Source organism: Marmota monax, unplaced genomic scaffold, assembly GCF_021218885.2.
Source record: "Marmota monax isolate L192 unplaced genomic scaffold, Marmota_monax_Labrador192_F-V1.1 WCK01_AAM20220418_F8-fsc00051, whole genome shotgun sequence".
NCBI classification, from domain to species: domain Eukaryota; kingdom Metazoa; phylum Chordata; class Mammalia; order Rodentia; family Sciuridae; genus Marmota; species Marmota monax.
In genome coordinates, this window is record NW_026695202.1 from 3,263,769 (window position 1) to 3,548,186 (window position 284,418).

At 41.4% G+C, this 284,418-nt stretch overlaps 3 protein-coding genes and 1 long non-coding RNA gene across 14 annotated transcripts; 2 read left to right on the forward strand and 2 right to left on the reverse strand.

Annotated features, from left to right (window-relative positions):
* Positions 1-2,164: 2,164 nt before the first annotated feature.
* Positions 2,165-146,938, reverse strand: Slc41a2 (solute carrier family 41 member 2). Of its 8 annotated transcripts, none has more exons than XM_058574299.1 (13): positions 146,071-146,196; positions 122,576-123,298; positions 111,474-111,581; positions 99,713-99,784; positions 95,653-95,797; positions 92,777-92,923; positions 79,414-79,561; positions 74,082-74,161; positions 64,002-64,133; positions 63,048-63,196; positions 3,853-3,941; positions 3,616-3,775; positions 2,165-2,760 (listed from the first exon to the last, which is right to left on the reverse strand). In XM_058574299.1, exons 2-12 carry the CDS (start codon positions 123,128-123,130, stop codon positions 3,664-3,666), a joined length of 1,737 nt encoding a protein of 578 aa, XP_058430282.1. In that variant the 5' UTR covers positions 123,131-123,298; positions 146,071-146,196; the 3' UTR covers positions 2,165-2,760; positions 3,616-3,663. The 8 variants fall into 8 exon arrangements, 3 of the variants coding, with proteins under 3 accessions (XP_058430282.1, XP_058430281.1, XP_058430283.1); XM_058574298.1 differs by having other exon boundaries at positions 2,165-3,491; XR_006848514.2 differs by lacking the exon at positions 146,071-146,196 and adding an exon at positions 146,799-146,938 and having other exon boundaries at positions 2,165-3,491; positions 3,616-3,941.
* On the forward strand, positions 107,588-111,649 carry LOC124082852 (uncharacterized). 2 transcript variants are annotated; one of them, XR_006848516.2, is made up of 4 exons: positions 107,588-108,112; positions 108,803-108,866; positions 109,432-109,529; positions 110,036-111,649. It is a non-coding gene; the product is annotated as an uncharacterized LOC124082852 (long non-coding RNA). The 2 variants fall into 2 exon arrangements; XR_006848515.2 differs by lacking the exon at positions 108,803-108,866 and having other exon boundaries at positions 107,594-108,112.
* A 39,584-nt stretch (positions 146,939-186,522) lies between the features above and the next one.
* Nopchap1 (NOP protein chaperone 1) lies at positions 186,523-206,488 on the forward strand. 3 transcript variants are annotated; one of them, XM_046429360.2, is made up of 5 exons: positions 186,523-186,669; positions 188,376-188,462; positions 193,455-193,591; positions 195,214-195,459; positions 206,465-206,488. In XM_046429360.2, exons 1-4 carry the CDS (start codon positions 186,549-186,551, stop codon positions 195,433-195,435), a joined length of 567 nt encoding a protein of 188 aa, XP_046285316.1. In that variant the 5' UTR covers positions 186,523-186,548; the 3' UTR covers positions 195,436-195,459; positions 206,465-206,488. The 3 variants fall into 3 exon arrangements, with proteins under 3 accessions (XP_046285316.1, XP_046285315.1, XP_058430191.1); XM_046429359.1 differs by lacking the exon at positions 206,465-206,488 and adding an exon at positions 201,173-201,574; XM_058574208.1 differs by lacking the exon at positions 206,465-206,488 and having other exon boundaries at positions 195,214-201,574.
* Aldh1l2 (aldehyde dehydrogenase 1 family member L2) lies at positions 203,311-258,734 on the reverse strand. The gene is made up of 23 exons (XM_046429358.2): positions 258,563-258,734; positions 247,846-247,990; positions 244,155-244,389; positions 242,196-242,361; positions 239,797-239,898; positions 239,524-239,613; positions 238,136-238,270; positions 236,723-236,848; positions 236,113-236,204; positions 233,349-233,496; positions 230,783-230,902; positions 230,005-230,132; positions 227,861-228,011; positions 225,082-225,152; positions 224,896-225,001; positions 222,473-222,560; positions 221,665-221,758; positions 219,951-220,050; positions 217,629-217,727; positions 215,215-215,380; positions 212,812-212,917; positions 209,156-209,355; positions 203,311-207,096 (listed from the first exon to the last, which is right to left on the reverse strand). Exons 1-23 carry the CDS (start codon positions 258,608-258,610, stop codon positions 207,041-207,043), a joined length of 2,772 nt encoding a protein of 923 aa, XP_046285314.1. The 5' UTR covers positions 258,611-258,734; the 3' UTR covers positions 203,311-207,040.
* Positions 258,735-284,418: the final 25,684 nt, after the last annotated feature.

Genomic DNA, 284,418 nt, shown 5'->3' on the forward strand with positions numbered 1-284,418 from the left:
TCAGTCTTGCCTTGCTACCCACCTTGTGGTCCACAGACCAGCAGCACCAGCAGCACCTGAGAACCTTTGAGAAACACAGGCTCTCAGGCCTCACCCAGACCACGGGACCAGGAACTTTTAAGACATTTGATTGCCGGTGGCCGGGTCCCACCTGAAAGCCATGCAGTCAGAATCTCCAGGTGTGAGCCTGGGCAGTGGATCTGCTTAACTCGTCCTCGTGGGTGGGAAGCCAAAGGTGAAGACCATTGCTCAAGGGATAAGGTTGATTACATTTTAGGAGAACTTTCACCATGTGCTCTAGTTTGGATCTTAAATATTTCCCAGAGTTCTGTGTGCTAAAGGCTTGGTTCCCACCTGTGGTGTTTAGTGCTGGAACCTTTAAAAGGCCGGTGAGAAGTCTTGGGCTTGACTCTTTGCTAGGATAGTGGGACTTCGGTCTCTCTCTCTCTTTTGAATCACGGCCACAAGGTGACTGGTTTTGCTCTGCCACAAACTCCTGCATGACTTGGTACCTTGCAAGAGGATGGTGGACTGGACTGTTTGAAAACTGGACTCTTTATATGTTGCTTATCTCAGGCATTTGGTATAGTAATGGAGATGGTGACACCATGACTGCCCTCCTTACACATTCAAACAGTCTTCCCTTCTCCCCTCTCCTCTGGGCTTTACCCATTTCGGGATCTCTTCTTCCCTGTAAGTGACTCTTTGTCTAGTGATTGACCATGGAGGAACTGGGAGTTAAAAGTGGGTAATGAGGAGGCCAGCCCTAATGCCAGAAAAATCAAAGTGACATGAGTGATAGGAAGAACGAGGAAGGACCTTGTCAGTGGGACAGAGAGTCCATTTAATGGGGTGGAAGGGGGCACCTGAGAAGACGGGGAAGGACAGGATGAAAGTCGGATGTGTGAACTGATTCTGTATCTGAAAATACATATTTATCTGCTTAAAACCAAACATTGAAATGATGGGCTCTTCGGCAATCCCAGAAAACTCCCTACCAAGGTGTTTCCCATACAAATCTGCTCCGGAGCCAATAATGACATCCAATAGAGTCTTGCTAATTATGTTCTCTAATGAATTGTGAGGCTGCCTAATCCACAGACCAGAGGTTTGTATAGTCAATAACTATGTTAAATAGTCTCAATTACTTACATATGGTGTCTGACTCTGGTGTTAATTGTGCCCATTAACCCACACAGAATGGTTTTAAATTCCTGCGGGATGGTTGATGTGAGGATTCCTCCGAGGCCACTAACCACATTTTCTTTTGTCCAGATGTATAGTTGGGGCCTAATAAAGCTTCTTAATCTGAATTTAGCCTCTGGATAAATGACTAAGAAGTCTAAAATTCTTCCTCATGTGAAACACTTCGTAGTATCTTTGCATTCAAACTCAAAATCAATCTCATTGGTGTTTCTCTATCAAAAAAAATTAGCCCAAAGAGACATTTAGGTGAATAGACTTCTATCCTTCAAATGTCCTTGAAGACAGACATTTATCATTGGAGCTGGTAGTTTTAGGAGTCTAGATCCTTCCCAGCTAACCAACTTATTCCCAACCACAGGGTTAACTGGGCTCAAAGTACTCCTGCTTATTTTAACCCTTTACTTTCACAGGCACCTGTTGAGGACACTGCTTTACTTCTGATAGAACATTTCAATGGATGTTTATTTGTTGGGGTCCGAAGCCTAGTATAATCCAATAGCAGGACTTAACACAGCCATTGAAATTGTACTCAATGTATTTCATTGCACACAGGTTTGGGGCTGTACCCAGGTGGGTAACACTCTACATCTTTCCCAATATGTGTCTGGTAGAAGTTTTAGAAGCCTGGGAAATGCAATGAAGAATGCTTGTCCTGAGTGTGTCCCTTGTTCACCAAAACTGGCTTAAAAGGGTGCAGGAAATCCCTCATCATGATCCTACAATGATGCTGACCAACTTGGTGTTACCACCCAGGAGAGGGACAGACAGCATCCTGGTGAAGAGGGGGCCACAGCAGGCATGACACCCTCCATCGTAACATCACCCCCCCCCCAGCCAAGTGAATGGTCTGACAGCCAGTTTCATTTGAAAATTCAAATTAGAACATTCTTTGGGAAGGTGAGGATTTCTTAAATAGGACATACAACTTTTAAAAGAAAAATGAAAAAAATCCCAGAAGTGTTTCGGATTTCAGATCTTTTTTGATTTTGTAATACTGCATATGCATAAGATACTTGGGTTTGGAATGCAAGTATAAGCATGAAATCCACTCATGTTTCATGTATGCCTTATACACATAACCTGAAGGTAACTGTATACAGTATTTTGAATAATTTTGTGCATGAAAATAAAAAGTTTCGTGATGTAGGATTTTCCACTTATGGCAACAAGTCAGCACTCAGAAAGACTTGGATTTAGGAGTATTTTGGATTCTTGAATTGGGGATACTCAACTTGTGTGTGTTCGTTGCAGAAAGTTTGAGAACTGTAGGGAAGCATGGAGAGAAAAAAAATCATCTGAGATCTCACCAATTCTTTTTTTCTTTTGATTTTTTAAAAATGCATAAGTACTACCCATACATTTTGTTCTTTCGTGTAATGGTCAGTCAGATGTGGCCATAGGAGGACACAGGAGAAGAAAACAGAAGTTTGTTTTACTCACAGGCCCTGGAAACAGGAAGCGCCCGCCTGCCACATGTAGAGGCGCTTCAGGGAGGTCAAGGGTCAGAGAAGAACGAGGTGGGGGGACCCCAGCCAGGACCTTTAATGGGGCTTCCTGGGGACAGCAGGATAGGGTGAACGACTTAGGATGGGTTAATCTGGAAAACCAATCTTGATGGGTGCTAAACTGCAGAGGTGCCTCCTGGTTGCCTGGGCCCTGACTCTAAGATCATAAAGGACGAGGAATGCTGTCCCTTGGGGTACCCCAGGGGAGGTGTGGCTCTTATGAATCTAAGGCATGCTCCAGCTGAGCCCTTTGCCCTGGGAGGGACAGTCTCTCCCCAGCCAGAAAGGTTTTTAAGATGTCCAGACTTCCTAATATATAGAAAATAGAAACTGTGAAGAATGCATGTTACTTTACTTCTTCCATCCCCACCAGAGTCTCCCATGGCAAAGCCAATATGATCAACCCGTGTTAGCCTTTCTTATTTTTGTCCCCAGGGCTTATCTCCAGTGACTTTTACGGAGAGGAAGGCTGGGGCCTCCACTGGTCCTGGCCACCCCTTGATGTTCAGTGGCCTGCCATGGGGGAGGGCTGCTGGGGGACCCTCGGGGGCGGGCAGGAGGTGGGCCTCCCCAGCCCTTGAATACGTGCAAGCCAAGCATATGTCCCTGACTCCCCCAAAAGGTGAAAGTCCTTGGATGGATGCTTCAGTGGTTGGCACCAAGTCCTGCTGAGTTGGGAGGGGAGAAATTGAAGAGCCGCGTCCCTTCCTGATGGCACTTGTGCTGTACCTATTTCTGCACCAGGGTCTGGAGGTGGCCCAGCCCCAAGGCAGACTCGGTCTAAAGAGGGCAGGAGGCATCTGGTTCCTTTAGGTGTTCAGCTGGCTAGGCCTGTGGGGCTGAGCCAGGTGGGCCTCACCTACACCCTGTTTCCCCCCCACCCCCAGCCCCCTGGGCTCCCCACCTCTGGCTCCCCTGAGCCCACGGCCACTCAATCTGCAGAAACAGCTCACTAAGTCCTGCAGCCCAGTCTCAGCCGGAGATGCTCGGTGCTGTGGTCCTTCCGTCCTGTTTCTGTGGCCGCCCTTGGGGCAGCAGGGAGCTGCAGGCGCTGGCTTGGGGGACTGGGGAGAGAAGGATGGGGCGGTGTGAGATCTGGGGTGGTTTTCCACAAAATAAGGTCTGAAACGATATTCCTGACCTCCGTGAGGGTTCCATTCCTCCAGCGCTTCCTCCTCCTGCCCGAGTTCTATCATTCTCCCTGCCTTGAAGTGGCTTCTTTTCTTCTCCCTGATGGGTGGGTGGGGGACAGAGGAGGACAATCTATAGTAAGATCAAAGCACATATGCCCTGCTTTTTTTCACCTATGACATGAGCATTTTCCCATGCCTTATTTTTGGAAAATATGATTGTGCATGACCATAATATATTTTACAAATTATATACCTTCCTACTTTTAAGGATTTCCTCTATTTTTGGATGTTTCATTTGCTTATGGTTTTTACCTTTATTGATAACTGTTGTGAATTTTCTCATCTGTAAGTCTTTGACCCCCCCCAATGTTACTAACACTGGAAATCCCATGTTTTATTCTTTGGAACGCCTCTCAGTATCAAGAGCACAAATGGTTTCACAGATGGTATTTAATATGAACTTCACTCAAGGTCTAGATCAGCTTGCACTGGGGCCCTCAAAAATCTGTCTCTTTAATATTAAGCCATATGAAATTACAAGGGTGTGCCAAATCCAATTAGCATCTATCACGAGCTACTCTCTATAAAAAGGCATTTCACATTTTGTTATATTCCAGTTCTGAAATCCTATTAGCGGCAAACATTAAGGTCCTAGAGAAGCAAACACAAGCAATAATTTTTAAAAACACTTTGCAACGTATCATGCATACTTATTTATAGCTACAGCACCTGAGTCCCCTGCTCTGAGGATGTCCCTTCAAGGGGACTGTGTAACAGATCCAAGGCCACACTTTATGTCATGCTCACTCTTTGTGTGCAAAGCACAGTATCAGGTCCATGTGGATGGCCACATGTAATTACATGTGTGACAGCCATGTTCCAATGATGTCAGCATCAGGGCTGATTCGTGAAGAGAAATAGATCATCAAGACAGAGGCAGGGCCAGGGCTGGGGCTCAGGGGTGGAGTGCTTGCCCAGCATGTGTGAGGCCCTGGGTTCGTTCCCGGCACCACATAAAAATAAAAACAAGTAAAAAAAAAAAAAGGTTTTGTCCATCTACAAATAAAAAAATAAAAAGACAGAGGGGACCGGTACCCCAAAGCTGCCTGACTACTACCTGGACTTCACAATTGCCTTGATGCAGAGTGACCCTGGGTGGGACCCCGCTGTCTGCCCAGCCCAGGGCCAGAGTCCCTTGTGGGATACGAGTCACCTTCACCCCAGTTCCATCTACTTCTCATTCCCATGAGAGGACCTGGAGCTGGGCCCAGTCTCTGGGTGTAGCCTGCAGACAGTGTCACTTGGATCTGAGGGGCAAAGGGACTGGTGATATTCAATCTAAGAATATCCTGTTTCCCAAACAATCTAGAGGTGATTTACCATTTTTAAAATCATTGCTTGTTTGAGGAAATACTTTCCACATATTTGCTCTGCAGATCCCCCCCGCCCCCACTGTGTGTGTGTGGGGGGGGGTATGTGGGTGTGTGTAGGCTATTTTAAGGCTTTTATTATCTTTTATGTTAGATAATTTTATTTTGCAACTATTCCTTCTCCCGAACGTGCCTGGATACAGAGACATGTTAAACCGTTTCTGGTCTATTCTAAGGGGCTCAGAAATGGCCTCTCGGGGCACCTTTCTCTGCTGTGCAGGTTGGCCTGTGTGTGCTCCAGAGGTGCCCATCATCCCTCTCTGCTTCCTCCTCCCATGAGCAGACTCCGTGCTGGAGAAGACCATCTAATTCTCATGGGATCTCTGCCCTTAACTTGGCCGTGGCTATTTTAGCCAGATCCAGATGAGTCACTTAGACTTTCTGCCATGAGTAGTTGGAACTGGTGACTGGGCTGAGTCTGTTCGCTGTGGGGTTTTCTCCTTTCCCATGTTCCCTGAAGCCTCTAGCCTGTTGGTCTCCTGGGTCATGTTTTCCTTGAATAGCCAAGTAAATCATCTTAAGTCCACGTGGAGACTAATACTATGTGTTCAACTAAACTGTACTTCCTTTTCCTTTGGGGTAGACAGAGAAACCACATTCCCCAGCCTCCTTTGCAGCTAAGTTGGGTGGAGGGTGGAAGTGAGGCAAGTCCCTTCCAAGCCTGGTACCTAAAGACACAGAATTCCCCAGGCTGCTCTTTCTCCTCCTCATGTCAGAGAGGATGTGGCCATGAAGAGAGGCCACCCTCATCACCCACATTGGGTGGAGCACTGACTGCATGAAACCACTGAAATTCCAGGGTTTGCCCTATACAACCTTGAAAAATGGTTCGTATCCCGCCTCCTGGGATGATTCGCAAGCCTTTAGAAACATTTCTGGAAATTTCCAAAGAAGAGAAGGAGGACTCTGGTCTTCCTAGACCTCTTCCTGTTCCTGCTGAATTCTTAATGCCTTTTGTGATTGCTGTCCATACTTTACCTTCCCCTCTCTCCCCTGCCCCATAAGCACCTCTCTTCTCCCACTCTAAGACTATCACATGCCACAGTCTCTTCACTGAAAACAGAGACAACAGAGTAAGACGTCACAGCACGCAACAGGGGACAGTTTACAGTCACCCAGCAGACAAGTGCAACTGTGGCCCACACGGAGGCACGGGTGACAGTGCTGACGCTGCCATCCATGTTTACCAGACTTGAACCATTAAGTCAATAGATGGCTGCTGGTGGGAGCCAGGTGCCTCTCTGTCTGGAGTGGGAAATTACAGAAAAGCAAGAGAAAGAGTCTGGGGTGACCCATGTGGTGACGGGTTAGAGTTGGAGACATCATCATGAACCAGAGTTGATCTTGTTATGTAGATGGTTACCCGTAGAACTATTCATATATATGCATGAATATTTCTTTGCTCTCTCAGCTGAGAAGGTCTAAAAGTCATGATACCAACACAGCAGCAAACACATCTAATGCCCAGTTCTTTTTTTTTTCAAATTGGTGCATTATAATTATATGCAAAAATGGAATCGTGTCTCCTGTTTGCACATGCACATAACAAATTGATCCATTTCATTCCCCTTTACCATCCCCCACTCCAGTTTTTTTTAATATTTATTTTTTAGTTGTAGTTGGACACAACACCTTTTATTTTATTTATTTATTTTCATGTGGTGCTAAGGATAGAACCCAGGGCCTCGCACGTGCTAGGCAAGCGCTCTACCACTGAGCCCCAGCACCAGCACCCCCACCCCAGTTCTTGGTGTCTAATACTAAAATCTCCAATAAAAGAAACCAGGGCTGGTTCTAGGACTGGGGCTGGAAAGGTACAAGGTGAACCTGAAGTATTTTATAATCTAAGAAAGTCAAAGGTGCTAAAATAAAATAAAACCAAAACCTACACCGGTGGGGGTGTGTCAAAGGGGTACTGGAGTCAACTGAAAGGGTTCCCAATGGCCAAAGCTGGAACACTTTGAGTAATAAAACGAAGTAGAATAGAGTATCCATATTTATTTGTCCTCACTGATATAAATAAGTGGTCAAATAAATAAAGGGGAAAATAGATGCATCCTCAGTGCAGAATGGTTCTCCTTCCACCTCTGCCCGGGGAACCTTGCCTTGCCACTACCAGAAGTGACGATGAGGGAGCACCCCCAGCAGAAGACGAGCCCCACTTCCTCCACAGTCCCCCAGCCCTCCCCGAATGCATGGGGAGAATCTCTTTGACCAGTTGTATTTTTAAAGTGTATCCTGCCATTCTTATTTTGAATTCAGCTTCTGCACAAAGAATCTCCTAACAGGGCCCTGAGCTTCCTTGTCTCCCCTCTTCTCTGTTCCCACAAGCAGCATGTATGGGGTGGGGTTAGAGCTTGTGACGTGGTGAACTGAGGAAGCCGTGGGCCGGGGGGTTCGCAGCCTGGGGAGGGGTGGCTTTAGGAATGGTGGAGGGCTTTTAAACTATTTTTTTGCTATTTTGAACTATGATTTCTTTGAATTTGGTGAGAAGGGGAAGAGATTTCAGTGTTTGCCAATCTGCTACCTTGAAACTCGTCTGCTCTCCAAGCTATGAAAGCAGTAATTTCCTTTTTCTTGCCTCCTTAATAGCATTTCCCTCGTCCCATCACGAGCCAAATGCATCTTGCAAGAACTGTGTATATAGTTTGGTAATTTAGTTTCTCAGAGCAGAGTGGCATCTGTGCAAGTTTTCCCAATTTAAAAGTTATGTTTTTTCCTGCCTCTGGTTCTTGAAAAATTCTTTAATCTTCTGATTTATAAATAATCTATCAAACAAGTCCACCAAAGGCCATACTTCTTGGTTCAATTTTGCTATTTGTCCATGGGACCTCAAAGACACCTGTGAAGGGGCGTGGGCACTGTGTGCTTAGTGCTGGAGTTCAAGGCCACACCCTGGAGGAGGGGGCTCCTGCGCTCAAATGTGCCTTGGAGGTCACCCAACTTATTTTCTGAACCCTGCTGGGAAAGAAACTTCTGTTTTCCTCACAAGTGATTCAGATCCTGTAAGTCTTGGTTGTGTGCTTGCTATTTGGAATTTGTATAAATCGTTCAGGGGCAGGCAGAGGAAGTCACATTTATCAGCCACCTGCCACCTGCCTGCTACTTAGTTCCACACCCTTTATCTCATTTAATTTTTTGACCACCTTGAGAGGGAGGAATTGCTGGCCCCATCTCATAAATGAGAAGCCTGAGTCCAGGAGAGCACATTGCCTGCTCGTGTTTGGGTCGCTCCATATGAGACTGTCCTTCCAAGGGCGGAGGGCGAGGCTCAGGCCCAGGAAAGAGATTGGGGATTCCAGCAGGTGGAAGAAGATGCAGACGCAGTTGAGGTAGTAGACATGATTTATTCAGAGGTGGCAACAGCCTCCAGCCTCCACCCCTAGCCAGTTTCATTTTGCCCCAGTCAGTTCCATTCAGCCCTCCCAAGAATCTTTTCCACAGGTTCTTTTTATATGCAGGCCAAACAAGGCTCACTGCCAACAGGTTACATAAGTGGGCTCATGCTCAGCAGCAAATGTTTGTGACCTTGAGTGCATATCCTGAATCAGAGTGTTTCTGACCTTCAGTGCACACTGACTGTAATGTAACTGATTCACAGCCTTGGCTTCACCCTGAAAACAGAGCAGTCCACTGGAAGCCTTGGCGAGGGAGCCTAACTATACGCTATAAACTATAACATCTTGGGCCTGTGCCAACAGGCAGATGCAGGATTCAGACCCAAGGGCAATGTCCATCTCTTTAGAATATGCCAAGTTGAAAAGTGCAGGTAGTTAAACACTACGGAAATTATGCTGATTTGTCCCAAGTTAGTCCCACATTTGGACAAGCACAAAACAGGTTTGAATCCTGATGATTTCAGAGCTGTTCTGCTTTGGGTCCCTGGTGAACCTTGCTGATGTTGACTGCAGGTTGAGGTCCTGCCCTGTGCCAGGTACCAGACCTGAATCATCCATATGCCTATAATGAAGTTCTGGCTTTCTGGAAAACGGCTGGGAGTTTTTGCAAATGCGTAGGGTCTGTTTGGAATGCTCTGACTTCAAAGGTGGCATTCATAAAAGTCCTTTTGGAAAAGCCAGAAAACATACCTCAGAGAGATAGGATATCTTCGCCCAGAGCAGCTGGGACTAGAGATAAATGGAGACCGAGGCTGCTGCTGGGGAGGCCGTCCTGTTCAGGTCTGCAGGCAGGACATACCACGGCTCCAATACGCATCTCCAGGGGGTCATAAAGGTTTATGACCTCTGCCTCCTATACACATACACATTTAAGTAGAAAGCTCTACAGTCAGAAACAGGAGGGTTTTAGACACTTTTAAACGTGTATTGCTGGGGGATAATGGAAATGTTCCGTAGACAGATAGTGGTGATGGTGGTCCAGCCAAGTGACTGCACTCCATGTCACTGAACTGACACCCAAAATGGTTAAGACTGGAAATTTTATGTTACATATATTTTATCAAAAAAAAAAAAAGCATGCAATTTAAAAAAAAAAATCTAGTGATGGGTAATGATTCTCCCATGCACCAGCAGGGAGGCTCATGAGTCATGTGATGTAGATACAATTCCTCTGTTGCAAAACGTATTTTTGGCAAATGTATTTTGACTTTTAAAAGCCCACAGGAATGTGTGCCAGTTATGTTTAAATGCCACGCCCTTTTACAACAGGATTTTGGTATGAGGGTAGGAGTTCCCAGAACCAGTCCCGGGCAGATTCTCGGGGCCCACTGGGGTGCGTTGAAGAAAAAGAAGTATGGAGGACAGTGGGATCCATGGGATGGGCAGGGACAAGGAGCAGTGGCCCAGGAGCAGGGAGGATGGAGGGTGAAGGAAGCGGAGTTGTGCCGCTTGTTGGCCCGCTGTGCCGCTGGGCCACAGGACGAGCTATCAGCTGGGTGGGAGGGAAGGACTGGAAAGGTCACGTGGAAACCCCCACGGAAGCCTGTGGCAGGATGACAACATAATGAGCCTCAAGACAGATGGTGGGGGACATTCTCTCCTGGGCCCCCCGGCCGCTCCCCAATCCCTCCTTACACCAGGGTCAGCAGGTGCCAGCAGGCTCCGTCTCCACACAGGATTTTCTCTCATCTGCTGATGTTTTTTTAGGTGCTCACTGCTAAGCAGAACAAAACCTTTTCTTTTTCAATGATTGGATATAATGATTAAGTACTAATTTGAGATGGGGAGCTATTAGCTGGGAAAATAGCAATTATCATGCAATTTAAACACTGCTTTATATGTGACGCGTTCATTGTTGGAAATTTGGACAGTTCGGGAGTTTTTGAAATTTTTTTTATCAGTGTGTGATAAGCATATAATAGTGAGATTTGTTCTTTTATCTTCATACATGCACCCAATATAACAATATCCTTTGGCCAAAACCATTCTATGATATTTCCCCTTCCCCTCCCCCTTTTCCTCCCTTGGACCATCTCCTCTCCTCTACTGATTTCCCTGACATCCCCCCACACACCCTTTACACCCTTTACCTCTCTAGTTTCACATATGAGAGAAAACATACAAGTTCTGCTCATTTCTCTCAACATTCTCAAGTTCCATCCATTTTCCTGCAAGTGACATAATTTCATTCTTCTTTATGGCTGAATAAAACTCCGTTGTGTATCTGTACCACATTTTCTTTAATCACCCATTGACAGACACCTAGGCTGGTTCCACAGTACAGCTACTGTGAATTGTGCTCTATAGACATATGGGATGCATGGATCACTGCAGTGTGCTGACTTTAACTCTCAGGATAAATACCAGGAGGGGCATAGCTGGGTCATATGGGGGTTCCATTTCTAGTCTTTTAAGGAAATTCCATAATGATTTCCGTAGTGGTTGTGCTGATTTACAATTCCACCAACAGTGTGAAATTGTTTGCTTCCTCCCATATTTTCTCCAGCATTTGTTATTATTGTACTCTGGATCACTACCATTCTATCTAGAGGGAAATAAAATCTTAGGGTAGTTTTGATTCACATTTCCTTAATTATTAAAGATATTTCTGGGCAATTTACTATTTTTTTCAATAAATATCTATTTACTTCATTTGCCCATTTATTGATTGGACGATTTGGTTTATTTGTTGGTGAGTTTTTTTTTGTTGTTGTTTGTTTTGTTTTGTTTTAGGATATCCTGGCTACTAATCCCCTGTCAGTTAGCAGCTGGCAAGGATCTTCCGTTCTGTAGGCTCCCCCTTCTCACTCTTGTTTCCTTTGCTGTGTAGAAACTTTTTAAACTTGATGCCATCCCATTATTAACTCCTGGTATTGCTTCCTGAACTCCGGAGTCCTATTGTGGAAGTTCTTGCCTGTGCCCCAGTGTTAGAGTATTGAGCCTGTGTTTTCAAAAGTTTTAAAAAGAAAAAAAAATCCATAATCACATCAACCAGAAAAAGCATTAAAAAATATTTCTGTGGGTTTTGTTTGTTTTGTGGTGCTGGGGATTGAACTCAGGGCCTTGTGCAGGCTTGGCAAGCGCCCTACCTCTGAGCTATAGCCCGGTCCTTATTTTGGTATTCTTAAAAATTTGGTATCACTCCCATAGTAGTTTAATAAAAATTTTATTGGTTCTTTTTAGTTATACGATAGTAGACTATATTTTGACATATCATGCATCCATGGAGTATGACTTCCTATTTTTGTGGCTGTACATGATGTGGAGTTACACTGGTGTGTATTCATATATGAACATAAGAAAGTTGTCTGATTCATTCCACTGACTTTCCTGTTACTATCCCTTCTCCCTTCCCTCCATTCTTCTTTATCTAATCCACTGAACTTCTATTCTCCCCTCCCGCACCCCACGCCCCCACATTGTGTGTTAGCGTCTGCATTCAGAGAGAGCGTTTGGCCTTTGGTTTTGGGGACTGGCTTATCACTTAGCATGATAGTCTCCAGTTCCATCCATTTACTAGAAAATACCATAAATTCTTTATGGCTGAGCAGTATTCCATTGGGTATTATCCACAGTTTCTTTATCCATTCATCTGCTGAAGGGCTCCTAGGTTGGTTCCATAGCTTGGCTATCGTGAATTAAGCTGCTATAAACATTGATGTGGCTGTGTCACTGCAGTAAGCTGATTTTAAGTCCTTTGGGTATAAGCTGAGGAGTGGGATAACTGGGTCAAGTGGAGGTTCCATTCCAAGTTTTCTGAGGAATCTCCATACCACTTCCCAGTATGGAATTTCAGTTTTGATTTGTATTTCTCTAATTGCTGGAGATGAACGTTTTTTCATGTATTTTATTTATTTTATTTATTTTTTTTTACCATTTGTAGTTTTTCTGTGAAGTGCCTGTACAGTTCCTTTACCTATTTATTGATTGGGTTATTTATTTATATGTTTATTTCAGTGTTAAGTGTTTTGAGTTCTTTGTATATCCTGGGGATTAATCTGAGGTGCAGGTGGTAAAGATTTTCTCCCATCTGTAGGCAAACTGTTCATGTTCTTGTTTCTTTTGCTGTGAAGAATCTTTTTAGTTTGATATAATCCCATTTATTGACTTTTTCCATATTTTTTTAGTTGTAGGTGGACACAATACCTTTATTTTATTCATTCATATGTGGTGCTGAGGATCAAACCCAGCACCTCACACATGCTAGGTGGGCACTCTACCACTGAGCCACAACTCCAATCCCCCACTTATGGATTCTTGGTTTTACTTCTTGCGCTTTAGGAATCTTGTTGAGGAATTCGGTTCCTAAGCCAATGTGATAGAGAGTAGGGCCTCCATTTTCTTCTCAGGGTCTCTGGTCTAATGCCGAGGTCCTTGATCCACTTTGAGTTGAGTTTTGTGCAGGGTGAGATATAGGGGTTCCATTTCAATATACTACGTATGGCTTTGCAGTTTTTTTTTTTTTGTCAATTTTGCACTATTTGTTGAGGATATCTTTTTTTCCAAGTGTATGTTTATGTCTCTTCTGTCTAGTATAACTGTATTTGTGTGGGTTTGTCTCTTTCTTCTATTTTGTTCTACTGGTGTTCAATTCTGTTTTTGTGCCAATACCATGCTGTTTTTATCACTATAGCTCTGTAGTATAATTTAAGTTCTGGGATTGTGATGCCTCCTACATTACTTTTCTCACTAAGGATTGTTTTGACTATTCTGGGTCTCTTATTTTTCCAAATGAATTTCATAACTGCTTCTTCCACTTCTGTGAAGAATGCCATTGGAATTTTAATAGGAATTGCATCAAATCTGTATACTGCTTTTGCTAATAAGGCCATTTTGACAATATTAATTCTGCCTATCCAAGAACATGGGAGGTCTTTTCTACAGTTTTCTTCAATTTCTATCTTTAGTGTTGTGTAGTTTTCACTGTAGAGGACTTTTGCTTCTTTTGTTAGATTGATTCCCAAGTATTATTATTATTATTATTGTTATTGCAGTTGTTACAAATGGGGTAGTTTTGATTTTTCTTTTGGCTCACTCATCATTGGTGTATAGGTGTGCAATTGGTTTATGGGTGTTTTATATCTTGCTACTTTGATGAATTCGTTTATGAGTTCAAAATACTTTTTGGTGGAGTTTTTTGGGTCTTCTAAATATTGAATCATGTCATTGGCTAATGGGGATAGTTTGATCTCTTTCTATTCATATTCCTTAAATTTCTTTCTGTTTCATTGCTCTGGCTAGGGTTTCAAGGACTATGTGGAATAGAAGAGGTGAGAGAGGGCATCCCTGACTTGTTCCAGTTTTTAGAGGGAATGCTTTCAATTTTTTTTTTCCATTTAGAATGATGTTGGCCTTGGGCATAGATAGTTTTTTTTTTAAAGAGAGAGAGAGAGAATTTTAATATTTATTTTTTATTTCTCGGCGGACACAACATCTTTGTTTGTATGTGGTGCTGAGGTTTGAACCCGGGTTGCACGCATGCCAGGCAAGCGCGCTATCACTTGAGCCACATCCCCAGCCCGGGCATAGATAGTTTTTACAATGTTGAGGTATGTTCCTACTATCCCTAGTTTCTCTCATGTTTTAAACATGAATGGATGCTGAATTTTGTCAAATGCTTTTTCTGCATCTATTGGATTGATCATGTGGTTCTTGTCTTTAAGTCTATTAATGTGAAGGATTACATTTATTGATTTCTGTATGTTGAACCAATCTTGCATCCCTGGAATGAACCCCACTTAATCATGGTGCACTATATTTTTTATACATTTTTGTATTATATTTGTCAAAATTTTATTGAGAATTTTTGCATTCTTTCCTTGATGTGTCTTTGTCTGGTTTTGGTATCAGGGTCATACTAGATTCATAGGATGAGTTTGGAAGGGTTCCCTCCTTTTCTATTTCATGGGATAATTTGAGGAGTATTGGTGTAAGTTCCTCTTTGAAGTTGGGGTATAACTTGGCTGAGAATCTATCTGATCATCTATATTTCATTAGTGTCTGCAGTGATATTTCCCTTTTCATCACAAATTCTAGTGATTTGAGTTTTCTCTTTTTCTTTGTTAGCTTGGCTGAGGGTTTATTGATTTTATTTATTTTTGCAAAGAACCAATTTTTTGTTTTGTCTATTTTTTGAATTTTTTGTTTCAATATCATTGATTTTAGCTGGTTTTTAATTATTTCCTGTCTTTTACTGCTTTTAGTGTTGATTTGTTGTTCTTTTCCTAGGGCTTTGAGATGTACTGTTAGGTCATTTATTTGGTGGCTTCAGTCTGTGGATATGTTTGCCTAAGAGGTGAGTCTCCTGGAGACAGCATACGGTGGGGTCTTGTTTTAAATCAAATCTGCCAGGCTACATCTTTTGATTGGTGAGTTTGGAGGCCATTGACTTTCAATGCTATTATTGAGATATGATTCTTATTCCCTGTCATTTTTATTTATTTCTGGTGTTTAATTTGAATTAGTTTCACCTTTGACTGACTATTCTTCTAGTGTAGTTCCTCCCTTTGCTGGTTTTCACTTTTATTTTTCATCTCTTCTTCATGAAATATTTTATTATGTTTTCCACAGTAGACTTATATATAGTACTTTTCACACATGTGTCACAATTTTTTTTAACTCATCAAAGGATCTTTAAAATACAAAGTCACTGACTATATAGGAGCATACATAATACCAATCTTATCTTTGAGATTTTAATCCTATTTTCAAATGAAATATTTCAAACAGAAAATTACTACAATATATATTCTGATTATTAAATTTCTAAAGATGGGGCCAACAGGTCAAAGAATACATTTTTGGGGGGTACTAGGGATTGAACTCGGGCACTCAACCACTGAGCCACGTCCCCAGCCCTATTTTATATTGAACTTAGCAACTCAGCGAGACCCTGTCTCTTAGTGCCTCACTGTTGCTGAGGCTGGCTTTGAACTCCTCCTGCCTCAGCCTCCTGAGCCACTGGGATTACAAGTGTGCGCCACCATGCCCAGCTACATTTTTCTTTTAAAATAAAATTTCTTTGAAAATAAAAATTTTAAATTATTTTTGAATAATCATGGAAAGGGTTCAAAACCAAAGTGATCTAAAAAGTTGACACAGGCAAGACTTATCTCCATCCTTGTTCCCATAACCTTATTTCTCCTTGTTCTCTTTGGCTAACTATTGTTCTTAGTTTCTTATTTTCCCTTCCTGTGTTTCTTCTCATTCTTACAAAAAAGGGGAAAATATTTAATATTATGTTCCATGCATTGCATTTTTGCCTTATGATATTTATATCATGGCAATCTGAGTTTATAAAAATACTCTCCTTTTGGGGGCTGGGATTGTGGCTCAGTGGTAGAGCACTTGCCTAGCATGTGTGAGGCACTGGGTTCGATTCTCAGCACCATATATAAATAAATAAATAAAATAAGGGCCCATCAATGTCTAAAAAAATATTTTTAAAAAATTACTCTCCTTTTGTCTTCCTGGTTGCGTACTATTCTACTGTGTGGATGTACTACAGTTCATACCACTAGGATCCCTGAGATGTTTTCTTATCTTTGGCTATTACAAATAGGGCTGTGATAAATTGTTTTTTGTTTGTTTGCTTGTTTGTTTTGGGTACTAGAGATTAAACTCAGGGGCACTTAACCATTGAGTCACATCCCCAGCTCTTTTTTAAAGTTTTGTGACCGGGTCTCACTAAGCTGCTGAAACTGACCTCAAACTTGCAATCCTCCTGTCTCAGCCTCCCAAGTTGCCTGGATGACAGGTATGTGCCACCACGCCCACCCAAGCAGGAACCTTTTGCAGGATCCCTGTCCTCATCAACAGTTTAGCTTTAAACTGTTTTACAAAAATTTTGAGTCCATCGGAAGTGTAGTGACTCATTGATGAAGTTCTAATATAAAGGGCAGAAAAAAGGTACCTGAGGAATTATGCAGTAAATGCAAAGGAAGCTTCTTCCTAGTGTGCAGGTACCATCTTATTGTTTTCTCTTTATTGCCACATGTGTCATTCCTGGCTAATTTCATATCTTTCACTGCAACAAAAGGATGTGATCATTGTTACTGCTCACAGTGCCTTAGCACGTCAGTTTTTTGGTGTTGAAATGGTATTTTTCCTTGCTTCTGTACATTTCCCGAACACCATCATTTCATGCCGCTTCTGTCATCGCTCACGTGCCTACATCATCTTGCCCCCAGGGAATTCTGGCTTCCAGTAAGTCTCTCAAAGATGGTTACTGTGCTGGGTAAAGGCTGGTCGGATCCAGGGTATGCAGGAAAATACAGGCAGTAGTTTCTTCATCATATTACCTTTAACTTCTGGAATTGTCTAAATGCAGAACCACCTTCCAGCCCTGTCTTGACCTTGGGCTATGACGACTGCATTCCTGACTTGTGACCTCCCTCGACATGGGCCGCATCCCACCTTCCACATATGGTCACCAGTGGGGAGGATGGTGAGGGGCCACGGGTAGTGAGGGGATCACGGTCCATCAGTGAATGCCTGTTCCTGGTCTGGTGTGACTTCAGCATGTCACCTGTAGGCAAGGACACCATCTGGAAAGGTGGGCTGTGGAGCAGTGGTCTTAAGTGCCTTCTGCAGAGAGAGGGATGTCACCCCAAGGGCGGCTGGCACGGGGCACGGAACCCGCAGAAGGCGCGGGGAGCCTTCCTGAGTGTCAGTGTTGGGGTGCTGCCACCCCTCACCCTCAGGCGCTCAGAGGCAGAGCCAGCTGGAATGCTGGGGGAGAGCGGAGGTTCAGGTCCAAGGGCCCACAGCTCTGAACTTGTCCGACATCACAGTCACCCAAAACCAGCATGGTAGCTTCATTCTGGCCAGTAAAAGCTATGAGCTCTCAGAGTTGCCTTCTTGGAACGGGCTGGCCACAGAATCCCAGGGCAACCCCATAGCCGAGGGGGTGAAGTGAGCCAAGGCCCTGTCGGGGAGAACAGCCCCAGCCGGTGGCAGGGTTTAGACAGTGATGGTGCCGAGTCGAGAGCTTCTGGAACCAGGCGGGGGGTATCTGCCCAGACCACTCAGCAGCCCCACAGCCCAAGGACCAGGGGAGAGTTAGAAGTAAATGTGAAGAATTCACTCTGAAGAAGGGGTAGGAGACCCTGTGTGTGTGTATACATGCACGTGTGTGCACAAAGGGCCAGAGAGGGACTATTTCAGGTTCTGCAGGCTGCATTGTCCCTGGCAGACACTCCATTCTACCGTGGAGAGGGGAAGCAGCCCCAGGTCGTATGTAAACATGGGCATGGTCACGTGCTAAGAAAACTATTTACAGAAACAGGCAACAAACTGAATTTGGCTCCTGCTTGCAGTCTGTGAAACTCTGCTGTCAATCACGCAGCAGAGGGACTGGGACAGAGGTTTTCCTCGCATGGTCCGAAGGTGGTGACGCTGCGATTACAAGATTCAATGATCAGTGCTTTCGTTGTTTGTTGTCCATGGCCAGAGTCACTTCTCCAGAGCTTGTCATTCTGTCCTACCACTAGCCATTCTGTCCATCTCCCTTCGGCCTTGCCAAGCACACGTTTTATCCAGTTTTGGATTTCTGCCAATCTGATGGGCAAGTGGTAGCTCCGTATGACTTTACCCAGCATGCTTTAAGGGGACTGAACATCCATTTGTTTTCTTGTCTGTAAGTCCCCGGCCCCCAGCTGTTTCCCTGTTGGACTTTCCTTCCTGATTTACGAAGTCGTATTTGTTGGATACATTGACCTATAAAAGCCAGCCAGGTCAAGGTGTGGTGTGAAGGTCTGGGAGACTGAGTAGCCAGGCCAGTGGCGCTGTCCAGCAGGCAACTGGAAATACAGACATGGAACCCAACCGAGAATCTGGGACTGGAGAAATAAACTTGGAAATAATCCGTAGAGATACTTATAACAATGAGATGGAGAGATCGCCTAGGAAAAGAGTAATAGAGGAGAGGTGGTAAAAAGGGAGCCCGGGAGCTTCCCAGCATTTAGAAGTTGAGGGCAAGAAGACTACCAGACAGACGAACGGACAAGGAGCTTCAGGTAAAGCAGGGAAGAAAGCAAAGGGCACAGAGAAAATGCTTCAGGGAGAGAGGAGACTGTCCAATGCTTTTAGAGACCGAGGGAGAGGAGACATTTTGTTGGGGACTCGTCACTGGGCTTGACGACATGGAGACTGTTGGTGACCTTGTCAGGCATAGTTGCAGTGCAATGGCAGGAACACATGCCTCATCTCCCAGAAAGGACTCCCAGTGGCTTCTGGGCTGAGGGTGAGTCAACGTCTGAGGTCACAAATGGGAAGATCTTCCAGAGCAGCCGTGTGCTTTCCTTGCGCCATATATAGCTGGTCAGCCATGGGCAAAGCCAAGACAGAAAGACACTCAGCCAGAGCTGTTGTCCTGCCCCACAAGCACCAAGGGGTCAGTTGAGGACCCAGGGCTGACAGGCCAAGGAGGAGAGAGGACATGAGGAGAGTCCCTCCACAGCCCGTAAAGGCAAGGCCATGCCCCGGAGGTGGAGGTGTGGCCAAAGCTGCCTTTGTTAGCTGCATAGGAACTTGTGCAAGAAACCACCCAGCCTCTTCTGAAGGATTTCCACCCAAGCTTGGTGTTCTGTAGCTCATCAAAAGCAAGCACAAGGAGCCTGGGCAAACGTTTCGTAAATTTTATTCTTGGGTTTACAACAGTTCAAGATGACAGAAGCCCATTACCGACGGGTAGGCCACACCACAGAGAGCATAAGGCAAGAGAGCCCTGTGACCAGACCCACTGAACCACTCAGTTGGCGACCTCATGGAGAGTCTGTGCTGTGGGAGTTTTTTTTTTTTTTTTCAATGTCTCCCAGAAGATACATTACCACACGTTTTTATTTAACTAGGTTCTGAGAAACTTGACTTTTGAAAGAAATGGTTGGTGGGCAAGAATAGAAAAAATGACTTAAAAATGTTTAAATAAAGTGCCCAATAAATCAGTGAAAGAAGAATTTTGGAAAACAGGAGTTTTTATATGGTATAAAAATAAATACTGTTAATTTACATTACATAAGGCTGAAAATAAATTATTTTATGGATAAATTTTAAAAATCATCTTACTGGTTACATACTATATGAAGGCTTTTCAAAAGACTGGTAGTAATTTTTAAAGGAATTTGTATCCTTTTATAATCTGTTAATCTGTGACTGATCTTCCCATTTTCGTGCCCTCCCCATTACATGCCTTTTAGACATTTTGCTGGTCTAACCAAGGTTGCATTGCAAAAGCAAACGGACACAAGCTCAGTTCAGTCCTCCTAATTACCACCCCTGGCAAACAGCAAGCTCTGGGGAGGGTGGTGGCAATTTGATATTCTATGAAATAAGTCATTGCTCTTCATTCTGAAGCTCCTGTTATAAATGTTTTCGTGGTTTGAGTTCTTTGATCTTGGGAATATGGGGGATAAAGCTGGCCGTGCTCACCCTCAGACGCATCGCACCGCGGCCTCCGTCTGATGTGAACGATGTGCACTACTCCATTGGACTTTTGCAAACCTCGTTTCTCCAATTGGCTTCTTTGTAGTTAATCAGGTGGGTTCTCCTGGGGCGCACAGGGCTATGGATGTGTCCCAGAAAGGGCACTGACCTGGAATTCAGGGAGGTGACAGCTGGTCACTTAGCAGTGTCTGACCTAGGTCACAGGTCTGGTTGTGAGGACTGGGCGGCCCATCTTTAAAAGTGCTTTGGAATACAGAATGCACCAGATAAAGTTGTTAGCTCAACCTTAAAAACTGTGGCCTGCTCTCCAATTTTTTTCCCTAGGTTAAAAAAAAAATCAATAGAAATAATTGAGAAATGTAATTGTATATGAATCATAGAGCCCAAATGTAAATAATTTACAAATGCTTTACAATAAAATCAAAGATATTATCCATGGATTTAAAAAAATTAATCCATGGATTTTTTTAAAATAAAAATCTTTGCAGCTAAATATTCATCAACTTAAATTTAATCATTCTTTCTTTTATAAGAATGTTCTCTATATGATATCATAACTCTCCAAGGGAGAAATTCCATAATTAGTTCAGTTCTCTGCCTTAAAACCTTCATTATAAGACAGAAGAATGGAATAATTAAAGTTTAAAAATAAGCAAAAATATATACCTCTAAACCACAGCCCCCTTATTTTAAAGAGCTTAACAAGAATACTTCCCCAATATATTTTTAAACAACCTACTATTTATATAATAATGCTAACTCACAACTTAAGCCACGATGATCATCAAAGTTATGTGCCTTTTTATTCCCTCAACAGTTTAATAATTTAATTATTAAATAATGGTCTTGAGAGATTGCACTGCAGTTAAAGCCCAAACTGTATGTGAAATAAAAATGCTCATCTACTGAATAACTAAGGTGCTGGCTAAGTGGTTAGACCATAGCTGAGAGTTTTAGAAAAATACTGGAACAATACAGCAGTGTCCCTAAGGTCCCTGTGGAAATAAGCCTGTGCTGACAGGTGCATGGGGGCTCGAGTGCTTGGTGAGTAACCCAGCTTCCCCTTGAGCCTCTTGAAAAGGGCAAAGGAACCCCTTGCCAATCTTGAATCTATATCAGGATTATATTAAATAATATCTCGTTTTGAAATAAGAAGAAACCACTAATTACAATGTAGGTAACAAATACTGAATTCAGCAGCAAAGTGTTGGGATCAAATGGCAGGAGCCTCAATAAACTGTGCTGAAGGACACCTCTATACCCATGGCTCAAGAGCACGGGGATCTTGACGGTCGACTACTGGCACTGGAGTTCATCAAAAGCTTCTCTCATTTCTCTCTCTCTCACACAACTGCTCATGCCATCTTGTGTCTACAGATGCAGCTCAAGTTATCTTCCATTTTTCACTGTTTTCTGAGAAAGATCAACAAATCAGTGATCAAAAATGGCCAACTGCTCTCATGAAAGACCTCTCAAGAGCATTCCTTGTTTAAAGGGGAGCCTGCCAAGAGCTTGCAGAGTTGAAATTAAATTAGTGTTGGCCAGGGTCATTTCAGATGCAGGTAAAAGCAAATTTATCTTATGCTCAGCAGAACATATTTAGGTCAGTTTAGGAGCAGGTAATTGGTAAATTTATCCTCAGCTAGCACAGAGGCGGGCATAATTCAGATGATTAAAAGCCTGGTGGGTGCCCTTCGATTCACGGTATGCTTTGAAGTACAACACATCTGCCAGACAGAGGCAGAGCTAGGGCTATTTCCTCTGACTTTGCCTTAAAACTTAAACAGTAATAAAAGTACATTTCTGCTATGTCTGTGGTTTCAAAATTATTCATTGTAAACATTCTATAATATATATATATATACACACACATATATATTCTTTCCTATTTAATTAATTTCAGAGCTTGAGTTTGTATCTAGGTCTATGTCAAATTATTTATTCTACAAAAAGCAGCACAAATACTGTTCATTCTGGTTTCAGGAAAAATTCCTTAAAAAAAAGTTAAGGCCATTTAATTGAATCAGGGCCAACTGAAGATTACCCTGGCAGAAGTCAAACTAGTGACGTAAGAGTTTTGGAAAAGAGCCAGAAGTGGTCATCTTGGGTGCTCCTCCTGGGTGACTTGAGAGCAGCAGGTAGGATTTATTAGTCTCCGACATCGCCATCTCGGTCCCCAATGAGCCACAGGAAATGGAAACTCAGGGCTAACAGAGCTGTGCCCAGCAGGTCGCCCAGCGCCGTCAGGTAGGGGATGGAGAAGCTGTCCGGGTCCTTTCCCTTCCTCCAGAAGCGGTGCACCATCCAGTCGGCGATCCACAGCAAGGTGAAAACCTGGGGGAGACGCAGAGGTGACTCCCCCGCCCGGACACCCCACCCCAACAGGCTCGGAGCCCAGGCCGCTGGCCTTGAGAGGAACATTAGGTGTCCTGAAAGGAAGAGATAATTAACCAACAGGATATTTTTCTTTCAGAAGGAAGAACAGCATGTGTGTCTGCGGTTCTTCACATTTTCTTAAACTTTCACGTGTCCTCTCATTTCAGCCAACCTTCTGTCACCGCAATGGTCACGGTTTTAATAGCATCAGACAATCTCTAAACCACTCTTAGGTTTCAATTTTTTTCTCTAGAAGAAGGACTAAGACATGAAGAGAATAAAAGTTAAAATAAGAAATTATCCCAGGCATACCAAAGGAGATGAAGATGGAAAGCTGACCATTTATGAATGATCAGAGGTCACTTGTGGCTTGAGAAGGACAACTTCAGCGCCAGGGTAAGAACCGTGACCAGGAGGCGAGAGCTCGGAGTGACACACATGGCGATGAGTATCCTACAGGGCCATGCGGACACCAAGGTGATACGTGTGAGTATCTTCTAGAATATCAAACCTACGGAACGCTATGGGGGGCACTGAATTTGGGGACCACATCAGTGTTTTTTCTTTGATCCATTTAGAGAAGGAGGATTCTCTATCTTCAAAACCCTGAGGCAGTAAAAGGAACCCAGGATGGGGATGGTTGTGGACAAGCCGGCCAGGGCAGCCCGGGGCGCTTTCCCTGCTGCCCTCCTTCCTCCAGCACTTATTACCGGGCCACAGGCAAGCTTCTTCACCTTCCTGTTTCTCCAAATGCACATTAGGAATGACAATGGCACCAAAGTCATGAAAATGTTGTAAAGATTAAATAGCAGACTAAATAATTTGGTGCCTGAGACAATAAATTTTGAGTAAATTAACAGTATCCATATCATTACTACTTTTGTCCCTGCAGCCTTGAGAACACCTGGTGTGTCAGCAGGAAGGCCACCCTAGGTCATGCCAACAGCTGGTACCTTTCACTATTTTGGCAAATAGGTGGCCATGGAGTGAGGCATCTGCCTTAGGTCCCAAATGCCGAGTGCTGTAAGTTCAGCTCTGACACCTTTACCACAGAGTAGCCTACCCAGGGGAGACAGGTGCCAGCTCCAAATGAGTGGACTTCAGATGCCCTGCACATCTGTCAGAGGCTGTGCTTTAACCCCACTGTCTTTTGCATGAGGCTGAGCTTCACTAGTGTTTCCACGGCAAAGGCTGCTTTGAAGTCATGAAAAGTTTCATCAAGCCACTCTGGGAGTTAAAGGGCATGGCATATTAAAAAGAATCCTGAACTTGGACATTATCAGATTTGGATTTGATTCTCAGTTTTTTCTTTGGGTAATTTCTTACCACTCTCAAATTTCTCATTTGAAGAAAACAAACACAATAGGACCTAATATCTGTTCAATTGACTTTGGAACCATCAACAAGAGCCTTGGTTTCGGGGATGCAGGGTAAGGGGAAATGGCAGAGTAATGTCACATCCAAGAGTGCAAGAGAATACAGACAGACAATATAAAGAGAGGAGGAAAATTCACCATCAAATTAACACAAATCATAAAAAAAACCCAATCAGAAGTCTTGGACCTAACAACTTCAATGAAATGAAATATACATGAGAACTCCCCTAATGGATTAGAACAGGCAGAAGAAAGAATTTCTGAACTTGAGATGGGTCTTATGAATTAACCCAGTCACAACAAAAAGAAATGAAGAATGAAGAAAGCCTGCAAGACTTACAGAACACAATTAAGCAAACAAATATCCCATAAGGTAAAGAAAAGGGGAAAGCTATGGAAAAACTATTTCATGAAATAGCCAAAAATTTTCCAAATCTTCAAAGAGATACAGACATCTAGATTCAAGCAGCTCAAAGGACCCCATCTAGATTCAACTAAAATAGACCTTCACCAAAATGCACATTATAGTAAAAATGTCAGAGCACAAGAAAAGATCAAGAGAAAAACATCAAATTATGTGTATGGGAAGATCCAGTAGACTTAAAGCAGACTTCTCAGCAGAATCTTACAGGCCAGAATACAGTGGGATAAAACATTTAAAATACTGGGGGTGGGGGGTGGGTAGCTGCTAACCAAGAATACTATTCCCAGAAAAACTATTCTTCAAAACTGAAGAAGAAATAGAGCAGAAACTGAAGGATTTAATCACCACCAGACCCAACCTACAAGAAATACTTAAGGACGTCCTACATTAGAAAGGAAAGAATAACTGCCATCGTGAACACATGGATGCATAAAATTCTGTAGAAGACATAAGAGAACCAAACTTTTGCATTATAGAAAACTATCAGATCACATAAATAAAGATAGAAGAGGTAGAGAAGAACAAAAACTCTACAGAGCAAGCAGAATATAATTAACAAACTGACAGGAAGAAGTTTATACTTTCATTTGTATAAACTTTCAAGTTTATACAAATGAAAGTCTGAATGTAAATGAATTAAATTCACCAATCAAAAGACACAAACTGGCAAATGGAATTTAAAAAGGCGGGGGGCAAATGTATGCTTTCTACAAAAAAACTCACTTCACTGTTCAAGACAGAGACTACAAATGAAGGATTGTCAAAAGATGATATATGTAAACAGAAACCAAAAACAAGCAGGAGTAGCTATACTCAGACAAGGCAAACCTTAAATCAAAACCTGTAAAGCATTGGGTGTGGAGGCACATGCCTGTAATCCCAGTGGCTTAGAAGGCTAAGGCAGAAGGATCACAAGTTTGAGGCCAGCCTCAACAATTTAGGCCTTATGCAACTTACTGGGGATGTAGTTCAGGGGGCGAGCACCCCTAAGTTCAATCCCAGGTACCAAACAATCCTATAAAGACAGACAAATATATTGTTAAATAATCAATTCAGCAAGATTTAACAACTTTAAATATACATGCACCTAACACAGGATGACCCAACTACATAAAACAAATATTAGTAGATCTAAAGTAAGAGATAGATTCTAATACAAAAACAATGGGGGACTTTAACACAGTGGTTTCCTCAATGGACATATCATGCAGGTATAAAATCAACAAAGAAACATCAACTTGAACCTTACTACAGAGCAAATGGACCTAACAGATGTTCACAGAGCACTTTGTCTAACAGCAGCAGAATACCTGTTCTTCTCATCAGCACATAGAACATTCTCCAGGACAGGTCCTATGCTAGGCCTCAGTCAAGTCTCAAAAAATTCAAAAAGGACAAATCACATCATGTGTCTTCTCAGACTATACTTGAATAAAACTACAAATCAAGAAGAATGGAAAGTACACAAATACACAGAAATTGAATAACATGTTCTTAAATGACCAAGGGAAACTGAGGAAAAGGGGAATTTAAAAGTATCTAGAAACTAATGAAAATAACACAACATATTAAAAATCTGTGGGACAAGGAAAAGCAGTACTGACAGGGAAGTTTACAGCAATAAATTAAAAACAAAGAGCTCAAACAACCTAATAATGCACCTCAAAGAACAAATAAAACCCCCAATTAATAGAAGGAAAGAAATAATGAAAATCAGAGCATAAATAAGCCAAAATAAAAAAAAATACAAAAAAAAGATCAAAACAAAGAATTGGGTTTTTTTGAAATGATAAAAGCTAGATTAACTAAAAAAATTCCAGATAAACAAAATTAGAGATGAAAGAGGTGATATTGTAACTGATAACCACAGAAAAAGATCAAAAGAAACTATTATGAATATTATATGTTACAAATTGGAAAACCTAAAATGGAGAAATTTTTGAACAACATGCAACTTATCAAAACTGAGTCAAGAAGAAATTGAAAAATCTAAGCGGACCAATAAAGATTTAGAATGAAGCAGTAATTAAAAATCTCTCATCTAAAAAGTCTAGGACCTGCTGGCTTTACTACTGAATTCTATAAAATTTTTAAACAAGAACTAATTAAAATAGTCTTAAAACTATTCTAAAAATCTAAATTGAAGGGAATTCTGCCAAATTCTTTTTATAAGGACAGCATTATCATGATGCCAAAACTGAAAAAAAGATAAAGCAAAAAAAGAAAAATACAGACTTATATCCCTGATGAAAAAAATTCTCAAAATACGAGCAAACAGAATTCAACAGCACATCCAAAAGATCATGTGGTATGATCAGGTGGAATTCATCCCTAGAATGCAAGGATGGTTTTATATACACAAATCAATAAGTGTGATACAGCACAGCAACAGAATGAAGGACAAAACCACATGGTCTTTTTCAATACACAGAGAATACTTCATTTATACTTCATGATAAATATGCTCAACGAAACTGGGTATAGAAGGAAAATACCCCAAACACTATTTGAAAGACCTTTAGCCTGTATCATACACAATGAGGAAAAGTGTTTCCTCTAAGACTGGAAATGAGACAGATATCCATTTTTTCTATTCTTACAGTGTTGGAAGTCAGCAAGAGCAATGAGGCAAGAGAAAGAAAGAAAGGGCATCCAATTTGGAAAGGAGGAAGTTTAAGTATCCATGTTTGCAGATGACACGATTCAATACACAGGAAAACCCAAACATTCCATCAATAAAATTGTTAAAATTTATAAATGAATTCAGTAGTTGCTAGACACAAAATCAACATACAAAAAGCAATACCATTCTGCACATCAATAATGAACCTGATTGCCAGGTGCAGAGGCACACACCTGTAACCCCAGCAACTTGGGAGGCTGAGGCAGGAGGATCTTAACTTCAAGCCCATCACTGGCAATTAAGTGAGACCCTGTCTCAAAATATAAAAATAAAGGGCTGGCAATTTGTCACTCAGTGGTAGAGCACCCCTGGCTTTAATCCCCAGTACCATAAAAATAAGTAAATATATAAACATGGTGTTACAAAAACTGAACTTTCTGAAAAATAAATTAAGACAGCAATCCCATTCACAATAACTACAAAAATATTTAGCAATAAACTTAACCAAAGAAATAAAAGATCTCTAAAATGAAAATTATAAAACAATGAAGCAAATTATAGAGGATACAAAAAACAGAAATATATCCCATGCTCACAGATCCAAAGAATCAATACTGGTAAAAGGACCACACTATCCAAAGAAATAAATAGATCAAATGCAATTCCCATCAAAGAATCGATGACTCTCTTCACAGAAACAGAAAAAAAAAAAATTCTAAAATTCATATGGAACCACAAAAGATCCAGAATAGTCAAAGTTATCTTGAGCAAAACAAAAAGCAAAAAATACCAATGCTGGAGACGTCACAATAACTGACTTCAAAGTCACAGCAAAGCTACAGCAACTAAAACAACATGAGACTGACATAAAAACAGACACTCAGAGCAATGGAACAGAACAGAGGACAGATATTGATCCACATTCCCACAGCCAACTAGCTTTGGATGAAGCTGCCAAGAAGACACAGTGGAGCAAACCCAGTCTCTTCAATAAACGGTGCTGATGCAACTGGATATGTGTCTGCAGAAGCATGAAACCAGACCCCTGCTCACCACACACAAAAAATCAACTCAAAATGGGTCAAAGACCTAAGTGCTAAATATGAAACTATGAAATTAGCCCAAGAAAACATATGGGAAACACTTCAAGACATTAGGCAATAATTGCTTAGCTAGGACCCCAAAGGCACAGGCAACAAAAGTAAAAATAGAAAAATGGATATCTCAGCTAAGTTTCAGCACAGCAAAAGAAATAATCAATAAGATTAACAGGCAATCCACAGAATGAGAGAAAATATTTGCCAACTAATCATCTGGCAAGGGATTGATATCCAGAATGTATAAAGAATTCAAAAAGCCGAACACACACACACACACACACACACACACAAAAGTCCAGTTTTTTAAAAAAAATTTTTAAAAAGTCCAACTTTTAAAATGGGTTGAGAACAGACACTTCTCAAAAGAGGACATACAAATAGACAAAAGGCCAATATATTGTATGAAAAAAAAAACCGTTCAGTTTCACTAGTTACCAGAGAAATGCAAATCAAAACCACAATGAGAGATCATCTCATCCCAGTCTGAATGGCTCTCAAAAGAAAAACCCCAAATGCTGGCAGAGATGCAGGATAAAAGGGAACTCTTGCATACTGTGAGTGGGAGGGTCCATTAGTACAGCCATTATGGAAATCAGCATGGAGATTTCTCAAAAGACTAAAAATAAAACTACCAGATGATCCAGTTTTCCCACTACTGGGAATATATCCTAAGGAGAGGAAATCATTACACCAAAAAGACACTTTGTTAAGGTTGGATTTGAGGTTAGGATATGCGTTAATGCAGGTGAAATGATTATGAGAGCTGGGACCCAAACAGTGGGTCTCCATTTAATCTGTGGGCTAAATCCAATCTGCTGCTATTTCTGTAAATAATGTCTTATTGGAACACACCCCAGTGTTTACCTATTACCTACTTAGCCTACTTCTAAGTCTTTACATTTTGTGAAATAGGTATTTTCATTATTCCTAATGTTTACTGGATAAACTGAGCCAGAGAGGGGAAGAAGCTCTGGGTTGTCAGAGAACACACGACCCACAGAGCCTGAAACACTGACCATCTGCACTTTAAACAGAAAAGGTGTCACCTCTTTTCTTTTATCGTGTTTTAGACAGCTTTGTCACCACTATGACCAGAAGACCTAACAATTTTAGAGGAGGAAAAGCTTATTTAGAGCTCACGCACAGTTCCTGAGGTCTCAGTGCCTAGATGGCCAACGCCATTGCCAAAGTGAGGAAGAACAGGACACAGGGTGGAGGAGGAAAGCAGCTCACAACCTGGCACACATTAGCTTTGGGGGGGGACACCTCATACCTAACCAGAACATACAGAAAAAAAGAAAATGGCTTCCTTACCCCACATCTCAAAATCAATTCAGGTAAAAACCCAAGCTTAACCTTTATAAGAAAATATAAGATGACTTTGATTTAGGGAATAATTTTATAAAATACATAATATGTTAAAAGAATAGTTTATTTAATTAAAGATTTCTGTGGTTTAATAAATAAAAATCATGCCCCAGGCTTTAAAGAATGTTCTGTCTTACATTTAGCTGACAAAGAATTAGTGTTCAGAACACTTAGAGAAAATGCAGAGAACTCCTACAGTTCATTAGGAAAATAATCCAATAGGAGAGAGAAGAGAATTAAAGTGGCAATAAACACATGAATTGATGCTGAAGCTCACTGTTAATAAGGGGACACAAATTAAAGCCACATTAAGTTCCATTCCATGTCTATCTGATGAACAAAAATCAAATTTTAAAGCACATTAACAGCAAGCCTTGTTTTTTAAATGGCCAGTAATGGGACCACACGGTGTTCACAGAGGTTCTCGGGCATGAGCTGACCTAATTCCCAGAATGTCTGTGTAATACTCCACGGATTATTATCCTTCCTTGACATATGGCAGAGCTAGAGTTAAGAAAGCTGCCCAGGCTCACAGGAGCCAGGCTAGGCTAACACAGTCTGCAATGCTGAAGTCCAAGTTCTTGACCGCCAGTCCAGCACGCTGTTTGGTAAAAGGAGACTCTATGTTAATCACGGGGGTCTAAGCTGACACCTCTCTGGAGAGCAACTTGGCAATATCTAGTTAATTTGAGGATATGTGTCTCCTTAACTCAGTACTTCTACATACAACAACGATTTTCTGTTTCCTGCACCGCTGGCTGGGGTGAAAGGATATAACTCTCCATGGCTACAAGTCTACCCAGGTCCCTAGTGGCTCCCCCAAGGATGGAGAGGACCAGTGTCTTGGTGTACTTGTGGAAACTCTGTGGAGGATTCTTCTTTTTTAATATTTTACTTTTTAGTTGTAGATGGACACAGTATCTTTATTTTATTTTTATATGGTGCTAAGAATCAAACCCAGGGCTCGCACGTGCTAGGCGAGCGATCTACCACTGAGCCACAACCCCAGCCCATCTGTGGAGGATTCCTACAGAAGCAACTGCGAGATGTGCAAAAACTACCAGTGCACCCCCACTGTAAACAAGGAACTGGAAATAACCTAAGATGGCTATTGTCGGACAGTGGCCGGATGAACTCCGAGGTCATCTAACAGAACTCTACCTAGACACTGAAATGGAAAAAAGCATGAGGTTGAATGAAAAAGCAAAAGACTAGGGAGTCAAGTTTACGAAAATACAACACGTTATCTGTTGGTAAAGGTGGCGCCGGGAGCGCTTCTCTTCCCGGAGCTCAGGTCAGTGATGCACTGAATGGCGCGCGAACCCTCACCTCCAATCCCTGTGAATGGCGCGAACTTTGAATGGCTCACCACCAATCCCTGAAGTGGCGCGAACTCTCGGCCAATGAAGAAGTAACAGCCCACTCGCCCTGATCCTCCTCATTCTGCGTTAAGCCCATAAATAGCAACACCCTGTTCGTATTTGTTCTCTTACTCTTACTCTCTCTTACTCCCTCTCCTCCCCTCTCTCTCCCTCTCCCCCCCCTCCTCTCTCTACCCCCCTCCTCTCTCTCTGTCTTCCCCCTCTCCTCTCTCTCTCTTCCCCCTCTCCTCTCTCTACCCCCCTCCTCTCTCTCTTTCTCTTCCCCCTCTCCTCTCTCTCCCCCCCTCTCTCTTCTCTCTCTCTCTCCCTTCTCTTCTGCGACTGGCTGCTATGGTCCTGCTAATAATAATCTCTGACAGGTAAACGGTTGTTTTGCCTTGTTGAGTTTATGGAGCTTTTCCATCGTCCTTTACATTATCTATAGACACATACCTCTGTAGAACAGTGATAAAAATGTGTGTAGCATGACAGATGCCAATTTAGAGCCAGAGGGAATGAAATAGACCAGGAAGGGATACATGTGAAGCACCTGCCATATATCTGATGTATTTTATTTATCATTTTGAAATCTTTGCTCCAAATAATCTATTAAAGGTTGTGAAAGCTGAGTGGTATACGTGGCTCTCTTATTTCCTACGATTTCCTGCATGTGTGTATTTCATATCATTTGTAAGCAGCTGGGGCAGAGGTAAATCACTGATCAGGGCTTCAAGACTATAACACAGAACCTACTGGGTGGATGCCTGAGAAAGGATTGGCATGTCCTGCAGAGTCCAGGAAGGTCTGGATTTGGAAGTACCAGGTGGCGAGGCCAACACACAGAGATTATTTAGGTGTCTGGGTGTGGAGTGAGCAAATGCCCACATTCTCTTACTGTTTCTGCAATTCCCCTGCCCAGGTGGGAAGTTCACACCAATGTACTTTGGAGAAACTGAATGAGAAAGGCTAAGCACTCAAGGGTGCTGGGAACTCTGGGACAGTGGTTGAGAATGAGATTAACTGGAAGTCTGAATAGTTAACTGTGGGATTCCTCCAGATCCTTAACTGGTTCTGAGAACAGAGCAGACAGGTGTGTAGCCCCCCAGAGAGGAGATTACATGTTCACATTTGGAGGGCTGCAAATGGTCACTTCCCACATCCTCAGTGGTAAAGCTCCCAGGTACACCCCCACTTCAAGTTACTCTACTTCTACTTCCTATTTTCTCTATCTCATGGAGACGATGATGTGAACATTAAATAACAGAGCAGTTGGAACCCTGCTTGGCACAGAGGAAGAACTTCCTAAAGATTGGCTGTGACTTTTAAGAAACACGCCATACATGGAGAAATAAGAATCTGACATTTTCAACAGTAGTACTGGACACACAGGAGCAATGCCCTCAGCATCCTGAGAAAAGTCTTGCCAATTTACTGTTCTAGGCTGTCAACAGACCCATCATGTGTTGAGGGTGAGCTAAAGACATTTTAAAATGTGTGCATTCAGAAAAGGTCTCTCCTGTGTTCTCCTCCTTTGGAAATTTCTTGAAAATGTGTTGAAGCAAAAGGAGAGGGTGGACCAGGAAAGAGAAATGAGATCCAGGAGGCAGAAGAGCCAACACAGGTATGCAGGGAGAGGAGGGTCCAGGAGGAGAGCTGGGCAGGGCGGGTCTGCTCCAGGGGGAGCCCTCCAGGATAAAGGCCAAGACACATCATCCGATATAACAGAACGTGGGGAGCAAAACACAAACTACAGGTATGGAATAGCTATAAGGGAGCACTTGGAAAAAAATTAAGGATATAGAAAACTATGCAAGGGTAAAAATACGGCTGTTATCTCCAGAAAAATACTTTAAAAGAGATTAAAACAAAGGCAATGCATTACTTGACTATGATAAATAATGTCTGTAAGCCATGGTGATATAAACCTTATGCATTTTTTTTTTTTTTTAGAGTTTATATCTCTGGTCACTTTTTTTTTTTTTTTTTTTTTTTTAATTTTTTATTGTGGGTTGTTCAAAACATTACAAATTTCTTGACATATCATATTCCACACTTTGATTCTAGTGGGTTATGAACTCCCACCTTCACCCCATACACAGATTGCAGATTCACATCAGTTACACATCCATTGATTTACAAATTGCCATACTAGTGTCTGTTGTGCTCCGCTGCCTTTCCCATCATCCACCCTCCCCCCTCCCCACCTCTCCCCTCCCCTCCCCTCCTCTCTCTCTACCCCCTCCACTGTATAACCCTGAGGGTCTCCTTCCATTACCGTGCAATTTACCTTCTCTCTCCCTTTCCCTCCCACCTCTCATCCCTGTTAAATGTTAATCTTCTTCTCCTGTTCTTCGTCTCTACTCTGTTCTTAGTTACTTTCCTTATATCAAAGAAGACATTTGGCATTTGTTTTTTAGGGATTGGCTAGCTTCACTTAGCATAATCTGCTCTAATGCCATCCATTTCCCTGTAAATTCTATGATTTTGTCATTTTTTAATGCAGAGTAATACTCCATTGTGTATAAATGCCACATTTTTTTTATCCATTCGTCTATTGAAGGGCATCTAGGTTGGTTCCACAGTCTTGCTATTGTGAACTGTGCTGCTATGAACATCGATGTAGCAGTGTCCCTGTAGCATGCTCTTTTTAGGTCTTTAGGGAATAGACCAAGAAGGGGAATAGCTGGGTCAAATGGTGGCTCCATTCCCAGCTTTCCAAGAAATCTCCATACTGCTTTCCAAATTGGCTGCACCAATCTGCAGTCCCACCAGCAATGTACAAGTGTACCCTTTTCCCCACATCCTCGCCAGCACTTGTTGTTGTTTGACTTCCTAATGGCTGCCAATCTTACTGGAGTGAGATGGTATCTTAGGGTGGTTTTGATTTGCATTTCTCTGACAGCTAGAGATGTTGAGCATTTTTTCATGTACTTGTTGATTGACTGTATGTCCTCCTCTGTGAAGTGTCTGTTCAGGTCCTTGGCCCATTTGTTGATTGGGTTGTTTGTTCTCTTATTGTCTAATTTTTTGAGTTCTTTGTATACTCTGGATATTAGGGCTCTATCTGAGGTGTGAGGAGTAAAGATTTGTTCCCAGGATGTAGGCTCCCTATTTACCTCTCTTATTGTTTCTTTTGCTGAGAAAAAACTTCTTAGTTTGAGTAAGTCCCATTTGTTGATTCTAGTTATTAACTTTTGTGCTATGGGTGTCCTATTGAGGAATTTGGAGCCCGACCCCACAGTATGTAGATCGTAGCCAACTTTTTCTTCTATCAGACGGCGCGTCTCTGATTTGATATCAAGTTCCTTGATCCATTTTGAATTCACTTTTGTGCATGGCGAGAGAAAGGGATTCAGTTTCATTTTGTTGCATATGGATTTCCAGTTTTCCCAGCACCATTTGTTGAAGATGCTATCCTTCCTCCATTGCATGCTTTTAGCCCCTTTATCAAATATAAGATAGTTGTAGTTTTGTGGATTGGTTTCTGTGTCCTCTATTCTGTACCATTGGTCCACACGCCTGTTTTGGTACCAGTACCATGCTGTTTTTGTTACTATTGCTCTGTAGTATAGTTTGAAGTCTGGTATCGCTATACCGCCTGATTCACACTTCTTGCTTAGCATTGTTTTTGCTATTCTGGGTCTTTTATTTTTCCATATGAATTTCATGATTGCTTTCTCTATTTCTACAAGAAATGCCATTGGGATTTTGATTGGCATTGCATTAAACCTATAGAGAACTTTTGGTAATATCGCCATTTTGATGATGTTAGTTCTGCCTATCCATGAACAGGGTATATTTTTCCATCTTCTAAGATCTTCTTCTATTTCTCTCTTTAGGGTTCTGTAGTTTTCATTGTATAAGTCTTTCACCTCTTTTGTTAGGTTGATTCCCAAGTATTTTATTTTTTTTGAAGATATTTTGAATGGAGTGGTTGTCCTCATTTCCATTTCAGAGGATTTGTCGCTGATATACAGGAATGCCTTTGATTTATGCGTGTTGATTTTAAATCCTGCCACTTTGCTGAATTCATTTATTAGCTCTAATAGTTTCTTTGTAGAGCCTTTTGGGTCTGCTAGATATAGAATCATATCATCTGCAAATAGTGATAATTTAATTTCTTCTTTTCCTATTTTTATGCCTTTAATTTCTTTCGTCTGTCTAATTGCTCTGGCCAGTGTTTCGAGAACTATGTTGAAGAGAAGTGGAGAGAGAGGGCATCCCTGTCTTGTTCCAGATTTTAGAGGGAATGCCTTCAGTTTTTCTCCATTCAGAATAATGCTAGCCTGAGGCTTAGCATAGATTGCTTTTACAATATTGAGGTATGTTCCTGTTATCCCTAGTTTTTCTAGAGTTTTGAACATAAAGGGATGCTGTACTTTGTCAAATGCTTTTTCCGCATCTATCGAGATGATCATATGGTTCTTATTTTTAAGTCTATTGATGTGGTGAATAACATTTATTGATTTCCGTATATTGAACCAGCCTTGCATCCCAGGGATGAATCCTACTTGATCATGGTGTACAATTTTTTTTATATGTTTTTGTATCCGATTCGCCAGAATTTTATTGAGGATTTTTGCATCTAGGTTCATTAGAGATATTGGTCTGTAGTTTTCTTTCTTTGAAGTGTCTTTGTCTGGTTTAGGTATCAGGGTGATGTTGGCCTCATAGAATGAATTTGGAAGTTCTCCCTCCTTTTCTATTTCCTGAAGTAGCTTGAAAAGTATTGGTATTAGTTCTTCTTTAAAGGTTTTGTAAAATTCTGCTGTATACCCATCGGGACCTGGGCTTTTCTTAGTTGGTAGTCTTTTTATGGTTTCTTCTATCTCCTCAATTGATATTGGTCTGTTTAGGTTTTCTATATCCTCCTGACTCAATCTGGGCAGATCATATGACTTAAGAAATTTATCTATGCCTTCACTATCTTCTAATTTATTGGAGTATAAGGATTCAAAATAGTTTTTGATTATCTTCTGTATTTCTGAAGTGTCTGTTGTGATATTGCCTTTTTCATCCCGTATGCTAGTAATTTGAGTTCTCTCTCTTCTTCTCTTCACTAGCATCGCTAAGGGTCTGTCGATTTTGTTTATTTTTTCAAAGAACCAACTTTTAGTTTTGTCAATTTTTTCAATTGTTTCTTTTGTTTCGATTTCATTAATTTCAGCTCTGATTTTAATTATTTCTTGCCTTCTACTTCTTTTGCTGTTGTTTTGCTCTTCTTTTTCAAGGATTTTGAGATGAAGTATGAGATCATTTATTTGTTGGTTTTTTCTTTTTTTAAGGAATGAACTCCAAGCAATGAATTTTCCTCTTAGAACTGCTTTCAATGTGTCCCATAGATTCCGATATGTTGTGTCTGTGTTTTCATTTATCTCTAAGAATTTTTTAATTTCCTCCTTGATGTCTTCTATAACCCATTGATCATTCAGTAACCTATTGTTCATTCTCCAATTGATGTATGCTTTTTCCTTCCTTCTTTTATCGTTGATTTTCAGTTTCATTCCATTATGATCAGATAAGATGCATGGTAATATCTCTACTCCTTTATATTGTCTAAGAGTTGCCCTGTGACATAATATATGATCTATTTTTGAGAAGGATCCATGTGCTGCTGAGAAAAAAGTGTAACTGCTTGATGTTGGGTGGTATACTCTATATATGTCAATTAGGTCTAGGTTATTAATAGTGTTATTGAGTTCTATAGTTTCCTTATTCAACTTTTGTTTGGAAGATCTGTCCAGTGGCGAGAGAGGTGTGTTGAAGTCTCCCATGATTATTGTATGGTGGTCTATTAGACTCTTGAACTTGAGAAGAGTTTGTTTGACGAACATAGCTGCACCATTGTTTGGGGCATATATATTTATGATTGTTGTGTCTTGTTGGTGTATGGTTCCCTTAAGCAGTATGTAGTGTCCCTCTTTATCTCTTTTGATTAACTTTGGCTTGAAATCTATTTTATTTGATATGAGTATGGACACGCCTGCTTGTTTCCGAAGTCCATATGAGTGATATGATTTTTCCCAACCTTTCACCTTCAGCCTATGTATGTCTTTTCCTATCAAATGCGTCTCCTGTAGGCAGCATATTGTTGGGTCTTGTTTTGTGATCCATTCTACTAGCCTGTGTCTCTTAATTGGTGAGTTTAAGCCATTAACATTTAGGGTTATTATTGAGATATGGGTTGTTCTTGCAGCCATATTTGTTTATTTCTGTTACTAAACATTGTTTGTTTTCCTCTTTGATTGTTTCCCCCCCCCTTTACTGTCCTACCTCCCACTGTTGGTTTTCATTGTTATTTTCCATTTCCTCTTCCTGTAATACTTTGGCTAGGATGTTTTGAAGAGATGGTTTTCTAGCTGCGAATTCTTTTAACTTTTGTTTATCGTGGAAGGTTTTAATTTCATCTCCATCCTGAAGCTTAATTTCGCTGGATACACAATTCTTGGTTGGAACCCATTTTCTTTCAGTGTTTGAAATATGTTATTCCAGGATCTTCTAGCTTTCAGAGTCTGTGTTGAAAGATCAGCTGTTATCCTGATTGGCTTGCCCCTAAATGTAATCTGCTTCCTTTCTCTTGTAGCTTTTAAAATTCTCTCCCTATTCTGTATGTTGGGCATCTTCATTATAATGTGTCTAGGTGTGGATCTCTTATGATTTTGCACATTCGGCGTCCTGTAGGCTTCTAGGATTTGGGATTCTGTCTCATTCTTCAAGTCTGGGAAGTTTTCTTGTATTATTTCATTGAATAGACTGCTCATTCCTTTGGTTTGGAGCTCTGTACCTTCCTGTATCCCAATGACTCTTAAGTTTGGTCTCTTAATGTTATCCCATATTTCTTGGATGTTCTGCTCATGGTTTCTTAACAGTCTTGCTGAGCTGTCTATGTTCTTTTCCAGTTGAAATACTTTGTCTTCATTGTCTGATGTTCTATCTTCTAAGTGTTCTACTCTGTTGGTAGTATTCTCCATTGAGTTTTTAAGTTGGTTTATTGCTTCCTGCATTTCTAGGATTTCTGATTGCTTGTTTTTTATAACCTCTATCTCCCTGTATAGTTGATCCTTTGCTTCCTGGATTTGTTTGCGTAATTCGTTGTCGAAGTGATCTTTCATTGTCTGATTTTGCTGTTTAATGTCTTCCTTGATACTCCAGATCATCTGAAGCATGTATATCCTGAATTCTTTATCTGACATTCCATCTGCTGCAGCTGTTACCTCTTCTAAAGTTGCGTTGACCTGCATTGCTTGTGGTCCTTTCTTTCCTTGTCTTTTCATACTGCTTGCGTATCTTTCCTGCAGGTGCGGGCGGCGGCTCTGCTCTCTCCTTATTCCAATTGGGGTGTCGTGGCTACCACGCCGGCAGGTCACTGGGCCTGTTCTGGGAGCTGGTGGCGGCTCTGTTCTGCCCCTACTCCAATTGGGGTGACGTGTCTGTCGTACCAGCAGGCCACTGGGCCTGTCCCGCTGGTCTGTCGCAGATCTGCCCACCTTTCGGGCACGGGTGGAGGCTCTGCTTTGCCCCTACTCCAATTGGGGTGTCGTGACTACCCCGCCTGCAGGATGCTGGGTCTGTTCCTGGCAAGGGAGGCGACTCTGCTCTGTCACTACTCCAATTAGGGTGGTGTTTGTACCACGCCGGCAGGCTCCTGGGCCTGATCCGCCGGTCTGTTGTAGGTCTGCCTACCTTGAAGGCGCGGGCGGCGGATCTGCCCTGCACCTCCTACCACGCCTGCGGACCCCTGGGCCTGATCTGCAGGTTGATCACTGGTCTGCTCACCCTGGGGGCACGGGTGGCGGTTCCGCTCCACCCCCACTCCAATTGGGGTCACGTGACCACCACACCGGCAGGGCCTGATCCGGGCGTGGGATAAGGATCTGCTCTGCCCCTACTCGAGTTGGGGTGACGTGTGTACCACACTGGCAGGCCACTGGGCCTGACCCGCCAGGCTGTCACAGGTCTGTTTACCTTGCAAGCGCGAAGGGCGGCTCTGCCCTGCCCCTCCTACCACGCCCATGTACTACTGGGTCGTGGGTCTGCCCACCTGGCGGGTGTGGGTGGCGGCTCCGCTCCGCCCCCTCTCCAATTGGGGTCACGCGGTCACCACGCTGGCGAGCCGCTGGGCCTGCTCCGGGGGCTGGCGGCGGCCCGGCTCCTTCCCTCTGGCTCGAGGACAAATTGAGGAGACTCGGGTGACTGAGCCTCACCCCCCTTACCAGGAGACCAACTGCTTATGTCACCGCTGGTATTGATGAAGATCTCTCCTCCACCGCTTTCTGCTGACATCAGATCTCTGCCATGTTGGTATCCTATGCGAATGGCAGCATTTCGTTCCCCTTGCCTGGCAACCCAAGCAATGGGTGAGTCCTGACCTGCCCTCAGCAGGACCCGGACCGAGACACAGTTTCCGCGGGCTCCTAGCCCCGGTCCAGGGAAGTTCCGGGAGCCGGAACTCGGCCGCTCCGTGCTCGGTGTAAGCTCCTATAAGTGTAAGCTCCAAGAAGCAGCCCCCGCGGGCTCAGTTCCGGGAGCCGGAATTCGGCCGCTTAGTGCTTGGTGTATGCTCTGATAGTAGCAGGGTCCAAGAAGCAGCCTCCGCGGGCTCCGCAGCCCTGAGCCAGGGCGGTTCCGGGACGGTTCCGGGAGCCGGAACTCGGCCGCCCCGCGCTCCGTGTTCACTCCGATAAGATCAGCTTTTAAGAAGCCCCCAGGCGCTGAACCCTAGCAATCTGTCTGCAAGCCGCAGGCGAATTGCAGCCTGAAATTACCTGTTCTATGGCTGAATGAGCTGCGGTCAGTCAAAAACAGGTGTGGTGACGTCAGTTTACCAACATGGTGGCTGCTGGCCTCCTCTGTGGTCTGACCGGTGTGGAGAACCGAGATGGACCGCTTCCTTCCCCGTCTCGAACCCAGAATTCAGCCCTGAGTGCGGTGCTTGTGCGTCTGGCAGAAACTGCAGCGCTGTAACCCTGCGTCTCTATCCCAGCGCGCCTTGCAGACTCTAGCCGCGGGGCGATTTGCTGAATAAGCAGTGTTACCCTCCGTGCGACAAACCTCTCGCGTTTGAGTCCCCGTAGCCGATCCTCATGCGATGGAAATCCTTCCTCCAGGTTCCGGCGCACCCCACTATTGCTGGAAATTCCTAACAAGATATCCTTTAGCCGTCCTGACTTGTCATACTCCCACACAGTGAAGCAGCGCACGGGGGTAATGCACTCCCCTCGCCGCCATCTTCCCTCTCTCCAAACCTTATGCATTTATTAAATAAAATTTGAGCATTGCCCCATGAGGAGGACGGAAGTTGGGGTGATATGGACTGAGGTTAAGATGGCCAAGTTCTTATCTATCACAGCTAAAGTCAATAAGTAATGTCTCAAATTCATAAATAAAATTAGCAATCCAATAAAATACGTAGATAAATAACAGAAAAAAAACTCATCATTAATGTTTTACATATACATACACATTTATACGTATGAATACATATGTATTTATATAAATGGTCTTGAAAAAATGAAATAGAATAATTAAATATAATGGTCTACCAGAAAAAGTATCAGCATACATAGCACATATTATAGAGTATTTCATTAAACTTGTTTCAACTATGAATTGACATGTTTATAAATGTGTGTATATTTTCAGTATAAACTTATTTCTTATGTTGTGGTCAAAAACATTTTAAAATTAGCCAGGCGTGGCTGCTCACTCCTGCAATCCCAGGCACTCAGGAGGCTGAATCAAGAGGATCAAAAGTTGCAGCCTTGGCAACTTAGGGAAACCCTGTCTCCAAATTAAAAAAAAGAAAGAAAGAAAATGAAAAGGGTGTGGATGTAGCTCAGAGGCAGAGCACTTGCCAAGCTCGCACAAGTCCCTGGGTTTAATCCCCATCACTGCAAAAAAGACAAAGACAAAGAAAAGCCAAAAGCTTACACGCACCCTCAGACATCAGGTCCAGGATCTGACGTGAGACCCCGGCAGGGGAAAGCCAGGCCTTCTTTCTATCTGATCCTCCAGCTGTTAGTGAAGTATTAACACAATCAACCTGAAGCAAATATTTGTTGTTAAAGTCCCTCTAGCACTTGTGGACAGGTGACAAGAATCTCACAGCTTTAGTTTCCTAGTCTCTAAAAACTGGGGCTATCCTCGCCTGCCTCAGGGGCTGGCTGTGGCAGTAAGTGGGGGGCGCACAAGCCTGGCTGCAGCGAGTCCTCATAAACACCAGAGCCACCGCCCGCACACTGACTACCACCTGCTTGGAACTGATGGCCTTCACCGAAAAGGTCCCAGGAATGGAGGTGTGATGCTGGTTTCTAAAACCGGCCACTCCGCGACATTTCACGCCGCTGAGCCTTCCTTCTTTAAAAATGAATGAACTAATAATCTTCCTAGTTTGTTCTAGCTCACAAAGGTCCTAGGCTGCTGTCTCCATGGCCACAACCACTGCGCTCCTTACCTCTGTGTGCTCCCCTCCCACTCGGGTTCTCATTCTAGTCACTGCATATATTATACGACATCCTTTAGGTCAAGCTCCTTCCTACGCAATTTCTTTTTAAAGGTATCGTGTTGAGTTAAAGTCCTAGCAGGTGTATGCGTGTGTGTATATGTGTGTGTGTGGCTGTGTGTGTTTTGTTGTTGTTGTTTTGCAAAAAAAGGATGTTTGTGTTTCCTTGGAAGTCTATATCAAATAAATTATTAAAATCAGATATTTCTTATTGCAACGTTTTAAGATTAAATAACATTTAGGGGATGTGTGCTTACATATGGAATATCAAACCAAGGGTATGCTGTGTTTTTACATCGTCTGTTCTCTATGAAATATGCATAACTTCTCTAGGTAAATAAGCCTGCTGAAAAGGCAACTTTGTAGCCCCGGCTAATTATGCAGGTTCTAGAGGTATTGCTTGGAATTTAATATATAAAGTACAAGATTCTATATTTGCTTTGGACGCTATTGATTTCTAGGCTAGCTCCTTCTTTGAGCTTAGATCAACATTCTCCTGTGTTAGCATCCACCTAGTGCCACGGCTCCAACGATGGCCTGTGTGCAGTGTGAAGAAAGATGGTTTCTTTGGAGACATGCGCTTAGCCATAGATACAAAGGTGAATCACAGAAGCAGCAAATGAGCACAGCTCTTCCTAACCCCTAACTTCACAAAGGCTGAATTCACAGCCCTAAAATACAGGCTTCCAGAATCCTGTTTCCAGGATGAAAATGATCCTTGTTAAAAATCTAATATTTAAATGTCCGCTAAGAATAATTGAAGATTTTCAGCAAGAGTGCAGTCTTCTTCTGATGATCAGATAAAACCGTCTCTTCTCCGGCCTAGACTATTTCTGTGAGGTGGCAGTGGGGGAGGTGGGGACTGAATGGTGCTGCTGAGGACACAAAGAACATCTGGTTCCCTTTTTTTCCTGGGCACCATGGTGGGTATTATTATCTCTATTTTCAGAAGAGAAAGTGTGATGCAGAAAGGCTGGGTGACCTGCCACCTGCACAGTTCCTGAGGGTGGGGTCAACACAAGGTCTGTTTAACTGAAGCCCAGGCTGCTGCCTGCCTGTCACGTTACCCCCGCTGGGCAGCCTGAGGGCAGCAGAAAAAGACAAGACTGTGTTCCCACCTGTAGATGAACAAGACAAAACAAAACCAGCCTAAAACACAAAGACAACAGAACAACCCCCGCAACTTTCATCTTTAGCAGCATTGTAAACAACCCACCACTGAAAACTACTTAAAATGCTCAATATAATTAAAAAACAAAATCTTTTTAAAGGCCTCGATGAGCTGGCATGAAAATCAGGAACACAGGGGCCTCGGAGGGAGGCAGGTGTGAGGCCCGCAGAGTGCAAGGGCAGGCCTGGGGCCTGCAGGCATCCACAGGGCCCAGAAGACCACGAGCTGGCCGCTCACCAGCACAAACCACACTAGGCCATTTGTGCCCTCTACCTCTCCAGGGGCTCCAGGGATCTCCTGCTGGTCTTGGGAGCAGCAGAGGGCACAGTGGAGAGGAGACATGGGCAAGGCCTGGCCCAGGTGGGAGTCTATCAGATTTGCACATAAGCTGCAACCCCACACCTTCTGAATAAGGAACAAACCTGCCCCCAAGAAGAGACGAAAAGGAAATATGTCCAAGTGTGGGGCTCATGTTGAGGGAAATCTCCCTCAAGAAAGCGCCTAACCATGAGGTGGTGCTTACATGGATCTGAAGCCAGCATCAAACCATCTGTGTGGTTCAACCAACCTCAACCTGAGTATTTTAAGTAGTTCTCAGGCTGATAGTATTCTAAGGCCCTTGGAAAAAGCAAATAAAAATCCTTTCTGAAGCAATAGGACCTTCAACAGTTTAATACAGGAAATTAAACAAGACACTAATAGCAAGAATAACTGCAGAATCAGATCCAGAAAATATCACTGGAAATATAAACTTATTTCAGACAGAATATAACTGTATCATATTTTTTAAAAAAATAAAAAAGCGATCATGAATATTAGAATGCAGCAAAGTAATATAATGAAATGAAAAGTTAGAAAAAGAAGCAACTAGAATGTCTAAAAATAAAAATTTTAACCACTGAGATTAAAAACATAATAGATATGAGATTAATAGCATATTAGATACAGCTGAGGACAGAATTAATGAACTGAAAAGTCTAAAGGAATTAATAAAATTCCTTTATTTTCAGGATTAATTCCTTTACTTCTGAATTAATAAACTGAAAGGAATTAATAAAAATTCACACAAAGATACAGAGAGCTGGAAAATAGTTAAAAAAAATATGCCAGAGATGTGGAGGTTGGTACAAGTAATTCTCAACATGTCTACTTGGAGATCCAGGATGGAAAAAGAGGAGAGAGAATATGTACAGAGAAGTTGGCCATCTTAGTAGATGCTAACCCAGTTCTCTAAGGAATCAAGAGATCAACTAGATACAGTCTTACAAAAATAGATGCTCTCACACCAACAAGTAACAAACTTGATCTAATGGGGTGAGAGCATGAGAGAGAGAGAGAGAGAGAACCAACTGTAGTCAACATTTGGAAAACATGCCTTTCCCACAAATAAATAATATTTATTAAAGAAAAAAAACACTATCCACAGACTAGGCCATAAGAACATTCTCAATAAAATCTCAAAGGATTAATATTATAAAGGCCATATTCTATTATCGTGGTGCAGGTAGAAATCAATAACAGATACCAAAACAACAACAAAAATGTTTGGACATTTTAAAGTACACTTCTAAATAAATCATGAGTCAAACAGAAATCATAATACAAACTAGAAAATAATTATAACTAATACCTCAATAACCAAATTCCATATATTAAAATTATAGAATAATAGTGGTATAGCCCTTAAAGTCATATGTTAAAAGAGAATATTGAAAATAAATGTGCTAAGACTCTATATCTAGAAGTTAGAAAAATCAGAAACCCCAAGTAGAATGAAAAAAATAAGGAGAGTAAGTACAGAGATTAATAAAGCAGGACACAAATACGACAATGAAGGAAAAGTCAAAGCTGGTCCTCTGAAAAGGTAAATGAGACGGGCAGATGTTGGCATCCAGGATAAAAGCAAAGGTAAAAATAGAGTGTGGGAAATTAAGGGCTGGGATAGACAGAGGCTCCGGGCAGCCAGGCCCAGCCAGTCCACAGGGCCTCCTGTCTTGTGAGCAGAGAGCGTCTCAGGAACTCATCTCAGACTGCCTTCAGCAGGGCTGCAAGGAGAGCCCCGTTCCAGCATGCTGCACTCCAGCGAGACCTTGGAGGTGTGGTGGAGCGGATGCCTGGTTTGCCCCTGTAAGAGAGCAGTGCTCTGGAGACTGGCAGGTGCATGTGTTTGCAGGGCTGAGCAGACCCCATGTTCCTCAGCCAGTTACAAAGCTCGAGGTGTGGGGACAGCTGGGATGCTGTAGTAGAACTGTTAACGCTTCCTAACTTGCTAGTGTAAAAGGCCTCCCGACTCTCTGGGCCTCGTGGAGTGCAGGTGACCAAGAGCCTGTGGTAGCTGCCCCCTCTCCACAGGGCTCTCCCCTCCCACCCCAAGGCCTCCCATCAGCCACCTCTAGGAGATTGGTATGAGCAGCAGTAAAACAAACCTAGAAAACACGTTACATATACATTATCCTGTGAGTACTGCTAGAGCAGAGAAGATAAGTGAACAAGTAAGGAGCAAGGTCATTGTCACATTTTACTCTTTAAGCATTTATATACCTGGCATTTGTCCAAGGAATGCATACAGGCATTTAATGTAGGAAATTGCCGTTTCATTCTTAACTTTATTCAGTTCCAGTATGGAAGGACAAGGAGTCAGAATACTATAACAATCTTCTGCATTAACTAGCCATGCAAAACTTTCAATGAATAACATGTGTAGTTTTTCTAATTCTTTTCTTCCCCCCATGTTTGTTCTGAAACTTTTTATATCTGTTGGATAATTTTAAAAATCAAGGCTTCTAAATATATGAATATATTTTTGGAGGGGAGAGAATATGTGTTGGTTTCTTTTATAAAACTATAGGTCTTACTGATGCATTTAATAACCTTATTTTGAGGGGCTGGCATACAGCTCAGTGATAGAGCAGGTGCTTGGCATATGTGAGGCCCTGAGTTCAATCCCCAGCACCAAGCAGGGATTTTCCAAAGTTCGTGGCACACAGTGGCTAAGAGTTGCTGTCCAAAAGAAACTTATAATGTGTTCCAGGATACCTTTACAACAACAGTCATGATTTTTATCTGATAGCAAAAGGAAGTCAACTAAAAGACTATTAATACAATAGAATACTATATAATAGCAAAATTGATGAATAACAGTTACACATGTGAATAAACCTCAAGTACAATGCCAATCAAAAGAAAGTCACTAAAGCAAAAACTCAGGATGGCACCTTCATTTAGATATACAAATATCTGTAGACACAATGGCTACACAATCAGGACAGAGTTTCCTCTGGGAAAGAAAGGGGACACAGAGGGACTTAAAAAGCATAGGAACATCTTTGGCATAAGAAAGATTTTTTAAAGGAGACAAAAGGAAGGGAGAATACTCACCAGTAGCTTCAGAACCCTCCAGATCCAAAAAACAGACCTATGTGGATCTGGAGGGCTCTGAAGCCACTGGTTAGAGACACATGAAAAAAAGCAGAGAAGAGAGTCTGACGAACAAATGGAAGAAATGTGCTTAATTAAGCTAATTAACATCTAGGAAAAGGCAGCCACTAGAAGTGACGAGTGTGAAAACCCAGATGTAACCAACATGGACTTCCAGGACGCTAGGTCCCGTGTCACATTCAGATCTGGAGACCTCCAGACTACTGCTGTCGAAATGCCAGCTCACTCAGAGCTCTGCAGCAGCAGAGAATAAAGGGATGCTGACTCGTGAGAATCGCAGGGGCAAAGACATCTACATCCTACTTAGCACAGCTATGCCTGAGCACACAAGTGAACTGAGACCTCTATAGAGAAGGGCATTTGCAAAGAGAAAGAAGGTAAATGATTTCTTTTTGAAACTAAAATCCAGAACATGTTAAGGCTCAAAGGAAAATAATGGTTGCTTAAGATCTAGAAATCAGTAGAAAAGGAGTGCATCTAGAAACAGACCTACATACATAGTCAATTGATTTCTGATAAAGATGCCAAGATAATTCAAGGGGGGAAAGCACAGTCTTCCCGATGAATGGTACTGCAACTGGATATCCACACTGAAAAACAGGAACCTCAATTTCATCTCATGCCCTCCATAAAAATTAACTCGAAATGATCTGACCCAAATAAAAGCCAAAACTAGAAAATCTCTAAGAGAAAATCTTCATGCTCAGGAGCAGACAGATTTCTTATGATAACAAAGGCACTAATCATTAAAAAAAACTGATAAACTGAACTTGATTAACATTAAAACTTCTGTTCTTAAGATACACAGTTAATCTCAGTGGCTTGGGAGGCTGAGGCAGGAGTATCTCGAATTCAAAGCCAGCCTCAACAACATAGTGAAGCCCTAAGCAACTCAGTGAGAACCTGTCTAAATAAAATTTTAAAAAGGGCTGGAGATATTGATCAATGGTTAAGCACCTCTGGGTTCAATCCCAGGTACCTACCCGACCCCTGCAAAGAAACAAAAACAAACAAACAAACAAAAACCAAACATGGTTAAGAAAATAAAAAGGCAATCGACAGGAAGAAAATATTTCCAATACATATGTCTGACAAAGAACTTGCATCTAGGATATATAAACTCACTAATAGGTCAAGCCCATCTTTTTAAAAAATGAGCTAAAGAAAAATATATGAATGGCTAAAAAGATATTCAATACCACTAGACATCAGGTAAATGCAAATCATGATCACCACGATACCACTTTTACAACTACTAGATGGGCTAAAGGTAGAAAGACTGACAATACCAAGTGTTGGTGAGGACAAAGAACAACTTGAACTCTCATGTAGGGGTAATGAGGATGGCACAATCACTTGGAAAACAGATCAGCAGTTTCTTATAAAATTAAACATATATTTTCCTCGGGCTGGGGTTGTGGCTCAGTGGCAGAGCTCTTGCCTAGCATGTATGAGGCACTGGGTTCAATTCTCAGCACCACATATAAATGAATAAAATAAAGGTCCACCAACAACTTAAAAATATTAAGAAAAAATACTTTCCATAAAACTCAGAAATTCCACTCCTGGATATTTGCCCAAGAAAAATGAAAACATATATTTGAACAAAGACCTATACAAGAATGTTCATGGCAGTTTCATGCACAACAGCCCCAAACAAGAAACAAATGGATAAACCAACTGTGATATATTTGCACACTGGAATACCTTCAGCAATAAAAAGAAGCAAACTCCTAATAAGTGGAAGAGTAACAATAAGTTTCAAAAATATATTGCACAGGGCTAGAGACATAGCTCAGTGGTAGAGCACTTGCCTAGCATATGTAAGGCCCTGAGTTTAATTCCCAGCACCACACAAATAAGACAAAAATATGTTGAATAAAAGCATACAACAAAGACTATATATGCATTTGTATGAAATTCTAGAAAAGGGAAATATAATTTATAGTGACAGATCCCTGGTTGTGGGGAGCTGGGGACTGCAGGGAACTGACGGTAAAGGAGCACAAGGGGACCTGTCAGAGGGGAAGGTTATGTGCAGACGCCAAGACTTCCGAGGCTCCACACTGTGTGTATTTTCTGTACCTTGATGGACATTCACTACACACCTAATGTTGATTTTTAAGTTGTCTTTACAGGTTGCAGATTTCATCCTTATATATTGAGTAGTGTTGTGCAGCAAGAGCTCACAGCCAGGGGTCACCAAGTGACAGCCTACAGGTCAAATCCGGCCTTGTATGGCCCGCAGCTAACAGTTCTACTTTTCACATTAAAAAAAATCAAAGAAAAATTTTTGTGACACATGAACATTTTATGAAATTCATTTTTCAGCATTCGTAAAATCTGTCAGAACACAGCAATACTCATTTAGGTATTGTCTATGGCTAATCTGCACCATCGTGGCACGGTTGAGTCAGTAGAACATCTGACCTGCATGGCCTAAAATATTCTGGGTTTTTTTCTTTTGTTGTTGTTGTTGTTTTTATTTTTATTTTTTTTTTTTGTACTGGGAATTGAACTCCGGGGTGCTTTACCACTGAGCCACCTTCCCCAGCTCTTACTGATCGGAGAAAGGGTCTCCCTAAGTTGCTTAGGGCCTCGCGAAGTTGCTGAAGCTGGCCTGGTACTTGTGATCCTCCTGCCTCAGCTTCCCACATTGCTGGAGTTACAGGGGTGGATCACCACGCCTGGCCTAAAATGTTCACTATCTGGCCCTTTATAGAGAAAATTTGCTGGTCACTGCCATAGCATATAGGACCTCTTCCTGTCACCTTCCATCAACAAATAATGGAAATGACGAGGTTAAGTCCTCAATTCTTTAATTTATCCTCCGATAAGGAGACAGGCTTTGGAGTAGTTCAAATCTTATACCACTTAACTATTTAATATCACTTTGGGTAATTTGTTAAGCTCTCGATTTCTCACATTTATCACTTGGAAAGACGATGCACATCTCAGAGGACTGCTGACAGGCTTGAGATGATATAAACTAAATACATGCCACTTGGCAGCTGATTAGCACTTGACAAGCGGTAGTTCATGCCTCCTCCCAAGTGAGGTACTAAGGAAGAGTGACTGGTCAAACAGTGAGAAAGAACACCTGGTCAGCCACCAGCCAGTCTCCAGCTCCTCCTAGCCTGGTCCTCATCCTGGCTGAAGTGTGTCACCCACTTCCCTTCCTTGTGTTCAGCTTGACCCCTGTCTCAGCACTGAATGAGGCCATACTTCCCGGGTCGACTCTTTTGGGGTCTGGCTCCTTTCGCATGACATTATGGTCATGAGACTCCAGATGTTGTGAATAACTTATTATGTAGAGTTCTAAATCACTGATTACCCTGTGGGGTAATACTTTACTGTGAAATGTTATTTACTTTCAAAAATAACTTGAAGTGTTAGCATTATCTTCAAATGACTGTTAAGATAGCTACACTGTTACAATAGCTAAGTGATCCTTCCTAGAATATTTTATTAGTCCTGATTGAGCATGTAATTCTACATTTTAAAAACCTATCTTCAAATTCTTCACCTTATCCATCCATCTGTTTGCTCTTCTAGATAAAAATCCTTATCTAGTGCTTGCACTATTACTCAAAGTTCATGAACTATATCTTTAATCTAATTTAACAAATATTTACTTATGTCTAAATAGAAAAGGCTATCATTAAAATTTCTGGAACATTCAAATAAGAATAAGACACAGTTTTTGCTCCCAATGAGATTAGAGTCTAAATGATGGTATGCAACTGAAATGCCTAAAACAACCCAAGAGTAATTCAAACGAAATGTCCATGTTACACGTCTGTACTGTGCCAGGCAGAGGGCTGGGAGCTGATGCTACGGGGACCAACTGAACACAGTCCCGGGGAGCCTGAGCTGGCCACATCCTTTGCTATCTGTCCTCTAGAACAACGGAAGAGGCTTTGGCAGAGCTGGCAGGCAGCTCGTTAGAGAACCCAGAACGGGCTCCCTGAGAAGTGGGTGATCCCTGGCAAGGGACCATTAACCCAAGAGTCTCAGAACAAAGAGGTGGCTACATAAAACACACAGCTTCCACCCAAGACCAAGGACAAACCTCTTCTTGGGCGCATCACACTCCGCATTCTTGTCTTTATGGAGGACACCCCTTGGGCAACTCCAGGCTTCTTCTTCCTACTTTGGACTTTCTTTCGCCAACCAAAACCACGGCCGACACTTCCAGCTGTGTCTGAAATGAAGCAACCTAAAGCCAAACTACAAGATAAGTCTGCCTGGCTTCCTCGGGAACCACTAACACTCACTTTCTTGGTCAGGCCTGAAAAATCTTAGGTCTTGGTAGTGAAGTGCCCTCCTGCCCCTTCTTAACCATTTCTAATTATTCCTGGCTGGCCACAGTGGTGCATGCTTAGGAGGCTGAGGCAGGAGGATCACAAGTTCCAGACCAACCTGGGCAACTTAGTGAGTCTCTCAACAACTTAGCAAGATCCTGTCTCAAAATAAAAGCTAAAAAGGACTGAGGATGTAGCTCAGTGGAAAAGCACTCCTGGGTTCAATGCCCTACCTCCATTCCTGCCCCCCCAAAAAATAGTACCCCCCAATTTTATTTCTAAATATTCCTATTTTTCTCAGTCATTTAATGTTTATTGTCCAGAATCTCAAATGCTTTTGCACAGCTACTATTCTGGCCAATGTTTCAACAAACAATTCAAAGGAGGGAGGGAGTGAGGGAGGAAAAGAGAGAGAGAGAGAAGAAGGGAAGAAGAAAAATTGTGCTAATTTACACTTTTAACTGAAAATCAGATCTTCATAAATAAAACTGCATCCTCCAGGAGCATGCGCAGAGGGGCAGGCCTGGACAGGGCTTAATGACTTCTGCGGCTTTAGCTGGGTGAGCAGCAAAGGAAGGGATGAGAATAAAACGCCCCCACAAGCCTAGGAAAGGACCTGGTTAGCCAGGGAAACCAGGAGCCACCAGGGCTGGTTTTAAATTCAACCCATCAATAAACAACTCGCCTCAGTAAACACGCTTCAGCAGCTAGAATATCACGACGGCCCTGTGTCTGGAGCAGCTGATTAGGAACCAATCATTCCAATAAGCACCCAGTGAGTGCCAGCTAAGCAACAGTGACACCAGTGACCTCGCTTCCACAGAGGACATCCGTGCACTCGTGCTTTTTGGCATCTGCCAGTCCCTGAAGTTGCTTCCTGAGACTCGACACAAGATCTGTCATCTGCTCTGTGCATGCCCGAGCCCAGGGCAGCTCCCTGGCAAGAGTAAGTAAAAACTCCACGATGACAGTCTCATATCCTTTGATGCTCTTTAAGTTTCCCTTTTCATAAACACAAAAATCTTTTGCTCTAATATATATTTCCTTAGATGGTATAAAAATAAAAATTTAGGGCTGGATGTGGCTCTGTAGCGGAGCACTTGCCTGGCATGCAGGAGGCCCCAGCTCTGATAAAATAGATCACCTTTGTGATGCTGAATATGGAAATTTTAGCTTAAAATTTAAAAATGGTATGATACAAATGCTTATTCTTAAAAAAAAGATAACACTGCTAAATTACAGAATCATTTATTTATTTATTTAGGTAAACATTCTGAGCTCATAATCAACCAAGGTTTTCTTCTGGCAAATGTCCTGAATAATGGTTTCCATGCTTTTTAATTAAGTGCTTCCACATGGCTGTGTTGTAAGTGCTTCTGTAGAGCATGGGAAAATCCCTCTAAGCCGTGTCTGCGCTCCCAGCAGCTTTCGGGGAGCAGACAGCAGCATCCTAAGCAGAATAAGAGATGATGGCTCAGCTTCTCAGCGTCTCCGGCTCTGCCTCCAACTACCTGATGAGAAGGAAAAGGGCTATTCCCAAAGCCTGCTCCACAGGGATCCAGCATGCTGGGCCTCTAACCAGGCTGCCATCCACCTGATCTGTGCATTTGTGCCCTGGAGCCCAAACATACCTATCATGAATATGCATTTAGGAAAGTCTCGATTTCAAGGCCCCCAACCTACGCTCTGACAGGCTGGTTGTACTACTGTATCACAAAAGCAAAAAAAAAAAAAAAAAAAAAATGCAATCTCAAGATGTCTAACAGGAATCTCAAAATTTTACCTACTTTAAATTCTGGCTTTAAGATAACTGCACTACTTAACTCTCAAAGTTCAAGTAGATATTTTAACAATGAGGGGAATAAACTAAAATTCTGTGGGTCCCCCCTCAGGTCTCCTTTATCTTCTTGTTGCATACTCCTCAGCCCAACCTGACAGACAGAAGCCAACCCAGAGGCAAGAGGGTCACGTGGAGAGAATAAAGAGATCCTTGCTTTACAGCTGGAAATGTGGTAAGAAGTTACAGAGAATGTGAATCTGTAACCTGTTACAATGCCCCGGCTGCTCTTTCCCCTCAGATGCCATCTTGAAATAGGAGTCAAATTAGAACCATAATAAAAAGACCTCACTATTTGATTTAATGGGGGACTACTATGTGCCAGGTACTTGAATATTATAACTACTGCACAAAGAGGAAGCGTTATCCTCATTTTACCAGCAAGGACGATAAAACTCCAAGGAATTAAGTCATTTTCCAAGGGTCACTAGTTAGCTGACTCAGCTACTGGGTGGTGGCCTCAAGATTCCAGTCACGGTCCTGTGGCCACTACATAGCTCTGACTTCTTTATTTAGAGGAGTGACTCCAGGGGTGGAATGGGGAGGGGACACATGGATATGTGGCGGGGGCTTTTAACGCTGGCTCCATAGGTTCTGATCCTCCACTGCCACCCAAAGAGACTCACTGTCCCAGCAGTCCAGAACTATGGATGATCACAGTGCAGCTGGGGTGGTGACACTACAGTAACAAAATGACGACCGAGCCCACGCACGACCGAGTTTCGTCCTCACAGCCACCACACTCAAGCGAGGCTGCTCTCCGCCTCTTTGTCCAGATGGGAAAACGCAGTCTCCGGGAGGTGACTCTGCCTAGGGAGACACAGGTAGGGAGTGGTGGGAGCCAAAGCCACCGTGGCCTGGAAAAGCATCAGACCTCTGGAGTTTGCTGGGAGTGCAAACATCGCTGAAAGTCACCAACCATCCTACAGAATGATCCACGTTCCTTAGTCTGCTCGTCGAGATCCTTCCCGACCTTGCCACAACCTTAGTGTCTAACCTTCTTCCCATCACTCCTTCCACAACCCCAGGCCCCAGGCCATTTCTTGCTGATTTCCACAAATGCCCCGAGTTTTCCCACTTACCTAATAATACTCCTTTACGCTGACGGGGCCTTTTCTAGGGACTCCACAAAGCAAGACTTTAAGCATTAGAAACCCTCCCTCCCCACTGGAACGGACGCTCCCACTCCTGCGGCCCCACGGCGCTGTCCTGCTCTTTGACGCTCACATTTTCCCTCTCCGTGGCATTCTTACTGGAGGGCAGAGACCCCGTGTCAACTATTAACTGAAAGCCCTCCTGAGGCCAAGTGGCTGGCTGCAGGAAACAGGGAGACACAATGAGGCCAGAGAGGAGAGGCAGCCGAGAGACAGTTCAGCTGCCCACTCCCCCAAATTCACGCCCTTCACTACCAGCAAAACGGCGTCCAACTTATTTTTATTTATTTATTTTTTGGGTATCAGGGATTGAACTCAAGGGCACTGGACCACTGAGCCACATCCCCAGTCCTATTTTGTACTTTATTTAGAGACAGGGACTCACTGAGGTGCTTGGCTCCTGGCTTCTGCCTAAGGCTGACTTTCAACTTGCGATCCTCCTGCCTCAGCCTCCCGAGCTGCTGGGGCTACAGGCGTGCGCCACTGTGCTGTCCACAACTCATCCTTACAAGACACGGGCTCTGCAGGAGATGCCACATGGCTGTGTGACCTGTATGAATCTTGTCAACTGCCCCAGAACTTAACTTCCTGGGCTACTCTGATAACTGAGTTTATGCATGTTAAGTGCCCAGAACAGCGCGTGGCTCCTAACAAATATATTCTATTATTATTTTTCAAACTTACATAGATGAGAAAAGTAGCTCACATAATAAGCCACAAGAAGGGAACGGTCAAGATGGAAAAGTCTGGACTGGGGAGGTGGCTCAGTGGTAGAGTGCTCACCTAGCCTGTGTGAGACACTGGGTTTGATTCTCAGCACCACATATAAGTAGATAAATTAAACACAGTTCCATCAACAACTAAAAAAAATCTAAACAAACAAACAAAAAAGATGGAAAAGTCCCAGAAGGAACAACTGTTGTGATGAATGGAGGAGAGGCTTAGGTGTGAGCATCAGGGGTATTTTCCCCTAAGAAGTCTCAGGTCAAGAGGGGAAGTAAGGGTTGAGGATATAGCCCAGTGGGTAAAGTGCTTGCCTCACATGTACAAGGCCCTGGGTTCGATTCCCAGCACCACACACACACACACAAAAAAAAAGTGTGTGTGGGGGGAAGCAACTGAATACTATAAAATAACAAGTCAAATGGTGGCAGAAATAGGAAAATATACCCCCATCCAGGTAAAATGTAAAGAAAGAATAGGAGTCCACCTGGGACCCAAAGAAGATGGTCTTAGGTCAAAGAAATTTAAAAACTGATCTTTAAAAATTGATTATTTTTTTCTGACTTAAAAAGAGACCAACTCAAAATCAGCTATTTAGACTGATTTTGAGTTGGTCTCTTTTTAAGAGGGGCTTAAAGGGGCTGATCTGCCCTCTTTGCTTGGAATACATTGTTTTTGAGGAAAACATTTAATGTATCACCTGGATTCTCAGGATAATCCATAAAAGTCAATTTAATGTAATATTACTTCAGTAGTAATTATAGATTGCTTTACTATTAATAGACTATTTTGATTAGCAGGTTAATTTAATAGTAACATATACATTACTAATTATGGACAACAATGCCTTTGTAACAAACCATCTTTCCTTCAGGAATGGGACTCATAAAATCCTGCATCAAGAATGCAGGCTGAGGCCAGGCACACGCCTGTAATCCCAGTGGTTCAGGAGGTTGAGGCAGGAGGATCGCAAGTTCAAAGCCAGCCTCAGCAAAAGCCATGTACTAAGCAGCTCAGTGAGACCCTGTCTCTAAGTAAAATACAAAATAGGGCTGGGGATGTGGCTCCATGGTTGAGCGCCCCTGAGTTCAATCCCTGGGTACCCTCCCCCCCCCAAAAAAGAATGCAGGCTGAGGGGCTAGGATTGGCTCTGTGGCAGAGTACTTGTCCCCCACGTATGAGGCGCTGGGTTCGATCCTCAGCGCCACATTAAAAAAATAAACAAAATAAAGGTATTGTGTCCATCTACACCTAAAATAAATAAATAAATATATATATTTATATATATATTTAAATATATATATATATATATATATATATATATATTTTTTTTTTTTTTTTTTAATGCAGGCTGAGACTGAGTGCTGACAGCAAGGGGCGCTGTCCCTCTGGGACTGCCCAGGTTACAAAGGTTCGTACTGGCCACCCTAATTATCACCACCCCCTTCACTGTCAGAAGTACTGTGGTTCCCTTAGGGACAGTGTCTCCCCCTGCTGGACAGGTGAGAACACTTAACTGTGTGGCGTAGCTGAGCTGGGGAGTTGGGGATCTCCTGGTGCAGCAGTCCTACTGTCACGCTGCAGGGACCCGCCAACAGCAAGACGCTGGTGAGGCGCATGTCAGGATGTGGGGCACCAGACATACCCATGATGCACAAGTTCCCGGGAGTGAAGGCCCCCCACTCCAGAGGGACTTGGTGGGGCCAAAGGCTGGGGGCTGAGGGGCGTGGGGGTCCCTGCTCTGTCTCTGAAGCCTGTGTCCCTTTTCATGGCGCCTGCTCACGGCTGCCGCCCGCCCCTCCCCTGGTATGGAAAAGACACGCTGTGGAAGTGAAGGTGAGGTGTCTTTTCTACCTTTAGGTTTGGGAGAAGGCAAGGCCAGAGTGGTTCCTAAAGCCCAGGTCACCGAGAGAAGAGCAAGAAAGGAATGACTGTCAAGATGGCGAGAGGAGAGGGGAGGAGAGGGGCCTCGACACAACACGACACGGGGTGAGCAGCTCTGACAACAAGGGAACACAACTGTCCAGCCACAGCGATCGGGAGGCGAGCGGCCGCTGCCATCACTGGAACCCCGTGGGTTCCAGGAAGCCACCAAGCACGTGAGACGTCACCCCAGCCTTGTCACAATCCCCTGATGCACCCAAAGACTGCAGGAAGTCTGCCGAGATCACCACGGAGGTTCAGGCCAGGCCTGACTGCGAGGGCTCGAGATCTCCCTAGAGCTCTGCTGTGGGGCTGATCTGCCCTCTCTGCTCCGTCCTCTGCAGGTGACATGTGATTACAGATAGTTTGGTTCATAACTTTTTTTTTCTTCTGTGGAAAATATTTATTTTTATGTCTTTCTAGTTAATTGACACTGAACCATGTGGATGTGACCTCAGAACTACGGTGCTCCTTTTGGTAAGTCTGTAGAGGTCACTGTCCATGTTTGCACCCCAAACGTGTTCAACCAGCTGAGAAACGGAAGACATGGCTCTTAATTCGAACCATTAGTGTCACTGCATGTTCATGTTAGAAACATACTTCAATGCCATAAACTTTCATTATTTGTAACACAGAAACGCTCATTAGGAAATTATTAGCCAATATCCTGATTATAAATTTCATTATGAGGAGCACTCATTTCCTTGCTTAAGGTGGGCTTGGGCTTTGCTGAGAACAATTTTTTTCTTCAGAATATTAATCTGTTGGGATATATAGGAAAGTACAATTTATATGTAAGTATAAAACTTAAAAAAACAAATATTACCTTTTGAAAGGTAGCAAAAGAGACTTTTGTTTTTAAAATTATATTGAGCATTATTATTGTTAAGATCAGTTTTATACTCATTGATAATAAATCAGATTTCTCAGCAGCTGTAACATACACTCTGATCCCTCCTCTAAAAACTTGGTCTAGCACTCAAAAAGCTAAACACCTAAAAAACAAATAACCCAATTAATAAATGGGCCAAGGACCTGAACAGACACTTCTCAGAAGATGATGCACAATCAATCAACAAATATATGAAAAAATGTTCACCATCATTCGCAATTAGAGAAATGCAAACCAAAACCACTCTAAGATTTCACCTCACTCCAGTCAGAATGGCAGCTATTATGCATAGAAACAACAATAAGTGTTGGTGAGGATGTGGGGAAAAGGGCACACTCATGCATTGCTGATGGGGCTGCAAATTGGTGCAGCCAATCTGGAAAGCAGTATGGAGATTCCTTGGAAAATTGGGAATGGAACCACCATTTGACCCAGCTATCCCTCTCCTCGGTCTATACCTAAAGGACTTAAAAACAGCATACTACAGGGACACAGCCACATCAATGTTTATAGCAGCACAATTCACAATAGCTAAACTGTGGAGCAACCTAGATGCCCTTCAGTGGATGAATGGATAAAAAAATGTGGCATATATACACAATGGAATATTACTCAGCAATAAAAGAGAATAAAATCATGACATTTGCAGGTAAATGGTTGGAGTTAGAGAAGATAACGCTAAGTGAAGTTAGCCAATCCCAAAAAAAACAAATGCTGGGCTGGGGTTGTGGCTTAGCAGTAGATGGCTTGCCTAGTATGTGCTAGGCCCTAGGTTCCATCCTAAGCACCACATAAAAATAAAAATAAAGATATTGTGTCTATCTACAACTAAAATTATATATATATATATATATATATATAAATATATATAAACCTCCTCTGGTTTAAAAATATATATATATATATATTTTTAAACCAAATGCTGAATGTTTTCTCTGATATAAGGAGCTGATTCATGGTGGAGTAGGGAGGGGGAGCATGGGAGGAATAGACAACTCTAGATAGGGTGGGGTGGGAGGGAATGGGAGTGGGCATGGGGTTAGAAATGATGGTGGAATGTGATGGACATTATTATCCAAAGTACTTGTAAAGACATGAATTGGTGTGAAAATACTTTCTATACAACCAGAGATATGAAAAATTGTGCTCCATATGTGGAATAAGAATTATAATGCATTCCACTGAAATATATAAATAAAAAATTAATTTAAAAAATCAGTCTAGCATTTTGTTTCTTTTTTTTTTTTTTTTTTGTAACAGGGTTTGAACCCGGAGCACTTAACCACCAACCACATCCCCAGCCCCTTTTTCTAATATTTTATTAGAGACAGGGTCTTGCTGAGTGGCTCAGGGCCTCGCTAAATTGCTAAGGCTGGCTTAAGTTGCTGAGGCTGGCTTTGAATTCACAATCCTCCTGACTCAGCGTCCTGAGTCACAGTCTAACACTTTCTAAGGATGAAAGTCAGGAGTAGGCATAGGATTTATTTGACTATGATGTTCTGCAGGGCTCTCCTCTGTTGTTTCACGCATCTGGGTCTAACCCAAATCTAAGAGATCTTTTTTTGAGGGGGGTGGATTGAATGCAGGGGCACTCAATTACTGAGCCACATCCCAGCCCTGTTCTGTATTTCATTTAGAGACAGGGTCTCAACCGAGTTACTCAGCACCTTGCTGTTACTGAGGCTGGCATTGAACTCGAGATCCCCCTCTGCCTCAGCCTCACAAGCCAATGGGATTACAGGCGTGAGCCACTGCGCCTGGCCCCAAACAGAGATCTTTAAGAGATGCTTTCAATTTCTTTTATACAGTGACTAATAAATCCTGATATTTATAATTTTCAACTTGATATACTGAGAATTTGTTGTCATTTTACTTTGAATGAAATATTTTCTCTCTCCCATGTGAGAACACAGATATGGCCAGGGGCAAACATTTTCTTTCTTTCTTTTTGGTAGCAAGGATTGAACTCCGGGAGCTTAACCACTGAGACGCATCCCCAGCCCTTTGTATTTTTAGAAAGGATTTCGCTAAGTTGCTGCAGGCTTGGCTAAACTGCTGAAACTGGCTTTGAACTTGTCAGCCTCCTGCCTCAGTCTCCGGAGCCACTGGGATTATAGGTATGTACCATCACGCCCAGCCCAGGGCAAACATTTTCTATAACCAAACTTTCGCGTGGAATTTGGTATTGCAAGAGTATGAGTAGAGTTCTCTTTTTCCTCTTTAAAAATCACAATTATTAGCATATATGAGCTGTAAAAAAATGGATTTCTGTGTGACATTTTCATACATTTTCTCATGAAACAATCAGTGCCTAGAATAGACAATTAAAACTTTCATTTAAAAATTGTTTCAAATCATTGTTTACCAATTATAGGAATGAACATTTTGTAGGAATTCAATAGGCATCAAGGGTTAGCAAAGTCTCATTGTTATTTTCCTTTTGAGATATTTTATAGTAGCAAAAAATCAACATGTTCCACATATCTAATCATCATTATAAAAATACAAATTATGATAGTGAAACAAAAGTATTTTCGTTTTTAATTAAAGGAGTGAAATAAATAAACAGTGCATCACAGAAGTCATGGGGCAGGATGGTCACAGCCCCCTCAGGTTCAGATCACCCATCTCACTGCCGTCTGGCCGGGCTCTCCACCTACAGTTTGTCAAGGGAGATCTTTCTACTTCTTCTGGGAGATGTTACGCAAACCTCCAGTTTTGTCTTTTCACAAAGGATACACAGGTAAGATTTCTAAAACAGAGGAGGACTGAGAGAAGCTATATTAAATAGGGAAATGCACCAAGATGTGCTGCAGCTTCTTCTTAGCTCAAGAGACTGTCAGGACCCTTATTTGATTGATAGTCATCTCTGTATCTTGTGGGTTTATTATGCTATCAAGGTATTATGTCTTTGGAAAAGACTGTAGGGAGTAAGTCAAACAAAGAGACTGAAAACCCTCAAGATGGCAAAGTTCCCTTCTTCACATCTTAGGGGGAAGACCCACAAAGCCCATCACAGCTTGGGACCCCACATTACACTTTTGAATGGACAAATGAACAGCTCGGAGCAGTCAGAGAGCATGGCAGGAGGAATCTCCAACAGGGAAGGAACCCACCATCTCTAAGCTCATGGAAGGAAGTGCAGTTCTATGAAATCAGAACTGTGGGTTCCACAGACTAGTAAGAGGTAGATAAAAAAAAAAAATAGGTCCTGAAACCAACAATTGTGACCTTGACCACAGCTAGTCTTCTGGTAAATGCTGGCTGCTAGTACGAAAGTATAATGATGAACAGTTTAAAAACGCTCGCTCTCTCAATGTCCTGTGGGGAGGACCAAAGCAAGAAAGGCATGCTCTCCACCCTCGGGGAGGCAGGAATCCAAACAGGGAGAAGTTAAACATTAGAACGCCCCACCACAGAATCATCAGTCAAAACAGTTTTGGAATGAGAAGAGCAATACGGACTGAAACATGTGACTAAGAACTGGGATTTAAGCCAAGCTCCTGAATATTAATTTAACCCAGATCAAAAATGGAAGCCAATCAAGTAAAGAATATTAAAAGGTGAATCTGACTAAGTGGTCAATTCTCTGTGTTTAAAAAGTTATTTCTACTAGGCGTGGTGGTGCACGCCCCTGATTCCAGCAACTCAGGAGGCGGAGGCAGGAGGATTGCAAGTTCAAAGCCAGCCTCAGCAACTCAGCAAGGCCCTGTCTCAGGAAAAAGAAAAAAAAAGCAAGGCTGCGGATGTAGCTCAGTGGTAAAGCACCTCTGTGTTTAAAATCCAGAACCAAAAAATAAATAAATAAATAACTATTTCTTAGGTTGGGTGTGTAGCTCAGCAGTAGAGCACTTGTCTAGCAAGTGTGAGGCCCTCAGTTTCCTTTCCAGCACAGCAAAAAAAAAAAAAAAAAAGTTATTTCCTTATGCTATACATCTTTGAAATGATTGAAGCAGGCTGAGAAAGGTCAAGCTCTTTTATCTAAACCTCGAAGAGAGAGAGAGGGTGGGGAGAGAGAGAGAGAGAGAGGGGAGAGAGAGAGAGAGGGTGGGGAGAGAGAGAGAGAGAGGGGAGACACATGTGTGTTTGTGTATGTTAGTATCAAAGCAGAAAGATTTGATCTGAGAATTTTTAATCTCGTATTCTATGTTATTCCACTGGAATAACATATAATGTCAAGCTGCAAATGCAGATCTGTTCTGTCACATAGCTGATTCTTGAGAAGAAAACACTTAAAACTCAAATTGTAAAAGAAACATAAGAAAATCAACACCATAAAAGAATTAAAAACATGCTGCAATTGTCATTCAGAGATCAATTGCACACCACTTATAGTTCATATTTAACAACAACAATGCTATCAGCTGACAATTGTATAGCATCTACCATGCAGCAAACTTTAATCTTCAGAACCGGCTATGTAGTACACACTACTGTTCTTTCCATTTAATAGGAGAATTGAGACACGGACTGGCGATTACTCGTCCCCCCAACTCCAGTTTTACAACTTTCACTGGTGAGACTTTAGGTCAGAGGTTTAAAAAAGTGAGAGACATAAAGAGACTCTAATGCAGAATGAAATCTCATTTTTTTAAATAAACTCAGAAAAACGGCTTATATTCTTCATAGACTTCAGTGAAGTCGCATGTGATGGCACGCGGGCATGGAACAGTAAACATGAAGCCGCAAATCAATCTAGGGAGAGGCAGAGCTGTAAGCAGAGGCGAGCTCCAGAAACGGTACGTTGTCAGCAGACCAAACCAGCCTCTGCCATTTCCCTCAGGTCTGAGGGGACATCTTTTTTCATGACACACACACAGAAGAGTATCCCACGTAAATGATAATATGAGGCTGCATCATATACTGCAATAAAAGTAACCAGCAATAAAAAAGCATTTGAAAGAAATTTTGTCTCTGCTAAAAAATAAAAACTACTGCTCCCCAGGCAGAGTGAGCCACTTTTTTTCCCAAGCTCTGAAAGCTCTCTGCACACAGCTCTACCTGGGGGATCATCTGCTCGTATGGCTTCTTCCCACCAGATGAGTCCCTGATGGCAGGGTCTGGACTCATTGCTTCTAGGACTTCGGGACATCCTGCCTCTAACAGCACGGAGACTTAGGGAATGATACGGTGCTTTCTCACCACTGTTTCTACTCCACAATCTCTAAGAAATTTTAGATCATCCATCTCTCTCAGCAAAAAACATCTGAACACGCTTATTTAACCCTGTGATAATATAGTCTGTTAATTACTAATCACAAAAACAGAAGGAAATAGGTATTTTAAACACATGAGACGAAAAGATAAATAGAAGTGTTAATCTTTTCTTCCTACACAAAATGCATTGTTTTGCATGGACTTCGATTTGAGAATCACTATTTCCATCAAAAGAACAAATCTCCCGTGGGGTTTGGTGAGAAGTCAGTCTACACATGAAAAGTACTCAGAGTGGCGCCTGACAGACAGGAAACACCAAGAATCCTACTAATTTCATTCAGATCGTCATTTCCAATGCTGTTTCTTTTGATTGGAAAAATGTCCCTACCCTCCAGCTCCATCCCTAGACAACAAACCCCTTTAAGGCCAACTTCAAATGCTATCTCTTCAAGGCGTCATTTTAATCCACCTCTCATGGGGTTTGACTTTCTCACTGTAGGAGGCACCAGATCGATAAAGTGTAGTGAGAAGCCATGCCCAAGAAGCCAAAATAAAGATAAAGAAAAAAAGAATAAGACATTGAGTGCAATAGATACAAGGACCAAATAAGATTCCAGGAAGATAGAAGAAAGAAAATCAGCAAAGAATCTAAGAAATTTCCCCAGAACTGAAGAACATGAGTTTTTAGTTTGAAAGGTCAAATAGACAAAATTATGCCCATACCAGATATATCAGCATGAAATTTAAGAATAATAAATAAAAACAGAAGCTCTTCCAAGCTTCTAGGAGATAAAAAGTTATGTATGATGGGATCAAGAGCAAGAGAAAAAGGCGATGAAGCAAAGTCTTCAGGATCCTGAAGGAAACAGAAGTCCATATCCAGTCCACCTGCTCCTCGAGGGCAGTGGAGTCAAGCACCTGGAACACGCTAAAAAAAAACCGACTCCCGTGCGCACTTTGTCAAGAACCTATGGGAGGTGTTCATACACACCACAGACTCAAAAAGGGAAGACAGGGATCCACAGAAAGGAAACCCCGAGGTTCTACACACAGACGACATTAGAGAGCTTACTGTCCTCAGATCCCATCAACCCAAGCCTGCAGCTGCCGTTTGACATGGCGAGCCAGGACGTGCCTCTAACGTTACTGTCACTGTTCTAGGGCAGTCTGAGCCACAAGAGGCTTCCAGAGGCTTCAGCTCTTACCTGTAACACAGCAGCAAGCAGGTACACAACTACGAAGATCACGGTCAGCGAGGTGTGGCCGCTCTTCATCAGGTGGATGGTGTAGAGGAAGATCAGATGCCCGGGGATCACCAGAAGCAGGAGCACCTGGGCAGACTTGTTATTTACTCCTGCAACAGAAAATGTAAATGTCACTAAAACAGAAACAGATTCTGGTTAATCATAATTCAGAATTATTAAAATTTGAGGATTACTTTCTAGTTACTACATCTCATAACATCAAATAAAATTCAAGCATTAAAATAAGTTTCAATTATTTATAATTCACTTATTTCTCTGAAATTTTTACTATTTGTTATATGTCATTAAATGAAAGGTGGTTGCTAAAAACTTGCAACAAAGAACATTAGTCATACTTAAGTATCTACCATAAAAACAGGGAAGACAAAAGAGAAAGTTCTTGAATGCTTTAATTTTATATATTCCTCTAGAGTTCTATCACTGGTATTACAAAGGTGGGCATTTCTGATCTTTATTCAAAAGTCAAAAATCACACTTATATTCATTAGGAAAAGAAAGTGACAAGAATAGTGAGGTTCAAAAATATAGTCTCCCTTTTGTGACAGTCCCTTGACTGGTTGAAATAAATAATGCACCAATCCTTATCGCTGAGGCTCTCCCCTCATTTACAAAGACCAAAAAAAATGGACAAAGGAAGAGTCCACCCATCTCCCCAAAGCACCTAGCAATGCCTTGTTGTTGTTGTAAGGTTCCTTTTTCCTAATAAACAAGATATACCAGAAAGAGAGAAATAAAAGAGAAAACGCATAAGCAAAGATACAGATGTCTTCCTGTTCACCAAGGTCAGGTCCCAGTGACGGGACAGCTATGCAACAGTCACACAACATGGGTGTCTGTCATCTCAGAGAGTAGTAGTTCCTCATCTAAAATCTGTAAAAGGCCACAAGCACATACCTGGACCAAAAAAAGTCCTAAATGGGTAGTAGCAACCTTTGGGTTCATCTGGCAGTTCTCCTGGAATGCTGTGTAAGTGGAGGTAGGTGGAGATCCTGCTGGCCTGGATGGCCACCAAGTTGCCACCAATACCTGGAACACAGGAAACACATAAAGAAGTGAGCCTCTTGTTTTAAACGACTTGCACACATTCAGCCAAAAGCAAGCCTCTTTTTGTCACATTGTGGGCCAATTTTAAAAATTGCTTCAATTTATCCAAAAGTTCTCCTGCAATGTTGATTTAACATTGAGGTTGATATTCTAAAATCACAAAATCACTGAAAGAAAAATGTGTTCATTATTTTTTCATATCTGTCTGGTATAAAAGCAGAATAGAATGGGCAACTTTTAAAAATCATTATCACAATCAAGACGTAAAAGTAGGTAACAAGATGTTCGTGTTTATCTCCCCAGTGAGAAGGAAACTAAGCTCAATCTATTCAAATAGACAAAGCTTGGGACTTTTCTTGTAGCTTTCCAAGACAGTGGCAGCAGGCACCAAAAAGGGTGACTCGAGAAACTTGCCTTTTTAACCTAAAGGTCCTCTCACCAACTCTGAGGCGGAGGAAGTGACTGCAAGATGTGATATGAATTCCAAAGTGGCGGCAGAGTTGGCCTACCACATGGGACAGGAAACATTTGAAAGCCCTGCCTCCCAGGACCTGTGTGGCTTACAGTGGAGATACATTCTGAGAAATGCACTGGCAGGCGATTTCACTGCTGTGTGGACACCACAGAGGGTGCACACACAGAATGAGCCTGTGGAAGCATGACCAGGCGACTCGAACTTACCCCACCATTAGATGTGAGGCCCATCGCTGACCTCATCATGCAGTGCATGACTGCACTGGAGAGGAGGACTTCCATACAAGAAGAGTTAGAGAACAGTTCTAAGGGTGTCTGAATTAGGTGCCAAAAGCCAAAAGCTTTGATCACACCCGAGAGACTGAGGACAGCCAGATTCTGCCCAAGAGTGTCACCCACTGTGGATCCAAGTTACCTGCAAGCAAGGTAGTCTCTCCCCCAAACAACTGAGGTCAGACTGTCATGGGTTTGGTTTTCTAATTGGATTATCTGGCTATTGCTTGATGATGACTTCTTTCCTTGTCAATTTAGAAGGTGATTTTTAGGACCCAGCAATAGGTAACTTACTAAGGAGAAACCCAGCTCTAGCAACCTACAAATCTAACCAGGTGTCATGCTCAGGTGTCATGCTCAGAGACGTGGCTTGACTGATTTTGTTCAAAGCATATGACTTTGATGCTGCCTGTTACCGAGTGATGTTCTGCATTGTAACACGGCAGTCCAGTAACAGAAAAAAATATAAGTAGAGAAAGGGGAAAAGCAAGAGCTCTGATTGTCCTGTAGAGTGGATAGAGTGATCTCTTTCTGTGCCAATGCACCAAAAATAAGGCAATTTAAATGTTATATTTTTAAAACTGAAATTATAATGACTTATTTTAAACTAAATGTAGCTTCACAATTTCCTCAGCACATGTCATTTAGTAAATAAAAAACTCATTAAAATAAAATGCTTAAGATAATTTTAAAATGTGGTTCATCATGAAAATGTTGAAAAAGTGCATCCCACAGGGTTCTGAAAAATTTTCTAAAGGAAAATAAATGTGTTTTTAAAAAATCACACAGACTAGGTGGAACAAATAAGGCACATAAATGTGGAGCTGTTTCTGCAGATTTCTGACAGTGCTCACAGATTTGGGCTTACAAACTGCCCAAGACACTTACTAGGACCTCAGTGGTAGCTAACCTCTCTGGCGCCTCCATTTTCAAATCTGAAAATAAAGATAATTTATACCTACCTCATAAGGATGTTGAGAGAATTAAAATAATGCCACATCAAAGATGCTTGGCACATTTCTGGACCCAGCTAAGACTCCACAAATGTTGATAATAATAATAGCAAACAATTTATATAAATAGTATGTTTCTGACCTGCTGTTTTCCTAACTATAAGGACCTCACGCCTAACCTGAAGGAGTGCTCATTGGCCAGAGTATACCAAGGAAACGAGTTGCTTTTCAATTCACACATTATTTTGTTTAAAAAAGAGAGACAGAGAATAAATCACTTGGTGCCCATATTTTAAATAGCCATTTAAATTGCCTTCTGTTTACTCAGTGAATTTTCTACTAGAAGTCTGGGATGACTGTTGTTAAGTCTGGATTTCCTAAATCTGAGCTCACTTTCTAAAGTAAACAATTAGAACAGAACACTGAAAAACCGGCATGAATGGGTCCTCATCTGATGGAATACATAAACAAGGACCCTAACTCATTCCTCATTCACCAAGAGGGAACTCATAGGCCCTAGAAACTGAAGGAGGCAAAAGTATTTATACTACACAACACAAGCACTTTATCACAGAGTGTTGCTGGGGTAAATGAGGGAGAAACCAACTTAACAAAACAACCCAGTCTTGTCATCATCCCTGGGTTTCTGTTCACAGTCCCCGGAAGGAGGAGGAGTTAACGTTAAGAACCAGACTCATGTACAGCAAGTGACTGCCTTCAGAGACACTGTCCAACGCCAGAGAGTTTCCATAAAAACATATGAATCTCAGGTTCCTTTCATCTTGGCCTACTCTGGGGATTCTCCCAGGGGTGACGAGTCATTTGGTGACTTATCAGCTGTGGAATGCCGGGATGCCAATGCAGAAGCAGATGCTACAGGCCAGACTTCCCTTGGATTGAGTTGGAGACAAAGAGCTACTAATGATTACCTGGAACTCTCTTCAAAAAACCCACAAATTTGTTGGTAGAACTTTTTAAATTAAAACTGCTTTTATCATCTCTGTGTTACCAGGTAACGTTTATGGGAATAAGTGTAAATAAACCCTTGTAAACGATCAGTTGGTCACCTCCCTCTTCCTGTGTCCCCGAGGCCTCATGCTATAGTCCAGGAAATCAATGTTATGATGGCACCAAACTAAAAATAAAATGAACTGAGACTTCAGAAAGACACTAGCAAGACTTTTCCAGGTAAGATGAATAAAATTTTAAAGTAACAACATAATTAGTGAAGAGACTAATTAAAGGGTTAGGTAACCTCTTATGGCTTCATCATGATCTCTGTTTTATATTTTTAAACTACTGCAGAATTATTACCTTGGAATAGTTTCCTTTGATGTCAAAAAATGCTTTCTTGTTACCAAGATACACACCGTGTTTCTATTAGGAGTTTGTTATTAGCATTTCTTTTAAATTATTTAAATTCTTCAGAGACTAATTGCATTATTAAAGCTAGCAGAGAGCTTCTAAAGATAGTCTCACATAAATTAAAAACATTAGTAAAAAACAGCTTGTCAATATACTAAATAATTAGTGAGATGCTTCAGAATCCACAGGATCTAATTTTAGAGATCTTATGCTAGAATAAGCCCCACTGATAATGAAAACACAGGAAGAAATTATCAGCAGGTTCATCTAGGGACGGCTTTAAAATCCAAATTTATGTTTTTGTTAAATTTAGCAATATATGTTTCCAGTAAATGTTTAGCACTCACATCATGGAATATATTTCAAATTCTGTCAAGAATTCTCTTACACATTCTCAAAGGAACCCAAAATAAAAGTTCATCTTCTCAAAAAGTCAGTCCTCATAAGCGACCCCTGGACAGAGCTGGACCCTTCATGCCCCTCCACACCACAGCCCGCACACTTCTAAAAGCCCCCATCAAAGCCCCTGTGGGTCAACTGCTTTCAGATTCAAGAAATGCAAAGGGCTCAGAAATGCAAAGGGCTCGGCAGACATGTCGTCCACCTTTTCACATTTTTCAGAAGAAATACATAGAACCTCATCCTGGTGAAGACCCTTCTGCAGTGTGCTCTCCTCCCAAGTGCCCCACCTACGGCTTCCCTCCCCACACATCTGTTCACAGCTGGATACAGACTGGGTGGCCCCAGGGCTCAGTTGCTGCAAATCTGACCCTGTGTGCTTTCAGCATGGCCACACCTGGCTGTCCTCCTCACCTCACAGTGTCATCCAAGTAATATGATTTTCTATTTGTGCTGTGAAGTGAAAAGCCAGGAAACACGGTCCTAGAGAAATGAATCTCTCTACTCTTTTGGGACAATGGATACCATCACTCATAGATCCCTTCGGCTCAGTCTGTCTTCTTTACTCTCTCTAGGTTTCCACCTGTCCATCTACAGGACTCCTTTTCTTGCCTTGAATTAAGGTGCATCTGTCTTCCCATTTCACAGACCTGCCCCCCCCCCCTTGCTCTGCATCTGTCACACGCACTGCCCGCCCTTCTCTCTTGCTCCTTGGCAGAAACACAAATACAGTGACATCGTACTCAGCTCTCCCATCTTAGGAAAAGGTCCTCATTTGGTCTTCTAGATCCTCATTCAGACTTCTAATTCCCTTATTTTCATTGCCAACCACTTAGTTAGGACTATAAAAGTGCTTCTTCCAAAATTCTAATTGTTTTATACTAAATATTTATGTAGATATGTAGGCTATAAAGAATCATGCTACAAAACACCCCGCACCACCACCCCATGAGAAAATGAATTCAGCACCTTGATGTTGACATACCCCGTGTGTCCCCCTTGCAGGAATCATCCTTGATTGTTTTTCATTCTCTAGCTTTTCTCACACGACTACCACATCACGTGCACGCCCCTCAGCAAGGCATAGTTAGTTTTACATGCTTCTGAACTTTATGTAAATGGAATAATTTATCATATATTAAGTTCATAGGATTCATCCTTGCTCTTGGGTGAGGTGTAATTCATTCACTTTTATTGTTAATAGTATTCTATTGTAAGACTACACCCGCATTTATTTAGCCTGCTATTCAACTAAACTGAGCTCTCAAATGACTTCCTAATGATTGAACAAATGGTCCCCCTGGAGTCATCCTTCTGGGCTACATTACAGCTGTCTTCCTCCCAACAATGAGTTCTAGCTCAACTCTTTCATCGTCTGCCTATGAAATACTTATTCCTTGTTCTTAAACTTTTTAAAAAAAATCTGTTAAGTCCTATTGTCCCAGATGTGCGACACCTATAAAAATGTAAATTGAGCAACAAATACACAACTTATGGAAACTTTGAAAAATAAATATTATGTTTCTAGAGTGCTACTCTTTTGAGAAAAGTAATAGTTGAATGATTAGAGGGTTTGAGATATATATTTACATATTTAAGATGCAAAGGATATATAAGTTCTAGAATATGATTTCCAATCTATTTTAATGCATCTGGGTCAGTTTTCTTGAAATAGTCATAGAACTGAAACTTGGGACTTAATGGACTAAAAAAGCTCCTATCTAAATATTTACTCCTATCTCCAGAGCTTAAGGAACAGACCAACTAGGAGGAAATGCTAAGCAACCAGTATTAAACTAATTTTTCTAGTTAAACAGGAGAAATTAAGTAATAAGAGTCACTATCATTGCTAATTTTTCATTCAAGCTGGAGGAAGCATCTTTCTATTTCTGCTTCTTTGATTGCACCTCATCACTTCCCACTAAAATATATGAAAATTTTTGTTTCTGTTCTAAGTTGTGTTATTTAACAAGAAAATTTCCCGATTCAGTGACATAAGAGTCTGTAGCAAGACTAAGCATACTCCTTAACTTATGCATTTACTCCTCCAACAATTACCAAACCTCAACATGGTAGGCATTATGCAGAGAGTTATACAAAAAGAAAATTATCATTCAAAATAAATACATAATGTTGGGGCTGGGGATGTGGCTCAAGCGGTAGCGTGCTCGCCTGGCATGCGTGCAGCCTGGGTTCGATCTTCAGCACCACATACAAACAAAGATGTTGTGCCCGCCGAAAACTAAAAAATAAATATTAAAAAAATTCTCTCTCTCTCTCTCTCTCTCTGTCTCTCATTCTCTCTTTAAAAAAAAATAAAAATAAATAAATACATAATGCAATAAAATTGCTAAAAGCATACTGTGGAAGCGAAGAAAAGAGAGAGCTACTAATGATAAGTATCTAGTTTGCAGAAGATGTGACATTTTAATTGCATCTGGATAAATGAGCAGAACTTCCCAGGGGAGAATAAGATCAGGAAGTACACAGGCCTGGCACCCAGGGACAACAGGCTGTGTTCAGTTCATCAAGGAGATGCAAGTTTTGCGGTGTGTGGTGTGGCAGGGAAGGGAGCCGGGAGGCTGAGTCAGGGCACATTGGCCCAGTATGTTGTGACACTGAGTACTTTATCCTCTAGGAAATAGAAAACTATCTGTGCTCTGAATAAGGGCCAAAAGCAGGTTTTGGGGGAAGGTAACTTACAGCAGACGCGGACAACAGGTTAAACTGGGCAAGAGAGAAGGAGCAGGGAGGCACTGTGCAGATGCACCCAGGAAAGACACTGAACAAAAGGACGACAGACAGAACATGGAGACTCATTCAGAAGGTATTTCAAGAGCCCATAAAAGCAGAGTATGGAGGAGGAGCGTGTGGCATTTTGCTTGGGATACAGGGAGATGGAAATACCAGAAGCAGAGAGGAAGAGTGGGTGTAGGGGAGAGGGGGAGTTCACTAAGGAGCTATAACGGTCTTTCATATGAAAGCATCTAATTTAAAGTGTGAGTCTGGAAGTGAACATGTTTCAGGGCTAGAGATAAAGTACTAAAGCCACATGACAAAGACACGGTCCTCAAACTTTTATATGTTATCAGAATCGGCTGAGAGGTTCTACCTCAGAGCTCCCTCATCAGGCTTGAGAATCTGCCCTTCTTAGATCCCAGGGGCCACACTTTGAAAATCTCTGGTCTAGACAAAATCACTCACAAAAACGGTGAAGAGAGCCAGGTGCAGTAGCAAAACGCTGTCTCAAAATAAAAATAAAAAGGGCTGAGAGTTTAAGTGCCCCTGGGGTCAATCCCTGGTGCAAAAAAAAAAAAAAAGGTGAAGATAGAATAGAGGATGATTCAGAGAAAAGAGTCTTAAAGGCTCAGCCGTAGAGCGTTCGCCCTGCACATGTGGGGCCCTGAGTTTGATCCTCAGCACCATGTAAAAATAAATTAATTAAGGTATTATGTCCAACTACAACTAAAAAATAAATATTTTTTTAAAAAGAGGCAGGTAGAAAGCGGAAACCAGTGAAAGGAAATAAAAGGGACTTCTCCGAGAATGGCAGGGGCATGGGGAGCCACCTGATCACACGCACAGGCAAAGGGAAAAGATGGACAGAGGAAGGCAGGGGAGAGTACAATAACGGGTGGAGGGCGGGTCCCACGGAGCTGTAGTGGCACAGGTGCACCTGTCACTCTTGGACAGAGCCAGCCCCTCCTCCGAGACTGGCCAAAGAGGGTTAACAGACAGTGGTAAAGGCAAGAGCAGAGGTGGAGAGAAAGGAAAGACCAGCGCCGACAGCCTCTCTCCTCCGCAGACTGCCCTCCAGAAACACGGAAGGCACTGGCCCAGCAAATGGAAGGTCCCCGGTGCCGATGGATGTGCACAGGAGAGAGAAGTGCGGCACATGTCAGCCTCACGAGAATACAGAAGATAGCACCTTCTCCTTTATCTTCTTAAAAAACTCTTAAAAGCACAATCACAATGTATTACAGGATTTATAACAACGTAGAATGTATGCCAAAAAGAACACAAGAAAGAGTGGCGATTCACGTGTCCTGACCGAGGTCTCTTCTCTGAAATGTAAAGTAGTATATTTCTGTTTGAACAGATAAAATACGGCAGGCCATCAGCCATAGGTCAGTGGTTCCCAAAGTGGCCTGTAGGAAAGCTGGATCCAGAAATTCTAATCCCGAGCTGGCAGAAGTACCCAAAGCAGAGATTTACAAAAATGATATTTTAAAATAAAGACTATAAGAATCCTGTAGTAGAAAAATCTGTTTAACCTAATGTTTACCAAACTGACCACAGAACTCCCTTTCCAAGTTATACTCACAGAAACTAGTGTTACCACAAAATGTACTTGGAAAACGCTAATAATTAGAGAGATGCTGGTAAGTCTCGGGAGATATTCTAATCACAGTATCAATTCAGATAAAGTTTAAACAATGTATTTGTATACCTGAGAAAAGAATTAATAGCTGTACAATTTCAGGGGTGGAGGGCCGGGGAAACACAGGTTTAGGGACCAAGCAGCTCTGGGTTTAAACCCTGACTCACCACTTACTGGATACGAGGCATCGGGCAATTTACTTCTTGTGAAGATTAAATGATAATGTAGTATCCATAAAAGAGCTGTGAGTTCCTGGGGCTCACTAAATAGCAAACGATGAAAAAAGAGCAGGAGGAGGAGAACAACACAGGGGTCCCTTAAATAGTCCACCTCAGCAAATTTAAAAGGAAATTCAATTCTCCAAAGCTCCAGCTTACTTGAGGAATTGGGAGGAAATCTTCTCTGCAGATATTTTTTTAATATTTACTTTTTAGTTGTAGTTGACACAATACCTTTATTTTATTTATTTATTTTTATGTGGTGCTGAGGATCCAACCCGGGCCTCACATGTGTGAGACAAGTGCTCTGCCACTGAGCCACACCCCAGCTCTCTATGAAGATTTTTTATGAGTGGAATTTAATGTCAGAAGAACTCAGTGTGACACTCAACTAAGAGGTTTCCTCACTGAGACACAAAATGGATTTTATCACCATGATATGTATCATGGCCAGACTTCCAAAGACAGCCCTTCCTGACATTCCAGAGAGGTCTCTTAGGTAAAAGTGAAATAATGGAAATACTAATTAAAGCCTGTGAATAAAGGCCTTGTGGCCATTTAAGTTAAATTTCTCACTGAAATGTTGTTCAATTTGGCTCTAACAATCATTATTGGAAAATATTTATGCTAATGAATTTTCCAATTAATATTCACTGAAGAGAATTTTAATAGACAGAAATTGGGAGTCACTCCAGGCAGTGGAAATCAGACAGCCTTTACAGGAACAATACATGAATCTAGTCATAATGATAACAGAAGAAGTTGTGTGTGTCCTTTGGGAAGAAACACCGAGTCCAAGAGCAGAAGAAGGGTCTGGACGCTGGCCAGGCCAGGCGAAGTCGATCGTGACTTGAAACACAGGAGAAAACCACTGCTAAGCTCATCTCATGACTGATGTAATAAAAACAAAGTTTAAGGAAGATCAGTCTTTTAGTGACATTTAATTTGCAGGGTACAGGGAGTGAGTCAGGAAGGCTACTCATCACTCTAGTGGATGGCTTCAGGGAGACCTTACCTACAGTGGGGAGAGGCGCTTGTTATGTAAATAAACCAACGGATGAAGAAGTCTTGTTAAGGGGCCAATAAACAATGCCTGGCCATTTCCTGGTCAGAGAGAAGAGCCAGCTTGATGCTTTTAAGGATGCGGGTGTGGGACACTATAAGGCAGACAAAGATTAGTATGATCAGTAGAAACTTGATTAGACTTTTGGAGAACTTGCCTTTGTATGACATTTTATTTTACATAAATATAGAAAAGTAATTTATATTGAATGTGTAATATATCCTGTGATGTGTTATTCCTCAGGTAGAATTACTTTTTAAATTATATTGGTCTAGGCTACCATTAAAATCCAATTTAATGACAGCCATCCCCAAAGCCAGTAGGATTGGATTAAAATGATCTTATTAAGTGCAATTCATTAAAAAAGTCTCTGTAATGTAAGTATTATATTCCTGTTTCACAGATAAGAAAAAACACAAGGTAGATTTTAAAGGGATCAGCAAAGGAGTGACAGATTTTAATGAACTGAACTGACTCAGGCAATAGTTAAACCTTGCTAATTCTAATCCACCCAGGCCCACTGGCAAAAGCAGCAACAAAATAACATGTTAGCAAACAGGCCCAAGGCCATACTAGACTTCAAGTCAGGGACGCCTAGCAAACCTATATCTCAATTAAAAAACAGTTCATCCTAAAAATGTGTCCTACATTCTGAGACTAGGGAAGGTAATTTCCCTTCTGAATAACAACTTGGAGTTGGTGGAAAGAATGGGACGATAGATCTCCTAAAATGTGAGACTCCTTTAGCACCTAAGAATATATAAAGATTTGATATCATCACAAAACAGCACATATAATTCTTACCATTAATAACTGGAGTGTAAACAACAATCCCAACCAAGTTTGGGTCAGATACAGTTGTGTCCAGAATAAGGCCCCCAATGCTGAAAGAAATAAAATCACATAATTTATGAAAGAGGAAGAAAAAGGAACTTGAAGTTGTTCTGTACCTACAGACACTTTGTAGTATAAAATGCTTACATACATTAAAAACAGAATAAAAATATTCAAAATATAAATCAATATCAATAGTAAAAAGTTGGAATTGTGTACTGTGGGCACATACGAACATGTAACAACAATTCCTGTCAGTACGTACAACTCTTAGGCACCAATTTTTAAAAGTGGGGAAAAACGGTAAAAAGTTGGAAATAAAACATGGCATAAGCTATAGCCCCAAATTTCAGGACTCTGATCTCCATATAAATCACTTGTTGAAAGAATAAGTACATGCTTTAAATTAAGAAATTATTAACCATGTCCTTTTCTAGGGAGTGAGACTAACAGTGGACTAATAGCATTTTATATCCTTCCATGCTTATTAATATTTGAAATCACCTACCACTCTCTGAATAGAATAATTTTTTAAAATATCTATTTGAGCCAGGTGCAGCTGTGTACTCCTGTAATTCTAGCTTCTGGGGAAGCTCAGGCAGGAGGAGCACAGATTCAAGGTAATCTATGTAACTTAGTGAAACCTGCTCTTTAAAAAAAAAAAAGTATCTTTTCACATTTGAAGTAAGCAGTTTAAAGGGATGATTTTTATTGTGCTGAAAACAGATATGCCTGAGACGTGTCTTATCATCAGTAAATTAAAATAATAAGTTGTAACCATAGAAAGAACTGATCCCAAGAAGTCTAAAAAAAAAACCAAAGTTATTTTTAATATAATAAAGCAATGAGCCAGACACTCAATGTCTCAATAGGACTTGGAGGCCAAGGCCACCCTTAATGGGTCAACTTCAGTCTGTTGGCCTATGTGCTATAAAGCATCGCCAGTCCCACGGCACTCTATTGCCTAGCATGCCAAAAAAAATCAGACCAAATGTCTTACCACTACCTGATGGTTAACATTAGGAAACGATCATTTCCTTATTATTTTAATTCTTTTGAAAAATAAATTAATTTTGGCTTGATATGCTTAAACTGTGGAGGTTCCATTAGAAAGGGATACCAGAGGGTCTAAAAATAGTCCTTAGAAATATTTAGTATGTTAAGCCCATAGAGTATGTGTGTGTGTGTGTGTGTTATACACAAACACATACTACATATTCATACACATACTATATATAGCATATATATATGTATATGTACTCTATGTATATATAACATACATTATATAGTTGGTACTATGTGTGTATTTATGTAACTACTTATAAGTCAAAGAATAAATCTCCCTGTCAAAATGCAAAGCTCATAATGTAAATATGACATGAACATTTGTAAATAGTTTTGCTACCCAGGTAATGAAACTTACTAAAAAAATTTTAGAAAATACAAACAAAAAGAAAATAAAAACCAATCTTAGATATATCATTCAGAGTTATACTGTTAGCATGTTGGTATATAGCTTTGCATATATTTTTATTTATATATTTATTATTTAATTATTTATTTAAATTGACAAGTAAAAATTGCATGTATTTATGCTGTACAAAATGATGTTTTAAATATGTATGCATTGTGGAATGGCTGAGTCAAAGTCAATTAACATGGCAAAATGTCACATAACAATCACATACTTTGAAAAATACAATACATTCTTATCAACTCTGGCCACCATGCTATACAGTAGACCTAACAAAAAAATATGAATATTTGCACCCAAATCTCCCCAACCCCACCCCAAACATTTTAATGTATATTTTTAAAAATAAAAATTAGATCAAATTGTGAAAGTTTTGTTTCTGTTAAATTTTATTTTTATCAAACAAAGGTACATTATTGGAAAACTAAAAGGACCACAAAGCTTTATAATAAAATCATAGCCCAGATCCTTTCCTCTACTGGGAGTTCTTTTTAACTTCTTTAGCCGTTTCTCCTGGCATTTAATTCGGTTTCTAAATAACATGCTCCAGCTTGTATTTCTCATTTTTAATTCTAGACATTTCTCTAATGACTTCCTGCTCTGGCAGATGAGGATTTAGCCTCTTATAATCTCTCCCTACTTTGGAGCTTTCACAAATCCCTTCCTCCTTCATCCTGCCGATGTGGCTATGTTATAATTTGGGTGAAGTATTTAGGGTCGATTTTATTATAACAATGGAATCATTATTCATAGCCTAGTGTACAAAACATCCTCACATGTACTTTTGCTTTGCCTGATGTATTACTAATTCAGCCTCAAATGTGCAGCAAAGTCAATGAAATACCTCTAAATACATCAACATGTCAGGCATCCAATCAATTCCATGATTCTCAATTCTTAGAGACATCTCCTCTCATGCCCACTCCCCTCCTGACAACTGCATGGGCCACCAGATCTCAGGCACAGCTGCTGCCAGGGTGGGCCTTCACGTGCCTCTTGTTCTATTACCACCACCAAGTTCCAAAATTTCACTGGAAAAAGCAATCTACATTACAGAAAAAGGAACCACACAGTGTCACAGAATGGAACTCCTTGTTCTTTGTTCTTTCTTGATTTATTTCCTCACGTTGATAGATGACTCTGTTTATCAGCTTAAACAGAAAGGGCATATGGGAACTAAATTCTATGAGATCCTGCCTGTCCGGAATTTTCTTTTTATTTTTTTAATTTTTATTTGTTCGTGTAGCTCTGTGGACATTCTCTTATTTGATACTGTGACTGTTTTATGTCCAAAATAATTAACCCTTGGAATTTTGAAGAAATCATTTCTGGCATTGCTATTAGATGTCATATTGATACTGAGAAACTAATGTGATTCTATTTTTAAAAATGAATAACAGCAGCTTCTACCTCAAGGCCTGTCCTAAGGAAGGGGGTGTGACCTTGTCCTTGGAAAAACCCACAGAGGACTCCTAAGTACATACCCACCCTGCTGAGTTGTTTGTCTGTAAATAATAGGAGCGTCTGGGGCGCCAGATATCCCTGACTCAGTTAGGCTAGGTGAGGGCCCACAGCAACCCCCTAGCAACCTCCAATCAGCATAAGACAGGGAAAATACCTGGGGATGCCAGATGACCCCCAAGTAGTTTATGGTGGTTGATAACATGTTGGGAAACCATGTAGTTCAGCAAGTACACCCCTCGTGGCCTAAACCAATCAGTTCAAATGAATCCCCCTCTTGTACTAGCCAATCACCCCTACCCAACTTGTTCCTGCCGGTGAATGTGCTAATCAATGTTAAGAGTCGTTGTTTGATTTTCCCGCTGTGTGATTTTGTGACGCATAGAGTATCCCCCCAAACCTATAAAATCTCCCTGAACAAAGGATAGGGACTCACTCCCTGGGACTGCTGCGTTGGAAACGGTTGTGAGTCCAGGCTGGAGCTTGCAATAAAGACTCTTGTGTGATTGCATCAGATTCCGCTCCTGGAGGTCTACTGGGGTCCCACGAATCTGGCATAACAATACCCAGACCTTTATGTGTAACTTCCTTTTTCTGGAACTTGTGATTTATGACGACATGCACACTAGATGGCCCTTTCAATTTGGAAACCAGGTTCCAGGTAATTTTCTCTCCTTATCATTTGCCTCCTATTGTCCACCTCTTTGCTCTCTACTGTCCAGGAGAGTTCATCTGCTTCTGGAGGCAGGAGTGCTTCCTGCCTCTTTTTTTTTCCCCCTAATAGTCGGTTCTGACATTCTGGATGTCACAGCATGTCTTAGTCTGAGGACACGATGATGGTTTTTTGATGAGCTCTTGCCCTTCTTTGAGTACCTATGTTAGTCGGTTTTGCATACTGGAGGCCTTCACCACATGCCTGGCCATGCTTCCTGCCTGCTGCTCCCTCAGGGCCCCGCACAGTGTTCGTGTAGCTCTGGAGACATGGGCAGTCTATCACCATGTGGCCTTGCAGCCCTTCCACCACAGGGACAATAAGGGTCAGTATCTGCAGGTATTTTCTTTTGTGCTGATAAGTTTCCTCAGAAATAATTAACTTTTTTTCTTTGGGCCTGGAGGCATAGCCTCATCACCAGGATTTTATGAACAGAGAAAAGGAAGTGGGTGACTCTCTCCAGTCCCCGTGGACCTTCCCCTCCTCTTCCTCTCTTCCAGACAGTGCTTGATCCACTCCTCACCTGCGCAGGCGTCCTGGCACCTGGAGCCTCTCTGATGTAGCCTCTCCAGGGTTCCTTCTGCCAAGGGGGAGGCGGCATTCAGCCTGGGGTCTAACTGTTCCTTACGCTTTCCCCCGACCTTCACTCCAGCTTTCAGGAGAACCGATGCCTCTATGTCCTCCGCCTCCCTGGGTTTCTGAGAGTCCCACCAGTTTGCTCCTAAAAGATGCCTACTTCCAGCTGTTTCCTTTCGGCCTGTTTGTTACCCACGATTGCTCTGATTTCTATCTTTCAATGTTTGGAGAATCTCACCTGCTACCCTCTCTGAGTTCCCCTTTGTCTCCATGGTCTCACAGCATTTTTGTTTTTCGTCATCTTAGTAGTTTCAGGGAAGAAAAAGACAAATGTGTCTTAATTTACCATGTTTATAGGAAATCCATACTCTTTTCTAAGTTACTCTCTAGTATTTCTATAATGTTCTTTTTAATGGCTAATATTCTATTTTATGACTATACTACAGTTTATTTAATCGATATCTGGATGCTAGAATTTAAAGTTGTTAAATTTTTTCTTATTAAAAACTCCACTGTGATGAGAATGTTTGCAATTATATCTTTTGCATATATCTTCAATTATATTTTTAAGTCTGTCAGAATCCTGGATGAGTCAAATGGCATGTACATTTCCAAGGCTTTCTGACACTTACAACTTACTATTCAAAGTAAGTAATGTCTTGGGCTGGGGCTGGGGCTGGGGCTCAGCCATAGTGCACTTGCCTGGCATGTGTGAGGCACTGGATTTGAGTCTCAGCACCACATATAAATAAAGAAATAAATAGATAAAGGTCATCAGAAACTTAAAAATATATATTTAAAAAAATAAGTAATGTATTTGTTGGGTTAAATACAAACATACACACACACACACACACACACACACAATTTTATTTATCCATCCAGTAAGGCTCTTGTTGAAGAGAAGTTTGAAATTCATGGCCGATAGTTTCAGCACATCTACTGATTTCAATAACTTCTGTAACTTCCCTTATTACCTGAGAGAATTATGAAATGGCTATATAAAATGATTAATCCAAGAAATAAAAACAGGCCATTTTGAAATATGCACACACATACACACACACTTTAGCACTAACCTACTTATCACCATCGCCGTGATGACGGGCTCCCAGCCTGAGTGGAGAACTGTCCTCGTAGCTGGATGTTTGGCAGCTATTATAATCCAGATAGGAGTTAGGGCCAAGAAAAAGGCACCAACTAGTGGAGAAACGTAGTAATAGGTCTCTAAAATTAAGAAAAAAGAGACATTTCAATTTGTCTTCTCTCTCAGTAGCAAATACAAATTATCGAGAGTATGAGTTTACTAGAAGAAGCGACGCAAGCAAACATATCGACATGCCTTACATGTTCTATAAAATTGCAAAAAAATAGAACTGTAGGCAAAATTTAAAAATTTAATTATGTAACAGAAAACTAACACTTCAATTCACAAATGTTTATCACAAAACAGCTGTGTGACATACATGAGAACAGCAATAATACATCTAAGGATTTCAAGAACAACAATAAAAGATTAACGTTCAGCAGATTACCAAGACTTTGTTACCCTTGTCTGTGAAGAATCTCACTTGATCACAATTATTCATTCCCTCTCCATCCTTGGACTTATCTACATATAGAGAAAACCTCTCTACTTCATTGACTTTGGATCTGGCCATTTGTCCTGTTTGGTGCTCATGATTTATGCCATCTCTAAACAAAATTTTAAATGTGCTTTCTTAAATGTCTAAAATATGCGTGTGCACTGTTCTCAGGCACTTGACAACGGACCTTACCAGACCAGGATCCCTGAGGGAAGGGGAAGACAAGAGATGAGCACTCCAAGAACCCCAACACATACAGACCACAGCACCGGGGGGGGGGGGGGAGAACTCTGGCAGAGCGCTGCTAAAGCAGCAGGAATGGACAAGGCAGAATCCACAGAAGAGGCAGCTGTCAGAGCAAGCTTGAGACCCAAGCGGTGAGCCATGTACACTCGGGGTGAGCGCCAAGGCTGGCCAAGAACCACCAGGCAATTGTAAACTGAAGATTTCCCAGAGTTCACAAAGGTCTGGAAGTCATTCAAGATCTAACCCCCAAGAGAGGAGAGGTCTCTTTGAACACTGAGAGCTTTCAGCAGAGACCTGAAAAAGGTCACATCCTTCTAGTAGGACTAGCCCTAGAATAAAGTCTGCTATGGACCTGCCTCAAAGTAACTTTAAATCAGGCTTAGCAAGCTTCAGCTAGTTCACAAATGGCTGCACATGAGAATCAAGTCCAACATTCCACATGCAGAAAACCATCAGACACCCAAGAACATGGTACCCATCGTGTCCAGCAACCAACCAAGAATCAGGTAGAATATCTGATTCCACTGGAACTCTGAAACTTTCTACATAGAAAGTTCACTTTATCTTACAGAAGTTTTCAAGTACTTAACCTATAAATCCAATAAACTAAATGTATAGATATGGTGACTTAAGTTTTTGTAAATATTCATATAATGTAAACAAATTTGGTAAGAAATCTATTTAAAAACTACAATAAGTCAATTACTTAATTATAAATTTTGAAATGGAATTAGGAGACTGACATATTGCTCTAGTAGGCTGTTGTAAGTATATAAAATAAATACGTGCTGCCTCTTTAGCATAAAATTAGTAATTCCATGAGTTTGACTTGCAAATATTTTTATATTTAAATTTAAATCTCCCCATGGTTGGAAGTTGCATATCCTTTATTTAAACACTTAGATATCATCCCAAGACATTTTTGGTGATAGCATTTTAGCTGATCAAAGTTTTATTTTTAAGATTTCAGACAGGATACCCTGGATTCTTCTTGATAACTTTAATACATATTGTGTTTAGTAATGATTTTATAACTTCAAGAAAGGTTGATCTCACAGTCATTGTTTGTAGCCTTCAGCCTAGATTAAATGTTACTTAATTTTTCTATTATCTAACAGAATTCAGCAATCCTTACCTCAATTCTTATCTTTAATTTTCATTTATTTAGCTTCTGAAGACATTTAAGATCTTCCTACCTATGACTAAAGATGCCTGAACCAGATAGAAATTCAATTTTTTTCCACTTTTTCTATCAGGTACGATAGAACAGCAATTACTACAGATATTAAAATAACATTTAAACAAATTTCATTCCCATGGCTATCTGGATTTGCCACCACCAATTCCAATTAATTATACTAACAAAACTCATTTTTACATTTTCTTCCATTTAAAGGAATATGACTAATGCTACATTCTGTCTCATTTTCTCCAGTGTTTTTCAAAAGATGAAAAAAACCTTCATTTGTTGAATGGATTCCGTTTTCCTCATAAATCATTAGATAAGGGTAAACAATATTCCAATGAGGAAGCACTCCTACCTCCTAAAACAACTGCAGTGACCAGCGATCTCTCTATGGGACCAAAAAGAAACTAAAACCACTAGACAGAGATGAAAAGCACTACTCTGCAGGTCAGGTCACGTCAGGTCAAAACAGGAGCAGCACGCCAGACTCTAAAGAAATCGTCCCCAGCGGTCACCCTCTAGACAGACATCTGAAGTTGAAAAGCACCCACCCTGGCCCAGAATCACTGTCCTGTGTTTTCAAAGAGCGGGGAAAATGTCTCAGGAAAGAAAAAGAATGACTGGGGGTCTGGGGCTGTGGCTTAGGGGGGAGCACTTGCACCTGTGAGGCACTGGGTCCGATCCTCAGCACCACATAAAAATAAATAAATAAAACCAAGGTATTATGTCCATCTACAACTTAAAAAATATTAAAATAAAGAGTGGGTAGTTCCACAAAAAGTTAAACCCTTCCCACACGACCCCACCAGTTCTACTCCTCAGCGTACACCCAGGGGAACTGAGCACACATTTACACAAAAACTTGACTGGGATGTTCCTAGCAGCAGCATCCATAAAACCCCAGAAGGGGAAGCAACCCAAATCTCTCTCAGATGGTGAATGGAGATACTTCACATTACTGAGCCATATTGTTGATCCACACAATGAAATACTATTCAGCACTCAGACTCAATACGGGTTAATGCTAGAATATGGATGAACCCTGAAAACATCATCTAAGACATAAAAGGTCACATACCGTCTGATGCCATTTGTATGAAATGCTCAGAATAAGCAAATCCAAAGAAAACAGATTATCGGGGAAGGAGGAAATGAGGAGTACTCCAAAAGGGTGACAGGTTTCTTTCAGGGTAAGGAAAATGTTCTGGAATTAAGTCACAGTTATAGTGGCCATTGAATTGTTCACTTTAAAAAGGAGAATTGCATGGATGTGATACCCAATTTTTAGAAATTCTAACAATAGAAAATAAATTTTAAATTTAAATGGAAATAAATTCTAACATTGGAAATAATCTTTAAAAATGTCTATGACTGCACATATGGTACAATGCTACATCGTGTACACAGAAATGAAAACTTGTGCTGCAATTGTGTACAAGGAATCAAAATGCATTCTGCTGTTTTATATAATTAAAGAAAATAAATAGTTTTTAAAAGTCACTGTCAAAAACCACATATATACACACATACATATACATAAATAGAAAAGATAACACAAATGGGGTAAAATGTTAACAAGTGAAATCTAGTAAAGATATTCCGGTGTTTTTTTAACTAGCATAATTAATCAATTTATTGATCTAATCCATTGACTAATCCAACTGATCCATCAAAATGGATTCATTCATGAAAAAGATTAATCCACTGCTGGCTGAATGAACTATGTCAGGTGTCACCTGGCTGGAGGAAGTAGGTCACTAGGGCGTGCCCTGGAAGGGCCCTTCCTCTCTCTGTGCTTCCTGGTGGCCATGAGCTGAGCAGTTTTCCTTCACTACTTCATTCCACCATGATGTTTCCACCACGACCTGGCAGACCATGGACATAGACTGAATCCTCTGAAATCATGAGCCAAAATAAATCTTTCTTCCTCTAAGTTGCTCTTGTCAGGTGTTTTGTGACAGCTATGAAAAGCTTACTAACACAGGGGCATTTTTCAACCACTATTGTATGATTTCTTTAATAGCATTCATTTGTTTTCATCCCAAATTCTTCTGAAGTATGTACCTATTATGAGTGACAGATTTCATGTATTAGCTACTTCTGTGTGAACAACAAAGCATGGTAGAGCACTTGCCCAGCATGAGTAAGATCCTGGGTTCAGTACCCAAAACTGCACAACACACACACACACACACACACACACACACACCCCAAAGCAACAGGCATTTGCAAACAAGTTTTTCTCAATGCGCATTAATAATCCTCACAATTTCTTAGGGAACTGACATTCTAGAAATCACTTTAAGATGGAACAATACTAAAAATCACTCAAGCACAGTGACTCTCAAGGATAATTTAAGATTCTACTCACATCAACAAATCAAGGCAGTAGTGCTCTAGAATGCCCTGTAAATAACTAAGTGATATCCCTGTAAGTCTCACAGGATTAAAATAACTGTAAGCTGATTACTATTGCACTTACAGCTTTAACTAAGCCACCTTTTTAAAGCTAACCTTGAAGAATAGGAAATGAATCAAATTTTGCTTCTCAGATCTTGCCTAAAAAGTTAGAAGCTGATAGTTTATTCAAGTCTATAAATACTACATGCCAGGTGTAGAAGCACACACCTATCATTCCAACTACTTGGGAGCCTGAGGCAGGTGGATTGTAAGTTTGAGGCCAGCCTGGGCAATTAGCCAGATTCAGTCTCAAAATAAAATAAAAAGGGTTTAGGATGCAGTAGCTCAGTAGTAGCACAGCCCCGGGTTCCATCCCCAGTACTGCAAAAATAAGTAATACTTACGATATACAGCCATATAGCTATAAGTATTGAAAAGGAATTTTAAAAATACTCTTAAAAGTTATGTAAACAAGGGGGCTGGAGTTGTAGCTCAGTGGAAGAGAACTTGCTAGCATGTGTGAGGCACTGGGTTCGATTCTCAGCACCACATACAAATAAATAAAATAAAGGTCCATCAACATCTAATAAATTTTTTTTAAAAAAGTTATGTAAACAAGAAAGAAAGGGCAAGAATCAGTATGTACAAGTATTTCAGTTACTGGCCCAATGTTAAGTTCAATAGCTTCTGAAGATTACTGGATGTCTGAAGGGTTTTGCATGGCTGTGCAATGGTGCATGCCTACAATGCTAGCTAGTGAGGAAGCTGAGGCAGGAGGATTGCAAGTTTGAGGCGAGTTTAGTTAAATGAGAAGAGACCCCTTCTTAAAATAAAAAATTAAAACAGCTTGGGATGCAGCTTAGGCGTAGAGAACTTGCCTACATATGTGAGGACCTGAGTTCAATTCCCAGCACCCCCCAAAAAAAAATTACCAAGTGAATATAGAAATGCTTCTGTGGAGGCTCGAAATACCTCCACAAGCAAAAATATATCATAATCTCATAATCCAGAGCTTAGGTTACTATTTCCTCTCCTGTTTCCATTTGAAATAGATCTTTTCTGGTGATATATTACCCTTTTTTTTTTCCTGCAGCAATAATCTTTATATACTTTCTGCTTTGGCAAGAATCTCCCTGATACTATGTCATCATCAAAAGTATTTTTTTGCTATAGTCCATTATATTGTTGGACAGTTATTGTGCCAAATCATTCCAAGAGTTATCTATCTTCTGTTTCTATGAACACATATAACACTTCCCAAATTACTTCTAGAGCACTTTCAAAATGAATAAAGTGTTTGGTGAAGTGCTATTTATTTACCACCTACTACATATATGGTATTATAGGATACTACAGAGAATAAAATAAAAACTATATTGTCCTCAAAAAGCTTATACCAGCACAAAGGGAAATCCTGTATTTATACAAAAAGCTACAATCACTGGCTAAATTTAAAGAATGTCAGAAAAGGAGTGCCAATAAAGTGATATTGGAGCCAGGTGTAGTGGCACATGCTTATAATCCCAGAGGCTTTGGAGGCTGAGGCGGGAAGATCAAAAGTTCAAAGCCAGCCTCAGGAACTTAGTGAGGCCTCCCTAAGCAATTTACTGAGACCCTGTTCTCAAAATAAAATATAAAAAGGGCTGGGGATGTAGCTCAGTGGTTAAGTGCCTCTAAACTCAATCCCTGGTTTTAAAAAAAAATGTTATTGGAATTCAGAGCAGAAAAGATCACTAAGATTAGGAAAATCTATGAAGTTGGCCTTAAAAAGTGAGAAGGATCCTAGCCAGGGGCAGCAGCACGTGCCTATAATCCCTGAAACAGGTCAAGGTCAGCCCCAGCAACTTAGTGAAACCCAGTCTCAAAAAAACAAAACAAAAAAGGCTGGGGATGTATCTCAGTGGTAAAGTGCCCCTGAGTTCAATCCCCAGTCCCCCAAAAATAAAAAGTGAGAAGAACCCTGACCGGCCTTGATGGGAAGGAGCGGATGGCTGGGGAGGGGGAGACGTAAGGAAACCGCACGGATGGTGCATGAAATGTGTGCATGGCTGGACTCGGCTGGAGGGAGACCCCAGGAGGGGAGAAGCAGGGAGGCTGGAGGAGATGAGGCTCCAGGAGCTTCACCACCAGGCTCCAACCACCTCCACAAGCAAAAAAGGGCTGTGCAGAGTGACTCAAAAACTAAAGGCAAGAAGAGTAAACAGAGTTTGGGGCTTAATTTGTTCTTTTTGAAGTGGGCAGGTGAAGGGGGAGGTTTCCATAATTACTTCAGCTATCAGAAGTCGGCAAGTTTTCACAGGGCCAAGAGAAAGGTAGCCGCTGAGTGAATGAACAGTGACCTTGGCACAGTGACAGCCAACAGCACGCGAGGGGACTGTGCAGTCACTGCAGAACTGAGTGGGAACTACAGACGCTTTAGGTACGTGACGTGAAAGTTTGATAGACAGACTAGATGGTCACTTCAATTGAGTAAGTTATTCCCTCTCCCTCTTTCTGTGACAAGAGCAGTCAAAATCTATTCTTAGCTCACTTCCAGTACACAAAGCAACATTATTAAATACAGTCCTCGGGCTATAATTAGGTCCTGGACCTGCAACTTGGTTCCTTTGACCCACATCCCCCCATCTTCTGCCCCCATCCCTAGCCCTACTCTCCATAACTGCCCTTCTACGTTTGTTTCTACTAACTTGTTTCTGCTAATTTCATTCAGCAGAATGATGCCCTACAGGTTCATCCAGATTGTCATGAATGGCAGGATCTTTTAAGCTTGAGTGACACTGCATTGTGTGCATATGGGCGTGTGTGTGTGTGTGTGTATGTGTGTGTGTATCACGGTTTCTTTATCCATTCATCTGATGAATGGTTTACTCCGGTATCTTGGCTATCGCAGTCAATGCTGCAGTGAACATGGAGTGCAGATATCTCCACAAGGTGCTGATTTCATTCTCTGTGAATATATGCCCAAAAGGGATTGCTGGGATATATGGTACTCCTATTTTTACTTTTTGATGAACTCCCAGTTTTCTGTAATGGTTACACCAATTTACATTCCCACCAATACCATACAAGGATTCCCTTTCCTCCTCAACACACTTTCTTGAGTCTTATTGATAGCAGCCATCCTAACAGGTGTGAGACAGTATCTCACTGCGGTTTAGATACGCGTTTCCCTAATGATTAGGGATGTTCTGCACCTTTCACATCCCTTGGGAGAAATGTCTATTCAGCAGGTCCTTTGCCCATTTAAAAAAAAAATCAGTTTTTGTTTGTTTGTTTGTTTTAGTTGTCAAGATATACAGCTCCTTATATTTGGGATATCAGCACCTCACCAGGTATGTTCACAATGTCTTCTCCCATCCCTGATCTGCCCTTTCACTTTGCTCATTGTTCTTTGTTGTGCAGAAACGATTAGGTTGATGGTCCTACTTGTCTGCTTTTGGTTTTGTCACAATGTTCAAAAAGTCATTGCTAAAGCCAACGTCCCTTTTTTTTTTCCCCTTTCCCCTCACTTCCTCTTATATGTAATTTTGTATAACGATGAGGGTCTCCTTCCAGGAGAGAAATGAATTACAGTAGATGGGGTAGAGAGAGAAGATGGGAGGGGAGGGGAGGGGAGGGGAGGGGAGGGGAGGGGGGATAGTAGAGGATAGGAAAGGCAGCAAAATACAACAGACACTAGTATGGCAGTTATGTAAAAAAGTGGATGTGTAACCGATGTGATTCTGCAATCTGTATACGGGGAAAAAAATGGGAGTTCATAACCCACTTGAATCAAATGTATGAGATATGATATGTCAAGAGCTTTGTAATATTTTGAACAACCAATAATAAAAAAATTAAATTAAAAAAAATAAAGCCAATGTCAAGGAGCTTTCCCTCTATGTTTTCCTTCTAGGAGATTTATGTTTCAGTTCTTGCATTCGAGTCTTTAACACATTCTTTGTTGATTTTTATGCATGGCAGAGAGTTCAGGTTTTTCTGCGTGTGGATATCCAGTTCTCCTGGTATCTTTAGTTGAACAGACTCTTATTCCCACATGCGTCTTCTAGGTGTCCTTGCTGACAGCGTGCACTGGGTTTACTTCTTGGCTCTCTATTCTGGTCTATTGGTCTATGTGTCTATTTTATAGCATTTTGATTGCTATGGCTTATGATATAACTGAAACCAGGGAGTGTGATACCCTCCAATTTTTTCTCTCTCAAGACTTCGCTGGCTACTCAGTCTTTTGTGGTATCATATAAATTATAGGATGCCTTTTCTATTTCTGTGAAGAATGGCATTAGAATTTTAAGAGGGATTACACGGAACTTGCATGTTGCTTGAGGTAGTATAAATTATTTTACATTTATATATATTCTGATAACATCATATACAGCATATGTTATTCATCATACATTGTAGTTGGGTTCATTCTGACAAAATCATACATGTGAGGAGTTTGATTTCTATCTTCAATTCCCCTTTTTCCTATCCCTTAGTATGAACATTTTAACATAGTATGGGAAGTACTATCAAAAGCAATCAGACAAGAAAAAGAAATGACATCCCTACCACCTCCAGTACTGTGTTGAACAGAAGCAACAGGGCAAACTTGCCATGTACCAGATCTTAAAGAAAAACTTTGTTTTCCTCCACTGATTATGATGTTAGCTATGGACTTTAAAAAATGGCCTTCATTGAAGAAATTTTCTTCTACACCTAAATTGTTGAACATCTTATCAAGAAAAGATATTGAGGGCTGGGGATATAGCTCAGTTGGTAGAGTGCTTGCCTCAAATGTACAAGGCTCTGGGTTCAGTCCCCAGTACTGCAAAAATAAAAAAGAAAAGATGTCAAACTTTGTCAATAACTTTTCCAGCATCTATCAAGGTGGTCGGTAGTTTTTACTTTTCCTTCTGTTACCCAGTATGTCATGCTGACCGATGTGCATCTGTTAAACCAACCTTGCATCCCAGGAATAAATCCCACTCGGTCATGACACACAATCTTTGATACATGTTTGGATCCTGTTTGCTAGAATTTTATCGAGGGCTTCTGCAAGTGTGCTCATCATCAGAGCCGCTGGCCAACAGCGTTCTTGTGTCTGGTTTTGGTATTAGGGTAACACTGGCCTCATTACATGAGTTTGGAAAAAAATCCCTCTAGTTCCTCCTCCCACATGGTCTTTTTGGGGGAATATTAAGAAATCTGGCATTGATTCCTTCAATACTTTGTAGAATTCAGCTATGAAGCCATCTGGTCCTGGGTTTTTCTTTTGGAGGAGGCATTTAATTACTGCTGCAGTCTATTTGTTATCGGTCTGTTCCGGCCTTCTATTTCTTCCTGATTAAACATTGGTATGTTTCTAGGAACTTATCCATTTCCTCTAAGCTATCTAATCTGTGAGCATACTTGTTCATAATAGTCCCTTGTGATTCCTTTTATTTCTGAGGTATCCATTATAATGTCTCCACTTTTATTTCAGACTTTATATGAGGTCCCTCTGCTTAATCTAGCTAAGTCTCTATCAATTTTATTTAAAAAAACTTATCAGTTTGTCAATTTATTCTATAGCTCTTCAATTGCCTATTTTATTCATTTCTTCCATCACCTTTATTATTTTCTTGGGTTTAGCTGTTCTTTTCTAGTTTTTTGATGTGTAATATAAACTTTCCTCTTAGAATTACTTTTGCTGCATTTCACAGGTTTTGGTACATTGCATTTCCATTTTCATTTGTCTCAAGGTCTTTTTAAATTTCCCTTTTGTTTTATTCTTTGACCCACTGGTTATTTTAATTTACACATATTTATAAAGTTTCCAATTTTCCTCCTGTTGTTGATTTCTCATTTCATGCCATTCAGTCACTTGATGTAATTTGTCTTCCTAAATTTGTTTTGTTTCGTGACTTAATATATTATCTATCCTAGAGAACATTCCATATACACTTAAGAATGTGTGTCATGGGCTGGGATTGTGGCTCAGTGGTAGAGTGCTCACCTAGCATGCCTGGGACCTGGGTTCGATTCTCAGCACCACATAAAAAAAAAATAAAGGCATTGTGTTGTGTCCATCTACAAAAAAGATTCATTCTCTCTCTCTCTCTCTCTCTCAAAAAAAATAAGAATGTGTGTCATGCTACTTTTGAATAGAACATTTTGTACATGTCTGTTAGATGCCGCTGAACTAAACTGTAGTCCAAATTCAACGTTCCCCTGTTAATGTTTTGTATGCATGATCTACCCATTGTTGAAAGTGGGATATTAAAGTCCTCTATGATTATTGTATGGTTATCTACTTCTCCCTTCAGACCTACTAATAATTGCTTTGTGTTTTAGGTGCTCCAATATTAGATGCATATAAATTCAAAATTATTCTTGGTAAATTGACCCCATGACACTTTTCTTAATGTCTCATTCTGTATTATATACAGCCTCTAAAACCAAAGCCTGTAGCTACAAAGAAATCTTCTTTTTATCTCTTAAATCTTGTGTTTTCATTATGGATCATGAATTAAAACTGTTCCTAAGAGCTAGACTTTTCAGCAAGATGAACAGGATCTTAGAATTTAAATATGCCCCTTCCTAAACTTTGTATTCAGAATTAAAAAAACAGGGCCTCCAACTGCTGATCTTATGAGGCCCCCTAGTGCTCACAATGTAGATGGAATCAATATTATTTCAGGAACACCTTTAACCATTAAATTAGCTACAGAATCAATTTGAAGCCCATTTTTTAAAAATCTCTTTGTGGGAAATCAATAATGCAGATGAATGTATAAGACCTAATTCAACTTGAATTATTTTGAGTCAACTGTCAGAAGAAAAGGCCTAGAAAATCCTAAGCAATAGTTAATAAGACTATTTTTCAAAATTATGGTAACATTCCATTTTACTTTTTATTCCTTGATCCAGTTAAAACTATTAATGCAACACTGTATAACACCCAAAATAGCAAAAGCTTTAGATAATAATACATTAAACTTAAGCCTTCTATAAGGAGTTTATCACTTGGATAACTTTTAAAAATAAAAATTAAGCCAGGTGAGGTGGCACATGCCTGTAATCCCAGCAGTTTGGGAGGCTGAGGCAGGAGGATTCAGAGTTCAAAGCCAGCCTCAGCAAAAGTGAGGCACTAAGCAACTCAGTGACACCTTGTATCTAAATAAAATACAAACTAGGGCTGGGGATGTGGCTCAGTGGTCAAGTGCCCCCGAGTTCTATGCCCAGTACCCAAAAATAAAAATAAAAATAAATTAAGAAGTCAATGTGCGTTATTTTGCTCGGCAACTGGTCTATCTTCTGGAACTTCACAGCACCTCCTCTGTGTCGCCATGTTTCCTGTATCAACATTCCTCAATGGCACTCTCTTTTTACCTTCTCATCACTGCGCCTTCTACTGATAAGAAACCCTGGTGTTTAGCCAGCAGCTGGAAATGTGTCCCAGTGACACCCCCAAGCCTGCAGCAGTGCACCTTCCTGGGAACCACTAAGACCCAGAATTTCCACCCTCGACGCTGGGAAGACACGCTCTGCACCTCTCTACTACTCTTCCTCTCTCATTGTCCCCAACTCAGGAGGACAGACAGGCAAGGGACACCAGGGGCGTCACTCATGTGTAGCTGTCCTCCTGGGAGTAGCCGCAGGCTTCCCAGAGAACAGGCTCTCCAGCCAGGAGCTGACGCCTTAAGCCCGACTGCATGGACTCTTTCTAAACTGTACAATCATCTAGAGGACGAGAGAGGCATGAGCAGTCGACCACCAACAATATAAACTACAAAAGATGATCTCTTTGATAACATAAATCTCACTTTCTGCTTCTGAGTGGAAGAAAAGGGAACTGAGCCTTACCCAGAATACACTTGCACATACATTGTCCCCTGTGTGCTCTACAACAATAAAAAGCCAGAATAGCCCCCACAAGATCCCAGGTTTAGGTCACTCGTCATTTATGTCTTAAACTTTACCTCAAGTGGATAAATCTTTATCTTCTAAATTATAAAAAATGTCCGTGAACGTATAAATCAAGGCCTAATGAATATTGTTTTTATGCCACTTATTAAATAACTTAAGGCAATTTTATACACTCAGGGAAGCTTCACTGAGAGTATAAAATTGCCTAAAGTTATTTAGTATCTTTGATAACATAACTTGTAGAAAATTATCGCATTTGGTAGGACAAAGCCCTTTTTTAAATTCAAGAACATATATCTAAGACTCTTCTTAAAACTAAGTATACTTTAGATTTATTTTAAAGCACATCATAAATCCATATAGGACCATGTAAATATGTGAGAGTGTGTATTTGCTTTTTGCTTGGCTAGTAAACTATTTTTTTCTTGTATTACTGTGGGTTTTTGTTCTCTTTTTCTGTTTTTAATTTGGCATTTAAAAAATGAAAGCATGATTAATATTTAGTATCTAACCAGTGCTCACAAATCATATTCAATACCATTGACAACAGTCCCAGAATACAAATCTGCATTAAAATAATTCCCTAGACTAAATTCTCCATCACTATTCAACAGGAACTACACATACAGGAGGACTCCAGCTTCATGCAGCATTTGGGCTAATTTTCATGTTGTTTTTTTTTTCCTTTGAGTTAACCACCGTGAGTCTTTAACTTAAGGTGTGAGTTTCTGATGAAAAAAAAACATCCTGTTGGTAAATTCTGAGTCCTACCATGACCTTATATTCTTTGATGGTAGCTCGGTACACAGAACTCTGAAGGTTGCAGAAACCATGGACTAGGACAGACCTGCTGAGCCTTTCTCCCTGGAGCTGTGAAAACATGGGTAGCATATATAACTTCTATGACCCTCGATTTCTCATTCAATTTAGAGATAACCCTTATCTTTCTTATCTATAAGAAAAGAAAAAAATGTGAGAGCCACAGCACATAGTAGGTGTACAAGAAATTACAACTGTTATTCTGATTAGTTCTAATACAGATGAAGGTCACCATGGAGTCACAATATTGCTACAACAATATTTATTTTAAAAGATACTCAATAACATAATATATTTAGTGTCAAATCAACTTACCAAGGCAGGAGTACAAACCCTGGCTTATCCAAGCTAATATGGCCAGAGTTATAAGGTCCCCAAAACTGGCAGCAATGGGTGTAGCGACATTATCAGGATTTATACCAGTCTTCTTTGAACCAACGATAACTCCAACCATTATTATTCCTAGAGGAAAGAATGTTCATCACTTTCGATGTTATGATTTAAAGAAAATCAATCCCTCAAATACTGAAACATACAAGACAGACAAACAATATCTCAGTTCCAGAGAGACTGCTTGGATAAGCTGATTAAGCAATTAAAACATTTTATCCCAATATCATGGCAAAATGCCTTTCAACAAAATCCAAGCAGAGCTCACAGATCTGAGAAGTTCAATGTTGTACTTGAAGACCCAAAAGTGACCATGAAATTATGTTAAAGCTAAAATTTTGAATTTAGTAATGTGTGTGTCTTAGGATTTGATACACACAAAAGACCTAAGATTTTAAATTTAACCCTCAAATAATGTATGAAAATGCCAGAGAAAGGTGAGTCATATGCAAGGCAACTGGGAAGAAGACCAACAGATTTGTTCCCATATGGTAGCTAGAAATGCTTGATTCGTTATATTCTTTAGTGTTGAAGTATTAAGAAGCAGGAAGTAATTAAACTTGAACACCAGAGTCCAGAACACAAGAAAGTCTTTGGAAAAGATATTCTTTAAACCCAAAGTTTGTTTATAATTCTCCAACAGGATAACAGAGGATGAAAATGTGACTGTGCACTTGCACTTTTGAATTCTTATTTTCTTGAATCAGATACATAAGAGGAAAATGATAACATTTATGTCTATACCCAGTTGTACAGATTTTCTCATTGAAATACATTCGTTAAGAGGATGAGGTACAAAGAAAATTTTAAATGTCTATGTGCTAACCACAGCACATAGATTTTCAACTCGAAATCTAAATATGGCTTTGGGGAGAAAAAAACAGAAGCTGGGTATAGAGTCACACACCCATAATCCCATAGACTGGGAGGCTAAGGCAAGAGGATCACAAGTTCAAGGCCAGCCTTGGCAATTTAGTGAGGCCCTGTCTCAAAATAAATAATAAAAAGGGCCAGGCTGTTGCTTAATGATAAGGATTGAACTCAGGGGTGCACAAACACCAAAAAGAAATAAAAAATAAACAATTTCACTGCACTTTTAGAATAAAAAGACGGCAAATATTTTTATTCCAGAATACTCATTACAGATAAAACTGAGGTCCTCAAAAACAGGTTTCAATACGTGCCTGAAGTCACATACCTTATGATTCTAGGCCAATGGTTTTTAGTGTACCATATATAAAGTCAGTACTCTAAAGAGCAGAATTTTTGTCTTAAATCAAACAATGCATTGTAAATTATATTCTGGAAACTTTTTCAATCACTGGACCTTACCCTTTTTACAATACCACTGTAAAGGGGGAAGAAAGCAATAGCAGAAATGCTTTTAGAATATGTTATATGATAATCCTACAAAATATAATGAGGTGTGGTGAGACAGACCTGTACCCCAACTACTGAGGAGGCTGAGGCAGGAGGATTGGCAAATTTGAGGCCAGCCTGGGCAGCTTAGCTGGACTTTGTTTCAAAATAAACATTTTTTAAAAGGATTGGGGATGTAGCTCGGCCAAAGAGCACTTGCCTAGCATATGTGAGGCCCTGGGTTCAATCCCCAGTGCTGCAAAACAATAATAATCCAACAAGATATGATTACATAGAAATCTTTTTTCCACAATCAACACATGGGAAGCTCTCCTATGACAGTGCTACTTTTATCTTTTCAGCTGAAATTAAAGCATTTTTTGTGCATCATGGCTCAGTGCAAAGAGCTGAAAGCCAGGAAAGTTGGGTTTTCATTCTGATTCTGCCACTAACAAGTGGATATAATTGGACAAGTTGCCCCACCTGCCTGAGTCAATTTTCTCACGTACAAAATGTGGTTAATGGTATCTGCATATATTAAGATGGTCAAAAAGGTCAAGTAAAACTAGAAGATACAGTGTTCAAGGTAAGAAGCTTTAACCAAATGTACAGTTGTTTTAAATTTGAATTTTTGATGGTTTTGAAAATCCTAGGCATTTCAAACACTTGCTGGACTGAAAAATTTCAAACCTCTCTAAATGACACAAAATCAGAAAGAAAACAAAAGTTAAGGAGCCTAAAGAGAGTGCTAACACCGCAACCTTTTTTTCTTTTGCCAGAAATTTAATTTCCCAATAGCTTCGTCTCAATCATTTCTAATAATTCCATATAGAAATAAGAAAATTATATCCCTGAATACTATTCTATAAGAAGCTAGTTATCAAGCGGAAAGTTCACATTAATAAAAAAAAATCCAACTGAGAAGTTCTAATGCAGTTAGTTTTTTTAACTAGTTCTTTAACCATCTATAGCCAATAATATGCTATCTTCAGAATAAGGTTATTTTTGTACTACCACAGACAGGAATTTTTTTTTTAATATGAAACTTAAAATTTTTTTTTTAACAGAGGGACTGCTTTTGAAACTCAGAATTCCTGGAACACTTGTTACTCAAGAGACAAGCCAGTAAATCCCCTGCATGACTTCCAGGAAGTTTCTCAACTTCATTTACAAAACAAATGAATGCTCAGGCTATTTTCCTGATCTTATTTGGGAATTATACCAGGGCATCAAAGGCCAGGACACAGCCTCGAACAGCCTGCTCTGCAGTAAGGTTCATAAATAATGAAACAGAAATATATCTGAAATAAGATATGACTGAAGCTTGTGATAACTTTTTCTGTTGTTTTCATCATAAATATCATTTGAAGAGAGAGAGTCATTATCTTGAGAAATAAATCATTTAAGAGCAAAAGATTACAGACATTTGCAAATCCGCTCACCCTGCAGAAGAGATGCGATGAAGGCGGTGGCCACGCTGCTGGAGCACAGGAGGATGGAATGATCCAGGTAATACTTTCCCTCTGGAATCCAGCCCAAGATGATCGCTGCCACCGCTGCTAAAAAACCCACGACTGTTGCCTGAACCTAAAAAATTTGTTACAAAATCCAACTGAATTAGTAATTTAAAAAACTCTCAGAATCTTTCCTATTTAAACATTACATACAAGAAGCCTGAAGACATACTGCCCCTGGTAACTGAGTCGTACTGCCTTTTAAAGAAGCTACTATATTTGAGTTTCATATTCCCAGAGAGTGGGCTCTCAAACTGCCCTGATCTGGTGGCAGCAGAAATGGAATGGGGTGCAGGAATCTGTTTTTAATAGTACCCCAAAGGACTGATCCACAGATCATCTAAGAAAACACTAGTTTTAGGTTAAAGAGGGCCCCACCCAAGGTGGGAAGCAGGCTCACCAGGCAGTGGTGGGGAGATTAAAATCAAATGATAGGAGCTTGAATCCTTCTCTACCACTTAACCTCAGGGCAAGTTATCTAAGTCCATTAACTCAACTGGTATTTATTCAGATTCTACCAAGCACAAAGCACTGTGCTTGATACTGAGATAGGACCATGGTCAAAATGGACTCCCTGTCTCAGTGGGAAACAGATGTTAAAAAATATCCTCTCAAATAATCACACTTATGATTAGTACCATATAAGCTTGAGTTCCAGCTGCACATGATGGTGCATGCCTGTAATCCCAGCTGCTCAGGAGCCTGAAGGAGGATTGCAGGTTCAAAGCCAGCCTCAGTAACTTAGGGAGGCCCTAAGCACCTCAGTGAGGCCCAGTCTTCTAAATTAAATTAAAAAAAAAAGGGCCGAGGATGTGGCTCAGTGGTTAAGCACCCCTGGGTTCAATCCCTGATCCCCGCCCCAAAAAATGTTTGAGTTCCCAACTCTGTAAATGACAATGATAATATAAAACTTTGAGATTCAAGTTACATAAATAGTTTCCGTAGTGCAGACACAAAGCAACACTCAAAATAACTTCCACTAAGAAAAGGCATGCAGACGGCCGACTCAGGCCACCAGAATGACAAAGCTACAGCAAAGCCCACGGGAATCACTTTTCCCAGTGGTTCTTAACTGTGTGTGTGTCATGGCCCCTCTGACAACCTGGTAAAAATTCTGTAGAACAGAGACCTTTCCCCTAAGAAAACACAGAACACTCAACATCTGGAGTGGAATATCTGGGTGTTCTCTAAAGCCAATCTATGAAATGGGGTCAAGGGCTCCAAGTGATCGATCCCTGCTGCAGGATGACCCCATTGTACAGAAAATCTACGAAAGGCCAGGACTAAAGAGCCTAGATATCCTGCCGTCCAGCCCCACAAGCTTTGATTACAGTTCCTGTTGACATCACCCACACCTCAGAGCTGACCTCCAGGTATGAGAGCCACTGTGGCTGCACAGTCATTAGACATGTCAGCATGTTCATGCTGGTTAGTAAATAACACACACACTTCGCGCAGTAGAACTAAGTACTAATGTAAATTCCAGCACTGTGACTCCAAGTCCTTCCTGGCATGACCTGGTACGCATGGCAAGGGAGCCTGGTGCAGACATCATGGTATGTGAGTCTAGGCACGTACATGCATCCGTAGATCTATTTCTGAGGAACTGAAGGCACATAGCTGAGCTGAGAAGTCCTATTCTGTACATCTGCAAAAGAACGACTAATTGGAAGATGATTAATGTGCCCAAGAAAAAGCAAAGCCTGGGTTCAAGTGGTAGCTGGGTTTAGAAGGGTCTCAGGGCATGGAGGCTAAACAGGGGCCACAGGCCTGAATAGACCTTGGTGCAGGCTACATTCCTCCTGGCGAGGCGGTGGTTCCTCAGATGGTACCGGGAGCTTTGCAACTTATGCACAGTCCACGCAGCTGTTCTGTACAGTGGTGAAGAAACCTGTAGCAGGTAATCTGCTGGGACCCAATTTAATAGCAGAGAAGCACACTCCCTCCTAAGGGCGCCTGGGCCTCCTGTCTCTACTCTTCCCTCCTCTGTCCTCCAAAGCCCACCTCCAGGAAGGGGAGCACAGGCCAGCCACCCTGCACCCCTCTCCACGCTCAGCTTCTCCTTCACAGGCTTTTGCAGGTGAAGCCTTTTCCCCAACCCCACCCACACCTCTTTTTGGTGGGAGATATTAGGGAGTTGAACCCAAGGATGCTTTACCACCATAACCACATTCCCAGCCTTTTTTTTTTTTTTTTGAGATAGAGTCTTGTTAAGTTGCTGAGTGAGGCTAGCCTTGAACTTGGGATCCTCCTGCCTCAGCCTCCAGCTTTGCTGGAACTACAGGTGTGACCACACTCAGCAGCCTGTCGTCTTAGCCTTTGTCCACTGGAACTGAGTCCCAAGCAACTAGTGCCTCCCCAGCTGGCCCCGATGCTGTCCTGGTGGGCATGCTGGTGTTCCTGTTCTTCATACATGGATGACGGAGTGAGGCAGACACGGGCTTTGGGTTCTGGCAACTAGGATCAGCAAATCCCCAGCCATTGCCAGCACCCATCCTGACCAGAGGTTGCAGGGATCGAGGATGACAAGGGAAAGGTGTGCATTACGAACAGAATGAAAATTAAAGCTGAGATGGCACCCGCTGCTGTGGGCAGCCCTGCAGCCCCAGCTACTGCAGCCCCCACAGGATCACGACTTTGAGACCATTTTGGGAAATTTAATAAGATCTTATCTCAAAATGGAAAAACGGCTGGGGATTTAGCTAAGTGATAGGGCACTTGCCTAGCGTGTGCGAGGCCCTGGATTTCATCCCCAGTACTGATATAAACAAAACAAATAAATAATGCTGAGATGGCCATTATACTAAAATTATTTGATATATAATACAACTCATTATTTCATATGAGTTTTGGGTATTTAAAGAAGAAAATCAAATCTATTTTCAAATACATTAATATTTTGGATATTTGAATATGGTATTAAATATTTTTATTATCACCCCTGCACAGATAACAAGTTCAAGTTTAAAAGGATTTTAGCCTTCTCTAATATAATACTGTGATTTGAAAGACAAAAAGGAAGCCCAGAAGGGCTAAGTAACAAAGGTTATACAGCTGGTTAATGTTAGAGCTGAGGTTAAGATCCCAGATTTTATCTCCAACCCTGCAATTACACAGGTATTTTTTTAAAATAACCACAATCCAAAAACTCCTTTGTCTTTAAAATACACTACATAAAACCATATTCCTGTAACCAAATTCTCCACCACCTCATTAAAGTTCCTGTGCATCCCCTCAGCTAACCCTAGGTAGAGAATTACCATAGGTAGCTGCAGTCTTCTGCCTCAGAGATGGGAGGGATGGGGGAGAGGCAGTAGAGGTACTCACCTGAGATCTGAAAGCCATAGATTTCATAGAATCCAGTTTAGTGTTTATATCATTGGCAATTGAACGCATTCATTTATATCAACACTAGTAACATCAAATTGAGGAAAAGTCAAGACAAATGGCTGACGATAATATACAGAACTCAGTTTCATTAAACAAACACTTTGAAAAATTAAAGTAGGCTGAGCATGGTGGCGCATACCAGTAGTCCTGCCTACTGGAGCGGCTGATGCAGGAAGATCACTTGAGCCTAGGAGTTTGATACCAGCCTGAGCAACACAGTGAGTCTGTCTCAAGGGTAAAAACAATTAAAGTAGAAAAATAGCACCTAAAAAATGAAATGTTCCATATTTATTTGTAAGATATCAACACAAATTCTGGCTTTATCACATATTTATGAAAGAAAATATTTATATATCTATCTTTTATATTTGTAAGCATCTGATTAGTTTCTAGAGAAAAAAATGACTCCTGGAGGTCAGAGGTGTCCACTAATTCCATTATTTTTTCAAGGTACTAAATGATTTCAAGGTACTAAGTGATTTAGTACCTTGAAAAAAGTCAAAAATGATAGACTTCCCAGCACTACAGTTGACTCCATTCCAGAGGTGACCCCAAGACCAGTAAACACAAGATCTGTAAACAACTGTGTGCCACTTACCTGCTTTAAAGCCAAGTTGCCAATTATTAGGTTCCACTTTTCAATGGGTGAATCCATCTTCCCAATATTTACCTGTTAAGGTGGATATTTTCATGGATCACTGAAAAATCTATATGTTGTTTACTTTGCTTAAATAGCATACAAAGTCTTAAAAGTACAAAATAATTCTGTAGTAAGTCTGGTAAGGGCACCTGTACTTGAATATAATTCTGAATTCACTCCATCTACCATTCAGATTGGCTGAGATGCTCAGGGGGACTTTTTTCTTTAACCATCTTATAAGAATTAGTGGCCCAGTTAGTATTTTATATATATATATATATATATATATATATATATATATATATATATATATATAACATTACCATGTATCACCCTAAAATGCTGAATTCTGTGTACTGAGGGTCAATAAATAATTACATAATTTTGAGCTGCTAGCATTTAATTTCATATCATAAAACTAATATAATCTGAAGAATTGTTAATCAAAAAACAAGATTTAAACAAATCGTTCATATGTATATAACCTACATTTGATTCATGACAAAAATTGTTAGCAATAAAAATTCATTTGGTTCACAAATTTTGATCATGCACCTCACTAATTAAAAAGTATACATCTTTCTTCTAAATAGAATACTTTCCAAAATAAGATTATTCACATATTCAGTGTCTCTGTGAGCTAGGTCATATTTCTCAACTACTTAATATTCAAAAAATGTACAACTAAGACTGCCAAGTTTTCCAGTCATTTGGAAAGCAATGAGCAATCATTAGTAAAAATCCTATATTAAGCTGGATTTTCAGTTATTCATCACCTGGTCATAGAAGGTTTTCAAATGTTAAAAAAAGGTTACTGGGTGAATGGGTATAGAGGGAGGTACACAGGGTTATTATTTATGGATCGTTTCAAACAAATACAAACTAGAGCTTATAGCTCATGGCTTCAGACCAGCGGGTTCAGGGCCACATCAACATTCCTCTACCAATTTGGAAAACAGACTCTATTCTGTAATTTCACTCCAGATTTTAGTTTCAAAGTTTCCAGCAAATCAAACATTGAGATTTCTCAGTGTTTCAGGATAATTACTCCTGCAAGTCTTTCCTGATATATTTCTTGACTAAAGCTGGGAATCTAAAGTATTGATAAAATTCATGTTTGCAGTTCTAACAACCTGGGGCTCTGCTCAAGTGAGTAATAGAAACATGGGCAACACTTGAAGAGTGCATTCACCTCAGGTTCAGAGTTCAAGAGCAAAGCATGAGAGAAATTAATGCTATTTTGAAGAATTCTTAAGAGAGGTGACTGTGGCTATGGGAAGCAATCTCAGATGAGTCTACGAATGAGAAAACATCAACCCTCCAGAGTGGCTTAGTGAGCCAGGGAGACAGGCAGAGTTCAGGGACCAGGAAAAGATCAAGGGAGGTGGGGGTGAAAGGGTGAGGGAGAGAGAGCCAGGTTCACTTGGTGCCATGGCCACTACATACCTCAAATCCCTGTTCCTATGACTTCCGGTCACAGTCTACATGATGGGAACATACCTAAAATTTGGAAGGCATAAGCTAAGCAGAGGCCACTATCTTTGGCAGGCAGGCAGCCCTGGGAGGCACCCGGGCCTTTGCCATAAGACACGCTTGGCTTTTTTCCTCTGTACCAGTAGTAGAGTGCCCTGGGTTCAATCCGGCGGTTCCACTGATTTTCCCTCCACGCATCTTCACTTCCCCAACTTCCCCACATTTGGTAGGCCCTATTATAACTATAGCACACATCTACCATGGCTGCTTTCTGGACCAAACCCAGGCTGATAGTTTATTAATTTAAATAGTGTAAGATTGTACTCTATATACAAATGATGAGGGTTCACACTTTCTAAGTCCCTTCTAGATCTAGATGTCTCTGGATCTGCAATCTTTTTATTGTAACATAAAATAATCAGTAACAATTAAAATGATATCAAATTAAAAGAAGAATATATTCACAAATAAAAACATTTTTATAAATCAATATTTTAGAGAAAACCAAAAAGAAATGTCAGCCCAAATTCACTTTTTAGGGAAGACAGTAAGCTACAGGCATGCATTAGGAGTGGTGGGGGAATGGCCAGACACAGGAAGATGACCTGTTGCCTCCATCTTGGAAAAACTACACCAAGAACAGGGCTGACCCACCCTCCTGTCCAGTGGTCATGGATAATATAACCACCCAAGCTTCTTCAGAAGTGGAGGGAGAAGTAGGGGTGTGCTGTCTAAAGGCCTTTGGCCAACCTACCTTTGTTAGATTAGCTGACCTGCTGGTGCTCTCAGCAAGAGAAACCAAGAACTGGGAAAGTGATAAAGTGTAGGCAGGCGTGATTTGGTAAAGATTTCTGACTAATCCATATTTATTCAAATTACATATATCTTGAAGCATTAGAAAAATAGGCCAATATGTTTGCAGAGACACCAACTCGTTCACTCATTAAGATGCATCTGTTTGGGACTGGGGCTGGGGCTGGGCCTCATTGGTAGAGCGCTTGCCTCACACTCACAAAGCCCTGGGTTGGATCCCCAGCATCACATACACACAAAAAAGATGCATCTGTTGAATTCTTAATGTACTTTCCCATTTAGTTCTTTGGACACGTTCAAAACTGCTGTTTTAAAAGACTGTTAAATTCACCACCTGGGCCCACTGGAGTCCCTTTCCATGGATGGATATGAACCACACTTTTTTTTTTTTTTTTTTTTTAAATATTTATTTATTTATTTCTCGGTGGACACAACATCTTTGTTTGTATGTGGTGCTGAGGATCGAACCCGGGCCGCACGCATGCCAGGCGAGCGCGCCACCACTTGAGCCACATCCCCAGCCCCTGAACCACACTTTTCTTGCAAATGGGTCACACTTCTTTCTACATCTGATGACATTTTTTGTTAAAAACGAGCCAGTGTTGACAACATAGGAGAGTGACTCTGATACCTGTAATGTTCTAAGGATTGAGTTTTCCTTCTAATTAGCAGTTAATTTGCTGAGAGTCAAACTACAGAGTCTTCTCTCTCCCAGGATGGAGCAGTTCATCTTCTACTTGGTTCTTTTGACTATGATACTGCTTTTCAGTCTAGCCCTTTGGGGATCACTTCCATACCTATGTAGTTTAATGGTCAGGCAACGAGTTGGACAAAATTTGTGGTCTAGTTTGGAGTTTACCCTCTCTGAGGTTTCTCCTGCTTCTGGTATTTCCCCATGTATTTCCACTGGCTTTCTTAGCTTCAAGTTCTATCATCTGATACTTCGATCCAGTAAAATTTCAATTCTCTGCCACAACAGCTATGCATAAGGTCACAGAAGGTGCTCAATCAAAACAGCCATCAAGCAGCCGGGCTCAGCGGCATACTCTGTAATTCCAGGAACTGGGGAGGCTGAGGCCAGAGGAGGATGGCAAGTTTAAGGCCAGCCTGGACAATTTAGTGAGACCTTGTTTCAAAAATGAAAAATAAAAAGGGCTGGGGCTGTACCAGTGGTAGAGTGCCCTAGATTCAATCCCTAGTACCCCCCCCCCACACACACACACACAAAAGCAAAGAGGAGGGAGGAGGAGGAGACAAACAAGTAGGGAGCAGACAAATCTCAGTGAGTGCGCTGGTCTTTCAGACGCAGGCCCCTCTCACATTTCTGCCCACTTGTTTTCTTTTTTCTTTTTCTGCCAGGCTCACACTCAGGTCAGGCCTGTATACACATACTTTTGCAGTTAGCCAAAGATTTGAGCAGATCTTATATTCCGACTTTGGATCTTACCTTTCTGCACTTCTAGAATTCCCTCCCTAAGTTTCCAGCTCCCCTTGCCAACTCTGAACTCTATCTCTGCCACCTGGAGCAGGGGAGACTGCGTTTTCTGCCACACGAGATCCAGGGACCGGGGAATGCCCTCAAGCAAAGACATCTTGCAAACACTGCCATTCTTAGTCATCGACGGCATGCTCTTTTAAGGGAACTCAAAATTCTACTTTTTCACTTTTTATTGCCATGGAATAGTTTGTCTAGATTTTGTAACTGTATTGAGTGGCAGGGAGAGTTCACCCAGCCAATTCATTCTGCCATTAACTGGAATCAGAAACCCTGTTATATATTTTTACACTCAGTCTTAGCCACAAGTCTAAGAAGCAATGGACTATATATTTATATATTTTAGATATCTTATATAAAACATAATACACTCAAACACACACAAACTAATATCTTTCTGAGCATACAGGGCAACGCACATGTCCATTACCCCGATGGTGGTGATAGTTTCCTGAGTACATACTAAATATCAAAGGACCCAGACTATAGGCTTTAAAAATGTGCAGTTTATAGTATGTCAATTATACCTCAATAAAGCTGCAAAAAAGGAGGGAGCTAAAAATCCACCTGATTAAAACAGTTTCAGATTAAACATAAATAGTTCTACTCTGCAAAACTGACTGAGGGCTGATATTTTTAACTTAAGAAAGATGTATTAAAATGTAGAATAGGAACATGCAATCCCATTTGTACTCACAATCAGATTTCACAAAAATTTAGAATTTTTTCTAAACACATAAAATTTAGAATTATGCCGAATTTGGGAATAATACAGAAATTTAAGTCAGTTACTAATAATCATTATCTGGACTTTAATTTTTTATTATCTTAGAAGCTTTGCAATTGAAATTGGAAGTCCAACATACTACAGGAAGAGGCTTTGTCAACAACTTCTGCTAGGAAGTCAGCACCACAAAGGCAGATACATTTTCTGTCTTATGACTGAGCACACAGATCCATGCTTGGCATACAGTAAAGACACAAAACATTTTTTAATTAGTAAATTAGAAAGGTAGAGCATTGCCGGGTGTGGTGGTTCACACCGTAATCCCAGCAACTTGGGAATCTGAGGCAGGAGGATCACTAATTTGAAACCAGCCTGGCAACTTAGCAAGACCTTGTCTCAAAATACAAAATAAAAAGGACTGGGGATGTGGCTCAGTGGTAGAACAACCCTGGGTTCAATCAATCCCCAGTACCAAAAAATGAATAAACAAAAATAAAACAATAAAGAATATTACAAAAATAACTTCAGAGAATCGAGAGTTCTCTGAGAAGAGATTTGAGGCAACAGAAATCAGTTTTGCCTGGAGTAGAAAAGGGCTAATAAGATTCTGCCAGGCAATTTGCTCCTGGGAAACAGATTCACATTCTTCTTTTTTTCTTTCCTTTTAATTTATCTTTAGGATACATTTTGACTCGTATCTAGCATTCAGAAAGAGAAAATTTTAGACTTAAACTAAAGAACTTAAACTCTAATTGAAACTATTAAAACTCCAGAAATAATTGTGCTTGGTTTATTTTCCAATTGTACACTACTGCCACACATCTATATGAACATCTATATAAAAAAATTGAAAAAAATCTCTCTATATAATTTTATATACACTGTTGAAAAATTAAAATCCAGGAAAACTAGTCAAGTTAATCATCGTATCTTTACAAATAAATTTGGACTTATGTAAGAGGGCAAGATAAAGCTGATTTGTATTCACCACTATTTAATTTCCTTGGTGAAATAGGAAATCTATTTTATTGAAATATCTTTTCATCTAGTTTGACGGAATAACAAGCTCTAAGGACAAGTGACCTTCAATAGACTGAATGAGTAGGCTGTCTCTGGGGTCTGAGGTTTTAAGCTCTCTGTCTTTCTACTTATTGAAGATCCACCTTATAATCCTATAAGCTCATTTGTCCTGGTTCTCCTGGAGATAATCATAAAAATGATAAAACAAAAAGATTAAAGTAATCACTGACTGGCCTTCTATAGCTATGATTTTCATTCCTAATCTTAGAAGTGAAAATAAATATTTCACAGAAAAACATAATAGTTGAAAAGAAGTATTTTTTAACATATAAAATTTTAAAAGCCAGGGCTGAGGCTGTGGCTCAGTGGTAGAGTGCTTGCCTAGCATGTGTGAGGCCCTGGGTTCGATCTTCAGCACCACATAAAAATAAATAAATAAAATAAAGGCATTGTATCCAACTACAGCTAAATAAATAAATAAAATTTAAAAAAATTAAAAGCCAGCTTTCAAATAGTACTTGTTGAGGTTTTTCAAAAATTACATTAATTTGTTGTTCTGCCTGGAAACAGGAAGCACCGGCCACAGCAGTCCCCAAATGGAGACCACCAACCCCAAGTTCAGGTGGCAGTGGGTAGGTGTAAGAGGGAAGAGGAATTCCCAGGTGGAATGACGTCCAGGCAAGAGCTGGAGAGAGTGAGAAGGGGAGAGGAGAGGACCGCCCACTAACCCACAAGACACTTCAAAGAGAGAACCTGCTAGAATAAGGGAAAGTGAGGGTTCTGAATGCAGTGAGTGGTGTCCAGCTGACAACTGACAGTTCAGCTCTGGGGTCTGGAAGGGTATAGAGAAGGGGACTGAGTGACCAGTGGGTGACAGCATGAAGCTACTGAGGGCAGACATGTAAACGTGTCAAGAAAGCCTCAAATTAAGAAAATGAACAAAGAAAAAGAAACCAAACAGGTAAAAACAGCAGCAGCCAGTGCAAGAGGAGGGGGAGTGAGAGGAGCAGCCGTGCTGAGGCCCAGGAGTGGTCGTGAAGAGGCCAGAAGGAAGTTGCTGACCTGGAGGTGTCAGCAGCCTGGGAGGGATCAGAAGCTGCCCGACAGTGACGCTCTGGCCTTCCATCAGAATGGTAGCATTCCGCCTATGAGATCAACTTCTCCAAGCAACTTCAATGCCATAAACTAGAAGAGCACACCATGTCGCCACAGCTTCACACCCAAGTGACTGCTTCCCATGGCTCCTCTGTCTGGCTTTGCCAGAGAGAATAACCGACAGCTCCTCTACTTCTGCAAATGCATCAGCTGTCTGTCGGCTCTATCTGAACAGGGGCTCTGACTCCAACAACCTCTCACAACACCCGCTACTACCACCCCATCCCAGCAACATCATCTACAACTATATCATGGCAACGAGCTCCCAGCCGGGCTCCCTGCTTCAGTCTCTGGTGCCCCATACCGCAACACGACAGTCAAAATAATCTGTTAAAGAACACTGCTCAGATCACACCACGGCTCTGCTCAGAATCTTCCAATGGTTTCCCTATTAGGAAGCAGCCAAAGTCCTTCCAGGAGACCACAAGGTCCCTTATTGGCTGGTCCCTGGCTCATTCTCTAACCTCCTCTCCTAGGACCCCCCTGTTCACTTGGTCCCAGCACCATGGGCCTCCAAGGCGCCTTATCCAACACCGTGGTTCTCCAGCGTGAGTGTACCTCGGAATCGTCTGGAGAGCTTGCTAAAGAACAGATGGGGGCTGGGGTTGTGGCTCAGCGGTAGAGCGATGGCCTAGCAAGTGCGAGGCCCTGGGTTCGATCCTCAGCACCACATAAAAATAAATAAAAAGAAAGGTATTGTGTCCGACTACAACTAAATAATAAATATTTAAAAAAAAAAAAAGAAAGAAAGAACAGATGGCCGGGCCACCCCCACCCCCCATTTCAACTCAGTGCTTTGGAAGAGGGCAAGAAGTGGCACTTCTAACACATCTGACGCTGATGGTCAGAAGACTGCTCTAGAACCTTCCGTCCAACAGCAACCACAGGCCCAGCTCTGAGCTGAGCATTGCCTGGGACCTTCCTAGCTCAGCCTTGGAGGTTCACCTTCTTATTTCTCTCTGTTTATGTCTGATATATCTCTTCAGTGACACAATTCTGAAACTACAGAAGATAACTCCAGCCTTATCTCCTCAAAGAAAGGCTCAGTTAAGTCTGCCCTGCAGTGGGGACCTTAGCAATAAGCTCCCTGTGCTGAGCGACCAGCTTTGGAATTCCCCTCTCTTAATGTGAATAGAAAAATGCACATAAACAGACATACCTAGCACGAAGTAGAACACGGCAGATGAAGTTTAAAAGAAGATTAAGATTAAATTCACTTCCAGGAGATTTAATGGCAATGTGATCAAATGAACCAGCAAAACTTCATTTGCAGTCAATTCTTTCTGAACCAGATTCCCTACAGCATGGCCTATTTTAAAATGGATCGGCGTTTTAATCTATTACTTGAATCTAAACAAAGCTGGACAGTGCTCAAGAGCAACACTTTCAGAGGTCTCTTCTTTAAGGTAAGCGAACCAGAACTTCACTCTTCCTGGCAAAGTTACAAGTGGCTCAGAAGCCTGCCTCACTCTATCTGTCAGAGCAAAGTTCATTTTCCAACAAGTGAAACTGGAGCCACCTTTCAACTTCCATTCCCGTAACTTTCCTCTTCCTTGACTGTTGCCACTTCGGTTTTCAAGACCTTTTTTCTCTCCTGCCATAAGGGCTCTTGGATTGAGTTCCACCTAAGTGACCCACGAGTTCTCACAAGAAAATGAAGCAGGAAAAGCAGCAGGTAGGAGACCTGTGCGCAATTTCACTAACTCTCAGAACCTCAGTAAAGCTACGTGGGCTTTTTCTCTCTCTTCTTAAAGATAAAAGCTTCAGATATTCTCAACACACAGTCCAGCTGGATGTCAAAGGATCAAGTGTTAAAATCAATATTCACTGTCACTAAATGTCATCATATAATGAACTAATGGGATACAAGAATAAATATGAAACTCAAATTTTGACATTTTATCATAATTTCATTATTAGAATTTTTTAAAAAATTATTTCTTAGCACTGAGAGCTGCTAGATGACCCTGTGGTTATCATTCTCATATCTGCAATGCTAGGTACTTTCCAACCAAGTCACTGAAGAACCAAGATTATTTTAGGCTAGCTTCATCAGTCTAGATGGTGCTATGAACAGTGTCACCAAATTATTAGACTTTCTTTCCTATCAGAGAATAACTGCTGAGATCAAAGACTGATCTTCAAGTCCCAGTATAACTACGGCCCCAAAAGACTATAGTTGATAGTGATGATACAATCGTTGAAATAATTCCCAAACTGAAGCTTTGTGAACCATTTGAAGAGGATGCTTTTAAATATCCTCAGGTGACTTTAACTGTCCTAATTTATGTTTTTATTTTAATTATTGAAATGCATTGATGGCTTTATGTTATCATTTGAGGAAAAAAATGTCCTTTTGTTTAAGGACATTGGATCTAAAAGTGTATGGAGGTAGAGGAACATAACTGGCTTTAAAGATACCAAAAAAGGTAAGGAATCTCTAACTACATGTCCATTTTTATTGCCAATTTCAGTATCTTCCCAAAAGTAGAATGATAGAATTTTTGTAACAGATGTCATGTAAAAATATTTGCACACTTCAAGGTATATCCACTTGGGTTACTTCACAAAGTTACAGTCAAAGAACTGCTTTTTTCTGCAAACAGCCACTGGTTATTAGTTAGTAAGTCCTATTATGTTGGTATTGTTACCTGAAGAATATAATATTAAGTCTCTTTTGTTCAAGGAACTGTTTTAAATGTATATCTTCTTTTCTATCTTGTTTCAATAACTTGCAGAAGTATCTAACAAGGCAGGTTCAAATTCTCTTTTATGTCATGTAATTTTTTCAAAATTTAAATAAAGCTTTCATTCCTAGACTCTGGATCAATAATACTCTAAATTTGGGAAAGAGGGGCCCTAGCTCTGAGATTTCAGGTTTAGAGGGCTCCACCTTGGCCCTCCTTTACCTATGTCCCTCCACTAAGGAGCGGCATTCACAGGCCCCTGGCTCTGCCTACCTGAGACCTAGGCCTGTGCCTCTCCCATCTCCAGGCCATCCTCTGGATGCCCAGGACCCTGTCCAAGTGGCCTGGAGCCCCTTGTCGACTTCTCCCTCCAGCTGGTGCTGCTGAACGCAGATCATGCCACCAGTAAGTGCAGGCCCAATCCAAGGAGTGCGGGGTGGTTGCTGCTGAAGGCACAGCTGAGGGTAGAAGGGAGGCCTGAGATGGGCACAAGGCCTTTCAAAGTGCCATGCAGACAGTCAGGGGGAAGGGGCTGGCCTCAGACCAGGGCCCAGCTGTCTCCACACCACCAGCTCCAAAGCAGAAGCCAAGATGAACAAGAATTCTAAATGTGCTCTTGGACTTATAGGTCTTCTTACAGATACACTCGGGGTTGAGTTTGGTTTTGCCTTACAGGGCTGGGGGCCTACACAAACCCAGGCCTTGTACAGGCAGGTGCTAAAGATACATTTGTGAAGGGAGAGAGAAAGATTTTTTAGTAAGGTTCAAAGATAGTTGTGTAACTTTAAACTATGTAGATCTATCTTGAATCTCCATGTGAATTCTGCCCACAGTCCATACTGGAACACCTATAGCATATGACATTATCACACTGATAAACAGCACTAACTGGGATGGTCTCTTCTTCTTAGATTTTGACGTTGCTGAGTCACTTTTACGATTCAGGTTCCAGCTCACCCGTCACCTCCTGGATGGAGCCTCACGTGTAACCTGGAGCAGCCCTCAGAATCACCCTTCCACAGCACCCGTTCTCTTCATTACCTTTACTGATATCCGAAGTGATTCATGTACACTCCATCTGCCTTGTTAACTTATGACTAGATGGACTTTACCTTAGTCCAGGGGTTATTGTTGCATATTTCATGGTGCAGACTGTCCCAGATCTGGCCAGGACACTGCCTTGTATCTTTTTTGTCATTTCCCTGTTTTGGGGTTGTTGTTTTTTTTAAGTACTTCTTCATTTTCTGGCACAAGATGTTCCAGGTTCATCTTGTACTTTCTTGATGCAGCTCAAGGAGCTTCTATTGCTCTTTAGTCCTTTCAATATTCAATAATCACAGTGACTACATGCTATAGGCTAATGGGAAGTTACCAAAGTAATTCTACTCTATGAGGTTTAGCTCCACTTACATGACTAGCCAAGTGACTAGAGATCATCCCAAGTCACAAGCTAACTTAAAGATTAATTTACAATCCTAGAATTCCCCCTAAAGAAGAAAAAGTGCAAGAGGATATTCATACAGTTTTGCTTATATTAGTAGATCATTAGAAAGAGCTCACATATCCAATGCTGGATGAATCCAACTGTTGCAGAGTACTACAACATAAAAGTACAGAGTCAATGAAGACAATGACACTGACATGGAAATATGACCAGGATGTATTCTTAAGTGGAGATCACAGATTATAAAAGAGAACATACAGGATTCCAGTTTCTTTTTAAAATGCCCAATGTTATATACATTATGATATCCCTATCCACATATAAATACAGATATGAAAGTATAGGGCTGGAGTTGTGGCGCAGTGGTAGAGCGCTCGCCTAGCACGTGCAAGGCCCTGGGCTCGATCCTCAGCACCACATAAAAATAAACAAACAAAATAAAGGTATTATGTAAAACTAAAAAAAAATAAATATTAAAAAAGATGAAAGAATAGAAGAATCTACACCAAAATATTACTAGTGGTCATGTCCAGGTGGAAAAGTAAGGTGGTTTGGGATTTTCTTTATTCTTTTCTCTCTTTTCATTTTTATTAAGCATATGTTGCTTTAACAATCATGGAAATTTTAAATATCATACAGCTGGCCAGAGCCGTAAAGATTCTGAGCATCTGACTTACCCCATCAAAGGAGACAAGTAGGTTACTTCTCGGGACAAACACAGGTCTCTAGCTCTCAGATCAGACAACCCTGAGGACACTCAACTTATGGGATCAGTTACAACCCTGAGGGCCAGAGACTCATCAGACAGACAGACAGAGGGAAAAACTTTTTTCCTGACACAAGTTCTTCTTAATAAAGGAAATAGTATAAGTGATACATACACTATGAGGTAGGAAAAAACTTACTGCGGTGGACAATCTGGATGCCAGTGTCATTTCCAAGTTCCCTTTGAGACCGAGAAGGGCAGGAACTAAAATGAAAACTTCTGTTACGTTTTTGAACACCTCCCAGTGCTGCAAAAAATAAAAATAAGAAAATAATAAATAAATAAATAAAGATTTCTGATGTTATTTAAAAACCACTTAGAACAAAGACATTTCGAAAAATCCCCGTTCCCCCCGCCCCCCAACTTTGCACAGACATTCTGAAGTGCCACATTGGTCACCAAAACAGGGAACGTATAGCTTAGCCCTACCTGCTGTGCGTTGGGGCTTTAGAAGACTCAGGGGCAGTTGTGGTGACAGCTGACAGTCACTACCTCACATTCTACACTAGCATGCAACACACAATCCCAAAACTTGTGAATTTTTCATCACTTTATGACGGCAAGAGTTAGCATAACTAAGGTTAAAAGCACAGGCTCTAAAACCAGACCTTCTGAATTTGAACCTTGGTTCCAACACTAATTACAACAACCTCACAAGAAAATTACACTACTATCATTACCAAATTTCACAAATTAAGAAATAAAGATTCAGGGGCCGGGGTTGTGGCTCAGCGGTATGGCACTCGCCTAGCACATGAGAGGCACTGAGTTCGATCCTCAGCACCACACTAAAAGAAATAAATAAAATAAAAAGGTACTGTGATCAACTACAACTAAGAAAATACATTTTTTTAAAAAAAGAAATAAAATAACATATGATTGGTGGCATATTCCTATCATTTCACCAGCTCAGAAGGCTGAGGCGGGAGGACTGCTAGTTCAAGGTCAGCCTCAGCAATTTAGCAAGGTCCTAAGCAACTTAGTGAGACCCTGTCTCAAAAATATAAAGGGCTAGGGATGAGGCTCAATGATGTGACTAAGTGCCCCGGTGTTAAATCCCCAATACCAAAAAAATAATATAAAAAAGAAATGAAGATCCAGACGACACGTGTCATTCAATGATTTTCCCAAGGTCAAAAGATGGGAACTGCAATTGACTTCAGGAGTTCTGAGCAGTCCTGTGTTCTGTCCCCCTATTTTAGGGTGTGAAGCTGAGAGGCTGGAGAATACAAGATCATAAACAGCACAAACCAGAATAATAAAATTTTAATAATATTATCAATGATAGTAAATAAAATTTGGGTTTTTAATTTTTTTTGTAGTTGTAGATAGACAGAATGCCTTTATTTTATTCGTTTATTTTTATGTGGTGCTGAAGATCCAACCCAGTGCCTCATGCATGCTAAGCAAGCGCTCTGCAGCTGAGCCCCAGCCCCAGCCCCTAAAGTTTGTTTTTCTGGCCATGGATCTGTCACAACCTAGCTGCATGATCCTAGATGAGTCACATTATCTTTCTAATATTAATTTTTCATTTATGAAATGAAGATAACATCCACCCTGTCTAGCCCTTGAAGAAATATTACCACAGTTAAATAAGAGATAAGAAAGTACTTACGCTAAACTGAAAAGACCATATAAATACTTTAATAACACAAAATGATATTTTACAAATGCTATTAAGATATGATTGCCCCAGTAGGAGACTTTATGGGCTAAGAATAGTAACCTCATGCCAAAAAGTATCAGGAACACACATCTTATCATTAATTCCAAGACAGGTGAGAAAATAAAATATAAACCCATCAGATAAATGAAAGAAAAGTACAATTTGTTCCCAAAGTTTCCCTATAGGCTATTGCAAAAAGTTTATAACTGGGGAGCTGGGCGCAGTAGCACACACCTAAAATCCCAGCAACTCAGGAGGCTGAGGCAGGAGGATGCAAAGCCAGCCTCGGTGATAAAGCAAGGCCCTGTCTCATAATAAAAAATAAAAAGGGTTGGGGAGGTGGCTCAGTGGTAAAGCACCTCTTCGTTCAAAAAATAATAATAAAAAAAGTATAACTGGGGCTTAAAGAGTTCAGAAATGTTTGTCAGATCAGTCTTCTATAAAATCCCAGTTGAAAGAGCCAACTAAGGATATGGGGGGGGCGGGGGGGGGGGCAGGCCAGAGACATAGCTCAGTGGTAAAGCACTTATCTGGCATATACAAGGCCCTGGGTTCCGTCCCTAGCGCAAATGCATGCGCGCACACACATGCACACACACACACACAAAAAAAGAAAGAAAGCACTGGGATTCCAGTGGCACCCTAAATCTCTAGTCCTAATAAAAATAGGTAATCAGTGTTGTCCATATTTTCTAATGGGTTAAAATTCTCCTATGGAGACCTGGGGAGGTAGCTCAGTGGCAGAGTACTTGCCTAGTGAGGCCCTGGACTCCATCTCCAGAGCCTCACACACAAAAAAATTGAGTGTGCTAATAGAATAGCCTCCTTCCACGCTGGAATGATGGTGATGGCCATGACGATGTGAATAACAGGTGATAACAGTGACACTAACAGTATCTAACATGCACTCACTGTTCCAGACCCTGTTCTTTAGACTCCCGCATTTCATCTCAACCACAGACCTAGGAGCCAGGTACTGCTTTTATCAAATCCCAGACATGATTCTAGAATACATTTTAGATCATTTTCTCACACCTACCTAGACAGAAACAATGGGCTGATGTCACACTTTGGGCCTGCTGAGATGTACCCCTTTGGGCTACTCTTTTCTAGTCCAATTCAAATCAAAAATTTATAACCAAACAGAATTACTATGAAATCCCCAACGACTCGGCATTGGTGTGATAGAGTAAGAGGTGTGAATCACTGACTTCCTATCTTTGCCCCAAACATTCTTTTCTCTCCACCGCCAGGCCTGTGCTAGGAGAAGCTCCCAAACTTTCTTAGTCCTGGCACTCTCAGTATCTCAGAAAGGTGTTCATGGCATCTCTAGGACAAAAGAAATATGTAGAAGTCCTATTATTAAGTAGTTGTCTCGAAATAATAAGTATTTTCCCCCAAAATTTAGTAGTCATTAGTTTCTGAAGGTATCCTTCAGAAACTAAAAAGAAAGTCTTTCCAAGACCAGAAAATTTCAGAAAATTCATCCCCACAGCTGACTTTAGCAGAAGTGTGTGAGGGAGTCCCAAACTAGACGCAAAAGAATGGGACCCCTCAAGACACCAGGCAGAAGCACAAAGCGCGCTACAGCAGACACGGAAGGGAGGAAGAGGAGGACCTACCAACATTGAAAGCGACAATACAGTAAAAAAAAAAAACCCATAATGGCATTTTATATAATCATGATTATTTACTAGTAGAATAATGTGTGCCTGTTGGGCACTGTGTAACCTGTCAGGTCTTAGAAATGGAAATTATCGTCTTCATTTCTTATTTTATATTGGTTTTCTGAGACACTTTTTTTGAGGGGGGCATCAGTACTGGAATTGAACCCAGGGCCTTGTGCATGCTAGGCGAGCACTCTAACACTCAGCTACATCTCCAGCCCTTTTCTTTTCTTTTTTTTTTTTTTTTTTTGAAGCAGGGTCTTACTAAATGGCCAAGACTGACCTCCAACTTGTGATCCTCCTGCCTCGGCCTCCTGAGTAGCTGGGATTACAGGTGTGTGCCACCTCTTACCACAGATACTTTCTCTTTAATCACAGGAGGAGGACCTACCAACACCGAAAACCAGGCCTCAAAGATGAGCAAGAAGAAAGGAACACGGGTAGACACAGGGGACAACCTGCAAAAACTTGCATCAAACGACAAGAGCATGTCACTACTTATCAATCAAACCCTGGGAGTAAGAGGAGTAAATTCTCCGCGTAGATTCAGACTGGCTGACTGGATTACAACAAAACACAAAAGCAGCACCGGGGACACGTTCCCTGCAGGAAGCTCACTTCCTGGTAAAGCCACCGAGTAGAGTGGAGGGACGGAGAAGGCCATCACACAGAGGGAACCCCAAGGAGCAGGACGAAGCTGGGCCAAAGCAGTTAACAGAGCAGCTCACCAGGCAACCACATGGGATCCCCTCCACAAGGAAATACCAATTGTAAATAGACACACACCCGCTGCTGGGACCTCCCAATGACACAAAGCAAACCTGAGCAGACAAAAGGGGGAGAGAAGCTCCAATACAGTAACAGACGGAGACCTACCACCCCACCGTCACCAGCGCACAGTCCATCTAACAAAGAAGACCATGAAGAACCATCAGAATCAAACCAAACCAGGGGCCAGATGGGCCTCACAGCGTTTATCCATGAAGAAGGGGAAGAACATGTACTGGAGAAACATGCCTAACAGAAAATCTAAGACGGACACGGTAACTGAAACACAAACGGACGGAACAAATGTCTATGAAAAGAAAATTCACCAAAACTAATCCAAAAAAAAGAAAGAAAGAAAGAAAGAAAATCTGATTAGTCCGGAGGCTTTAAAAACCCGAGTTATAGTTGGGTATAGTGTGTGCACCTGTCCCAGCAACCAGGCAGGCTGCAGCAGGAGGATCAACTGAGCCAGGAGCTGAAAACCAGCCTGGCAGATAAACTTCCCACAGAGAGAGTTCCAGGCCGAGAGGTCTTCATCAAGAATCATAGCAAACATGTAAATAAATAATGACAGTTACATAAACCCTTATTAAGAATAGAAAGGGAAAGAGTATTTTCAAATCCATTTAAGGGACCAGCATTACCTTGATACAGAAATCTGCCAGCTACAAAGACCATTACAGGTTGATCTTACCCACAGATACACGTGCCAAAATTCTCAACAAAACATTAGCAAACTTGACCAGAGTTTTACAAAAGCAACATTAAGACTGGTTATATTTATTCCAGAAATGTAGGGTTTAATAAATGTTATTGAACATTGCAATCAAGGAAAAAAGCAATATATCAATAAAAAGAGAAAAAGCATTTGATCAGTCAACATCCATGCACAATTTTTTTAAAAAAGAAACATTAGTAAGCTTAAAAAAGAAGTCTTGCCGGGCGTGGTGGTGCTCGCCTGTATCCCATAATCCCAGTGGCTCGGGAGCTGAGGTAGGAGAATTGCAAGTTCAAAGCCAGCCTCAGAAACTTAGTGAGGTCCCAGGTAACTCAGTGAGACCCCGTCTCTGAAAAAAATACAAAGGGGGGGGGGCTGGGGACATGGCTTAGTGGGTAAGCTCCCCTGGATTCACTCCCTAGTACCAAAAAAAAAGTCTTAATTTGATAAAGAGTATTATAAAACCCAATAGCAAAACCCATATTTACTGGTGAAATGTGGGAAGCTCTGGGAACAAGAAAGCTTCCTGCTGTCACAGCTTCTAACAGGCCCCGAACTGATCAGCAAGAAAAAGTTGTCCAGTGCACAAGGCTCAGGGGAAAATGCGACTTTTTGCAGACGATGGTTAGTTATGCTGAAGGAATTCAAAATGAATCTACACATAAATTATTAACCTTAACACAGAACTTTAACAAAGTTGCTAGACACAGGTCAATAAAGAAAAAACAATTTACATACCTACAACACACAGAAAATGGATTTCTTAGGGAACCATACCACCGACACCATCAAATAGCATCAAATAACCAGGAATGAATCTAATCAAAAAATGTAAAAGTTCTATGTTCAAAACTAAAACAGCTGGGGCTGGGGCTCAGTGGTGGAGGGCTTGCCTAGCACGTGGGAGGCACCGGGTTTGAGGCCCGGGGTTTGATCCTCAGCACCGCATAAAAAAATAAAGTTATTAAAAAAAAAAAAAAACTCTAAAACACCCCTGAAAGCAATGGAAGCCTTCGATCCTTCCTGGGAGTAGCTCGAGGAGAGTGCTTGCCCAGCCAGCGCAAGGCCCTGGATTCGATTCCAGTATTAAAAACAGAACAGAGTGACCTCCACAGAGGACAGGTCGAGGCCGCGTTAGATCACCAAGCGCTAAGAGTCGACTCTCCCAGAGGTGAAACGCAATCGAAATCACAACTGCAGCGACCGTTTCTGTGGAAACTGACAGACCTATACTAAAATGCAGGTGGATGGTTGTAGTTGGACAGAATATGTTTATTTTATTTATTTATTTTTATGTGGTGCTGAGGATTGAGCCCAGGGCCTTGCAGTGCTAGGCGAGCGCTCTACCACTGGGCCACATATTTTATACAAAGATATGAAAAATTGTGTTCTATATGTGTCATAAGAATTAGAATACATTCTGCTATCGTGTATTTAAAAAAAAATCCATGAATAATCCCAGCACAGGGCCACAAGCCTGTACTACCAGGAACTCAGGAGGCTGAGGCAGGATGATCTTAAATTCAAACCCAGCCTGGGCAATTTAGAGAGACCCAGTCTCAAAAATAAAATAGGCCAGGCACAAAGGTGAAAGCCTATCAGCTCAGTGACTTGGGATGCTGAGGTAGGAGGAGCAGGATCGAAAGTTCAGGGCCAGCCTCAGGAATTTAGCAAGAGCCTCAGCAACTTCATGAGAATCTGTCTCAAAATATTAAAAGGGCTGGGGATATAGCTCAGTGGTAAAGTACCACTGGGCTCAATTCCCAGTTCTGGGAAGTAGGGGGCAGATGGAAATACAGAGGGCAAAGAATCACCGAAGCACTTCTGAGGATGAACAAGGCAAGGAGAACACCTCTACTCCATACCAAGACTTGTACCAGAGCCAGGGGACAGCAGGGATGGAGCCAGGATCCTTAAACACACAAAGGACCGAGGGCACAGGCACCCCACGGAGACCGCACCTGACTCACCACAAGGAGCAGGGCCAGGCAGTGGCCGCAGTTCAGTCTTGCTTTGTTTTCCTTTCAAAATTTGACATATTATTTTGAGAGCAATTATGTAACAGCATGGATACAACAGGAAATGTACGTGGAAAGAAAAAATACAGCCCCCACTTCCCACTCTGAACAAAAAGTCCGTCCAGGCAAGGGATGGTCTAAAAGCAAAAGGAAGCACCAAAGCACTGAGAAGGTGACATAAGGACATCTTAATTACCACAGGGTATGGGAGGATTTCTGAAAGAGACAACACAAACCAAGGGAAAGTAGGAGGAAGAAATGTTTCAAAGTTAAGAAGTTTTCCTCATCAAAATGCACCACGGAAAGAATAAAAAGGCAAGCCAGGGGAATAGATATTTTTAATACATAGAACCTAAAAGTTCATATTCAAGAAATATAAATAACTCCTACAAGCCTCTAGGAAAAACAGAAAAAAATCAGCAAGGACATTTTACCAGGCATATCCAAATGGTCAGCACGCATCATTAGCACCAGAGAAATACCCACTAACACCATGATGAGAAACCACCCGCATGTGTGAGAATTCCTAAAATTAGAAAGACAGCTGATTCCAAGTATAAATAAGCACAAAGACCAGTAGGATCTCTTGTACACTGCTAACTAGAGGGAAAATTGGTACAATTAGTTTGGAAAGCCACCTCACATCTATTAAACTTGAGTACCTACATATTCTGAGACCTGGAAATCCCATATCTATACACAGAGCCAACAAATTTGTACACACGAACACCTACTGCAAACACTCTTTCTCCCGATGTCCATCAATAGTAGAATAGAGAAATTGCAGGACATTCATACAATCGAGTACTATGCAGCAATGAAAATAAATGAAAGTACGGTCCCATGAAACTTAAGGACACAAAGAAGGCTAATGAAGGATTGTACAGATGCTGTTTCTTGAGCTGGTTGATGGTTATATGGAAGTTTGTATTATAAAAATCCACCAAGCTCTAATGTTTTTGCTTTGTACACTCTGAATGCATTAAGTTTTACAAATAAAAAGTTTTTAAAAGCCTAAATAAAATCCTTCAAAACATTTACATACTATTTTTGCCATTTTTAGTACTAAGGTTTGACACTATAAATTCATGAGGTCAGTAGTCCTAAAGTCCACAGGACCTTTAATTAATTATACATGTGCTAGTCTTTCCAACACTAACAAGACACAAGCAAACACGACACCGGAGGAATGCACATGAAGAACCACGTAAATACTCGGCCACTCTGTCCCCTAACATGTTATTCTTATAGGAGCCACCAGCTAAATGGTGTTTCTTCACAATGATTAGTATATCAGAAAAAAATCCAACCAAAGACAGCTTATCCACTGTAGCATCTTGTGACACCATCATAATAACCTGAAACAATCATATTTCAAATGTTAGATGGGGTCGGTCCCCCTTTGGTGTTATCTTCTGTTAAAAAGAACTTAATACAATTCCTTTTGCCCTCTGCTGGTGGGAATGTTTCTATTTGTGTACATTTCCATTTAGATAAAAATGCTATCGACTGATGGCTCAGAGTCACAAATAACCTGAGATTCTTTTAGGAAGCAAATTATAAAAAGCAAATTACAAGGTACCCTGCCTAACACACTGGCCGTGGTCAACCTTCCTCGGAAGGATGAAAACTGACAGTAAAAGATACCACATTTTGACAATTTACTACTTCAGAAAAATAGTTCTGTAACCACAATACATTTAAACCCCCTACAAATCAGTAAGTAGCACATCCATTTTTAAAATGAATAAAAGATACAAAAATAGTAATTGACAGAAAAAAATCACCATGGCTAAAATAAAGACATGGAAAACACAAAACATTAAGAACCATCAAAAAATGTTGAGGGCCGGGTGAAGCTCAGGGCTGGAGCACCTGCCTAGCAAGCACTCGGCTTGAGTTCAACCCCAGCACCCAGAAAACAGTAGAAAGATAAAGTTGATTAAAACCCAATAATATTTTCCCACAGCTTGGCAAAAATTAAAAAGATCAAGAATACCCAGTGCTGATATGGTGTAGGAAAATAAGAGTATTATGTATCTATGGTAGGAGTGCAAGATGGGACATATCTGCAAAATTATAAACACACACACACTCTAACACCCAGCAGACTCCTTTTTTGATTGGTGAATTACAGTTTTACCTAATAATGGACTTCATTGTGATATCCTCACAGATGCACACTCAAAATTTGGCTCATTTCATCCTTTGTACCCCCACTTCCTCTCCCCTACTCCCTCGGGTCTCCTGGTCTATTTTCCTAAGGTCCCTTTTCTTTCCTTCTTCTCTGGGGCTTCCACATGAGAGAAAAACCTATGGCCCTGCATTTTCTGGTTCTGACTAATCCCACTTGACAGAATGTTCTCGAGTTCCATCCTTTTCCCTGCAAATGACATGATTTCATTTTTCATATGGCTAAATAAACTGCTGTTGTACATATACACCACATTATCCAGTCATCTGCTGTTGGACACCTAAGCAGATTCCATGACTTGGCGATTCTGAATTGTACTGCTATAAACATGGGAATGCAAGGATCGCTGTAGTGTGCTAATTCCTTTGGATAAATACCCAGGAGTGGTAGAGCTGGGTCATGTGGTGGTGCTACGTCCAGTCTTTTGAGAATCCTCCTTGCTGACCTCCATAATGGCTACCGTAATTTACAGCCCCACCAATAGCATAGAAGTGTTTCTTTTTCCTGCATCTTTGCCAGCATTTATTATTATTTGTATTTTGTGGGAAGTTTACTGGGAATTGAATTCAGCGGTACTTTACCACTTAGGTACATATCCAGTCCTTTTTATTTTTTATTTTGAGACAGGGTCTATGTTTCTGAGGGTCTCACTAAATCGCTGAGGCTGGCCTTGAACTTGTGATCCTCCTGCTTCAGCCTCCAGTTAACAGGAGTGTGCCTATGAGCTCGGCATATCTGTATTCAATGACTGACAATCTGACTAGAAGGAGATGAAATCTCAGTGTAATTAGATTTGCATCTTCCTGATTGCAAAAGGTGTTGAACATTTTTTCATGTATTTGTTGGCCATTTGAATTTCAGAATCTCTTTTTTGGGTGCAGGGTACTGGAGATTGAACTCAGGGGCCCTTGACCACTGAGCCACATCTCCAGTCCTATTTATATATCTTATTTAGAGAAAGAGTCTCACTGAGTTGTTTAGCACCTAGCTTTTGCTGAGGCTGGCTTTGAATTCAAGGATCCTTCTGCCTCAGCCTCCTGAGCCACTGCGCCCAGCAGAAATCTCATTTTTAAGATGTATTCTATGAGCTGGGCATCATAGCACATGCCTATAATCCCAGTTACTCAGGAGGCTGAAGCAAGAGGATCTCAAGTTTGAGGCCAGCCTAGGCAACTTAAGGACACCCAGTCTCAAAATAAAATTTAAAAAACAAAGGAGTGGGGAAGTAGCCGAATGTTTGCCTAGCAAGTGCAAAGTGCTGAGCTCAATCATCAGTACTACCAAAAAATATATATTTTTATTTTATATATATTTCATAACCTATGAACATATTAGTTCAAGTACATAAAGATACATTTAGATACATTCACCAGGATATTTACTGGAACAGCAGCATGGAAGAAGAATAAATAAATTTTGGTATATACATATAATGGAACATCAAGCACTTATTTTTAATGCCATTTTTATTTTTATTTGTTTTTGAATTACTGGGGATTGGACCAGGGCTTCACACATGCTAGGCCGGTGCTCTACCACTGAGCTTAGTCCCCAGCCAAAGCACTCATTTTAAATGCAGAAATCTTTGAGAACCAATGTGTGTACAATATGTATTACTAAATAATGAAAATGAGTTGCAGAAAAGTATATGTAGCATTTCATCTTTATTTCTGAAAAGAACTCAGATATGTATAAATACACCACAGAAAAAAGCCTCAACAGTGGTAATCTCTGGAAGGAGGGAGTGTGGGTTTGGAGATGAGTAGTAAATGTGATTCCATCTTTTACCTAATAGTCTTTAATGTTTGGATTTGTTTTAATGAGCACATATTAACTTTTACTGACTATATTAACAAGTATTTAATAAAACATTTATTGAGTTTTTCCTTTCTCCCTTTTTATACTGGGGATCAAATTCAGGGCTTCACACATGCTATCACAGAGATATATCCCAGCCCTGGGTTTTCCATGAACTAACTTGTTTTGAATTACTTTATGGCTAGAATGACTATTCTTATCTAGGGATGAAGCTCAGTGGTGGAGCGTCTCCCTAGCATGCACGAGGCCCTGAGTTCAAATTCCAGCACTTCAGAAAGTGAGAAAGAAAAGTAGGTTGGCTGGCTGTTTTGAAATTCTTAACCTATACGAACAGAGCATTTTAATGAGGATGGAATGACCAGAAAGAGAGCAGGGTTAACCTGAGCACTCACCTGGACTATATCCAAAACCATGCCGGCTGAAACCGTGCCAAATCCAGCCAGCAGAAACGGCACCAGGATCTGCAGGGCCATGATGCCACTGGATTCCTTGGGCAACTTTTGGCTTGTTTCCACAATGACGTCCTCGTCGCCCTCACTGGACACGTCTTCGCCCTGCAGCATGGCAGTCGTTTCCGAGGCCTCCCTGCCGTCACAGTAATTGTAGTTGGCGTAGTCGTCGTACTTGGGACTGCAGTTTGAGGGTGCGTGCCCGCTGCTCCCGTGGAAAGGCTGCTCGGAGAAACCGTGGTACTCCACGTGCTGCTCGGACCTGCTACTGAACGCCTGGCCTGCCCCTGACAACCCATCTTGCCAAAGGCCGTTGGTCTTTTTGTGCCTGTCTTCCTGGCTTTTCTGGTAAATTACTGGAACCATGCTCAACAGTAAGTTTAAAAACTTGTCAGACTGAATTGTATTTAAATTTAAAGTCCAATCGACAAAACCTTCTCCACTACTGAAACCACCACTTGTTTTACTGCTAATAGATCTTCCTTTACTATTAGTCATATTGTCATCACAAAAGTCCCTGTATTCCTTAGACCTCAGGCTCCGTGACCATAGCAGATGAACCAGAGCCACCCAGACACCTGCCAAGGTTAAGCTGTTGATTCCATCCTTCGGCAGCGCTTCCTCTAGGAATCAAGGATGCTCAGAAGCTCCACCTCGGAACTGGATCTGCCAGGAAAAAAGAAATCAAAGTTTAAAACTCAGATGAACTATCCTGCTATCTAGATTTGCAGAGTTAAAGTATAAAACGCATCTTAAGCAGCCTAAGGTGCTCACACTAGATTCTGTGGGCCAGAAACAACTGTTCTGTGCCACATAATTGCTTTGAAAGAAACTACAGAGTTATTTTTTGTGCTCGATCTTTTTAAAAGCATTTCTTATTTTTGCACACTTTATGTAACTAATTCCCATGTAAGGTCTTTAGCGGCCTCTGAAGTTCCACAGTGGATGAATCTATGAAATAATAATTACTATAGAGGACTCAATCTAATGACACCAACTTTTACATACACAAGATAAAGTAGATAGCATTCACTACACTTTAAACATTAAATAATAAGCCATATTACTTTATTTACAACTTAATCAACTTTTGTTATTAAAATAAGAAATGATGATGATGTCTACAGTAACAACGCCTGGTAGATATCCTGATATAAAATTAGGTTACAGTCATAGTCGTAGTTCTGACATACAAAAAAAATTCCCTATAACTGACTTAAAGAATATAATCCTTCTATTATTTAGAAAATAACCAAACTGATTAAAGGGATTACAGAGATTCATTCAATTGCAATTTGCAAGCCAACCAAAGCAAAAGCCTGGAACGCACTTCCGGACTTCTCAAAGTCTGCCTGGCCCTTCCTCCCACAGTAGGCCCCTCTAAAGAGACACGCACTGAAGTTAATCAGAGTGTGATGGGCACTGAAGCTGCAGGGCCACACGCCACCTGCTCAGGTGGAGAGCCTGTTTGCACAAATGCTGCCTCAGCTGGAGGGGCTTTCAAAGCTATCGACTGACAGGTCTAAGGCCTCGGCTGTATGTCACCAACACCCAAGTGGGTCTGTACTCCCAAGATCAAGACACTGTCACTGATATGATAAAGGACAGGTGGCCCCACCACCTATGGGACTGCCTATCTACCAAGCTAGACCAAGAAGAGCTGCCACCAGTATTGCTGGTTTTAAGGAAAACCACTGCATTATTCAGTACATTTGTTTTCCGTGCCTTGGAGCATCCACCTCCTCTCCTCGGAGAGAAAGAGAAACAGGAAGCTGTGGAAAAGGGAGAAAGACGTGGGGCTGTGTAGGCCAAGGGCCTGACTCACCCATTTCGTCCTTCATTCACCCTCCTCTCCTCCCTCTGATTATGGGAAGTCTGGGAATGCCTACCAGGGAATTCTCAGAATATACATTCCAGGACCCCAAACCTATTAAGAATATCTATGTTTGAGGCCCACAATTTTTTTTTTTAACTTCCACAGCACAGACTTCTAAGGACCTGCGCTGAGAAGGTAATGAGTAGATGAAATGCTGCAGTGGACCCTCCACACCTGCGGATTCCACATCCAGGAGTTCAACCAATCACAGGTGGACAATATGCTTAAATGCACTGTATTTTTTTAAAGAGAATTTTAATATTTATTTTTTAGTTTTCGGCAGACACAACATCTTTGTTTGAATGTGGTGCTGAGGATCGAACCTGGGCCGCACGCATGCCAGGCAAGCGTGCTACCGCCTGAGCCACATCCCCAGCCCCGAAAATGCATTGTATTGAGAACACACAACTGTTTCTTCTTGTCATCCCTAAACAAGATAGTAGAAAACTTTTACAGAGCATTTACACTGTGCTAGGTACTCTAAATAACCTAGAGGTGACTTAAAGTTTAGGCTAGAATGTGCATTGGTTATATCCAAATACCATTTCATATGAGGACCTGAATATCCACAGAATTGGGTATCTGTGGGGAGTCCTGGAACCAGTTCCCCACAGGTGTCAAAGAGTGACAGTAGTTGCCAGTTTTGTCCCTTGCAGGATGATCAGTATATAGGGAAAATATGTTTAAAGAACATCCCATGAAGGGAACCCATGCAGAGTGGAGATGAAACTGAGTACTAGAAAAAGACCTGAAGAGCGGCCAGGAGCTTCTGGAATGGAAACTACCCATCTAGAATGTCAGAGATCTGCAGCTTTACCGGAGTGAGACTGAGTAGTTTTTATTTATTCAACTCATTTGCCTTTTAAAAAATAGCATTTCACTTCCTCAAAGAAGTCTTTAATCAAATAAAATGCAAAACAAACCCAAGATCTATTCCACCAAAGGACCAGGGATGGGCAAGTTCTTCCTCTTGAAGCAGAATTACCAGGTGGATGAAAGTGGAAATGGCGGAGAAAAGCAGGTAAACAAGAAGGATGGAGGGCAGCTTCCTCTCCTGATTCAGCCAACTTGAAGTTCAGAAAGCTCTAAATGTGCTCAGGACACTCGCCCAACAAGCAACGCCAAGTAGAGAAATGGGGAAGAAAGGGGAAAGGGGGGTTTCCCAAGACGCGTCATCTCTCAGAATCTCTCAGGATGTGGCTAAGGGAGTGCCGCGGAGTTGGTCGATGGGATCCAGATGTGCAGCACATCTGCTCACGCCCCTACTCCTAGCAGTCCTACTGCAGCACAAGCCGTTCAGAGGGTCGGATGGAGAGGTGGGCTCTGCGGCCACTGTGCACACAGACCACAGAAATTTGGGTGAATGATAAAAGAGTGCTTCTCAGAAAAAGGACACTCTGAGCAGGGCCTTGGGCCAGACTTCAGACCCTGTCCATCCCTTCAGCCAAGCACCCTCGCACAGTGAAGAAGCTGGTCAACCCCGTGCATGAGGGCGAGCAGTTGGGTGAAACGCTAAGCCATGTTTCAAGAACACGAAACACACAGCGGACAGATGATTTATTAGTATTTGCTCAATATCTTTCCCCAATATTTTAGCTAATGGTATCTCATTCCTGTGGGAAACTGGCCTTTCCTGCTCCGGGAGATTCTGGTAGGTCTTTTGATCACAATGGAAACCTTCCAGACACAGTGATGACAAGTGGCTCACCAAGGACCCAAGGCACAGGCAGTGACTTCTTAACAAGACTCCTGAAGCCCAAGAAATAAAACCAAGAGTCAGTAAGCTGGATGACATGGAATTAAAAGGCAAAGAACAGCAAAGAAAACAAGAACATGAAGAGAGAGAGCCTATGGAACGGGAGATCTTTATCACTGCTCCTCAGACAAGGGATTAATATCCAGAATATATAAAGAAATCAAGGAACTAACACCAAACGTGGGAGGCCATCCTTGCACGTGATTCGAGTCACCTCCCTGGCCGGGCAAGAGGCGCTGAGACACATCTTTGTGTACAGAGCTTTCCCCACCCTTCGGGTCCGAGGGCTTGTCTGTGTGGAGGCGTGCCTGACCACAGCCCCTGAAGACCCAATCGTCTCACCTGACCTTGGGACACTGCCCCCTTAATCTTCATTGGATGGGATTTTCTCCAGAATTTTTTATTCCCCAATAAAAGTCCACTCCCTGGCGTGTTCCCCCTCTCTCTCTCTCACTGGCCTCTTCAGTAAATCTCGCTACCCTAATAGGTAGCTGGAAGCTGGAGGTAGGAGAAGCCGTCCTGGAGCTGGTTTAAAGGTAATTAGAGTCTCTCTCTGTAATTCAAACTCCCTGTGGATTTCTCATGCAGCTGAACCTTCACCTATGAAGCCTGTGCTGGCCGCAGGCTAAAACCAAAAACCAAAAAAAACCAAAAACAAACCCATCCTATTAATAAATGGACAAAAGAACTAAACACTTCTCAAAAGAAGTAATGCAAATGGCCGACATATATATGAAAAAGATTCAACACCTCTAACAATTGGGGAAACACAAGTCAAAACCACACTGAGCTTTCATCTTGCTCCAATCAGAATGGCAATCATCAAGAATACAATAATAATCAAGGCTGGCAAGGATGTGGGGAAACCCGACTCAGACCTCGCAGTGGGGCTGAAAGTTAGTACAACCACTCCAGAAAGCAGTGTGGAGTAAAAAGAAAGAAAACTGTGAAGGGAACCCCCACTTAACCCAGTTCTCCCCTCCCCAGCACATACCCAAAGGACTTCAAATGAGCACACTACAGCCATCTAGCCCCATCAGTGTTTATAGCAGTGCAATCCACAATGACCAAGTTGGGGAACCAGAGAACAGACAGATGGATAATGAAAATGTGGCCTCTCTGCACAGAGGAGTTTTACTCAAGGAAGAATGAAATGACGGCATTTGCTGGCAAACAGATGAAACTGGAGAACAACATCATGCTAAGGGAAATAAGCCAGACTCAAAGTCAAGATCAAACGTTTCCTCTCAGATGCTGAAGCTAGACCAAAATAAGGGCAGAAAAACCCAGAGAATCCCATGAAAATAGAAGAAAGATCAATGGAGTAGAGGAAGTGACTGGTGGGGTGCCGCAGTCTGGCTGGGCACAAATCACAAGCCACTGAAGCAGGAACAAACTTTATTTCTGAACTCCACCAGCACACACTGCACACACACTCCCGGGAACTCTCCTGAACGCCACCCACGCGGCTCCTCCAGGAACCACCAACCGGAAATCCCTCCTTCGGCACTTCCCCAACCAATGGGAACTCTCGGAGAATCCCTGCGAGAACTCCAAAGTAGCAGGCCTAGGTGGACAGCAGGGGTCTAATATACACAGCTTAACATAACCATTATCATCTCAATGGCTTGCTGGCGTCACCTCTCAACCACTCTGTTCTGGCAAAAATGCCGTGCATCATTGGGACTCGGCTATGGCTCTCAGCAGTGGGGAGGGAAGAGGGACAGAAAAGGGAGGAACAGTGGAAGAGACTGACCAAACCTACCCATGGGCTGGATGAACACACCACAGGGCATTTCACCCTGATGTGTATCTACAATGCTCTCATTTAAAAACTAGAAAGAGAGACAGACAGACAGACAGACTGGTAGAATACAGGAAAGGAAACAAGGAGGAAGGAGGGGGCAAAGGGAAGCACTGGGACTGAAATGGAACAAGTTATACTCCATGCCTGTATAACTATGTCAAAGTGAACCCCACATGATATATAATATAATGCACTAATATACAATTTTTTAAAAAAAAAAGAGGACTTGAACCTTCCCTGGAATTTCATATATTTGTTGCTTACCATTGCCTGAGGGCCTACTAGATGCTGGGGCTGCTGTAATTAAGGAATCGGGCACAGTCCCTGGTCTAGTCGGTTCTACCTTGTAGTGGGAAAGAAAAACAAATGGGCGAATAAGTAACTGAGTCAATCTGGAGAAAGGCCATGAAGGACACAGTTAATTTAACAAAAAGTGAATGACTGACAGGCTACTTTAAAGGGGAGGGCCTCTGGGGGAGAGTTCTCACTGCCCTTGGCATGACATAATTCTGAAGCTGTCACAAAACTCCCCCAGCCACCACCATCACTGCCGCTTGCAGGGAAACCCACCTGCATGAGAAGAGGATCCACAGGGTCAGAGCTCCAACCACCCCTGTTCCTCCCAATAATGTGGCCACTCAATCTCCACTGTTGAAGCTACTCTGAGAGGTGTTTGTTTGCACAGTGTTTTGCTTTTTTCTTTTTTAATGCAGTTTGTAAGTACTACAAATAGAATTAATCCATGAGAAAGGGAAAACTAGGAACTGCCCTTCAACGAGCACATGCTGCGGATCACATATCACCAGCCTTCTCCAAGAAAGTGTGTTTGTTCTCGTTATCCTTCACTTCATCCAGTTATTCTCATGCTTGCTAAGTGACAAAGTCTACACCTCCCCAAGGACTCCTTTTACTTTCTTCCTTTAAAGAAATCACTTAGAAACTCTTCTTGTTGAATTATGGATTGCAATCAAAATAGCTTTGTGGGTTGAATTAAAATGAGTAATGTCCATAAGTACTATTAAATATCAATTCTGTATCTGTTATTCATTTGCGAATGAGTAAAAACAGGTAAAATGTTAAAAAATAATAGAATCCATCCAAGCTTCCCCTGGCTGAAGGTGCTTACTCTGAGGCACGCCCGTAGAGACATTATGGGTCACTCTTCAGCTACTTGGCAGGTTCCACTAATCTAATACTCACATAGCTAAGAACCACCCAGCTCTTCAAAACCTTTTGTAGACTGGTTCAGGTTTAAATTCTGACCTCTTTGTAAACTATACAAAGAGTTTTATATATTTCTTTCTTTAGGAAAAAAGAAATCATAATTTTATTCACTAATGGCCAACATTTGCACAGATAGAATTTTTTTTTAAAAAAAGTATGTGCAACAGGTTCAGCAAGTATAGTGGTTAAAATTGTGGGTTGGGGGTTATATCGACACTCTCATGTTTATTTCAGCATTATTCACAATAGCAAGATCTGGACACAAAGTAAGTTCATTAATGGATGAATGGATAAAGAAAATGTGGTATGCATACACAATGGACTAGTATACAGCCTACAAAGAAAAAGGAAATTCTGTCATTCAGAACATGGATGGAGAGGACATTATTCTAAGTGAAATAAGTCAGGCACACAAAGACAAATACTTCATGAAATTGCTAACATGTGAAATTTAAAAGAGTTGCTGTCATAGAGAATGAAAAGGTAATTACCAGAGACTGGAGGGGAAAAGGAGAAGGGATGGGGAAAGAGAGGATGTTGATCAAAGTTTCAGTGAGAGAAGAATAAGCCTTCAGTGACATATTACAGTGCATAACCATGGTTAATAGTAATGCATGCTTTAAAACTGCTCAAATGATAGAGTTTAGTGTTCTCTACACATACACACAAACAAGGTGGTGAGGTGAGGAATATATTAGCTTGACTGAATTTTTCTACAATGTATACCTAGATCAAAACATCACACCATAATCCATAAAAACAAGTATTTAAAAATAAACATTATCTAAACAATGTCAATAAAAATGTCAGGCGTAAAGCTAGGTGTGGTGGCTGCACACTTGGGGGGATGAGACAGGAGGACAGCTAGTTCAAGGCCAGCCTAAGCAATTTGGTGAAACCATGTCTCAAAAGAAATAAAATAACAAAGATCTGGGGATGTAGCTCAGTAGTAGAGCACTTGGCTAGCTGTTCCAGGCCCTGGGTTCAGTCCCTCTGTACTGCAAAAAAAAAAAAAAAAAGACATGATTTTTAAAACTTAGGTAGACCTAGCTGTAGCAAATGTTGTTATTTCTCAGTTTTGTTCCAAAGACTCTGTGCGTTAGGCACAACCAACACAGGGGGGACTCTGCCTATCTGAGTACCTTAGACCTTGCTACTCGAGACTATGGCCTATGGTCCAGCGGCTACAGCAGCACGGGGAGCTTGTTAAAAATGTAGGATCTCGGGGCTGGGGATGTGGCTCAAGCAGTAGCGTGCTCGCCTGGCATACATGCGGCCCGGGTTCGATCCTCAGCACCACATACAAACAAAGATGTTGTGTCCGCCGAGAACTAAAATAAATAAATAAATAAATAAATATTTAAAAATTCTCTCTCTCTAAAAAAAAAAAAAAAATTGTAGGATCTCAGTCAGCTCCCACCCCGAACCCAACCTACCCACTAAATCAAAATCTGCACTTTTAATTGTATCCCAAATGATCACCATACATATTAAAATCTGTCAGAACCTTGGAAAAGAACTTGGCATTATCTACTAAAATCACAGCCACGTGCCCTACCATCCAGAAACCCCACCCAATCATCGCCCCTGGTGAAACTTGCACTGTCCCCTAGAAGACACTGGAAGATGTTCTCAGCAGCACTGTTCATACCAACAAAAAAAATGAAATTGATCCCTGAGTGGAAAGACCATGGCATATTTGTACAACGGGGTATAAGAGGAAGGGCACGACCAACACAATTGCTGAGAGGTGGGGGCGGGGGAGTGGTGCAGAAGCTCTTGGGGGCTGCAGAGGTGCTGCCGTTTCTTAAGCTCAGAGTGATCATTACTGCCCTTTAAGCTGTCATATATGTTACAAATGAGTCAGCAGGATGACGTCATTTTTACTACTCCTCTCCCAAACAGGATTGTTCTCCCTCCCTGATGCCATGTCACCTGCCACACCACAGGAGGGCGACACTGTCTCCAGGGTGTCAGGTATGGCCATGAGAAGGCTTAGGCCATGGAAGGGCAGCGGGAACAACCCAGGTATGTCTCTTTTCCCCGTCTTTGACAGTGGCATCTCCTAGGCACTTGCTGCTGCTTCAGACTGGGTTCCAGGACAGGGACACATGGAGAGCAGCACCAGAGCCAACCATAGCACCCACAGGTACAGAACACAAGAAATGACCAAAGCTCCTGGCCCTGAAAGTCACTGAGAGTTTGGAATTGCTGGTTGCCTGACTTGCGTAACCTGACAAAGCTTCCCAAAGGTGTCTATTAAAGGAATCTGCCTGCCAGATGCCTACCCAGTTTAAGGGATCCGGTATCCTGAGCACCTGAAGGCCCCAGTCTACAGTCAAGGAATTTTCAAACATGTGAATCTCAAACAACAGAAAAATTTCCTCCCAAATTTTACCAAGGTTTTCTTTTTTTAGTTGTCAGTGGACCTTTATTTTTATTTATTTGTATGTGGTGCTGAGAATCAAACCCAGTACTTCACACATGCTAGGCAAGTGCTCTACCAGTGAGCCACAACCTCAGCCCCAAATTTTACCAAGTTTAAATAAATACAATCTTCCCCTAAAAACTCAGCCTACATTTTAACATCAAAAATATAGAAAAAAAAGGAGCTGAGGTTGTAGCTTAGTGGTAGAGCGCTTGCCTAGTATGTGTGAGGCACCGTGTTCGATCCTCAGCACCACATATAAATAAGCAAAATAAAGGTCCACTGACAACTAAAAAAAAAAAAAGTTTAAAAAATGTAGAAAAGACAAATCCTCAGACTAAAGAGCAGCCCTTTCCACTGTGTACATTTGGATTTATGGAAAGATCCATTCCAGGTTCCCTGTAACAACCTTGTCGTGGTTGGGTCAGAGGGTGTGTGACTTAAAGGAAAAGAAATACCAGGCACTCCTTTATGAGTTCAACTATAGTTACAAAAATCCAACATTAGTGCTAAAATTGTTTATTTTTAAAAGTTAAGGGAAAAAAGTATACTACATATGTGTGTGTTTACTAAGTCAGAATCTTTTTTTTTAATATTTATTTTTTAGTTGTAGTTGGATACAATACCTTCATTTTAACTTATTTATTTTTATGTGCTGCGGATGGAACCCAGGTCTCACACATACAAGGTGATCGCTTTACCGCTGAGCCACAACCCCAGCCCCTAAGTCAGAATCTTGGAGAAACCTGCCCATTGTGCCTGAGGAGTTATTCTGTTCCATTGCAAAAGTTAAATAATACTTAGAATATCCAACAAAGGTCGGGCACAGTGACACACACCTGTATTCCAGCTGCTCAGGAGGCTGAGGCAGGAGGACCGCAAGTTCAAAGCCAGCATCAGCAACAGCAAGATGCTAAGCAACTCAGTGAAACCCTGACTCTAAAATAAAATAGAGCAAAAGGGTTGGGGACATAGCTTAGCGGTCGAGTGCCCCCAGGTTCAATCTGTGTTAAAAAAAAAAGAACATTCAGCAAAGCTGTGTTGGCAGGTATTAATTGTGCCTAATCATTCAGAAAGGTATGAATGGTAATTTAACAATTCATAACAAAAAAATAAGAGTTTTGATGTAATCTATTACCGGTAATTATCACATTTGGTCAAAACTTTAAAAACTTGTTGAACATGTTTTTAAACATATTTATATCAATACACTAAAAACCACTGTCCCATCACACCCACAGAGGCACACAACCACCCACCCATGGGTCATACTTTGATTATTACCTCTTCTTACTTAAGCCCTTCTGCAAGCATGTTTTCCGCTCCTTTCAGTTCCTCTGTGAGTCTGATGTTTCTTTTTGTTATTAAAATGCACTAATCACAAAACAAGATACGTTATGTAGTCAACTCAATTAACTTTTAGGAAGGCCATGCCAAACAAAACCGGACCTCAGCTGATACAGTACAAATTATTTTCTTGTTTGATAAATTGTTTTTATTCCTTTGAATAACACTCAGTACTTCATTGTGGGATGGGTTCATAAAGATAAGGATGATGCTCACTCCACTTGCTCTTTGCAGCACTCAAGCAGCAAGCGGATTCTATGGCTGCTCAATTTTCTTTAATTATTTTCATTTAAAAATTCAAATCTGAATAAATTAGGCTTCACCCATTTTCCCTCTTTTTTTTTTTCTTTTAAATAAAGATACCAGGGGTCATACAAGGTCTCACACATGCTAGCCAAATACTCTACCACTGAGCTACATTCCCCGTGCTTTTTTTTGTTTATTTTTAAAATTACAAAATTGGGCCTGCTGGCCTTGAACTTGCAATCCTTCTGTCCCAGCTTCCCGAGGAGCCGGGATTACAGGTAGGCTCCACCATGCCCAACTCCTCTCATTTTAAAGAGAAAAATTTAAAGTCCCAGCAGCCTATTAGACATTAGTTTTATGATTCTGAACTTAGATTCTTTATTTCTAATAAAACAAAAATCCCTCTTGCCTGAAGAAGCTACCATGAGATCACATGTCTCCAAAGAGTTTCTCTATAAGAACGTATCAGCCACAAGGACCATGAGTCTTGATAATGGAATCACACTGAAGAAGTCTCTTCTCCACCTTGACTAGCTCTAAGCTTTTACTAAACCATTTTTATCCTTTCATTATTCTTATCCACAGGGCTTCTGAGAAAAATCTCAACTTTATTGGGCTTAAACTGGAAGCTTTCTGCCTAAACTCAGCTCAAGAGCTCACAGTTTCATTTAGGGCAACAGGTAGTGACATCAAACATTTTTGACAAGAGGGGAAAATGAGAGAAGAGTGAAGGGCATTTAACCTCCGCATACACAGATTGCTATAAAACCGGTGGCCTCGACCCAGCACACAGAATCTTGAGCAGTCCCAGGCAGGATTCAGCTACTGACACCCAGAAGCCAGCGGCCCTGAAGCCACCTCTCACTTTTAAGGTCGCCCACGGACAAGAAAGAGCAATGTCATAAAAGGTATTAACCCCAACGTTTCTTCATGCCTAAGAGATAGCTGAATATTTGCAAAGAATTTGTTTAAGCCTGCAGAAATAATAGTGGGAATGATAAATCCTTTGTATAATAAATCCTCAATATGTGTCATAATCTTCCAAATGACCCAGAGCAGCTCATTTCATTCTCAGAATCGTGAGAACCTCTAATCCCCCTCACTAACAAAAGAAATTTATTAATTATTTTTAAAGAATCTTTATTTGGAAGAAGGCTACACCAAAAAAAAAAAAAAAGAAGAAGAAGAAGAAGCAGCCAAAATCAGCTACTGGGGAGACTAAGGCAGGAGGCTTGGCTAAGCCCAGGAGTTCCAGGCCAGCCTGGGCAGCCCAGTGACACTATCTCAAAAACAAAACAAAAACAGAAAACAAAGTCAATAAGCCAATGGATCAACAAAGATGGAATCAACTGTTAAAGCAACTCTACCCACTGGGAAAATGTTGACAGATTAAATAGGTGTCCAAAGAACAAGGTGCACCGCCTAGGACAGTACAGTGTGTTCTACCAGGGCCACCAGGCAGGTCTTATCTACCCCCATGGAAACCAACCAGAAGGCGAACAATATCATGGAACTAGGGATTTGATTAAATAATAGCAACAAATAAGCAGTTTTATAATATAGGAAGCAATTACCCTAAGTTTTTGTGCCGCTATTTGGAACAGGACTAAGAAGGGCTGGAGGGCAAACAAGCTGAACCAGAGAGCTATTCTGAAGTTGAGGAATTGTCCTCAAACAACAGAAAGGGTGTTCCCCACTCTCTCGCAAATCTCTCTCTCTCTCTCTCTCTCACTCTCTCTCTCTCTCACACACACACACACACACACACACACACACACAGAGACTTGACACTGGAATACTGGTATTTTTGCTTTTCTTTAATAGAGATGGAGCCATCTATTTTTAGCAGGGAGGAAACAGCTCCATCTGAAAGTCAAATCTTATGATCAACTTATTCACCTAATATTATATTCCTATTCTGGAATGATTTTGTACTTCTATTTTTTTTAACTCAATACTTGTTGTAGGGGTTTTTATAAGCTGACACAACACTTGTGTAACAAAAGATAGAGTACATGATAATAAAATATATCCTTAACTATTTCTCTAACACTTATAAATCTGTAATAAATCTGAAATCCTCATATTTAGAAGCTAAGCAACTATAGCTCATTATCATTTCAAATGAGTAGAAACTGTTATTTGGAATTCATACAAAAGTACACTTTCATATTTTATTCTTTTATCACATTCTAATACTCTTAGGTCCCATTTTTAAAAATGCATACCCACTTCTACAACCAACTTAAAACATAATTTGACTCACTGAATAAATAAGCTAAAAGTTAAAAATAAAAGCTTCCAGAATTTTAAGGTGTAGAAAAGATGCCAAGGGGCCAACATTTAAAAGGAAGAAAAGAAGTCGAAGTACCAATGTTTAACAGAAAAATGAACTTTCAAGAAAAGCGAAAGGGGAAAAAAAAAGTACTTGCCACACGTAATCATTTCACTCCAGGCTCTAAGATCATGAAGGCCCCATAATTTTCCAGGCTGTCGCATTTCAAATATTTACTCAGAGCACTTCTGCCCATCCTCCATATGTCCTTCCCTTTCCCTGTCCCCAGCATGCATTGACACCCTCCACCCGCGAGCTGGCCACTGCAGTCCCTTACCTCCTCTAGGTGACTAAGCAGCACAGACAGCTCCCACAGAGGGTCCCTGGGGACACCTTCACACTGAGGATGAAGCTAGACCTTCTGCCTCCCCAAACTGCTCTCCCTAAGAGTTTGAGTGCCCAGACTCCTGAAGAGACTCCATGCTGCTGAGGTGCGGGACAGGTACACAGTGTGGTTTCAATTGGCATCCAGTTGAAACAATGACTTATTTCAGTACCTTTACCCCCTGCAATCATCTCTCTTCTCTACACTTTGGTCAGGGCCGAGCACTTTTTAAAATTCAATACCAGGTAACACAAAAGAAAAACAAGGAGCCCTTTTCTGGAGGACTCTCGGTCCAACTCAAAGCTCAAGATCAAACTACTCCCAGGCCACCCACCCAATTTCCCTGCCATACGTGGTCTTTGCTCAGAAAAACACTGGACAATCCTTTGCTTCTCATGTCCATAGAGTTCTCTTTTATTCTTTTTCTTTCTACATAAAGAAAGAACTGAGGGTAGACAAAAACTGTCCATCCTGGAAAGCCGTCATCCACAGATGATCACTGGTCTATGCAATGAACTTGACTGTTCCAAATACATGTTTAAAACAAAAACTGGGTTTATGTTATACATAAGGTTTTGTGTCCGATTTTTGCATTTCATAAAATATCCATAAAAATTTTCCTGGTCAATATTATTCTACACTTATTTTTAAAGGTTACTTGCAGTTTCCTCTATTTTTAAACACCCAGGAACTCGAAAATCTCTTCTACTTTCTTTCCTCCTCTCTCCACACATTCTCCCAAAGAACAGCACAACTAAAAGACAACAGCCCTCATTCAGCTAATAGATCCCAAACACTCTAGGCAAACTCACTAGTCTACGACATTCTATTTTTCATACCATGATTTCATTTATAGCTTTTATTTGTTGGATGACTGTGAAAAATAACTACATGAGGCCCAAGCTACCCCAGAGGGCCAGAATACCATGAGGACTGAGGTACATCTTCCCCTAACCCATCACGTGTAGCCCAAAAGCCAAACAAAATAAGTTCAGGTGTCCAAAAGGCCTGATTTCTCCCATGAATGCTTCTTGTTTTAAGAATTATAAAACATTGTAATCCTAGCAGCTTGGGAGGTTGAGGCAGGAGTATTACAAGTTCAAAGCCAGCCTCAGCAAGTTAGCAAGACCCTAAGCAACTCAGAAAGACCCTTTCTCTAAATAATACACAAAAAAGGGCTGGGAATGTGACTCAGCGGGTAAGCCTCCCTGGGTTCAATCCCCAGTACAAAAAAAAAATTATAAAATATTGAATTATTTAAGTTTTCTCTCTCTTGTGGTACCCCCTTGCTGATGCTTAAATACATGCCTACTAGCCTGCCTTTTAAACACTGCCTTTTAGGGATTGAGAAAGGAAGAGTATGTGTTCTTAGGAGTAATAGAAGAGCTTAAATTCAGATTATAAAAATCCACACATGATCATAATTCCAGACCTCAATTTATAGGTTTCGGTCAGGTACATTTTTTAAAAGGAGAATAATAACTATCTATTTAAAATTGTATTATTCATGTGGAATCTTTATAGCAAATGCTTTGTACAATCTGCAATTGAACACAGTTTAGAGAGCTATTTCCTATGCTATAGTTAGGTACGTCAATAACATGATTTATATTGAGCGATTTTTATGGTGAAATAATAAGTGACTAATTCAACAAATTTTTTCACACTTCAGTTAAGAGGGAAAATTTGTTTCCAAATTATATCTTGATTGTCACTAGCTATGGAACACTTGCTTCTAGACTTCAGTTTTCTCATGAAAAAAAAAATAAATATCCTCTTTATTGGGTTATTGTGAGGATTAAGTGACCTAATACATATCAACCACTTAGAAAATTGTACTGAGCTTTCAGTAAATGCTACCTACTGTTATCATAGTCACTATTAGTATATATTTTCATAAAAGGCTCAAAACTTTACATCCTACCTCATTCTCCTCTTACTAATGAATATGCTATGTTACACAGTCACAAAAATGCTGTACATTGCTGTACTGAATCTCTGGTTTATAATTTTCAAATGAGCTGATACTGTAATAATTATAAATATCTCTTATATTATAAAAATAAAGACATAGGATTTGAATTCAGAACTCTCTAACCACTGTTAGTGATACAGAAGCCACTGCAGGTATTCTTTGGTATGATCTACACCAGCTTACATGGCCACAGGTACAAGGTCTGCAATCCTACTGACTCTGCAGGCTGAGACAGGAGGATTGCAAGTATAAGGCTAGCCTCAGCAACTTGGCATGACCCTATCTCAAAATCAAAAATACAAAGGGGTGGGAATGTAGCTCAGTGGTCTCACCTCTGATTCACAGTTGAACTCTCCATATCATCATATATTAATAAATAAATGTTTTCTGAAGACCCAGAAACATAACCATAGCATAAACTGCCTTGGTTATAGACGTCAGACCACAGAGTCCAGAAGCTCCTGTTCCCATAGTGCTCTGACCTCCTTACATCTTACTGCACTCATATACATGAAGGTCATCCTTTTCAAGGCCATGAGCTTTTGAAACAAATTCTACATATTCCCTACTCAGCATCCAACCAACTTTTGTATGTGACAATATGTATTTGTTCGGCAACTAAATGAATAACTAAAGTGATCATTAGCTGAACCTTAAAGGACAAGTAAGATTGAGAGATGGGAGAAGAGGAGAAAGTATATCTAACACAGAGACCAGCAACCCGGCAGGAAACTGAAGGGATGTGGACAGGTCCCAGCAGAAGCTTCCCATGACCAAGCAGCAGGCGGCCATCTGTGCAGACCTGCAATTCCTAAGGAGGCGGCTTAGGACTTCATTTTCTAAACTAAACCAATTTTTTTTTTGCACTTTATAAATTTTATTGATACAAAGGATGTATAACACATTTCAGAAATAATAATAAAATACACCATATGCCTGAAGTTCCCCATGGCCAATTGATTCTCACAGAATGCTTCGTTATCTTTTGCTGCACTCTTAGCTCCGTAGCCAACCTCTGGTTGCAATTCGTTCATAGTTGGGCAAGGGGAGTGATTTCTACTCTACAAATAAGGATAGTTGTAAATAACCCAAGAACAGAAATAATAGTAAACTGTAGTAAGATAAATGGAGATGCTAAGAGTTTTGATTATTTATAACCTTTGTTTTAATGTAAATTATCTGTAAGTTTATGTAATTTAAACTTTAATAATAGCTGTGTTTAACAATTCAACTTGCAAAAATCCTGAAAATTTATTAGTTGACTCCTCTCTGGTACATCAAGGAGGAATACTGTATGGTCGAAACTATGTTTTGTTTTTTTAAATAGATGTAGCAATTTACAATGAAATCTCATCCCAATCAAGGAAATCTTTGGGGGCCTCTAATTGGGACCTAGATCTCAGCTTGTAACTACCAAAGGAATAAGAAAGGGCCATCTCCAAAGGCAGAGGCCAAGAATCAAGGCATCTCCCTGGGTGTAGACAAGGGGAGAAACCAGGAAATGAAAATAGGAGTCCTAAAACACTCTTGGGCAGGGGCCACTAGAGAAGCCTCCTGCTCCCTGTACCTTATGGCTATAGGAAAGGCTATTAAGGGCCCCTCCTTGATTATCTCTCTCTGGTAGGACAAAGACTCCCTCTGGACAGATAGACGATCAGCTTTAGACCAATTGTTTATAAACATTTGTTTTTAAGAAGAGCAACACTTTGATTCAATTAAGCCCTATGTGAAATGCCAATACACCAAACGGCTGTGTGAACTCAAAGCACACTAGTTCCCGCACCCTGTACCCCAGCCACTCTGCCCCACTTTACCTGACCCAAGAAGACACCGAGACCCCTCCTCAGAGATTGGAAACCACTGGGCTAGAAGAAAAGTCAGAAAGCACAAACATTAAAGGGCTCAAAGAACTCACCTCTGGGGAACTGTCTGCCCAGGTGGGAGGAGAGAGGGAAGACGTGGGTTCAATGGCCTTAGGTGTCCTGGCGCAGGTTAATGCATCACTGCCCTACAGCAGGATGTTTTCTTGACAAAATGACATTGCAGTGAACAGCTGTGTGCACAATACTTTCCCACACCTGGAATTATTTCCTTCTGTGAATTTATACAAGTTAATAGTTTCCATTTGGTTCTATGGTGCACTGCTTAAAACAGGACACAGTGGAACATAGAAGTATCCAATTCAATGAGTATTTTTAAAAAGCCATCATATGTTAGCAAAATTTGACTCTAGCATTCTAGTTCAAGATGTGTATGCATGTGTGTGTATAAAATCTTACTACAAAACTAATTAGGAAAATTTCCACACCTCAAAAATACACTACAATAAACCTGAATCAGAACTGAAATCTCTACCTTTCATGAATTTTTCATAACTTCTCTTGCCACTTATCAGAACGATACACTGGAAGAGTTTTCCTTTCATGACTGGGTTTCACAATTAATTCTGTGAAGTCATAGTACTCTGACAGTAGATTCTCTGGCAACAAACTGAGACATCTTCATATTCTTATTTGTAAGATCTTTGAGGCATATGGATGTTCTATTCTTACTTCTAAGAACAAAATCTATTTCCTCTTACCTCTAATGATTGATATGTTTTAATCTAACTTACCTCTCTTTCTCCCTAGCAGCTTCCTAAAATTACCTTTGGGCGAGTACTCAGAGAAATGCCTCTAAGTTCAAACAAAATATAAAATGATCCCTGAACAGGCCATGGGGGTTTGCGCCTGTAATCCTACTCACTCTGCAGACTGAGACAGGATAGCAAGTTCAAGGCCAGCCTTAGCAACTTGGCAGGACCCTATCTCAAAATAAAAAATACAAAGGGTGGGAATGTAGCTCAGAGGCAAAGCCCCTGGGTTCAATCCCCAGTACTGCCTCCACCAAAGACAGAAAAAAAAAAAAAAAACAATTGCTGGATTGCTAGTTCCTATGAATCACCTGTGCAGTTTTCCTGTACTCTTTGGGAGGAGAAACACCAAAAATAGAAAGCATATTGGCTTTTTTTTTCCTTATCTCTAGTACTCTTTAATTAAATTTTGTTAAATTCACTTATTTAAAAGGTAATTTATTTCTATCACTAACATGACTTCAATTGAGAAAAAAAATTCTAATAAAAACCTTTTTTTTTGGTTCAAAAGCAAGTTATTACTAGGAGCAGCAAAGCCACCTCCACTACTACATAACATTTCTATTAACTGTATATAATTAGACTGTATTAACAAAAATTTTCTTAGTCTCCAGCTGTACCAGGCACCATGCTACTTGCAAGATTCACTGTGAAAAGACAAAAGTAAGATCTGTTCTCAGAGCCTGCCTTCATGATGCAAAGGTAGGCAAAGAATCTTTATGAAATAGAAGATTCTAATAATAAAAACAATGGAAAGCTGCTTTAGAATGGACTGGAACCAGATTTTAGAATACCTGGAACACGAGGCCAAGAGACTTGAAGTTTGAACTTGAGTTGAAAGACTCCACACTGAATGAGACCTTCAGAAAAATATGGATCTAATCAGGCCCCAACTAAATTCAGTGCCTTCTCATTTCCTCTGAGATAAATCCAAACTTTCATAAGGTTAACTCGTCCTGCATAAACCACCCCACCCACCCTCACCATCTAGTAAGTAGCTACATGTGACCCATCCTTCCTATTTTATTTCTTTTTTAAAAACACACTGGTGGGGGCTGGGGTTGTAGCCCAGAGGTAGAGCGCTCGCCTAGCACGTGGGTAGCCCTGGGTTCGATCCTCAGCACCACATAAAAATAAAGAAATAAAATAAAGGCATTGTGTCCAACTACAACTAAAAAAAAAATTTAAAAAATTAAAAAAAAAAAAAACAACAACAACACTGGTTTGCTGGGCACAGTGATGCACGCCTGTGGTCTCAGTAGCTCAGGAGGCTGAAGCAGGAGGATGGTAAATTCAAAGCCAGTCTCAGCAACTTAGTGAGATCCTAAACAACTTGGAGAGGCCCTGTCTCAAAAAATAAAGGGGCTGGGGATGTGGCGCAGAGGTTAAGTGACCTTGGGTTGAGTCCCCAGTACCAAACACACACACATACACACACACACACATGCTGTCACACAAGATACTAAACTGATGCCACAAAATACTAGTAAGCACTTGCAGTTAGAAAAGTTCCACCCTCAGGTACTGCACATTCTCTTCCCTTTCGCCTGGCTTCTCCGATCCTGCTCATGATCTTGGCTCATAGACATCACTTTCCTGGCCTTTGAAATTCATTCCCCTCCTCTGGTCCCAAAGTTCTAGACTGTAAACTCATGGTGGCGAGGACCCATTCCTGACCGCCACTGAATCCCCAGGGCCCAGCCTCATGCCTGTTAACATATTAGACACTCGGTAAATATTTGAGTAAACACAAGGAAATGGACTTATATAATCTATGTATTTAACCACATAATGAAATGGTCACCCACTTTAAAAGTTTTTTTTTTAAAAGAGGTTTAGTCTTTTCCAAGGAAAATATAATAGCAGTTATTTTTGTGAATGGTGACCGATCCCCTAGGCTAGCCCACAAAACCCTTTTACTCACCCCACAACTCATGAGGAGACTGCTTGTGTCCCCCTCTGAACGGCAACAGAACTTTCACATGTTTAAGTAAAAGTAAACAAGATTAAAGAGACACTTCTTTTTCTCCATCCCTATCATTAGTTTCTCTTACAGTAACTTATCTAATTGCTAAAACAGGGATAAAGGTCAATAAGACAGGCTCTCGCTGGCTCTTTATGGGCTTATATTGCCTTAGAGAAAGTTTTCCTTTACATTTCACCTCCTATGAGGAAACACCTTAGGGCAGGACTTTCCTTCCTGCAGGGAAACCCGAAGTTTTTCAGGTGCTACGGTTTCATCTGAGTAGGTGCGTAAATTAAGAAGAAACAGCTGGGCACAGTGGTGCAAACCTGTAATTCCAGGTGCTTGGAAAGCCAAGTCAGGAGAATCACAAGTTTGAACCCAGCCTGGGCAACAGAGCAAGACCTGTCTCAAAACAAAAACTTTTCAAAAGGTCTAGAGATGTAGTGCAGTGGTAGAGTACCTACCTTGCACCCCAAGACCCTGGGTTCGACCCCCAGAATCACCTCCCCCCCACACAAAAAAAATCTCAATAGCTAAAACAAAACAAAAACCACAGTTATACACTGAAAATGTCAACCTTATTCTTCTAATAAAGGCAGCAAGGCATAAAAGAGTCAATAATATTAGCACTGTTTATAATATTATATAATAATAATATTATTATTATTATTATATTACCACTGTTTATAATCCATAGGTTGAAGTAGAGCTGAAGCTGCTCTCCACACACTTTATTTAGTGGTACTGGGCATTGAATCCAGGGGTGCTCTACTACTATGCCACATCCCCAGCCCCTTTCTATGTTTTATTTAGAGACAGGGTCTCATTAAGTTGCTTAGGGCCTCGCTAAATTGCTATATTGCTGAGGCTGGCTTTGAACTCCTGATTCTCCTGTCTCAGCCTCCCTAGCCACTGGAATTACAAATGTGCACCACAGTACCCAGCCCCAGCCCCAATCCTTGTTATCTTTTTTGTTGATAGGGCCATGTCAAGTTACGCAAGGTGGCCTTGAACTTGAGATCCTCCTTTCTCTGCCTCCCAAATAGCTGGGGTTACAGGGTATTGGCACTGTACTTCACATACTTTTAATCAGTTGCTTTTTTCACTGTTTCTATTTCAAAATTTTTATTTTCTATAACGCTTCTGAAATTTGGTAGTACACTTTTAAACAGTGACAAAGATTCTTGCATGACCAAACTCTAATCCAATTCCTGAACCTTCTCCTAGGGCCATCTGTGCACATTGTAAAATTCAGGTTTAGCAAAGAATCCTGCTGAGTTAGTTTAACCAGAAACTCCCACCTTGACTATCTAATCAGGCTCCCCCACATTCCCCCAGGTGATTGATCATGGGATCTATCTTTACCAAAATCCTGTTATGTTGGACTGGCCAGAAAACCCCAACCCCTGATGTTTGCCCTTTGTACTTCTCAAGGAGGCCTTTAAATTTTTATTTTGTTAATTTTTTTTTCAGCATTGGGATCCAACCTAGGGCCTCGCGCATGCCACGAGAGCACTCTACCCTGAAGCCACACCCTGGCCTCCCTTTGTACTTTCCTATCCACTCTGCTCCTTGGACATCACTTCCTACTTGCCCATGCTATATTCAGAATTGAGCCCAGTCTCTCTCCCCAACTCTGCAAAATCCTATTGCCATGGTCCCTATAAACCTTTTCTCTTTTTTAAATTTTTTTTATTTGTAAGTGGATCTTCTATTTCATTTATTTATTCATATGTGGTGCTGAGGATCAAATCCAGGGCCTCACACGCCTTGCATGCATGGGGCACAGGGTTCGATCCTCAGCACCACATAGGTAAAATAAAGGTAGTGTGTCCATCTACAACTAAATTTTTTTTAAATAAATAAATCTTCTTATTATACTTTATCAGGTATTGTTGAATTTTTTTTCTTTAATCTATTAGATTAGTGCACAATGAGTCTGAATTCTTGGAAGTGCTGTCAAAGTAATTTTTGCTATCAAGATCTGATGCTGAATTGGTGCATACTGAAAAATTAACAAGCAATAGGCATAACAGTGCTCATTCACCTGTAAATGGCTCTTTAATGCCATCAAAAATATTTACCACCCATGGTTGTACTAAAAATGACACAAACTGAGGAAAATAAGACCCTCTGTTTCACAAGAAGCATATAAAATTCTGAGTAATTTAATCTATTATTAGCTCATCTAACTAGACACCAATATAAATTATTTGTAATTAAAGTGATAACCAGAACTTTTCAAACTAAGCATAGAATATATGAAAATAGCAAGTACAGGTTAGCCCTCTTGACTCTGGTCAGGACTTCTGAAGCATCTCTCATAAGAGAAAATAGAAGGGGTACAGGAAAGAGGCCAATAATAAGTAGAGTGTTGTGAAAGGATTAAATGGCACTTATTCAACATTTACCCAAGTACAGGTGTAAGAATTACAGATTTTAGTGTTGTGTTGGTTGGCTTTTTTTTTTTTAAATCAGTGCTAGTCCCAAAACCCAGAATGCGTTTTTTTTTTTTTTAATAAATGAACACCACAACTCTACCGTAAAAAGTCAAATAACCCAATGACAATTAGGGCAAAGGATTTGAACAGCTATTTCTCCAAAAAAAGATACACAAATGACCAATACGCATATGAAAAGATGCCTGACATCCCTACCATGAGGGAAATGCAAATCAAAACCACAAAGAGGTACCGCTTCACACCCGCTAGGGTGGCCAGAACTTAAAAGGGAGTCAATAGAAAATAACAAGTGCTGGTGGGGAGGTGAAGCGACTGGGAACCCTCATACACTGCTTGGAGGGAATGTAGAAAGCTACAGCTGCTTTGGTAAAGCCTGGGAGTTTTTCAAAAAGTTAAACAGAGCGCTTCCACTTCTAGGTATATGCTCAAGTGCACTCAAAACATATGTCCGCAAATATTCATGGCAGTATCATATTCAATATCTAAATAAAACCAAACCCAATCGTACATGAACTGGTGAACAGATGAGCAAAAGGGGGAACTGTATGACACTTCAGAGAATCATTCAGCTATTAACAAAAATAAAGTACTAATGCACACTAAAGCATGAATGAACCTTGAAAACCCTATGCTACGTGAAAGAAGCCAGACGGAAAGACACCCATCCTTGATTCCATTTATCGGAAAGGTCCACCGCAGGCAACCCACAGGGACAGAAAGCAGATTAGTGGTTGCGAAGGGGTGGGGTCGGGGGAAGCGAGAAGTCACTGCCAACGGGGACAGGTTTCTTTGGGGGACGAGGTCAATGTTCTGAATAGTGGTGGCAGTGGCAAAACTCCGTGGACACGAAAATCCACACTTCCGAGGGACGAGTTGGATGGAACGTGGCGTAAATCTCGATTTTTAAAATCACTCATTTACAAAAGGATGACATGTGTAATCTCCACATAAACGTAAGCCACAAGTCACAGACATCAGTGTGTCATCTCTTCCCACAAATGAACACTGGGGTTTTTATATTATTATTATTTGTTCTTTTCTTAATGAAGACACACTTACTGTACAGACAGACCAGACCCGGGTGACAGCCTCGAAGCCGGACTCGGTGTGCCGGAGGCCCCCGCCAGCATCCGCGTCCGCGCTCGGCCACCGCCCGCGCTCGGGTCGGGGCTGCGGGGCCGGGCGACAGGTCCGCGGCGGCGGCGGCGGCGGGGCGCGCGAGGAGGGTCCGGTGTGCGCGCCCCGGCCCAGCCCGGCCTGCCGCGGGTCCCCGCCCCACCTCCCTCCACCACCTGGGATGCGCCGGGACCCCGCGCCGCGGGCGAAGCCGGACTTTCCCTCCGCGACCACCTGCCGGGGCGGCGGCGGCCGGCGGGAGCGAGGCCAGTCCCTCAACCGGGCCGCGGCCGCCGGGAGCGCGGGGAAGGGGCATTCACCTAGAGCCCGGCACCGGCGGCGGGGCGGGCGGCGGCTCCGGCCCGCGGTCCTTCCTGCTCGCGCGCCTCCAGGCGCCGTCGCGGCCCCGCGCTGACAGCCGGCGCCCGCGGCCCGCCCCGCCCCGACCCGCGCAGGCGCACGCCCCGCCGCCGCCCGCGCTGGTGATGTGGCCGCCCCGCGGCGACCCGGCCACCGGCGCCGCCCCCGGCCCCGCGCCAGGAGGGTGCCCACCGGGGGCCGCTCGGGGATGCGGCGCGGTGGCCGCGGAGGACGGTCACCCTGCGCGCCACCCCGCCCGGCACCCCCACGGCGCCCGCGCCGACGTCCGGACCCCAGAGTCCGCGACTCACGGCGTCTGCTCCCAGACCGAGGGCCTCGGTTCGGCGGGGATCGTGCTTCTGGATTAAAACCCAGGCACATGTGACCTGCGCGTGCTTTTCCGCCGTGCAGCGCAGAGCGTGGGCCGCGCAAGAGCCGAGGTCCAAGGGAAGGAGTGAGATGCCGCGCAGCCCGCAGCACCTTCCCCGCGCGAGGGAGGTGGGAGCCTGGGCGAGGGGCGCCGGGCGGCGGCTGCTCGCGGAGCGGCTCTGCCTGCCCACGTTTCCCTTCCAACCCAGGTGAAGGTGAAGCCCCTTGGGAACAGCTGCTAACGGGCATCTATTGTCTGTGACTCGGGCGAAGGGATGTGCCCCGGGGCAACTCCAGAGGAACACTTATTCTGAAGGGAAGACTCATTTTAAAAATCAGATCACAGCTTCTACCAAGTCTGAGTTCCACCATGATTTAATAGGTTTTCAGGTGGTGAAGGGCACCAGCGAATGTTTAGGCACATTTCACCTCCTTTCGTTTTACAATCAAACTTTGAACTTTAACCTTCATCTTCAGGGTGAAAGGTGCTTCCATGTCACTCTTGGCCATTTGAAGTCCTGCATGTGGAGGCTACTATCTCCGTTCTGATGGTTTTCAGGACACCTTTTAAGAATGAATGTTCCATTGCAAACAACAGGGGTGTTAAATGCTAATTACAGGAAGCCACCGTTTTTTTTGGACTGGGCTCTTGCACTGGGCCCTAAGAGCAGGCTAAAACTCAAAATGGAGTGGCCAAAGTTCCACATCACCAAGATGAAGCTAAACTGTGACCTCAAGAGCAACAGCGGTTTTGATTGGCTTGACAAGGAAGTGGTGTCTATCTTAATTCTTGTACAAAAAAAAGGTAACACGAAGTAACCTGATTTCAGGTTTTTTCCTATTATTCTGGTTTCCTTGTCCCTACCTTAAAGAAACAAGAAAACTCACTTTGAAATGATCAGTCTGCTTTTCATTTTTTATTTCTTCTTTCTTCAGCCCTTTTGTGTCCATAAAACAAACCTGTTATGCTTTGCTTATCTGCTTACTCTATTTTGTGGAATAAAATGTTGACCCGTTCTACAATCAGAAAATAAAACCCATTAAAAAACAGTTAAATTGTCATTTTGTCCTTTGACCTAGGAAAGCAGGGTTTTGACTGCATTTTCAAATGATTCTTAATGTGTTGTTGTTGTTGTTTTAACTACATTAGAAAATAACTAGGTGCTCTTGAAGATTTGCCAGAAGTTCCAACTTAATAGGTGTTCCTCCCCTGGGTCATATGTCTTTCAAGAATTCTACACACAGCACATATAGGAGAAACAACCTCTGGTGGTTTTGAAATTCCACCATTTTTTCCTGAATGAGTTGATGGTTTCTGCCACACTTCATTTCAATTAATTGGCATATGGCAGACAACTTTCTACTTATGTTCTTCATTCTGTGTGTCACAATGTAGTGTTGTTGGTAGCTATGTCATTAACCCAGACTGGACTTGTTTGTGTCTTTCCACAAGGTCAGAATTTATTGACTAGCAATAAATTCATAGCTGTATCCATTCCAGCAGTTTAATTCACAGAGTACTCATGGTTCACTTGGTGTCATGAGAGTCGCAATCTTTTATCCTGTTCCAATTTTAATTGTGAATCTCTATAACACTAGGGACCTACATCACACGTTACACAATGATATATAGGTTGCAGAGCATCTAATAAAGGGTTAGTAGTGGCCACAGAGTTGAGAGGCATAACAGCAGAGGCAGAGAGCTAATAGAGATGTAGAAGAGTCCCTGAGGGATATTCTGAAAAAGGAAGAACCCAGCCTTGGAAATTTCTGGAGGCATGCAGCTGCTCAGGTTTCAGGGAGCTGGTCAAGGCACAGAGGGCAGGAAGTTCCAAGTGGGCCACGTCAAGAAGTGAGATCAAGCTGGGTTAAAGCCCCAGAGTTGGGATCTTTGTCACCTATTGATCTCAGGTGGTATGAAACGATGACAGTACAGGTTGGGGTCGCCATCTTAGGTGCCCTTCTTCTTAGGCGTTTCAGGTGAGGGGATTGCGTCACTTGATGGACTTGGGTGTTTGATAAGCTCTTGGGCCTGGTTTCTCTAGCATGGATTTGATACGCCCCTGCATCCAAGTGCCTCAGATTTAATTCAGTAAGTTCCCAGGTGATGATTTTTCGTTAGCATGATGTTTTAGTCAGCTTTTTCATGGCTGTGACCTAAAGACCAGACAAGAACACCTTAGAAGAGGAAAGGTTTGTTTTGGCTCATGGTTTCAGAGGCTCAGTCCATGGTTGACTTGGCCCAAGGTCAGGCAGCACATCATGGCAGAAGGGCTAGCAGAGGAAAGCAGCTCAGGACATGTCCACCCAGAAGCAGAGAGAAAACTCTATTCACAGGGATGTCCCCAGTGAGGCACGTCCCCAGTTCCCTACTTTCTCCAGCCATACCCTACCTGCCTGTGGTCACCACCCAGCTAATCCATATAAGTGGATTAATCCACCAGTTAGGTTAAGGCTTTCATAGCCTAACCATTTCACCTCTTAAACATTCTTGAATTATCTCACACATGAACTTTTGGGGGATACCATATACCCAAATCATAACATATGATTGATTGATTTATCATATTGTGCCTTATGATTGTGCTATGTACCTGGGGATTATTTTTTTTTCAATAAATTCTTTATGTCAAATATCGGGTATTTATTTGCCTAGACGAGTTACCAAGCCATTCTGCCTTAGAATGGATACGCAAAATGGAGTGGATCATGGCAAACTGCTGCTTTATAAAAGGAGTGACTCAGGGTTAGGCACAGTCTGGAGACTGCTGTTCTACACCACCTGGAGTAACCCAGAGCAGGCAGGCGCATCTTGCTCTCCACAAGTGGGTGTTTCTGAGGATGTTCAGAGTCGGAACTGAAATGTAAATTCAATTTCAGCCCTGAAAATAACTCGAGCTGAAATCAGGTGAAGAAACCTCCCCTTCTGAACAGCAAGTCCGGAGCGTGCAGATAAAACAATCACATTACTCTCTCGTCTGCTGCCTGATAGCTGGCAACTCAAAATGTGAAGCAAGAGGCACAGAATTGAGGCCAGGGAGCAATCATTGTGATGATTGCCAGAAGAAAACCTGGGAGTTACAGAAGTGTGGAACAAAGGGGTCTGTCTGCTCGGGCAAGCAAGATCTCCTTGAGGAAGTGACATTTAATCTGAGCCTTGAAGAACAAGAGAAGGGTTTAGGGGCAGGGAATGCACTTGCTGAAGGAACAGCCTTTGCCAGACCCCTAGTAGGAAGGGGCTCTGCCTGCTAAGGCCTTGGGCAGAGGCCACCATGGTTAGAGTAAGATGGCTAGTCCTGAAGGAGGTGTGGAGCAGAGCCCTTGAGGATCACGCTGAGGACTTTGGAATTGAGCCTAACGGTAATAGGAAGCCACTGAAGAGTTGGAGAGGGTCCAACTGGACATGATCAGAGTTGTATTTATAAAAGATGGTTCTGGCAGTGATGTGGGGAATAAATAAGAAGGTAGCAACAGAGGGTGCCTGAAAACCAGTTTGTGAGCCATTAAAATTAGGAGATTGTGGATTAAAGATATAGACCAAGGTTAGAACCAGTTCTGTGTGAACCGTGGAGGAGGAAAAGTGCCAACAGACTTCTGAGTTTCTCATTTGAGTGTACGCCATTCTTTGAGATGGGAAGCTACAGGAGAAGGATGGAAGGGGACAATTTTGAGTTGCTATAGATACGTTGAGTTTTTTGTCATTCAAGTGAAGTGGCTGGGTATATGTTTGGGAAAAAAAATCTGGGAGTAAAAGTAGAAATTTAGACAGAGATGACATCAAAACTAAGTTTGGGGGAAGCAAGTTATAGGTCTTACGTGTAAGAATGTAACCTCTGAACTTTGGAGACAGCTTGAGCAGAAGCAAAGGGGCCCTAATACTTACCATGTGTGAGGCACTTCACAGAGATGACTCTATTTAATTCTTACATCTATGAAGATAGTATGATTATTCCATTTTGCATATGAGGAAACCAAGGTTTAAATCCTTGCTCAGGGACAGCGGGTATGGGGGTAGGAAGGAAGTAAAATGAGTGGGACATTACCCTATGTGCATATATGATTACATGACCAGCGAATACTACATCACATACAACCAGGAGAATGAGAAGTCACGCTCCATTTATGTATGATGTGTCCAAATGCATTCTACTGCCTTGCATAACTAATTAGAACAAATGAAAAAAGTAAATCCTTGCTTAGAATTAATGCCCCAGCTTCACCCCAGGCCCATTAAATAAGAGCCTCTGTGGATAATTCTGATGATCACCAAGGTTCAAGAACCACAGTGTAGACTACCTAAAAGGGGTCCCACAAACCATATAAAATGCCCCCCAAAGAAAAAGCATTGGAGGAAGCATCATTCAGGAGACACACAGCCCAAGCAGCAAATGTTCCAGACATACAATCTGGTTTCTGCCCTCAGTCCCAACATCAGCACCTTCCTAGGAGTCTCCAGAACATTCAACTGTGCATAGCTATTGTGGGACTTTTGTGTGCCAAATATGGGTTCTCATCCATTCATTTGCAAATATTTATTGAGCACTTAACTAAATGCCATTCTCTGTCCTATGCTCTGGGAATACAGTTGTGAATAAATTAAACAAATACCTGTCTGGTAAAAGAGTTCCTGTTCCGTTGAGGAAAGACAGTAAACAAGTAATAGATAGATAGATAGATAGATATAGAGATATATCACATATATATGTATATATATATATATATATACATATGTCTACATACACATATTCATATGGTGGTAGCTACTATGAAAAGAAATAAAGCAGGGTTAGGGGCCTCAAGAGTTTCTGGGCAGGGTGGGTTGATCGTGCAGAGGAGGGGGCACTGTTTTATTTGAAGTAACCCTGGGAGATGTTGACGGCTGGATGGAAAGGCAAGTGGGAGGAGTCATGATACATGGGGAAAGCACAGCGTGTGTCATGTTGAAGAGACGGCAGGAGTCCTGTGACCCGGAGTGCAGTAGTAGCAGGTGCAGCGAGAAGTAGCTGGGGTGGGGCATGAAGCTCACCGGCCTTTTGAAGGCCTTTGGCTTTGACCCTGAACGAGACAGAGCTGCTGAAAGGATCTGAGTGGAAGTGGCCCACTCTGAGTTAGGTTTCCATGGGGTCACTGTGGAGAGCTGACCAAGGGAGCCAAGGATGCAGGACCCGTAAGGAGACTTTGACAAAACCCAGGTGAGAGGGAGGTGGCCTAAGCCAGGTGGTTGCCCAGTAAACAGTAAGAAGGGTAGACTCTGGGTCCATTCATTGGAGTGGAGCCAAAGGACAGCTTTTGCTCATGGGTTAAGTGAATGATAGGAAGGAAAAAGAGGGGTTAAGTGGCCTCCAAGGTTTTTGGCTCAGCAACTGGAAGAATGGAATTCCTGCTGCTGCAATGGAAGTGGGTATGGCAGTAAAGTCACGAGACAGGTATGAGATCACCTGGTGAGGGCTTGTGCATTGCTCAGTGGCCTGGTCCATCTTGCCCCTGTGAACTCATTCTGTCCCCACACCTCTCCAAGGTGGGTGCTGTGATTATCCTTGTTGCAAGGGATGAGGAATGAACCTCTACCCTGGGAGGCACCTCAGATTCTCATCAGGAAAATGGAGGCCGTAGACAGCTGAGTTCTCCACTGCGTTGCCTATCAGGGAGATGGACAATGAAATACAAAATGACGATGATGTGGAATCGTTCTGTGCAAGAGCAAGTCTGAGGTGCCATGGGTGTACCAACTAACTTCTGGTGGGGAGTAAGAGAGAAGATGCCTAAGAGAACACAATATTAGGCTGTAAGGCTCAATAGTCGTGCAACGGGGATTTTTAGGAAAGACAGAGGACAGGAAGAAGGAAGAGCACTCCTAGCAGCACGAACTACTTAAGCAGGAAAAAAACAAGAGAGACACAATGTTAAGTAACTGGAAGTACTTCTGGGTGATATTGGCATTTGGGAGAACATTATGTTGACAGGGCCCTATTTCGAGATTCTCCCCACAAGCACAGGGTAATGCTGCAAGTATCCCTGTCCCTTTGTCTTTAAAGTGCAGCTCTGAGGAAGCAGAGGTGGATATGTTCAGGTCTCTATCATTCCTCAGCTGTGCCCATGAGTTCCTGGCTTTGGACTTGCTGTTCTCTTTACCTAGGACACTCTGTTCTCCCAGATACCTGGCCAGAGTCACACCGGCCAGGTAGATTTAAGGTCCTCTCTTTTTCCCGAACAGCCATTGAAAACCATGATTGTAGCTCTTTAAAATGCCAAAGCATAAAGCTTTGCTGATCTTTCCACTCAAGAGTATTTACTTTTTTTCTTCTTCTTTTTTTCTCACAGTGCTGGGGTGGAACCTGGGGCCTTACACTCTTCCACTGAGCTACATCCTAACCACATCCTCAATAGTACCTTTATCTTAGGGCACAATGTTGTTAGCCTTGGTTTTCCGTATCTCCCTCTGCTTCTCTTCAGCTTCCCTCTTCCATATTGAGGACCCACACAGATAATCAAGGATAATCATTTTTTTTTTTTTAGTACTGGGGATTGAACTCAGGGGTGCTTTATCACTGAACCACATCCCCAGCCCTTTTTTTGAATTTTATTTAGAGACAGAGTCTCAGTGAGCTGCTTAAGGCCCTGCTAAGTTGCTGAGACTGGCCTTGGACTTGCAATCCTCCTGCCTCATGCTCCTAAGCTCTGGGATTACAAGTATGGTGGCTTAATCACCCTATTTTAAAGTAAGCTGATTAGAAATCTTAATTGGACCACAATCTTAATTCCTTTTTGCCATGTAACTTAAATATTCATAATTTCAAGCAATTAGTGTACCTAGGTCCTGGGAGAGAGGTTATTATTCTGTCTACTCCATTGTGTGACTCATTCACATGCAATTCCAGAAAAGGCAAAGCTCATCTATGGTTAAGGAATAGGAAAAAAAGGAGGAGAAGGGGGAGAGGAAAGGGAAGAAGAAGGACTAGGGGAGGAAAAAGGGGAGGAAGAGAAGAAAAGGAAAGGTGACTGCCTTTAGGTGGGAGAGACTGACCACAAAGAGACATAAGGGAACTTTCTGGAGTATTGAAATATTCTGTATCTCAATATGCACATGGGTTTAATATGCATACAGGATACTGTCTCATCAAATTGGACACATAAGATTGATGCCATTCATTATACGTAAATTTTACCCACAAAAAAGAAAATCATAAACAAATATTGACCTCTAGATTTTCACAGCCCTATGGATAAGTAATTCTGAAACTAGTTTCTGAATATTCTGAGTAAATATATTGAGGATAATGAAAGTCAGGTTTTCAGTGATGTGTTGTTAACCTGGCTCTCTAGGGGGAGAAATCTTGATGTGTAGTATTTGCCAATTACTATGGTGTAAATACTACCATAATTAATTTCAATTTACAACCACCTCACAGATATTTAGTAATCACCCCTATGAGCTGATTCAAGCCGGCCTATAGCTGCAGGTTTCTTTTGTTAAAGTTTTGAAATATGAATAGGTAAATAAATACAAAAATAAATATAGATATAGGAGGGCATGCGTGTGTTTGTATGTGTATACATGTTACACATCCAGCTTCTAGGTTTAACTTTCTAAATAGGATTCTCCACCAGAACACAGACCTGTGCTCCTTGAAGAAAAGGCTCATTTCAGGTTTGTAGTAGAAAAAGTACACAATGTGCCTGCAATAACTTGTTGCACTGGAAATAAAGGAAGTGTTCAAAGAAATGGTGGAGCAGGCCTGTAATCTCAGTAACTCTGGAGGCTGAGGCAGGAGGATTGCGAGTCCAAGGCCAGCCTTAGCAATTTAGCAAAGCCTTAAGCAACTTAGAGAGACATTATCTCAGAACAAACAAACAAACAAAATAACAAAAAATAAAAAGGGCTGAGGATGTGGCTCAGTGATTAAGTTCCCCAGGGTTCAGTCCCTGGGAAAAAGAAGGAGAAGGAGAAGGAAGGGAAGAGGGGAGAGGAGGAGGAGGAGGAGGAGGAGGAGGGGGGGGGGAGAATTGTGGGGACGTATAGCACAGAGATTTGCAGACTGAAAGAGAATCTATAACGATGGCATATGCCTGTCATCCCAACTACTCAGGAGACTGAATGAAGCAAGAGGATTCCAAGTTCAAGGCAATTTAGTGAAACACTGTCTCAAAATAAAATAAAAATAACTGGGGTCTAGTTCAGTGGAGAGTACTTACCTAGTATGTGTGAAGCTCTGAGTTCATTTCCTAGTATTGCAAAAAGGAAAAAAAAAAAAAAGAAAGAGCAAGCTCCCAGTGGGACAATTTTAGTATCAAAATAAATTAAAACAGCAGGACATGGTGATGCCGCCTGTAATCCCAGCTATTTGGAAGTCTGAGGCTGGAAGATTGTAAATTCAAGGCCATCCTGGGCAATTTAGTGAAACCCTGTCTCAAAATAAAATAAAAAGATCTCAGTGGTAGAGCACTTGCCTAGCATTCACAAGGCCCTGGGTTCCATCTCCTCCCTTTACTGCCCCCTCCCCACCCTCCAAAAAAAAAAAAAAAGTTTGGGAGTAGAGAATAGGATAGAAAAAATGGGAAGTGGGAGGGGGATGCCCATTTTTGTAGCCATTTTTGAATCGGCACAATAGGAGTTGTGCACCTTGTCTGTAAATACAAAATTATATCAAAATAAAAAGCTACAAAAGTTAGGAAGGAGGACCCTGGACTGAAGCTACTTTGGCAGGATTGGCCACAGGATGTGTTTTTCTGCTCCTGTTCTGTGAGGCCTCCTCTCTTCCAGTACCTTTGTGTTTTTGGATAAATAGACCAGGGACTCATAACCAGTGTGTGGGGAGTTTGCCTTGGCAGTTTGAAAGAGAAAGACAGGTATTATGGCCCCATGAAAGTATTTATTCTAAAATAATTAAGCCCTCTCTGTCCTGGATAAGAACTGAGGGCGGGAATCGTGTAACCTTCTGTAATCAGAACGTGTAAATTTGTAAAACAGGAGTTAAAAGGAGATAGTGTAGGATGAGAAAAAGGGAACAATACAAAGGGTACACAGTTGACCAACAGAAAAAGGAAGACACGTGCAGAATTAGGTCAGTTTCTATGCATTTCAACAGTAGTGTTGAATACGATCGTCAGAATAGGAATGGGCCTAATTTTGTACATATCTTCTAAATGGTTTTGAGGAGATGCTGATGACCCAGTCCAAGGTACCTTGCTTTGTAGAATAAGATTCTGGAAACTTGACCCAGGAGAAAAATGTAAAAGGTATGAAAATAAATAAAATGGTTTTGATCAAAACCCAATGAATTATTCAGCAGGAAATAGTCCTACTTCCATCTCTACTACGGTCTGGGTGTTTGTGTATCCCCCAGATCCATGCTGAAATCTAACCTCCAAGATGATGGTATGAAAAGGTGTCACCTTGGAGGTGGTGATTAGGTCACCATATTGAATATGATTAATGCCCTTATAAAAGAGATCTTCAGGAGCTTATTCACCCCTCTGCCACGTGAGGACGCAGAGGAGGGGCCGTCTTGGAAGCAGAGAGGGAGCCCTCACACACTAGCTGAAGTTCTTGGAAGAAGCCACATCCACATTTAAGACCCTGCAGACTGTCGAGCTTGACTGACTAAACACTGTGATTGTGGAGAGATGGAACTTGACGGAGGGAGAGCCATGTTATCTTGGCTATATTTAGTCCCTTTTCATAGCTATTTACTCTTCAACTCTGTATCAGCCTGAGACAGATTTTCCTGCATGGCTGTAGCCTCCCTATCTGATGACCCCATCCGTGTATTTGGCAAATGCACACTGATTTATGACTTTATTTTGTTAATGTAACCTCTTCCATAGTGGAAGGTTTTCATCATTCAAGAAAACCTGACCATGTTCCTGAGCCTTGGTCACTCATATTTGGCTCAGAATAAAATATTTCTTATTTCTTTTGGAGCAAGAGTTCCATTTTGTGTCATTACACCAAATCTGCTGGTTCCTTCATGTTGGATTTCCCAGCCTCCTTTGGAAGCATGAGCAATAAATTTCTATTGTTTATAGGGCTGGGGTTGTGGCTCAGTGGTAGAGCACTCATCTAGCACGTTGGAGGGTGTGGGTTCCATCCTCAGCACCACATAAAAGTAAATAAATAAAACAAAGGGTTGTGTCCAACTACAACTAAAAAATAAATATTAAAAAATTTTCTATTGTTTATGAATGACCCACTCTAAGGTAGTTTGTTATAGCAGCTTGAACAAACTAAGATAGCTCCCCAGTCCGACCCACATGCACACTTTCACCCTATACTGAAATTCTGTGTTTCACTAGTGCCACATGCCTTTACTACCAGTGTTTGGAAAGGCTGAAGCAGGAGGATTATAAGTTTGAGGCCAGAGTCAGAAACTCAGTAAGACCCTGTGTCAAAATAAAAAAATTAAAAGGGCTGGGGATATAGCTCAGTGGTAAGTGCCCCTGGGTTCAGACCCTAGTACTGGGGGAATAAAAAAACAGAAACAAAAAAAACAAAAATCTGGGCATGGTGGGGCACACCTGTAATCCCAGTGGCTTGGGAGGCTGAGGCAGGAAGATCGAGAGTTCAAAGCCAGCCTCAGCAACTTAGCAAGGGCCTATCTCTAAATAAAAATATTTCAAACGAACAAACAAACTCTATGTTGTCATTTCTGATCCATTGATAATTAGCAGAATTTAACAACAGATTTTCTCTGTGACATGCCATCAATGGAACTTCCAAGAGGTGATATCTTGCATTATTATAAAACTCAACACTTAAAGATGATCATGCAAAAATTCCAGCAAATGAGGCAGAGAATCAAAGTAACTCTAGTTTAAGGTGACTACTTCTCAGGACACTAGTCTATTAGTAATAAAACCCTGCCTCCCCACCAATGAAAATTTTATGTTTCCAGAAAACAAAGCAGTTCTTTGACACAAACATTTGATTTTATCTGTAGAATTAAGAGCTAACTAAAATAAGTCATTTGCAATATAATTATACCATAGTTTTCAGGATTAAGCTCACAGGGCTTTAGAGAAAAAATAGTTTTGATTTGCAAATTGGTTCATTAAATCAAGTAGATAAAGGTTTCTATGGGCCTGGGAGCCAGGTACAAGCAATTTGATCACCATCGAGGTGATTTGGTCAGTCTCCTGAAGGTAAAGAATAAAGCTGAAAGAATAAAAATAACCTTTTAGAAAACTATTGAAATTATTTATGCACAAATAATTGTGCATAAATATAAATCCCAAATGAGTTTGCAGTAGACATTGTGAGGCTTCCTTATGCCCTTGACACCCTCCCCCACCACTGGACACTCAGACCTCCAGAAACAGGATTGGGACCTTTACCAATTAGGAGAGTCCCTCCCCTAGTCTCCACTGGCTCAAGGGTGGGCCTATGATCCAAACTGATTAGTTACATTGTAACATTTGGATGCCCTTCTTATTTCCCGCATTTCCAATTTCTTGAAAAAAGTTTCCTACTATATCCAATCAGCACTCAGGTACAGCTCCAGATCTCTTATTGATACTGGTGTGGCCTCCGGTTGGGGTCCAGGTTCTTGGTGTCCCAACAACCAATTGAGCAAGACATGCAGAAGCGACAAAGCATACATTTATTGAAGGTGAAATAACGCTCCGCTCCGTAAAGCAGAACAATTACACTTACGTGGGGGGACGGGGAGGGAAGTAAGGGAGGGAGGTACCAGGCCCTGAAGTCAGGGATTCTTGTCTGGTCTGCTGAGCTAGGAGCCAATCCCTTGCCTCCTCGGGGACCTGATTGAAGAGCGGGTCCCATTTGCCCTCCTGGTTACTGTATTTTCACCTAACAAGAATACTGAATCAGGGATGGGAATTGCCTCAAGAGACAAGCCCTCGGTGGCAGGGGTTGCCATGGTAATGGAACCTATCACACACTGGGAGGTGATGACTCATCTCCGGGTCTGTCCTGCAGTCATTTTTCTTGTGCCCTGCCTCCACCATCTTGATGTCCCTAAACTCCTACCTAACAGCAGAGCTTGCCTGGACTAATCACTGCCAGGTAGACGTGAATCAGCCAGCGAGTGCTTACGCTGGGAGTCTTTCAAGTATCTCAAAAGGTATAACAGCTCCTCCTCTTTGCTCGTATCATTTTCTTGTTGAATATAATAGATATTTACCCTGTAGGATTTCCCACATTCTAGACTTGGTTGATTGCTTCCTTGAGTGGTTTCATTTGCCCTTTTATTCCTCATATTTCCTGTTAAGTGGTAATCAGAACTAGGAGTCTGATCCAAGAGGTATTTATTATTATTTTTTTTTCTCTTCCTCTTCTTCTCCTTCATTTTCAAGAAAACTGATCACGTGACTCTGTGTACTTCCTGACACCAGAGGCATCTATATGATATGTGGTTGTCACATTTCTAGTGATAGCCGGGTGACTGACAGAGCCAGGTCTGTCAACTTGATCTACTCATTACGAAGTTCCTAATCACATTACGTTACTGAATTTAGATTCCAAAGCTCAATCCACAGGGAAAAAACAACCAACCTCTGGGAGGCTGGGGAGAAAGCCTTGGAGAGAAAAAAGATTTCAATCAGTGGTCAAAGAGTGAGAAGAGGAATCTTTGCTCACAAACCAGCTTCTCCATTTTCGGAGGCTGAGGGACTCCAGATGGAGGACAGCAATAATAAGGGAGAGGGAGAGGCTAATAAGGGGGAGCAATATTCCTGCCTTTCCTGAGTGGAAACAAGTGGGGGTCTTCCAGGAATTCAGATGCCACCTCTTTCCCCTCTTTTTCATGGTCTGGTGTTTCTGGCTGGTAGGTGCTTTTAGCATTGAAGGGAGAAAGAGAGATTAGGCCAGTCTAGGTCAGGTGAATCCTACTTTATAGTTTTGGAAAAAAAACATTTCTCAAATGATCAACGTGTCCTCATGCAGTGCTGAATAGAACCTGACCCAAAGGTTAAGGCAACCAACCAGTCAGGTACAAGATGAAGACGGAGATGCCAGGCATTTCCATCCCAGTCCACCCACCATCCCACATCTGTAAGCCCAAGAGTCAGTGTGTTAGCAAAAGTGACCTTGGGTCCCTGAGAGTAACCTAAGCCACAGTTTTCACAACTCACGTCAGAGTGTTATCTACAACAAAGACTGTGGGAGGCTAGTCACAAATGACCTATCTGTGTGACCTTCAAAATTAAGATTTTTAAGTCTAACAAGAACACAGAAGCTAGAGTTATTCAGGTTTTTTTTCCCCCTCAGTAATACTTTTACTTAGTGGTTTTTAGCATCTGTTGAAGGTTGTTGCTTTGATTTCTTATTTCCTCAAACTCTATGATTCTGCCTCTATTGATCAGTAAGAATTATTTTCTAAGAACTTTCTTCCCACATCAACTGATGAGTACCCTGAATACAGTTCTTGCAATCAAGTCTGGGTAAATGCTTACTTTTTAATTTTCCTTTGTCAATTTCCACAGTAATAAGTTTGTGTTCCAACATCAGCAAAGGTGAATAATGAGGGGTTTTAAATTTTTTTGTTGGTTTTCCTCTTTAACGGGGGCTTACAGGTTTTTATGGATTCAATGCATTTCAACCAACTCCAGACAGTATTTTTATTTTTATATTTTGAGACAGCATCTTGCTAGTTGGCCCAGGCTTGCCCTGAACTGAGCTCAAGCCGTCCTCCTGCCTCCTGAGCCACCAGGACGGCAGGCATGCACCCTTTATTTTCGTTTTGAGATAGGGTCTCGCTAAGTTGCTAAGGAGCATACTATATTGCTGAAGCTGGCCTTGAACTTGAGATCCTGCTGCCTCAGGCTTCCAAGCTGCTAGGATTGCAGATGTGCACCATCATGACTGGCTAGGGAGTTTACTTCTATATTTTTCTCTTGCATAAAAACTAACATCCAAATATTAATATAACTACTTATTTTATCCAAGAATATCCATATAACAGTTTTAAAATAACCTTATCAATAATCTTATTAAAGCTTACGATGATTGACTACATTGAAGGATTTCTCAGTGGGTTTGTTGTCATTGTCCTTTAGCTGCGTCTTGTGAAGGAGGCACAGTCCAAATAGTGTGTTTTAAAATAATTATTTTCTGAATTGTTATGCCACAAACTTGATATGTTAAATTCAGTTATTTCAGTTTGTTTTTAATTTTGGGAGATTTTCTTTCCTTCTTTCCTTCCTCTCTCTCTCTCTCTCTCTCTCTCTCTCTCTCTCTCTCTCTCTCTCCCCTTCTCTCCTTCTCTCTTGTGTATATGTGTGCTGGGGATTGAATGCAGGACATCAAGCATACAAAACATATACTCTGCAACTAAGCTACATCCCCAGACCTTTTTTTTTCTTTTTAAAACAATTTTGTTTATCTGTAAGGTATTTATATGACTCCAAAGTCAAAACTAGAAAACATCCAGCTGTTGTGGCATACACCAATAATCCTAGCAAGTTGGGAGCCTGAGGCAGGGGGACTGCAAGTTGAGGCCAACCTCAGCAACTTAGTGAGACGCTCTCTGAAAAATAAATAAAAAGGGCTGGGATGTAGTTCAGTGGTAAGTCCCCTAAGTTTATCCTTGGCACCAAAAACAAACAAACAAACAAAACTGTAAAACAAAGTATATTAGGAGATGTTAGAAGTCTAACATCCTGTCCTGTTCCTTCGTTTCCCTTCTGGTTTATTAGAATTTTTTTTGAGGGGGGAGTCTTATTCTTTGTTGTCTCTCTTTGAAAATATATGTGCATGGGTGTATGTATCTCTGTACACATGCATAGGTATTTCCTTCCCTTTATTACACAAAAGGTGGTAAACTATGAATACTCTTGTGATTTGCCCCATTCATTTATAATATATCCCCACATCACCTCATAGCAGCACAGACAGATTTCCCCCATTCCCTGCTACAGTTGCATAGTACTCCATTGTGTGCCTCGGCAACCAGATCCCTGTTGATGGACATCTGGATTATTTCAGTTTCTGACTGTTACTAATAATAGCACAGTATTATAGTAGCAGCACAAATTATTTTGTATTTTTCTCAGAGTACTGTTAAAAATTACTGAGGAAAAAGATAAATGCACATGTACTTTTGCTAGATAATGCCAATTCCTTTCCATTGCAACTCTACCATTTTGCATTCCCAAAATTAATGCTGACAGGACCTGGTTCCCTACTACCTTCCCAAAAGCATGTTGTAATTTTTTTTAATATTTATTTTTTTAGTTGTAGTTGGACACAATACCTTTATTTATTTATTTTTATGTGGTGCTGAGGATAAAACCTAGGGCCTCACACGCACTAGGCGAGTGCTCTACCACTGAGCCACAATTCCAGCCCCACATGTTGTAATTTTTAAAAATTATTCCTAATACAATATATGAGAAATAGATTCTTAATGTTTTTTCAGCATTTTTTTTTTTTTACTAATAGTGAGTTTGGACATCTTTTGTATGTTTAAGCAACACTTGTATTTCTATTTCTGTGACTTTGTTCATATCTCTAACCCATTTTTCCATAGCATTATTGGTCTTTTTCTCCTCAGGTTTTAAAAGTTCCTTATGCTATTTATAGGGACACTCTTCTGAGATCTAAATTGGAAATCTCGTTTCCAAGTTTTTGCTGATTTTTGTTATGTAAAATTTATGTTTAAAATTTTATAGTCAAATTCATCAGTCTTTCCATTACTGCTTCTATATTTTTAATCATAGTTTTTCCCATTTTCAAGTTATAAAGAAAATTTCCCTCCCTCCTTCCTTTCTTCCTTTCATCCTCCCATCTCTGCTTTCCTTCCTTCCATTTTTTTACACTTGAATCTCTGCTACATTTGAAATTGATCTCTGTTAGTCAGCCTTCTGTTGCTATAACAAAATACCTGAAGTAATCAACTTTTAAAAAAGAAAGGTTTATTTTGGTTTATTGTTTGGTGGTTTCAGTCCATGAACAAGTGCCCCACTGTTTTTTGGCTTGTGTCAAGACAGCACTTCATGTCAGGAAGCATGTGGCAGAGCAAAGATGCTCACCTCTTGGTGGATGGGAAGCAATCAAGAGAGGAAGAGGAAGAGGCCAGGGTCCCACAATCCCCTTTGGGGCATGCCCTAATGGCCTAAAACCTTCCAAGAACCTAAGACCTCCCATTAGGCCTAACATCCTATAGGTTCTACCACCTCCCAGTTGTGCCACTCTGGGGAATGAGCCTTTATGTTTTGGGGGGCCTTTGGGGTCATTTTGGACTCAAACTATAGCAATCTGGATGTGTGCTGTGCAGAGTAGATCTAATTTTACCTATTCCTCCCCTCCCTCTGCCCATGACCATCCTATTGTTCCAAAACCACTCATTAAAGAAACCGTTCAGCTGGGCATGGTGATGCACTCCTGTAATTCCAGCAAGTCAGGAGGCTGAGGCAGGAGAATCACAAGTCTGACACCAGCCTCAGCAACTTATCAAGGCCCTCAGCAACTAGGGAGACCCCGTCTCAAAAATGAAAAGCAAAAAGGGCTGGGGATGTAGCTTAGTGGTAAAGCACCCCTGGGTTAAAACTCCAACAACAAAAAAATAAGTTAATTAATTAAAATATAAATAAATAAAGAAGCCATTCATAAGGACATTGTTACTGATCTAACTACATTCAATTTATGTATCTATTTTTGAATTTTATTTTTTTCCTCTGCTTTGTTTTTGCACCCATCCTGTTTTTAGTTATCATGCAGACTTCATGTTTTAATTTCTGCCAGGAGTAATCCCTTGCTATTCTTCTTTCTTCAAGTCTTCCTATTCTGTTCTGAGAGAGTGGATTATAATCTAATCTCCAGTTGTTAAAGTTTCTGCTTATGTCTCTTTGTACTCATTTTAGTTTATCTGAATGCTTGTGGCTGTATTTCTAGGCACATGGACATGAATGATAGATTCCCCTTTAACTTGTGGCACTTAGCATCACAGCATCTCATCATCTGTGTCCCCTCTTTCCCCACCCTGTTGTACTGGGGATGGAACCCAGGGTCTTGAGCTCACTAGGCAGGTGGTCTACACCACAGAGCTAAATCTGAAGCTCTTGTCTGCTTGCTTTTTTTATTTGCATATGCCTATTTTATCGATACCATCATTTTATTTTTACCATTTTTATGTTTTATTTCACATAATTTATTTTTGAGATGAGTCTTCTCACTATGTTGCCCAGGTTGGTCTCTAACTCCTGGGCTCAAGTGATCATCCCCAAGTAGCTGGGACCACCAGCACGTACCACCATGCTCAGATGTATCTTTGATTTTAAAGAAAGTCTCTTCCAGGCACTATTAGGGTTGGACCTTTACTCTTTAACCAATCTGAAAGTCCTTCTCCTTTTATAGATGAGTCGAGCCCATTTTCAATATTAGATGATTGAAGTGCCATGATCCAGAATGTCACAAATCACACAGCCTTTCCCTTAAAATCTCTTTATTCTTTCTTTTCTCTGTCTCATTTATTTTGGTTCGAAGCAAGGTGTGTATTTTCTTCTAATAACTTTACATCATACCATCCAATTTTGATGGTGTTCATTGTCTTCCTCCTATGAACAATGTTGACTTTAGCTAGTAACCTCCTTTTTTCCTTTCCCTTGACCCCAGATAACTAATTTAATGTATTACCATTTTATTTTCAGCTTTTTTTGCTGGGGGGTGGTACCAGGGATTGAACCTAGGGACATTTAACCACTGAGCCACATCCCCATCCCTTTTTTGTATTTTATTTAGAGACAGGGTTTCACTGAGTTGCTCAGCACCTTGCCATTGCTGAGGCTGGCTTTGAACTCATGATCTTCCTGCCTCAGCCTCCCGAGCCACTGGGATGACAGGCATGCTACACCATTCCTAGCTATTTTCAGCTTTTGAAAAGCACAATTTTCTCTGATGGTCTAGTCTCTGCTTTATCCCCATTGCTGATTTTTGTATTATATCTACATGATTGACACCTGTAAGAGTTAAATATAATTCTTTCACGCGTTCCTTCATTATTTAGCCTCAGGTCTGCTGTAAAATGTTCACCACCACGATTTCTCCAATAATTTTCTGAGTACTCTGAACTTTTTGTCTGGTAGATTCCTCAAGAAGGCTATGAGAGCCACGTTTCCTGAGTCCTTGTACATTTACAGCTATCTGTGGCTTTGAAACTTACATTTCAAAAGCAACTAAGTCGAATCTTTAGCTTAAATTTTCTTTTTTGAGTATCTCAAATATGTCATTCAATTGCATTCTAAATTGCAACTGCTGTTAAAAGGTATGGTTCTCATCTTTTCTTTCCTCATGACTGACTGGGTTTTCTTTTGTTGTTTTGCCAAAATACTCTATTTTCTCCCCTTTAAAAAAATGTTTTTGTAGTTGTCGATGGACCTTTATTTTTATGTAGCAGTTCTGAGATTTGAACCCAGTGCGTCACACATGCTGGGCAAGTGCTCTACCACTGAACTACGACCCCAGCCCTCCCCTTATATTTAAAGTTCAAAGTCTTACCAGAATATGTTCTGATAGTAACTGTCTTGACTTGGTTTTTATAGTTAAAGGACATGTGTTTTTGATATATATGTATATCTATGCATATATATTCAAGTTGCTAGATATTTTAGAAAATTTTTCTTGATCACTTTTTAAAAATAAATTCTTAATTTCAAATAATTATAATTTTATGGAAAATAATTATAATTTTATGGAAAATTCTGAAAGATAGCACAGAGAGTTCCCATATGCCCTTCACTCAATTCCTCTTCTGTTTTATTATCATATTCTACCATGGTTACTTTCGTCAAAACTAAGAAGCTGAGATTGATACATTACTATTAACTAAAATCCAGATTCCATTTGGCGTTATTTTCTAGTACACATTATTCTCTGTACCAGTCCATTTTTCACTGCTACAATGAAAGAGGTAAGTCAAACTACTGAGGAAGAAGGGAGATCTCTTTAGCTCATGGTTTTGAAAGCTGAAGGTGAGAACAGCATGGTGCAGACTCTGGTGAGGGCCCCCTGCTGTGTCAGCCAATGGCCGATAGCAATGGCAGGATCCTGTGCCTGAAGAAGGGATCATACCTTGAACAGAAAGCCAGAGAGACACCCAGGGGTCATACTGAGGCTTTGATAACAACTCTCTCATGAGAACTCATTTCAGGAGACCATTATCCCCTTCAGCAGAAGCACCCCCAGTGACTTGAGGGCTTCCAACGAGGCCCCATCTCTTGAAGTTTCCATCAATTCCCACACCACCATAATGGGGTCCAAGGTCTCTACACATGAATTAGGAGGGACAACCCACATGCAAGCTAAAACATCTTCTATTCCTTAGCTCTTTCTCTTCAGGATGTATGGTTTGGATGCTCGTTTCCTCTAAAACTTGTGCTGAAATTAATTGCCATTGTAATAGTATCAGAGGTGGCATCTGAAGAACTCTCTAGGCCAGGAGAGATTTGCCCTCAATGACACGACTAATATTCTTATAAAGGGGTAGTTTGGCCCCCTTTCCTTTCCTTTTTGTTTTTCTGACTTCTGCCATGTGAAGAGGAGGCATTCTTCCCCTCCAGAGGACTCAGCCTTCAAGGTGCCATCTTGGACTCTGTTGTGAATGAGCTATGCCATTCACCGAGACGGGATATACTTGTCTTTTCACAATCTCAGAATTTACTGAATAACAATAAGTTCACAAGCTACATCAGTTCCACTGGCTTCGATTTACCAGATATTCATGGTTCACTAAGTGTCATGACCGTGGCAATCGCAAGTTCTTTTATTGCATTTCAATCTGAATTATCTGGGACACCCAAGTCATTTTACGCTTTGCACAATGATATATATATATATATATATATATATATATATATATATATATATATATATATATATATCGATTACAGAAAGGCTAAGAAAGGATTAAGTTTACCAGAGGATTTAAAAAGATGTATATCTGAGAGCAAAGGCAGAGAGCTGATACAGATCATGTCCTGAAACATGCTGGAGAAATTGTTGGAGGCTTGGAACCAGTGCAAGGTGCAGAGTTTTAAGGACACAGAGCTGTTCAAAGCAAGGGTCGAGTTTTGAAGTGGGCCACATTAAGCAGGGAGATCAAGCTGAACTGAAGCCACCAGGACAGAGCTGGAAGCTCATCACCTGTCAATCTTGCAAGGCATTCACCAGGAAGTATGATAAGAGGTCAGTGGCCATGGTCCTACCAAATCTTAGGTGCCCTTTCTTTTCTACGTATAAGGTGAGGGGGGTCACATCATTGAGTGGTCTGATGTGTATAGTAAGTTCCCAGTCCTGTATTCCCTGATATGGATTTGATACACCCCTGCATCCATGTGCCTCTGACTTAATTCAGTAAGTTCACAGGTGGCCATTTTTTATTAGCACAAATTGATTTATTTATCAGTTTGTGCCATGTAGCTGGGGTTTCTCTTTTCTATAAATTCTGTATGCTCAACATCTGGTAGTCACCTGGACAAGTTGCCAAGACACCTGCCTTAGTCCTTATACTCAAAAGGGAGTAGTTCATGACAAACCGTTGCTTTCTGTGATGGAGCAACTCGACACCAGGAAGAGGCTGAAAGCCAAACACCGTGAAGAGACTCAGAGGAGGGCACAGCCTGCTCTCCACAGGATCAGAATTGCCACACCTGCCAGCACCATGATGGTGGGCTTCCCAGCCTCCAGAATGGTCAGCCAATCACTATGTGTTCACTATAAATCACCTAGTCGGTGGTATTCTGCACAAACAGACCAAGACAGAAATTGGTCCCCAAGGAGCAGGATGTTGCTAGAGCACATGTCTGAAAATATAGAAGCAGCTCTGGAATTGGGTACGGAATAGAGGCTGGATTAGCTTTGAAGTATAGACTAGCAAAAACTATATTACTGTGAATGGAGCACTAAGAGCTATTCTGGCCTGCTGTAGTGTCGCACACCTGTAATCCCAGTGACTCGGGAGGATCACAACTTCACAGACAGCCTCAGCAACCTAGAGAGGCCCTAAGCAACTCAGTGTGAACCAGTCTCTAAATAGAAAGTTTTAAAAAGAGGGCTGGGGATGTGGCTCACTGGTTTAGTCTCCCTGGATTCAATCCCTAGTGTCAAAAAAAAAAAAAAATCTGGGTGAGGGAAAGTAGAGAAAGCCCGATTATTCTTAGAGATCACCTAGGTGGTCAAGATCAGAATGTTGGTGGAAATGTGGACATTCTGATGAGATCTCAGGTAGAAATGAGGACTATCTTACTGGAAAGTGGAGAAAGAGCCATCTCTGTTCCAAAGTGACAAAGAGCTTGGCTGAGTCATGTCTGTACCAAGGGCTTTAAGGAAGGAAGAATTTAAGAGCAATAAACTATTGCTCATTGGGCAGCGGAGTTTTTGACCCTAATTGGTATTTTCCAGAACTGTCATGGGGCCACCCTATTCAGGAGGGCTTATCTATGAATCTTTATTACTTCAGCAATATCTGGCTGAAGAAATCTTTAAGCAAAATATTGAGAGGGCTACGTGACTTCTCTCAATTGAATGTACTGAAATGAGAGGAGAGAGAAATTATTATTATTATTATCATCATTATTATTATCATTCCAGGGATAGCATCCGGGGTGCTCTACCACTGAGCCACATCCCCAGCCCTCTGTGTGTGTGTGTGGGGGGGGGGTGTGGTGCTGGGAATTGAACCCAGGGCCTTATGCATGTGAGGCAAGCACTCTACCAACTGAGTTATGTCCCCAGCCCCCACCCCCAGCCCTTTTTAATTTATATTTTGAGACAGGGTCTCCCCAAGTTACTGAGGCTGGCCTTTAACTTGTGATCCTCCTGCATCCGCCTCCTTTTTTAGATAGTAACTAGCAATGAGCAGTGGAAGGCATAGCAAGGTCACAGATTTATTTTAAGTTACTCTTAAATTTTTCTTGAAGTTACTGCCAAGACAGAGGAGCAGATAACTTGTGGCTGATGATAACCTGTAGGAAAGCACCAGTACCAGACCTTGAAAAGAAGCAAACAGTAGCTGGGGCTGGGGCTCAGTGGTAGAATGCTCACCTAGCATGTGTCAGACCCTGGGTTCGATCCTCAGCACCACATAAAAATAAATAAAATAAAGGTCCATTGACAATTAAAAAAATATTTTAAAAAAGAAGCAAACAGAAACAAAAGGAGCTAAATGGGGAAAAGAATCAAGAAGGAAGAATTAATGGGACTAACTCCTGATAGGGTCCGCTGAGGTCGTGGTAAAGCTAGGAATTATGGCCCCAGGTGTCTCCATATTTCAGAAAGGAGGTTTCTTTAGTAACACAGGCACACTAAGACAATTCTGATAGATTGCTGACCCCAGCATCCACATTAACATAGGTATGACTTGTAGATAAACCTCCCTGAATAGGGTGGCCACCATGACAGTTCCAGAAAAGACCAATTAGAGTAAAAAACTCCACTGCCCAACATGAAGGAGAAGTTTAACACCTGAGTGGAAGAAGGTGGTCCCCAGATCTCAAGACAAACAAATAGTAATGAAGTTTTTTTCTCTCTCTCTTTTTGTATCAGGGATTGAACCCAGGGTGCTTAACCACTGAGACACATCCCCAGTCTTTTTGATTTTTTGTTTTGAGACAGGGCTCACCAAGTTGTGTGGGGCCTCATTAAGTTGCAGGGGCTGACTTTGAACTTGCAAGCCTCCCAAATCGCTGGGATTACAGGCGTGCACCACTGCACCCGGTTTAAGCAGTAAAGAACTTAGAGACACCGTTGTTTCCTTTGTGGTTCTCTGCTCGAGACGGCTTGCCCACTCTCTCCCTTGGGAGTGCTCTCTGCTTGACCTTGACCCTCACCCTACTCTTACTTCACTTCCACTTTACCTTCACTTACAATAAAATTCTCTTGCATGACTTTTGGTGTCTGCCCTTAAATTTGCTTTTGTTGGAACACAAGGACTGAGGTTTGGAGCTTCACTTCCCTGGTCTCCTGTGATATCCTGAGTTACTAGATTAGAGGCGTGTGCCACCACGCCTGGCTATAAGAGGAGAGATGATTTAAGTACAGAATTCATAATTAAAAGGGAAGCAGAACATACAGATTTGGAAAACTTTCAGTCTGGCTGTATAAAGCCAAAAAAAGCATGCTCAGGAGAAGAAGCCAAGATTGTGGCCAAGTGACCCTAAGATAAAGAGATCAGTAGGATGGAGAGAAGCTGGGTGCTGTCTCAGGATGATGGGAGAATGACTGAGCCTGAGGGCATTTCAGAGATCCTGTGAGATCTTCCAGGCTGCCTCTCCATCACAGGGTCTGGAAAGGAGAACTGTTTCAGGGAAGACAGGGAGAGGCCCAGGGCATCCCTGAGACCTCTGCACTCACTGCCCAGGGCTACCTCAGTGTCCACTCTCTGCATTCCACATTCCAACACAGCAGCCCTCAGCCACCCCAGATAAGGCTCAAGAGGGCCCAGAAGTGGCTCCCGTCACCCCTCTGGAAGGTATAGGGCATAAACCTTGGCGGCATCCATGAGGTGCTAATTCTGCCAGCCACAGAGCCCGGCTGCCTTCACCTCGATCTCACAAGATGCTGCACAGATCTGCAAGAGTGAAGCCACCATAGAGCATCCCCACTGAGGCAATGACTGTGGGGCTGTGACCATGGGGCCACCTCCAAGATCCAGAAGTGAAGTGCTACCTGTGGACTAGGGGAGCCGCAGGCAGGAGACTCCAACCCTTGAGAGCTGCTGCATGAACTGAGCCCAGCAAAACTGCAGGGTGTGTCTGCCAGGCCTTAAGGGTTCAGCCCCCATTCCAGAGAGTCCAGAGGGAATTAAAGGTCATTCGCCAAGTTTAAATGTAGTGTTGTCCCCCCCCTCCCCCATGAGTTTTGCATTTACTTGGGGCCTGTGATCCTTTCTTCTTGCCCATTTCTTCCTTTTGGAGTAGGAATGTCTGACCCATGCCTGTCTCAACAGAGTATTTTGGAAGCGTGTAACTAGTTTTGATTTCTCAGGCTACCCACACAGCTGGAGGGAATTTGCTTCAGCATGAGTCACATCTCGAGTCTTACCCATATCTAATTTAGATGAAATTCTGGACTTTTCAGTTGGTTCTGAGCCAAGTTAAAACTTCTGGGGCTTTTGGGATGAAATCAATCTATTTTAGTTGTGAAAAAGATCAGAGTTTGAGGAGTTCAGGAGCAGAAGGCAATGGTTGGTATGCCTGTCCCCTCCAAAACTCATATTAAGATTTAATTGTCATTTCAACAGTATAAAGGGATGGGCCTTTTGAGAGGTAATTGACTCTGCCCTCACAAGCAGGATTGATGCCCATAATTATAAAGGGCAAGTTTGGCCCCCTTTTTTTCTTTCTTTTCTTATGTATTTATTTACTTATTTTACCCTATTGCCTTCTGCCAAATGAAGACAAAGCATCCATCACTCCAGTGTACTCAGCATTGAAGGCGCCATCTTGAATTACTAAACTTGCGTTGGGGATGTAACTCAGTGGTAGAGCACTTACCGAGCATGTACAAGGCCTTGGGTTCAATACCCAGCACCGCAACAACAACAACAAAAATACCAAATTCTTCTTCTTCCTTCTCCTTTTCTTCTTCTTCCTTGGGGCTGAGGGTTGAACCTGGGGCCTTGCACATACTGAGCACCTGCTCCAACATTAAGCTATACACCCAGCCATTCCTTTCTATATTTTGTTTCCTTATTTACTCTGTATTTATTTATTTTTTGTGATGTTGAGCATTTATCTCTTTTTTTCCTTCTAGTTTAGTTTCACTTCTGAAATAATTTTTAAGTTACATTTATATGATCCAATGAATCATGTATTCCACCATCACAATCATTACATAGAATGTTTTTCCTCACCCAGAAGAGCTTCCTCGAGCCTGTTGGTGGTCAGCCCCCTCCCTCATCCCAGGCCTGACCATTGATGGCTTGCTTTCCGTCATACATTTCCGTTTTTTTGAATTTCAAAAAGACAGAATTAGACAATATGTCACTTTTGGGTCATGTTGACTGACTTCTCCATTTAGCACAGTGCTTTGAAATGTTTCCCTGCAGTATGTAGCAATGATGCTGAGATGGAACTTCTGACTCACTGATAATGGAAATGGAATCTAATCAACTGAGCTTGAAGACACAGGCAAGGCTGTCACTGGGACATCAGCTGAAGGGAGATGACTCAAATCAAGGGACCTGGCTGTTCTCCAAACATAGGGAGATGCAAGCTTTTGTTGATTTTCTGAGGTGGGCTTCACATCTGGTCATTTTCCACTGTCCACGGGCACAGTTCCAAAAGATGTTTCTTCTTGCCTGACACTCAGACCACCAGGTGGTCATGGTCAAGTGTGTTATTCTGGTAGGCCAACATCCTGGGCTCATGACTCAGTCTGGGCCTTACGATGGGGCTGATGAACTTGGGATGCCTGGGCTGCTGCAGCTGCTGAAAAAGTTTAAGGCGGGGTAGAAGAAAACACACCACCTCCCCCCGCCATCAACGTGTCTGTGTGCAGGGCCAAGTAGAATCCAAACCAAAAGTTAAGGCTGCAAAGGGGGGTAGACATAATATGAAGACAGAGATTGCATATCCAGTCACCCAGCAGACATCTGTGGGCCCAATGAAGAGTCAGGATTCTTTTTTTAATAGTATTCGATCTGAGTTTTTGTTTTGTTTTGTTTTAGTTGTTGATAGAACCTTTATGTATTTATACAAGGTGCTGAGAATCGAACCCAGTGCCTCACACATGCTAGGCAAGCATGCTACCACTGGGCTACAACCCCAGCCCAAGTCAGTATTTTTTTTTAACTATTTATTTTGTAGTTATAGGTGGGCACAATATCTTTATTTTTTTTTTTTAATTTTTATGTGGTGCTGAGGATGGAACCCAGTGCCTCACGCATGCCAGACGAGCATTCTACCTCTGAGCCACAACCCCAGGCCCCAAGTCAGTATTCTTAATCAAAAGTGGCCTCCAAACTCCTGAAGAGTAGCCCACATGCCATGCGCTATCCACAGCAAAGCGAGTGGGAAACCAGAAATGTATTGCCCAACTGTGTGACCTCCAAATGAGTGATTTTTAAGTTGACTAAATTTAAGAGAAGTGGCAGGGTTTATTTAGGTCCCTCAGTAACAGTTTCATCTTGTGCAAACATTCTGCTTTGTGGTTTCATCCGAGTGTTGTCATGGGTCTGTGGAAAAGAGCAGAAGGTGCAGAAGCCACCTGCCATCCTACAGAGTGCAGGGTGCTCTGGGGGTTATGTCACTGTCCCCCTCGTTTGTCCTACCATGTTGCTCCCTGGTTCTCATCAATAGTTTGATTTTTTTTTTTTGCTATGTGGTTTTTCCATTGTATTGAAGCACCAAAATATTTTAATCCACTCCCCCAAGCAGTTGTCTTGTTTCTAATTTTGGCTACTATGAATAAACCTACTGCAAACATTCACCTGTAGGATATTCTGTGGAAATACATTTCCATTTCCTCTAGTCATTTCAGCTATCTATTGCTATGTAAAAAAAAATCACTCTAGAGAAACATTTATCTCAGTTTCTGTAGGTTGGAAATCTGATGCCTCCAGTGCAAGGTCTCTGAAGGGGCTAAGTGAAGCCCTTGAAAGGAGCTGTGGTGTCATCAAAAGGCTCAACCAGGATCTGCTTCCAAGCTCTCTTGTATGAGGAACTGGTAGGATTCAGTTCCTTGTGGGCATTTATTTGAGTCTCAGTTTCTCCCCTGGGTGTATAGGTCAGGTTTCCATAGCTGTGACAAAACACCTGAGAAAATCCACTTAAAAGAGGAATAGCTTATTTTGGCTCGGGGTTTCAGAGGTTTCAGTCCATGGCCAGCAGTCTCCATCGTTTCTGGGACAGTGATGAAGCAGAATGTCATGTTAGAAGGACATGGTGGAAACAAATTCACTCACCTCATCGCAAGAGAAGAGACAGGGAGAAAGAGAAGGAAATCCAGGGAAAAAACATATCCTTTAAAGCATGCTCCATTGACCTCTTTTTCCAACTGGGCCCTACTTCCTGGTAGCCCATTGGGCTATGAATGGATCAGTAGATTGATCTATTGGTGAGATTAGTGCTCTCAAGATCCAGTCACTTCCCCAAAGCAAAAGCCCACCTCTAAACATTGCTGCATTAGGGATTAAGCCTTCAACATGTGAGCCTTTGCGGGCCGTTCCAGATCCAAGCCATAGCAATGGATGTTGACTGCAGGTCATCTTCAGTTCCTTGCCATGTGGAAGTCTCCACAGGGTAACTTACAACATGTCAACTGTCTCTGACTTGACCCTGAGAGCAGAGTATGAGAAAAGAGAATTTGCAGTCCTTTGTAGCCTAATCTGAGAAGTAATACCCCCCCTGTTCTGTTCATTGAGAGCAATTCAATAGATTCAGACCACACTCAACAGAAGGGGATTATATAGGTCTTAAACACCAACACCAAGGGGCTATCCTTGGGACTATCATATGGGTGACTACCTAGGAATGGAACTGTGTCACAGGGTAATTATATGTTTACATGAAACACTGAACTTTTTTTCCCAAGTGGCTATACCATTTTTCCCCCACCAGTAATATATCAGAGTTCCAGTTTTCCTAAGTTTCTCAGCCTTGAACACTATTGACATTTTGACCCAGATAATTCTTTGTTCTGGGAGCTGTTCTTTGTTTTGTGAAAAGTTAGCATCATCCCTGACCTCTGTCAAGTAGATTCCCTTCTAGTTGTGGTGACCAAAGATGTCTCCAGGCCTTGTCAAATGTTCTCTGGGGCAAAATCACTCACAGTTGAGAACCATGAATTATCCACATCTTCATCAACGTGGTATTTCCAATCTTTTTAGTTTTAGCCATTCTAGTACATATTTAGTGTTTTCCTACAGGAGTTTTAATTTGCATTTTCAGAATGACAAATGATGGTGAATGTCTATTTGACATTTGCATGCCTTCTCTGATGAAGCACCTCTTGAAATCTTTCACCTATTTTTAATTGAATTGTCCTCTTAATATTAAATCATAGTAGTTTTTTTAAAGTGCATTTTTTGTATGAGTACTTCTATAATAGAAGTTTCAGAAATATATTCTTCCAGTCTTGGCTTGTGTTTTCATTTATAGTAGTATCTTTCATAAACAAAATATTTTAATATTACTGAAATCAAACTTATCAATGTTTCTTTCATGGTTTCTGTCTTTTATGTCTTGTCTTAGTTTATTTCAGGATGCTATAACAAATTACCATAGATGGAGTAGCTTTTATAAACAACTGAAATATATTCCTCACAGTTCTTGAGGCCAGGAAGACCAAGATCAGGCTGCTCATGAGGATTCTGACCTCATGATCTAATCATCTCCCAAGGCCCCACCCCTACCTCCTTCTCCACACATACTTATTTAGACAGGGTCTTTCTATGTTGCTCAGGTTGGCCCAGAATTCCGGGGCTCAAGTGATCTTCCCACTTCAGCCTCCCAAGTAGCTGAATCTATAGGCCTCTGCCACCATGCCTGGCCTGGCTCCAATTCTTAAAACCATCACCTTGGCAGTTAGGATTTTAGCACATGAATTTTGGGAAGACACAACATTTCAGATAGTAGCATATCTTATTTATGAAAACTCTGCTTAAATGAAAGTTACAAATATTTTCTTTTTCCCCAGGAGTTTTATAGTTTTATCTTACTTGCCTTTCTGATCCATTTTGAGCTAACTTATATGCATGGTATAAGGTAAGAATCAAGATTATTTTGCTTATGGATATCCAACTATTTGAAGACCATTTGTTTTAACAAGAGTATCCCAATTATACTATCTTAATACCTATGTTGAAAATCAATTAACTGTATATGCGTGGATCTATTTCTTAAATTTCTATAATGTTCCACTGATCTAATTGTTTATTCTTACACGGATATCACATTGATTTGCTATTGTATCTTTATAGTGTGTTCTGAAATCAGATAGTGTAAGTCCTGAACTTTTGATCTTCTCATTTATTTATTTGTATTTGGACAGAATGCCTTTATTTTATTTGTTTATTTTTATGTGGTGCGGAGGATTGAACTCAGTGCCTCATGCATGCTAGGCAGGCACTCTACCACTGAGCTACAGCCCCAACCCTGATCTTTTTAAAAAATGTTTTGGCTTGGTTGGGTGTGGTGGTGCATGACTGTAATCCCAGCAACTTGGGAGGTTGAGGCAGGAGGATGGCAAGTTCAAGGTCAGCCTCAGCAATTTATCGAGGCCCGGTGCAATTTAGCGAGAACCTGTCTCAAAACTTTAAAAAATAAATTTAAAAAATGTTTTGGCTTTTCTCAGTTCTTTTCCTTTGCATATGAAAAAAATGTTTGGCAGTGCTAAGGATCAAACCTAGGGCCATTCACATGCTAGGCAAGCATTCTCCCACTAAGCTACAATCCCATTTCCATTTTCCTGGAAGTTTAAAATTAGTTTGTCCTTTTTTTTTTTTTTTTTTACAAAATAACCCCTTATGATTTTGACTAGATTGCATTGAAGCTATGTATCCATTTGACATTTTAACAATAAGGAGTAGTCCAATCTATCAACATACTTTAACTCTTTCTTAGGTGTTCTTTAATTTCTCTCAGCATATTTTTATAATTTTCAGCGTAAACACTTTTTTCAAATTTTGTAAATTTTATCCCTCAATATTTTGCATTTTATAATATTGTGAATATCATTATGTTAACTTTAATTTCCAATTGCTCATAGTTAATATGTAGAAAAATGATTGATTTTTGTTTATTGACTTCATATCAAGCCACCTTCCCATACTCATTTATTAATTCTAGTATCTTTTATAGCTGGTTCCTTGGAGAAAAAAATGATAAACCTTAGAAATTTCTATGTAGATGATCATCTAATCTTTGAATGAAGACATTATAATCTCTCCTTTCCAATCTTTATGCCTTTTTCTTTCTTTCTTTTTTTTAAATAAGAGCTACAGCTCCAAGAATTTTAAACTTGCTTTTGTAAATTTTTTTTTTTTTTTTAGTTATTGATGGATCTTTATTTTATTTGTGTGTGATGCCTCACATTTGCTCGGCAAGTGCTCTACCACTGAGCCACAACCCCCGTCCGCCTTTTTCTTTCTTGTTCTCTTTTCTCTTTCCTTTACTGTACCAGGCAAGACCTCCAGTATAATGCAAAATAGAAGTGGTAAGAGTGAACTTCTTTTTCTTATCTTCAGAATTAGAGGCAACATCTTCATGATGTTAGCTGTTAGGTCCTCATAGATGTCCTTTATCAGGTTATTGGAATTCCCATTATTCCTTGTTGAGAGGGTTGTGTTGTTGTTTTTATTCTTTTTTTTTTTTTTTTTTTGCACTGGGGATCAAACCCAAGGCCTTGTGCATGCTAGGCAAGTGTTCTACCACTAAGTCTTTCTTATTATTCTTAGAAATTTGAGCAGGGTCTCACTAAAGTTGTCCAGGCTGGCCTTGAACTTATGATCTAGCTGCTCCCAAGTAGCTGGGATTACAAGTATGCATCACCATGTTCAGCAGCTGAGAGCTTTTTATGATGAACAGGTGTTGACTTTTGTCAAAGGATTTCTTTCTTTGTCTCTCTCTCTTTTTTTTTTTTTAATATTTGAGACAGGGTCTTGCTAAGTTACTTAGGGCCTTGTTAAATTGCTGAGGTTGGCCTTGAACTTGCAGTCCTGCCTCAGCCTCCCAAACAGCTGGGATTTCAGGCATGCACCACCATGCCCAGCTTGTCAAAGGATTCCTTGCATGTATTAAGATGATGCCTGTTTTTCCCCTGCACTCTATTATTAGGATAAATCACATCAATTGATTGTCTAAAGTCAAAAGGTTTTGGTCACTATAGCCAAAAACCTGAGGCAACTAACTTATAAAGAGCAAAAGTTGATTTTGGCTCATGGATTTGGAGGTTCCACTCTATGATCAAGCAGTCCATTGCTCTGAGCCGCTAATGAGGCAGAACATCATGTTAGGAACATGTGGCATAGTAAAACCGCTCACCTAATGAGCCAAGAAGGAAGAAGAGGAAAAGCCAGGTGTTGTAGTACATGCCTGTAATCCCAACTACTCTGGAGGCTGAAGCAGGAGGATTAAAGTTCAAGGCCAACCTGGGCAATTTAGTGAGACCCTGTCTTAATATTAAATATTAAAAAATCCTTCCTCAGCATCCAGAATAGCTAGGATTATAGGCACCACCACACCCAGCTCCTAAATGTATCCTGTAACACACCAGTGGAGCCACTTGAGCCTGGTATTTTCTTTGTGAGAAGATTTTCAACTATAAATTCAATTATAGTCTTTTTCCTTTTTTAGCTTATTTTTATTTTTGCAGCACTGGGGGTTGAACCAGGGTCTTGCACAGGCTAAGCAAAGCACTCTACCACTGAGTCACATCCCTATTCCTTTAAAAAATTCTTTGTTTTGAGACAGGGTCTTGCTAAGTTGCCCATGCTGGCCTCAAACTTGAAACCTCTTGCGTCAGCTTCCTGAGCAGCTAGCTGGGGTTCTAGGCTTGTGCCACTGCACCTGGCCAATTGCTCCTTTTTTCAGTTAATGCAAAAACTTAAATAAATTTTTGAAATTTTGTTTCCTCTTAAGCACAAGCTTTTACTGGTATAAAATTTCCTGTTTGCACTGCTTTCGTTTTTATCACATAATTTTTCATATTTTCTGTTTTCATTTTAACTATATTTGAACTCTTCTTAATTTTCCTTGTATTTTTTTTATTTGACCTCATGAGCTATTTAGAACTTAGTTGTTCAATTCCAAATACTGGAGATTTTAAAGGTATGTTTCTGTTATTGATTTCTAGTCTACTTTTATTGATGTCAGAGAACTAATTTTGTATCATTTCAATCCTTTTGATTTTTGAATTTGATTTATGGCCTTGCAAATGATCTACATTATTGACTGCTATGAACAGTTAAAACAATGTGTATTCTGCTGTTTCAGGGTCTGTGTGCCTATGTCAATTGGGCTAAGTGGGTTTTATATTAAGTCTTCTTTATGCTTACTGGTTTGTTTATTTGTTCTGTTAATTACTGGTAGAGGAGAGTGTTGAGATCTCTAAAGATAATATGCTCTTGATTCTATTAGTTTTTGCTTCTGTCATTAGGTGCATATACAATTATTATTTTTATATCATCATGATGAATTTATACTTTTGCCATTATGGAAAGACCCTCTTTATCCTTGGTAATAGTCTTTGTTTTGAACCCTATTTTGCCTGATCATAATATGGGATCCTTGAGCTTTATTTATTTTAGTATTTGAATTGTTGAATCTTTGCTTTACTTTTAAGTTTTTAATAATTAAAGTGAATTTCCTGCAGACAACATGCAGTTGGGTGGTTGGTTTTTTTTTTTTTTTTTTTGCTACTGGGGATTGAACCCAGGGGTGCCTAACCAGTGAGCAACATCCCCAGCCTGTTTTTATATTTTATTTAGAGACAGGGTTTCACTGAGTTTCTTAGGGCCTCGATAAGTTGCTGAGACTGACTTTGAACTTGTGATCCTCCTGCCTCAGCCACTGGGATTACAGGTGTGCACCACCTGGCCTGGCTGATTTTATCTAGTCTGACATTCTCTGCCTTTTAAGACTTTAGCCAATTACTGTGGTCTGAGTATTTGTGCCTAGGCTAGAGGCCAGATTCTGGAGGTCCCAACAAATCATGTTTGGCCACTTCTCCCCCCAGAAAATGGAAAAAATAAGAGTGAAAAGCATGTTAATCTACATAATACATGGATGCTATATATTATATATAAGCATATGAATCAATATAATATAACAATATATTAATCAAATAGCTACACTGGGAAGGCAAGTGAAATCAAGCATCTCAGTCCTGTATTCAGTGTACTGAGCTTTGGGTTGAAAAGAGGAAAAATTGGGGTAGAAGGTGAGAAGTGTACATAATTAAGCAGTTCTGATCAAAGTGGTCTGGTTGATCATTATCTCAATTCTGGTTCTGCAAGACCACTCTGGAAGTCCTTGCCATTTGAGAGGGGCAATCTCCATTGGCTGCTCAGGATCTTTATCTTTCAGATCTGCAATCCCGGAAAAGGGCAATTCTGTTCCCATTAGAGGATTGCTCTGCTCAAGGCGGACAGTCTTACCTTGGTGTGATCTGCTCGCAAGATGTCACCATTCCAGGAAGAGGTGAGGCAACAACTGGAGGTGCCATTTCAGGGGTCTTGAACAGGACAGTTGATTATCCCTGCAAATCTTGAAAACACCTTAGTTCCTCTTATTTTGGTATCCTTAGTTGTGAAGGGGACAAGATAAGTTAGGTAAATTTAGGGCTAATAAACCTTGTAATATGCCCCTTATGTGATTAAGATGCCTACCCGCAGAGCCAAAATTTAAGATAATAAAGGAGACAGGTACAAAATGAAGGCAGAGATGCCAAGCTTCATCCTGTTTTGAGTTACACACTGGGCATCTGGAGGCCCAAGTGAAGAGTCAGGTGGTGCACACCTATAATCCCAGCGACTCAGAGGCTGAGGCAGGAGGACTGCAAGTTCAAAAGCAACTTCTAATTCTCTTTGAAGCCCTCATCAGATACTGACTCTCCCAGCAGCCCGATCTTGAACTTCTAGCCTCCAGAACTATGAGAAATAAATTTCTGTTGTTTAAAAGCTACCCAGTCTGTGGCATTTTGGTGTAGCAGCCCAAAGGGAGGAAAGCACCAATTTACATCTTGTTAAAGCAAGATTGTAATAAATCACTCAGTCGATCTAAGCAGGAGACAGAACCTTTATTCACCAGCTGGTTGGGATCCACCAGCTGGTGGGCCAAGGGGCAGGCTGCAAGTCTACACTCTTTGACCCCCTCCCGGGGTTTGAGTACACAATTTTATGTTCCAAAACCATATTAATCATAAGTGGCTGTTGCTCTGATTCAAAACCATAAACAAACGTCATGAGATCTAAAATCATACACAGAGAGTGGGCCAAAACGTCCCTAGTTGAGTACAAGTTAAAGAATGGTTACTAACATCTACACAATAAATCTCTGACAGGGTACATTGTCCAAGAAAAATGGGAACTAAAAAGAGAACATTTTTATATTGTATAAGAATTTCCATTTTGTGTTGTCCAACATGCTAAGCTAAGCAACTGTTGATGGGCACAGAGGCGGGGTGTTCCCATGGGAGAAGCATTTCTTGCATGAGTCTGAGGGCAAATGGAGTCTGTCTGTTTGGTCCTTGCCCATATAGCCTGGCCCATAACAATCTAATGCAATTACTGATATGGGGATAGCTTACATCTACTATGTGATTATTTATTATCTATTTGTCCCATCTGTTCCTCATTATTCTTTATCTTTTATACTGATTTCTTTTAGATTCATTCAATATATTTCATGGCTCCATTTCATCTTTGCCATTAGCCGAGTAGATATTTACTTTTAAATTTTCTTATATTTGCTCTAGTATTTACAATATAAAGTTTTAACTTATCACTGCCTACTTTTAAACACTAATAAAACACTTCACATCAATAACAAGATCCTTAAAATAGTATATTTTCATGGACCACCTACATCTTCTGTGCTATATTTTCATAAAGTTTGCTCTATATTTGTTTTAAATCTCACATATTTTGTGCTTTAAGCATCCATTTACCTCTTAAAGAGATTAAAAAGTAAGAAAACTATGTTTTATATTTATCTTCATATTTTATAAAATGGCTTTTCTGGCTAATAACATCATTTTTTAGGAGGGAGTCTAAATCTATCAGCTTGTCTTCTATTCTTGGCAAGATCTGAATCTCTTAATTCCTAAGTTATTCTTACAAACCAGCAATGTCTCATGAGTTTTTTTTTAAATACTTTTTTGTAGTTGTAGATGGATATAATACCTTTATTTTATTTATTTATCTTTTTGTGGTGCTGAGGATCAAACCCAGGGCCTCATATGTGCTAGGCAAGCGCTTTACCACTGAGCTACAACCCCAGCCTCATCTCATGAGGTTTTTATAGTGTTGTAACTCCAGAGGGTGCTTCAGAGTTTAGTCAATAATTCACATAAGAGATCTGAGGACATTTTCAAAGACCTGAATCCAGGTTTTGTTTTGTTTTGCTTTTAAAAGCACAGAGAGAGTTCATATGTTCATTTTCTTTCTCATTGTTCATTCATTCATCAAACTTGGATCAATCATTAACTGTCTATTCCAAGCTACAGTGATGAGAATACAAAGATACTATACTTTCTCAGAAGGATCTCTAACTAGGAAGTAGGTTTAAAAAAGTAGATCAAATTCAGGTTTAGGGAGGTGATCAGTCAATCAATGAAACACTTTTTTTTTAAGAGAGAGAGAGAGAGAGAGAGAGAGAGAATTTTTTTAATATTTATTTTTTAGTTTTTGGTGAACACAACATCTTTATTTTATTTTTATGTGGTGCTGAGGATCGAACCCAGTGCCCCGCACTTGCCAGGCGAGCGCGCTACCGTGTGAGCCACATCCCCACCCCAATGAAACACTTTTAATAAAAGTATTCATGTGTGGGCTGGGGTTGTGGCTCAGTGTTAGAACGGTTGCCTAGCACATGTGAGGCACTGGGTTTGATCCCCAGCACCACATAAAAATAAATAAAATAAAGGTATTGTGTCCACCTACAACTAAAAATATTTCTAAAAATTATTCATGTGTTCATCTTCTTTCTCATTGCTCATTCATTTATCAAACTTATTCCAAGCTACAGTGATGCGAATACAAAGAAAAAAAATACTATACTTTCTCAGAAGGATCTCTAGACAGTAAGCTTTGACTAGGAAGTAGGAAGATAATAAAATAAAAATTTAAAATTCATTATTTAGTGTTTCCTCCTCGGTGCCTACTGTCATTTCTCGAATAATTCTTTGTTCCCTGTGTTTTATAACTTGGTTATTATATGTGTGCTAAATTATAATTACCATAATAACAATAATGCAGATAGTAGTATTGTTACATATATTTTACTCCTCTACTTTTTGAAGCCTTAGGAAAATTATATGAAGTATTATTATCCTGCTTTTTCAGAGGAGGAAATGAAGTCTCAAAGAATGTTGTGCCCAAAGTCACAGCTATTACATGAGTGATCTGAGACAGGATTTAACCCAGCTCTGACTTATTGAAGCGCTCATGTTCTGTCAGAAATATGCAGAAAGGTTGGTCCAAGATTTCTACTTCTGCTCTGAACCTCATAATAGAGGGGTTTGGGAATACTACAAGTGGCTAATAAAAAAACCTCAAAAAGCAATCAACAGAGCAAGGCATGGTGGTGCACACCTGAAATACCAGATACTTGAGAGTCTGAGGCAGGAGGATCACAAGTTCAAAGACAGCCTCAGCAACTTAGTGAGGTCCTGAGCTGAAAGGAAAGTGACCACAACACTCGGAGCGACCAAGAGATCTTTATTGCAGCGGTGAGAGAGAGAGAGAGAGAGAGAGAGAAGAAAGAGGCGGGGGATGGGGGGGTGGGAAGAGCGCAAGAGAGTGGAAGCATGAGAGAAGAAAGAGAGAGAGAGAGAGAGGGGAGAGTTTTTATAGCCCAAATGTAATGGAGTCTCTGGTCTGCAAGCTGTCTTTTTGGCATACAGTGATTGGGTCACCCAGTAGTTGCTAAGGGTGTCATCTTCTGTCTTCAGGCAGACCAGCTAGGGGGTCGGATGTGGGTTTCCTTTGCATCAGACAGGTGGGGGCTGAGTGTTTAGACTTGAGTGGGATTGAGTGTTCAGACTTGAGGCAAACAAGCGATAAAGAACCAGACGGGGGGGGGGGGGGGGGGGTTCGAGTGTCCAGGTCTAGTGTCCTGCAGCTAACATTGGTTCAGCCTGCTCCGCAACTAACATGAGCAACTTAGGGAGACCCTGTCCAAAATAAAAAATAAAAATGGCTAGGGATGTGGTTCAGTGATTAAGCTCCTTTGGGTTCAATCCCCAATTCCAATCCCCACAAGCAACAGCAACAACAAAATAATAATCAGCAGAGAAAAAGAGCAACCTACAGAATGGTAGAAAATATTCGCAATAACTATATCTTATAAAGGGCTAATATTTAGAATATATAAAGAACTCCTATGCTGCAACATAAAAAGCTAAATTATCCTGACCTTCTGATTAATTCTATAAGTTCACAGGTGGCCATTCTTGTTAGCATGGTTAATTTATTCACCAGTTTGGGCCTTGGGTTATGCAAGGCAGATGGTGGTTGTTTACTGGTACAACAAGGTGCAGAATCATTCCACCTCAGGACTTAAAATGGAGTAACTTCCAACACACCACTGCTTTAAAAAATAGAGTGGCCCAAGATTAGGCACAGTCTGAAAACGGCTGTTCTATACATCATGGAGTGACTTAGAGCAGGGCACGGTCTTCTGTTCATACCTTGCACACCATTGGTGGGAATGTAGGATAGTGTCAAGGACACGGTGTGCAAGTTCCTCAGAAAGCTAACAGTAGAATTACCATATTATCCACTAGTCTCACCTCTGGGTAGGTATCCAGAAGAACTGAAAAGTAGGATCTTGAAGGGATATTGCACACCCTTGTCCATTTCAGCATTGTTCATAATATCCAAGAGGCTGGAGGAACTCAAATGTTTATTGAGGGAGGAATGGGCAAAGAAATGGCATATAATTCAGCTTTCAAAAAGAGGGAATCCTGTCCTATTCCACAACATGGAAAAACCTTCAGGGCATTATTTTAAGTAAAATAAACTAATCACACACACACACACCCCAAACCAAAACAGAACAAATACTATATGATTCTGCTTATATGAAGTAATCAAACTCATAAAAACAGCAGAATGTTGTTTCCCAGCAACTGGGAGAGGAGACAATGGAGTGACATTCTTCAATAGGTAGAGAGATATTTTTTATTTACTTTTTGGTGCTGAGGATGGAATCCAGGGCCTCCTGGATACTAAGCTGCCATTCTACCACCCAGAGCTGTAGGGTGTTTTCTGCTACTAGAGATGGAACTCAGGGGTGCTCTATCACTGAGCTACACTCCAGATATTTTTACTTTTTATTTTGAGACAGGATCTTTCTAAGTTGCTAAGGTTGGCCTGGAACTTTGAGATCCTTTTGGCTTAGCCTCCCGAGGAACTCTGATTATAGATGTGTGCCACCGAACCTGGCCACAGTTCCGATTTTGCAAATTGAAAATGTACTAGAAATCTCCATACTGCTTTCCACATTGGCTGCACCAATTTGCAGTCCCACCAGCAGTGTATGAGTGTACCTTTTCCCCCACATCTTCGCCAACATTTATTGTTATTTATCTTCATAATAGCTGCCATTCTGATTGGAGTGAGATGAAATCTTAGAGTAGTTTTGATTTGCATTTCTCTAATTGCTAGCAAATATATTTGTTGATTGACTGTATATCATCTTCTGAGAAATGTCTGTTCAGGTCCTTGGCCCATTTATTGATTGGGTTATTATTATTATTATTTTTTGGTGTTCAGCTTTTGAGTTCTTTATAAACCTTAGAGATTAGTGCTCTATCTAATGTGTGAGGAGTAAAGATTTGCTCCCAAAATGTAGGCTCTCTATTCACCTCACAGATTGTTTCTTTTGCTGAGAAGAAACTTTTTGTTTGAGTCCATCCCATTTATCGATTCCTGATGTTAATTCTTGTGCCAAAGGAGTCTCATTAAGGAAGTTGGGGCCTAATCCCACATGATGGAGATTAGGGCCTATTTTTTCTTCTATTATATGCAGGGTCTCTGGTCCATTTTGAATTGAGTTTTGTGCATGGTGAGAGATAGGGGTTTAATAAGTAGTATAGAAATTTCTTGGAAAATTGGGAATGGAACCACCATTTGACCCAGCTATCCCCCTCCTTGGTCTATACCCAAAGGATTTTAAAACAGCATACTACAGGGACACAGCCACATCAATGTTTATAGCAACACAATTCACAATAGCTAAACTGTGGAACCAATCTAGATGCCCTTCAATAGATGAATGGATAAAAAAAATGTGGCATATACACACTGGAATATTACTCAGCAATAAAAGAGAATAAAATCATGGCATTTGCATGTAAATGGATGGAGTTAGAGAAGATAATGCTAAGTGAAGTTAGCCAATCCCAAAAAACCAAATGCTGACTGTTTGATATAAGGAGGCCGATTCATAGTGGGGGAGGGAGAGGGAGTATGGGAGGAATATATGAACTCTAGATAGGGCAGAGGGGTGGGAGGGGAAGGGAGGGGATATGGGGTTAGAAATGATGGTGGAATGTGATGGACATTATTATCCAAAGTACATGTATGAAGACACAAATTGATGTGAATATACTTTGTATACAACCTGAAAAAAAAAAAAAGAAAATGTACTAGAGATCCCTTGTACAGCAATGTCAATACTGTGCACACTATTGAACAGTAGTGCACTGAACAATACACTTACAATGCTTAAAATGGTAAATTTTGCTACGTGTTTTCCACAATTTTAAAAACAAATTTAAGAAAAAAAGTGCAGAGGAGGGCAGCTTCATGCTATGCTCTTAATGTTCGAATTTGTTTAAATAAATAGAGCGTTGACAGCTCTAATGACGAGGACAGTACCTCAATCAGCGTCAACCTTGCTTTCCCCAAAGAGGGAACCTCTTCCTTGCGCTAGGTATCACGCTAGCCCGGCCGTCCCTCGCCCCGCCCTATCCCCGCCCACAGCTTGGTTTAATCCAATCACAGCCGTGGCTCCGCCCCCTCGGCTGTGTCTCTTTCCTGCATCCGGGCTCTTTCCTGCAGGCCGGCTGGGAAAGCATGGAGGTCCACGGTGAGCTTAGCGCCAGTCCCAGCTCTAGCTGTTCGTCGTCCACCCGGAACTGCTCAGGGGCCTCCGTGTCCAGCGAGCTGCTGACAGCGGGGAGCGGTGGCCGAGGAGGTGAGGGGCCGGTGGCGGCGGCGTGGGGCGCGCACGTGCGGCGGAGGAGCCCCGGGGACCGTGCGAGGCCGCGGCGGGCCTGGGGCTGGCGCGGGCGCTGGCGGTTCTGTTCCGCTAGACAGTGGGCGTCCACGCTGCAGGGCGCTGCGGCGGGGCTCCTCGGGTAGAGCGAGGGCGACGGGCCCTGCTGTCTGTGTCCGAGTACTTGCTGGTCGGCGAAGCTGGTGATCATTCAGCTGACCACTGCGTTCCTCCTCCTCCGCGCACAGAGCTCCCCCAGCGCCGCGCTCTTGGAGGGAGACGTGCACAGAATTTCAGACACTAACGTAGAATTAAAGGATGGTTTCGAATCCTGGTTCCACAGTGGGACTTCTAGGAGACTTATTTACCTTTTCCAAACCTCGGCGTTCACTTTTCGAGAATGGAGGTGGTAGTACCAGTAGAATTTCTGTGAGCAGGAGGAGAATGCATAAAAGGGCCTGCGACTGTTCTTAGTAGATAGAAGAAAAGATTTTTTTTTTTTGTTTGGAGAAAAGATGAGAATCCAGAGCATGAGAAGGAGCTGTAATGACAGTGATAGCCAAAGCTCGTGTAGTGCTTGCTATGCCTCAGAGTTTAATACTGAACATTTAATACTGCACGAAACTGAGCAGAAGGTTCTCTTGTTTTCTCCGTTTTATAGGTGAGCAAGTTGAGGCATGGTGTGCATACAGATAAAAAAAAAACAGATCCTTAAAGAATACATCTGAAGGGATTGTGGCTGGAAAGTAGCAAACCTGTGATGTGATTTCAAGTAGTCTGGGTGCAGCTCTGCTTCTAACTAATCCAATGACTAGTCCTTAAGTAGTAAATATTCAGTGGGTATTTCTTTAACTCTGCTTTGAGGATGAACAGGATTTTTGTACCAGAGAGTGAATAGATTTTCCAGGTATGAAATGGTGTGTAAATCCAGTAGCTGGGGAGGCTGAGGCAGGAAGATTGCAAGTTCAGGGTCAGCCTGAGCAAATTAGCAAGATCCTGTCTCAAAATAAAAAGGATTGGGGATGTAGCTCAGTGGTAGAGCACCCCTGGGTTCAGTCCCCAGTATCACAAGAAAAAGAAAAGAACAAAAATAATAGAGAAAAAGAAATAGTGTGCAAAGACTTGAGTTTTAAAAGTTCTGTTCTCAGAGCTCTCATGGGCTAGAAAGTTAGGTTGACTGGAGGAATAGTGGGTGAGAAAGCTCAAAAGGTGGAACGGGAAACAAAATTTCCCTGAAGAGCTGCTTTGCCTAGCTTGGGCATGTCTAAAGAAGTAACCAGATAAGCATATTTTACAAATGAAGAAACAAATGCTCCAGGTTGACTGATTTTACAGACTTAGAAACTATTTCTGGCTTTACTCAACTAATATTATACTGGTGCTGCTTCCTCTATCATTGTAGGCTCGCATTTGTGCACTGATGCATTTCTGACCTAGAAAAATGGAGTTCAATGTGCATTTATTACTCATAGGTGTAATAATAATGATGAAGGAGACAGGCTTAAGAAAGGATATACACACACAGTCAAAATGTACTGAAACTCCGAGTGCCTTTTTTTTACAGTGCTAGAAACCCAGGGCCTTGAATATGCTAGGCAAGTACTCTTTCACTGAGCTACACCCCTAAACCTCAGTTCCTGTTATTTTTATTATACTATAGTTAATCAGTTTCTATGTGTTTTCAGGTATATGGGACCGGTTACTCATCAACTCCAAGCCTAACTCCAGAGAGACCTCCACTCTTCAGACAGTTCGGATAGAAAGGAGCCCGTGTAAGTACCTCATTCCCTGTCTTGTGCTAAGAATGCCAAAGTTTGTCTAATGAAGATGTTATTTGATGGGATAATCTCTGTCTTTATAAGTCAGACATCAAGCCACAAAGTCCAGTGGAATAAGTCCTATTTTAAAATCAATACATAAGGATAGAATTTCTTGTATCACTCCCCTGCCTTAAGCTGACTTTCCTGTAAAGCTACTTGAGGTATGAATTTTTGGAAGCCAAAAACAATTATTGTTGATAGCGGGGTGTGCTGATCTGCTCCCACAATCCTGGCACTTGGAGGCTGAGGCCCAGGGGTCACTTGAGTCCAGGAGACCAACCTGGGCAGCATAGGAAGACCTACACTCAAAAAAGAAACCGACAAAAACTAATTGTTACTGGTACCGTGTCACATGCCTCTAATCCCAGATACCTGGGAGGCCAAGGCAGGAGGATTACAAGTTAGAGCCCACCTTGGATATATTAGCAAAACCCTGTTTAAATTTTTTTTATAAAACAACAGCAGTGGTTGTAGCTTAGTGGTAGGATGCTTGTCTACCATGGGAGAAATTGCTAGTGCTGCAAAAAAAAAAAAAAAACATTATGGTTAATCTCCATGGGATTTTTTTTAAGTAAGCCCCAAACTTAATATATGTCTATGGAAAAGCACCACGACATCCCTCAGTTGGACACAGGTACTTAAATGGTAAATGTTGCTTATAGTATGACATAACCAAGCCAGTTCTGTTTATTAATTATTCTATATTAATATTATACTGCACATTTATAAGTTTGTTCACTCACTTTTTAAATGGCTCTCATATAATAGTCAATATGTGTGTAATTCAGATGTCAAATATTTAATGAAAACAATGTAAATGATGCAGGAGGTTATTGTATTTATAAATTAAGAAATCATGAATACTCCAAAAACTGAACCATTCCGTGCACTGAATCTAGTAGCTAAAATGACTACATGGTAGCTTTTTGTTCAAATTTTGTGTAAACGTAGGTTTTCATTTTGGGAAGGTGCATACTTAGAAGTGAAATTGTTCAATTGTTTGCTTAAATTCATCTATCATTTTGCATTCCTGAAAGCAAGGTAGGAGGGTTTCGTTATTTGCTGCATATCCTTACCAACATTGAGTGTAGTCTATTCTATTGTGTGTGTAGTGGTATTGGTTTGTGGTTTTTTTTGTTTTGTTTTTTTAATTTTGAGACAGGGTCTTGCCAAGTTACTGAGGCTGGCCTTGAATTTGCAGTCCTCCTGCCTCAGCCTTTTGAATATCTGGGATTACAGATGTGTACCACCATACTCAGCAAGCATCTTTTCATGTGTTACTGTTTAAATGTTTTTGGTGAACTATTGGTTAAAATCTTTAGTCCATACAGCATCTTTATTTTATTTGTATGTGGTGCTGAGGATTGAACCCAGCGCCCTGCGCATGCCAGGCGAGCTCACTACCGCTTGAGCCACATCCCCAGCCCTAGCCTTTGTTTTATTGTTTTTTTTGCTTTAAAAAAGAATTTTTAAAGAATTTTTTTGGCAATACTGGGGATTGAACCCAGGTGTACTCTACCACTGAGTCACATCCTAACCCTTTTTATGTTTTATTTTGAGATAAAGTCTCCCTGAGTTGCTTAGGGTCTCCCTAAATTGCTGAGGTTGGCCTTGAACTTGAAATTGTCCTGCCTCAGCCTCCCAAGTTGCTGGGATTACCAGCATGTGCCACTGTGCCTGGCTTCTCTGGCTGCTTTTAAGATTTTCCTTACCATTGGTTTTTATCCACTTGATGATGTGCTCCATGGTTTTTCTTGTGATTCTGGAGCGTGGAGATTCATTGACCTTATTGGATCTGTGGGGTTATGGTTCTTATCATATTTGGGGAAATTTTCACTTTTTTCTTCCAATATTTTTCTCTGTCCCTCTTCCTCTCTTGCCTTTCCTCGAGAAATACACATTTTGCCAATTGAAGTTGCCCCTTTGTTCTTTAATACCTTTTATTTTTTTTTTAGTCTTACTTTTTGTTTTATTTTGGATAATTTCTGTTGCTGTACATTCAAGTTCACTAATCTTCATGATTGTCTAATCTGTTAATCCTGAATCAGGTATTATAGTTTCCTTCTCTACACCTTCAGTTTGAGTCCTTTTATCTTTTATTTCTTTCCTCATTGTGCTTTGTTTGCTTTGTTGAGTGTATGCAGTATATTTATGGTAGTTATTTTAACATTCTTATTGTCATCAGTGTCATTGCTGGTTATTTACATGTTTGGAATTGTGTGTGTATGTAACTGATGATTGAACCCAGGGCTTCACACATGCTCTGCAGGTACTCCACCTCTGAGCTATGTCCCTAGCCCATTTAAAATTTTTATTATATTTTTAAGTTTATTGTATTTTATTTATTTGTTCATTTGTTTATGTTTTGTGTAAAAAAAAAAAAAAAAAAACCTGGGTATTGAACCCTGAGTCTCCCATGTGGTGGGCATCCACTCTACTACTGAATTATATAACCTCGGCCCTTTTTTCTTTCTTTTCTTTCGTTTTTTTTTTTTTTTTGAGACTGGGTCTCACTGAGTTGCTCTGTCTTGCCTAGAACTTGCATCCTTGTGCCTCCACTTCTCCAGTAGGTGAGATTACAGGCAGAAATATGGCTTCTGAGAATGATTCAAGCTGAATAAGTTAGTACTTACTTTGCTCCACTTGATTTGTTAGTAAAAAATGAAAACGGAGCTGGGAGTGAGGGCATATACAAGCAGTCCCAGAAACTGTGGAGGCTGAGGCAGGAGGATTGCAAGTTTGAGGCCAGCCTTAGCTACTTAGTGAGGTCCTAAGCAACTAGACCCTGTCTCAGAAAATACAAAGGGCTGGTGTTTTAGCTCAGTGCTAAAGTGCCTCTGGGTTCAATCTCCAGTACCAAACAACCAAGAGTAGAAGGAGATCCTGCCTCTGATAATACATTTGAATCTTTAGACAAGGAAATACCTTGATTTTTGTCTGTAGTTTCTCTCTGTATCTGAAAGGGGAGGAAAACTAACAGTTATTCAGTATTCAGGATGTGCCAGGCTGTGTGTGTATACAGGGTCTCTTCTTCTGTCTACTGGATATTTTAGTCATCTGTCATATAGCCCTAGTAGTGGCTTGATGAGTTTTGAGAGTCTGTTATGGGGATAGTTTTGCTAGGCCTCTTTTGAGATACAAAGACATTAAATACCCCTTGTTTGTTGACTCCTCTGTATTTAGCAGAGTGCCTGGCAGTTATCACACCTCTATCAGAGGAGCATGCTTAGGTGTTGAGTGGTAAAATCATGTTTATCGGTTAGCACTCTTTTTTAAACAGATACAGCATTTTTTATACCTTTATTTTATTTATTCATTTTTATGTGGTGCCAAGGACTGAACCCAGTGCCACGTGCATGCCAGGCAAGCACTCTACCACTGAGCCACAACCACAGCCCAATAGCTTTATTTTATTTATCTAGTTTTTTTTTTTTTTTAATGTGGTGCCAGGGATCTAACCCAGTGCCCCATGCATACTAGGCAAGTGCTCTACCGCTCAGCCCCAGCCCCAGCCCCAGCCCCCAGTTAGCACTGTTAATTGCAGGTAAGGGAAACACGGCTCACATTGTCTAAAGAAAGGAAAGAAATTATGTTGGCTTATATTATTGGGGTAAAAGAACCCAGGGACAGCAATTTCAAGCATATCTGGATCCTGGGACTCCCTGTCCTGAGGGGCCTGTGGCTCTGTATCTTTAAGCTCTGCTTTTGTAGGTGTTGGCCTGGATCTAGAGCAGGCTCAACCCTCTCTGTGGCAAGTTGCCTGCTCTGTTGGAAGGTTGAGCCTCTTGTTCAGCTGCTCCCGGAGTCAGTCACTCAGAATGTTTCTTGACAGTTCAGACACCACAGTCTGATGAGGTATTAGCCCGACTAGAGTGCTGCATCTCTGTGTGCCACCAAACAAACAGTGGCCCAGGTGTGGAAATTGTAGGCATGTGTAGGAGGAGAGATGATTGACTGATAGTAACACAGGCTTAAAGGGGAGATCAGAAAAAGGGGAGCGGATATTGGCAGGCAGTGACAGTCATTGCTTACTTAACTTGCTTAAGGTAAGTTAGGAGGCGGAGCTGGAATAAGTCAGTAACCGCGACAGTCTCATCGTAAGCCTCAGAACCTGGCATACTTAACTGTTATGGCATTGTCTCCTTACTCAGGTACTTTAGAATGCCATCCTTTCAGGAGTTAGTAGTGCTGGGGTTGTGTGAGGAATAGAAATAAAACATGTGAGCCCCAGGCATAGTGGTGCACACCTGTAATCCCAGCTACTCAGGAGACTGAGGTAGGAGGGTTGCAAGTTTGAGACCAGCAAGTTAGCAAGACCCTGTCTCAAAATAATCATATAAGGGCTGGGGTTAGAGCTCAATGGTAGAGTGCTTACCTAGCATGTGGAATGCCCTGTTCAATCCCAGTAATGCAAAACAATTTTTCTTTTTAAAGAAATAATTAGTTGCTGAATTGTGTAGTCTTGTTGCTTTCAGTGGCTTGGTGTGAAGAGGATCATAAGATCATTGTTAGCTGGGGCAACTTAGACTTTGTCTCAAAATAAAATTTAGGGCTGGGGTTGTGGCTCAGTAGTAGAGTGCTTGCCTCCTTGTAAGCGTGAGGCACTGGGTTTTATCCCCAGCACCACATAAAACAAACTAAATAAACAAAATAAAGATATTGTGTCCATCTACAATTAAAAAAATATTTAAAAAAATAAAATAAAATTGAAAAAACAGCTGGGGGTGTAGTACCTCAGTGGTAAAGTGCTTGCCTAGCACATGAGGCTCTGGGTTCGATTCCTAGTACTGGGGGAAAAATAATTCAGAAGTGAACAGATATTTTTAACATGGAAACATTGAATGATTTATTATTATTACTATTCAATGCAGATGAATTTACAGAGAATCCTGGATTTTGAATTTACTCACATGAATGTTGCTATGCCATTTTCTCTCTCCATAGTGTTAGACCAAGTTCAGAACTTTCTCCCCCAGATGGCCCAGGCAAATGAAAAACTACGGAAAGAAATGGCTGCTGCTCCACCTGGTCGGTTCAATATCGAGAGTCTCGATGGGACTCTCGGGAAAGTGATACAGATGGTAACTATGCTTTTCCTTCATTTCATACAGTGAAATCAGCATGTGCCTTGTCACCTAAAAGTCAGAGTGAGAACTTGCCCACTGAATCTTTTTTGGGGGAGCAGGAACCAGGGATTGAACTCAGGGGCACTTGGCCACTGAGCCACATCCCCAGCCCTATTTTGTATTTTATTAGAGACAGGCTCTCACGGAGTTGTTTAGCGTCTTGCTTTTGCTGAGGCTGGCTCTGAACTCACCATCCTCCTGTCTCTGCTTCCGAGCCACCGGAGAGCACGCTCGTTTCCAATACTGCGTAGGAATTTAGACATCTTATGGTGCATTCACCAGTCCGTGAGCTTCTGTGGGTGGAGCTTAGGGATTTAGTCATGTGGAGTCACTGGTGGGCTTTTTCAAGCCAAATATCACATTTGTTAACTTGAAGCATTAATTTGTCCTAGCTGATTTGATTTTTTCCCAAAAGAGGCAATTATAATCTGATTCATTGAGTGTGTGGAAATAAATGATGTGCTTATAAGAAATGATCAATCCCATAAGCTTCCAGTGAAATTGCCCCATTTGTACTCATTCCGTGGCCACCTGGAATTCCTTTTGTAACACTAGTGTCTGAACAGAGCTGGCAGCACGGTTAATAGCATCCATTCATCAGCGAATCCCGTTCAGATTCAGGACTGCTTCAGAATAGATCCCCCTCCAAGCACTCTGGGTAGCCTCTTTCCATCCAGGTAATTGTGGTTTCTCCTGAACCACGGCAGTCATTTCCTAACAGGGCTTCCTGCTTCTGCTCTGTTCTCCCTGGGGTCTGTTCTTCTCACAGTGTGTGGCACACAGTTTAGTCCCTGAGGCCTTCCCCGTAGTGTTCCTAATAATGGAAATCCTTCCCAGGGCTCGGTGATCCAGCCCTCCAGCTCACTGTCTCTGCCCCTACCTTCTTCACAGCCCCTTGTCTGCTGCGCTCTGGCTCCCAGTGTCGTTGCTTCAGGGCTTCTCCTGCGTGACTTTCTCACCTACAATGTGTGTGTCTACATTTCTGCATTTTGACTCATCTCCTCTCAATTGTCACCTCATCAGGAGAACTTCCCTGGATCTTGCCCTATTTTATCTTTCTCTGTTTTCACTACCCTGTACTCTGCTTTATATGTATTTGTTTGTTTCCTTTCTTTCCCCTCTAGAACGGGGGTCAGTAAACATTTTCTGTAAGAGGCCAGATGGGTAAATACTTTGGGCTCTGTGGGCCATTCTTAGTTCATAAGCTGAGCAAAAGTGGGTAGCAGGTAGGGTTTGGCCTTTAGCTTATAATTTGCTGGTCTCTGCTGAAAAATGAAGGCATGGGTTTTGTTTTGATTTTGTGTTGTTGAATCTCTAGAATCTAGTGGGATACCTGGCTCATGTTAATATTTAAATGAAGGGATGCTGAATGTGTCCAGGATATGTAGAGTAAGGCTATAGGAGACCTTTTAGACCTTAATGTCAGTCATCATTCTGGTGGATCTTGGCAACTGAAAACATGATAGTGCCATGTTCTATTAAAAAACATTTCTTACCCTTTGTGCATGTTTTTTTTTTTTTAACAAAGTTTTATAGATTTTTTATGAAATAGATTTCTCACCTGATATGTTTTGCAGGATGTGGCCTTATTTGAGATGGATCACTCAGATTCAAAAGAAATGGACAGTTCAGAGGAGAGTTCACAAGAGAGTTCAGAGGACAGTTCAGAATCTGAGGATGAAGATGACAGCATCTCGTCTGAAGTTACCATAGATAACATTAAGCTTCCTAATTCAGAAGGTGGAAAAGGCAAGATTGAAGTGTTGGACAGTCCAGCAAGTAAAAAAAAGAAACAGTGAAGAAATTGATCTGAAAAGAAACAGGTGGTGTATATCTGCTAATTCTGTGAAAAAGAGTGTGGTTCACTGGCTGTTTTACATTTCTGAAGCTGATAGTGTTCTTATGTGTTGAAAGAAAAACTTTAGACGAAGTTAATGGTTTATTTGTACAAAGAACAGTTCATGAATGGGGTAGCTTTCAAAACGGAAAGGAAGAGGTTCAGAGAACTCCAGTCTAGTGATGGCTGACACGAAATAACAGAAATGACTTGATTTGTGACAGCGAGGCATTTTTCTCATTTGGACATGTTTAAAAGGAAAACTTTTGCTGGGCTTGATGGTACACACCAGTAATCCCAGTGACTAGAGAGTCTGAGGCAGGAGGATCACAAGTTCAAGGCCAGCCTCAGCAACTGAGCCCTAAGAAATTTCGTAAGACCCTGTCTCAATAAATAGATAAATAAATAAAAAGGGCTGAGGATGTAGTTCAGTGGTAAAGCCCCTGGGTTCAATCCCCGATACCTTCCCCAAATAAAATAAAAGGAAAATTTTAGATAAATTTAATGGTTCATTTGAGCAAAGAACAATGCATGAGTTGAGTAGTACTGAAAGTGGAAAGAGGTTCAAAAAGCTCTGCTCTGTAGTGAGGGCAGACGTGGAAATAGAGCGCAGAAATAACTTGATTGGCTGCAGTGAGGCTTTTGCATTATTTGGACAAGTTCTAAAGCTCAGCTGTTTGTTTGGCTGAAACTGTTATTTGTTGAAAGCCCTCCTCCTAAATTAGATTTCAGTTTATTTCTGGGCTGAGGTAATGTACTCATTACATAAGATCTTAGAGTACTGGAGACAGCCTCAGGATAGTGGCCTCTTGCTTATTTAATTTAGCATATGTGACATCCGGTGTGTTTTGTTTCTCAGAGAGACCAAAGCTGGCCCTTGAAGATTTGTGATATATAACATTTCTGCATTTTCCAATGCTACACTGAGATTTTATCTTGTACTAAAGAGATTTGGTGTTTGGAAAGCTTAACTTTGTGTATGATGATGATTGACATCTTTCTTCAGTATGGGTTTCTAGAAATAACAGATTTATTTTAAAGTAAAAATACAAATTGTCAGTTTGTTTCTATTTTAAGTTACCTCATGGATAAAACAACCCAGGTTTTCTGTAGGTCACCCTGGTGTTATAGTTGATGCTGCTGCTGAGTGGCCATCATTGTCCCTCTCCCAACTCACATTGAGGCCGTGGGACCAAAAAAGACAAGCCTCTTTTTCTCAAGTGACTTGGGTCAAATCTTCTAGTTGTTGAAGGTACTGCCCACTAGAGGGTCAGAGGGAACTGACATCAAGTTTGCTACCTGTAGAAGGAAGGGAGTGAGTACAGTGTCTTCACATGAGCACATGTCTCTCTTCAAGTGTCCCTTGGGTTGGTACCAAGCTGGGCATCCCCTCAAGGTCTCCCAAGGTAGGTCCTGACTAGTGGCCACTGACTGCCGCCTCTGTGCCTTGCTCAGGAATCTTGGCTCTGCAGTGTCCATCCCTAGTCTTTATCTCTTGGACTTTTCAGTTTTCTACTTAATACTGTCCCGGAAGACCTCGTTGATCGGTGGGCAAAGGGAGGGAGCGTGGCCTTTCCTTGCTCCCACACAGTGCCAGTCAGGGATTGCCTGGCTCAGGGAATAGTGTCTCCAGGTGGGGTCGTGGTAAAAACAAATGGTGGCTAAGATCAGGGCTGTCACCCCTGGACACGTGGTGTCTGAGTACCCTGACCTCAAAGGGAGGCGGCCCAGATATGTTCCCATTACCAGGGTCTAGGCCGGCAGATAACAGTGAGACGTGCGAAGCTCCTGTAGGGCAGGGGCTCATTTTTCCCACAGCCCGAGCCACATGAGTGAGTCCCAGGAAGGACAAAGGCCCACCTCCTTTCTGCCTCTCTAGGTGCCCTTTGAATAAACTGCAGAGGCCCCTGTTCTGCGGGTTAGTGGCGTTGATGGTCTGTGTGCCATCTGAGGTGAAGCCTGCCCTGTCCCCGTGTGTTAAAACCCGTGAACTCTGAGACTGCTTCAGCCTGATTGTTCCCTTATCCTTTTCCCACTTTAGACAGTCAGTCCTTTCACTTCGGGGTTAAGTCCTCTTTTGTTCTTTACTTTTTGTCAAAGGTGTCGGGTGACCACATACTCGCCCTCCTGCTCCTCCCCTTCCCACTGGCCCCTTGCTCTCCTGCACACTCCCGTGACTGCTCTCTGCTCTCTGGAGCCTGGCCTGTCCCCCCCACCCCCACAAGCTTTGCCTGTTCTCCTGCCCTGTGCGCTCACCGTCCGTCCGGCCTGCTCGGCCTGCCCCTGCCAGGCTGGTGGCTTCCTCCCAGGGCTCTGCCCTCCGTCCTGCCTCTCTCCACCTTCCCGTGAGGCTGCCCCTCCGAGGTGGTGGACCTGATCAGGGCTCCCCCTTGCTCCCTCACGCTCCATGGCGCTCCAGCTCGGGGCTCCTGGCTGTGCCCGCTGAGTGGGGCAGGACCTGGGAATGAGTGGCGGGTGAGTAGCGTGTCCTTTAGTCAGTGTTTTTGCCACTGTGATGAAAGGACCCGACCAGGACAGCTGTAGAGGAGCAAAGGTGTATTTGGGGCTCAGGGTTTCAGAGGTGTTAGTCCACGGCAGGCCGGCTCCATTCCTGGTGCTCCATTCGAGGTGAGGAGTGTGGCAGAGGAAAGCGGCTCACATGTTGATCAGTCAGCGGAGCCTCCATTGGCCAGATACAGATACACCCCGGGGCCACGCCTGCCGCTTCAGACCCCTCAGGTAATCCAGGGGGTTGATTCACTGATTGGGTGGAGACTCACAGCCCATCATTTCTCTGAATCTTCTTGAACTGTCTCACATGTGAGCTTTTGAGGGACACCTCACATCCAAACCGTAACATGTAAATGACCCCAGAGGGGACATGAAGGACATTCTGCCTCTTTCCTGTCAGGAATAGATCCCAGAGCAGGCTCCTGTCCCTCCCTTGTGCTCTCCTGGAGCTGGGCCTGGCCCAAGTCAGCGATTTCTAAGCTCACACAGAGGAGCCCCCTGCTGGAGAAAGCGTGCATTGGAGAGCCCGGGTGTGGCCACTTTAAATTGCCACTTCCCATAACCCTGCTTGGGTGGTGCCCACCCTCTTCCCTGTAGAGTCAGTGCCAGGCAGATGTCAGCTTACCCCATAAATGCCTATAGAAAATGGATTGAATCACACTCCAGCTCCTCAGTTTCTGTCCCTTTACCCATTTCCTCTGGTCCCCCACCTAGTTTCCTCTCCTCTGGTCCTCAGAGGCCTATTTGTTGTGTGACTCCTCCTTTTCTGTCTTGCACCTCAAGGCAGGGAGGGTGGAGAGCCCTTCTCTCGGTCCATCCCTTTTTCCCTCCCTCTTCCTATGGCCTTGGTAATGGCTTGAATTTGACACTCCCGCCTCAGCCTCAGTAGCTGGGTTTACAAATTCATTCTTGATTTTATTAAACTTTTGGGGATCTCATCTGGGGTGGACCCAACTTTTCTCAGGAAAGAGACCTGAGATTTACCGTTGGTCTCTGAGTCTTAGAGGTAAAGGGACTTTTTCATTAGAGTTTTCAGGTTCTCTTTGATTCCTTTTCTGTCCTATTCTCAAGGGCCCAATGTGTCTTATAAATACTCAGTAGATAATCCTCAAGATTACTTCTTGTCTTTCCTGTTCGAATTTGGAACCAGCTGTGCCTCACTACATGTATGAAGGTCTGGACACAAGTGTCTGCTGGAAAGGTCGTACAGTACTTTGTGGTTCTGTAACTGAACACAGCGGTTTGCCCCTTGGCGAGTGCAAAGCCAGTAACATAACCAGGGCATAAAAAGTGGGAAGAGGTTTACTTTTGTTAAGAAAAGAGCAGCAGGAATGAATCCTAAAGTCGTGTCTCCCTGGCGAGGGGATTTTGTCAGGGAGACTTACAAAAACTCATACTAGAGACGTTGTACTCACCTGCAGAGGCAGCACCTTCCTGAGCATCCTCAGTTTGAGATCATGCTTTTATTATCAGAGATGGTGGCCTGAATGCCACTGAGGAGGAAAACACACAGCATTATAGGGACATTATAATGAGCAGAGTTTACTCTGTGTCACCTAGTGGAGGGACTGGGTGGCTTTGGCTAGTTTAAACCACTTCCTGGTGTTTTTTCCCTAGAGGGTCTTATCTGAAACTAAATAACAACTTGAAGGGACTCAGCAGTCCCTTCAAGTATCTTCTTTCCCTACAAGCGCAGATGGTTGCCCCTAAAAGTTCCTACTTAGTAGCAAACAATACCAAACCAAAAAACTGAAGAATTATTAAGTACTTCCAGTGCATCCCCCTTGGAAGTCACGTCACGGTGTGAAGAGTATCCGTCAGCTTCACTACTTAGCATAGTAGGTGGTACACAGTAGGCACTGTCGACAAGTGAGTCAGTGGATGGTGTTCAGGACATTGTGAGCGCTGGTAGACTGTTCTGGGTAGGGCAGTGTGAAGGTGTAACTTCACACTGAAATATCCTAAGAGAAGTAGACTGAGTGGCCAGGGAACAGAGGATGTCAGTATGAAAGTAAGTCTCGTGTGTAAAATCCTCACACTCCTCTCCTGCTCTGGCTGTTGGGTGACACAACTGTGCTTCCTGTGCAGCGAAGGGCGGCAACTAAATACATCCTCTAGACTTTCTTATGAGATGCTGGAGAGAAAAAGAAAACACAAAAATATAGTACACGGTAAAGATGTTATTTCAGTAAGTATAAAATGGATGAAATATTCATAAAGATTGTCAGGATAAGCTCTTTAAAAAAAGGTCTGATTCTAGCCTCATGTGCCAAGATCAATTATATATGGATTAAATATTTAAATGTAAGAAAACCTATAAGGGGTGAATACCACAGCATGGTCATATTTAATAATATAATTGGAAAGGTTTTTCGTTTTTAGAGCATAACCTCAAAGCCGGATATTACAAATGAGAACAGAAAATTCATACAAATAAATATTAAAACCTAGTGAATTCCAAAGAAATTTCAAAGGCAAGGATAAATCAGGGAAAGTATTTTTTTAAATATTTTATTAGTTGCTGATGGATATTTATTTATTTATTTACTTATTTATTTATGTATATGTGGTGCTGAGGATCGAGCCCAGTGCCTCACACATGCCAGGCAAGTGCTGTACCCCTGAGCCACAACCCCAGTCTCTCGGGAAAGTATTTGTACATGTGACAAAGAATGAGTGTTATAAATGTATAATGGGCTATTATAAATTAGGGGGATAAAATAATATTTCTGTAGTGAGAAGACGATAGGACACAAACAAATAATTCACAGAAAAAGAGTTCAACTTGTTAAACACAAGATGTGCAAATAAAATCAAGTTTTTTTTTTGTTTTGTTGTTTTGTTTTGTTTTTGTTCTAGTACTGGGGATTGAACCCAGGGGCCTTGTGTATGCCAGGAAAGTGCTCTACCAGTAGTCTCCATCTCAGCCCCAAGACGTTCTTTACCTATCAAACTGGCAGACTGTGTGGAGCTGGCATTACTGAGCCCGTTCTGTACTTGGCACTGTTGCTCGTGTTTCCATTTTAAGAGTCAACACTACTCACACAGAAGTAAAAATTCTTTGAAGCGTGTGTTTCATGTTTGTTGACTTTATTCTGTGGAAGGCACACCTTTATTAAAAAATTGTTTTCATGGGCCGTTTCCCTCAGTCTGTGGAAAGTAAATCTCTTGTTCTTTGGTTTGTCCAGCCTGCAGCTTGCTCTGATAGGAGACAATGGCAGCCATTCCAATAGTTCTCTTCCTACAAAGGTGAATGAAACTTTCTCTTCCCACTTGTGAAGCACCTACTGCCTTTCAGAAGTTCCCTGACAACCATAAATCAGGAAATTAGACTGAATGGTCTTGGATGTGAATTCTAAATGAATATCCCAAGCAGTGATATTTTAATTGTGTATAAAATATGGTACTTAATTAAAAAAAAAAAAGCTATGTTGCAAAGTATTGTGTGTTATTGTGTCCATTAATGTGGTAAGAATTCATGTATTTCCCTCTGCCTAGCAAGTGCCTTTCACTTGTTTGGAATATACAGTAAGTGTACATTAAATGATTTTTTTCCTTCTCTTTACACAAATAAAGTAATTCAGCTTAAACATGCGTTCACAGTCCTGATTCATAATCTCAAAGAAAAAAGACAATATACGTATATGTATGTAATTCTTTTCCCATAAGTTTAATGTGCTCTTTGGATTCCCCATCATGCAGTCATGGAGCACGCTGGCCTGTTACTGGCTTGGGGTCAGTATGTGATCTGAATCTTCCTGGCGAGGAGTGAGGAAAGGCTGTCAGAGTTTTGGGAAGAAGGTATGTCTCATTCCTGAAAAGGAAGCACTTAGACAATTTCTTTCTTCTAGAAGTTGTGTTATGCGGGATCTGTTTCCTGGAGCTCTGGTCTCGCGGCCATGCACGGAGCCAGCTCTGGAGGGTAGAACCAGCAGGGACAGCAGAGAAGCAGAGGCCATCACTAAGCTTCTGCATCCAGTGTACTATTCTACTCAGACTTCTTTTATGCTGGAGTAAATTTCTTTGTTGTTAAAAAAGAAAATGGCTATCTCCTTATGAAAGATCATGTTTCTATCCACTTGACAGATGAGAAAACTGGCCTAGAGATGCTAAGCACATTGCTAAGGCCTCACAACACCAAGTTAGTGAGGAGTCAGCGGCCTGGTCACCATGGGTGCTCTAGGCACGGGCCCCACACACACTCTGAAGCTGTCTGAATCAAGTCCCAGCCCAGCCACTTATTTCAGTTCTCCATCTGTAAAGTAAAGATAATGGGATCTCCTTAATGTGATTATTGGAAGAGATTAATGAGTTGATACACATTGCATGCCTAGAACAGTGCTCAGTAAGTGTGAGGAGTTAGGATGCTATAAGAAAACTCCCCAGTGGACAGAGATTTGGGGAAACAGATTATAGATAGATCACTGCATTCTTTGACTCAGGAATTCCACTTTTGGAATTTATAGCAATTAAATAAGTATGACTTTGGTCACAGATTTTTATGTAAAATTTAGTGTGACATTTAAAATAGCAAAAAGCAAATCTAAATGTCCAAGAATGGCAGAGAAGCTGAGTTAAAGCCATCAAAAATAGACAGAAGTGTATTTATTAGCATAGATGCTTATGATATATTGTTAATTTTAAAAGCAAGTAACAAAATTATGTTCAACTTATACTAAATACAGTTTAAAAAACCTGTTCATGGGCTGGGGCTGTAGCTCAGTGGCAGAGCACTTACTTGCCTTGCATGTGTAAGGCACTGGGTTCAATCCTTAGCACCACATAAAAATAAACAAGATAAAAGCATTCTGTCCAGCTACAACTACAAAAAAACAAAAACAAAAAAAAACTTGTTCATTGCAAAAGTTTGGGACAGTGTCAAATATAACCTGTTGTTTATTGCTGTATGAAGAGATGGTTCTTACCTTCCCGTTTTACATATTTTTTATGTTATTTAACCACTTAAAAAATCCACTTAGGCATTATTCATACAGAAGTTGTAAAATAACCCACCCATCATGTCTGATGTCTGTCCACCACCTTTCATAGCTTCCTTCTATCCTAGGTTTCCCTCTGCTTTGTTTTCTTGGAGAGCAAGTGAGGAAAACCAAGTTTGGTTCCTTACCCTGGGCTGGGGCAGACAATAGCCATTGTGCTTTTTTAAATTTTTATTTTTTTAATTGAGAAATACTTAGTGTGTACCAACTATTCCCTACCCAGGTCCTGATTTAGGCATCGGGAATAAAAATTATCTCAGCTTCATTAAGACCAGCAGCCTCGTTGCTGGAACACTCAATAGCTGTGTGATTTGAGCAGATTACTAAACTTCTCCATTTGAAAGCAAATATTTATTGAGCATCTCTTACATACTAGGAGAAACAGTATTGAACAAGACACATATTGATATGGGAACATATCAATGGTAAATACATGCCAGACAGTGATAAGTACTATGAAAACACAGCGTTAGAATAAAGAAGGTATGAGTGTAGGGTCATGTGCTATTTAAGGAAGAGTAGCCTGGGAATGTGTCCGGAATAGGACGATATTTGAGGAGAGACCTGAAAGAAGTCAGGGAGCCATGAGGCTGTGTGGGAGGGTTGGAGGAAGAGGTGATGCTGTGCTGGCGCCCACGCTCAGCTGTTGACCAAGTGGATCTCATCCCGATTTCATGTTCAGAGAAGTCCGATTGGTAGCTTGAAATCCGCCCTAAAGATGCCTGCAAATGCTACAAATCAGGGTTCCTGCCCCAGCCCAGAAAGACATCTGTTAGATGGGAGAAGGGAACAGGAAGTCCAAAGGCCCTGAGATGGAAGCATGATTATTGTGTTTGAGGAACATCAGGGCAGATCAGAACAAGAGGGAAACGGACAGCGATGGGTGGGAGCTGGCCAGAAGCAAGGTGGACGGGCCATGATGAATACGCTGGACTAAGTTATTGTAAGCAAAACACGCGGGCAGAGGGGCAACACCATCCGACTTAAACTTTAGGAGGAGCCGCTGGGAGACTTTGACAATGGTCTGGGTGTGAGAGGGTGGCAGTTGGTGATGGTGGAGGTCGTGAGAAGAGCACCTCGGTTTACTTCTTCAGATAGCGTGATGGTTAAGAGAGGTCTCCAGGGTGCTTGGCATGACGTCGGACACACAGCAGGCCCTTGGCAGGTGACAGAATGCCAATCCTGGGATGCTGCACATCTAGTGGGCAGGCACACACCTCCGGTACCAGGTATGAAAGCTGAGTTTAAGTGGGAGCCTAGCGAGCAGGGCAGCGGGGAGGAAAGGCCTAGAAGGGAGTTAGCCAAGGGAGCCACCTTCACAAAGACCTGAGGACAGGGGTCAGAGGAAAATAGAAGGGCTTGGTCCCCAGTTTAGGAGTTAATCAGATCATAGCTTTATCCTCTGGCTTAGCCAGATAACTGGTGATTTGAAGGAACAATGATGATTTAATTACCCAATGTGTTAATTAAGCCACCTAACCACTGTAGATCATTGTGTTTAATTTAAATTCATTTACTAATTTTATTGGAGCCTGTGACTATGATAAACACTCAGATATAGAAACTCAAGCTCATAAGAGCTTTATAGAACTTGTTACGAAGACAGAAGCTCTTAATCTGGGGGCCCATTTGTAGCCTCTGGGAGATCTGTGAATCCCTTGAAGATACTTGCAGAATGATGTGTGCGCACATGAATTTGGGGGTAGAAGTGGGACAGAGGGATCTAGCTTTATCAGATTCTCAGAGAAGCTTGGGATCAATAACACTGCTACTGAGATTAATGCTAATTAGAGAATAAAATCTGTTCAGAAGAATAGGTACATTTTTGTCTACCATTCTATTATTAAAATAATTTGAAAAAGTGATACTCCAAATCACATGAAATCGGTTAAAACACTTCATAGAGAAGGGGTCACTTTCCAGGTGTGGTGGTGCATGCTTGTGATCCTGGCTACTCAGGAGGCAGAGGCAAGAGGATCTGGAGGTCAAGACCAGTCTGGACAACTTCGGGAGTCCCTGTCTCAGCAAAGGAAACAAACGGACAATAAAAGCGGTTGCTTATCCTAATGCCTTTGTCATTTTATTCAAATTTGCACTGTCATTTTGGGCCCAATGTTCATTCTGACAGAATTTCTGATGGCAAATGGACTCTAGTATAATTTAAAATACCTACAAGCCACAGTTGCTCTGTTGATCATGGCAGCATCAAACTGGTATCCTTCCCTTTGAAAGTGTTTCTGCCTCTGTTTTTGTTGCTGTTTATGGATGCCTTACATTTCCTTCCTCTAGTCTCCTAAGTAATAAGTAATGGCTTCTTCAAAGCCTAAGAGATAGGCATGTTCGCTGAAATTGTAATTCAGAAGGAGGATTAATAGAAGTTAATTGCTCGGTCATCTTCTGGAGACTTCTGTGATTCAGGAGGTCCCCTCTTGTCACGTTAGGTCATAATTTACCACCTGACTACTTTTGACTGAAATGGGAAATTATGTGAGTACATTGTGGGCCACGGTGGCTGCCGTTTCTTGAGCACTGTGGTACACTACTTGTTCAGTGTGTTGTATACGTAACTGGATCCTTGCCATACCCCAGGAGATGGGGATTGATCTCCTCTTTTAGATACCAGACCTAGCCTGGGGCATGTTGATAGCTGACTTTCTCAGGGTCACACAGCCAGCAAGCAGCAGAACTAGTCAGTAGAAAAGTGGAAAGGAAGGTGTCCTGTGGCGTACAAGGAAGCCACTGGAAGGAAAGTGACTTTCCCTGGTAGCATTGCCACTGTTCTGCTGTATCGGGCACTTGTTAGGATAATAGATGAGAAAAGTAGTCAAAGAATTGATGATTACTGGAAAAGGTTGTGGGGAACCAATTAATTAACCTCTAGTTAATTAACCTCTCTCAGTGTCATCCTAAAACAGTGATAGAGGGCAACAGCTGACCTTAGTATTCACTCTGAGCAGCACACAACACAAGGTGCTCCTCTCCTCCCCCCAGTGCAGGGATTGAGCAGGGCCTCACACACTGGACTGGTCTTCTCCCACCCAGCAGCCTCCACAAGCCTGACATTTTGAGACAGGGTTTCACTACATTGCTGAGGCTGGTCTGGAATTTGTGATGCTCCTGCCTCAGCCTCCCGGGCAGTTGGGATGACAGGTGTGTCCACCATGCCCAGCTGTGCTTTTCTTATATTGTCGCATCAAATCCTCATAATAGGGGCCCTGCGGAAGGTATTGCTGTCCCTGTTTTACACATAAGGAAACTGAGGCTCAGAGAAGTTGTGTCGGTTTCCCAAAGATAGTATGATGGTATGATATGAATCAAGATCGGCCTTCAAAGCCTATTTACTTGCCACTCTGTCTTATTATAAAAGTCACTTTGTAGGCTATTTAGTAAAATTTAAGCCACGTGAGGTCAAAGACCACATTATTAAATTTTGTGTATGCCTCAGTACATAACAGAGTTGTAATCCCATGTCATATCTACTAGGTGGATCCCCAGGAAATGTTTTGGACTGATCACCCTCACAGTGGATTGAAAAAGAGAACATCAAAGACACAAAGAAGGATCTCACTCCAAATATGAAAAGAAAAGAAATTCCCTTCACATTCTTTTTAGGATCTACTGTTCCTTGAAAGCAAAATTATAGAAAATCTTTTCAGTAACCCATAGGTTTGCTTCAGGAGTTAAAACCTGTACACACAGATTCTAATAAATGCACCTTATATCTTATAGCTGCTTGATATTGATGTTTTCAAGATGGACAGCCACGGATAGATTAGTTTTAGAAGAGAAAATGACCTTGATATTTTAGAAATATATATGATACATAACATTGTCAAAACCCAACACTTGCCAGTCATTTTAAGGTATAAAAGGTGTATTAGAAAATACTCAGGCACGTGTGTAAATGCCCAGACAAGTGGCCTGACCCTCTCATGGTCCATGTGCACAGGTTTTGGCTGCCGGCTAGTCTGCCTTCTTCAGCACACCAGGCTTCTCCAGCATACGGAGTTGAGAAGTGGGGCTTCCTGTCCCAGGTTTCCTGATGATGATGGCGTTGTTCTAATACTCCAGAGTCACCGTTTTGGTTTTGAGGTATTCGTTTAGAGCTTCCTCACCTACGGAAGAGAATAGCAGTTGATGGACCAAGTTCAAAGTTGGATGTGGTACTACTGGCCTTCCAGACATGGGCATAGGTCACAAAGTAAAAGGAATGTCACCCAGACCAGCGCTTCTCAAACTTTCAGGTTCATGTGAATCAGCTGAGGACTTTCGTAAACTGTAGGTTCTGATTCAGCTACTTGGGGAGAAGGTTAGACATCCTAACTGTTCTCCATTGATGCTGCTGGTGGTCCACAGACCACACTTTGAGTAGTGAGGGCTTAGGTCAGCTGCCAGGCCTGCTCAGAATCAGTGTTGGTTGATCAACCTTCCTGCTTCATTTCCCTGCATAGTGATGAGTTACATCTTTTTCCTTTGTTCATATGAGATACACAGAAGTGACCAGGATACTGTGTTCTAGATTACATTAAATGAAGCAGACTGGAGCACAGGAAAGAGTTGGGAATCATTTGTTTAACCTGATTTTAAGGGTAAGGAAAATGCAATTTATATCATATCAGAAACACAAAAGAGCACATTTAAGCAAAAAAAAAAAAAAAGAAGAAGAAGAAGAAAACAGATCCTCCTACTTTTCTTCACCTGTTTCTGTTTTTGAGCTATATAATCACTGGTACCTACAGTGGCTAAGGGCAGTGGATACCATGGTAAAACTAATGAGCATGTGATTCTGGAAGCTGAGCTAAAATGAGGGCTTTTGAAAACTCTTATCTCAGGTCACATACCACAGCAATTGGATCAGTATCTCTGTATTTTTTTTTAAGGCTTTCAGATGCATCTGATCCAATGTGCAGCTAAGGTTGAGAAGCAATGAGCTAAGGGGTTTTAAATTGTGGAGAGGAAGAAACTGTTAGGCAAACTGGAATGCTTTATAGTAAAAGCTGTCAATTATCCTGTCAAAAGACAAGTGAGAAGAGTTGCCTCATTTCACAATAAAAATTTCCCAAGTGTTCCACCGTGCTTTGGATCCAGGGATAAAAGTCAGATAGAAGACGTGGGGCAGGGAAGCCTTTGCCTTCACCCACTTTTATGGCTACAAATAACATTGCTGAAAATCATCAGGAAAGAGAAAATGTAAAAAATACCCCAAATGAACCAAACTTATTTAAGATGGTGATTTTACTAAATCAAAAATGTTTCATATTCTGAAGCATGTCTGACTGGAGATTTGAGAGGTAGAATCCACAGCCAAACTACCTGCCTTTTAATTCTCTCTGCTGTTGCCTGGCTGTGTGACTTTTGACAACTCACCTATCTTCTCTGAGCCCCATTTCCCTAAACTGTACAATATGACCATAATAGTACCTATCTCCTTGAGCTGCTGTGACAATTGCTTATACTCAAAGAGGTAAAGTACTTAGAATAGGACCTGTCACAAACTTAGCTCCCAATCTACTGCTTGAAAGGTGAATTACATTTTAGGCTTTTTACAAACTCTAAATCTGAGCTCTTGGACTTCCAGCAAATCTGCCAGTTACAGTGTTGACTCTGAAAGACTGCCAGCCAGCTCCGAGACAGGCTTTATTTTTGGAGCTAGCTAGCTATTATCACCCTCCACCCATTTTCCTTTCTTGGTTCTGTTGAGCCCCACAAAAGCCCAACCAAGTTCATGGTGAATGTCAGATTTTTAAAAATTAACATATTTTAGCTAAAATATATTCCTTTGGGAAAAAAAAAAGATTACCTTCCCTCACAGTTTGTCTTTTTTTTCTATAAGTGTGTTATGTTCATAAAACATGCTGAACATTAAAAAAATAAATAAATCAGTACCTTTATAAACCCAGATCTAACTGCCATGAGGGAGACGCCCTTCAAAACAACACTCAAGAGTTGCATAAAACACAGGGCAGGGTTTTCTGTGATGTAGCAACACAGGACTGTGTAGGATAAAAGTGAAGCCACGGGGCTGCGGCTGGTGGGCGCTTGCCTGGCACAGGTGAGGCACTCAGTCTGATCCCCGGCATCACATAAAAGTAAGTAAATAAAATAAAGATACCGTGTCCATCTACAATCCTAAAAAAATATTAAAAGAAAAGAAAAAAGTAGAGCCAGACACACCTAAGTCTTTTCCGAAGCCGGACTGTTTCACTCCACCAAACGGGGCTGCCACGTCTGTCTTATTGTACGTGTTGATAAACACGGTCCCCGCCTCGAGTTTGTCACTCACATACATGGCTTTGTTGATGTCTCTTGTGAAAACCCCGGAGGCCAAGCCGTACTCTGTGTTGTTGGCTCTCTGCAGGACACCGTCGATGTCCCTGCGAGGGTTGTCAGGAAGACAGGAAGCTTGATTACACGAGAAGCAAAACACTCTCCTTTGACACCCTAGAAGTTTTCCTCTCTGAGGAGAAATGGGGATCCGTCACTGCCACCTGCTTACATTACAGATGAAATATTTAAGCTCACGTGGAAATTGAGCCTCAATGAAATATGACAACTCTAGTTTAATTGGGCTTTGCATCCATAACTAAAATCTGACCTGAAGTCATCTTTGTGACTTTGTGACAATGGTGTCATCCCTGACCCCCTCGGCCTCCCCTCTCCTTGAGCCCCGTGTCCAGATTTTCTGAGTAACCCCCCTTCCTTCCATCTCTTCAGAATCTGCACACACAGATGAAGTCCCCGTCATGCCTCCCCGAGGCCTTTCCGAATCCCACACAGGCAGCAGGGTGGTGGCTCAGTGAGCAGGCTCTGTGACAACCCGCCTGGGGCAATGTGATGAAATGGCAAAAGCAGTTGTCTCAGTGTCATGGGATGAAATGAGCTAAGAGTGCCCAGAGCACACTACGTGGCCAGTGGAAGTCAGCTATGACCAGGGAGCGCGACTCCTCCCAACCCAGCATTATGAAAGCACAAACCGCGGGGCTGGTTTAACCCCTGTGTTTGCCATTTGAAAACTGGAAGACAGAAGCTCCCCAAGGGCAAGGATAACTATGCCTTATATTTCTTTATACTATGATGTCACTTCATGTGAGAGTGAACTCTGCCTTGATTCCAGGCATGCCCCTGGAATCTCAGCACCTCTGGAGGCTGAGGCAAGATTTCAAGTTCAAAGGATTTCAAGTTCAAAGCCAGCCTCAGCAATTTAGTGAGGCCCTGTCTCAAAATAAAAAAGGACTTTGGATGTAGCTCAGTGTTTAAGCACCCTGGGGTTTAATCCTCGGTAGCAAAAAACAAAAAACTGAACAGATGAACTCCATGTCATATGCTTATTTAGTAAAATAGGAAGAAAAGAAGCAAAACACTGAAAAGCAAAACACCAAAAAGCATGGAATATTTCATCTATAAAATGTAGGCAGGTGGCAGTGACGTGTTCCCGTTTCTACATAGAGAGGAAAACTTCTAGGGTGTCAAAGGAGAGTGTTAAGAAGTCTGGTTATTTTCCTGTCTTTCCACTCTGTATACAGTGATCTTTGTGTCTGAGGGGCATTAGTTTCAGGACCCCTGCAAGTACCAAAATCTGCAGAAGCTCAAGTCCTTTACAAAATAGTGTAGTATTTGCACCTAACCCATGCACATTATTCCATTCATCCCATATACTATATAGAAGTTTATGGAAGTTTTTTGTTTATTTGTTTTGCGGTGCTAGGAATTGAACCTAGGGCCTCACGCATGCCAGACAAGTGCTCTACCACTGACCTACACCCCAAACCTCCTCCCATATACTTTGAATCATATTTAAATTACTTACAATATCTAATAGAACATAAATGCTGTATAAATATCTGTTATTCTTTGTGGAATAATGACAAAAGTCTGTACATGTTCATTACAGATGCAGATTTTTCCCTCTGTGATGCCCTAGTTCATGCTGGGCAAGTGCTCTACCACTGAGTTACTTGCTCAGCACTTTTAAAAATTCTTATTTTGAGGCAGGGTCTGGCTAAGTTGCCCTGCCTGGTCTTGAACTTGTGATTTTCTTGCCTCGGCCTCCAAAGTAGTTGGGAGTAGAGGAGGTGTCCACCACCACACTTGGCCAGAGCGGTTTAAAAAGAAATTTCAGCCGGGCACAGTGGCACATGCCTGTAATCCCAGCGGCTTTCGAGGCTGAGGCAGGAGGATCGCAAGTTCAAAGCCAGCCTTAGCAAGTGAGGTCCTAAGAAACTCAGTGAGACCCTGTCTGCAGATAAAATACAAAAAAAGGGCTCAGGATGTGGCTCAGTGGCTGAGTGCCCCCGAGTTCAATACCCGATATCCAGTATATAAATAAATAAATACAATTTATTTTCGATCTGAGGTTGTCTGAATTGCAGATATAGAATCGTTGCATATGGAGGGCCAACTCTGTGTACACCCCCGATAAGAGGAGACATGAACCTGCTCTAAGAGCCCAGTTCTATCGTGCCTTCCATGGTGTATCTCCCCTTATTCAGTGTGGTCCTAACGGTTAAAAATGCATGCATTTTCTACAACACAGCCAGTAGATGAAGCAAGAATTTCATCTGATGCTCCAGCAAAGAAACAGGATTTGTTCTAGAACCACAGGAAAAATAAGTTGTGCTGCATTTATTGGAGACAGCACAGGTTTCAACATAGTGCCTTCCAGAGGGATTTTCAAAGATCATCTTGACTCTCTCCAGTTTCAAACTCACACTGATTTTAAGCTAACTTGAAGGGAACTGAGACTCTCCTACAATTCCTGTACTCAATTCCTAACTGAGAGAGAAAAGGGGAACAAGCATCCCCAGATCCACATGCAAATGACCCCTCACCACAGCCTCGTGTGCTCAAAGATCTCTCACAATGTCTGCTGATGACCAAGAAGTCTTCCCAAAGTAGACATTTGTTTTCCCAATTTCCCATTGGTTGAGGTAAACCTGAAGCCACTCTGAAGAATTTCTTCAGGTGTACTGGGAGAATCCCATCAAATGCAGTATGGTTTTACAAACCCAGTTACCACGTGGTCCTCCTTGGTATGTGGAACATCTTGGAAGTTTCATGTAGGATGACAACCAGCATGCCATTTGCAGTTGAATATATGGCGACTGGGGGCATGGCTATAAAAAGCTGAGTATTGGGGCTAGGGATGTGTCTCAAGTCGTGGCGCACTCGCCTGGCGTGCGCGGGGCGTTGGGTTCGATCCTCAACACCACATAAAAATAAAATAAAGAGATTCTTTCCACCTAAAACTAAAAAATAAATATTAAAGAAAAAAAAGCTGAGTATTTGGGGCTGGGGTTGTGGCTCAGTGGTAAAGCGCTTGCCAAGCATGCGTGAGGCACTGGGTTCCATCCTGGCACCACATAAAAATAAATGAAATAAAGGTATGGTGTCCATATACAACTAAAAAAATATTAAAAAGAAAAAAACCCCAGTATTTGGCTTATGGGCCATGCAGAAACCAAATAATTACAGCCCCCTTTCTTTGGCAAAATCAGATTTCCCAAATGCTGCCTTCCCTGAGAATGTAAATGTGAAAACTGGTTGTTATTTCTCGGGAATCAACCTATTCCACAGAAATTTCACATGCCAACTATACAAAAACAAATTTAACCAGCTAAAATCCCATCACGCTCGCCCTTAAAGTAAGCTGAGAAGAAAAACTTAAATTACCATCCACAATGGTTAGCAAAAGCATATCCTTCTAGTTATTTAGTGAGTTAATTACTCTTAGGGTAGAACTGCATGTTTGTTGATGTCATGCTCTGTAAATATTATAAATGCAGAGGGGAAAAATTACCAAATTGAAACCTAATTGTGCCCGAAGAACATACCCATTTTGGAATTTAGAAATGACCATTATAGGCCCAAAGGATTCCTCTTTGGCAAGGTACATGTGGTCTTCCACGTCTGTGAATACAGTTGGTTCCATAAAAAAACCTGTTTGGAAAAAAAGGAGAAAAGAATGTCGATTCTAGGTGAAGCCATACTTCAGTAAACAGTTGTCTCAACTACATTACAATTTCCCCTCTCTGCCTCGGGAAAACCAAGAGGATGTCTCTACTCAGTGTTGGTATTCCTAGGTTCTTGTTTTTTAATGTTTTTATTGGAAAGTTTCAAATATATATTAAAAGTAGAGACAATAATACAATGGACAGTAAAATATTCTTTTTTTTTTTTGCTGTTTTTTTCCTTTGCTGAAATATCTTAAAGCAAGGATATAATTTTAACTCCCAAGTACTTTGTGGCAAATCAGTAAAAAATAAAGACCTTTTTTAAAAAAATATAACCACAACACAGCATCACACCTAACAAAATTAATGCTCATTCTTTATTTGTAATTTATATTTTACTTTCTCTCATTGTTCAGAAAGTAACTTTTTCTAATTAATTTAATTAATTTTAAATTTAGTTAAATTAATTTTCCAATCAATTTGTTCAATTTAGGATTCAAATAAGTTCTACATATAGCATTTGCTTGGTCTTTTTATCTCAATATTTTGGATACTTTTGCCCTCTCTTTGGGTTTTCAGGCAGTTGACTTGTTGGAGATACTGGGTCGGTTGTTCTGTAGAAGATCTTATATTTTAAACTTGTCATTGCTTCCTTGGAGTGAAATTTGTTTCTCTAGTTCATGTTTTTTTTTTTAATTGTGATAAAATACACGCAACACAAAATTTACCATCTTAACTATTTTTAAGCACATAGTTCAGTGTTATTAAATACATTCATAGTGTTAGGTAACCTTCATCACCATCTGTCTGAATCCATTAAACAATAACTTCCCACCTCACCCCCCAGCCCTTACAAATTGAAAGTTGGACCTAATGGCACCACTGTGTTTAGGTTTTTAGAACATGTCATAGGTGACCCTGGGCATCACACATTGTATTTCGTGAGAAGATGCATAATATCCAGTTGTCCTTCTTTAAGTGCTCAAGTTGACCAGGGGCTCCAGATGGTGACCATGGGATCCCTCCATTGTACAGCTGTTTTTTCCCACCAACCTTTTTCCTAACAACTTCAGCCTACCCTGACTCATTTCCTGAATCAATGGTATCATCGATCAGAGAAATGCAAACTGATGATTTTTTTTCCTACTCTTTAATTTTTTTTTTACATGAATTAGCCGGGATGCCATCATTAGGAAAAAAAAAAAAAAAAAAGAGTCTCTTTTATCAGCTACTCAGTTACCTAAAAATTCAGTTCATATAGGAAACATAAGATACGTATTCAATTTTTTTCTTGTAATTACCAATGTTCAGAGTAAGGTATTGGTGTACAATCTACCTGTAACAGTGGAACAGAAGGTTTTGTTATTTGCTCTGTGTGTGTGTGTGTGGGGGGGGGGTACTGGAGACTGAATCCTTGAGTATGGTACTTCTGAGCTATCTCCCCTTCCCTATTATTAATTTTGTTCTGAGACAGGGTGTTGCTAAATTGGCTGCGCTGGCCTTGAACCTGTGGTCTCCTCCTGCCTCAGCCTTCAGAGTTTCCAATCCTGACGTGGGCCACTGTACCCGGTGAAAAGGCAGTTTTTGTGGTTGGTGGTTAGTTCCTTCTTTCAAGAGTCATAACATTAAGCCATTCACATACTTCAGTACCAGGTCCTGCTTTAGGCAGAGGAACAAATCCCTCCTAGGCTACGCTGGCTGAGATCAAATCTCAGTGCCAGGAATCAAGACCACTGGTTTCTGATAACAGCTATTCATTACACTTGTTTATAACAAAGGGCCTGTCATTTTCATAACTTTGTATTGTAGGGTGTGCATATTTCATCTTATTTTCATAGGAGAAAAATGAGACTCAGGAAAATTGTGTTGTGGAGCTGGGTGCTATAATCCCAGTGGCTCAGGAGGCTGAGGCAAGTTCAAGGCCAGCCTCAGCAATTTAGGGAGGGCCTAGGCAACTTAGCAAGACCCTGTCTCAAAATTAAAAATAAAAAGGGCTGGAGATGTGGCTCAGTGATAAAGTGTCCCTGGGTTCCATCCCCAATACCAGTTAAGAAAAAAGAAAAAAAGAAGAAGAAGAAGAAGAAAGAATAAAGGAAATGGTGTTGTGAAAATATCCCAGCTAATTGCTCAAGCAGGGTGTAGAAATTAGTTCAGACCCATATTACACATGCAAGTGTTTACTTTTGCAGTAAGGTGATGCTGAGGTGAAAACTGTCACCATCTACTCCAATTTAAGAAGAATCAGGCACCGCACCCTGAAGCCCTCTACAGAGGGGACCTTACCTGGCCTTTGGACTTGTCTTCCCCCGTACACCAAGGTGGCCCCCTCCTTCACTCCAGCTTCACAGTATTGCAGCAGCTTTTCCAAGTGGGCCTTATGATTTTGGGGCCCATGATCAGTAGATCTGTCAAGTGGATCACCAATTTTCATCTTTTTAATTTCTTCCACCTGAATAGCACCCAGGCCACAAAAGACAATGAATTCACTGTTAAGAATGGATATCATTGACTGGGTTCCAACCATGCGGTGGGTATTGTTTGAAGCTGTCGATAGATGGCTCCAGAGCAAGCAGGTATTTATGATTTCCGTCTTACAGGGCCTAGACAGGTTAAGTGACTTGCCCAGGTGCACAAACCACTACGTGCTATGAGTCGAAAGCCCAAGTTCTCAACCAGCTAACAGGATGTAAGATACCTAAGCTTTAAAATTATCCAGAAGGTTAGTCCACTAAAATAGCCAACTGATGTTCTGGAATTTTCATAAATACAGCATACACACACTCTTCATGGCAAAAGAATTTCTGAATGACCACCTTGTTGTTTTTTTCCCCTTGCTCACACATGGCAGACTGCCTTTGTGAAATTCTCATGGTGTAGTCAGAGGAATTGCTAGAATATTCTGAGGAAAACCGATGGCACAAGCTGCTTGCTTGTTTTGATCTTTTCCTGCGTTTTCTGATGCTAAGTCTAATTCTAATAAGAAGAAACCGTGGCAGTCACCGTGACCACACAGGGCCATGAGTTTGACTCCAGGTGTGGCAATCCTCTCTCAGTGGCTTGAATGGAGTCCTGGGCTCGGGGAGACACTCTGAGTGGGCAGGGATCACGTCTACCTTATTCACCTTGATGTTTCCAGCACCCACACAGTGTGTGGTATTAAGCAGATGCTCAAGAAACAGGTGTTGAATGAACACACACAGCTCGTGTGCAAAACGTGCTTGCTGATGGGCAGAGAGAGCACATCCTTGAAGTTTCTGGTCTCAGCATTGAAATTTCATCCAGTTATTGCTGACCCTGAAAGCCTGTGGCGTTTAGTTCTGCACGCTGCATTTTACTGAGACACAAACTAAATTGCAGAGTTCAGGAGGCAGCCCCTGCCCACTGCCTGCCCCGCCTGCCACTCTCTGACTTCTTGGAATCTGCTCTCATGCAGAGGATTCCTTTGCTTTGCGGGCAGGATGGGATGTAGGAAATTGGTTCTGGGGAGCAATAAAAAAGCTAGGTGGTGGTTTTGCAAATATAAGCAAGTTCATAATTAATATTACCTTCATAATGATACAACATGGCATAATTTAGAGTTTATTTTAGCCACAGAATTCACCTTAACAGTCCTATTAATGACTTTTAGTTCCATGTCTATGGATTCATGACCAGCCTACAGGGGCTATTTGTGGAGTTGGTTATGCTAGTGGAAGAAATGATATCCTGTCATGTTAAGTGCAAAACAGAGTCTTGTAAGGATCTAGTGATGCACCTCTCATGGGTAATTCAGGGATTCATAAAAATCCAGGAGTATAGCTCTCTGAAGTGTCAAGGATCTAATGGGCCACAAATGCAGGGCAAGGTGTAGGTACTGACACTCTCAAGTAGATTTAAGGCTTTCACACAGACCTGTAACTTGTGACTTTGAAAAATTAGAAACACATATAAAAGCAGAGAGATCATAAAATGAATCCACAAGTACTCCTCACACAGCGTCAGAAACTACCAACTCTGGCCCATTGATTCCCCTCCTCACCTCTGCTTTTCCTGGTTTATTTTGAAGCAAATTCTAGATGTCATATACTGTAACTGTAAATATGTCAGTATCCTGCTAGACAAAATAAAGGACTGTTGGTCATTTTTTTTTAAATTTTATAAAAACATAATGGACTGGGGGCCTGGGGCTGTAGCTCAGTGGTAGAGTGCTTACCCAGTATATGCAAGGACCTGGGTTTCATCCCCAATAATGAAGGAAAAAAAAAAACCCAAACCTAAAAGCACACAAAGAAAACATGGATTGAATCCAGGACCTCCTGCATTGTAAGCACATGCTCTGCCACTGAGCCACACCCCCAGCCAAGGCTGATTTAAAAAAAAAAACAAAAAAACAATATTGTTATCAACAATATTGTTTGATTCATGAAAAATCCCAGAAATACTTTCCAAGCAAAAGCAATTTCTGTGTGTGTGTGTGTGTGTGTGTGTGGTACTAGAGATTGAACCCAGGGCTTTGGGCATGCTAGGTAATTGCTCTACCACTGAGCTACACCCCAGCCCTTTTCAAAAATTTTGAGATGGGGTCTCATCAAGTTGCCCAGGATGGCCTTGAACTTGGGATTCTCCTGCCTCAGCCTCTCAAGCCATATGCACCACCACACTCAGCTCAAGCAAAAGCAATTTCTACGCAACTGAAAGTAAATCTGAAGATGCCTTACCACTCTGGTCACAAATTCATCGTGGATGGATTCTTCCACAAACAGTCGCCCAGCGGCAATACAGTTCTCTCCTTTGTTGAAGAACACGGCGCCCATGCCCTTCAACACAGAAGGCAAAACAGTGACTGCACCGCTGAAAAGTCAACACTGACGTACAATTTTACAGAGAGAACTAGGTGTTACTGGAAGACAGCAGGCAACACACAGAGTCACTGAGACTTCCGGAAGTCTCAGTGGTGAGAACTGCTGGGAGATGTTTAGTCTTGACTTAGCTGTTTTTGGTCCATGAGCACTTTCCAAATTGTTTATAACAGTAAGTCTATACCACTAAGAGCAAATTGTATATTGCAAGAAAAATCTCGAATATTCTGTATACATTTAAATATAATACCTGTATAATAAGTTTTGCTTTTAAAATCTGTATATCGGTTCATATAAATCACAGCTTTAGAAAGCCTTATTTACCATGCCCCCCATGGAAAGGAAGATCCATTTTTTCAAGAAGTTTGCAAAATATTTTAAATGAAGGCGCTCAAAAAACTAGTGCTTAAGAAGACTCATTGTGTGTGTGTGTGTGTGTGTGTGTGTTGCTAGGGATCAAACCCAGGGCCTTGTGCATGCTAGGCAAGCACTCTCCCACTGAGCCCTAATTCGCATCTTCTTTTTCTAAATTTAGGGGATAATTCACCTCTTGGAACCTCCCTAAACTAGGTAAAATAAATAAATGAATTATATATGTATATGAAATAACATAGTATTTTCTGTACTCACAAGTTCTTACATGGTGGGAACCAGAACTCTATGTAAAGGCACACGTTCCTATGCTGTAGAGGCTAATGGTGGCCAATAGCAAACTATTTGTGAATATCTGATGATAGGAAAGAGGAAGGAATGGCCCTCTCTAATCATTATATGTGATTTTCTCCACATGTAGTTATTTCACCCTCAGCACTCTTTGGTTGTTCCTGTTAATTCATGTTATATGAACAAGAGCATGAGAAACCTAGTGAATTGATACTTAAAAAAAAAAAAATTAACAGTATGGTATAGGAAAAAGTCCCTCCTCCCTTTTTCTACTCCTCAGTCTTTTGCAGAAATCTAGACGTCCAGGGGAGTCCTGACCCTGATGTTGACCTGCGTATCCCTAGCCACTGCCTGCCAGTGAAACCTCAAGAAGGGCCACCTCATATGCACGCAGGAGTTGGGTCTCCTTCACTCCCAGACCACGCTTTCTCTTATGGGCCCTTGCACAATGAAGCTTGGCTGTGAGTGTGCATTAAGATCACAGAGAGGGAGATGTGAAAGGCTTCTCAGTGCACAGGCTGGAGACAGCACAGGACAGGAAACCCTGACTTCCCCCAGAATTTCCAGGAGACTCAGCACAACACGCCAGTGGTAGCTCTCTGCAGGCCTGAATCTCAGAAGTGAAGAATGAGGACTAGCCCAGCTTTTTTTTTTGGCACTGGGGATTGAACTCCGGGGCACGCGGCCACTGAGTGTCACACCCCAGCCCTATTTGGTATTTTATTTAGAGACAGGGTCTCACTGAGTTGTTTAGCTGCTCTCTTTTTGCTGAGGCTGGCTTTGAACTTGTGATCCTCCTGTCTCAGCCTCCTGAGCTGCTAGGATTATAGGCGTGCACCACTGTGCCCAGCCCCAACTCTTTTTTTTAACCTTCAAGCTTTACTTAAAGTAAGTTTTTATACTTTGATATAGCTTAAGACTTGGTGGTATTGCAAAAATAGTAGGAAGCCCTATATACCCCCACCCAGCTTCCTCCCTAGTAATACCTTATAAAGCCACATTGCTAAAACCAGGAGAGTGACACCGCCAATTACTTTTATTTATTTATTTTTTTTAAGAGGCAGGGTCTGGTTATGTTGCCCAGGCTGCCCCTGAACTCCTGGGCTCAAGATCTTCCTGCCTCAGCCTTCGGGACTATAGACGTGCCACTGTGTCTGGCTGCAAAATATTTTTTAATAGAGGACCCTTTACTGTGTCTTGATTTGTAAAACAAATAAAAGTAGTGACCTTGGAAGGGGTGAGGTGTTAGGGGAAAGGAGGGAGAAGCCAGGAGCAACATCAGAACGTCTGGAAGTTTTTCGATGTGACTCCTGTGACTTATGTTCCATTTTTGAAAACATTTTAATTGGAGAAATTATATGAATACTACTTTTTAAAAATGTTAAGTGCTCTTAGTATGAAAAAGATGGTACCTGTTTATAACTAGATAAGACTAAATCTCACTTAAGACCTCCAATAAAGAAGCAGGGGAATGTGTTTCAGAAGCGGGCTGTTCACCCGCCTTTGAACTGCTCTCACCATTCGCACGGCCTTGTCAAGTTCACAGTCATTGAAGATTATAAGTGGGGACTTGCCGCCGAGCTCAAGGGACACTTTCTTCAGGTTGCTTAGGGCACAGCTAGAGGAAGATAGACGGGAAATGAGCATTTTGTCAGTGTTCCCCCTACACCTCCACCGTGGCTTTATTTATTTATTTATTTATTTGGTATTTGGAATTGAACTCAGGGACGCTCGACCACTGAGCCACACACCCCAGCCCTATTTTGTATTTTATTTAGAGACAGGGCCTCACTGAGTTGCTTAGCGTCTCATTTTTGCTGAGGCTGGCCTTGAACTACGATCCTCCTGCCTCAGCCTCCCCCTGCCCTTGCTTTTTTTAATCATAGGCTACTTACAGTTGGCCTGGAAAGCATAGCTGAAGCTCAGAAACAGTAAGAAACTCATCCAAAGACAAAATGTGGGTGCAGAGCAGTGGCTGGCGGGGAAGCTGGGTGCTGGGCACATGGGCGTCAGTCATTGTATGTTTCCGTGTGTTTGGCATAGTATTAGGAATTTTTCATGATAAAAAGTCTTAAATTTTTTGTGTGGTCAAATGATCAGAGATCCTTGCGGGTAAATTCCCATTCTCTAGGAATTTGGGTTATATAAACACCTGCCAAGAAAATCCAATCTTTAACTAGACTAGTGGAACACTGGGGCAGGGAGTATCAATTTTAGAAGCCGGCTGTTTCATTCCTGTCTTATGTAAGTGTTCTTATTTAAGACATGCAGACAGAAATGTAGACAGATTAGGAAAAAATCCATTCTATGGCTCCATGACCTTTGTTTTTACCATTTCCATGTACTTATTTCTGATCTGTGTCCTACCGGAGCTGTTATGTTTTTTAAAATGGTTACGATCACTGGATAGATACAATTTTATATCCTGTTTTTCTCCCTAATTATCTGTGTGTTTGTGTGTGTGTGTAGCAGGGGTGCTGGGGATTAAACCCAGGGCCTTATGCATGTGAGGCACCCTATTATCTTTTTTAGTGGGTGGTGTTTTTTTGCAGCTGGGGATTGAACTCTGGGCCTCATGCTAAGCAAGAGCTCTATCTTGGAGTTACATCCCCAGCCCTTTCTATTTTTGAGTTTGAGTCAGGGTCTTACTGAGTTTCCCAGACTGGCCTTGAACTTGAGATCCTGCTACCTCAGCCTCCCCAGAAGCTGGGATTACAGGCTGCACCATGGTCCCTGGCTCCTGATTATCATTTTAACAATAATTTTTGATGTTATTAAAATTCTCCAGAACCATGACTACTGTATTCTATTACGTCATCACACTTTACTGCCTTATTTTGAACATTTACATTATTAGCAGTTTTAAAAAAACCAATATTACTATATTTTGAGAATCCATGTCATATAGAATATATAAATCTATCACAAACATCTTTTCAGTTTCTTACTTATGCTCCCCAAACAATCTGGGCCACAGTGTTAGTGCAGAAACTTTTTGTGCTGAGTTGTTGAAAGTTACCAACAGGGTAGATTTCAACATAGCTCTGGCTTTATTTGCTGTGGACTTTAAAGCTTTGGAAAGTCTTTTATTCAAACATTTCAATGTGCAGCAGTGATAATAGATTTCTCTTCTACATCTGATGTGTTTTTCTAGCCCCAGAAGTGCTCTGTTTAAACAAAAACAGAACCCTGGATCCACGTGTCTTTAGCGTTGTCACAGTAAAGTCTGTACCTCTTCATGATCTGTTTGCCAATAGAGGTGGAGCCAGTGAACCCGAGTTTGCGGATATCAGGGTGCTCAGAAAGACGTTGTCCTGCTACCCCACCTGTAGAATCAGGAGATAAGACAGTAGTTAAAACATTACTCAGGTCTTGCATGAGAGAGGTTTGACTTTATGGAATTAGAATTTCTAAGCTTTTATTACATGATAGTTTTATATTTTCTGTATTAATTACTAACAGACAAAAATCTAAAGTAATATCCTCTAAGTGACTGTCACTCCCTCACCTAGAAAAACTGGTGGGTAAGCCTTGCTTGTTATCCTCCAAAGTAGATACTGAAAAATCAAAATGGATTTAACTGAATTTCCCAGACTGACCTTGAACTCGAGATCCTCCCACCTCAGCCTCCCCAGCAGCTGGGATTACAGGCTGCACTATGGTGCCTGGCTCCTGATTGTCATTTTAACAATGATTTTTGATGTTATTAAAATTCTCCATAACCGTGACTACTGAATTCTATTATGTTAACACACTTTACTGCCTTATTTTGAGCATTTACATTATTAGCAGTTTTCAAAAAAACCTGACCACCTCGGGGTCAGTTTAATGATATTGTACACCGTCCCCCCACTACCTTCCTCTGCTCACTGGACACTACATTTCTACTTTAAGATTTCAGCACATGGTGAGGGACATTACACTTGGTAAACTGTATTTAGTTTTAATACAACTCAGGGTAAGACTCCAGTGGGAAAACAGCCACTGGGCTACCCCATGCCACTCCTCGGTCATAGCAAAGTGGGTCCCTGAGGGCTTACCTGAGCCTGGAATGATGTTGATGACCCCCCTGGGAAAGCCTGCCTTCACGGAGAGCTCTGCAAACTTCAGGGCAGTCAAGGGCGTGACCTGACAGGCAGACAGCAGTTACCTTCTCACACTCTCCTGTCCTTTGCACCTGTACCTGGTTCTCCCCTTGATGGTTATGAGAGAGCTCATTTCATTTTACATTGTTCTATTTTTTTTATATATTTTGATGTAATTTCAGACTTACAGCAAAGTTACCAAAGTAATAGTGCAAAGAATTCCATATTCTTCACCCTCATCCCTCAAATGTTAACCTGTTTCTACATTTGCTTTACCTTCTTTATATATACCTATATTTTCTCCCCACACTACTTTAGAGGTAAGATGTATAGTATGCACTGTTTGCCTCTCAATGTTTCTATACACATTTACTAAAAGCAAGAAATTCTTTTACATACTCACAGTACAATTTTCAAAACTGGGGGAATCACAACTGATAGAACACCTAACTCACAGATCTTTTAGATTTAGCCAGTTGTTTCAACAATGACTTTTATTGCAAAAGAAAACCCAAGAGCATGGGTTGTTTCTGTTTATCTTTTGTTTTGTTTTGTTTTGCATTTAGTTATGCATGTTGTCTCCGTTCATCTGGGAGAGTTTGAGTTTTCCTTTATATTTCATTGAACTAATATTTTTGAAGAACACAGGCCAGTTATTTCATGCACTGTCCCCTTGGCCTGAATTTCTCACAATTGGGTTCAAGTCATGCACTTTTGGCAACAGTACACTGGAGTGGTACTGCCCATTCTCTCTACGTGTACTAGTAGTCCTTCCACTTTGAGCCCCTGCCCTTCTACGTTAGTCTCCTGAGTAGCTGGGATTACAGGCATGTGCCACTGCACCTGGCTGAGAGGAGCCTGTAGAAAGTGGTCCCTTCTGCATGTGGCTAGTTCCCTTTCCACTTCTCCACCAATTTGTGATGCAGCCACTAGTGTGTGTGTGTGTGTGTGTGTGTGTATGTGTGTGTGTGTGTGTGACTTTCCAGGATGCTGGCATTGTGTTCTTTGGACTCTTCACCTACCACAATCATGAATCAAATAAAACTCTAAACTTTATAAGTTACCCAATCTCAGGTATTTTGTTATAGCAACACATCAAGGATTAAACCAATGTGTAAAATACACACACACACACACACGTACATACACACACATACACACAAACACACACATGGGTATATTTGTGTATTTTATAAATATATATATAAATATACACAAATATATATACATACGCATATATATGTATTTTGTTTAAAAAATCTGTGTTTTTATGTTCAGAAACTATCTCTGGAATACCTAAGAAACAAATAAATACCATTAATAACATTTGATTGCCACTAAGGAAGGAAACTGGTTCACTGGGGAAGAGTGATGGGAGGGAGAATTCATTATTGACTTCTGTAACTCAGGGATTTTGAAAATTTTAAACATGTATCTAATTTTTTAGTGAAAAAATTTTAAATCAGTAAAACAAGATGGCTGTGTTTGAATTACCATGTAGCTATGCCAAATGAGATTATATTTTTTTAAGTTCTAAAAGAAGAAATTAGTTGATAAGTAACTGATTGTAAACTCTTCCAGAACAGACTCCAAATTTTCTCCCTGACTTATGCACCTTGGAACTGTAGCACTGTCTGTAAGTACTGTACTTAGTACATGCTCTCTGTTAAATTGTCTACTACATTTTTCTTGAAGAGCTACTGTATGTGGCAGTAATGGATGTATTTGAGAATTACCTGATTTTGTTTGTTTTTGTATCAGGGATTGAACCCTGTAGTACTCTATCACTGAGCCACATCCCCAGCTCCTTTATTTTTAATTTTGAGAAAGTTGCAAATTTGCAATTTTGCAAAGTTGCCCAGGCTGGTCTCAAATTTGTGATCCTCCTGCCTCAGCCTCCTGCGCTCCTGGGATTATAAGAATGTGCCTGGTTTACCTGATCTATTTTTAAAGTATTTCCTTGCTATCCACATATAAATATTCTTATAAAATTGCCATGATTATAGATTTTTTTACATGCTTTTCCCTCATTTTCCACATCTTTACAATATTTTGGATGATCATGTTTGCATGCCTGCATATTTTTATTTTGATGTCTCATAGTTACTTGACATAATTCTCCACTCTTTGGGCACTTGGCATTTTGCAAGTTTTGAACTGGTTTGTAACAGGGCAATGGGTTTCATTGAGCTACACCACCTTGGAAGTTCTAAATTATAGAGTCTCCATAGGATGATTAGGTGGCTGTTAAAAATGAACACTGTAAATGAAGGCACCCATGACACAGGAAAAGGCATCGCGGTATTGGATTGCGAGGCACCGTGCACAAACGTGTGTGGCTGAGCACACAGAGGGCGACTGTCCGTTGGCCCGCTCACCTGCGCGGGCTTGAGCACTAAGGTGTTGCCGGCGGCCAGGCAGGCGGCGCTCTTCCAGGCCAGCATCATGAGCGGGTAATTCCAGGGGATGATGATGGCACAGACCCTGCAGCGGGGAGATGCGACATCCTCAGCTGCCTCAGACTCACTCGCGGGAGAGTCACTCAGAGGCGCTCTGAGTCTTACCCCAGCGGCTCCTTCTTGGTGAAGGACAGGTTGCGACTTGGACGGGCCTGGTTGATGGGGATCGTGGAGCCCTGAAGAACAGAACAAGTGGGCGCTTCCTTTACCAAGGTAAAGTGGTGAATTTCATCTCAAAGAATCCATCTTCTGCCCTCCTCTCTCATTTTTCTGAGGTGATGTGAAAAGGCATTGTCAAACACATAAGAAATACGTCCCCACCCACCCAAGAGGGACGGCTGTTCATTTCTCCAAAGAACTAGGAGACACAAGAGAATGAAGGATTCTGATTAAGTCACCTCCATTTCCAACTTCAAAGCATGGCAGAGAATGTTAAGTGCCCACCCAACATCCACTCTCTCTTCTTCCTAGTAGGACCCCCAGTTAACAATGGGGACAGCACTGTGCCCAGAAAAAAATACCGAGTCTCCTGGTCAGTGGAAAATATAAGCCCAAAGCTTTAACGTAGACTGACTCAGTTACAACAAACACTCTTTTACCCTACCCTTTACTCCCACTTCCTCCTTCTTCCTGCTTAGAATGTTGCTGAAATAGTTGGCACTGCAGTGGTTATCTTGAGACCAAGAGACAGCCTTGAGGGTAGAAGGCACGTGGCAGTAAGGACGGCCTGGCAGAGATGGAAGGAGCCTGCATCTCACGTACTAGTTCTGCCTGCCTGCCTGCCTGCCTTTGGACTTCTCAAAAATGAGAGAAAAATGACCTTCTTTTGGGGGTTTTCTGTTATACACAGCCAAACTTAATCCGAAGGAGTTCACAACCTCAGTCTTTAACCGGAGCTATTCACTTGCTTTGTCAGGTAAGATCATTGCTCTCATGGATGCCAGGCAACCATCTCTTACCTGAGCCCCTTGCAGCCAGGTCTACTTCGGAATTCAGAATTTTTTGGCCTCCAGAAACAACATAGTGCACATATCCTATCTACTACCCATTGTAAGATCTACAAAACCCTCCATAATCAAACACATTCATATTTACTCAGTGAAGCATAGGAATCTTGACTCGAAGTGATACAAATAAAGATTATAAATAGACTGATCCTCCCTCGGGTCAGTGTCTGGCAGCCCTTGGGTCTGAACCAATCCAATCAATTTTCAGGTTCCAGAGCTATTTGGATTTCACATTTGAGGAGAAGAGGTGGCCCTGAAGCACTGAATGTCTGCAGGTGCACGGCCCTGGGCTGAACCATCATCAACACTTCCTTTTGGTGTAACTTCCTATGCTTCAGGCTTATCTTGTCCTATAGAAGCACTTATTTCCTATCCTTATAACTTTCAATGGATGTATCACTGCAGCCATTTTACAGACAAGGAAAGTAAGGTGCTGAGAGGTAAAATAACTTTTTAAAATTATTATTAAAGAACTGGGATTGAACCCAGGGATGCTCTACCACTGAGCCACATCCCCAGCCCCTTTTATTTTTTATTTTGAGACAGGGTCTCGCTGAGTTGCCCAAGCTGGCCTCTACCTTGGGGTCCTCCTGCCTCAGCCTCCAGAGTAGCTGGGATACAGGTGTGCACACTGTACTGGTGCTAACATAGCTTTTACACTTGGTAAATGGCAGAGTTGAGACTGGACCCGGGCCTCTCTGACTCTATGCTAATGTTGGTGGCAGCGATGCTCATAGATAAGGTGTTTCTCAGTCTCCTTAGAGACAGAGATGGCACATGGGTGACATAAGCACAAGGCACGGGGGTGGGGGGATGGTGGGTGGGAATGCTTTCTAAAGCCCCTTTCCCTTCCCCCTCCCCCTTCCTCCCAGCTGCCAGGATGCGGCTGCAGGAGAAGCTCCTGCGGAAGTTCGGTGCGTCCCTGCCGAGGGTGGTCGTGTGCTGCTCTCAGTGGTGGCCCCCCTTTTTCCTTTGTGTCTGTCCCCAGTGCTGAGACCAAGTGTAGTTGACATTCACCACCAAGCATGCCCTGTTTCTTACCATAGAATAAAAGGAAAATTAAATATTTATTATACCCTTGTTTTTACCAAAATGTTCTTGCGCTCAGTCGGCCTCCACCACCTCGTTCGCCCTTTGGCCTCTGTAGACGTCTGCGTTGGCAACCCCGCCTGACCCCAGGGTTCTCTCTAGACAACGCTCTCAGGATGCGTTTTGGCAAAGCCCAAGGAAGAGTGGGGGCTGCAGATTCAGAAAAGCCTGTGGTGGAACCTGGCCCTGCAGTTGACTTGCTGTGGGTCACAGGAAGGCACTCATCCCTCCAGCCCATTTCCTTGTCTACAGTAAGGGGACAACAGCTGTCCACTGACCTCACAGCTGTTATAACCACTGCTATGGTCTGACTGTGTCCCCCATAATTCCTGTATTAGCAACTTAATCCAAAATCCAAGTGTTGTGAGGTGGGGTCTCATGTGAGGTGCTTATATCATGGGGGCTCTGTCCTCATTCGAGGATTAATGCTGCTGTAAAAAGGGCTGATGGGAAGGGAGTCTCTCTCTCCTGCTCTTCTGCCATGTGAGGACATTGTTCCACCTCTCCAGAGGATGCAGCTACCAGGTGCCATCTTGGAACCAGAGACCAGACCTGCTGGCAACCTGAACTCAGACTTTCCAGTTCCTACAACTATGACAGAATAAATCTCCGTGCTTTATAAATGGCCCAGTCTCAGGTAAGCTGGTATAGCAGCACAAAACTGACTAAGACGGCCATGCCACATAGGTGAGAAAACCTATGGAAAAAACAGGTCTGACCCAGTACCTGGTGACAACTCATGGATGTTAGTCCCTCTTCCTTTCAGAACAAAGACCATTCATGCTTACCTGAATTTTGTCACACCAACCGGCAAAGTATCTGAACGTTTGCACAGACATTCCAATGTGAGTCTTCAGAGCCAAGGTGTAGACAGCCCCGGAGTCAAGGGCTTCGATGGTTGCTAGCTCTTCTTGGTTTTCTTCCAGTAGGTCTGCAAGTCTGCATGGCCAGTGAAAAACAGTCAATCGATGATTATTGATTGCATCCTTATTATAGATATGATATCCTAAGACTGAGATTTCTTTTTCCTCCCATAGCTTTATTGAGGTAAAACTGAAGTACAATAAAATGTACCTATTTGAAGTACGCGATTTGATCAGCTTTGACATGTATGTAACCAATACATACCATTTCCATTACTTTTTAAAAAAAATTTGAAATCATTCAGCCTGTGTTTCCTGCATTTTTTATTACATTAGAAATCAATCGCCTTAAGATATATAGAACCCCACCCCACATGTCAACTACTTCAAAATTAAATGGCACACTTACAAATATCTCAGAGGTCAACAAAGAGAGCACAAGAAAAGTAAATAAAAAATGCTTTGACTTAATAGATAATAAAAGCTTAAAATATCAGAATATCTGGGATGAAACAGTACTCAGATGAACATTTATAACTTAAAGTACTTGCATCAGAAAGAAGCTAAAATAGCAAACAAGTTATTTTCAAATTACAAAGTAGGAAGGAAGAAATAAGAGGAGGAGCAGAAATTCATGAAGTAGAGAAGAAATAATGCAGCTAAAAGTTGATAAAAACCAAACAAGTGTATTCAAGAAAAAAGCAAGATCACAAAAATTAATATCGATGGAAAGGGAGCTATCAAAATACCCCAGAAGATGCTAAAAACTTATTAAGGTAATATTACAATTCTAGGACTGAGATTTCTGAGGTGAACACAAATGGACCAGGTCTCTGCCCTTAGGAGATCAGGGTCCAGTAGTGAAGGCAGATATTAGACGATCTCATTCGTGATTTGTGCAAGAGTGACAAAGGAGACACCTAGTGCGCACAACTGGCCTGAGTGACCGAGCACCGCAGCCGGGGAAGGAGCTCAAGGACAGGAGACAGAGGGGATGAGGAGGCAGACCTCAGAGCGAGCCCACGCGCCTCGAGAACCCCACACCTGCCCAGCGCCCGCTGCTACAGAAATGTTTTCTAAACTAACTGGAGAGACATGGAGGGACTACAATCACCACAACAGAGTCCAAGGCCATCTTCTGTGTCCGCCTCCCCTGCGTGTTTCCCCTCCTTCCTGGAGTGGTTCTCCGAGCTGCTCCTTTGGGGCCACCCTAAGGTCAGGCCTGAGGTGTTCCCTCTCTAACGTTTCTCCCATGACTGGCTCCTAAGAGATCACTTAATTAAGATCAGATATTTAGCTTTAGGTGAGCAGAAAACAGAGTTGATGATAGCCTGATTCCTGCCGGCCTGCTCAGTTACTCATCTATAATGTTCTCTCCAGGCCCTGGTATTCCCTCCGTGCTCCTAATCCCTACATATCAAAGAGATTGAAATTGCATCCTTGAAGACAACAGGGTGCTGGGTATCTCCAACTGCTGCTCTCTGTCCATTCTCCACCCTCTCCATGACCTTGGAGGATGACCTTTATCGACTCCATCACCTGGCTCCTGGAGACACCTGCGGAGGCTGGCAGGCTGGAGGAGAATATGGTTGGGGATTACATTTTCAACTCCCTCTCTTGACTGGCTGTGGTTTAGCAGCTGCTCTGTCCCTCCAACTAAGACCTCTGCAGTGTGGCCTCCCGAAGAGACAGATCTTGCCAGAGTCTAGAAACAGCTCCTTCCTCTGTCCCTTCTGACCTTGGAGGAGTAGCAGCTTCCCCTGCTTCCACCTCGGCCTGGGTGCGCCATTATCCTCTGTGGGAGTCCCTTGTTCCCTTGACCTTGCCCACATCTTTGTAAAAAGTCCTTCATTCAACTTCTTTTCCCACCAGGACCCAGGCTGACGCAAGCAATGACGCAAGCAATGACACAAATGTCAGGAGCTTCCAGATTCAGGACTGATAGGATTTGAGTAACAGAAGACAGTATATAGCAGGTGCCTACCAGAACGTTTTGCACGAATTTACAAATTTCTGGCAATGCTAACCAATATCCAAAGGTGACAGACTCGCTTTTCTAAAAAACACACCTGTACATCAACCTTCCTCTTTCTCTGGCATTCATTCTTCCCCATTCGCCGTTTTCAAAGGCATCCTTTGCCGCGGCCACTGCTTTGTCAACATCCACCAAAGAGGCATAGGATACTTTGCATATTGTCTGTTTCAAGGAAAGCAAAAAACAAGGTGTGTATATATAGATATAGATATAGATATAGATGTAGATGTAGATGTAGATGTAGATATAGATAGATAGATAGATATAGATATTTGTATATATGGATTCTTGGAATTGACATTCTGTTACTAGGAAAAAGCAGAGTATCACTTATAAAATTCAAATTGATGGAAAATGAATACCTCTACGAATATGGTAAAGAAAAAGGGATCATTTGGACGTGAGAACTGTGAGCCTGAAACGTGGCGCTTCTCGTGTTGCACCTCATTATGGAAGAACACATTTAGAAATACTATATATTTCTCCTCATGCCTTAGGGAAGCTGGAATTCTTGCCACAAGTTTTCAAAGTCTGAAAAAAATTTTCCCATATATAGCTTTATGCAGAGAGGTGCCTCTGACATGCCCTTGGTCTAAATTCATAACAAATATCCACCCTATTAAAAAGGTTACTCTGGTTAACAGCAGCCGCTATCAGAGTTGACTCATTGAAAGAAACGCAGAAGTGTATTGCGTGAGGTGCCTGGAGGCAGCGTGGCAGATGAAGGGATGTCTCGAGACTGCCTTTCTGCAGCTCTTGTGGGAGCTGAATCCGTGGCTGCCTGTCCCTGTACACACCACATGATTACTCACCGACCCATCTGTTGGGTTGATGGTGTCGTAAGTCTTTCCATCGTCTGCATCGGTGAACTGTCCATTTATGAAACACTGATATGGCATTTTTACTGTCATTTCATTGACCTCCTTTGCAACCTAAGAGAGAATCATATTAATAGATCCGATGGGTTTTTGTGCTTACCACTTGATACTGAATGTCAGTAAAGAAGATAATTCACTAATGCAGCGAGAGAAGTAATCAGTGGGATTCTAGTTTCTATTGTCTACTCTCGATAAAAGACAAGAATAGGTAAGATTTAGGCCTCAAGATGCTTGGTGTGGCCTCTGAGTCAGGAAGAGCTTAACCGGTTTCCTAAGGAGGGAAGAACTCGGGAGCGGTCCCTCCTGCAGCAACACCGCCATCTAGTGGAACATCCGTGACACGCAGCCACCGCTTTCCCAGGTTGTTGCTCGCGCCTTTGTGTTAAGGTTTCCCCTGAGCGTGGTGCCATTATAAGTTCTGTTTTCTAAATTCCTCCCTGTACTCCCTAAACTCTACTCCCCGCCACTGGCTGACAAGTGAATTGGGGTTACTCAGTTAACTTGTATGAAGCTCAGTTTTTTCAAAATAAAATGGGGATAACGATAGCCGAGTCACCTGGCTAAACTGTCTTTCAAAAATGGAAAAGAATTACAATGTTTCCCAATGAAGAAAAACAGAAAATTCATTGCTGTCACAAGGTGTCCTCCAGGTAGAAATGAAAAAACTCTGGGCAGTAACTGGGATCCACATGAAGAAACAAAGATCATCAGTAAATGTAGCTACATGAGTAAATACAGAAGTCGGCATACATAGATTTTTGTTTTTACTCTTCTTGCTGATTTAAAAGACTACTGTAGGAAGCGATAATTATAAAACTGTGTCGGTGATCTTACAACGCCTGAAGATGGAACTTGTATGCAAATGTCACTGCAGATTAGGCGCGGGGACTAGCCCTACTGTGGCTGAGTTTTCCTGCACTATTGGTATTACACTGGTGTGAATCTGAATGGGATTGCTTTTAGCAAAAACTCTAATTGTAATCCTCAGGACAACCACTAAGGAAATAACTAAAAGACACAGTGAAAGAGACAACAGGGATTGAAATGGCGTGGAAGGCAAAATCTGCTTAACACAAAAGGCCGCAGTAAAGGAGGAATAAAGGAATAAAAGACGGTACCAGAAGTGGCAACAAACAAACAAACAGATAAATCAGACTTTGTCAAAATGGAAACCCGCTGTGTGTGCATCAAAGGATGCTGTCAAGAAAGTAAAAGAAGAAAGTCCATAGAACAAGAAAAAATATTTGCAAATCCATATCTGATGACGATCTAGGATCAAAAACACACAGAGGACTCTCACAACTTAACAACAAAAAGATAATCCAATCTAAAAATGCACAAAGGATTCAAACAAACATTTATCCAAGAAAATACACAAATGCCCAGTAAGTACACAAAAACATGCTCAAGATCATTAGTCACAGGGAAGGCAAATCCAAATCGCAGTGAGATCCTCACCACTCTGCCCCCCACTAGGACAGCTACAAGAGAAGACAGTAACAGCCAATGTGAGGATATGGAGAGTTGGAATTCTAGTCCTTTGCTGGAGGGATCATGAAGTGGTGTAGTTGCTTAGGAAGACAGTTGAGCAGTTTCTCAAATAGTTAAACGTAGGACAACCATATGACTCACTGATTCTTAGGTATATAACCAGAAGATTTGAAAACATGTTCACACAACAACTTATACATGAATTTTTTATAGCAGTATTATTCATCATAGCAAAAGGGGGAAGTGACCCAAATGTACTTCAACTGGTGAATGGATAAACAAATTGTAGTCTATTCATGCAGTGGAAGATTATTCGGTCAGCAAGAGGACGGAAGTAATGATGCTTGCTACAATGTGGATGGACTTTGAATACATTATGCTCAGTGACAGAAGCCAGACACAAAGGCCACAAATGGCCTGATTCTATTTATATGAAATGCTTCAAACAGGCAGATCCAGAGACAGGAAATCAGTGGTTTCCTGGGCTGGAGGAAGGAGGTGAGGGGAAGGGAGTAGACTACTGCTAATGGGTATGGTCTTTCTTTTGGGGGTGATGAAAATACTCCAAAATTAAATGGTGGTGAGGATTGAACAACTATGATGAGAATGTTCTAGAGAACACTGAAATGTATATTTCAAAAGGATGAAATGTTATGGTATCTGTATATCTCAATAAAGCCATTTTAAAGGTGACAAATATAAAGCAAATGGACAAAAAGCCCAGTAGTATTTTTTTTTTTTTTTTTTGGTACCAGGGATTGAACTCAGGGGCACTCAACCACAGAACCACATCCCCAGCCCTATTTTGTATTTTATTTAGAGACAGGGTCTCACTGAGTTGCTTAGTGCCTCACTGTTGCTAAGGCTGGCTTTGAACTCACGATCCTCCTACCTTAGCCTCCCAAGCCTCTGGGATTACAGGCGTGGGCCCCTGCACCTGGCTCCTGCATTCTTTTTTTAGCATACGCATCTAAATGAGGTAGAGTGGAATCATGGAGGGAAGGCTTACATAATCCACCACAAGCTCCTCTTCTTGGTCTTCTCCTCGTAACTTCCTCACAACCTTCTGGATGAAGTCTTCGAACCTGGTGGCCATGTAGACATCTTCGTTCTGTAACTGAAGGCCACCGCATTTCTGTCTGATCTCTTCAACCAGCCTGAAGGTTAAGAACCAGCTCTTGTTAGTCACATTTTCAAAAGAGTTTTGGGGAAATGTATTCCTCACATCTGTCAAGTTGATTTTTTTCTTTATTTTTATTTTATGATTATTATTTTTGGAACTGGAGATTGAACCCAGGGGTGATTAACCACTGAGCTACATTCCCAGCCCTTTACATATTTTATTTTTTGAGACAGGGTCCTGCTAAGTTGCTTAGGGCCTCACTAAGTTGCTGAGCTGGCCTTGAACTTGCACTCCTCCTGTCTCAGCCTCCTGAGCTGCTGGGATAACAGGCATGCTTTACCACACCTGGCCTGTCAATTGTTTGTTTGTTTGTTTTAAAGAGAGAGAGAGAGAGAGAGAGAGAGAGAGAGAGAGAGAGAGAGAGAGAATTTTTTTTTTATGTTTATTTTTTAGTTCTCGGCGGACACAACATCATTGTTTGTATGTGGTGCTGAGGATCGAACCCGGGCCGCACGCATGCCAGGCGAGCGCGCTACCGCTTGAGCCACATCCCCAGCCCCCTGTCAATTGTTTTGAAGTGACACTTCTGTCACATGCCTACTCCTGTCCTAGGAGATCTTTTGTGATAATAATCACAGAGGTTGCTAAGACTAGGGGCAAGAAAATTAAAAGTTTGTCTTAAAGGACAGTAACATTTTTTTAAACTTTACCCATGACTGAAAATAAATGAAAGCAAAAATATTTTACTCACTTAAAGTCCGTTAACTTTCCTTTCAAATGAATTCAAAGAATAAGTAAGAAAAAAAGGCAATTCTCCAACTATAAAGATCATGAGAAATGAAAATCAATATTATAGAATATTTTATCTAGATTATGCACAAGACCAAAACAGTCATTTATTCGTTTTACATGTTTAACATAGGGACTAACCACATGGTGGGTCAATATAATTTTGTTGAAGCCCCTCTTCAATCCTTTGATTTCCGACTAATTTGTTGAATCACAGCTGTTCCCTAACAGCTCTTGGATGGTAATGGTGTACTGGGTTAAGTGTAGAAAGCCAGCAGAGTTCTTGTTCAATTATTGATTCTCTAAGAAATGAGGTGCCTTGGCTTTCAATGTAATGATATCAGATGGCATTATCAAGATGTTAATATCAGATCATTATGGTAAGTCAGGCACTCAAACAGGAAATGAATAATTCCTGCAGGCATCTAGATAGCAAAAAAAAAATTAGTATTAAGAATACACTATTGAAATCTTTATTAAGCTAGTTAGAAGTTTCTAGAAATTTATAAATCATTGCTGAGAAATCTATAATTTGAGGAATCAAAACTCTTGACTTTTGATAATGCTTTATGCTCTTAAAATGATTATTTTTGGTTGCAGGAATCAATGATCCATGAATGAAGGGACTTGGTCTAGTTTGCACCTTTATCCCCAACTGTCCTGATATGTAGTAAGTATTCAGTCAGTTTTGTTAAATTAACAAGGGAATAAATTAACAAATAGAATATCCAAGAATAAATGCTTTGGAGCTGGGCACAGTGGTGCATACCTATAATCCCTGCAACTGGGAGGCTGAGGCAGGGGGATCACAAGTTCAAAGCCAGCCTCAGCAATTTAGGGAAACCCTGTCATACACACACACACACAAAGGTGGGGATGCTGGGGATATGGCTCAGCAGTTAAGCGTCCTGGGTTCTGCTCCGGTACCAGAGCTGGGGGATGGGACGGTAGAATAACGCTTTGTAGATACGAAGGATCATATCATGAGGAGGACAGTTCTTTACCTTGTTTAGTTAGTGAATGACCACAGTGTGCCTGGTATCAAAACACCCTTAGCTTCTGTTCTCTGCTCTCACCATCAAAGGACGGCCCGGCCCTGGTTAGTTAGCAGCGTCTCATTATCCCAGTTACTCAGGGAAAAAAAGCCTCTGCTAAGACCACGAGGATCCTGGCACTTGCATTACCACAGCGAGGCTGTGACTCCAGCCCTTTCCGCTCACTGTAAACCTGTGCAGAGACACTCTGACTAATGGCAGCCCGATAACCCTCATTCTAGATCTTTCTACTTGGGTAATTTGGGGGATGTGAGAAAATGATTTTGGGGCAAGTGTAATCAATGTCGGGTGTCCTTCTGGGTCAGGCTGCACAGAAAAACCCCCGCTTAGCGTTCTCACCCAGAGCTCAACTGCAATGTCATGCTGGAGGAAAATCAGCTGAGGAGTGCAGAGACGACTTTTAGAAGTAGCAAACAGTTAGAAGGATTGGTTGTCTAGGTACAAAGGAGGGATGAAAACAACTCTGGGGGCTGGGGCTGGGGCTCAGTGGTAGCGCGCTTGCCTAGCATGCATGAGGCACTGGGTTCGATCCTCAGCACCACTTAAAAATAAAGATATGGTGTCCACTTAAAACTAAAAAATAAATATTAAAGAAAAAAAGAAAACAACTCTGGTTAGCCACGAAGAGAAGTAAAGATATAGATATAGGTGTCTGTCCTGGAAACCACGACAAGAAAATGAAGAGATATGCAATTGACAGATCTGAAAAGGGTGATGACATCCAGAACTAAGGACTGGGACTCGATTTTCAAAGTCAAAGTCAGAATCCCTCGTGGAGGCCTGTGCGTTAGCAGGGGTGGTTCTACCTGACAACGTCCATTGATCTTGCTCCAGATTTAAAGAAGTCCGTGGAGTTTTCAATAACAGGGATGTTGCTTAAAATTCCAGCCCAGATGACCTGCACAGAAAGGGAAACCTTTGCCAGTGGGACACATGTAGAACCACGTAGCAGAGACAGGCCAGCTCTTATAGCCTGTCTCCTCTTCATCTTGCATTACAGCTCGACGACCTTTCCCAGCATCCCTTCAGTGAGATGCAGCCATGGAGTGTGAGTGGAAGTGACCCACACGCCCTGGTCTTGGCCATGGAAAACCTGCTCCATGCAGGACTGTGCTTTATCACCCTTCTGGCTACAGGGAATAGAAATGACCTTGAAAACAACTCTGGGGGCTGGGGCTCCACTCCCTGCCTTTGTCCCTGCTTCACCCCTGCCCTCCAAGCCAACCTAAAACTGCCTTGAAAATTTGCATACACTATGTTCAAGCATTATTAATTTTGGAGTCAATTTCCTATTGCAACTTATATAAAAATAGGAAATAAACCTTCAACCCCACAACTTGGAGGACAATGATACCAGTGATGAATATGCTACATCTTTCCAAGGTAAGAGTAATCGGAAGGACATCACGTGCTCACCTTGATGGTCTCTGCCACCTTCATCTCTTCAGCCGTAAGTTCTACCACTGATGTCTCACCTCTTGAAAAGTACTGGGAGGCAGGAATCATTTTTCCATCTTCAAACTGCAAGCTTTTCACCATCAGCTAAAATAGCAGCAAAGCAAGCATAAAAATTGAGGATTGAGATGGTCCAAAAGTGAGCGTGGTGGAATCTAATTTATTATATGGTTATAAAGACCAGCCTATTTGGAAAATAAAAAAATGTAGGTTAAAAAAATACTCTCCACATGTGCAAAAGAATTGATAAGGCACTTTAATAGTTGCATCAGGAAGGATAAACTCAAGTCTAGAGCAGATACATCTCAAAGTGGATAGGAAGACCAGGAAAAATGGACATTTAACTGTAGGTATTGGACTGAATCTACTATAGCAACAAGGGGCACTGTCACTAACTACACGTCTGCTGCTATCCTCGTGTGAACCCTCGCTCTGTTTCTTGCACAGTGTATATGAGCTGAAATATCTTATTTAATCTCAGAAATTCTAATGGAGGCAGATGCCATTATTATGATGCAGAAATGGAGGCTCATTTTATGGATGCAGAAATGGAGGCTCAATATGGTTGATTCATTTGCCCAGTGCCACCCAGATAGTAAGTAACAGAGCTGATATTAGGACCCGGAACTAGCTAGATGCTAAAGTCTACCATCTTTTTAAAAAAATTTTTTTAGTTGTAGTTGGACACAATATCTTTATTTTATTTTTATGTGGTGCTGAGGATCGAACCCAGGGCCTCGCATGTGCTATGCAAGCACTCTACCACTGAGCCACAATCCCAGCCCTAAAGTCTACCATCTTAACAAATGATTTGTCCCCAGTAACTGGGAAACGTCTTTACGCTACAAATTCCCTTTCACACTGTTCATTGGGAAGCGCCCAAGAGCACACTGAGGCCCAGAGCCACACTTCTGAGCACGGCAGGGTGGGTGGTGCCTGGCTAGTGAGCAATGGCAGTGCACATCAGGAGAGGGCCACATGCATCTTGATGGATCTTCCCAGAGTGGGTAGTGGGAGGCAAACAGGTGGATTCCCCTCTGCTTTCTAGAAAAAGAACATGAGTTGTGGAGGGGAGACCCATCTCACCCAAGACCAGAGAGTGGTAGAACAGGAGTTCAAACCCCTGACTCTTAGGGTCCAAGGTCTTCTCCTGTATCACAAAACAGACTGCAGGTTCTGGGGCAGGTTCATCCTGAAGATCCTGTCTTCAAGGGGGCACAGAGAGGCAGCTCCTCACCAGAGGAGAATGGTTCAGATATCCTGAGCTTCCCACACCCAGTGCAAAGCCAGATGACCCTGTAAAAGCTATTCCCTTTATAGCTAGGGTTAGAGAAGGAAATTGATATTTCACAGGTGACCATGCTGAACACTCACAGCTTTTCCATCGTTACCAAAAAGAACAAGTCCATTTTTGGTAACAAGGCTAGGCTTCTTGGCACCTTTAATTTCCAGCGGTTCTCCGGGAGGCACAGAGCTACTCAGTAATGATGAGCCATAGAAAGTGACCATCTAAGAAAGAGATCAAAAGCAGACTGTAAAATCAGGAAGTAAAAGGCATTCATAGGGGTGTGTGCAAGCATTGCTCTTTGCAGAAATGCTGGAGTTTGAATTATCATCTATAATAAAAGTGAGACATAATTACATTATACATTTTGTATCTGTAATAATATGTGAGAAGACTGTATCAAGCATCAGTATAAATGGGCACCAAGCAAGAAAACATTCTGCATAAACTAGGTGTGGGGGCACAGGCCTGTAATTCCGGAGACATGGGAGGCTGAGGCAGGAAGATTGCAAGTTCGAGGCCAGCCTCAGCAACTTAGCCAGGGCCTGTCTCAAAATAAAATAAAAAGGGCTGGGGATGTAGCCCAGTGGTAGAGCACCTCTGGGTTATATCCTAACACACACACACACACACACACACACACACACACCACAGTTGAACAGTTTAAAACTTGCCCCACATCCAGGTGACACAAGTAAGCATTCTCCATGTATTGAAATTGATACAAAGATGAGCCTCTGTAGCCTGAAGGTAGGGGTTACAGATGGAAGTGCTGGGGGAGGGTGTCAGGGAGGGGACAGACAGACTCCCAAAATGCAGGGCAGGAAGTGATGGGAAGTGCAGGGTGCTTTGGGGTCAGTTCATGGAAATAAGGCTAGATCCAGACTGCAGCCAAGAGCAACTGACTCAACTGATTGGTTATTATGAGTCTGTGACTATTGGCTGGCATTTCTTGAGCTAAAATAACATTGACTGACTACTCTGTACCAGGGACTGAGTGCTTACATGAACTAACATGGATTGACTCATGTAATCTTCACAAAACCTCATAACCTACAGGGAGGCAGATTTATTAATCCCATTGTACAGATCTTCCTGTTAAAGGAGGTGGACTCCTCGGCCTCTGGGACCTCACCTCTTTGTCTTGCTCTCTCCCTGGTTAACTCATCTCCAAGTTCTAGCAAAGCAACCAGCTTTTCTAGGAAGCGCTTCCCAACATACCGGAGTCTGAATCTCAGCTACAGCATTTATCTGACAGCAGCGTCAGTGTTTATTCACTTCTCTGCTTTCTCCACAAAACCGCAGCCTCCGGAGGAGCAGGGGCTGTGCCTACAATAAATGCCAACTACACGCTGAATAAAGAGGAGAAGAGAAATCACAGATCGGCTCATGCCCAAGGGAAGAACCAGGGGAAGCCTAGACTTCTTCGTAGTACCTCTGATGAAGGTTATGAGGGACAATAGAGTCCAAAACATACCTGTCCATGTATTTCTGACCAGGCTCCAGGGACTTTATCATGACCTCGAATCCAGTTATGTAAAACTTCAGCAGACTGATCCCAAGAAATCTGAGAAAGCACAAACACAGCCTGTGAGTCTCACAGGCAACAGAAACATTTCTCCCCGTCGCTGGTAGGATTGGGATGGGCTGGCTCCAAGGTCTACCTTTTTGCCAGGAAATAGTACCCTGGGAACTTCCAAAGGGAGAGGGCCAGGAACTTTGAGATGTATTCTCAAGCTGATCTAAGTACCTCAGCATTTTCCTTTTTTTGGATGCCTTCATATGTTGCCCCCTCCTTTGGCTGAGGAACTCGAGGCGCTTTTCCGTCTGCTATGAGTTGGACAGCTTCTACCTAAAGCCAGAAACATCAGCTGTGTTACAGTCCAGTGATCCACAACAGCGTGGTCTGTTTAACTGAAGTCTGTGCAGAACAGAATCACTACATATGTATCTGTTCCGAGAGTCAGACTGTGATGATGACTGCTATTTCTTCAGATTCATCTATTGTGCCAAGCACATCAAATGGGCATGATTGCATGTAAAATATCCCTTGCAAACATCACACAAATTCCACAAAATGGATATTGTTATTCCTGTTTTATGGATGAGGAAATTGTGGTTCAAGGCAGAGCTGAATAACTAGCTTAACAGCACAGAGATGGCTTCTAGGTGTCAGAAGTGGGATTTGCATTCAGGTGTGTCCATTGCCAATTACCAAGCCTGCACTCAAAAATGACTCCCGGGGCTGGGTTGTGGCTCAGTGGTAGAGAGCTTGCCTAGCATGTGTGAGGCACTGGTTTTGATTCTCAGCACCAAATTTCAATAAATAAAAATAAAGGTCCATTGACAACTAAAAAAAATTAATAAAAAAAATTTACTCCTGTCTAGAGCTGAAGGTATAGCCAGTGGTCCATCATGTGCTAGCACATGGAAAGTCCTGGGTTCAAGTCCCAACTTTCACACACACACACACACACACACACACACACACAGACTCCTTGTTTAAACAAACTTCAATTCCCTCCTTGGTGATTCAATGTATTTCAGGAATATAATTATAGAGTAAGTCATTGTGGGTTATTGTACTCATCAGGATGATTCTAGAAAATGTAATAAATGAATTCATGTAATCCATGAATTCAACTTGCTTTCTAGCTTACTATTCCTGGAATTTAAAAAGTTAAATCTGTCCATGAGTTTGATTGCCTTTGGAATGTGTCTTTCATTCTCCCTTTGGCATTTTTATAATTGCCCTGAGTCGAGAGCGCGCCCCTTCACTCGAGACCTATATGTGCCCATGTTCTCAGATCTCTCTCTCTAAGGATTCACAGCTGCTGAACAACCTGCCCAAGAACACATGGAGGAAGCCATCTGTGAACAGAGCCAAGTTTATGGCACCTCAGATATAGTATCTGGGCTTGTGCAAATGTCACCTGAACACACATAATACTATTTGATCGTAATTACCACTTCTGAACACCTGCTATGTGCCAGGTACTTTACACAGATAATGTTATTTAATTTTCACATCAATCCTATGAGTCAGGCAGTGTTATCCACATCTTATAAATGAGGGGATCAAGACTAAAGAGGTTATAGTGACTTGCTTAATGTCACACAACAGTGTCATTCTACAAGTGGTAGATTGTGAATTTGAAAACAGGTCTTTCTGATGCCAAAGCCCTACTCTAAATCATTAGGTGATACAAATGAAGCATTGCTCCCCTTCCTCCTAAATCAGTGGCTACTACTTTATATAATCTTGCTACTTCTACGATGAAACTCTGGAAAAATTAAATGAAATGAAAATTATTTGCTCATTCTCTCAATGGTTTTTCCAGCTCATATTTTTATTTCATGATATACAGGCATTGGGTTTTTACCCAGAGAACAACTGAATAAATAAGGTAACCCTAAATTCCCCCCTTTATACAGACTAACTCAAAATACATTTAAAGGAGGTTGTTATGCCTTGGATCTTAAATATCCCCCAAAGGCTCCTGTGTTGGAGGCTCAGTCCCCTGCTAATGGCACAGTTGGGAGATGATGGACATTTTAGGAGGCAGGGTTTAGTGGGAGGAAATGGACATTTGAGGGTGTGTCCTTGTAGGATATATTGGGACACTGATTCCTTCCTCTTTCTGCTTCCTGGCTGCGCGAAGCAACTGCTTTGTTCCTCCAAGCTCCCCACCATGATGTTCTGCCAAACCACCATGAATTGAAACCTCCAAAACTGTGATTGAAAATAAATATTTTCTTCTTTTAAGTTGTTTATCTCAGGTATTTTGTCATAGAAATGGAAAACTGACTAACACAGAAATCCAAATTATACAGCAAAACTTTTAAGATTCTGTATGCTTCTTTACAATTAGTCATTATAATCAGGATTGGAAGTTCAAGTATTTGGCAAAAAATAGTGAAGCAATTTAATTGCTGTTTCATTCATGTAATCACTGCTCTCAGGAACAAGTCAGCATCATAGACAAAAAAAATTAAATTCAAATTTCCACTATAAATATGAAATATAATTTTGTTTTTAGATTTCATATTTTTAGTGAAAATCACATGGCAAATTCTTAATACAAGAAAAAAAGTTCTCCAAAGCTTAAAGGTTTCCTAAATTCTTCTTGATAGCACAGACATACTGACCATGGCCTTGATGCCTTCAGGAAAGAGGAATCGATTGTAAAGTGCATCTACTGTGTCATTGGGTTCAACGTCACATGATCTCTGAAGGAGGATGGGTCCTGTATCTAAACCATCATCAGCCCAGAAAACAGAAAACCCAGCTTTCTTATCTCCCATAATTAGAGTCCTGTGAAAAGAAGAGTTTCAACTTAAAATGTTGCTTGACTATAACATTAAAGATTTAATGATATTAAAGGACAAGGTAGTTACAATGGAAAAGCAGACAGTGAATGAAGTGACCTTAAGAAATTAACAGTAGAACTGGGAGATGTCAGAACTTATAAAAAGTGACACTGATGGTACTGCCATTTTATGCATCCTCCTATCTGTAGTCTTTCTTGTCAATATACGGTAATGACTTGTAATAAATTCAAAAGGCTTTCGAGTCCATCATTACTACCACTCATTGACTCCCAAGTGTCAGTTTTCTACTTTACGACTAAGTCACTTGTACACTGAGGTCCAATTCCTACATTGCACTTGACCTTGTCCTAGAAAAGAAATGGAAGGGGGAAAAAATACTCCATGCAATGTGAAGAGAAGAGCTGACTATTAATTTGTGTTCTATAATTGAGGTATAAACTTCACTTACGATTAGAATTAGCTCTTGATTGTCTACATAAATTGTAGTAAAGGTCAGTTGATTAATACAACTATTGGTATTTTGTGCTCTGTAAAATTTACCCTAAGAGAAAAGCTTTGCTTGGTCTTAGAGGAGCTTATAACATAAACAATAGGCTGGATATGTGGACAAACACCTATAATTACACATCAGAGAACAGATTAACACAGAGAGAGAATGGAGTAGTAAGTAAGCAAAGCCTACAGTCTAAATTGTTTTTACTTCCCTGATCTACTGTTCAATCAAGACTTACACCAATAAATCATTCTTTTCAGAAATATTGAGGAATTAATTGGTATTATGTTATTAAGAGTTTTGAAAATACTTATATGCTTTGACTCAATGATTCTGCATGTGGAAACAATGTGAAATTTTAAAAATGCAAACTTAAATGCAATGACAGGATTATTTATAACAGCAAAAAATAAATCAATTCACATAATTAAACTTTAAATACCATGAAATTTTTTCATCACAGTTAAACCAAGTGTAGATTTTCTACCTATACAATAATTTTGACACTGAGAGATATCAAGAAGATGTGCAGGCAAAGGAAAGAAGGCCAAAAAATGTGGGAAAAGCCCATCAACCCACAGCACCGTGGAACTGTGTTATTGAGTACTTATAGTGTATCAGGCACTGTTCTTAAAATAGCCATAAAAACATTACACAAAGTCCTTCCCTCAAGAAGCTTAAAGTCAAATGGGCAAAGATGGACAATGAAGAAGATAATTTTAAGTAATACAGCATTTTCTGGAATGTGTTTAACATTCTATGCAAAAAAAAAAATTTGTGGTCAAGTTTTTTTGGTGGAACATTATACTCAGATTCCCTCTCAGAGAGTATAATGCTCAATTAAAGTTCACAGTGAAAACTCAAGGAAGCCCGTTGATAAAGAATTCTAGCATAAGGGCCAGGAATGTAGCTCAGTGGGAAAGCACTTGCCAACATATGTGAGGCCCTGGGTTCAATTCCCAGTATCACAAAAAAAAAAACAAAAACAAAACAAAACAAAACAAAAAAACAGTCCAGCATAAACCAACCTGATCTGACCACAGAACTTCTGTTTGCCTAGTTACAGTCACTGGAATAGTTCCTACTGACTATCCTTGTAGGATATGCTGTCCTGGTTCATGCAGTATGTCAAGATCTCAGGGGAGTTCATGTACTAGAAGCAACTGCTCAGGACCTCACAATTGTCAAGCATACCTGGCTTATTGATCACCTAGGTTAAAAAAAAAAACCAGACCGTAGGCAATGGAAATAGGCCCAGCGTCTGTTATTTTTAAAAACCTCACCAGTTGATAGCAGAAGCTCCTCTGTGCCTGGGCAGGATGGACGGGTGGTAAATGATGGAACCGTGCTTGGGGTGATCAATGACATCCATGGGGATGAACTGCGTGCAAAAGGGAAGCACGTTCAGCTCGGCACCCACAGATCTGTAGGCCTCCGCCACCTCCTTGATGGTCTTGCCCTTGACCCTCCATCTAGGAAACTTGAACACAGGGGTCCCATCTTTCTCTGCAGCCAAAGCTGAGCATGAAAAAGAAAATATTTTCATTTTTAAAAAGTTAGCCAACTTTTATATTGCTCTCAACTCATACATTGCAATTTTACATTTCATGAAACATGTACAAATAAACCATGGTGAACAACAGTGATCAGAATTTGACATCTATCATTGCATCATTTGTTTTTATAGAGTGACATTTGTCTATTGAAGGCATAATATGTTTGAACCCAAAAGCTCGTGACTAGGGGTTGTGGCTCAGTGGCAGAGCATTTGCCTAGAACTTGTGAGGCACTGGGTTTGATCCTCAGCATCACATAATAAATAAAATAATATAATAAAAAACATAGTTCAAAAAAAGAGCTTGTGACTAGATAATATTTTGAAATTTTAATGGAAGTTTTTTCTTTTTAGACCAGAAGTCATACACAGTAAGTAGAAGAGTCTGCATTAATCCCCTGACTCCAGAACAAATGTAATAGTGTTAGATTTGGAGCCACGTGCCAGTATGTCACTCCCAAATTAAACCTGCTCGAATTTTGGAACATTGGAAAACCTGGGTCTCCCCCTCCCCATACAGAACAAACTGTAGAGCCCAACATATTCTCCCTGCTGAACAGGTAGACACCAATAGATGAAGGGTTACAGCTGGTGAGCTGCACTAGTCTAGTTCCTTCTCCCGGGTTCACCAAATGGATAAGTGAGTGGAGGAGTGTAGGGATGGCCTTAGGCCTTAGCCTAAGCAACTCCATTTTAAAAACTTGCATCCTCCCCAGGCACAAGTCTATAGAGCCCTCCAATACATCATCAGGCATAGCCTGGTAAACACATCATAAACAAACCTCTTGGTATAAACAAGTCACTTTCCACAACCCTGACAAGAGTCAGAGTGAAGTCACTTAGTATAAACACATCATTGCTTTAACCCTGATAAGGATCAGAGTGTAAAATCAGGGTGGAAGCCACCAAACCAAATGGCTTGGCTCTGAAATGTAAAACATCTCTAAGAAACCTGGTAACAGCTGATAGGGACCCAAAGGGTGAGCAGAACCTCCAAAATTTAGTATAAATGATAGGGCAAAAGGACAGACATTCAGCCAGCTGACACTGATGCCCACTTGCTGGAGAGCCTGATGAGGACCTGGACTGACATCCCAACTCTTCTCATCACCTGTCTGATCCTCTGCATCGTCCTGACTGCTCTCAAATTCTACAGCAGCCTCTCGACCCTAGTGAGATCGGCGACATCTCCTCATGACCATCTCCTCAGCCATCCGTCAACTCCACACCAGGAGAAGCCTCTACCGGTTGCTGATGTGATTGATGCGGACTGAGTGAGTGTGCATCTGCTGGACTTAAGACCTAAGCCTTAAGACTTTAGATCTGGCACTTGAGCTTAGCATGCAGAGGGGATGTCTGTAATAGGTCTGTCATGATTAATGTGTTTGCAGTGCTTAGAGTTAACTTAGAATTCTTTGCTTTAATTGATTATGTCTATTGCAGTGCCCAGCATTAAGGATTGTCAATTTCTTGATTAATAACCAATCAAGTGAAATTGTATGGAGTGATTTGAGTGAATAAAGCATTGAAAAGAGTAGAAGCACGTGGACATCCTTCATCTCTCTCCTTGGCTGCATATGTTGCACCTTTGCCCATTGCGAAAAGGAGGGGGGCTAAAAATGGAGGGGACACACTCAGCATTTGTAAGGATCTAGCCAAGACCAAACAGATCAAAGTCTCCATCCAAGCATTGTCCCTTCCCAGACAATGACTCATCCTAACGCCCTGTGAAAATGAATTTGCCCTCCAAAGGACAGACAAGGCAAGCCTATTTTTTTTCACAATAAAATGTCATTTTTACCAAGTATCGTATATCTTAAGTGTACATATTGATTTAAGTATGTATATTCACCTAAATATCACATATAAATATTTTATAGTAATACTATTATCTATTAATAAATACTTTGACATATTATACAATATACTATCTACTAATATATTAATGTGTTAATATATTATGGTATATTAATACACAACTATATATTTTTATAATCCACAGTTGATAATATTTATAAACAGATAAAATAAATATTTTATGTATACTATTACATATTCTATAATAGAGTATATGTAAGTGTGTATATACATATGTGTGTATATCTGTTCTAGATCTTTCCAGAAACCTTCACTAAATCTTTTTGTCTGCATTTTTGTGTGTTTTTTCCCTTTTTCCCTATCCAATCATTTAAATAAATTGACTAGGGTAGATTGATGGGGGAAGATGATGACTCTAGCACAAAACTCAAGTTCTAAAACCTAAGGAGGTCCTGAAGGACTCTGGCCACTAAGGTGAGGCCTTCCTCAATGCATTTGGGGAGTTGAGAGATACAGTGAAATATCCACAAACTGTGACGTTCATAAAATGTTCAAGAAACATAATTCACATGTCAGATGACAGGAAAATGGATAGATGGTGGTTTGAAGTGTGATAATTGAAGAAAAATGTGGAAGATTATATGAGAAAGAGAAATGGGGTAGAGGAGAGAGATCTTCATTGTGAATGTTCATTGTAAATAATGTACTCCAGAGACCGGATTGAGGCACCAAGGTGCCCATCTCCTATTTTGGTTTCTGGCTGCCCCAGATCTGTTTTGGGCTTCCCCAATCAACTAATATGTCAAGAATGATTAGCTACTGTCATTATTGATTGCTTATTAGGATCCTGATGTACTGCTGAGCACTTGATGTACATTATCTCTTTTAACCCCCACAGCAGCCACCTGAGGTTTGTACCATTGAACTGAAAGAAGAGTAAGCAACTTGCCTGAGGTCACACAGTAAGTGGCAGAATTTGCATTAATCCCCTGACTCTAGAACATATGCTGATTGAACACATGCTGTACCATCTCCCAGGGTACCCTATAAAAACCAGATTGCTATTTTTCCTTCTTCTGAGTTATGTGCTGAGTTCAAACGGTCATGGCCAACAGAAAATGGGCTGGTCACCCTGGGTCCAGTCACCAAGGAGAGTTCATTTCCCAGGACCCCTTCTAAAATGAGGTCTGAAAGTCACATGCTTGCCATTCTGAAACCCATGTACACGACAGAGAGTACTAGTCCCCCATTCATCCTTTAGCAATGGATTCCCTTAGCTGACTTGAACATATATACACCCCCCAATAAAATCTCTGTTTCTCTGTCTCCTCTGCAAATAAATTCAAATGCAACCTCTGGATTATGCCCATAATAAAAGTTTAACCTCAACTTCCCCTCTTGCCCTTCTTGCTTGCTGGAATGCAAACTTACTTGGGGCTGAGGCAGCTACCTTGGCCCATGAGATGGAAGCCCTGCCAAGGTCATGGCTAAATAACAAGTAGAGGGCATGCACATTGTGAGCAATGCAGAGCTGCTGTACCAGCTCTGATCGCCAGCCCGGATTGGAGAGTTCTTGATCCATGCACCCCAAGAGCACTCACCCAGTGGATCAGCTTTGCCATCCTTGTCTGGAACTGTGAACACCCCCACTACTCGGTGGCCCTCTTTGCGGAGGTGACTGTAGACTTCCTGTCCAAAAAGGCTCTGGCCAATAAGTGCCAACTTCAGCTTGTTTTTGAAAAAAACCTGTGAAGCAAATTCGGTGATGGCAGATGTCAACGTGGATAGGGGATATTGGATATCTGCAGTCTTGCAAGATGACCTGGGAACTGTGAAAGGCTCCAAGGTCTATAAAGTAAAATTTTTATTGATGTATAACACTGAACCCAGACTACCATACATGAACATGAGAGTAAAAATACTTCCACACCTAAGTCTCATCCATTTTCTCTTGTTCCAATTCCCATGATTATTCAGTTTAATCACTGGGATTGCATGTATTCTTATAAGCAACCTCAGCTTCTTAGTGAAATGAACCAGGTGTAAACAAATAAGTTTGTCATAGTTAAAAGGAATTTAACTCTGGGAAAGGTGTCCCTAAAATGTAGGAATAAGAACTGGACTCACCTCTGACCTCTCAAAAAGGCCAATATCTAGTAGAACATCGGGGTCAAAAGCATAGCCCTTGATTGAAGTAAAGGATGTAATATGCAATAAACCTATTGCACTGTGTGGCACAGATTTCCTAATGTTTAAGTCAAAGATTTCTAACTTTTTAAAGCTCTTGTTCTATTTCAGACTGTGTTCTATATTTTTTCAAATAGTCTAGAATTCAATGCATTTGGGAAGTTGAGAGATACAATAAAATATCCACAAACTGTGATGTTCATAAAATGTGTTCTATATTTTTTCTTGGTAAGTGCCCCAAACTCATTTGGCCTTACAACCTGGTTTGATCTAATGCAATTCTCTTTATAGTCCTTACAGGTTTCTTCTAAGTTTGGCACAAACTCATTTGACTTCAAATCAGACCTGGATTGACATACACCATTTATAGTCATTAATAACATTTATAAAGACTATAGGAATAGTCATATGTTTGCCCCAAGAAAAAAACTGATGTTGGTGTTAACACCCCAGAGCCTGCTGGGAATTTTCTGTAAGGTATGATCTATATATTATAGTAACTTTCCAAATATGAATAATCCTGAACTCTAATCATAGTTGGCCCCAAAGTTTTCAGAAAAGGGACAGAGGCCTCCATATCATTTCATTTAATCTTTACATTGATGCTGTTTCATTATTCCTCATTTTGTACCATTTCATGAATGAAGAAACTGAGGCTTAGAAATGTCAAGTGCAGGCCAAGTGAGGTGGCACATGCCTGTAATCCCAGTGGTAGGGGAGGCCGAGTCAGGAGGATCCTGAGTTCAAAGCCAGCCTCAGCAACTTAGCAAGACCCTAAGCAATTCTAAATAAAATATTTAAAAAGGGGGCTGGGGGTGGCTGGGGTTGTGGCTCAGTGGTACAGTACTTGCCTAGCACGTATGAAGCACTGGGTTAGATTCTCACCACCACATATAAATAAATGAATAAAGGCTGGGGATATAGCTCAGTTGGTAGAGTGCTTGTCTCACATTCACAAGGCCCTAGGTTCAATCCCCAGCACCAAGAAAGAAAGAAAGAAAGGTCTATCCACATTTTTAAAAAATTAAAACAAAAAAAAGGCTGGGGATGTGGCTTAGTGGTAAAGCACCCCTGGGTTCAATTCCTGGTGCCAAAAAAAAAAAGAAAAGAAAGAAATGTCAGGTGCATCCCATGGTCACACATATGCACTTAAAAATAAAATCATTAGGGGCTGGGGTTGTGGCTCAGTGGTAGAGTGCTCACCTAGTATATGTGAGGCCCTGGGTTCGAGCCTCAGCACCACATAAAATAAATAAAATAAAAATGAGAAAAATCTCTTAAAAAAATAAAACCATTACAATGAACTATTACTACCCATCTCTTCCATGCTCTTTGTGACAAAACTGATACGCACAAATGCAGTGGTTATCAGGAAGTATGTACACCACATAGATAAGAGTGACGCTGGAGGGTGGACTTTGGAGGAATCTCTCTGAGCAATTACACCTTCTGAGATGTCTCCCAAAGTGGAGGCTTTCTGCTATGCTTAAGGTCACACATTGACATGAGGACTATGCTGTTTCATTATTCCTCATTTTATACCATTCTATGGCCCCAATGAGCACCTTCAGGTGAGGGAGGATGGGTGCAGGGTCCTGGGCATGGATATGGTGATCAGAGCACCATGACCTTCTGAGCACTTCCCTTCTTGACACAGGGCCAAGCTCCCCAGTTCTCCACCTTATCTTCTTCCATTTTAAAATAGGATCCTGCACTACTTGGATTATTTTTTGAATGTATTTTTTTCCCCTTTCAATCTAAATGGGATTCTTTAATGATCTGGAAAGTCATCCAAAATGGGTAATGCTTCACTGTGACAATCCAATTATGAAGAAACTTAATTGTCCCTTATTTCCCACTTTTTAAAGGGTGTGGATAACAACTCTTTTTAGTTGTGAACTTAAAATGATGCCTGACACATCTTCTTTGTAATTGAACTGATAATTAAACAATTATGGTTTTAGTTTTAAAAAAAGTCCTTTTCCAGGGTCAACCAAAGTTTATATCCCAAGTAAGTTAAATTAAGCTTTAGGGTCTAACAAATACTCGCAAACAAACAGATTAACTGTGTAGCAACAGCAAATCCACCTACATATAATGCATAGCTGAGCATTGAATTTCCTCTTCTCAAAAAATTAAAATGGGCTTCATAGTGGTGCATGCCTGTAATCTCAGCAACTTAGGAGGCCGAGGCAGGAGGATGACAAGTTTGAGGCCAGCCTTAGCAACTCAGCAAGACCCTGTCTCAAATTAAAAAAAAAATAAAAAGAACTGGGAAAGTGCTCAGTGGGAAAGTGCCTCTGGGTTCAATCCCCAGTATCCCCTCCCAAATCAAAATGTTCTATAAATATCCTACTTTCATATCCTATAATTAATGCTGCTACTTGAAATAGGACCTACATGTTGGCCATCTTACAAAATTTTTGGCTATACTTTATACCATTGCCAGATACGTAAAGACATGTAACATACAACTTTCAAAACACACAGGAATCAAGAACACAGGAAACACAAGAATTCCTGTGTGTTCCTGTGTTTCCTGTCTATCCTCAGGAATAGAGCTGAGGTCTATGTAATGTGCTGTTCAGCTGTCACCTGGCTATTTGAAGTTCAATTCCAAATTTGATACTCCCTGAGAAAGAATGTTTAAAGAAATCATGTCAGTGTCTTTGAAAATACTGTACTCATTGAAACACTTTCTGAACTTAATGTCAAAGCTGAAGCTTTGGGGAGGATGGGGGCTGCTGGGGAGGGAACCCAGGACCTTAAACATGCAGCATAAATTCTACCACTATTTTTTTTGCTCGGCCCCAACGTGGGTTTGTAACATGGGAAAATTTTCAGATTTTATGACTGTCAATTATGTTTATAAGAAACTTGCAGGATTCTAAAGACTGGATAGGGATGTTTTTCAGTCTAATTTCTCAAAGTGTGATCTGAGCTTTGACTAGGTAAAATCAATGGGAAAGATATATTTAAAATGTGAACTCTAGGCCCCCACCTCAGATACAAAGGCCAGGGAAGCTGCATTTTAATGAACTCTCCGGTGACCATGGGGACACTAAAGTCTGGGACTCTCCATAGAGAGTGTTTACCAAACAACAGATTCTACCCCTGGAGAATTTGGAGGAGGAAGAAGCAGAGGAAATGATAGCAAGCTCTCTAATAAGACGCTAGTATGTGCCAGGTATTTAACACATATCACTGCATTTGATTGCCCAAGGACTGTGGGAGATGGCAACCTTGACTCATTTTTACAGATGAAGAAATTAAAGCACAGAGGTGTTAACACATAGCCAGAGGGCTGGAGTTGTAGCACAGTGGTAGAGCACTTGCCTTGCAAGTGTGAGGCACTAGGTTCAATCCCCAAAAATAAATAAATAAAATAAAGGCATTGAGCCCATATACAACTGGAAAAAAAAAAAAAAAAAAAAGACAGCCAGGAGTCAAATAGCTACCAAGTGGCAGGTCTGAGAGTCTTAACTCTAGTTATTATCCCAGCGTGGGTTAGTTTTCCCCTAACTCCAGCTGTGCAATCTTGAGTGGGGTCCCAGTTTTCCTCATCAGTTAAAATCAGAATAATAGTACCTATCTCTTCAGGTTGTTCTGAGAATTCCACGGGATAAAATCTGTATGGCATTAGTGCATCGTGTGGCACAAGGAAAGACTTGGTAAATGTTAACCATTGCTTTTGTCATAATGCCACAAATGATACTTAGGTAAAGAAGAATGATGAGACTTTATGACACTTTTCAGTAAATGGGTGGATCTGGAGATTACCAAGCTAAGGGAAATAAGCCATTCCCAAAAGGCCAAAGGTCAAATGTTTTCACTGATATGTGGAAGCTAAACCACAATAAAGGGGGGAAGGAGAAGAAGAGAAATTCAGTAGATTAGATAAAGGGGAAGGAAAGGAAGGGAGGGGAGAGGAATAGGAAAGACAGTAGAATAAATCTAAGATAATTTTCCTATGTCTACAGATGAAATACCTAAGGGAACCCTATCATTGTGCCCACCCACAAGAATGGGGTCCTAATCAGAGTAAGATATACCCCATGCTTATATAATTTTATCCAAATGGATTCTACTGTCATGTGTAATTAAAAAGAACCAGTAAAATAAAATAAATAAAGATAGAGGGAAATTTAGTGGAATAGGAAACTGAGAGGGAAGAAGGAAGGATGGGAGAGGGGAAGAAATGTCGGATGAATTTGACAAAATTACACTATGTGTTGTATAAATATACCACAGTGAATTCCACCTTTATGTATGGAAAGCTCCAATTAAAAATGAATAAATGTGTGTAGGACAGACCAGTTAAAAGAAAAAAAAAGAAAGAAAGAAGGATGATAGGGTTAGCTCCATTGGGAATGTTCTATGAGCCAGGTACTATATTGAACTGTTTTCACTAAGTCAAAAACTTTTTATTGGGCTGGGGGTGTAGCTCAGTAGTAGAGTGCTTGCCTAGTGTGTACTCAGTACACAGCACCACCACCACAAAAATAATCAACTGCTTATTACAGGTCTTTAATGCCCAGAGTGATCCTTTTTACAAATGAAAAGGCATAGGACCCAGAGAAGTTTCGTAAACTGCCTAAGAACAGAGCTGATCAGGAATAAGACAACATTGAAACTCAGACCCATCTTGCTTCAGTGGATGTGCTTCTGGGGCTCTCCTGTGTTGAAAGTCCACCCATTTTTTTTTAAGAGACAGGTCCTCTCTATGTTGCCCAGGCTGGCCTCCTGCTCCTGACCTCAAGTGATCCTCCTGCCTCAGCCTCCTGAGTAGCTGGACTACATACACATCCCACCATGTCCAACTTGCCCTCCCACCCCTTTTTATTTTGCAAAAGGAAAATATGGCAACAGTTTGGTCAGTGGTCGGAAACAGTTCATAGCCCTTCTAAGAGAACACTGTGGTGGCCCTGACGTGGGACACAGCACCGTTGTTCAAGGGGCTCTCATAGTAGGTGCCTTCTTTTTGGTGAGAATGAGGAAGGGGCACAAAATGACACAGCATTTCCAAATCTGGGTGACAAGTCCTAGTGTCTTGGGGTTTTCTAGAGATGACATCTGCAATAGGAACCTTTTGCAAGGAACATAGGTTTTGCTTTTGAAACTCCCAAATATTGCCTTCCCAGACAATCTGCTCTCTGATGGAATATCTTAGAAATCAGGGGAATGTGGGCTCTGGCCATGCTCCAAAGATTAAAATACCTGACAGTACCTAGTCTTTCATATAAAACTCAAATGTGCAGTGCTAAGAGTCTGCCCTGATCAGAAGCCCTTTTGTGAAGATGTGTCCGTGCCAGAACCACTTAAGCAGAGTGTCAAATAAGGCCAAATGTATACACATTAGGAATTGTGAGAATTGGCAGTTTTTACACGAAAGACGTTTACACGAAAGAATACAGCAAAGTGTATTTTTCTGAGACAATAAGATACCTAACACTTAGTGGAGCATTTGGTGTACAGGCCCCATACTGGGCCTGACTATGTAAGATTAGTCCAATTAGCATGTTTGGAGGATTTGCCATGCTCTGGGCTTGGGGCATGGTAGAGACTGCACATCAATGGCCTGGGGTGGGTAGAAGGAGTATTCTCGTTGGCCCTCAAAGCATTTTTAAAAGAGCTCTAGGGTTTTTAGGAGGTTTCATATCAGCAAGTTGGAGTTCTTGAAAACTCAGGTTTATTAATCCTGGTTCACATTCCCATGGTAGAGATGAGCAATGGTGGCCTCCTTGATCTTCGACCCGGTCTTTCCCTTCACCCAGCCTCATTTGTCTTACCTGCTTGGCCTCTGTGGGTATTTCTTTTGGGGACCCCTATGCTAAGTACACAAGGAAAAAATGGTCTCTGTCCTCAGGGATTCTTCAATTAACAGGGAAGATGCCCAAGTAAAGATGTACTGGTAACACAGGAGGACTAGGGTGGGAGACCAGTGTGGGTTGGGAGGGAAAGGACTTCCCAAGAAGGGCATTCCTTAGCAGAACCTCAGAAGATTCATCTTGGAGGTGGACAAGAAAAGAGAGGGGATCTCGGGAGGTGGGGACAGGAGGATCACAAGTTCAAAGCCAGCTTCAGCAACTTAGTGAGGCCCTAAGCAACTTAGAGAGACTCTCTTAAAAATGAAAAAAAAAAAATTAAAAATGGAGCCGGGGACATGGCTCAGTGGTTAAGCACCCCTGGGTTCAATTCCTGATACCAAAAAAGAAAAAAAAAAGAGGGTGAGGTGGATAACAGGACTTAACAGGACATCCTTGGGAAGTTTCAGGCACAGAGGGAATGAGAGGGTACAGCGTGACCAGTCCTGGGAGTCAGGGAGTGGCTACAGATGATAAGCTACAGAAAGGCATCATGGAGGGCTTCATCTATGTCAAATAATTTGGATCTTACTGTGAAGACCACAGGAGTCACTGAATGAGGACAGCGCTGCACTTCCATGTTACCAGGCCCCTCAGACATCCCTGTGGAGGTGTGAACCGGCTTGGGGCAGGCACACCTCTTATGTTTGGGAATTAAGCAGAGAAAGTGAAAAAAAAAAAGTTCAATAACAGGCCTTCGGTATTCACAGGATGCTACCTAGTGTAACAAACTCTCATCCTAATAGTCAGAAGCAACAAATTACACTTCTCATGGAAATAAATCTGTGCAAGATTCAACCCAGGCTCAGGATGCCACCATAAATGACAAACTTATACAACTTTATTTCCCTATTGCATCATTAGGGAAAGAAGGTATTGTTGACAACTTCCTTGGATAGCTGGCCAACTTTTTTCCTCCTTTTTTTGCAGTACTGGGGATGACATCTGCGCTCTGTGCATGTTAGGCAAGCACTGTTCCGCTGAGCTACGCCTGAGCCCCCAATATCTTTTTTATCAGAGGAGAATAAAAGATTTTCTGATAGAAGGACATTAATACAAGGGATTATTAACAGGTGAGGCAAGAAGGGGTCTGATGAGCACCTGGGGACTAGAGATAACTCCTGGATGAGGCTGGTGACCAGGGAACATTTTAAAGACTGAGGAAACTGGAGAAGTCCAAAGGGCTGGAGTCCAGAGACAGACTCCAGTCCCCACCAGAGAGGCAGGACTGCAGTGCATAACATTTATCTATAATATTTTAATGACATAGCAATTTTAAAAATTAATTTTAAGTATACGTATAACATATACACATAATCTCCTTTTTAAAAAAGAAGAGGTAAGATCACAGATTGGGTCCCCTTTGACCATGACTCCCAACTCAGAGAAAAAAATTACTACTGTACACTTTGGTGAGCATTCTATAGACCTCTAGCTTTTATATACATGGAAATGTACATGCCAAGTATTATTTTGTTTTTTTAAAAATAATATAAATGAAATAATGAGCTTTCCATCAGTACATATGCTCATTCTTTAAAATTGCTGTACAATATTCCATAGCGTAGCTATGTCTGAATTTATTTGTTTGTTTCTTTACAGGGACATTTTAGCATTTAATATGTCATTGTTACAAATGTCACAGCATAGAATATACTGTACATCCTTCCTGAGCCCATGTGGTAGCATTTTTCTCAAATATCAGAATCATTTTTACACTTAAATATTAATGGAGAATATCAAATTTGCTTCTCGAGTTTTTGAGGAACTATTTTCTCACTTGTTAACATAGAAAATTGTCACACTCTTTTTGCCAAGTTGATGAGTGAAAAATGATATCTTGCTTGTATTTCCATGATTACTAGTTTGGTTGAGTGTCTTTTAGTATTTTATTGTCCATTTACCTTTCCCTAGTTGGTATATTGGCTTATTTAGTGTATTACGTAATATTATCCAATGCTGAAAAACACTTATGAATTCTTTGAGAGCAGGGATTATTTCCTGTTTATTATTTTATCCTTTTTTGGCTGTGAGACTCAAAAAGTTAGTTAGCTTCTGGGTCTCAGTTTCCTGATATACAAAATGGGTGTAATGATCATCAATACTTCAGTGAGATGTGATTAAAGGAGTATCTATGTAAAACATTTAGAAGACTGCCTGGAAATATTAAAGTGCAATACCAGTTCTATTAATATCATAGCCTCAGGATTTAGACAAACTGCTCATAGCAGATAATTAAATATGGTTTGAAGTTGGATTTCGACGTTCTAAGAACAGACTAGACATCAAAGCAGGTCAGGCAATGCGAAAACAAGTTGAAGACACGGATACTGAAACATTAAGATCTAGAAGAGTTCCAGCCCCTCCCAGGAGTTCCTCATGCCCACTGATAGTCACTCCCTCCTATTCTCAGCTCCTGATTACCACTGATCCTTTTTCTGTCTCTATAGTTTTACCCTTTCCAAAATGTCAGATAAATGAAATCATTTGAGTGTGGTTTCTTAGACTTCATATACATACTTGAGTTTCATTCACATTATAACAGTAATGCATTCCCCCCTTAACCTAACCCACTGAGTGAAATCCCATTTTATGCAGGTATATACCAAGTTTAACTTGTCACTAGTTGAGGACACTTAAGTTCTTTCCAGTTTGGGGCGATTATGAATAAAGCCCCTATAAACATTTGTGATAGGTTTTGGGTGAATGTAAAGTTTCATTTCTCTTGGGGAAACCCATAGGAGTGTGATTGCTATGTAAGAAACCCTGGAACAGTTTTCTAAAGTGTCTGTACGCTCTTACATTCATAGCCAGGTATATGTGTGACTTTAGTTCTTATAGAACACACCCAAATCATTGTCAACAGAGTAAAATAACTCCAATTTTTTTTTCTTATTAGATGTCCTCCTTTTGGCCATTGAGAAACCTATCTTCTTCCCAGCCATATCTGTCACTGCTTTTTCTGGAGTACTCCTGAGAAGAGTCAAACCCTGGGAAGCCAGTGCTTCTCACATCCAGCTTCTTGCTTGTATCATTTGCCACCTGAGATGTTCACCCTGTATAACTGAGATCTTATACAGACTCCACTGTGGAAACACTTTCATTCTTCAAGACTCCCTCCTACTTTCCAAAAAAAGACAGTTCGTGGAAAAGTGTTGACAGAAAAGGCCAATGAAACTGTGTTGGCACAAGCCCCTTGCTCTCTGCCATCCAGCCTAAGTCCCCAGGTGCCACGTGGAGGAAGCAGCTAAGGAGTTGTCCAAAGCATTGCTTAGTAGAGTAAGCAAAAGCCCTGCTAAAGTCCTAGAGCAGGTCTTTTCCTTTGCATTTTATAACACGCGAATATTCCCCAAAGTAACTAGAACTGATCATAAGGAGTAAAATGAATTGCCACTATTCAGGCTTATGGGAGGAGGACAGAAGTTTTACAATTTATGCGAATTTGGGACAGTTGTTAGTGCTACTCATCACTCTCTCCCTCCAACTTTTTTACATCTGTGTATATACATATGTACATATGGCTTTGGCAGAGAGAACAATAAAAACCCCGTATCTTTCATAACACAGCGCGCGTGGATTTCTTGTAAAAGAGAGAATATGCCCGGGATGGAGTTCTTTTTCTTCCCTGAACAGCCTGCAGTCTGCCTAAACTCGGAAAGGCATCTCTCTTGAGGCCCCCCGAAGTGCTGAGGGCAGTGCCACATGCAACGTGTCCAAGCTGATGCAATTTCAAGCCTTGGGGCTGGGCCAGGGCTCATTTCTTGAGCTACAATTTAATATGTTCCAGCGTGGCTGCCTCTGCAGCGCCTGGAAATCCTTGAAATCTTGTCGCCTGCAGCCATCGCTTCTAAGTGGTATTTTCCGAAAGGGCCCCCGCATGCCAGTCCAGAGCGCTTCCACCACTCAGGAGGCTAAAACAGATCCAACTGACATGATACTACCGTCTCACTTGTATACTGCTCCATCCATCTTTCTTTTTCCCTAACCAAGCGGCTGTCCCCACCTTGTTATCTCAGCCAGATCTGACGTGTTCAAAAACTATCTGCAGCTGCTTCCCCATCGAAGACAATAGCTCGTTTGACAATTCTCATCCAGGACCATTCCCCGACCTTTCTCCGAAGTCTCCCAGTAGCAAAACGCTGCCTTTCCTTTTAGCAAAGTCTAAGCATCGCCGCCCACCCGCAGCCCTACCGCCCGGGCCCTTCCACCCTGGGGTCTGAAAAGCTGGACGAGGTGAGGGTGGGCCGCTCGCGGGGGCCGGACTCACCCGGCCCGTGGAGAAGCGCCGGAGTGTCTGGCTGCCCCGCCGCAGCATGCTGGAAAGGAGCGCACAGCGGCGCGGGAGGCAGGCGAGGGGTTCCCCGTGGGCGCTGCCTGCAGCCTGGGTGCCCAGACCGCCCTGCTCGCTGCGTGGGCCTCCGCTGGTCGGGGACTAGACTCGCGGCCCCGACTCACGGCCCCGCCCCCTTGGCTGACAGGCCCCACCCTCAGATGGCAGGACCCCGCCCCCTCGAGGGTCTGACGGCAGATCCAGTGCAACCCGGCGGAGCTCACTGACGGTCTCCTGGGCAAGGCAGCTACGTGATCCTTCCCTTGGTTCCAGCCACGGCAGGAACGTGGAGTGAAGAATACTGACGGCTGCGGAGTCCTCTACCAGTTACTAAGACCTGTGATGTATATAGAGATCTGCCTCAATGATGATGATCAAACTGACCCCCCAACTCGTATCCACGACCGTCCTGAGAAGGCCTGTATGCGTCGAGCTATGAAATATAAGGGGTAGGTGCACCTTTGCTGTATATAGGGATCCTGATATGGATCTCGTAGGATGATGAAAGGATCAATGAGATTCTGTCCATTGGGCCTGGTGCAGAGCTGGTACCCAGTGGAAAACAGACACGTGCCCTTCTCCCCCACCTCTCTGGAAGCAACGCTGAGAAAGGCTTTAGCCAAGTACTTATCTCAACCGGAACTTACAGTTTGGCATTTACTGATTTTTCACTGCTCTTTTGCACGCGTAACTTGAAGCCTGACAGCAGTACTTGACATTCCTTCCTGGACAAGGCTTCCCAGAAAAGTTTGGCATTTGTTACCATCTTGGCACGACCAAATTCCTTCCTTTCTAAAGGTACAGCTCAAAGATTGCCTCCTGAAGGCATTCCACCTCCCACCCCACCCACAATTCCTTCCTCTCTTAACCTCCTTATTCCCCTAAGCAATCTTTCACTCCTCTAAGTTGGGAAGAATTTTTGACTATGCCGTCTTATGAACCTCTCAATCTGTTATTGATATTTGTGCCACCTGTTATCTTCTCTGCTGCAAGCTTTTTTTAGACTGAGTCCATGTCAGATTTATCTGGATTCACAATATCTGGCACTAAGCAGAGCTTTAAAAAGAACTTTGTAAAAGAGAAAAAGCTAATGAATGAATAAATGTGATTAAGAAGTAAGGAGAAAGAACCTTTAAAAACTTGGAGAATTGTAGAAAACATTCAGGGTTTAGCTTTGGATACTAACCTTTGCCATTTCAACCCACTTTTCTATGTTTTGTGACTTCTTGTTTCTTTCAAACTTCCAAATATTGATGTTCATTTTTATTTGTTCATTGTATTTGTTCAGATCTGTGTATCTTAAGGAGTGTGGTCTTTCTCTGAGTGATGCACCATAGTTATATACTGCCTTTCTCAACTTTAGGAAATGTAGAGTTTATGTTTACATTAATATGATGTAATACTTGTGGGAGACCAACCTCGCAGTGATTGGGTCACATTCCCCTGCTGGGTGCTGAGGCGCTCAGGCGCAGAAATGTGGCAGAGCTTTCCCCACCCTTCTTGGGTTCGAGGGTCGGTGTCTCGTGCATGGGTGTGTCTTGCTACAGCCCCATGAGTGAAGCTATGCTCACCTGTTCCTTTGTAATATAACCCCTTGCCCCATTTAGGATAGAATCTTCCATGGAAGTGCCTTATGTGTGTCCCCTTCTCTTACTGTGGGTGTGGCCTACCTAGGTGTCAGTTAACCTGCTGACAGTGGACATCATGAAGATAGACTCAGCCCCCTGAAACCTGACCCCTTGCCTCATTTGAGTAGCTTCTCCTCAATAAAAGGGGTAAGCCAGTGCTCATGCTCTCTCTTCCTGTGGACCCTTAAAGTCAGAGGAGCTGTCACAGTGACCCCAAAGAAAAAAGGTATTTGTGTCTCTTGTGTGGTTATTTTGCGTAGCCCAGTCAGCCCAGTTCAACTGGAGTAAACCCTGAGCCTTTTAGTCGCGAGAACAGAAACCCGGCAAATACTCATGTGTCTTTTTTTTTTTTTTGGAAGAACCCAAAGTGTAGTTCCCTTGATAACTGGAAGTCAGCTATTAGAGAGTTTGGCAAACAAAACACTACTTCAATAATGAAGATGAAATAAGATTTTAGAAAACAAAAGCTTAAGAGAATTTGTCATCATCGGGCACAGGATAATGGGACTATTATAGAGCATCCTCCTAGCAGGAAAAAAATTATCCACATGGAAGCCTAGAAATGTAGGAAGACAAAAAGAAGAAGGAGAGGAAGGAACAATAAAATATTGTGGATTATATTTGTATAATATGAAATATTAAATAAGTATACAAACAACTATAGAAAATTATTGGATAATTTTGGAGAAAGGGAATGTCCATTAGGCAGAAAGAAAACAATCCCACATAAAAGCTCAGAAATGAAGGAATGAATTGAGAGCAATGGAAGGCATAAGTATGAGGGCAAATGTACATCAATATTAATTGTATACCCCAATAATGATGATGTTCTATGTAGTTCAAAAACATATAGACTCAAAATACCTGAAAACAATGGCATTTGATTTTCACAGAGAAAGAAAATGGAGCTAAAGCATTTTAAAGTTGCAATATTGCCTTGCAAACAAGTTAAATGTTAATTTATGGTAAATTAAGGATGTATATTACATAATAATTTCTAATACAACTATGAGAAGAATATTAATAGAAGGCATAACCACCAGCTTAACATAATGCGTGGCTATCAAGATAATAGAATGATTTAAAAACAGTCCAAAAGAAAGCAAAAGGAGAAAAAGGAACACAGAACAGGTGAGGGAAAAAAGAGTGAAACAGCAAGATGTACACTTAAGTTTAAATATACCAGTAATTTCATTACATAAAAATGGAAAAAAGGTTTAATTAAAAGACAAAGATTGTTAGATTGCTTACAAATAAAACTGCTAAAGATTAAATTTTTATATAGTTATTAAAATAACTTCAAATTTTATAAAGTAAAACTTTATGACTCTAAAAAAGGATAGAAAAAATTGAAATCATAAAGATTTTAACATACATTTTCATTAAAGTATAGAAGCAGAAAAAATCAGCAATGATTCAGAATATTTAAATAATTAATGTATTTGACTTAATTAGCAAACATAGAAGCATCCAACTACCACATAAATTTATATATTTCAAAATTTATTTATTTATTTTTTATTTTTATTTTTTAATAAACTCTTTAAGGACATATTTTTTTTTAAGAGAGAGAGAGAGAGAGAATTTTTAATATTTATTTTTTTAGTTCTCGGCAGACACAACATCTTTGTTTGTATGTGGTGCTGAGGCTTGAACCCGGGCCGCACGCATGCCAGGCGAGCGCGCTACCGCTTGAGCCACATCCCCAGCCCCTCAAAATTTATTTTTATTTAAAATTTTATTCCAGTCTGGGAATTGAACCTAGGGTCTCATGCATGCTAGGAAAATGCTTTACCACTAAGACACAACCTGCCCCACATTCTTTTTAAATATATAAAACATATTTTTAAGATTCACCAAATGCAAGGCTATAAACAATTAAAATTGCAGGGTATGGCTTCTGACTGAAGTGGAATTAAACTAGAAATCCATACCACAAAGATAACTGGTGTAATTCTCACTTCTTTGGCATTGATGAAGAACCTACCCCCACCCCCCACCGCCCCCACCACCACCAGTACTGGGGATTGAACCCAGGGGAGCTTTATCACTTAGTTACATCCCCATCCTTTTTAAATTTTTGAGTCAGAATCTCACTAAATTACTAAGACTTGCCTCCAGCTTTTGATCCTCCTGCCTCAGCCTCCCCAGTCTCTGGGATTATAGGCAAGCAGCATTGTACCTGGCAATGAAGAAAACTTTTAAATAAGAACAGAGGAAGTTCTGGAAAAGATAGCAAGGTTTTTGCTTTTCCCAGCATTTAGCGCGTAGGAGGGAGCCTCTGTCTGTCCACATTTCCAAGACATTGTTGCTGAGAAGGAAAAAAAAAATGAGAGAAAAAATAGTTTAGAGAAACTTACAGAAGCAAAATGGAAAACAAGAGATTCTTATCTGGACTGAACTTTGGGTGTTCAGATTTCTTGAGAAAATACTTGTTAAAGGGCATTTGACACATTCTGGGCATTATAACAAACCAAGTGAGAAAGTGAAGATCAAGTGACTCCCACTGCTGCCTTGGAAGAGGTGACAAGTGACCACATTCCCACATTCCCTACAGGGATGGAGACCATCCCTGTAGCCAGCAAACTGGCCAGCTGAGTCAAGGACGTCAACTGTGAACCTTCTCCTTTTTATTATTTCTTCTTCTTGGATTTTATTATTGTCTCTGCTCTTTGTTTCTCTCCATACACTAAGTCACTGAGACTGACTGCTTCGCAGGCGGCCAACGGATGAGCTATTCTTCAAACTCTAATGTGACTAATTTTTTTATTAGTTAAATAATGCATTGATGGAAAAGATGAATTAGAACAATAGAAAGGAATTTACTGAAAATAAATGCATGTATTTCCTATCTTCCAATGTAGTCCTAATTCTAGAAAGTAATAAACAAGTTATGATTTTAATATTTTGGCTTTCTTCACTTAATTGTAACCATTTAATATTTTTTATTTTATATAACCTCTGTTGTGTTACTTTCTTCTGTCTTTTCCTTTTTAGATTTTTAGAAAACAAGTTTAACGTCACAGACTGGTAGATTAAATATTTAAAACAGATAAATTAGTGGGGTTCTGAAAGATCTTTATCTCTATAGTTGAACTTGATTATTGATTAGCCTTAGACATGTTTCAATTTTTTAATTTGTTCATTTTAGATATTCATGACAGTAGAGTGTATTTTGATGTATTTTACATGCATGGAGTATAACTTATTCTACTTAGGTTCCCATTCTTGTGGTTGTACATGACGTGGAATTTCACTGGTTATGTATTCTTGGCCTACTTGCTCAGTGTAGCATAACTTTGTATGACTCTAGTACTTTCTTAAGAACTGCTCCTTGTACCTAGTGTTAGAATAGCTTTTGTTATTTGTGCTGAAGACATAAATGATGTGTGCATGCTCATAGACTGTTCAATTCACTTTGGTGCCATTTTTGTAAATAAAATTATTTGTACAGTCTTTTGCAAAAGTCTGCATTAATTTCACACCTGTAGATGACATGCCGTGGTGAAACACAAGAATTCCCACATACAATTATACAAGAAAGAGCTTTGTATAGTAAGAGTAGTTTTTTAGCTTGAGATTTACGAAATACCAACTAGGGCCAGGTGCAGAGGTGCATGCCTATAATCTCAGAGGCTGAGGCAGAAGGATAGCAAGTACAAGGCAAGCCTGGGCAATTTAACCAGGCCCTATCTCAAAATAAAAAATAAAAAGGGTGGGAATGCAGCTCGCAGGTAGAGTAACCTGGGTTCAATCCCCAGTAGAAAAAGAAAAAAAAATTTTAAATATTAACTAGGAATTTGTATTCAGTTTTGCATAGACAATTATTTTGCAACTAGTATCAGTACCATTCAGGGCTTTGCGCAAATCTGATAGGTTGTTCAAGGATCTATTTTGTCCTAGACATAATATTCAGAATTTTATGAAATTGCAAAACATACGATTTAGCCTGTAATCCCAGCAGCTCGGGAGGCTGAGGCAGGAGGATGGAGAGTTCAAAGCCAGCCTCAGCAACTTAATGAGGCACTTAGCAATTCAGCAAGACCCTGTCTCTAATAAAAAGGCTGGGGATATTGCTCAGTGGTTAAGCACCCCTGGTTTCAATTCTCAGCACGAAAAAAAAAAAAAAAAAAAAGAAAACCACCAAAAAAATTGCAAGGCATACAATTTATATGCTTTTTTTAAAATGTGGAAAATATTTACTTCTACAGTAACTTTTGGAGTTTTTAGAACAACATTCTGTGGGTTTCCATGACCCCCTTTTAAAATATATTTCTTAGTTGTAAACGGATCTTTTATCTATTTATTTATTTATTTATTTATGTGCAGTGCTGAAGATAGAACCCAGTGCCTTACATATGCCAGGCAAATGCTCTACCACTGAGACACAACTCCCGCCCCCCTTTTTTTGGTTGCTTATTTGACTCAAATCAATGTATGGACTTTTTGACTTTTTGGAAACATTGCTGTCTCTCTATTTTTAAAATTGGCTCTTCTGAGTCCTCCATTTTATAGTATATAGGAATGATGCTATATTTGTATATCTCATTTTTATTAACCACCCTTGAAACTATATTATCAATGCTAATTATTGTTCAAACAAAAATAATTTTAGGATAAAAACAAACACTTGAGAGTGCCAGCCCAAGAAAACCTATAAAACAGGGAGAACTGAATATAAGTTAATAATTTTAATGAGATAAGAAAATTATGTTTTAAATTAGATTATCTAACATATAGACTGTATGGAATTTGTCACTGATAAATAATCAGGTCTTCTGTAAGTGTTATTTTGCCATGGTTTGGATATGGTAGATTGACCCCCAAAAGTTCATGTGCTGGAAGCTTAGTCTCCCCCTAAAGGGGGTAGAATCTTTAAGAGGAGGGGCCTAGTGGGAAATGATTACATCATGGGGGTGCCACCATCAGAAGGGATGGAGACCACCTCTCAGGAGTGGATTGGGTCTCCTGCGAATGGATTACTTCTGCAGAGAACAGGATATTATGTGGTTGGTTTCCTTTTGTTTCTCTACCATGTTGTCACACAGTTAGAGAGGGCCCTTACTAGATGCTGGTGCCATGGCTTCTGGACTTTCTAGCCACCAGAATTGTGAGCTAAAATAAACCTCTTTTCTTTATATATTACTCAGAGTCAAGTATTCTGTTAGAGCAACACAAAACAAAGACATACTTTGAGGTTAATAGTCATTTAAGTTTTTCTTGTGATTGATCTCATTAAGCATATGAATTTTTATTTTTTTTTAATTTTTTATTGTTGGCTGTTCAAAACATTACATAATTCTTGATATATCATATTTCACACTTTGATTCAAGTGGGTTATGAGCTCCCATTTTTACCCCATATACAGATTGCAGAATCACATCAGTTACACATCCATTGATTTACATATTGCCATACTAGTGTCTGTTGTGTTCTGCTGCCTTTCCTATCCTCTACTATCCCCCCTCCCCTCCCCTCCCCTCGCCTCTTCTCTCTCTGCCCCCTCTACTGACATTCATTTGTCCCCCTTGTATTATTTTTCCCTTTCCCCTCACTTCCTCTTGTATGTACTTTTGTATAACTCTGAGGGTCTCCTTCCATTTCCATGCAATTTCCCTTCTCTCTCCCTTTCCCTCCCACCTCTCATCCCTGTTTAATGTTAATCTTCTTCTCATGCTCTTCGACCCTACTCTGTTCTTAGTTACTCTCCTTATATCAAAGAAGACATTTGGCATTTGTTTTTTAGGGATTGGCTAGCTTCACTTAGCATAATCTGCTCTAATGCCATCCATTTCCCTGTAAATTCTATGATTTTGTCATTTTTTAATGCAGAGTAATACTCCATTGTGTATAAATGCCACATTTTTTTTTATCCATTCATCTATTGAAGGGCATCTAGGTTGGTTCCACAGTCTTGCTATTGTGAATTGTGCTGCTATGAACATCGATGTAGCAGTGTCCCTGTAGCATGCTCTTTTTAGGTCTTTAGGGAATAGACCGAGAAGGGGAATAGCTGGGTCAAATGGTGGCTCCATTCCCAGCTTTCCAAGAAATCTCCATACTGCTTTCCAAATTGGCTGCACCAATTTGCAGTCCCACCAGCAATGTACAAGTGTACCCTTTTCCCCACATCCTCGCCAGCACTTGTTGTTGTTTGACTTCATAATGGCTGCCAATCTAACTGGAGTGAGATGGTATCTTAGGGTGGTTTTGATTTGCATTTCTCTGACTGCTAGAGATGGTGAGCATTTTTTCATGTACTTGTTGATTGATTGTATGTCCTCCTCTGAGAAGTGTCTGTTCAGGTCCTTGCCCATTTGTTGATTGGGTTGTTTGTTCTCTTATTGTCTAATTTTTGGAGTTCTTTGTATACTCTGGATATTAGGGCTCTATCTGAAGTGTGAGGAGTAAAGATTTGTTCCCAGGATGTAGGCTCTCTATTCACCTCTCTTATTGTTTCTTTTGCTGAGAAAAAACTTTTTAGTTTGAGTAAGTCCCATTTGTTGATTCTAGTTATTAACTTTTGTGCTATGGGTGTCCTATTGAGGAATTTGGAGCCCGACCCCACAGTATGTAGATCGTAGCCAACTTTTTCTTCTATCAGACGGCGTGTCTCTGATTTGATATCAAGCTCCTTGATCCATTTTGAATTCACTTTTGTGCATGGCGAGAGAAAGGGATTCAGTTTCATTTTGTTGCATATGGATTTCCAGTTTTCCCAGCACCATTTGTTGAAGATGCTATCCTTCCTCCATTGCATGCTTTTAGCCCCTTTATCAAATATAAAGTAGTTGTAGTTTTGTGGATTGGTTTCTGTGTCCTCTATTCTGTACCATTGGTCCACCCGCCTGTTTTGGTACCAGTACCATGCTGTTTTTGTTACTATTGCTCTGTAGTATAGTTTGAAGTCTGGTATCGCTATACCGCCTGATTCACACTTCCTGCTTAGCATTGTTTTTGCTATTCTGGGTCGTTTATTTTTCCATATGAATTTCATGATTGCTTTCTCTATTTCTACAAGAAATGCCGTTGGGATTTTGATTGGCATTGCATTAAACCTATAGAGAACTTTTGGTAATATCGCCATTTTGATGATGTTAGTTCTGCCTATCCATGAACAGGGTATATTTTTCCATCTTCTAAGATCTTCTTCTATTTCTCTCTTTAGGGTTCTGTAGTTTTCATTGTATAAGTCTTTCACCTCTTTTGTTAGGTTGATTCCCAAGTATTTTATTTTTTTTGAAGATATTGTGAATGGAGTGGTTGTCCTCATTTCCATTTCAGAGGATTTGTCGCTGATATACAGGAATGCCTTTGATTTATGCGTGTTGATTTTATATCCTGCCACTTTGCTGAATTCATTTATTAGCTCTAATAATTTCTTTGTAGACCCTTTTGGGTCTGCTAGGTATAGAATCATGTCATCTGCAAATAGTGATAATTTAAGTTCTTCTTTTCCTATTTTGATGCCTTTAATTTCTTTCGTCTGTCTAATTGCTCTGGCCAGTGTTTCGAGAACTATGTTGAACAGAAGAGGTGAGAGAGGGCATCCCTGTCTTGTTCCAGATTTTAGAGGGAATGCCTTCAATTTTTCTCCATTCAGAATGATGCTAGCCTGAGGCTTAGCATAGATTGCTTTTACAATATTGAAGTATGTTCCTGTTATCCCTAGTTTTTCTAGAGTTTTGAACATAAAGGGATGCTGTACTTTGTCGAATGCTTTTTCCTCATCTATCGAGATGTTCATATGGTTCTTATTTTTAAGTCTATTGATGTGGTGAATAACATTTATTGATTTCCGTATATTGAACCAGCCTTGCATCCCAGGGATGAATCCTACTTGATCATGGTGCACAATTTTTTTGATATGTTTTTGTATCCGATTCGCCAGAATTTTATTGAGGATTTTTGCATCTAGGTTCATTAGAGATATTGGTCTGTAGTTTTCTTTCTTTGAAGTGTCTTTGTATGGTTTAGGTATCAGGGTGATGTTGGCCTCGTAAAATGAATTTGGAAGTTCTCCCTCTTTTTCTGTTTCCTGAAGTAGCTTGAAAAGTATTGGTATTAGTTCCTCTTTAAAGGTTTTGTAAAACTCTGCTGTATACCCATCCGGTCCTAGGCTTTTCTTAGTTGGTAGTCTTTTGATGGTTTCTTCTATTTCCTCAATTGATATTGGTCTGTTTAGGTTGTCTATATCCTCCTGACTCAATCTGGGCAGATCATATGACTTAAGAAATTTATCGATGCCTTCACTATCTTCTAATTTATTGGAGTATAAGGATTCAAAATAATTTTTGATTATCTTCTGTATATCTGAAGTGTCTGTTGTGATATTGCCTTTTTCATCCCGTATGCTAGTAATTTGAGTTCTCTCTCTTCTTCTCTTCGCTAGCATGGCTAAGGGTCTGTCGATTTTGTTTATTTTTTCAAAGAACCAACTTTTAGTTTTGTCAATTTTTTCAATTGTTTCTTTTGTTTTGATTTCATTAATTTCAGCTCTGATTTTAATTATTTCTTGCCTTCTACTTCTTTTGCTGTTGTTTTGCTCTTCTTTTTCAAGGATTTTGAGATGAAGTATGAGATCATTTATTTGTTGTTTTTTTCTTTTTTTAAGGAATGAACTCCAAGCAATGAATTTTCCTCTTAGAACTGCTTTCAATGTGTCCCATAGATTCCGATATGTTGTGTCTGTGTTTTCATTAATCTCTAAGAATTTTTTAATTTCCTCCTTGATGTCTTCTATAACCCACTGATCATTCAGTAACCTATTGTTCATTCTCCAAGTGATGTATTCTTTTTCCTTCCTTCTTTTATCGTTGATTTTCAGTTCCATTCCATTATGATCAGATAGGATGCATGGTATTATCTCTACTCCTTTATATTGTCTAAGAGTTTCCCTGTGACATAATATATGATCTATTTTTGAGAAGGATCCATGTGCTGCTGAGAAAAAAGTGTAACTGCTTGATGTTGGGTGGTATATTCTATATATGTCAATTAAGTCTAGGTTATTAATTGTGTTATTGTGTTCTATAGTTTCCTTATTCAACTTTTGTTTGGAAGATCTGTCCAGTGGCGAGAGAGGTGTGTTGAAGTCTCCCATGATTATTGTATGGTGGTCTATTAGACTCTTGAACTTGAGAAGAGTTTGTTTGATGAACATAGCTGCACCATTGTTTGGGGCATATATATTTATGATTGTTATGTCTTGTTGGTGTATGGTTCCCTTAAGCAGTATGTAGTGTCCCTCTTTATCCCTTTTGATTAACTTTGGCTTGAAATCTATTTTATTTGATATGAGTATGGACACTCCTGCTTGTTTCCGAAGTCCATATGAGTGATACGATTTTTCCCAACCTTTCACCTTCAGCCTATGTGTTGAGAGCCACAGCCGAAGGGGCCCCAGCAAAATTCCAGCTGCCAGCAAACTTCCAGCTGCCGGCTGATGATTGGCTCACAGCGGCCCCAGCAACATCTAGCTGATTGGCTCCTTGGCCCCAGCAACATCTAGCTGATTGGCTCCTCTGCGGTGATGCTCATTGGACTGTTTCCCTGCCCTTTCAGACAACGGAGCTGCTCATTGGGGGACTTTTTTGGCTCCGCCCACGTGACCCAGCCAATCGGCCTCAAGAGCAGGAGGATTGTGGGAGGTGGAGAGAAAACAGTAGAAGAAGGGGAAATCCTACCAGCATCTTCAAGAGATACTATAGCATTAACTACATACTGACTATCAGAAAATAAATTAAATACAGAATCTTTAAACATCACAAAAGCTTGTAAAACTGCATTAAGCTCTACCTTTTGAGCTGATTGTTTGGGTACTAAAAATGTAAAAGTTTGATCAGGGGTAACTACTGCTGCTGTACCATTATTTGACCCATCAGTGAATATATTTGGAGCATTCATGATAGGTGTTTTTCTTGTCATTTTTGAAAAATTACAGGATGCAATGACCAAAAAGACAATAAAGGATTAGATGGTAAGTGGTTATCAAATGAAACATTAGATTTGCACATGATTATTGCCCAAGTATTTAACTCATTAGCTAACTCATCAATTTGATTCATAGTATATGGAGTAATAATTTTATTGGGAGAAATTCCAAACACTCCCTTTGCTGCTTTTATTCCTTTGAGTATTAATTGTCCTACAGCCTCAGGATACCTAGTAAGAATAGTGTTAGGAGAATAAGATAAATGTATCCATAATAGTGGACCGTCTTGCCAAAATACTCCTGTAGGAATATTTTTTGTTGGTAGTACAATAAATAATAAAGACAAACTTATATCAATTCTATCCAAATGCATATTTTCCATATATGTTTCAATGATTTTTAATGCCTTTCTTGCTTCAGGCGTTAACATTCGGGGTGAATTTGGATCTGATGGACCTTTTAGGATATCAAATAAAGGTCCCAACTCTCCTATTGGTATACCTAAATAAGGCCTTATCCAATTTATGTCTCCTAATAACTTTTGAAAGTCATTAAGTGATTTGAGTTGATCTACTCGTATTTGAATTTTTGGTGGACGGACCATGGTTGAGGATAATAGAACTCCTAAATAATTACTTGGAAAATTTAATTGTACTTTATCTATTGCTATCTCTAGATTATAATTTTTTAATAAGTTTGTAAATGTGGCATAACATTCTAGCAATGTGTTTTTATCTTTGTGTGCTAATAATACATCATCCATATAGTGAAATATTTGTCATTCAGGATTTTGATTTCTAAGTGGCTGGATTACTTTGTTAACATAAATTTGACACATAGTTGGGCTGTTAGCCATCCCTTGAGGGAGTACTTTCCATTCATATCTCTGATCAGGACCTTCATGATTCAGTGCAGGGATAGTAAATGCAAAACGTGGACTATCCTCAGGATGAATTGGAATTGAAAAAAAACAATCTTTAATATCTATAACTAAAACATACCAGGTTTTTGGCAAAGCAGACAACTGAGGAATCCCTGATTGAGCAGGTCCCATAATAACCATCTCATTATTAATGGCTCTTAAATCTTGCAATAATCTCCATTTACCAGATTTCTTTTTGATGACAAAAATGGGAGTATTATGGGGAGATACAGAAGGTTGTATATGTCCTTCCGCTAATTGTTGTTTGACCAGGTCATGGGCTGCTTGTATCTTTTCTGTAGTCAGGGGCCACTGAGGAACCCATACTGGTCTTTCTGATTTCCAAGTAATTTTTATTGTTTCAGTGGCCCTTTCTGAAAATCCAACCCATGTCTTTCTGTTCCTTGATCTATTTGTATTGGTGCTGCTATACCTTGTTCTTGTTTTTCTAATCTTTTTCCTTTCCTAAAACCTTGTCTAGTCATAATAGTGGGTGCATTTTGGTTGATGTTATTTGTTAATGTCAAACCTAATTGATCTAGGACATCTCGTCCCCATAAATTTATAGGAAGATGATCCAATACATATGGCTGTATAGTTCCTTCACATCCTTCAGGATCCTTCCAATCTAATACCATTGCACTTCTATGGGGATTAGTCGCCACTCCTAGGCCTCGAAGCGTTTGAGTGGCTTGTTGTAATGGCCAATGTTTTGGCCATTCTTGACGAGAGATGATGCTAAGGTCTGCACCTGTATCCAGTAGCCCATTAAATTCATGTCCTTGAATATTTAGTTTTAGCATGGGGCGAGAATCTAAATTTAAAGAAAGCATAGCCCAATCTACACCTGTGGAGCCTAATCCCTTGGAACCTCTTTCTACAGTACGACTGGAAAATTTATCATGTAGGCTGGGTATTATTAGTAACTGTGCTATTCTATCTCCTGGTGAAATTACTGATATACCCTTTGGAGAACTGGCTATAATTTTTATTTCACCTTCATAATCGGGATCAATTACCCCAGGACTTATCATAAGTCCTTTTAGAGTAGAAGAGCTGCGTCCCAATAATAAGCCTACTGTTCCTTTGGGAAGAGGTCCTTTCACCCCTGTGGGAATGATTTGAACTCCCATCTCTGGAGTTAGTACTGCTCTGGCAGAGGCGCAGATGTCCAACCCTGCGCTCCCTCTGGTTTGTCTGATGAGGGATCTGATGGACAATGTGTCCTGGGCACTACCCTGATGGGGTTGCTGGGTTCCTCCAGTGCTCCGTATATTTGTGGTTTTGGGCCCCGGAGCATTGGGCCCCCCTGTCCATTTTTTGGCAATGGAGCCCGATGCCTTTCTCCACGATATCGTGGATAAACACCTGGTCCTTGTTCGTTTTTTGATAATGGAGTACCCTCTATGGTGGTTTGAGAATGGCATTCATTAGCCCAATGTCTCCCTCTACGGCATCGTGGGCAAATACCTGGTATTCTACTCCTTTGATACCTAGTTTTGTTAAACCCTCCTCCAATGGGGCAATTCCTTTTAAAATGTCCTGTTTGTTCACAATTGTAGCATGTTCTTGGCCTGGCATCTAAAGCCTGTTTTACTGCAGCTGCCACAATTTGCCCTTGTTCATTAATGTCTCTACATAATTTAATATATGTGTTTAAATCTTCAGGTTTCCATGGTCTAATAATATCTCTGCACCAACGATTCGCTTGCTCATAAGCCAGGTGTTTTAGTAATGGCATTGCTTGTTCTGTATTCCCAAAAACTCTGGTAGCTGTTTGAATAAGCCTATCTACAAATTCAGCATAAGGTTCATTAGCTCCTTGTATTACCTTAGATAATTGACCTTGTAAACCTCCATGTCCTTGTAAAGTCTTCCATGCCTTAATTGCATCTGCAGCAATTTGTGCGTATACGCCAGGATCATATGCAATTTGTTGCTGCTGATCCTCATAAGGTCCCTTTCCTAACAACATATCTAGATTTGTCTGAGGATAACCAGCTGCTGCATTTCGCCTAGCCGTCTCCTTGCAAAATTCCTCATTGGCAACCTTCCATAACAGGTATTGTCCTCCATTTAGCACAGCTTTACACATATTATCCCAATCTGCTGGCGTCATGTTCAAGTTGTTAATGGATTCGACCATGCTTACAGTGAAGGGTGCTTGAGGACCATAGGTTGTTACAGCCTCTTTTAGCTGCTTCACTGTTTTGAAATTTAAAACTTGGTAAAATCGCTGCCCTCCTGCCTCAAATACAGGGCATGTTAATATTTGAGATCTTGTCTCTTGATCCCAACTATCAACTGCGGGGGTTGGGGACCTCCCAGCATATGGAGGTGGCCTTGTTAGTTGGACACTTACGTCCTCTGGTGATAGAAAGGTGTTAGTAGCAGTCTCCTGTTGTAACTTTCCCCCTGATGGCTTTTTCTGTTTTACACTTTCTTTCTCTGTCTGACTAGCTTGAGAGGCCTTCTCTTTTACTTGAATCTTTTCCTCTGTCTGACTAACTTGAGAGACCTTCTCTTTTACTACAAAAGAGAAGGCCGATTGGCTGGGTCACGTGGGCGGAGCCAAAAAAGTCCCCCAATGAGCAGCTCCGTGGTCTGAAAGGGCAGGGAAACAGTCCAATGAGCATCACCGCAGAGGAGCCAATCAGCTAGATGTTGCTGGGGCCGAGGAGCCAATCAGCTAGATGTTGCTGGGGCCGCTGTGAGCCAATCATCAGCCGGCAGCTGGAAGTTTGCTGGCAGCTGGAAGTTTGCTGGGGCCCCTTCGGCTGTGGCTCTCAACACTATGTATGTCTTTTCCTATCAAATGCGTCTCCTGTAGGCAGCATATTGTTGGGTCTTGTTTTGTGATCTACTAGCCTGTGTCTCTTGATTGGTGAGTTTAAGCCATTAACATTTAGGGTTATTATTGAGATATGGGTTGTTCTTCCAGCCATATTTGTTTATTTATGTTACTAAACATGGTTTGTTTTCCTCTTTGATTATTTTCCCCCCTTTACTGTCCTACCTCCCACTGTTGGTTTTCATTGTTATTTTCCATTTCCTCTTCCTGTAATGTTTTGCCAAGGATGTTTTGAAGAGATGGTTTTCTAGCTGCAAATTCTTTAAACTTTTGTTTATCGTGGAAGGTTTTAATTTCATCTTCCATCCTGAAGCTTAATTTCGCTGGAAACACAATTCTTGGTAGGAACCCATTTTCTTTCAGTGTTTGAAATATGTTATTCCAGGATCTTCTAGCTTTCAGAGTCTGTGTTGAAAGATCAGCTGTTATCCTGATTGGCTTACCCCTAAATGTGATCTGCTTCCTTTCTCTTGTAGCTTTTAAAATTCTCTCCTTATTCTGTATGTTGGGCATCTTCATTATAATGTGTCTAGGTGTGGGTCTCTTATGATTTTGCACATTCGGCGTCCTGTAGGCTTCTAGGATTTGGGATTCTGTCTCATTCTTCAAGTCTGGGAAGTTTTCTCGTATTATTTCATTGAATAGATTGCTCATTCCTTTGGTTTGAAACTCTGTCCCTTCCTGTATCCCAATGACTCTTAAATTTGGTCTCTTGATGTTATCCCATATTTCTTGGATGTTCTGCTCATGGTTTCTTAACAGTCTTGCTGAGCTGTCTATGTTCTTTTCAAGTTGAAATACTTTATCTTCATTGTCTGATGTTCTATCTTCTAAGTGTTCTACTCTGCTGGTAGTATTCTCAATTGAGTTTTTAAGTTGGTTTATTGCTTCCTGCATTTCTAGGATTTCTGTTTGTTTGTTTTTTATAACCTCTATCTCCCTGTATAGTTGGTCTTTTGCTTCTTGGATTTGTTTATGTAATTCATTGTTGAAGTGATCTTTCATTGTCTGATTTTGCTGTCTGATGTCTTCCTTGAGACTCCATATCATCTGAAGCATGTATATCCTGAATTCTTTATCTGACATTCCATCTGCTGCAGCTATTACCTCTTCTAACGTTGAGTTGACCTGCATTGCTTGTGGTCCTTTCTTTCCTTGTCTCTTCATACTGTTCGCGTTCCTTTCTACTTGGTGAAACTGTTGTGCTATTGAATTTTCCCCCTATATATTTATATTGGTCTTGTATAGTTGCAAAGTCTCCCTCGCAGGCGTGGGCGGCGGCTCTGCCCCTCCTCCAATTGGGGCAATGTGCCTACCACGCCGGCAGGCCGCTGGGCCTGCTCTGCCGGTCGGTAGCAGGTCCGCCTACCTTGCAGGCGTGGGAGGCGGCTCTGTCCCTCTGCGGGCCGCTAGGCTTGTTCTGTCGGTGGTTGCAGTTCTGCCTACTTTGCAGGCGCAGGCAGCGGCACTGCCCCTCTGCAGGCCTCTGGGGCTGTTCTGCCAGTGGGTCGCAGGTCCGCCTACCTTGCAGGCGGGGGCGGGGGGGCGGCTCTACCCTTCCTCAGGCCACTGGGCCTGTTCTGTCTCTCGGTTGCAGGTCTGGCCTGTTCTGATGGTGGTCACAGTTCCGTCTACCTTGCAGGCGCGGGGGGAGGGGGCGGCTCTGCCTCTCAGCAGGCCGCTGTTCCTCTTCTGCCGGTGGGTCGCAGGCCCGCCTACCTTGCAGGAGTGATTGGAAGCTCTGCCCCTCCACGGGCCACTGGGCCTTTTCTGTCGGTGGTCACAGTTCCGCCTACCTGGCAGGCGCGGGGGGTGGGGGCCGGCTCTGCCCCTCAGCAGGCCACTGGGCCTGCTGTGTGGGTGGTCACAGTTCTGTCTACCTTGCTGGCGCAGGGGGAGGGGGCGGCTCTGCCTCTCAGCAGGCCGCTGCTCCTCTTCTGCTGGTGGGTCGCAGGCCCGCCTACCTTGCAGGAGTGATTGGAAGCTCTGTCTGAATTTTTTAAAAAATATTTTTTAGGAGCAGGAGCTGGAGCTGTAGGTCAGTGGTAGAGCGCTTGCCTAGCATGTGTGAGGCACTGGGTTTGATTCTCAGCACTGCATATGATAAATGAACAAAATAAAGGCCCATCAATGTCTAAAAAATTTTAAAAATATTTTTCAGTTGTTTATAGATATTTTATTCATTTATTTATATGTGGTTCTGAGAATCGAGAATTGAACCCAGTGCCTTACACATGTGAGGCAAGTGCTCTACCACTGAGCCACAACCCCAGCCTCAAGCATATGAATTTTAATAGTTTTATTTGGATAAATTCATAATGATGCATCATAAAAAATGACTATCAGGATCCTAAAATAAACTTTTTCCAGTTTTTCCTCTTTGTTGTTATTTGCAGAGGAACACGTGAATGAGGAGAGGCTTTTGGACCAGGTATTCCTTTTGGACCTTGTTTCCATTGGTATACCAGTTATCCTGTGACCAAATTATAGAAGACTGAAAGATGGAGATGTAACTCTGTGGTAGAGTGCCTGCCTAGCATGTGAGTTCCTGGGCTCTACCCCCAGAACTGCTATGTGCACACGCATGCCCACATACACACACACAGGAGAAGGTGGCAATCTCAAGTATGCCTACTGACAGATCTTCATCATAGGGAGTCCTGGGGTGCTAGAGATCAAATTTAGGGCCTTATTCATGCTAGGCAAGTGCTCAACCACCGAATCACATCCTCTGCCCCTAAAAGAAATTTTAAGATAATGAGTTTTTAAAAAAATCATCCTATTTTAATAAGTAAATTTTTATTTCAATATCTGGCAAACAGGTTCTCTATCACTGATCTGCTTGACTGCAGATTACCAAATGACCGGGTCGTGTGATTACCATGTATTGCTTTTACCACTTGCCATCTCAACCCACTTCTTGTGACAACAGTTTCCTGGTTTTCATCTAAGGATCTGCTTCTCCTTCACTCTCAGGCCAAGTGGTTCCTATGAAATTACCTCTCCCTTTCACCACTCCATGCAGGGTGGAGCACTTGACCCACACTAAGCCAATTGGCGCATTCTTCCATCTTTTCAATTACACTGATTGGTTGCAAAGTGTGTACAAGTTTCCTGAAAGGCTAATCAATACTGGCAAGACTTAATTCTGGGACTTATCAGTTAAGTGTGCTCTTTTTCTCTGTTAGGCTAGATTTAGTATTGTGATGATGTGAGCCTGAAGCTGCCAAAGGACTACCATATGGAGCCTAAAGAATGCAGCCAAAATGTGGAAGATATAGAAAAGAGACAGTGAAAATCCAAACAGTGAGTGTCATTTGAATCCTGAAGCCAGATGCACATGAAGGCTGACTGAGTTAGCTTTCTGTCACCATAATAAACACTCAAGACAATCATCTTATAAAGAGACAAGGTTTACTTTGTCTTACAGTTTGGGAGGTTTTGGTCCATAGTTGGATGGCCTGTTGCTTTTGGGCCTGGGCAGGGCAGTACCTTACGTCAGGAGCACATGGTAGAGCAAAGCCACTCACTCCATGGCTGAGATGAAAAGAGACTGGAAAAGGAAGGGGATGGGGTTCCATAATCCCCTTCAAGGACACTCCATTGACCTCAAGACTCACTACCAGGTCCCAACTACCTCCCAATTGTGCCAAACTATAGCCAGATGTTTTAAAATTGACATATATTCAAATTATATGTAGAAATTTGTATAAGGAACACCATGATCAGGATACAGAACAGGTCCATTTCCTTCCCTCTGAACAAGTTCCTTGCCCTATTTCTTTATAGCTATATCTGCTAGCCACCCTTAATCCCGAAAACCATTCATCTCTCTACAGCTATAGTTTTATTTTTTGGGGAATATCAAATCAATGAAATCATATAGTATATAAGTTTTTGAGACTTGTTCTCTATCACTGTTAGTTTTATCTTTTTGAGAATGTCAAATCAATAAAGTCATTATTTGAGATTTGCCTTTTTTAAATTCAGTATGATGCCCGTGAGATTTGTGTAGATATTTATAGGTTTTTCCATGAATTTGAGGATGCTTCTCTTACTGATTTATAACATAATTCTATATAATAATATGATACAATTGGCTAGAGAATGTAACTTTTTATCTATTGAAATTTCCAGAAATTTGCTTACCAAATGACCCATCTTGCTGAATAGTCCTTGTACATCAAAGAGATGTTTATTTTGCTCTTGTTGGGGAGAGTATTTTACAAATATCAATTAAGATGATTGAGAGTAATCTTTAATTCTTTGATATTCTTCTATAATCTGTAAAAGCAGTGAAAGAGGAGTATTGAAATCTCCAAGTATAATTGTAAATATATCTATTTCATCATATTTTATATATTTTAAAGTTATATTATTGGGAAATATATATATTTAGGATTGTCATGTCTTTTTCAAGAATTAATCCCTTTGTCTTTGCAATAAGTCTCTCTTTACTGAGGTAATATTCTTTGCTTTGTACTCTGCTTTGTATGACATTAGTGTAGTCACTACTACTTTCTTATAGAGTCAGCATTGCACATGACTTGCTGTATTTTTGTTTTTAAAACATTTGTGTCTTTATATTTAAAACATTGCTGGGTTTATTTCATATCCTTCTTCTTTTTAAACCCAGTCTGTCTTTGCCTTCTAGTTAAAATGTTTAGAAAATTTTGATTTCAATGGAAATATTAGTATGGTTTGGTTTTAAATATTAACCACTGAGCCATATCCCTAGCCCATACCAATTTTTTTTTTTTTTTTTGGTATTGGGGATTGAACCCAGGGCGCTTAACTATTGAGCCACATCCCCAGCCCCGCCTCCCCTTTTAAAAAATATTTTTTAGTTGTTGATGTACCTTTATTTTTTATTTACTTATATGTGGTGCTTAGGCTCAAACCCAGTGCCTCACACCTGCTAGGCAAGTGCTCTGCTACTGAGCCACAACCCCAGCTCCCCCAGCCCTTTTTTTTTAATTACTTATTTAAAAAAATTTTTTTTTGAGAGAGAGAGAGAGAATTTTTAAATATTTATTGTTTAGTTTTTGGTGGACACAACATCTTTATTTCATTTGTATGTGGTGCTGAGGATCGAACCCAGCGCCGCACGCATGCCAGGCAAACACGCCACCACTTGAGCCACATTCCCAGCCCCCCCAGTCCTTTTTTATATTTTATTTAGAGACAAAATCTTGCTAAACTGCTTAGGTCCTCACTAAGATGCTGAGACTGGCTTTGAATTTGAGATCCTCCTGCCTCAGTCTCAGGAGCCAGGGATTACAGGTGTGGGCCACTGTGCTGAGCTTTTCTTCACTTTTTTTTTTTGGTGGGGGGTACCAGGGATTGAACTCAGGGGTTCTCAGCCACTGAGCCACATCCCCAGCCCTATTTTGTATTTTATTTAGACACAGGGTCTCACTGAGTTGCTTAGTGCCTCGCTTTTGCTGAAGCTGGCTTTGAACTCGAGATCCTCCTGCATCAGCCTCCCAAGCTGCTGGGATTACAGGCATGTGCCACCGTGCCTGGCTCATCTTCACTTTTAAAGTATATTTCAGCTGGATACAGAATGATGAGGCTTTTGCCTTGTCTCCCCACACTGGGGGCTCAAACCAGGACCTCACACTTGCTAGGCAAATGCTCTACCACTAAGCTACTTTTCATTTGCCCAGCCCTTTTTATTTTTTATTTTGAGACAGGGTCTCACTAAGATACAAGCTGGCCATGAACTTGCCATCCTCCTGCCTCAGCCCCACCCCTAACTCCACCCCCAGTAGCTGGAATTATAGGCATGTGCCATGTGTCTTTGAGCACTTTAAGATTTTTGGTCTACTGTCATCTAGCTTGAATAATTCCTGATGAAAAATCTATAATTCCATCCCTGCCCCAACTAGGGATTCAACCCAGGGACACTTTAACCATGGAGTCACACCCACAGTCCTTTTAACATTTTGAGACAGGGTCTCCCTTAGTTGTCCAGGCTGGCCTCAAACTTGCATCCTTCTGCCTCAGCCTCCCCAGTCACTGGAATTACAGGCATGTGCCAACACACCCCAAAGTATCTTTTTTTTTCCTTGCTTCCTTTATTGTTTTTCTTTCATAACTGGTTTTTGGTCAATGTATCATGATATGATTGTGTGTGTGTGTATCTGATTTGGGGCTCACTGCCATTCTTAGCATGTGATTTTGTTAGCTTCATATTTGCAAAAGTTTTAGTCATTGTTTCTTCGGATATTTTCCTGCCCTCCCTCTTCTGAGTGCCCAATAAGATGTGCAGTATAGCACTTGATACTGTTCTAAAGATCACTGATTTTTTGATGCCCCTCCCCCTACCACAAATTTACTGGGATTTTCTTTTGGGTCCAATATGCTGCAAATCTCACTCAGTAAAACTTTCATTTTCATTTCTAAAAATTCTGTTAGACTCTTTTTATATCTTACATTTCTTTCCTTATCATGTTTATGTTTTAAAAATTGAAACATGATTGTAATTGCACTTAAAATTTTTTTTGTATTTGTAAATAGACAGAATACCTTTATTTTGTTTTATTTTGATGTGGTGCTGAGGATCAAACACAGTGTCTCAGGCAAGGTAGGCAAGCAGTCTGCCACTGAGCTACAGCCCCAGCCCTGTAATTGAACTTTTAACATCCTTGTCTGCAAATTCCATCATCTTTATAATTTCTGTCTCTATTACCTGATTTTCTTCCTAGTTATTGGTCACTGCTTCTTAGTATGTCTCATAATTTTTAACTGGATTTTAGATATTTGAATCTTATACTGCTGCGTGCCTGGATTTGGTTTTCTTCTTATAAAGATTCTTTTTTTTTTTTTTTTTTTTTTGGCAGGCAGTTAAGCTACATATAGGTCAGTCTTGTCTCCAGAGCCCCATTTTTAGAGCTTTACTAGGACAAATCTAGAGTAGTTTTCATTCCACTGACAGGTCTGTCCTACTACTAAGGGTGACCCCATGGGGAGGGGCCAAAGGATGCACTGATGGTCATGGAGAACTTTCCTCATTCTTCTCAAGTCATGGGAATTATACAGTTTCTAAGTCTCTGTGGTTATTTTTCCTGTCTCTGTGGAATCTCCTTCTGTACCCTGGTAACCTGGTAGTTCACAGAGACTGTGGTCTAAGCAGATTTCTTTTTCTTTTTAAAGAGAGAAGAGAGAAGAGAGAAGAGAGAAAAGAGAGAGAGAGAGAGAGAGAGAGAGAGAGAGAGAGAGAGAGAGAGAGAATTTTTTAATATTGGTGGACACAACATCTTTTTTTAATTTTAATTTTTTTTATGTGGTGCTGAGGATCGAACCCAGTGCCCTGTGCATGCCAGGCTAGCGCATTACTGCTTGAGCCACATCCCCAGTTCCTCTAAGCAGATTTCTGAGCCTGGTTTCTGTGAACTTTCCAGCAATTCCAGCTCACTAGGCCTCTGACCTTAACTCAGCAAGGTTTTACACTCTTTGGATTCCTTTGATGTTCATGGTCCCCAAATTGCTTCCAGGCAGAAATCTGGGGATATTATAGAGGTTACCTCATTTGTTACATTTATTAGAGAACAGAAGTACTGTCTGTTTCCAAATTTCTGAAATAGCATGTCTAATTTCATATATTTTTCACAAGTGCTATGTATTTTCCAACTTTCTAGTTGTTTATGACAGAAGATTAAGTTCATTCCTGGTTACTTCATCATGGCTGGAAGCAGAAATCCAAACTTTCCTTTTTAATTGGCATATTTAGTATATTTACATAATTTTTACACAGTAGAATTTAGGTGTGCCATTTTGTTATTTGAATTTTGTCTCATTTATTTTTGTTCTTCTTTTTTCCTATGTTCTTTTGTTTAGCATTTCATTTAAATTCTTTCATTGACCCTTTTAGTGACACTTCTTTGCTTTTTTATTGGTTGACCTGGGTTGCATCTTTAACTTAGTTATATTTACTTAGTGTTAATAGTGACTGACTTAGATGAAATATAAAAAACTTAAAAATGTATGTTTATTCCAAAGCTTCATTCTTTGTATCATTATAGAAAGTATCATATTCCTATATACATTATAAACTCAATAATTTTTGCTTTTGCTTTTAATAAAAATGTGTACTTTTAAAGAACATATAATTAGTAAAGAATTTTTGGATTTACATAACTATTTTGTATTTTCAATCTTCTTCCCTCCTTTCTGAAGTTCAAGGTTACCATCTGATGTCATCTATCTTTAGCCTAATGAACACCTTTTGGCATTTCTTGTAGTGCAGAGCTGCTGGAAATAAAATTTTTCGGTTTATCATTTTCTGAAAATATCTTTATTATTTCACTTTCATTTTTGAGGAACAGTCTTTGCTGGATATAAATTTTTAGTTGACTGTTTTCATTCTCTTTTCAAACACTTGGAATATGTCATTATAAATGTCTTCTAGCCTCTATTTTTTAAATGAGAAGTAACTATTAATCACACTGTTGCTTACCTGGGATGTGTCGTTTATGTCTTGGTGCTTTCAAGATTTTCTCATTATCTTGGTATTCAGTCATTTTGCTGTAATGTACTAATGCATGTTTTTTTCTCTACGTTATTTGGATTATATGGTTTTTATTGACCTACCTGTTAGAGTCTGTAAACAAGTCAAAGTAACACCTGGCATTTTGCCAGGGGAATGTTAGAGTTCGTAAACAAGTCTGGATGGTGCCTGGCAAAATGCCAGAGGGAGTGGTTTGAGAAGTAACAAAAGCGAGCCATTAAGTGTGGAGATTCCTGATTGGTTGACTGCTGTATCTAGTTTATGCTAATTAGATAAGCTGTGTGGAATGTATAAATACTGCTCCTGTCCTGCAATAAACGGCTCCTACTCCTGCTGTATCAACATACACAAGTTCTTCGTCACCCCCCAGTTATTTTGCTGCAGCCGGACTGTGGCACTACCTTTTCTCGCCTTATATTGACTTTCTAGTCAGTTATTTTAATTTCCAATTATTGTTCTTTCCAGCTCTGTAGTTTGCATTTGATTATTTTGATAGCCCTTATCTATTTACTAAAGCCTTTAATTCCTTGAATATAATCCCTTAACTCTTTGAATATAACTCTAATTCTTACTTTTATGATTTCTGGGGGGCAGTGCTGGGAATTGAACCCAGGGCCTTGTGAATACTAGAACAAACACTCTGCCACTGAGCCACATCTCTAACCCCTATTACTTTGAATTTGCTGCTAAATCCAACATTTGTGCTTACTTAGAGTTTCTGAAATCTCTCCCCCCCACCCGTATCCCATTTATCCATTTTGCTTTTCTTGCTAAAAATAATTTTGAGGGCATGGGAGACCCAGGATAGAGAGGACTTGACCCAAAATTCAGGAGAGAAAGTCTAGAGAGGTGAACCTGTGATTTGACACCACATTTCACCTGAAGGGATTTAGGTATTTGTTGTCTGGCTGGGCACAAATCACGAGCCACTCAAGCAGGAACAAACTTTATTTCTGAACTCCACCAGCACACTCCACACACACTCCTCAGGAACTCTCCCGAACGACACCCATGCGGCTCCTCCAGGAACACACCACACACCAACTGGACCTCCCTCTCCCGGAATTTCCCCAACCAACACGAACTCCCCAGGCATTCCTTGCAAGAACTCCAAAGTTGTTAGGGTCTGTAAACAAGTCAAGATGGTGCCTGGCATTTTGCCAGGGGGAGTGGTTTGTGAAGTAAAGCCAGTGAACCATTAAGTATGGAGATTCCTTATTGGTTGACTGCTGTATCTAGTTTATGTTAATTAAGATAAGCTGTGTGTAATGTATATATACCCCTCCTGTCCTACAGTAAAGGGCTCCCACTCCTGCTGTATCAATGTACACAAGTTGCTCGTCACCCCCGGTTATTTTGCCGCAGCCGGACTGTGGCACAAAGTAGCAGGCCGAGGCGGACAGCAGGGGTCTAATATACAATTGAATCAATCCAGCATCATCTTAATGGCTCTCCTCTCAACCAATACTATTGGCAAAATGCCAGGGGCCATTCCGATTTGGCTGTGGCTCTCAACATCTCCCCCCTTGTGTTTAATTAGACAATAAACAATGTGGCTTAGGGACCATGCCTGTTAGGTTGTCCAATACTACATATGGTTCTTACCCGTCATCAGATGAGCTGACCTCAAGGCGTCAGCCTCCTGTCTTAGGTTGGTACCACTGCAATTGGATCTTACCCGTCACTGACTACCGGTCCAGCATACAGCCATACTTGTGGATAGGCCTATGCACCAGTGGGGGGGTGAGATCCTTTGCCTCACCTCTGTTGGCCCCCAAATTTGGCCTTTGCACCAGTGGGGGGGTGAGGTTCTTTGCCTCACCTCTGTTGGCCCCCAAATTTGGCCTTGGTGCCAGTGGGGGGGTAGGGTTCTTTGCCTCACCCCCAAATTTTAGACCATCACTAGCAGAAGGGAGGAGGATGCAAAATGCCACGACACCAAGCC

Coding starts and splice junctions, on each gene's coding strand:
- Nopchap1 (XM_046429360.2), top strand. CDS start 186,549: ATGGAGGTCCACGGTGAGCTTAGCGCCAGTCCCAGCTCTAGCTGTTCG. Junction 188,463..193,454: donor TCGGATAGAAAGGAGCCCGT/GTAAGTACCTCA, acceptor CTCTCTCCATAG/TGTTAGACCAAGTTCAGAAC. Junction 193,592..195,213: donor TCGGGAAAGTGATACAGATG/GTAACTATGCTT, acceptor TATGTTTTGCAG/GATGTGGCCTTATTTGAGAT.
- Aldh1l2 (XM_046429358.2), bottom strand. CDS start 258,610: ATGCTGCGGCGGGGCAGCCAGACACTCCGGCGCTTCTCCACGGGCCGG. Junction 233,497..236,112: donor AGATCAATGGACGTTGTCAG/GTAGAACCACCC, acceptor CTTAACCTTCAG/GCTGGTTGAAGAGATCAGAC. Junction 217,728..219,950: donor TTGACAAGGCCGTGCGAATG/GTGAGAGCAGTT, acceptor TCTGTGTTGAAG/GGCATGGGCGCCGTGTTCTT.
- Slc41a2 (XM_058574299.1), bottom strand. CDS start 123,130: ATGACTAATAGTAAAGGAAGATCTATTAGCAGTAAAACAAGTGGTGGT. Junction 111,582..122,575: donor TGGTTTTGGATATAGTCCAG/GTGAGTGCTCAG, acceptor TATTTTTTGCAG/CACTGGGAGGTGTTCAAAAA. Junction 79,562..92,776: donor GGGTTTGTACTCCTGCCTTG/GTAAGTTGATTT, acceptor TCTTAATTTTAG/AGACCTATTACTACGTTTCT.